The 232,798-nt window shown below is 41.7% G+C and overlaps 10 protein-coding genes and 1 long non-coding RNA gene across 14 annotated transcripts; 3 read left to right on the top strand and 8 right to left on the bottom strand.

Moving 5' to 3' along the window:
• Positions 1 to 4,465: 4,465 nt before the first annotated feature.
• On the bottom strand, positions 4,466 to 9,941 carry ndufa9a (NADH:ubiquinone oxidoreductase subunit A9a). Its single transcript, XM_076082133.1, has 11 exons — positions 9,784 to 9,941; positions 8,582 to 8,755; positions 7,556 to 7,653; positions 7,312 to 7,403; positions 7,010 to 7,151; positions 6,803 to 6,905; positions 6,374 to 6,444; positions 6,193 to 6,269; positions 5,299 to 5,394; positions 5,092 to 5,158; positions 4,466 to 4,939 (listed from the first exon to the last, which is right to left on the bottom strand). The coding sequence occupies exons 1-11, from the start codon at positions 9,899 to 9,901 to the stop codon at positions 4,769 to 4,771; spliced, it is 1,209 nt and encodes a 402-aa protein (XP_075938248.1). The 5' UTR covers positions 9,902 to 9,941; the 3' UTR covers positions 4,466 to 4,768.
• Positions 9,942 to 11,162: 1,221 nt separating this feature from the next.
• On the bottom strand, positions 11,163 to 20,068 carry dyrk4 (dual-specificity tyrosine-(Y)-phosphorylation regulated kinase 4). The gene is made up of 13 exons (XM_076082123.1): positions 19,892 to 20,068; positions 18,079 to 18,231; positions 17,695 to 17,845; positions 17,297 to 17,460; positions 16,447 to 16,583; positions 15,625 to 15,765; positions 14,620 to 14,758; positions 14,287 to 14,368; positions 13,994 to 14,166; positions 13,824 to 13,884; positions 13,519 to 13,648; positions 13,266 to 13,402; positions 11,163 to 13,007 (listed from the first exon to the last, which is right to left on the bottom strand). The coding sequence occupies exons 1-13, from the start codon at positions 20,066 to 20,068 to the stop codon at positions 12,730 to 12,732; spliced, it is 1,923 nt and encodes a 640-aa protein (XP_075938238.1). The 3' UTR covers positions 11,163 to 12,729.
• A 5,634-nt stretch (positions 20,069 to 25,702) lies between these two features.
• LOC142938751 (uncharacterized) lies at positions 25,703 to 39,818 on the top strand. The gene is made up of 3 exons (XR_012949694.1): positions 25,703 to 28,460; positions 29,106 to 29,229; positions 29,377 to 39,818. It is a non-coding gene; the product is annotated as an uncharacterized LOC142938751 (long non-coding RNA).
• wfdc1 (WAP four-disulfide core domain 1) lies at positions 37,166 to 46,764 on the bottom strand. The gene is made up of 6 exons (XM_076082134.1): positions 46,672 to 46,764; positions 38,389 to 38,584; positions 38,188 to 38,271; positions 37,826 to 37,966; positions 37,325 to 37,372; positions 37,166 to 37,272 (listed from the first exon to the last, which is right to left on the bottom strand). Exons 1-6 carry the CDS (start codon positions 46,762 to 46,764, stop codon positions 37,166 to 37,168), a joined length of 669 nt encoding a protein of 222 aa, XP_075938249.1.
• A 7,318-nt stretch (positions 46,765 to 54,082) lies between these two features.
• LOC142938779 (monocarboxylate transporter 13) lies at positions 54,083 to 66,698 on the bottom strand. The gene is made up of 5 exons (XM_076082174.1): positions 61,155 to 66,698; positions 60,440 to 60,583; positions 59,677 to 60,350; positions 57,783 to 58,023; positions 54,083 to 55,123 (listed from the first exon to the last, which is right to left on the bottom strand). The coding sequence occupies exons 1-5, from the start codon at positions 61,405 to 61,407 to the stop codon at positions 54,921 to 54,923; spliced, it is 1,515 nt and encodes a 504-aa protein (XP_075938289.1). The 5' UTR covers positions 61,408 to 66,698; the 3' UTR covers positions 54,083 to 54,920.
• An 11,330-nt stretch (positions 66,699 to 78,028) lies between these two features.
• kcng4a (potassium voltage-gated channel, subfamily G, member 4a) lies at positions 78,029 to 102,165 on the bottom strand. Of its 2 annotated transcripts, none has more exons than XM_076082172.1 (4): positions 101,779 to 102,165; positions 98,316 to 99,038; positions 97,545 to 98,186; positions 78,029 to 79,735 (listed from the first exon to the last, which is right to left on the bottom strand). In XM_076082172.1, exons 2-4 carry the CDS (start codon positions 98,421 to 98,423, stop codon positions 78,851 to 78,853), a joined length of 1,635 nt encoding a protein of 544 aa, XP_075938287.1. In that variant the 5' UTR covers positions 98,424 to 99,038; positions 101,779 to 102,165; the 3' UTR covers positions 78,029 to 78,850. The 2 variants fall into 2 exon arrangements, with proteins under 2 accessions (XP_075938287.1, XP_075938288.1); XM_076082173.1 differs by having other exon boundaries at positions 98,316 to 98,895.
• Positions 102,166 to 121,705: 19,540 nt separating this feature from the next.
• On the bottom strand, positions 121,706 to 179,035 carry LOC142938848 (solute carrier family 66 member 2). Of its 3 annotated transcripts, XM_076082269.1 has the most exons (6): positions 178,896 to 179,035; positions 176,232 to 176,489; positions 175,453 to 175,586; positions 151,949 to 152,165; positions 137,264 to 137,356; positions 121,706 to 128,080 (listed from the first exon to the last, which is right to left on the bottom strand). In XM_076082269.1, exons 2-6 carry the CDS (start codon positions 176,438 to 176,440, stop codon positions 127,990 to 127,992), a joined length of 744 nt encoding a protein of 247 aa, XP_075938384.1. In that variant the 5' UTR covers positions 176,441 to 176,489; positions 178,896 to 179,035; the 3' UTR covers positions 121,706 to 127,989. The 3 variants fall into 3 exon arrangements, with proteins under 3 accessions (XP_075938384.1, XP_075938383.1, XP_075938385.1); XM_076082268.1 differs by lacking the exons at positions 175,453 to 175,586; positions 176,232 to 176,489; positions 178,896 to 179,035 and adding exons at positions 152,813 to 152,871; positions 154,019 to 154,489; XM_076082270.1 differs by lacking the exon at positions 121,706 to 128,080 and having other exon boundaries at positions 129,978 to 137,356.
• Positions 179,036 to 179,356: 321 nt separating this feature from the next.
• Positions 179,357 to 181,826, top strand: hsbp1b (heat shock factor binding protein 1b). The gene is made up of 4 exons (XM_076082203.1): positions 179,357 to 179,541; positions 180,636 to 180,702; positions 180,887 to 181,013; positions 181,320 to 181,826. The coding sequence occupies exons 1-3, from the start codon at positions 179,497 to 179,499 to the stop codon at positions 181,006 to 181,008; spliced, it is 234 nt and encodes a 77-aa protein (XP_075938318.1). The 5' UTR covers positions 179,357 to 179,496; the 3' UTR covers positions 181,009 to 181,013; positions 181,320 to 181,826.
• A 100-nt stretch (positions 181,827 to 181,926) lies between these two features.
• LOC142938794 (DNA topoisomerase 1) lies at positions 181,927 to 199,694 on the bottom strand. The gene is made up of 13 exons (XM_076082201.1): positions 199,541 to 199,694; positions 197,561 to 197,682; positions 195,612 to 195,734; positions 195,288 to 195,475; positions 194,596 to 194,740; positions 192,385 to 192,528; positions 191,664 to 191,849; positions 188,218 to 188,286; positions 185,045 to 185,159; positions 184,299 to 184,426; positions 184,000 to 184,100; positions 183,229 to 183,378; positions 181,927 to 182,369 (listed from the first exon to the last, which is right to left on the bottom strand). The coding sequence occupies exons 1-13, from the start codon at positions 199,692 to 199,694 to the stop codon at positions 182,267 to 182,269; spliced, it is 1,728 nt and encodes a 575-aa protein (XP_075938316.1). The 3' UTR covers positions 181,927 to 182,266.
• Positions 199,695 to 199,821: 127 nt separating this feature from the next.
• Positions 199,822 to 207,943, bottom strand: LOC142938742 (uncharacterized). Its single transcript, XM_076082122.1, has 5 exons — positions 207,828 to 207,943; positions 204,899 to 205,033; positions 200,402 to 200,521; positions 200,142 to 200,211; positions 199,822 to 200,013 (listed from the first exon to the last, which is right to left on the bottom strand). The coding sequence occupies exons 1-5, from the start codon at positions 207,941 to 207,943 to the stop codon at positions 199,834 to 199,836; spliced, it is 621 nt and encodes a 206-aa protein (XP_075938237.1). The 3' UTR covers positions 199,822 to 199,833.
• Positions 207,944 to 211,008: 3,065 nt separating this feature from the next.
• Positions 211,009 to 222,149, top strand: mlycd (malonyl-CoA decarboxylase). Its single transcript, XM_076082128.1, has 5 exons — positions 211,009 to 211,594; positions 215,440 to 215,552; positions 216,271 to 216,427; positions 216,858 to 217,010; positions 221,194 to 222,149. The coding sequence occupies exons 1-5, from the start codon at positions 211,049 to 211,051 to the stop codon at positions 221,737 to 221,739; spliced, it is 1,515 nt and encodes a 504-aa protein (XP_075938243.1). The 5' UTR covers positions 211,009 to 211,048; the 3' UTR covers positions 221,740 to 222,149.
• Positions 222,150 to 232,798: the final 10,649 nt, after the last annotated feature.

The following is a 232,798-nucleotide window of genomic DNA, read 5'->3' as shown; positions in this document are numbered from 1 at the left end:
TGCTCATGTGTGCCTATTTTGGAAAAATATTTTTTTAGTGCTTGTGCACACACATTTGAGTATCTGGAGTGCCATCAAATCCACAACCAATCCAGAAAACATGTGATTTAACAAGTCATTCAGATGTGGCTCCTCTTTCTATGTCACTTGCAGGCTCCTTAGAATATACGTACATGTGAGTATCTCCACTCACGGCTTTGGAAATAACCTTGCAAAGGTGCACCATATTTTTCCCACAAGCCAAAACAGAGCGAACCGTGCTTTTTTGCAGGAGGGGTACTTACAGAGACGCCCGCTAAAACAGCAGAACCTAGATGGCAAAGATGTACTATATTTACATTTTAAGGGGATTTACTTGCAGTTCACTAAAGTTACAGCGTGGATCTCATTTCTCAGCAATCTCTTTTAGCGACACAACTCTTGCTTGTTCAGGAGTTGGAAATGAAAATGTCTTCTTGCTCATTTACTTTAGATTACAGATCTTTTAAAAATAATATAATATATGATTAGAAAGTCAGAGCTTTACACTACAGCCTTTTTATACGTTGCCTCTGAATTGGTACTCACTCAGCTTGTTTAGGGTCTTTTCAATCCGGTCCAGTTTCCTCCTCACAACCTCTTGATCAGAGGCTCCCTCTGGAAAATATTTGCCTGTCCTCCAACTCGCGATCATGTAAATGATGAAGTATATTAAGAGTAAAAAGGCTCCAATTATTCCAGCACTTCGCATATATGTCTTCATTGTGGTTTCTCAAAGAAGGATCACATCAATGTCTTTCTCTACCTCATATGCCAGCCACTTTAAAGCTCAAATTGCACAATAAAGTGTATCTTATCTTCAAGATAAATGACTTTCATTATACATTTGTTTAACGCCCATACATCTACAAAAGAGCATTGTTTAATGAGGCGGACATACGAACACAGAGTCAACACACTGCTGCTAAGGGAACCTCCACTAGCTAGAGCCTGATAGTACCGTGTTGACTTGAGGGTGGAAAGGTGGACTAACACTATCTAACAAGCTATAAATATAAAGAAGGTTTCAAAGTACACTTCAGTATTTAATGCCTAAAGCTTAGTCAACTACCTTGATTTGAGCATGTTTTATTGTTTTATTGTTTTATTGAACCTTTACAGTATCTTTGGCATCAGTGACAGCCTTGATTCTACAGTATGTGGGTTATCTGCCCACTAGGCTCCAATTGATGGAATCTTTGTTTGTTTGGTCAAATTTACTTCTTCTGTACAATTTGCGATTGACTATTACACAACAGTCTGTGACACATAAACAATTTATTGTACATTTATAAAATTTCACCGCCGAACTGCATGCTGGGTACAGCTCGCGAGCGAGCCTGCTTGCTAGCACAACAGTCTGCTAACAGCTGCGAGAGGCTCCGTCGCTCCAAGTAACATTACATTAAAGAACAGAACAGAGCGATGCAGGATGAACAAAGACAGACCGGAGCAGTGTTTAACCACTAGAGGGCAGCAGTGTTAAATAATTTAATGAATCATAAACATTACACGATTTAACCACTAGTGGGCAGCAGTGTTACATCATTTAATGAATCATAAACATTACACGATTTAACCGCTAGTGGGCAGCAGTGTTACATCATTTAATGAATCATAAACATTACACGATTTAACCGCTAGTGGGCAGCAGTGTTAAATCATTGAATGAATCATAAACATTACACGATTTAACCACTAGAGGGCAGCAGTGTTAAATCATTTAATGAGTAATAAACATTACACGATTTAACCACTAGAGGGCAGCAGTGTTAAATCATTTAATGAGTAATAAACATTACACGATTTAACCACTAGAGGGCAGCAGTGTTAAATCATTTAATGAGTAATAAACATTACACGATTTAACCACTAGAGGGCAGCAGTGTTAAATCATTTAATGAATCATAAACATTACATGATTTAACCACTAGAGGGCAGCAGTGTTAAATCATTTAATGAATCATAAACAGTACATGATTTAACCACTAGAGGGCAGCAGTGTTACATCATTTAATGAATCATAAACATTACACGATTTAACCACTAGAGGGCAGCAGTGTTAAATCATTTAATGAATCATAAACAGTACAAGATTTAACCACTAGAGGGCAGCAGTGTTAAATCATTTAATGAATCATAAACAGTACATGATTTAACCACTAGCGGGCAGCAGTGTTAAATCATTTAATGAATCATAAACAGTACATGATTTAACCACTAGAGGGCAGCAGTGTTAAATCATTTAATGAATCATAAACAGTACATGATTTAACCACTAGAGGGCAGCAGTGTTAAATCATTTAATGAATCATGATGCGCAAGTACAATCCTGACTTTCTTAACACTTTCAGTGTGTGGAATGTGGGCTAATGCTATCAAACGAAGCACTGAAGCCTTCAAAAATAAAGCGATACCTAGCGACGAAACATCCAACGCTCGTGGGAAAGCCTGTTGGGCTTCTTGTTGTGTATGCAGGTTTACATACACATGATAAATAAATGTCTTTGTGATCATCACATTGTATCATCTCATTTATTTAACAAGGGTTTTGCCTGTTCAACTCCGCGAGGACGCCGGCGTCCTCGATCCCCTCCCCTTCCGTTCCGTTCCTACGGCTTGCTTGCGCAAACTACGTCTCAAAACATGGCCGTGTTTGGTATCCCAGCATGCCCAAAACCCTCATCTTTGCAAAGAAATCATCGATTTTCTTTAATTTCTTATGGATTTTTCACAAAAGGAGCCCAAACACACATTGTCCAAAGTCGCCATAACCGCTCCAAGTCGGATCTTGCAGCATTTCGACGGAAAAAGACACATTACAGACCCAACAATGTGCTAGCGGATGTTACCATGGAGCTAGTAGCTTCAGAAAACGCTAGTACTTAAAGTACAAACCTTATCTTCCACTTCTATAAGCCATCAACCAACGTATAACCTTGCGTAACTGAGCTACCCTCATACTCGATCGTGCGCTCAGTCGCAGCCATTACGCACAGTAAATCCGCTACTTACATACCACTTCTTCGACCATATATGTATAGTTCTTGCAATTTGCGAAGGCTAAAAATAAAAGGAAAGTAATATAATATCAAAATATAAAGAGAGAAACACCTTTAGTGTGTCAGAATATCATTTGGTTACCATGTGTCCATTTGGGTCTCCAAATATCCTTTTAGAGCTCCGCCTGGATCTCTTCATGGAAGAAACACTGTAGAATGGTCATACTTTGTCCAATCTTCTTCAAATTTGAGGCAGTGGTTCACTGATAGTGTAGTTACAGTCCTATACTGTCATTTACCTGTACAGATACAGCCACAGGCAGTTATTTATACTGAAAGATACTTTTTTATTTTATGCGGACAAAAATCTTCAATTTTTACTGACTCCAAAGGCCCACTGCTCTGTTTCTATATGACCTACAGGTTTTCTGACACTTTTGATGCATATAGTCACAGTGGTTCAGAAGCTACAGCCATTTTAATTTGGGTATGTCATTTTAGGCGGTTTTGCTCCAAAATAGGGGTGGAGTTGAACAGGTAACAATATAGTTTTTGAATACAAATCAAACCAAGAGTGAGATCAATTAGTTAAACTAATAGTGTTAATATTTGAATGGGCCCTGGGACACTTTGTACTTGAAAAGTTGGGCCCCGAGGTCAAAAAGGTTAAGAACCCCTGCTGTATTGTGTCACCATAAGACTGTTGAGGGCCTCTTACACTCTCCGCACTGCAGGAGGAAGCATTGAGCATCCTGTTGTCCTCATAAATGTCTTCTTGTCTCACTTGAATTTTGACAAACTGAGACTGATGAGTGCTGAGAGCATTCTGTCCAAAGCTGAGTATGAGATTAAATTGCCACCTAGAGCGGATAAACCCTTTTTTTTGTAAAAGCATGGCGGTACCTCTGTACCTTCTGGTACCTTCAGGCCAAACTTCACTTTTTTGGGGAGTTTATTTTTTGCAGAGCGGTATCCAAGAATAGCAATGTTTATTTGTTTTTTAAACGTTTCATCCTTCCAATAATTTGTGTTTAATGAGCCTCACATCCTTACCGCCAGCATGGCCATAGACTTTTAGTTGTGTGGAGAAAGCATTGCTTTTTAGGTCTTACAAACCTAACTTGATGCTTCATTACCTGATGAAATATTTATTATTCCTGAAGTGTTTACAATCAGTTTTATGTGTTCATCTTCTTACTTCCCTGACCTTTGACGGTTTCTGGAGAACTGTTGGATATGTGGCAATGCTATAATCTGCATATGGACCGATTTACTGTGTTGTACAAAGTAATCCTCATGACTCGGAGTACCTGCTTGTTAAAAGATGCATTCTGCTTTAGAGCCATTTAAGCCACCTGCAACCGATTCACTATTTAAAAAGCTTCACATTAACTCAACATGACTGAAGTTGAACCAAAAAAAAAATAAATCACAATACGAAAGTGTAACTTTAGATGTCTTGGGTGTTTTATTGAATACAACACCAAACCAGTGAAGTTGAGAAATGAGTCGGAGTAGTTCACATAATCCTGCAGACTAAGAAAAGCCAGCTCTGTAGTACAAAAATAAAACGTCCAATGGGGTGAACATGAAGAACGGGTGAAAACTCTTTAGAGACACTGTAACTGTGAAAAGTCATATTTAATAAAAACAAGACAACCCTTAGAGGATCTTTTTTTATTTATTTATGTACAGAATATAATTAAAAACCAAACAATCAGAGGTACTGCTCTGGTGTTGTTGGTAGTTTAATAGTGGACAGTCTTGGCTGGCCTCGTCTCATCCAGGTCAGCTTCCAGGTAACGGAATCGGCGATGACGACGCAGAATCTCAATTGCCTTTTGTTCTACAGTGGAAGGAGTGATGCCAAGATCCTCCAGACCAGGAAGTCCTGGGTACTTCATGTCTGTTGTGTGAAACTGGAAAATGAAAGCACAGAGCAGAATTAGTGATGGCGGTAGAGCCTCCACGGTTGGTGGCACAATAGGCCCTTTTCAAAGCAGCACATCAGAATGGCTAGTGTTCTCAAAACTTCCAGTTTCAAGCTATACAAAGATCTTGGTCGTCTTACCCTGTCCACTTTGTCTGGGGTTGTCCAGGGCTCAAATGGGTTCATTGCAAAAAACTTTGCAGCAATGCTGAAAGTAGAAAAAAAAAGAAACTATCACATGATTGTACAGGGGTACATAACAACTGCACCCAAAACAAACCCTGCAGTTAGTTACATAAAAGATGCCTTTTCTCTGAAAATGCTGAAAAACATTTTTAAAGCACGTACTGGTAGAGTGGGCGGGGCAGAGGGTAGGGCACAAAAGGTCTGTGTGCCACGGCGTAGATGTACTCCACCAGGTCATGGAGGAGGTACCGGTTGGGACTAGACGACGAGAGAAAACGGGACAAAAACAATTCACGAAGGAGAGCCCCCATCATGTAAATCTGAGCTCACAAGTGACACAAATACAGGGCATGAAACACAGACCAACATATGATGACAGACAAGGTTTCCTTTCCTTCAATAGGGCCTCTTCTCTAGAGGTGCTCTCTGACGTTCACTTAATTGCATCTTTGTCTGATCCTCGCACTCTCGTTCCTCTCACTCCCAAACTTATAAACTAATGAAAATTATTCCAATAAATTTGTTTTGTAAAATCGATAATCCAACTTAATAAATAAAACAAGTGTGGACTGTGAAAACAACAGAAAAGACAAAAACTACTTAACAATGAAAATATAAAAATGATAACAAAATAGAATGAAAAGCTATAATAACAGTAACAGTAATTAAACAGCATGAAATAAAAACATTAATAAAATAAGTGACTAAAATGTCTATCAACCATTCTAAATCAAAGTTTACGTTCAAAGACTTCAACACTGTGAACAAAGCTGATTCAAAGGTTTTAGTCCTGCACTTTGGAACAACCTGAGGGGCCGTACCGGTTCACACACTGTAAACATCTGAGATACCAGTGCAAGACCATAAAGTGCTTTGAAAACTAGTAAAAATATTTGACCAGATAGGAGTGTTAATAACAGCGTAAACCTCTAAACCAAAGACTAAACAGCTGACCATGATGCATTGTATTTTCCCCTTCAATGTTCTTGTATATGAAATTTCAGTATTTGCTCAGTCTAACCCTAAGCACAGTGTTTTTAAGCACTGACCACCTACCCAACTAATGCATACGTCTTCCCATTAGCATCAGGGTCTCTGACAGCATTGATAATGGCCTTGGCCACATCCACCACCTGAGGGAGAAAAGAGACGGGTTAGTTGGGTTCATTTGGTCATGATTATTGTATTTATTAGAAGGGAAAATATCAGAATAGCTGCCCCCTTTCAACAAACGCACATGAACAGGCTGCTTCACAGTCTTCTTTCCCATGGATATGAGTGGAACAGCATTGCCAAACCAGCGCATGTCTGAAAAAGGGTTAAAACCACACAGTGCATTTTCACTGGTTAGCTGATAACTTAGAATCAAAAAGGGAACATTTGCAATACTGTGGAACAAGTGGTCAAATTGTTTTAGCAATAGCTCCACTTGTGCTTGTAGAAGTTGATGAAGAGACGACAGTGCCATTAATGCACCAGCTCAGCTGGACAGCATCCATGAAAGAGCACTAAATGCACAGCAACCAAATCAGTGAAAAGGAGCGCAGCGACGTTCACTAACACGAGTCACATTCCCAACACCCAGAAACTGCCGTGTTGGCCTCCTAGTAGATTACAGTCAATGACTGACTTCAGTCTCTTTCACTCACACAAACAACCGTCTTACTTGCATGATAGTTGAAGAATCTGTCCTCCCTCCCAAAGATCTCAGAGGGCTTCATGATGACCGCTTCGGGAAACTCATCTCTCACTGCCGTCTCTCCTACAGCCTATGGGTGAAAGTACATTTATACAGGTTGACCTTCACTGGCTTAAACATGTTGATACTGTTCAACAGAAACACGAGTTTAAATGAGCCAAAACAGCCCTTCACCTTGTTCCTCAGGTACTTGGACTGGCTGCGTATGTCAGCGTTGAGGTGAGACATGTGGATGAACTTTGTGATGCCGGCCTCTCTGGCTGCCTTGGCAATCTGCTGAGGGATGGTCACGAAGACATCGTCGTAGCTATAGTTCCTGTGCACAAAAAGAGGAGCAATGATGACCTACAATTTACACGCCCAGTCAGCAATGTCCTCCAACATTCACCTATACCTCGCCTCTAAACCAGCTTAAAATGCCAACAACATCATGCATAAAGCAGATACTTTAGGACATGTTTCCAGTCCACACATACTTTGTCTCCCACTCTCTGCCGACAAGGTTGATGACAACATTGGAGTGCTCCAAGGCCCGTTTGATAGAGTCTTTGTTCCTGGCATCCCACTCCTGTGACCAGACGGAGAGACAACACATTTGCATTTCATTTAAGGCTCTAACTTTATCATTCATATAAATAAGTACATGCAGATCAAAGAATCCACCATCCAAGAGTGTGGCAATATTTCTTTAAGAGACCCGTGTGTCTGTAAGCATCTTACCATGAAAATGATCTGTCCGAGATCACCCATGGGCCTCAAGTACATGATGTCATACTGATCAGAACGGTGAGGGACGACAATCTGAGAGCCAATGCGACCTGCAAGAAACATACAATCACATCTTTGGGTCGTTCTCTTACGTATGATCACAGTTTTGTTGAAGCAGGTTCCATAAATCCCTGCTGCGATATGGACCACCATTCAAACCACTTTAGAGTAGGATCTCCTTAACTGGCAACATTACAATATATAGGTTAAATGTCTCATATAAGCTACCTTTCAACTTTTTAGTAACTATATAAAATAAAATATGTGACATGACTGCCGATCGCAAAACAGGTTACAAAAAAACGTTGGTGTTTTTGGTACCCTTAGGAGCTAACTTTTCTTTTTTTTTTGCATATTTCTATTTGTGTATTTTTTAAATACTCATTTGTTATCAAAATGTAAGTGACATTTGTTAGAATATTACTTGATAGAAAATTTATAATATTTGTATGCAGTGTATATTATTGTACTGTCAAATAGACAATACACGAGTATGATATTTCATTATCTTTTAATTAACATTTTTACCTGGTGGGCTTAAGGAGACACTAGCAAACACATCAGTGGATGTAAAGGAGTATAGCTAATCACTTCTCTGCATTATCAATTTATAATTTGTAGGCTATGTAAGTGCATCATATGTGGTTATAGCTCCATCACAAGTCAATACATTCTGGATGGGCCTAAATCATATCCTAACATTAGTAATACTTTTCAAATGAGTTGTTTGAGATGACTGCAACAACAAAAGAACTACAGTGCCTGGCCACGCGTGACATAAGCATGCAGTCTGTACAGGGATGTGAAATATGTATATATTAAAATGCCTGAAATAGTCATTTGGTGAGCTATTGGAAACATTATGTGATGTTTACAAGCACAAGCTCAAAATACACAAGTTTGCTGAATATATAGTGATTATTAGTGTGCATTTAACTTAACACCAGTAATTATTTACACTATATTTTTTCAACTCACCCAGCCTGTTGACCACGTATCGACCCAGAAAACCCGTAGCACCAAACACCGTAGCCGCTATTCCACTGGAGGAGGAGCGTCCTCCTTTCCCTTTGGGGACGACAGCATGGTGTATCTTCCTCTGCTGGACTTTGGTGACGGAGGCAGCGGACAGTACGGCAGGGGAGCAGCTACCTATTGAGAGGAAAGGAACACAGGCAGTGTTTGAATCACATTATAGAGGTTTGTGGTGCTCTTAATTTGTATGGCAGTATACTGAGAGGTGTTACTGATGCTTACTGTGATTTAACCTTGTTCATATAAACGGGGTGGACAGATACACAATACAGTTCAACATCATCACTAACTACATAGATAAATCATCTAACGTTAAAGCTGTAGATCTATAACGTTGACAATGTGACACTGAGCTTCTGTAGTGGTATTGAATGCAATGTATTTTTCTATTTTAATGCTTTGGGCACATTGTGTTTTACTCTTTGTGAACATACTACGAATTAGCTGTAAAAAATGGCTAAATCGGATACTATTGTATACATTGACCAGAGGAAAACACACATACATGATGAGCAAGAAGCATGCTGCATGCTTCCTAACGAATAACCAATGACAGGAACCGTAGACTGTGCGGGTGGACAAGTACTGCGTTATTTAATAAAGACAATTAGTTGATGTGAACCATATAACAGTCAGGCACTAACGCTAGCTCAGTGTCACTGTCACTTTAAGCATCGTCACTGTAAAACAACATATCAATTAGTCGGACATATAAAGCTGCTGTTGTATTTCACAAGTAAAAACATATCGTGACGTTAATGTAACGTCAAAAAAACACAACAGCAAGTGAACCACCATAACAGACGCAACGTCAAGTTAGGCCACCGTGCAGGATAATGGCTACAGCTCAGCCTAACTTAACTATTCGTTCATTTATTAACACACATAGTGATGCAGGTGTTTGTATAGTCAGTAAACTGATAATATTAGAGTTATTCAAACATCTAAATGTGAGCTACTAGCTAGCTAAAGCCCTTGCTAGGAGGTGACTAGCCGAGCCGGTTAGCAAGGTCACTCGAGCCGAGTATGTGGTCTAACTGTAAGCCTGGGTTAGCGTGAGTTACGTGTCAATATCTGAAATAACAACAATATATTCCTAGATGTCAATGCAAGCATCACAGGTCTACTGTTTTAGCATTACTCACTTGAAATTCTGGGAAGGACACTCGCAGGACGGCTAACCAGCGCTACGGTCGCCATCTTTCCGACTACGGCACACCGTATGGGCCAAGAAGCCAACGTCAGTTCACAACAGCGGTACATGAAGTTATAGCCACAGTGCAGCGCACAGGCAAGGCGAAAGCTGAAAGATGTGGTCCTAACAATACAAAAGGTATACAAAAGTTTATACGTCAACATACAGACAAAGGTCTTGGAAATGCAACCTCTGGTTTGACAATGAAAAGTGTGAAAGTGACTTATTATGATCATAAAAAAAGAGTTTTTCATGCTGTGTTCATTCAATAATTGTCATGAGAAGAAAATAATGATATGAACAGCGTCTGTTTCGATTGGCACACATATAAATCAATAAGCACTAAAATACTATTCAAGTGACTGTGGAAAGGTTTTTACATGTTGTGTTTACCTTTTTATTAACAAACAATAGCTTTTTAAAATAGATTTAATACATTTTAGATGACGCATGGTTTTATCTAAACTCTTTCACTTAATTGTACATGCAATCCGCGCGTTTCTGGCGTTGTCGGGTATTAATGGCTTAATGCAAGTCATAATGAGGGGTAGGCCATTATATTAGATTAGATCGTCCTTGGCCAAGACAACATTCATCTCTTCTACAGCCAGAATCGTTTATAACTGACCACAAACTATGGAGTCTGGTCTGGAGTGTGCCAACAGAATAATTATAGGTTTATAATTTCTAATTATAATTATTAGACTTATTAATAATACTTCAAATGCTATTTTGAATTAGTATTTATGATGCACTGAATGACTCAAATAAAGAGGTCTAAGCCACTCCTTCCACCACTCGTTCCTGCACAAAGCAGCAGGTGGCAGCCCTGTGCTGTGCACGTATATAACAACCAACCAATCAGAGCTCCTGTTTTTCTAAGTTGTAGGTGGCACACTGCTCACACATAGAGAGAGCAAAGTGACAACTGCAAATGTTAGTCAATGCAGTAATAGTTGGAGAAGTTATTAGGACGGAATATGATAAAGAAGAATTCTTAAATGGAAAAAAAATAATAATCTAAATGTAATCATGATTACAAAATGATTGTACAATTCTTATTTACAATCCATATTTTTTATTTACCAGTTACTTATTTAGCAACAGGCAGTGAAAACTATTACTACATCTTAAAACTATAAGTGAGAGCTTTACTTTGCATTATAACAATATGCCAACAGTGCCTCATTATCCTTTCAAGTTGAAGCATGGAAACAAAAACACAAACATTTGAATAAATACTATAAAATATGAAAGCATATGCTCTTTAAAACAACCTTTTATTTCATCATAAAAGACAAAGAGACATACAAATGTTTACGTGTACAACATAACCTTTCTTATTTCAGCTGCAATCCACTCTCTTGGGATCGCGTGTTGCTTAGCTAATAGATAGTGAGGGCACCGGTCTTACACATCTAAATTGAATCTCTGTTGGCGACTTAAGACATAAATCCATTGTAAAAAGATGGTATGTTCTGTAACATTAGACGAGACATCATTTTGTCAAATAAAAGGGATTCTGGCAGACTAGTCTGAACCCTTGTTGATGGGTAAGAATCCAACGGTTTCTAATCCAGGTGTACACAAAGAATAGTAAAGTGCGAGGTTTCTAATACTGCAAGGCACGAACTATCAATAACTGGATTGTCTTTTTGTTTCTAAAATAAAAAATGTTATGAATAACAGACATACAAAATATTTTCATACAGTGACAACACAACAAGTAAAACCTTGTCTAAACCCTCAACAAATATCTGAAATATTTTCTTAACATGTGTTCTGTATTACACATACGCAGTAAATTACAGCAAAAATATATACAATAAATTATATTACAATTAAATAGTTTGTGATTGTTAAATTAAATTGTTAAACAAATACGAAACATAGGATCAAACATATTCCATAATAAATACGTGAAATCATTAATAATCAATATGTCGTCAACTGAATTCTACAATTAAAAAGTATACGACAATTATTTCTTTAACATGATTTAAAAAAACATATTTTGGCTCAGCCTTTATTGCACACACTTCTTAAAATATTTTACCATTATGAAAGTTATGCTAAATGTGTAAAAGAAAAAAAGAATAAAATGCAAAACCAAATATTTGATACATTTTATAACCATGCAGTGTGTACTACTTTGTTTTTTAACATGGAAAATGAGAAAAGTAAAAGTGTTATGGTATAACCTGTTTATCAAAGATTTCAATGCCCAGCAAAGATTGGGTTCAATAGATAATACAGGAGACAGTGGAGAAGGTGATGCTGAACTATGAATTTGTTTTTTAAAATCATCTATATTCAACATGGGCAGACAGCTTGGTATCTCAATTGCGACACACTTAAACAAAATGCCTGCAACTGCACCTTAAGTCCTTTGTAAAAAAAAAAAAAAGTACAACTGGTTAATTGACTTCACGGTCATACAAACCCAAAGTTTCACAGAATAAAAGAATACACTATGACTGTATACTTGAAACAATAAATAGAGGGTGTCCCTCTTTGCTGATGATCATAGTGTCCCCTCCATACATCTATATTGTGTTCACGGCATGTGGGAACTGGTTTGCTTCCTACCTTTGAGTTGAAAACATCCACTTCTTTCCGACTTGAAACTCAGAAACTGAGACTTTTCCTCTGGTTCGGACATCTCCAACATGTTGTTTTTGTGACGTCGTGTAGACACAGAAACAACATGGCAGTATTCGTAGTAAATGGATCTTTAAATATTCTATGTGTGCAGGGCCAAACAAATGGCACTTTCTTTTCGCTGTCCATTTACTTCCACTTCACCATCTCAATCACTCTCAGGTGGGGAGTGGGACACTGAGCCTAAACAACAGTTCCCACATGTCATGAACCCAGCACGATTCCCCTTTGACTGTTATATGATAGGGGGCAAACACTGAGACTGCTCTTGGCTATCTTTTCTCTCTGTGCCCATTTCCTCTTGAGGCTTGATGATAATGTGAACGGGCCTCTCTCCACCTCCTTCTTGCTGCTTGGTATCTGTGGACAGCTTCCCCTCATTCTCACACACCTCCTCCTCCACTGAGGCCCCGATGGGCCGCAGACGCTCGGCAGTGGCCATCTTTGTTGCTGTTGCTGTGCCGTCTCTCTTCAGCTTGTCAGTAGTGCTGCTTTCGGAGCTGACCTTCTCCGCTGTGCCAAAAAAAACAAAAAACATTAAATGTCGGCTCAAGGTGAATACAAAACAACTCTGTTGCTATGTCCGCTGCTATGGCAATTGCTAATAATTCCACCTGAACCGTTTTTTATGTATTATATTATGTAAGAGGTCTCTGCTCTATTTGAGCCGTTTGTTGTATCTATAATTGTTACTTTTACTTAAAATGTCCTGTAAATATGGGTACTATCCTAAGTATATAGTATGGATGATGAAATGGACTGTACTCTTACCAGGCTTACTGGTCGAACTGTCTGAGACCTTCTTCACTGTTGGCTTGGTTCTTGGCCGGACTTTGTTGAAATTTCCCTCCAGGATCCACTCGTGCTGTAACCCCTCATCTGGAGTCATACGTTTGGTCGGGTCCCAACTGAAAACACATACAGAAAAAAAACTTAAGTCTGCTTGTACAGATTGTTGTTTCATCTCATCATTGTTATTTCCTGTTCTGGTTGACAGTCAAGCAGATGTTTAGAGTGAACATACGTGAGGCAGCGTTTGATGAAGTCTAAGAACAAAGCGTCATTCGTTTTCAACGCAGCTGACAGCTCCTTGGAGTTGGGTCTCCTCTTCTTCCCCTTGCTATTGGTGATGTTCCTAGGGTTTCCTTTTGAGTCTGCAGACAATTATCAAAATATATAATCTCGGCACATTGTTCCTATAGCGTAGTCTCACACCTTCTGCAAAGCACTGGCCTAGTTATTCATTTATCTTCTGATAACGTTTCGTGGTCTACATTGTTTGCTATAAGGCACGAATGAGATATTAAAAATATCGGAATAAATTCTCACCAAAGAACAGCCTTCTCCTCGCAGCTGACTGAACAAAATCATTTGGAGGCATCCCAAGAACCTGTAAGTCAAAATATCAGGACACCTTAACAAACTGACGCAACTCAACAGCCATATTGGAAAATTCTTGTGCGTTTACATTTCTAAATAAACGTCTTTCCATGTCGTACCTCCATTATGCAGGCTATCTGCTCCACTTCGCTCTCTCCTGGGAAGATAGGATAGCCTGTGTAGAGTTCAGCAAGGATGCAACCCAGACTCCACATGTCAATGGCCATGCTGTATGGGTGACCCAGGATGACCTCTGGGGAGCGGTAGAAGCGGCTCTGGATGTAGGTGTACACTAATGGAAAAGAAAGAAGAGACTGTGAGGGATATAAGATAGACATTCTGTGGACCATTTCTTTCACTATCCCGACATAGTTTTGTTACATCTTCTCTCAGTTGAGTTTTACGCTCTTACCTCTTTGTTGTTCATAACAGCTCGATCCAAAGTCAACCACCTTGATGTTCCCTGGCCCTCTCTGAGACAGAAGGATGTTCTCCTGTTGAAAAGTAGAAGCAAAAACCTTCAAACGAGTTGCTTTCATATAACGCAGCTGCAATATCATATTGTTCCACAAGATGGAGCAAAATCCACACTACTGTTCTGGGGAATCAATTACCAACAGCAGTGCAATGATTCAGTGCAAAGGAGTGGTCCGCATCAAGTCGTGTTGACTATATTCTAAATTCTGTCTTATATTCTATAGCTAAAAAAAAGGTTCAGGTATTACAGAAACTATGAAGTCAGTACCGGTTTGAGGTCGCAGTGGATTATCTTTTCCCTGTGCAGCATCTGCAGGCACCTGAGAAGAGCATGGGTGAACCGACGGATGAGAGCCAGACTGAAGCCCTGGAAGTTGTTTTTTTTGATGAGCTCGTACAAGTTCACTCTGATGAAAGAAACAACATGATGTCTCGTTAGTTCATGATGCTGTTAAAACATAAAACGACTGATAGGATATATTTTCTTTACAATAATCTCTATCTAAGTACTTTGTTCCTTACATAGCAGAGGGAGCTCAGTACGGATTCACTTATAAAAAGATGCACCACAAGGAGAACTGTTACTTGTTCCTCAAATAAACTCTCTGCTAAGTTTGATGTCACTCTACACTTTACATCACACTTGATAAAACATCCACTGACTGAGAAGCGCACACTTAAATGATCCTTGATGGTGCTGTCATTCAGAGGGAGACAGAGACACAGAATGTGTCCACCTACTATTTCTTGCTACGTGTAATAAGCATATACTTCTTTAGACTGTGTAACTTGAGCTTTCACACCATGAAGCAAGAAGGGGTAAGAGATAGGGCTCTAATCAAGGCCTTAACTAAAGGATTCGGTGACAGTAACGCAAGACAAGGTGGCGGTCCCAGACGTCCTCTAAAGGTCACTCAGCCTGAGTGATACACAGCACTATCTCCCTTCAAATAGATATCAGTTGCGTCCCACGCTAAAACACAGATGGCTGAAGGTACACAGGTGATCACTTAACTCCTGATTGACTGTGGTCATGTAGTGTTAGAATTAATGAATACAGACAAGTGCCTTTGGTAAGACAGTACAGTGATCTAATGGTGCTGTTGTACCATTGATTAACAGTAATGTCTACATATTCTCCTGTGAAACTAACTTATGGACATGCAGGCCTGCTTGCTTGCATGCAGAATACGTAGTAAGTAACTGAGCTAGGTGCAACACTTTGTCTGTTAACAGGTACCGAAGTCCACAGTCCTACCAGACGCGTACTAACCCGAGAAGCTCAAAGGAGATGCAGAGGTGATTTCGGAAGTAAAAGTACTCCTTCATGTGGATGACGTTGTGGAGGTTGTCTTTGTCTTTCCTTTTGATCACATCCAGGATCTTCAGCTCAACCAGAGCTTGGTGATGAAACCTACAGAAAAAAGGTACAGAAGATGTTATGTAACTGGAATACAAAAATATTACCTGAGATTTCAACACCATTTTATTTCTGAATTTCCAGGTATTGCAGGGCCAGAATGAATTATGTATATGTATTTAAGCTCTGACATGCCAAATAGTGATAAATAGCAGCACTCTTTGGAAATGTTTCACTGTATGAATATTTCTGCTGTTGATTATCTCTGAGAGGTTTGTCCCTGCACATCAATCCCTGGATATGTCTTTATCAACCATACACAATCCCCTCCATGGAAAGATAAGCAGAGTTCTCCTGAGGCAAGCAGTTTGCACCATTTTGTTTTCTGCATTATTGAAGTGGCGGTAAGACCGATGACTCCTGCATCTAACCTACAGGACTCGCAGGTAAGACAACACCATGGGTTCCGACTTCTATCATGCTAAATCAAGATCTCAACAATTTCACTCCTAAAATGTAAAGGGATTGCGGCAAAGGCATTTGGGAAAACCTCACAACGGGGTATCAGATCTCAGATGAATGCCACATTGAGTCTTTGATTGCGATTAATAACTTATTATATAGAGAATCTGCTTATTAAACAATAATTTTAAGATCTTTTCTAGGAAAGGCCCAATCAAAGGTGAATTGGTCAACTTAAACAAATCTGAATGAAATATGTGAGTGTACTCGTACCTTTTCTTATTGCGTATCATCTTAATGGCTACGAGTTCGTTGTTCTTGTGGTCCAGGCACTTCAGGACCTGCCCAAAGGAGCCTTTCCCAATCACTTCAAGCACTTCAAACCTGTATCCAATATGGTCATGCAGCACCTGAAAAAGCAAAAGGAAGAGCACTGTGAATATTTGAGCATTATGCACTGCATGCTTTTACTGAAATAAAAAAATATATCCATCACTATCCAGAAGTCAGCCCAACAGACCGTCTGCAGCTGCTGGATTAAGGTCATATGAAGGCGTCTGGTCATGTACAGTTCATCTTACGCAGGTTGAAATCATGCATATGTGTGTGTGAGTGTGTGAAATGATAATTGACGAGTCTTCACATTTTCAGTTAATCTTCTTATTTTTAAAATTATATCAATTTCATGTTTCTACACAATTGACACATGTACGTACTTTTCTGAATAACCATGGGGCCATTTATAGAACTTTACTGGTGGTTTGCAAATCTACAACACTATGACTTTAGTTCTTGCTGGCACTTTATGAAAACTGACTTTCTTCAAATTTGCTAGAGAGATACAGTAAAAAAATTCCACATGGTGAAACATTCAGTCACCTTTATTAGCAAACTCTTTGGCGGGGCATTCAAGTGCCTCTGGGAGATGTTATCAGGTAAGACTTGGGAGTTGCAAAACAGTAAACTTTTTCAGTCCAATTATATTTATATTTCTTGAAAGTTTGCGTGCCAGGCTTGAGTTTCAACACTTTGCTTGTAATTGTTTAACCACAGAACAATAACATAACATATGAATAAAAAACAAAAACAGACTTAATGTTTTGCGACAGACCAACCATCTTACCCTGACGTAGCTTCCATGCTCGTCATCATATCCACAGTTCTGCGGTGTGCCTTGGGAACCCTCGATTTTCTGAGAGCCCAGACCAAGGAACCATATCTCTGCGTAGTCCATGATTTCCTCCTGCTCAAACTCCGTCAGCCGGTCCTGGAAGTTCTTCAGTGCTTCTGCAACAGGAAGTAAGAGGAGGGTGAGATGAGTCACTATCATATTGATTACACCTCTGCCAAAAGAGGAGGATTGTGAACAATCGTCTTCAATGCCGGCATGCTATTTTTACGGCATCAAAACTAAATGTTACTTAGTTACAAGCCTGTCTTGGAACACCCCCGAAAGATTCAAAATGTGAGATAATGACTCTGTAATTCTCTTGTATTGTATTCTTATCCACGATATCATACCTATGGGGGACATGGGTAACTTGTGTCCCTCATATTCCTTTTCTTTCTCCAGCTTGTTGCTGACAACCTTGCTGTTGCGGGAGACGGACACTTTATCCATTGCTGCACCAATACGCATGCTGAATTGCTGGGTATGCTTCGACCTCTCATCCTGTACGATAAACACACACAGAGACAGCAGAGATCCTTTGTAATTATGAGCAAATAACAGATAAAGTAACAACACTTCACAGTCCCTGCAACTATCAGGCTGTTTCTCAGCTTTGCGTTGTATAAGCTACTGGGTTGAAATATTGATGCTGAATTTTTTGTTTCCATCAGAAACATCACAATGCAAAACGAGCTGCCACTGTAGGACGGGCTGCTGGTGTATGAGGGCCTCACCGGGTGTGTCTGGTAGTTGTTTTGGCTCACTTTGTTGGCAATTTGGGGCAGGATGTTGTCCGACTGCTGGTGTTGGTTTTTGGCATTGCTGACCACCACCTGGACCACCGGTGGCTCAAGCTGAGGCAGGGTCCCTACACCAGGGCCAAACTTCTGTAAAACAGAGGGATTGTTTAAATTTGACTGCCTTGAATAAAGAAATTAGAAACAATAAAGTTACATGAAAACACTTAACAGAGACACAAATAAAATAGGGTCAGAGGAAAAAAGATCTTTCTGTCACTCCGTCAACCTAAAATGTCAAGCAGTGTGACTAAAGACTTTGATTCAGAAAAAAAAGAGAATAATCAGGAAAATCAACAAAGAAAATGGCCAATTTCCACAGCTAGAAGGCTTTTAAGATCTTTTCCTGTAGGGAATAGCCCACTGTGTTTCAATGGAACAGAATAACAAATACTGAACAGCACATCTATGCACACCAAAGGCATGTAGAAAGAGTGGGTCAGTGTGAAGTCTAAATTAATTATTCTTTTTTCACTGTCGCTAAAAGCTTGTTACAGGCCCTTTCATTTTTTTCAAGAGTATTTGTCTGTGTCGGGCTCCAGCTCGTCAATTGTTGTTTGTGTTCTCAGCTCGCGATCTACATCCTTTTCACATGCATTTCGTCTGCGGAGGCTCAGGTAACCAGGACCCCTGGCGAGCGGCGGCTGGAATTACTGATCAGGTTGAGAGTGAAATGGGGACAAAGCCTGTGAGGCTGGGTACTGACACAGTCTGTCTGTAGTGGCTCTGTGGGGGAGGTGAAGAGCAGCAACCTGCTTTTCACTGGCTGCCATGCTGCTTGCTCTGAGAGCATGATTACATGTGTCACAGCCTTGCAAGGTTCAGCCCTGGCAATGATGGGCAAAATTAGACCTCTGTCCAGTGCCAAGTTCTCTGGGAAAAAGGAGATATCCTACTGACGAGTATCTGTGTCAAGAAGGCCGTTATACAGTATATTGTAAGACATGCTTTCCCTTACAGAGCAGCAATCCCACTCAAATTTCAGGTGGAAAATTCAAAAGAGAGCTTCCTCTACATCCTCCGTCCTTTCATGTAGCCTTCAGCAATGTACTGCATTAGCAACATAATACATTATTTCATATAATATTTATTAACAGCATTCCAGGGAAAAAAGCTTTCCCCATCCATACAGTAGATCGTTTGTACATCTCACGTGTTAGGGGCTGCTGCAGGATCTGCCAACTTGGTTATGACGCATAGAGATAGAGCTAAATATAGTTGCCAGCACCTGCCACAACAGGCAACGGAGGTAAACACAGTTACGTGCCTGTACATAACCGGGGCCATGCTGCTTAAAGAAGCTGCACTTGTATCAATGGAAATCTGTGATGCGTTACATCACATAACCACATATGTGCAGACAGATGTCTACAGCTGCATTTATGATTTTCTCAGGAGTATGTCAATATAAAAGACCTGAGTTATGACTATCACCATTCACATGCTTTAGTGAGGCTCTTCTTTTTCAATGAGCTGCTCGGCTAATGATCAAAAATACATAACAAGCGTCTATGAGGCATATCCAAGCCTTTTATTTCTAATAGGAGAGAGCATTCTGGAGTAGCTCACTGCATGTGTATGAAAAGAAAATAATAAGAAAAAGGGGAATACTATCTCTCAAGCAATGTTGATGAAATAATTCACTTAAACCTCATGTAAGGTTAACACTAAAACGAAAAGATGCCCTTGTTGGTCCATGTTCTGGTTAAGCGCTCTGCTGCCTCTTACTGGGGGGGGGGGAAGCGCTAACCTGTGAGCAGGATCGGTTTGATCCAAGACGGTTGCCTTCTGCTGGGAGTCTGTGAGGGTGAGGGAAGGCCTCCGGTCGTGACGTCTGTGGGAGGAATGAGAGCAATTCATTAAAAACCACATCAACTATATTTTTTCTTCTGCAATGATTTTCAAACAGCACAATTAACAGCATCATCTCTGAAGTCAGATTTAGGATTTCTTTTAAGCCAAGAGGCAACCTAAAGCAGTCGTGACTCGTGAATAACAATGAATAATAATAAGTCATTGCTTCTTGTGTTCATGCTGCCTGGATTCCCCAGTCTCCTCAGAAACACACAGCCTGTGGGCAGCACAGCGAGATTGCGGCGAGACGAGCAAAAATAATGTACTATCATCCTAAAATAGATTACTTCTGCAAAAACCCGGCAACCACGACCCTCTCGCTATCCAGTGTTCTCTGTATACCCGCTGGTTTGCGCAGGTGTGTGAACATGTGTGTGCATGTCCATGTGTCTGGCTGTGGGTGTACACGTGCCACCAAGCCTGTGTACACGACAGATCCCCTTTCCTAAATGTGTTGAAAGGAAGCGATAAATAAAGTAATAACGCAACAGAGTTCTGGATATACTAAAGTAGCATACGCATTTGGAATGACTCTCTCTGACAACAAGCCAGCTTGCGCGTGCCTTAATAATCAGCGGGTGAGCGTGCAGCTGCGTTGGGCGACACCATATGGGTGAAATAAAGCTTAGCTCCGTATGGGGATACGTGCTAAACTCACTCTGCCAGCCTGCATTCTGGGAGGGAGGGAGTGAGGGGGTGACAGGCTGGGTGTGGTCCACAGGTGCTGGATAGGAAACGGCTTCCCAATCACAATCACAACTTTTTTCATATTGAATGATTTATTTCCAAGAAACTTATAAACAAATCTCTGGCAAACACAGGATTTAAAGTGGGGCTTTTGTGTGATTCTTTGTGGGGAAACTCAGTTTTAGAGCTGTTGATTAAATCAACTAATCGATTAGTCGACAAAATCGTTAGTGTATGTCGACTAAGAATTTCTGTGGTCGAGAACGGCCCTAATATACACAAAGAAAGGTTTGATACAACAGTGTAGTCATGTTACAGCAGCACAGTGAGTGACAGCAGGAGCCATGTAGGTCACTGTGGCAGGTTGGCTTCTAAAACACCGCCTGCTAATGTCTGCTGTAAGCCTGGCTAATTAGCACTTAGCCAGTGGAAACCCAGTGACATCATAACATATGCCCACACACATTTCTGTGTTGCTCACCTCTGTCCTTAGAACCTGAAATAATGAGATTTTCTAAAGAGCCAGAATAGCAATATATAGAAATATCTATCATTGTCGGTATCTGTGCCTAAAATCCATGTGCGCACAAGAAAGCGATTGGATTATATGATACAGTAAATCCATCTTTTCCTGAGCCATAAATACAGTCCATTTATAAATATAAATAAAGTTACATGAATAGATAGATGGAGGCGAAGACACAGAAACAGATGTCAGGAGCAATGCCGACTCTGCTCTGTGTGACTCGGGGGTCTTAACTGGAGCTAAGATCATCCCAGTAGGGGTGTGAGGGCAGCTTTGGGTCCTCAAGGGTCAGAGGGTCAGCAAAGCAATAAAACCAGGAGTAACATCAACAAGTTGTGAAACTGTGCCCACTCACACTATCAGCTGTCAGACAGCATGTACTTTTTTCAATGTATAATCACACTGCCCTGTTGTTTTTATTGCACACAACAGGCTGTTTCCTGTTGGCATCAAATGTGACCTCAAAATTAAGACTAGGCTTGAGGATGATTAGTTTGTCAATGCAAAAATTACATCATATCTAACTTTTGTGACTAAAAACAATAAAAAAAAAGCCCAAAATGGCAAGGTTTAAATTTGCAACAGTTTCCATGTAAGGTGTGTCAAATATACCAGAACGCATATAGAATTCTGTCAGCACCACAAACACTGAAATAAGTAGGCTAAACAAAGACTGAAGTAGAAATGGATCAGATTTTTCATCACAACTTGGCATGTGGTCTGGAGAAAGGGGGCGGAATACAGCATAAGTAATCAAGTGGGATATTTTGTAGAGGAGAAATGCAAATATTTCCAAATTGAGAATCACTTCACATTCTTGGCATGTATGGATAAAGGTAATTAGAGAATGTACAGTGAATGGTTGACTTTTATTTTAGTTGATCATTGTAAAAGGATACCTGCGGAGGGTTTCTCCCAAAATGGAATTAGCCTGGAGCGAAGCCCTGTATCTGGGCAAAATAAATTCTTATTCCATGGAAAAGCAAAAATAGGAAATCTGTAAGTTAACTATGAGGAATGCTAAAGTGTTATCATGGGAGATAAAGTATTGTTATAACAATATAAAAACTTTCACTGATAATTTGGACACTCTGAATGGCCATACATTGCTTTCAAATCGACCACAATATGAACCAGAGTACCACAGTCACGCTATAAAAAAGAACACAGGAAACTACTATTTAGCAGCCATCCAAGTCGCTTACAAAAAAATGCCTCACCTTGTTATTTATTTCTGGCAACATGCTGTGTGTTATCGGTGTCAGTCTTTACAGCAACAATCCAAACACGGAAGAGAGTTTATCAAATCCAACAAAGAGTCATAGCATCCAACTCAGTCCAGCCTCGAAACCAAGACGCACTTCACAACTTCGTGAGGAGGACTGAATAAACACTGACAAGTACAATCCTGATGACTGATCGAGATCCACCGACCCAAACCTGCCGTACTCCTGGTTTTACGCGCACGGGGCAAATGCGCTGTCGTCAGAGAGGCGATTAGCGAGCGAGACAAGCTGTCGAGGGTCTCTGCGTCTTGGCGCGTTCTGCTAAGACACCGAGAGAGCCACCTGTTCAGGTTTCCACCGCTGATAGCTGGGGATCTCTTGATATAGATGTTTTTTTTTTTTCCGTGTTCGCTCTCGTCCACCTACACCATGCTGTGTGACTGATGCGCTCTCCGACACCGACGCGTTAGAGCGAGGGTTCACACCGACGCACACGCACGTCGTGGCCACACTTATTATACAGCAACTGTTATGTAGTTCTGCTCGCTGTCTCGAAGCTGACTGTCAAAATCGTGTCGTGCAGTCTCACTGTCATTCTGGAAATCTAATATGTCTTCCATCAAGTGACAAGAACGGAACTCGTTTCCTTATTTCGGGGGTCTTAACACTCAAACGAGCTGCAATCGGAAAACAGAATATAAGAGGGATCACTCAAGCAAATATCGAAGACGTCTTTTAAATTGGGCAGCATTGTTAACAAATAATATCATATCACGGGATAATTTGTATTAGTTGTATAAAAGCTTTTGAATAACAGGCTCCCTGTCTCTTAGTCAACTACTGTGTCGCGGTGGACAGTAATGATGAAATTGAATTACTAATTTTGCTATAAATATTAAATGCAAAAACAGCCAGTGAGATGGAAGCTTCCCTTGTCAAATTTCAGGTCCGGGGCCCTGCAAATCAATTCTCAACCTGCAGGAAGCTTGTATTTAACCAGGATGGTCTCCTGAGATCGAAATCTGTTTTCATAATTGGTACAGGAGCTAACACATAGTAAACATGCACCAAAAGAAGAGTGATGAAAAAAGGGCATTGGACGTCTCTGCCAAGACATCTCCGAAATGTTAAATTGTCAGAAACACAAATAGAAATCCGTCTTCTTCTTATTTGAAACGGACCACTATATTTTCTCGAGTCATTCAACAGAGTTGATGGACGGCCAAGAGATTCTGAATTTTCCTTAGAGCTAAAACTTGTAACAAGAGAACAGACACTACAGTTTTGTGTTGCTGTCATGATGCATAAGAAGATAATTGTTTTCCAATGACAAATCCCCACTGGAACGAACAAGTCAATTGCTCCATGCGACAAGGAGCCCAGAACAAGTAAGCTACAGGAGATAAATATGATTAGATGGCAGCTGTTATACAACAGCAGTGGCCACTTCATTAATCAGCCTCAGCACAGGATGAGCAGCCATCGAGGAAGCTGCACCTGCCCTCCTTATTGAACTCTCCTAATCAATTCCAATAAAGTTAAATCACTGGAGCTAGAGCAGACATATGTAAGGTGCTGCTAACAAGCATGCAACAACTGGCACACGTTTTCAGGACTGCTGTGATCGGCCCCTGCTGGTGGAGTGGCCCTTGAGGAGAGGAGGGACGACAAGAGGGGGCCAGGGGCCACTCCCAGAGGTTGGAGGCTCCTTTAAATCTGGCCTGATTAATAACGATAAGGGCTGCAGCAGGAGGCCTTCATCTTATACAACCTACAACCACAACAGAACAGACTGGAGGCTATATGTGCTGTTGCAGTACAATTTGAGACAGAATCACACATTACTTTGCATCTAATTTTATCTCTACACTGCAGCATGATAGGACAAATCTGAATCACAAGCATTATAGTGAATATGATGTATTAAATAGAAACAGAAATATTTAGTTTAATGTAAAGATTTTCAGTTTAATAAATGAATGGCCCACTTCTGAAAGCCCTTGTATTATTAACTGGGGTGACATTCCCCAACGGCGTTTGGGTCTCTGGGAAGGGAGATCCAAAAACACATCTGCAATTGCCGCTTATTGCCATGGCTGCCGTCGAAAAGAGTCAAACGGAGATCCTCGAGATTTAACTTTAAGGAATAGTTTGACATTTGACATTGAAGCCGGAGAAAACACGGGGAAACGTGCAAACTCCAGACAGAAGGTCCTGCCAGCAGGTGCGAACCGTGAGGCGACATATCTAACCACACCACTGTGCCACCCATATGACATACACAACAGTTTGAAAAAATACATTTATTGACATGCAAATTAATCGTGTACCATTCAACGACATCTGATAATCAGCAAACTCTACCATCTTCACGTAACACTTTCCTCATCCGTTAGATACCCAAGTGACAGGCAGTCAGGGTGGGCACCACTATGTCCTCCATCTTCACCGTCAATACTGGAACCCCCCAAAGGCTGTGTTCTGAGTCACTTTCTATACAAACTCTACATCAGTGACTTTCTCAGCCCCTCCCACATCACAACATACTTTAAATATTCTGCTGACACTGCCACACTCGCCCTTGTGTTGATGTTCTTGCTGGTTTAAACCCTGTTTCTGAGTGTTTGATTGTGTACAGAATGTGAGAGAAAATGTCCTCTATTGAGGACAATAAAGAATGAATCTGAAGTCGTGCTCTGGCTTTGCACTGTTGTACAGTATCTTCAGTATGTAGCAGAGATCAAATGGCACATCAGCAAACTGCTGGCAAGTCAGCCACTGTAGACCTTGCTGCAGTTCACCTGGGAGATTCACATGACAACGCATTGGTGAGCAAAACAATGCAGATACGGTATATCTCACCATGGCAACCAAAGATAGACGAAACATGAAGAAGGAGGACTGTGATACCAAGTGAGCAATTCTGAAAATAGAGACTGAACAGGAAATAAAAAACAAAGGAGTGAGAAAGAAAGAGTGTGAGCGTGGGCATTTAGATAAGATTTGGGTGGATGGAAAAAATCGAAACAAATCGGTGTCTTGCCTCTGTTGCCTCCAAACATACCTCAGGTTGGACCCTCCTATTCCTGCTCCAGCAGCATCCCTGGAAGCGGCTAAAACCACAGCAAGCAGGCGAGGTCCCGTCTTCCCACATAGCACATCTCCCCCATGCTGCCACAAACACACCTCCAAGCCCACCTCAGCCTCTAGACACTATTTCCATCTAGAAGGGGGGGGGGGGGGGGGGGGGGGGCAGTCACTCCGCAGGTCAGAGATCAGATAGACGCAGTCAAAAGCAAAATGAAGGATGGTGATGATGATGATGCCAGGCCTGCATTTCCTCCTGCTTGTAGTCTAGAAACTGTAAGTTGTGGTGTTGCTCCTCGTCTCTATTTGACAAAATCAAGAACAGAGCTTTGACGCGACTAAGTCCAGTTCCGCTCTTAACGCAGAACTTCCTGTGGTCCCCCAACACTCCGGACTCTGCATCATATATTCATATAAGATTTCATTCCGGTTGTTTAAGACCTCGGTGTCCTTTCGTTTTCTTCGTCGTCAGGTTCATCCAAACTATATTTCTTTGTTCCGGGATACAGACAGAGTAGAGAGGCAGGCTGAAGACAGACAGTGAGAGGAGGCTGTTGCTTTGTGCTGTTGCTATAGTCGGTGAGGGAGTGCGAGCTGTCTTTGCCGCTGCCAGTGACGTATGGATGGGACTCAACAAGGGACCCATCCTGAGCCGGAGACACCGCAGCAGGGGCCTGGCACTTAGCTTCCTGTAAAGGAGGCCTGTGGGAGTGCAGGTCCAGAGAGGGAGGGGGTTACGGTAGATACAGAAACCCATCAGCCTCCCTGATCGCCCTCTTCATGGGGCTGGGGAAGTCAGACAGGGAGGATGTGCAGCTCTAATGGGCCTCCCGTGTGACGTCCGCAACTTTCCTCTGCCTTCTCACTTGCCACTGTATCTTGGAGACAACGGCAGAGGGGCTGTCAACCCCCTACCGTTTTCCACCGGTTTTGCTGCTACCACAAATCCCTGCGGGCAACTAGTGCGTATGTGAAAGCTTATCCCACCACACTGCATGGCTGCCCCTGGCCTCCTGCCTGCTGCACACAGCGGCAGGGAACTGCAGAGTCCACAGCAGGACAGGACACAGTGGCTGAGTATGAGCTTTATTCTGCAGGTAGCCATGGGGGGATCATAGTGTTGTAATTGCCTCCCTGTATCTTTTTATTCATTTTTGATGATTAATAAATGATTTAATGGACGAGACTACAATGTGAGTAAGTGCCAGCTCTCTACCTCAAGTTACAGTGCAGCATTTCATTTTTAAGTGTTAGCATACCAAAGGACGTGTCCTTTTAGTGACCACACGTATGTTACATAACTTCTTTAATGATAGATTAAAATCCATTAATCACCTTTTTTTGGTGACAGGAAAAATGCTGCTATTTCTGTAGCATGACTCAGCAGATTACTGTATTTTATTACTGCCCTGTCAGCCATTCTTGAAGCTTATATGGCACTGAGTCGTAGCTGGCTGCTTTATCTCTTTTCCTTCAACACATCTTTTGGTTTTAGTTTTTAATCTAATTTTAATTTGGTCTAATCCCAGTGATAACAGTCATTTGACCGGCTGCTGGCCGTCAAGGGACACACCTTTCCCATGCGTTTGAACATTCAGGCCAGATCTGGATAGAGTGAACAGCAGATGGTTGGACAAGCTACACCAGGCCAGATGAGACTCAGTCAAAGCAGGGCCAAATAACCTATTAGAGGACCATAACCCGGTGCCTTACATGCTTTGAGGCCCTGGCTAATCGCTGCTAGGTGCCAGACAAGGCAAACTGAGAGTAACAGTCTCCTTCCATTTGGTACAGAAGAGTGTGGGTAGCTTGACCTGGCTGGCAGGTGGACATCTGCAGTTTCGGAACGGGGAGCAGGCTTCTCAGCAACATATGGGTTCCCAAATTGACACGAGTGCATAGACATAGACACACTCACAGACATACGGACACAATTTTCAAGGGGTCCCTTGACCTCTCAGCTGAAGATATCTGAATGAAAATGGGATCTATGCTACCCACAAATTTACCCCTTTACAGGCATACCAACTTTATGGTAAGCCCATGCAGCAAAAACAACAAAAAACAATAACCTATTGCCTATTCTAAAAATGGTGTATTGGACTTTGTCTGCATGCTGAGGTTCCTAAAGAGCCTTGGAATTGCATAAATTCTGTAGGACTGGAAACCTGCAACTCTTGCGGATCCAATGAGCCCAATTCTGTTCATGTGTGATGATGTTATTCCCCATATTAGCCATTTCATTGTAGTGAAACCATTTTTTGAAACTTGATGTCACTATATACAATGACCTGTTGTTATCTCTGGGATAATCACAGCTTGATGGAACTTTACAACCACAAACTACAGACCTAGGGCATTCAGAGTGTGTATGACATATTGAAAATGAAGGGGTTTCTGAGCAGTTTCCAGAAAAGAAATGCTCGCCATCCAATCAACAAAAAATGCAATTCTTGCAGTTTCAATACTTCTTCTTCTATGTTGCATACACTGTTGTATCTATCTCCCCCCAACAAATCCCCTGTGCCCCCCTAAAAAAAAAAAAAATAATCACATGACAGGCATGAGGAAATTTCAATCCGGTTGTTTAAGGGTGACTGGGTGACAAGGGTGACTGACTTCACTACTGTAACAATGGTATCTGATGAACAACCAACACCAGCAGTCAGTGTTTTAAAAGAACATCCAATAAGCTTGTTAGTAAAGTAATTACAATCAAGTCAAGTTCTGAATCTCTTGCTTGATTATCCTCATGCTCTATCAAAAGGAATCAGCAATGAGTGATTTTGTGTGTGTTTCTTTGTTCAAGTAAATCTATGCATGTGTGTGTGTGTGTTTGTGTGGTTGTAGTGGACACAGCTAAAACAATTAAGCGGGGCTCAGACCAAGCAAAATCCCATTAGACATGTGAAGAGGCTCACTTCACGTTGGTGAAGAGGGTGAGACAAAAAAACAAACTCCTTTATGCACCTTGGGTCCAGCAACAGTAACAATCAGCAAGGATTTAAAGCTCTGTCAAAGTCTAAATGGGCTACTGCAGCAGTCACATTATACGTTTGCTGCGTAGCTTCAGTCAGGAACATTCTGTACTGTTGTAACATGTATATATATAGATATACATATGGCTCTCAAGTGTTACGTACATGCAGCTACTCTGTTTTTGAGCAGAGGGCGACGGCAAGTTGTGTTTTGATGTTCCATGCTGTGACTTCATGGTAAAAAAATGGTGGCTCACTACACCCCTTGATGAATAACTGTGACAAAAAAACTGAAGAAATCATTGAAAATGGAGATTGAAATGCCGTCATAAAATCATATAATTATCACCTTTATAGTAATTTTGAGCCATTGCTACTCGCAGCCAAGTAGTGCTGCACTATATAGGATGATATACAGTATAAAGGAAATTAAACAGAAATTTGCAGATCAATAAGATTATTATTCATTATCACAGTATAATTCTCGAGAACCGTGTGTTGCTGGGGACCCAAGGGAGCGCAGTCTGGAATTTGGTGCAATTTGGACACGCAACACATTCAATATTATTAACTTTGAATAAAAAAGCGAATGCCTCTTTTTTTCAGCTGGATGCTGGATATACTTACATTACAACCGCACTCTTCTTCACTTCCCTGGACTCAACGAGCGATAAGCGGTTGTCTGCAAGCAGCTATACCCGGTACCAAGAAATCGGCCCGCTCCGAACAGGCACTGCACTAGTTTCATTGAGATATTTTTTGTTTGTTTGTTCTTCTTATTGAGATCCTTTGCCTACAATGACATTGTTTCTGTCACATACAACACTGTCATAGCCAACGTTCCCCATAATTTATAACCACTTTTGTGTATTTGCAGGTGCGATTGTGTGGGGTGGTTGATGGAGGTGGAGGTTGACCTACTACTTCATATGTGTGTCAACTGTGCCAGCTTGTCGAGTCCACCTACATACAGAGTACACATAATCCTCTTGTGCTTCATGATACATGAAACCTCCCTTCATGTTCTGTAATGAACTCAAACAGACATACAAGAGCTTCCCGTCTTCTTTTTGTCAGACAGAGACCCATACTGTTAACATTTTTTCCAGAATTAGGCCAAAAGCCACGTTCCATGGCCTTGATTAGCAGGTAGTTGGGCCATGGTGGTATTAAAAAAACCCATTTCTCGAATGTGAGTCTGAAAAATGAATCCCTCACTTTTGAGGCTAATCTAAAATACAGACAAACCTAATTCAGTGCTCCAACTTGATAGAATCCTTTTAAAACCACCCAATGACTGAGGACCACATCTTCTTGTTATCTAGTGCGGTATCACCACAGCCATACTGTATTTATAGTTCTATCCTCAAATTTGTCAGAACAAAAACTATATTCCTATGTTTGCCATCTCATCATCTCCCATTAATATTAAATAAATCAATACTCACACAGATTAACAGGCAGAACGCTTCTTCAACTGCTCCGAATACAACCTCTACTTAAAACACCATCATCGTTAATTTTCAGGTCAACATAATCAGACTTTCTCTCCAAAGTGCTCAGTTATGGAAGCCTAACCCTTACCTCATTAATCACTCTGTCATCTAAGATCGGCTGCTTTCCATCCTTGGAAGGAGACCCGACCCAGGGCCCCATCTCTGGCTCTGCTCGTGCCTCAGAACCTGACTGTTATTTCAATAAGGCCGATCAGATAAAAAAGTTGGCCCACTTGCCAGACAACTGAGGCAGGTGTGGCGCAAAACTTGGACAAGTGCATGTGTGTGTGAGATTTCTCAAGCCTGCTAGTTTACCTGCACAATCATAACGTGTGTGTCAGAGGTTTCGGTGGTAAATATGCTTACAACACTACAGGCGTTTAGCCCCTATCATGTGCAGTGCGGGTGTTGACCTGGATGCCCCAGACTGCCCTGCCAGCTCTGAGAACCTGAAGATGGAGCAGTCGCACTCGTGCAGCCAGGCCTGTGTGAGTGATGATGGCCTGGCATCTATTGGCATCTCACCTCGTTCTCAAAAGGCTCTGATGTTGCCCGCCTCCAGGCGACACAAGACACCATATCTAATTTTTCCTTTTTTAACTTTCCAAGAATTTTCCCCCCGTCTTTTTTACTTTCTTCAAATCTTCTTGCAATTGCTAAAACCAGTCAAGAAACACAGAGACACTGCCTGTATCCCACCACTCTGCCCTCTGAAACCGTTTGCCTGTCTCCTTGCTCTTACATGGGTGATGGGCAAAGGTGAGCTTTGTCACCCAGGTAAGATGAGCGTTGTCCGCTCTTCTTTTGGCCCCATAAGCACTGACTCTCCTGTCACCTTCAACAACAACCTCGCAAGGCGATCCGCTTTTGTCAGGCACCTGGATACAAAAGACCCAGTGTCCGAGCTAGACTGACACAGACAATACACTGCCTTCAAACTGTAACAATTAGTGCAAATTGCAGGGATTATTCCGATGACATGTTTGGCCGATGTGGACAATGAGGATTGAAACGCTTGTTGTCTCTGGGTGCCAAATACAAGAGGCTATACCGTGCCACACAGTGTCATCAAAACACCGTGGAGGGACAGAGTTTGAAAAGGAGATCCCGTCTTAGACTCTAACAGTTTTATTATCCGGTTTTATTAACTGCAGTATATTTAATCATTATTTAATTCACTTCATTATTAAATATTGTTATATTATTTTCATGTATGATGGAATCAGTGAGCCTAACAAGGTGACAACAACCAATCCTCTTATACAACAATACTTTAGATAAGACCTCACACGTTATTACACAACAATGCTCCTGAGCCTAAGGAGATGGAAGGAGAGATTGCGACGGGGGAGGACGTTGGCATACCCTGTTCAGCTGCTCTGCATTGCATGACTCACCGTTAAAAGGAAAACAGACGCTTCGTGCAACCAAGCCAGGCACTCATTAACAAAACTCCCAGGGTGGCTGTTTACCCAGCATTCTTTTAAAAATCCAATTAATGTTTATAAGACTTGGGGAGTGTCTCAGTCCAGTTGTCCTCTCTGGAGCACCTCCTCAACATGGAAGCATGCAGCTGTGACACGGCAGCGCAAAGACGAGGCTCAGCCATGGGAAGTATGCGGCCAAACGCAGCCCAGGCTTCCACAGTCCTGTGTGCACCACCAGTGGGAGGGATAACAGTCATCCACAGCAGAGAGGATGCTGCCAACTATTATGGGGCATTCACATGTTGAGAAGCATTGGCCATGTGACGGCCCTGACCACAACCCAGAGAAAGTTTCACACGCAGAAAGATGAACTCGACTTAAATTACGCACATGACAGCACAATTCTATGCACACACATGCAGAAGTAGAAATAAGCAGAGAGGCTATTAGAAAGGATAGCATTATATAGGCTATAATAATGTGCTTGGTGACATTGATATCTGCAGAGGTGAGCTCTCTCTCTTAATGGCCACTTTTATTTCAGGGGGTCCGGTGTCAACAAAGGACAAAGCTGTGATGAGAAACCCAATCAGGTGCAGAGTTCATCAGAATAATGGGGAGGCACACTCCCTATTCCTCAGTCAGTGGGGGTGGAGGCTGGGCCAGGTGCACGGGTCTGCTCTAATACTCTGAAGCAGGTCATGAAGAGCACAACAAATGGTGTGATGACATTGTTTTTATATAGATTAGTCGATCGACATAGAGTTAATCTATAACTATTTTGGTTATCAATACATTTTTCATGTCATTTCTTTAAAAGCAAAAAGCAACCATTCTCTGTCTCCAGCTTCACCATAGAGACGATTACCTGTTTTTCCTCTGTTTTTAAATCATTGCAAACTGAATCTCTTCAGAGTTTTGGACTATTGAGGACATCACCATGGTTTCTGGAAAAATGTGACATATATTTTCCACTTTTTGCTAACATTTTCCAGACCAAAACTATTAATATATTGATTGAGAAATTGATAATCATCAGATTAAAAAAGGTTCAGGGACTCTGAAGTTAGCATATACAAAAATCCCTGGACAGAATGTTAAATCTGGCATAAGTGAGGGGAAGTACATCCAAAAATAAGTCATGTGATGTACCACTTTATTGGAAGGATCTGAAAGCGCTTTATTATATAAACAGAAGGCTAAAATGCTGAAGGTACTGAGTCATATCATGTCAAAGCTACAAACACGCTTGCCTGCTACAGTCTCGGGGTATTTCACATCTTGAAGGGGCACAGTGCATCTGCTGCTTTTATTTGTAATGATGCAAATGCTCTCTATTGATAGCCTAATTTTGAAAAAGAGAGAATCTTTTGAACTGACACACTGTGCGTGGAATCCACTCACAGTATAAAACCTAAACAGCTTCAAACGACGCCTCTGACGCAGCTCAGATTTTCAGGGTTCTTATCTTCTTAATGAGAATATCTACGTGAGGGGCCTTAAAGTGCTGAGAGCAAAGCAAATAAAAGGACCATGATGGGATTAAGCATTAAAGAGTTTGGCCAACACACCCTGCAGTATGGCTGAGCACAGTAGCATCGCAAGTGTCTTTTCCCAGTTGTAAAGGCTGCATTACGGTAAAGTAATGTAATTTTCTAAATTTACCTGACTATTCTAGCTCTATAATTTGCCTTTACCCACTTAGTCATTATATCCACATTACTGATGATTATTTATCAAAAATCTCATTGCGTAAATATCTTGTTAAAGCACTAATAGTCAAACTTACAACGTCGTCGCAATATTGATATTTGGGTGTAGGGTCATAAATATTCATCATATTTCTGACTGGATATTTAAATTTTCTCTTTGATCGCCCAGCCCTACCCTGCAGTGCGAAGAATTATTGTCAAAGTTCAATCAACAGTAAGTAGAAAAGTGTCCTATAGGAGCTCAGTGAGGGCTTTGAAACACTCTAATCCCTCCCCACAGGAAGGGAGGGGGCGAATCGGTCCAATGCAGCGTGAATATGTATTTATCGTGGAACTTTCCATGAAGAGGAGATGTCCTGGTGTCAGCGCAGAACACCTCTGATACAGTATGTGGCCTTTTAATGGCTCAGGGTTGGGTAGTTTTGCTCTCCAAACATTTGCAATAAGTAACAGCTGGGCACCTCTCTCAGATGGTTTAGTGTCGCAAGCAAAGTACATCACAAGGCAGGGTATGTTCCCTAATAAATCACTTCTGCTGAGTTCACACAATTACCTAAATAACATTTATTTAATAGCCTGCACGGGGTGTAAGGTTGCTTGGAGGCACTCAAAAACATGGCCACCGCTATAAATGATGGTAATATATACTGAAGCGGTCAGGCTGACAAGAAAAACAAAACAAATACAAGCCTATCAATGACTTAGTATTCACATGAATAACAAGCTATCCTCTTACCTTGGTCAGAAGTGGAAAGGTGCCTTTTCTTTCCTTTAATAGCTTTTCCAGCTTATTTTTCGAGCAAATTCTGTCCAAAGGAAAAACGTTTACGCATGGAAACTAATATTCAGAGATGCCAATACGTATTGGTCCATGGTTCAACAACAATATATAGACCCATATATTAAAAATGCATGCATTTATGAGTTTTCGCTTATTGACAGTCACAGCTGTAAAATAAAGAGCCTTTTCCATTGCTCCAGCCTTTTGCATTAAACTACACTGACACCCTCTGGGCACATAATATTTGGTTTGTCTTAGATTCAGCACATCAAGCTCTGCCTGTTTTATGGAGGTGTCAAGTCAGTCAGTCAGTCAGACAGTTTCTGGTGCGAAACTACCAAAATAGTTTCTAAACAAGTAGCCTAAGCTAATTTATTATTTAACCCGAAGATAGATAACTTTTGTGAATTGTAGGCCCAATGTTACCTGACAAAAAATACTACACACGAGTTTGGCTCACCCAATCTATAGACTGGCCTCTAGGCGAACACTATAAAGAATGCAAAGATATTATGCGAAACATGAATAAACAAACAACAAAACAGTAACTTATTGACCAAAAACACGCACTAACCTTTTCTCTGATGATTTCTTCGGCGCGCTCATGGTGAAATAAATCAACAAGGTGGCAGTGATGAAGCGGTCATGCGCGACATGCCCAACAGTCTCCGAGCCTGTGTGCCGCGGAGCGTTACCTCCGCCGGCTTATCCGCAACACAATGGCTGTTATACTTGGCACACTAAGTACTCACTGACAGTTTGATTCTGTCTATTTTTTTTTACTCTGACGCAGCTTTTTAGACAGGCGCTCGCGTGTATAGGTGAGAGGAGAGGGAGAGAGCGCGAGACAAAGAGAGGGACAGACACCCACTGGGCTATACGTTTTTCTCAGGTGTGCACAAAGATTAATTTGACGTCAGGAATGCAAACATCTAGATGCTTAAAAAATATTACGATAAGATGAATAAGAAGTTCACTTAAAAAGTTAAATTATGTGAAAAAAAAGAAAGAAGTGAATGCAGATGTTACATGTTGTAAGCTCCTGTAGGCTATGACAACCCAGTTTGGACCCCTGAAGCTATAACCAACCTGCACTCATATGATACAGTTAAATATCTAAAAATCCCATAGAAAAGGAAAAGCTGCAATTCTCCAGAATCAACTGTAACAACATAGTTAAAATCTATCATTATGATAAACTTTAATAAGCTCGACAAATCTCATCCCAATGATAAGTGGAGACAAACACCTGTTCCTCTCTCTATCATTGATTGGCTGATTAGCACCAGGTGTGGAGTGCTACTTAATTCTGACCCTATTGTGAACCATCTGTCTCCCATTATCTTCTTCTCCCACTGTAAATTATTTATTTGTTTGTGCAAAACGTGCATGTCTGATATGCCCAATGCTGGGATGCTGCATTTATGATTATGTACACATAAATGTATCCATTCATATATATTTCTTAACTAACCATTTATAACCATTTATTTTAATTTACACTGTAGAGCACCATTCAAGACACCAAAAGACACTTTACACAATAGATAATAAATATGAATGGACCCATATGAAATACAATTTATATATAACAAGCTAAAAAATGATTAAAGAGTAATTTTTCCTTTGTGCTCATTTCTAGGCAGTTAAATGAAACATTTTTTATCATTTTACTGATAATACCCTGAAACTGTCAAAAAGACTCCATTAAAGACAAAATCGATATGATTTTCGATATCGATATGATTTTTATGATGAGAGAAGACAAGTCTGTGGTGTAGCCATTGCCGTGGCATTGTGATCTTTACCTGACTTGTCAATGCTTCTTCATCATAATTTCTAACTTTGTCCTGAGATTTAAGATCACTTGCTGAAAACAGAAAAAAAACAGCACAGAACTCAGCATTTATTTCAACAATCTGGTTTATATAGAATTAACAAGGCAACATTGCAGCACCAGTCAGATAGCGACGTTCACTTTAGCTCTGCACATAGTGAATGGTTACAGCCTTTCAGCGTATCATGTGACCAGCTTATTCTCCTGTTATTATAGGCAGCAATGAAACTGAGCACCATTTGAATTGACAACAGAGACAACCTAAGTTTGACTAAAGCAAGCTACGTTTGAGAATGACACAGAAGATCTTTTGACCAGTTTAATATATCCGCTCTGTGCCGAAGCCCTTTTTATTATCAGGTCTGCACTGCAACAGGGAACGTGATAAGTCCAATAGAGAGACCATTATTTTGAAATTAGGCAGTATGATTCTTGAAAATTATGAATTGTTTGAAAAATCATACTGCACTGGTAGATAATTGACTTGTTTCATTACATTTATTTCAGGAAATTAATTACAGATATAATATGTACAGATTTTTATGGATATATTTATTTTGAAAGGATAATCCACCCAAAATCCATCTTTACAGTATCAAATTTTCTATATTACTCTCTCAAATAAACCTCATTTTAATTTGCGTTTGCTTTTTGGAAATCACGGTCAGCATCTGTTGGCTAGAACTAATCTACAGCTGTTCCAAATCCTTTAAAACGGACACAATCCACACACTCATATGGCATTTATTCTTTTAGTTAGAGTTGTAAGTTTGAACATTAAACCACATTTGGATTTGATTCAAAGATGAGAACCACTGCAGCTGGAATTTTTCCTGTTTGTCTGTAATACTTTCCAGATTTCAGATCAGGAAATTTGAGCACCGTCCTTCTGAGAACAAGAGAGACAGAATGAGTGTCACGGCCACGTGGTCTCGATTTTCTCTGCTGACCAGCCTTAAGGTTAGAGAGTGTGTTTGAGAGAATAACAATGAGCAGCAGGGAAGGAGAGGTTTTTAAAGAAATGAAAAAAAAAATAGCCTTGGCTCCTTATTTCCTTTTAAGACATTTGATAAACAGCTTTGGTGCACACCTCTGCTTCACCATTTAACACTCTCTGCCTAATCTGCTCACAGACCACAGACAGAGAGACAAAGACACCTTGTGAGGCACGGCGACTACGGGGCTTCGCAAGAGGAGGTAGCAGCTGGAAGTCTGGCAAAAAGGTCAGATCGGATCCCGGTTCAGTTGCGATGAGAGCGGATCGAACAGGACTGGGCTGATGTTCTGAGGTTGTGTTATGGTCTTAGGTGAGGCTGAGGTCAGGCTGATCTGAGAGCAGAACAGAAAACATTAGGCGTTGTCTAAAAGGAGCTAAAGGCGCAAATGAAACTTCAACGTGACTGAAAACATACTTCATCCCAGGTGCTTGTGATGATGTTTATCGTAGCCCACTGCATTGCTCGAACTGGTGCCTGTCAGTGAAAGAGCTATCAACGCGTCAGGAAGATCGGCGTTGATTTCTGATTCAGTAATGTTGCAGGTTTTTTAGGTTGTCCACATTACCTCACTTACCTAAGTAGTCCTTGTTGTCCTTGAAGTATTTGTGCCTCAGACGTCCTTCTGTAAATAAAATTGCAAAAAAGACAAAAGAAAAGAAGAAAGATTGACATCTGCTCTCCATATCATACACATTGCACTTGCTTGAAATGCAATTATGAGATGCATAAAGTAAAAAAGGTTATGTTCTTTTGATTAGATCATTAGTTTAATATTCCTGCCAACCGCTTCAGCCACAGAATCTGGTCTATTGACAGAGTACTCCAATTTGTATATTGTTAGATCTATTTAATGGGAGAAACTTGGCACCTAACAGCATGTGATGTGCTAAGAGATACCAGGCCAGACTCAAAGAGTCCTGTCCCTGTCCCTTGGTGATTTAAAAGAGCACAGACTTTGCAGAGAAGTTCCATGCAATCTGACAAGCAAGAGATTCGTTTTAAAGATACAATTAAGCTAGGAGATGATGTGTGTCAAAGGCCTGGCTATAAGTCAACGGAAGTACTCTAGCCATACCAGAGTTGCCACGTTGCTTGATGCACTGTCCCCGGTTTGGGATGCCAGTGGAAGGGTTTCCTGGATTGATGATGTGGCACTCGTAGCCCGTGGGACAGTGAAGAGGCTCGTCTCCATCCTCAGTTGTGCTGCAGGCCTCAGCTAGTGGGCAGAAAACATACTGTGCATGAGAAAGAATCAAAAACATGAAATATACTAGCGTCAGTGGTTATGGTGTTGGTATGTTGTTCTTCTGTTTTGTTTACACTGATCATTGAGAATTTCAGTAAGGTGAGTTTTTTTTCTAAGTCATGCAAGCTGACCATGTGGAGCTGCAGGTGTTTCCTCCGACCTCAGTGACTCAGGTGTTGGTGTGTACTCACCCTGCAGAACCTCCTCAGGGCCGTCTAACAGCCAGCCGTTGCCCCCCAACCACCGAGGCTTTGGCTGCACCAGCCAGTCCAACACTGTTCAGAACACACACAGATCCACAGCCATACTTGTTAAATGTTTTCAAGAGAGACACAAAAACAGATTAATTTCCCGAACACAACTGTGTGTAACTGTCTGCTGGTTCTGCTGACCCGGTGGAGGCTGGACCGACTCCAGGCAGGCGTAGATGCATCCATTGTAGCAGCAGCGTTTATGGCGCTCACACTCTGAGTCTGAGCGGCAGCCCGGCACCTCACAGGCTCTCTCTGGCAGCATCTGGGGTGGCGGCGGACACCTGTCGTTCTTCTGGTGCTGTGTGGACTGGGGGTGGTTGGGGTACTCGTAGTCCTGGAAGACAGAAAAATAATGTAGATGAGGTTTGTTCTAGTTAGTTAAGACATTTCACTGGATATAAGAGAACATTTTTCAGCATTTAGTTTAATACCAGCTTGGCTAAAAATCTAATTCTGTAGTTAGACCTGTACTTCCTGACGAGTCATTTTGGAAGGAAACAACATTAAATGTGTCTTGTTAAATGTGTCATGAAGGATTTTTGGAAATTAAACCTCATTTGGTTCTAAACTGAAAAAAAGACAGGACTGGATGCTAACAGTGTGGTTGTAAAATTGCACACGTTGCACTTTTTAGCCACCAGACGGCAGCAATGGATCTGAGTGATCCCTTTTCAGCACAGCAGCGCTCCAGCAAGGACGCTGATGTTTTGGCTTCAGTATGCCTGCCTGCCTGCTCAAGTCTTGACCTGGATTGGGAACGTGATTCACTGTGGGAACAAACACTTTTCTAGTGATTCTGAGAAGGAGAAAGTAGGCCACTGGACCCTGAGCCAAGCAAAGACACGCTTCACACACTTTGACGGCTTTGGCAACCTTCAGCGCAGGCCCACATGTTTCCAGTGTTGCTGAGAAGACCTCCTCGTAAATGCTTTGCAGAGGATAACTTAACGAGATCCGCATCACAGCCATGGTGTCTGGGGTTTAATAGTTGTTTTTTTCCTCAGCTGCTGCTCTTTATTGATTCCTGTTCATTGGTTTGGACAAGTCCAGGACAGAAATTGTGTGTTAATACGCTTTCACAATGCTGGTGTCAAATGTCACACGTTTTGTGTCACAGTATAAGCAGCTATTCTTTGTTCAAAGTTATGTACATGGGGAATATTAACACAAAATCCCAAGAAGCACAGCTGCCCTTGACTAAACATGAACTCTCATACTTTCTCAAACACTGTATTTGCTTTTGTATGATACGTTTCAGTGTGATCAAGTTTCTAGTTCATTCCACTCCATTCTTTTGTGCTACAAACAACAATGACAACCACTGTGCTGATCTGACATCACTTTTATAGCAACCAAGGTTACCTCTGAACTCTTTGCCCTTCAACGGCACAGGAAGTTATGTTGCTTGTTGGTCCAATCCTTTGTAACACTGTCATCATGGCTGTAATCAAATTTAAAATGTAATTTCCGCAGAGTTGTTTGTCATAACAACACATGCTGTGTCAAACAAGCACAATCAGTGTTTACATTTTTCTAAATATATATGTCTTTTCAGTTGTGTTGGTGAATTTCCTAGACTTTCCAGTCCATTCATTTGGGAGGAGAGAGAGAGAGAGAGAGAGAGAGAGAGAGAGAGAGAGAGAGAGAGAGAGATGGGTGTTTTTCCTCTGCACCAGATTAGTAATTAGATAATCAGCTTGTGGGTCGCACACGGTCATTAAAACTGTGCTGTTTATTTGGCAGGCTTACTGAACGCTCTTACAAACCAACCGGAAAAACGAAAGCAAATGTTTGGCGTGGGTGGTGGTATCACACACACTGTACGTGTGTTCACTTTAAACCCACATTAATTTGTTCTGGCAGCTGAGAGCTTGGTGGATGGTTCTTTGAGGGGTGGGATGAGGGATTCACACCATAGAGGGACGGAGGGAACAATACAGTCAGAGCCTGTAAGAGTTATGCTGTGGTGCTGCATATTACAGTAAGCAGTCCAAGTTTTGATTGTACATCACTTGAGGGGCTGGGTTTCAAAGTTCAATATTTTTTGGGGACTGGCTGCAATGTGTTTGTAGCTCTGAGTCAGTCTTCAGCATTGTTTCCTGACACAGAAGGCAGCTGTTTTTGTTTCCGATAAACCCACTGTGACAAAGCTAGCAATTAGCTAGTATATATAGAGGAGCATTTAGCAGCTGAACAGCCAGATATTGTTTTTCAGGAGTTGGTGGAGACCAAAACAGAGCTAAAATGAGAGGTAATATTGGACTTCCAATTATCAGGTGACCAGAAACACAACCCCAAGTGAGCCCTAATGCTGTTCCATGTGTGGCTAATTAAACTATTTCGTACTTTCAAATGATTTCTTCAACTTTCCAAGGTATATATATCTGCACTTTGTTTGCAGAGTGAAGAAAACAAATATGCCTGGGCTTCTTCACATACTCAGACTGGAGTTGCTAAGAATTTCCTCTCAGTTGCTTGAGATGATATGATGTGGAAAATCTCACTGCTGCCAAATAAAAGGAATGTCTGGCATATCAGAGGGACGGTGTGTGTGTGTGGGTGTGTGTGTGTGTGGGTGTGTGTGTGTGTGTGTGTGTGCGTGTATGTGTACAGTAGCTATGGTACTTAGCTGTGATCTGCTTCAGTGAAAGTCGAGTAAAGTTTGCTTTACCATTTGGCTCTATCAACTTTAAAAGATGATATGATAATGTTGTGGTTACAACTTTTACGCTGCCGCAAGTGGCCAAAAGAATCAAATTCTAGAGCGCCTTGGTATAGCCGAGTGGGGACAGTGGATGTCGTATAATTGCAGAGTCTCGGTTTCAAACTTTTTTCCCCATGTCCTACTTGGCACCGAAATGCAGGTATCATATTGACACCAGTCTCAAAACCTTCAAACAATACTCAGACCCAATGACTTGAGCATTTTTTTCAGTTAACTCTGCTTGAACATGCTCCCACACACTGTACACGACAGGCCTTTCAAACTCTTCATTCATCGCTCTCAGTGGAGCCGAAGTGGTTCATAACGTCTTTTGGTACAATTAAATCTATGAATGAAGACTACAAAGTCTGCTGTGATTGGATAATGACATAATGACTGCCCTTACTCTCCTAGTCTCATATCCGATCTGCTCCTAAAGTCTCTTGCAAACGTATCCTACAAAAGTTCAAGTGCGCCCTTCCTGTTTATGTGACTGCGTGTGTAAAGCGTGAGTTTGCTTGTACACACGAATACTGTACGCGGCAGAAGCCACTCGTTCTTTTATATGTTTTTACTGCATTGATCCCTGAGCCTTAGACTTGCCAACACTGTGGATGCTACTTCTAACAAACTTTTTATTTTTTACTGTACTTTTGCTGTCATTCAGCTCTTAGTGTAACTGCTTCACCATCAGGGCTCCTCTTGTGTCGTCTATGCTGTGTCTTGGTATGCCAGAAGAGCCGCCATGCTCTACATCCTGAGATATTTCGCACAATCCCGCGCACATCTCTCTGATGTTCCACAATGGTTATTTACACTCCTGTCTGTTGTGCTGCTCTCCTTTAGACACTGGCAGCGGGCCCTTGTGGGATGTTCATGTCTATCTGTGGACATGTTTTCCCCCTTTCTGTCAACTCTCACTATCTCTCTGCATCTTGCTCGTGTTCATTCTGACTTTCCTTGTCTCTCTTTTTAGTGCTTTTGAACTGCGGTTTATGGGGAGTTTGTGTGGAGAAGCCACTGGAGACCCAGTCTGGCTCCGTAATTGTACTGAGATCAGGCTGTTCATGCTTCCACGCAGAGATCTTAGACAGATACTGATATTTTCTGTTTCCTATGCTTCATGCACACAGAGACACATACGCATACCCAGAAACACACTTTATCTCTGCACTTACAGTACTGCGGGGTCAAGGCTGTGCACACATTTGCATAAACAAGGAAAACACTGTGTTCTTTCGTATAAGTGGCAACTCAAATGTGCCACATCTCCCATGTCTACTATGAAGTAGCCCACAGCACACATCTGGTTAGCTTTTGGGTTGTCAGGACTCATTTCCTGTTTCTATACCAGCAGTCAGTTTGACAGAAAGATAGACAAGACGTACAGATAGATAGAGAAGCAGCAGGCTAAACTGTGATGAGATGAGAGTGAGACATGCTGATGGACAAACTGGTAGATCAACAGCTGAGCAAAACTGTCTTTGAACTGTGGACATGCTGGGAGAGTGGTGATGTTTAACATTGAAATGCAGACCAACAGACTGGACCCATATGAGGTGTGGTTTACGCGACAGGGGGGAGCTAAAGCAACTGTGAATGCAGCTAATTAGTGTTGGGAAAACAGCGTCTGCTACCTGTCAGTCATAGCCTAAGGTAGCAGGGACGGCAATGATAGAGGTCGCCCTAAACTCATCTATTACTCCACTATTCTGTCTGTAGTGCAGCTGTATATTGTAAATATCTGGTAAGCAGTGATATGGATACAAACATGTCTGTGGTCTCACATACTAAGACTCAGGTTTGCTATGAATTGCTTGCCGCACAAAAGGAATGTCTGGAACATCAGAGGCTCCAGGTAAAAAAGAAGAAGTGAAGGAGCAGTGGATGTGATTGTCTGGTTTGTGTGTATAGCGTACTGAGAGGCAATCTACTACAGTGTTAGTCCAATCATACACTTCTGACCGGCAGGCTCACGTCATCTGACTGGGATTAGTCCTGCTTAGAGCCGCAGACACCAGTTCACGCAACTACTGGTAAAATGGATGACTGATTGACTACAATAACTCCCCTCTTTACAAAGAGCCACAAAATTTGTTTACAAAATAAAGAGGGAAAAGTTAACAAACTTGCTAGCTTAGCTCAATCGCTAACAGGACAATAAGTTCACACAGGTTTTAAAGATTTTTTTTGTACCAGCAACTACTTTCTCGTGTTAGCAAATCATGTCTGTTTCCTGTGTATAGTTCACACAGCAGGTTAAATAAAAGTGAATGGTGCAACGCAGCTAATAAGCTAAGCTACATTCCTCCATTTTGGACTCTCCGGAAAGATTCTCAGGAAATCACTGCCTCTGCAAGCAAATCCATTACTATCAGAGATTTTTTATTTTTTTAAAATTTCATTACAATGTAATTTTGCCCTTTTAAATGCCGGTGTGACCTTTAAACAGCCATTACTAGCCAAGGCTGTACTGCATTTGTCATGCATTCCCAGGACTTGTCAACTCTCAGCCTTAAAGGCCACAAACTATTTGCTGATGAATTAAAATACATTCCTTGCATTTAGCAGTGAATGTGTTTGTGCAACAACACAGTTAAAAGAGCAGGAGTCAGGCAGTGCTGCATGTCAGCAAGTAATTAAGTAATTTGATAGATGCTGAATCTAAACCATTGCAATCAAAATGTCCCTTTAAATCCCCTTCAACTCAGCTCATGACCTGAACCTCTGGATTTACTCATATTTGATAGCATCAGCTTTGTTACATAGTGTAGACACTTCCTTATAAGCTACAAATCAGTGAAGACGTAATGTGTGAATCTGTTTTGTTTTACGCAGTTGCCCCCGGCCGAGTCAAACAGCCGGCCAGCCCAAGAACAGGAAGTAGGCTACACATGTTTCTGAGCATCTGCAGGGGCCCTGTCTAAATAACAGGTGCTGTCAGTATGGTTCACATCACATCAAATAAATTAAAACTAAACAGTAAAGATTCATGGCGGTAGCCTCAGACACTGTTCCTGCTCACTGACATGCCCAGGCAGGTGTCTGAGCCAGACTGTGTTATGGCTGTATGAGACTGTGTGGGTGTGTGCGACTTCTGCTGCCCACACCATTCCACCCGTTTTCCCATCTACACATCAAACGTGTTTCTCTTGATTGTAAGTTACCCTCTCTTGCCTATTTCTTCCCTCGACACCCTTATTTCATCCCCCGTTGTATTAGGCTATATTAGCCAAACACAAAGAGGAAATTAGAAAAGTGCTAGTGGTGACCTTTGACCCTTTTGGCAGGGGGAGGTCTAGATAAGAGAGCATGGAGGACGTGACTCTGCTCCCTAAGACAATCTGACCCAGAAGACAAACATACACCTCTCTGTTAAGAGCTTTAAGTCAGATAACGGAAGTTAAGGTCATTCCTGCACAGACAGTGAGATAGAGAGGCAAAGAAAAACATAATGAAAACACATTTATTATGAACTGGAAATTGTAGATTTCATAATGCAAGTAAAAAGTGACAGCTTACATTTTGCTAATACATTTCCAATCTACAGTAAGTAATGTGTTTACTCATCTTATTTGAAAATAATACATAAAATAAGACATTCACTTGATCATAGATTAGATAAATAAGGCACTCAGCATGCTGGTGGCCTTGGGTTTGTTATACATTTTTACCAATTTTCCTTTCAAGACTCACTGACTATTCTGTAGCACAGTGCCTACGTGAAATTCCCAGTGACTATAATTTGTCTTTCCGCGCAGCCCCGGTGTTATGAATGAGGCAGAGGCTGTGTGTGTGTGTGTGTGCTTGCGTGTGGGGGAGGTGGTTGAAAAAATGAAAGATTGAGAGATTGAGAGATTAAAAGGTTCAGAGGGAAAGAGACAAACTGCTTCTGCACAGCCGTCTCAGCATGTTCCAATTACAGCAGCTTTGAAGCAGAGTCGAGCAAGATGGTGCTTTTGGCCCATTCTGAGAGGAGACGAGAGAAAGAGATTTAATAAAAGAGGGAAAATGGGGGTTGGTGTGCTGAGAGAGGCACATGGGCGAGGGGAAGGAGAAAGCATGGCAGAGAGATGTCGAAAGGTTAACTGATTCATACGACAGAAGGGAAGAGAGACGAAGGCAGAGCATGACAGAGAGAAAAGGGCCAATGAGGGCACAACCCAGCTAGAAAGTGAGAACATTGAAGCACGAGAGCGGAAATGAAAGAGAAGGCAGCACGCTACAGTGAGCCCTTGTTAGAGATGATCAATCAGCCACACTGAGTTGAGTTAACAAGCAGGGGCCCAGTCTGCAAGTTCAGTTCCTGCCCTAATAATCCACCCCAAACACACACACACACACACACACACACACACACACACACACACACACACACAGACAAAAGTTGTACATCGTGTGTGCCCCTCAATTACTCATATGGAAACTTGGAAATCAGCAACTTATTCCAACCTGTTGCACACTCCTCATCAAAACTGAAAAACACTCCCGTCCATGTTGATTTTTCATGCTTCAAAATCAAAGCGTGTCTGTTAGGTGTTTGTCGAAGCAATATCACTTTTTAGTTAGGCTCCATTGCAAAATAAAAGTCCTGCATTTAAAATTGTACATACAAGTTCAGAAGCATTACTATTAAACTGTATCAAACGTAGCAAAAGAAAAAAAAAACGGAATATCCGTTTCAAAGTGATAAATTATTATAAGGGATGCATTAACCCAGATCAGCATTTTTATGTTGTTGTAATGGAGCTAATTGTGATTACTTTCTACTTTTGGGTAGTTTGGTCTATAACAATGCATCATAATCTGAAAATCTAAACCAAGTAATATTTATAGCTGTCATATACATTTAGTGGAATAAAACATGTTTTTCATATTTCTTCAGTAACAGTAAAAAAGTAGCATGGATGTAATTAAGTAAAGTGCAAATTCTTCAAAATCACACTTAATTATACATATCTGCATGGCAAATATAAGGCCACAGCCTTTAGTCGGTTAGCTTAGCATAGAGGCTGGAAACAGGGAAACAGCCAGCCTGTTTTTAATCCATACAAACACCAAAGTGGAAGAACTAAATGTACGTTTTTATCTTGTTTGTTTAATCCACACAAATACCAAAGTGACAAATAACAAGTTGCGTTTATGTTTTGGATGTCACTGCCCCCGGCCAAGAAATAGTCCCGCACATAGCCCCTTGCCAGACATGTCGTTTTTATACATAATATTTCCTACTAATGTTACATCATGTGTGAATTGGTGAGCTTTAGAGGTGCTGGTAGGTGATAGAGCTTAGTTAGCTGTTTTGCAAGCTTTTTAGCTTTCTAAGCTTAGCTTGTTGGCTGTAGCCTTATATTGGTGTGACTGATCTTCTCATCTAACTCTTGCCAAGAACAAAAAGAGTATTTCCCTAAACTTGGTTAAATATACTTAATTTACACCACTGCCCTTTGCACTCCTGGGTTAAAGCACCTCATACAAGGTCAACTTGACCACCTCTCACCTCAGCCACAAAACTGCTCTCACTGTGTGAAAACCAGCTTTCTGCAACAGAGCTGGTATTGTACTGTTACAAGCTGTGAGCTTTTCACCTACTTCCACTTTGGAGGATATTCTGAAAACAGATGGAGATAGAGAATAAATCCACACACACACACACACTCACACACACACACACACACACACATGCAAAAGTCAAAAGTGAGGTTAGCATCCCAAACCTTATGGTTGAGTCCTCTTTTCCTGATTCTCCTGGTATCACTGCCTGTGGACAGGACCAACAGGGACAGCAGCAGCACCACAGAGCCCGACATGGTCTGTGTCCTGCACCCCAACTCCAAACTCTTTCTGCGTCTCCCTCCCTCCCTGTCTCAGTGGTATTCCTTCTTCCTCTCCTTATTCCAAAGTTTGTCCTTTTACGCGCTCGTGGTGCCTTTCCGGCTAAAGCAATAACTCTCCGGTGCTCATGTGCAGCCAGAGATTTCACAAGCCCTCTCTCCCTCCAACGGGACCTGCCTTTATATCCGCCGGAGAAAAAGTGCAGAGCAGAATGACAGAGCAGAGGGAAGGAAGGGGCAAGTAGAGAGGGGATGAATGGAGGCAGTGTGGGGATGAAATGAAGGAAGGGGAATAGTTTTGGGGAGCCGGTGAAGGGAGAAACAGCAGCTGTCTGTGCATCAGTCGCTGGAAGCCGCAACTGTCTGCTGGCACAGCGTGCGCACATGTCTCTGGGGGAGAGGAGGGGAGGGTGGGTGAAGGAGGGGAGGGGAGAGCATCAGATAGGGCAGTGCGTGTGAGACCTCCCACTTGGCCCCGAGTTGCATCTCGCTGCACATCTGGTGATCTTTATGTGAGTTTGACAGTTGTGTCAGTGTGTGGGGCATATTTTATATTCTGTGGTTTTGTTTCTCGTGTTTTGCTCGCGTGCAGTATTGTAGGAGGGGAAATTAATGGTTTCTAAATGTGAGGTTCGAAAAAACAAAAAAAAAACTTGTTGACTGATGGCCTAGAGTTGAAGCAGTAATGTTAACTATTAACTGTCCAGCATCATTTACATTCGTTTACATTCCTGATTTTTCTTAGGGAGAGGATATGCATGATTTATGACAGAGTGGGAGGGTATACTTGAACAGTGTGTATGTATGTGTCCATGTGTGTACACTCCTGTGTCTGTATAATATGTTTGGAGCAGACGAAGTGTGATTTCTGTGGCATTGAACCATAAAAAATGAAAGCATGTGGTGTGTTTCGGGGAAAGGGGCCTCTTTTTTCACAACTTCCCAAGTTGCACCCTCTCGAACTAGGACATTACCCCCCCCCCCCCCCTTACCCCTGGACCTTTCTCCCCATCCCCTCCCCTCACTCCATTCTCAGTGTCTTGCACTGAAAGGGCGAAAGAATGCTAAGCCTGCACAAATCTCAGTCATTATTAGTTTTACAGGAGCAGCGCTCATGTCACTGGGAGGCCCACGGCTTCACTTACACAAAAGACAGAGTAAAGAGTTAGAGTGGGAGAATATGAGAGAACAGAACAGGGGGAGATATAGAGATAGTGGAAGAGACTATGTGAGACAGTCAGATAGATGAGCCTGTCCACTTGGTAGCATCACATTATGATCATTATGGTGCATGTGCATTTAAGATACTTTGGAAAAGTTTGCTATGTCTCCCTCAACCTTTAGTCACTGTTGTGCCGGTCAAGCTTCAATTCTTTGAAATAATGTAGTTTAGTCTAAAAACTGTCTACCACTTAAAATTTTCAGTAATTTTGACCGAGGTAGACAATAGCAGGCTCCTTCTTGCTAGCTGCCGACTGACGATTTTGCTAGCTGAAACGACTGTAGCAGATTTTATGAGCTTTAGCTGTTTAGCTATAAGCTAACGTTAGCTCAACCAGTTGGCTCAAAATGTCGTGTTCTGATTCGCTTCACCGCGAGAGAACAAATGTAGAAAATGAAGTCAAACTTGCATATTTGCGACAGAGGGAAAATGTGTGTTGGATTTTAGATGGGCCTGGTATGGTGGACTGGAATGAAATTCACTAGAATAAAAACAATATTGAGCTCTGTGTTGTATTATCTTGTCATGATTTCGTAAAATTGGACCGCACCCTGAGCTGTCTGCAGTTCGTCCACAATTAATGGGGAAAAACTGCAGCTGCACAGTTTGTAGACAGCGTGCTGATATTCCCAGACATTTTCTCACATACTTCATTCATATCCTGCCTTCTTCCTAAATCTGGAATGTATACATAAATATTAATAAACTAAACAATTGCATTCATGAACAGAAGAAGAGGTGAAACATTCACACATTCCAGCCTGTGGATAGAACAACTTCAAGCGCATGCATACACACACACACACACACACACACACACACACACACACACACACACACACACACACACCCACACACACACACACACACACACACACACACACACAGCATTCGGTCTGGACACAGTATACGTTTGTACAGTTGTGAATGGATGCAAAATGTGAATTCTAAAATAATATATGACAGAAATGAGAGAGAAGGGAAGGGATAAAGACTGCCGAATGTTAGCGGGTTCAGAGACAGACTCTCCACTCGAAAGAGAGAAATTCCTTTCATCTGACAGGCAAAGGCACATTGTAGCTGTTTCTGCAGGGTGGAGTGCCTGTGAGTCTCAAGGGGCTTCACAGCACATGCTTCTACTCTCTGATGGTCAAGATAAATTCTAGTCTGATTCATGGCGTAACAGGTCTGGGATGGTTCTGGTCAGGGCAGCTCCTCAGCTGCACGTGAGGATTATAGGAGCATGGTAAGTATGATTTTATACAAGGCAAATGAGAATATGCATAGCATCATCTGTTTCATAATGAGGTCCAGCTTGTGCATCTGGATGGAATGTGTGCACTTTGTGGACTAACAGAGACTTTGGAAAATGTGTTGATAGTATGCAGTTACTGCCTGTGTACTCAAAACATTTACAAGGTGTAATATGTATGCATGTATTACAATCATAGGTGAATACATCCGTGATTGATTAACTGATACTTCCTTCTGTTACTCACCATATTTCTGGCTGAAATTAGGATTTTGTGAAGGAAAATAACTTACAGGGATATGAATCTTCACCTGTCATAAATGTTGACTATTGCCTGTTAATAAATATTTTGTCAGAAGAGAAGATTTTTGTTCAAGGGTGAAGTACGAGCAAACAAGACCAAGAGTCTGCATTCCTGCAGGCAGCATCGTCAGGTTGTACTTTGCTTTGAGCTAAATGCTAACATCAGCATGCTAACATGCTCACACTGATGATGCTAACAAGCTGATGTTTGCCAGTTAATGTTTACCGTGTTCACCATCTTAGTGTACCGTTAACATGCTAACATTTGCTAATTGTGCTGCAATCTACCCGAATCTTGGAAAAAAAACTACTTGCGTCATAGAAAAGTGCAATGGAACGGCCATTCAAGTAAGAATACTCGGGTAAGCATACTGTAGCCCGAGTTTGCCGACTTAAATGCACTTGACATCGCAGCAACATTGCAGCGCAAACATTGAATTACCTTTTCATAATTTTCGTCGTGTTTTATGTAGTGTTTGTGTTGTGAAACATGCTGTAACAACATTGTAGCTGCCATTTTTATTTCCAGTCAGTTGATTTGTGCTTCTTTGCGTGCATTCGGTACTAGCCTACCCCTCCCGTCTCTTTAAACAGGGTTTCAACAGATCCTTGAAATGTCTTAATTTAGATTGTCAGAAATATTTTGCCAACAGGATTCTCTAGCTGTGAATTTTAATTTACTACTAGGAACTTTAATTTGTGTGTTGATTTTGGCGGTCCCTGTGGACAAAAGTGGTAGTGTATCCGAGCACCAGATTCCCTTTGGAAAAACTCAAATTTCCTCCGCATTGTGCTGACTCTGGTTTCACCCGTGAGCATAGTAGCTCCCATTGACATAGGTCCTCTGTAGATTTGTCTTGGAAATGGTATTGTTATGGCATTGCAACAATGCAAGCTAACAAGGTGAAAATGGCATTCATTATTTTATTGCACTTTAACGTCTATTAGCACGCTACTCTGGTGGGCCGTTCTTGTGTCATTGTGCTGAAGCCTGAGGCAGAAGCCTGTCAAAGCCATTCATTCCAAATCGGGGCTGTCAGTTGGTGTCAGAGGCCTGCCTGAGGGGTCAGGGGTCAGCTGTGATTGGTTGTTATGAAATAGACTGCTGGATTGTGAAAGGGGTGAAATTTGCACGTGCAGTCCGTAACACATATGCAGCATGACACATTTAAAATACTTACTATACACAGAATACTATCCTAGATTATGCCTGCATAATTGACTTCATCGTACTACATCTATATTTATTCAAATGTGATTTCATCCTGCACTGTTGGGCCAAGTCTTTACAGCACTTTGACTCAAAACTAATGTCCTCCCTTTGATGAGCTGTATATCAACATCAATAAAAATCTACTTTGCTCTGTTTTATTGTCTCACTTTTAAAAGGTTCAATGGGCATCAGCTGCGTTTGGTTTTAATATGTGTCTGATAGAATATAAACCTCGATCAGCTGTAGAGGGCAGATAAATCTCTGACTTAATGGCTGTTTTAGTCTGTGATGGGATGTGTGTTTGTATTATTTATTCAGTTTGAGTTTTAGCGATGTGCTAAAACTTAAAACACAGTACATACAGTACGGATGCACTCAAAGAACAAGATTGGGTTGTGGATTTATTTGACTATAAAGAGACAGGGAGAGTATCACTGGCGCCATCCGCTCCACAATATTATCAACCAGATACTTAAACACGGAAATGGAAACATTTCTACGCTGGTTATGTAATCTGCTACTGTACACATGTTTGTGATGTCAGCTTCTGTGCTTTTATGTGATGCCATTATTCAACACATTGACATTGGTGAGTTGAAGTGGGACAGCTGTTTAAAGATGCGGGCTGGCATGGCTGATTGAAAAATAAGGGACGGTGAGGAAGATCAAGGGGGAAAAGGAAGAAAACATGAAGCTGGAGGACATATGAAATGCAGATGGGTCGATAAAAAGGGGGTGTGTGAGGAGGAATGGTTGACAACAGACAAACCATGTAGACCAAACATCTGCCTGAGTTCTGTAGCATCTCTCTGCCTTTCTTTCTGAATTATTTTTAAGCTTGTATCATACAAATATATGAAGAACCAATGCCTAAAACACCCAAATCTTGCAAACTAAAATAATTAGTTGAACTTTGACAGGGAGCCATTTAAAATTCCCCAAAAAGAAAACATCAAACAGCAACTGGCCATATACACATGCAACTGTGCATGTGTGATACAGTAACCTGTATCAACATGTATTTCAGCCTTCAGTGGAGGTGGTGTGTGGGTCTGGTCGCCCCTGTAGCTACACTAACCATTTCTCATTACCAGCATGTCTCTTTTCTTGAGGAGGTTAAAGCCATGCCCGATCTCAACTGCTTCCCCTTCATCACTTTTTTATTCCTGTATCGTTATCCTTCATCCTCTAATGGTCCTAACCAGCAGAAAGTCTGACGGTACTCCGCTGGCGGCGAGGGTTTCCTAGTATACAGTAATTGCTTCTTTTCTGTCAGTCTCTTCTTTCTTCACATTAGGCTCTTTTTATTTCCCCTCGCCTTTTTTTCAGCTGTAGCTTGCCTCCTGTTTCTGTCCCCTCTTGTGCTCCTCCTCGGTTTTAAGTTTCTCTCTTCATGCTTGGCTCTCCCAACTTTCTCCCAGCTGGTTTCTCCTCTTTCACGTGCAGTTATCTTCCCTTCTCTCCCCTCCTGTGTCCCCCATTTAGGTTTCTCTCATTTCCTCTCCCTCCTACTTCTTCTCTCACCTCTACTCTTTCTCGTACCGCTACCGAGAGCTTTGAACTCAGGTAGTCGTGCTGCATTCCTCAACATGACCCCCGGGAGCAGGGTCGGCAAAAAAGAAAAAAAAAAGAAAGAAAAAAACGATTTCAGCTGTTTCTATAGCGACTTTGAGCCCATGGGCTCCACTGCAGGGTCAAAGTGACCGGGAGGGGCTGAGTAGACTTCAAAGCTCTTCCTGTGTTGTCTGCTTTATTGGAGTTGATGTTGAAAGGGTCAAATATAGACAGTCCAATACTACTGCTCCTCTCCCTTTCTCTCTTTCTCTTTCTTCACACACACACACACACACACACACACACACACACACACACACACACACACACACACACACACACACACACACACACACACACACACACACACACACACACAGTGAGTTGTGGACCAGGTTAAAACTGAAATTGTCCCACTTAGTTGCTAGAAGTAAAAGCACATGGTCAAAAGTCAAAAATCAAAGTGGCAGAGGCCGAGACATCCTGCCTTTTAGTCTCTAGTGGGTCACACTCCAAAAATGCTGAATCATGTCACATGATGCAACTCAACTGCAGCCGATGTTATCCTAATGACATCTCAGTGACATCAACAGGGTTGTTTTGACATCACTATTCAAGGACATTTATCAGCTCAACAGATCAAAATATCTTAATATATCAAAGAAAAGTGTATTCACTGTTTTGTTTATTGCTCAGTCAGACATGTTTTCCCTTTTAAGTGCCGTATAGACAGTGTGTAAATTTGGGTATTGGAAAATTAAAAGACCAAATTTCCTCACGTTTCAAGTAACAGAAGCTCTTAGGTTCACTGGATTGGAAATCCTCCTCATTTTGAGTCTTCTTTTCCTTGATAATAGGTGGCCTCTGCTCTCTCTTGGCAGTCAACCATGGCATACAGTGTGTGTGCATGTCTGTGTGTTTGAGTGTGTGTTTGGTTTTCATGTAGAGTTTCCATGAAACATGGATTATGTCTTTGTTCCTGTCTGGCAGATCAAAGGCTTGTGGTATTTTGTGACCAACTCTCTTGTTGTGGCAAGTTTTCTTTTCTGCAGTCTCTTTCCTGTCGAGTGTGTATGACAATGCGTGTGTGTGTGTGTGTGTGTGTGTGTGTGTGTGTAGCTTCTGTCTGTTAGTAGAGGGGGGATTCCAGTGTGGGCTACTGTTTGTAAACCTTGGTTTTCGGGTTTGTTATTGCAGATTTATGCAGAGTGACATGTTTATTTATGCTTGCATTATACCAGGTTGAAGATGTTTATCGGGTACCTCTAGTTGGTTCGGGGTTATGAAAGCTAGTTTTCTTGTTGGTTGCACCCAAACATTCTGCAGCAGAGGAAGTACATGAAGAAAATCTTTTCTCTCGGGTTTCAGTTGGAAAGAAACTCACAGAACCATTTAGACCTTATTGTGTTGTTCCAGTGATGCAATTTAACACTTCTAATTGTGTTAATGGGAGCATGCTTCATATATTGTTACTGACAGCAGCAAAATACTCTACATTCAGTTGAAGCACTGAAACGAAAACCGATACAATCTACTATGATTACGTTGTTTGGTCTACATCTGTAAATTCCACAATCCTCCCTGTGGTATAATATCTGGACAAATCTGCACTTTTCAGCTCAGTTCTATTGTTGAGAAGGTTGCAAATGCAATATCAGCAGCTTCTCACTGGAGGGAGCCACAGTCACATTTTCCCTCTGCAACCCAGCATCTATGTGACACTACTGCAATAATAGACAAACACATTCAATAACAAAGTCAGACTTTAAGACAGTATCTGTAACACAGGCTTTTTGAATCAACTTCTGAACTTGTGATTTTGATCGAAATCAATTAAAAAAATCAGGAGACTCTATTGTCACATTCCTGACATAAACAGTTTCTGTTTGTTATGTTACTGCAGTTTAGTCCATTCCAGAGAGTGAGTTCATTACATTACATTACAGTCATGTAGCAGACGCTTCCATCCAAAGTGACTTACAATTCAGTATCTATCTATACACCGTAGGCACAGCTACGGGAGCAATTTGGGGTTAAGTGTCTTGCTCAAGGACACATTGACATGTGACTAGTGGAGTCGGGGATCAAACCGCCGATCCTCTGATTGAAGCACGGCCCTGCTCTCCACTTAGCCACGGTCAACCCCGAGTTCAAGGTTCAATATAAACACTTTAAGGACTGTACAAAAATGACCACGGTAGGGAGGAAGGCTGAAGCTAATTTAAAAAAAGCAAAACCCGGCATTAATACTATTTTCCCCTTGACTTAGAGAAAAACTGCAAAACTCTCTCACTAATATCTTAAAATGCTAGAATGGGTAAAACTATTTTAACAATAAATAACAAAAAAAGGAAAAGCATACGAGCACTTAATTTCCACATTGTGTACAACCATTACACACATTAAGATTTAGATGATAAATTGTCAAATTTATAGCAAACATCTAACAATTTTGGTACAGTCCCTTGCGTTTGTAGAAACACTTGAGGTGTGACTTCACTTGATTTAGCCTCTGATTGTGATCGTGGAGCTCCAGATCTCTTTAAAAACTCATCGTACTTCAGCAACTGAAACAATTTTTCCGTCAGTCATGTCATGTCCTGTTCTTTTGCTTTAGCTCTGCTGCTTCGTCCCATCTTGTCAGTATGCATATCGATGTTTTTGGTGGTCGACCCTTGACCCCTGCGGTTCATCTGATGGAGGAGGAGCAGGAACAGAGCAGAGACGATGAGAGCCACTCCTGCCATTAAGAAACCCGTTCCGTAATCACTCATCTTGTCTATGAAGAATCCTAAAGTGAAGAATGCGTGTAAGTGATTTACAGCTTTGACACAGTCATATTTCTAATCATCGTATTTAAGTCTTAACATTCTTTGCTGACTGGAATGCACCCATGCGGGCCAAAGCACAGCAACATTAACAATTATGATTAACATTTTGGCTTCTTTTAATGACAGATATTTCTAAATGAGGCAGAAGACTGAGGCAGAGATGAGGCAGAGAAGATTGCGCGAATATTCATTTTATCCGTAGGCAGTAATGCCAGCGCCTTCCTCCCATGAAGGGAACATAATTAGAACGCTTTGATGAATCCTCAACATCCATCAACTCTCTGGTCTTCAAAGTACTCAAAGTACTGAACAGTACAGTACATAAGTAAGAAATAGCCTGTGTCAGAGGGACCGTGTTAAGTTATAAATAGGACACCACCTTCATTTTAATTAGCTTTTTACTTTATTTGAGGTCAGCTTCAGCTTTTAGCATTAACTTAAATTTAACATTTACATGTGGTGGTGTTGCTTTAATCCAAATTACAGTAGAAGGCTTCAGGAACTTGTGAAGTGGAAGGGAAATGGAGAAAGCACTGAGCAGGGTAATGAAAAGCATTTCCCCCATACATCGACGGATTTAATTGATAATAAAGAATACTGAGCAAAAAGGAAAGTCCAAGTTTTCCTATAATCCTGCAGAGGAAAATAGCTGTTGCTGTTTAATAATTCACATCACATGTATTCCCTGTTTTTGCTACACTAACCACCTTCTTGAAAATCCACTGAACAACATCAAATGAATCCAAACTACAATAATGTGTGACTGTGTTTTTTTCATATTAAAGAGGTTTCCGCAACTGATTCTCTACTGACTGTGCTGTATTTACTGCTATTGTTTAAAGTTGTGGGGTCATAACCTCAGTAATCGGGTTTTGTAGGACGGTGATGTGGGCGGGGCTACAGTATATGTTGGCTTGCAGAGAGAGGACTAGAAAAAAAAAAGCCAGGGGGGGCATTTCAATGTATTGCTGCCTAAGATTATTTTTTTATCTCTCACAATAAAATTGATTAATGAAGATAAGTGCAAACATATTGCCAAAGAGGCTGACACGTTTGAGAAGCTTTCCAGCCGCTGCTAAAACTATCTGTTTATTTTAACATGTATTCAAATGTATTTTGGAACAATGGTGGGATACAAAAAAATGATGGACACCTAAGTGTACAGATAAGGGGAAGAGTCGCCATCATTGATTCATTTTTCTTACAAAATGTATCTAATCATAAAAGAAGAAACATACACACGTACATAAAAACTAAGCAGACAATAAATAAGAGAGAGTTAAACACTGATTTATCCAAAACATCCTGTCAGGAATATGCCCATAATATTGAATTTGTCTGCTGGATGTTTTATGTATTGTCCCATAACTTAAAGCTGCAGTAGTTCTTTATTTTGTATTACTATAATGTAAACAAATAGAGTTATCACTTGGCTCTGCAGATCCCCCTCAGCTCTCATGAGTGTTTTCACATCTTTCAGCTCATTGTTTTGGTTTTATGACCCACAACTTTTCTGTTTATGTTTCTCATCAGTGTTGTTTTCTGCCACATCAGCCAACTGTTTCAGTGAGAAAGCTTTGATAAAGCTACTGTACACTATACCTGCTCAGCACCAAAACGCAGACACTAAAAGTTTGCAACTAGCTGATGTACACAGTGGAGCATTTTGCAGCGAAAGAACCATATATTTCCCTCAGGGGTTGGTGAAAACCAAAAAAGAAATAAAACCACACTGAATATTGGACTTGCGTTTATTTGGTGGCCGGAGACACAACTCAAAATGAATGCAATGTTGCTTTGTGTCTAACTGTTTGTGCTAACTGTTTGTTAGCAAGTTCACCATATCAACTTAAAAATATATGAGTGTTTTGTTTACAGCTTGTTTCCCAAAGTGGCCAATGCATCAGTTATCGCTTTGGTCACAGGTTGCAGTTTTCTCTACACCTTTGTTCTGCCATTTCTCTTTTACAGTTGTATCGTGTTCTGTAGGAGACAGCGTATGAATCTGGACAACTGTCACAAGCAACTCAATGTAAAGTCAGTGGGGAAGAAACTCTATTCGAGGGACAAAAAAAAAATCTTTGACAAGCAATCGGCCATGAAATTAACACAACCATAGAGTATCATGACATTACAATTTTTGCACAGTTGCTCTCTGAATAAAAGCCCAGGTCCTTTGGGAGTGGATGACAAAATTCCTGATTAATTGAAGGGTGGTGCTGCATGCCATGAAGGTCTAAAAATCTCATTTTGGTAGAATAGGCTTACTGGGCTGTGGTTACAATGCAGAACGGTGTATAAGCACATCCATTGTGTCAGATTTAATGCGTTGGAAGAATAGGCTCGGGAAAATGACCGACACCGTGACCTTGTATTAGTGATTTGAGCTTTTTCCTACGCTAACAGAAATGTTAAGCTACAGTCAATGAAGTTACAATTCTTCTCTATTCTACCCTTTGCAGCTTCTTGTTTATTTCTAGCGGACAGCAAGTTAGCGTGATGGAACAGATCACAGGGAATTTTACAGCAACAACTCAAAGCTGAAATCCATTTCTTTGATATGCACAGTAGGCACTCCATGTACTTGCAATTAACTATCAAAGCATCCTTCTCACTCACCAGCAATGGGCGGTCCAAGCAGGCCTCCGCTACCACGTATGAGCATGAAGAAACCTAGCGCACTTCCGAGCCTGTTGACGCCCACAACCTCAGCCAGCACGGTGATGTGGATGGCTACCATGGCACCGTACACCAGGCCAAAAGCTGCGCTGAAAACAGCTAGCTCTGAGAACGAGGAGGCCAGCGGGCAGAGGAGTAACACGGTTCCCAGCAGAATCACTGTAGCTGTCAGCTGCTGCACCTGGTAGAGACACAGGAGACAGACATGTGCATCAGCTGTTGCACTTACAGTGGCCTCCACATCCACATGCACTTTTCATGTAGGCAGACCATTGCTTATTTACAGGAATAGATCAATATTTTGGGAAATATGCTTATTCTCTTTCTTGCTGAGAGTTAGATGAGAAGAGTTATACCACTGTCATGTCGTTACGCTAACTATGATGCTACAACCAGCAACTGGTTCGCTTAGCTTAGCATAAGGACTTGAGGCTCCAACGGTAAAAAATCTTGCCCCCGAATATGTGCTGCACAATTTCTTGTCTTTAGGAAGTTACTAAAAGTTGAATTGTCATTATTATACTTTTGTACAGATTAAACAAACAATATTTAACATGTTAGTAAATGAGCTGGAGGGTGGATTTTTAAAAATATATTTTACCTTTGTTCAGAGCCAGGCTAGCCCTTTCATACTGCTTCCAGTCTTTATGCTAAGCTAAGCTAATTGGCATGAGGGTAGATTCATATGCATGTGAAGCTGGTGAAACATGTCTCAGTCTCTCAGACCATCAGTCCCCCCAAGGCTGCGTTCTTTCCCCTCTCCTCTTCTCCCTGTACACCAACAGCTGCACCTCCAGTCACCAGTCCGTCAAGCTCCTGAAGTTCGCGGATGACACCACCCTCATTGGACTCATCTCTGGTGGCAATGAGTCCGCCTACAGGTGGGAGATCGAACCATCTGGTAACCTGGTGCATTCTGAACAACCTAGAGCTCAACGCTCTAAAGACAGTGGAGATGTTTGTGGATTTCCACAAGAACGCAGCACTACCTGCCCCTATCACCCTGTGTGACTCCCCCGTCAACGATGTGGAGTCCTTCCACGTCCTGGACTCCACCATAACCCAGGACCTCAAGTGGGACCCTAACATCAGCTCCATCACCAAGAAGGCTCAGCAGAGGATGTACTTCCTGAGGCAGCTGATGAAGATCAACCTGCCAAAGACAATGATGGTGCACTTGTACACTGCCATCATTGAGTCCATCCTCTGCTCCTCCATCATCGTCTCAGCGTATCATTCGTTCTGCTGAAAGAGTGATTGGCTGCAATCTGCCGTTCCTCCAAGACTTGTTCGCTTCCAGGACCCTGAAGCGGGCAAGAAAGATTGTAGCCGACCCCTCTTACCTGGACACAAACAGTTTGAGTCCTTTCCCTCTGGCAGGAGGCTGCGGTCCATCAGGACCAAGACCTCACAAGAACAGTTTCTTCCCATCTGCAGTTGGGTTCATCAACAAAGCCCGGGACCTCCACTGACTCTGACTCTTACACCCCCAGGACAATTTCCTACCGTTACACACCCTTGCACATCCTTTCGATATTAAAATACACTTGCCACTTTTATATTATACTTGTTTTAACGTACTGTTATCTGTTTGTTTGTTAACTCTATTTTATTGTTAATTTTAATAATTTTCTATTATTAAATTATGTCTTGATTATTGCACTGTGTTTATTGTTTATTGTTATGCACCAGTCACCAAGTCAAATTCCTAGTATGTGTAACTTGGCAATAAACGGTTCTGATTCTGATATTCACTGTATGGACAGGATTGTAGTATCTTTTCAGATATGTGATTTTCAAAATGTTGTCGCTTTGGTTAACTAACTGAATGTACCATATCCACCAGTCTGAGGTTTGCCACCCAGCCAAAAAACACCCTTCCAAACAGGTCCAACGCTGCAGAGATGGACATGAGTGCAGCCGCCTGGTACTCCTCAATCCCCTTACTACGAGCATATGGAATCAGGAACAGAGCTGGGGCAAAGAAACCCAGTGCAGCAAACACCCCAAACATGGAGTAGACCATGAATCGAGCATTGGTGATGAGGGTATAATCTACGTATTTAAGGATTTTGGTCCTTAGTTCATCCTTCTTGGTCCTGTTGTCTGAGACTTTCTTGGTTGAATTAAAACCCTGATCAGACCCCTCAGATACGCTCAGCTCTGCATCTTGGCAGCTTGGTTTGCCTTGCTCCGAGTTGTCTATTGGTAGCAATTCCAGGGACAAGCCTTCCTCCTCTGCTTTGACCTCACAAGTCACGTCTCTGGTGACTTTTAGTGGCCTCAACAGCATCCCGCACACACAGAGGTTAAGTTGCAAACCCCCCAGGATTAGCAAAGCACCCCTCCAGGAGTAGCTGTCAATCAACAGCTGAAATAGAGGTATGAGGACAAAGGTAAGGATGCACTCTCCAGCGCTGGCCACGGCGTTTGCCATCGGACGCCTCGTCTCAAAGTACAAGCCCAGCATGGTCAGTGTGGGGGTCCATGTCATTGCATAGCCAAAACCTGCAGCAAAGGATACCAGTGAATATCATGTTTTGTGTGTATGGTTTTGAGTTTTTATTGTACGTGTGTGTTTGCTTCAAACCACTCACCATTTAGGAACCCCACTGTTAGGTAGAGTTCAATCAGGTTACGAGCAAAAGCCCCAAACACGACTCCTACGCTGCATATCAGTCCTCCCATTATCACTACAGAGCGATGGCTGTAGCGAGCACTCAGAGCAGATGCTACAGGAGCTGCAGAGGGACACGCAGGACATATATATATATATATATATATATATATATATATATATATATATATATATATATATACATATAATAGTATTAAGGACATTTACAGTTATTTTATTTGGGGCAACACAATTGCAGTACACTGAATGTGTATGTACTTCACAGCAGGTAAGAAGTCCTATTTATTTTCAAGTTGCATAAAAGAAGATGTTCTCTTATCTAATTCAGTTTGATTCATATTCTCAGTGAAAATAGACATTGAATTAAACAACAGATAATAATTTAGAGTTGTAACACTATTGTCTCTTGCTGCTTGAGTGAGCCTACATTTGCAGCATATACTAATTTAATTTACCCACACACTCATTTTGTTCAGAGACATCTAAAAGATTTGACATCAAGGTCAAAAAGAGTGGAGGGATTTTAAAAGACATGAATATGAAGTCTTGATAATATTGTTGAAATTGAGGGGTATAAAACATGTATTGATGCCCTATAGTGTAAAGTATTTTTTTTTCAATACAATTTATAATATTTTATAAATAGGCATATGTACTTATATTCTGGTAATTACCCACAAAGTGAATGGTAGCCACGGCAATGGAGGTAATCCAAGCTATTCCTGTTGCTGTGGTTTCAAAGTATTGGTGTATCTCGACGTAGAATACACCAAATGCTTTAATGACCCCAAAGGTCAGGCCAAATACCAGGAAGCAGGAGAGCAGAATGAACCAGGCGTAGCCACCATCGGGGGCTGCTGCTGGTGCCACAGCTACCCTCCCATTCGCTGGGGAGTGCATGTTCATCTGTGCTGGTTGCTGCCACATTCATATATCTAGCAAAAAATACATTGGTGTCATCTTTCATATTTTGTACACAGGGGTGGAAGTAACAAATGACATTACTGTCATTACTGTAACAAAGTTGTTTTCATAAAAAACTAATTTTACCTTGTAAGTATTTTTTTCATTTCAAGTATTGTATGTTGTTACATTTCAAGTCGCATCGGTTACAGAGTCAAAATAAAAAGTTGCATGAAAAAGTGCTGATGAACAACAAAGGAATAAAAGAAAGGATCCAAAGCCACAAACGCACCAGAAGCTGCAGCAGAGAAGAAGCTGCAAGAGGGCATGAGCTCCACAGAGCTCCATGTGAGGGCCCGACCAGATGCTGAATGCTAAAACGCTCATTGTGGATCCTCCAGCAGCATCTTCTTCATTCATTGACAAACTTTTACCATCAGGGAGGTGTGTGACACTTTTATGCTGTTTTTGACAACTGTGACAGACAGGCATTCAGCTCCAGCTTTTAAAAAAATATATGTATTTTTTTAATTCAATGCTTTGAGCATGAACAAGCAGAGAAGTTGAACCTCAAGCAGATTCTGAAGGACACTGCACTGCTCTAGACTCGCAGAATGCCGTTGAGACAGGTGAGTACAACAATATACGATGAACAACCCTGTTTGTGTGTATGTGTGTGTGCTACATTGTTTGCAAAAGCTGTGTAGGTTCCCTCTTTTGTGTTTGTGGGCTGTTGCTGTTGCAGACATTGTCTTTACATCTCTGAATTGGTTGCCTTTGTGATGTTTTATTCTGCTGTTAAAGTGTCTCTATTCCGGTTGATTCTTGTACTGACCAACTGAGTACATTTGTACACGTAATCTTACTTTTACTTGGGTAAATGCTATTTCATCCGTGTTTGTACAGCAATCACCACATTTTGCAAACGAATATACACGCGGATATACGGATATAACGCTTTACTGTTATAGATAACAGTAAAGCACAATAGATCATTGAACAGCCTGACAGACATTTACACAATAGTGTTCTATCAAGAGAAGGAAATAAAAAGTAAAAATGTGACATTGTAAACTGTTTGCCATTTCTAAGGATAACAGTCAGTCCTAGCAGACATACCATGCATGATAGGATTTAGCATTTTTTTTTTTTTTACATAACACACATAACAATAATGGAGCCTCGTAGTCTGCATAAGAACCAGTTTACAGAGGATTTTCAAGCATTTTAATTATAGAGATTACGCGCCTCATGTGTGCATGGATAGAAAGGTCTGGACTCAAATCTGGAACATGACCCCAAAAGCTCACAATACAAGCCAAGGTGAATCAAAACAAAAGATGCAATACATTCACACTTTTCACATGTGTTATTATATGTAAAGTAACATTCCTACCATCCCTCATGGTCAAAGTGAAGCCATCATGCTGCAAGCCAACTCTCCAGGCTTAGTGCTTTATATAACCTGACAGGTGCAAGGGTCAACAATGGACAATACGTGTGTCAGCGTAACCAAGAAAAAGGATTAAAACAAAGGCAAGTTGAGTGAAGCATTGATGGTGCCTTGTTATGAAAAATCCAAGGCTGAAGTTATACGTAACATATGTGCACTTGAGCGGCTAACCTGGAAAGACGTTTGTAACCCATTATCTCCGTTCCTCAGTGTGTTGAGACGCTGAAAAAACAACACGTGCAGGGCAAAGTTCCATCAACATGTGATTCAGAGTCAAGAGCAAGAGAGAAAGAATAGATATGACCTGAAGTGTATTCAAATATTGTATGGTTTTGTAATAGAGAATACAATATTGTATTGTATTCTCTATAACGTTAAATATTTACGACTAAATAAGGAACAATCAAAGATTACGTTTGGAATTTTCCAAATAATTCCTATCATTGTGCAGCAGTGCAACATGCGGGCCATGTCGATTTAAAATTGGGAACCATTGCAATCGTTACACCTATCATGTCCCACCATGAAGTGCTACTGTGTCAGACAATATTAATTGGCACATGATAAACACTGTAATGCAGGGATCAATCTACAGGCTCAGACAACCGAGTTAATGTTCTGCATGCATGGGGCAAGTCAACACAGTGGGGCGCCCAGCAAGTCCTTTCATATGTGATAAGATTCCCCATGTTCACATCCCTCCTGCTGTCTCACAGACGGTTTGCATGAATCCTCTGAAGATCAGAATGTGTCACAAACCAAACCAAAACCAACAAGGTGCTCAGAGTCCTAAGAGCAAAATGTTTTGACAACAAATGAAACCCAGACATGAGTCTGTAATGGTCACAAAATTACAATTACAGTTTCTGTTCTGAGATATTGAGCATCAAAGATTTGGCCATCTAACAAAACAACAATGTAGCCTACATGATGATCTATCTATCTATCTATCTATCTATCTATATAGCTCACAAAATATTAATTCAGGAAGGAAATGTTGTCAACCACTTTTCAAATGGTTGTAAGTAGACATGCTTGGATTTGAGATGGCTTCATTATCCCACAAACAGCTCAGACAAATGCTTCATAAATTACCATTAACTGCCTCTCAGTGGTCCAGCCTGCCAATAAATGTTAGCCAACCATTAATTCAGCCTATGAACTGCCTCTTTTATGAGTTTTACAGTTCACTAAAGGGGCACAGTACGAAGGCTTTTGATGTGTCAGATCGTTATTGCAGTAACGATGTGACACACCCAAAGTCAAAGCCCCATGGGGATAAGCATCTTTAAAGTGAACAGTTGTTCAGGCCAAGTTATTTGGGCTCCTGAGTCAGCAGACAACGGCAATGAAGTTTTTTAGTCTTGCTTTAATAAGGCAACACATTATTACTATTCATGGCCTATTGATCATGTTAGGAACTGCCGGCACAACACTAAACCACTTAACTTACGATATGGGGCGACTCATCTGCTGAAGATCACTGTGTCGCAGCTCTGCTCGGGTACTAGAGCTTGGACAGACAGAAGGGGGTGGAACAAAATAATCAATCCTCTCCATCTGTATCTGCCCAACACCCAGACAATACTTTAGAAGATCTGTTACATAATATCATCAATTGTCCCTGGCTTTTTCACAGGATCTTCTGTAATTTTACTTTCATAGACCAAGCTTGTTTTGGTGCACTGATCATTGAATTATACTTTCCCAATGGGTGTTCTACAAACACTCAAAGATTTATAGGCATGGGTGATAAATTATAAATCTATGGTGGGGATGACTGAGAAGGCGAGAGCAGTGGTACAGATGGAGAGGAACACCCTCTGAATAATGAATATGTGCTGGAGAGGCCTGACATGCAGGGCACAGAGGGACGGACTCCTCTGATGTCTTTTCTGTTCTTCACTAGTTTCACTGGATCTCGCTTCATGTCTGAATTAATGCTGCAGCAAGGACTTGTTTGTCTGTGCAGGCTTTCCCTAAATGTCAGCAAACAAGTCCTGAAGAAATAACCTCTCACTGTTTGTCTTTCATACACAGTCTCAGCTCCTTATGGATGCAAGTGCTGTCCATGGTAACCCTGCAGCATGTGAAGAAAAGACCACATGGCACTAATCTTACTCCAGATCATTAATTCTTTATCTGGGTTCATGTTGCACAACCACATGGGCTGTATTGCCTTCATTTATTGAGGGTTTTTCAATGATTTACTCAATTTCATTTGAAAAAAAGGCAAAAACAGCTATTTCTGAGAATTTCAGTATACCGATTTCTGAGCTAACATTGCTGACTTAACCTTTCCTGTTGTTTATTCCACGTTTTTGAAATTTTGAAAACTTTTTCTTCAAGTTAGTGATGCAAGACCGCAGAAATACAGTTTACTCCACGTTTTTGAAGGGAAACTATTTTCCAGCTTCTTCCCTGCACGCTTTGTCTGAATAAACTGCTTCTTTCCCAACCACGATAACAGCACTGGTGTGGCTCTATAGGGATGGTAGTGTCCGTTGTTTTGCTCAACACTGAAAGATCTCAACAACAATTGGATGGATAGCCATAAAATTGTGAACCGACATGGGATGTTTTTATTGATTTATGTCTTTCTATCTAGCGCCATCAGGTAAGTTTTCACTCATCCAATGGCATCCATGACCTTCAGAAGGAGAATCCTAATGACTTTGGTGATCATCTGACACGATAGCGCCACCATGAGGGTCACATGTGTGGTGTTAAGTGAGATGTCTCAACAACTATTGGATGGATTGTCATGACGTTCGATACAGGCATTTGTAATCCCATGAGTTGTAGTTACTTTGGTGACGCCTTACTTTACCTCTTTACCATCATAAGGTCTAAAATTTAATGCGTTTGTCGTTCATGACATCGGCCTTAGCTATAGCTTTTTCTTAACGCTAAGTAGCCAATGTTAGTATGCCAACACACAAAATTCCGATGGTTAACACGGTAAACAATATATGTAATGAACATTACCATTTTAGCATTGCCATTGTGAGCATATTACCATAGTATACGGTATTGACTGTATGTTTTTAGTTATAGTTAAAGAAAATCAAAGTGCATAGCTTTCATCCACGATAAATAGCGACCCATTTGAAGAAACACAAGACAGAACTTCTCTGATTATTGATGCAACATAAATGTGTCCAACAGCCACTGACACATGCGCCCAAGTAATTGCTGTAAAAGCTAACAAGCCACTCAGTGTGTGAGTGTGTGTGTAACGCAATCAGACATGGGATTGTGTGAAGAGCCAAGGTCATTGTAAAAGACAATGCAGTGGTACTCATACAAGGAGAGGGTCCGCAGTCATCGACTGTCGGCTTAGTGGTGGAGCCAAAAGTTTATTACTAGCCTACTCATCTCTGTGTATTTGTCTGCAATAAAAGTATTATCGCTGATCCTGCAGGAGTCATGCCACACACACACACACACACACACACACACACACACACACACACACACACACACACACACACACACACACACACATAAACATGCCTCATCAAGAATTTGACTCAGTTAGTTTGACGCTTTTGTTTTTCTCATCAGGTTGCAAATGGGTATACAGTGATTCTGTCCTTATAGCTATCCAGAAACAGTGAGAAATTTGTTTCCGAAGCCATAATACATCTATTTATATAAGATGACAGATTGATTGGCCTTTGATGATTTAATTAGAAGAACTGTGAAGTTGTAAACGTTCCACAACTGGTTCCTGGGCTGAGGAAAGTTTAAAGATGTCTTTGTGAGCTCATATTTAGGCTAGTCAGGTTCTGTAAAACTGGCCCATGGCACCTTCCCCACTCTGTCTTTTCCAAAAAACGGCGTAGTAAATAATTATTTAAGATTCAACCCTGTTTGAAAACCAAAGCATGTACGCCCCCCCCCCCCCCCCCCCCCACAGTGCCGATGCAGCACACACGCCACATCTGCAACACTTCAGCTTGCAGATATCCTTTCATCTATCTCCACGCTTTCCTCAGCCCCAAAGAATGTTTGCCGGTCGGCTTTGTTTTTAGCTGAGTGTGAATTATTCTGCCGAATGAATAGGAGAACGGAGCAGAGGCCTGTGGAGCGGGCTTCCTCTGGAGGGCGACTGACAGTCTTGTCAGAAATTCTGCAGACACACGCAAACTCAGCCAATACTCGCTGCAAGCCCGAGGGGAATTAGATTTGACCGTTTTGACGTTGATAACCATTAATTCCATGGATCAGGTCAGAGGAACAGGTGACCTCTCTCCTCTTTCCCCAAGCTACATTTGTAAGAATGAGACTGACAAAATGCATGAAAATGTGACACCAGTTTGCCCTATGATGATCATGTTTTTCCTGCTTAACCTTCTTATCCAAAGGGAAATAATGTTGGAGTGAGGAGGAATTTGAACGACTTGGGAAAAGCTTATATTTCTCCATCACATCATCCATCTATTTTTCTGCTTCTTAAACCATATTTTACCTACTTTCTATCAATGTCATCTTCGGAGTACTCATTTAGCTCTGCTCTTAATTCAGCTTGAAGCATTTACAGTGACTTCTCCATCTTACAGTAACAGTTATAATCGGTTTTTAAATCAGTTTCTCTTTGCATGAACTGTCTTTTGCAGCGCTGCGTTCCGCCCTCCACCTCTGCTTCAGTGCCTCCCTGTGGCACACTCCCAGGAAGCACAGGTGTTTGTGGGCTTTACACAGATGGCAGTGTTGCTGATGCAGAGCAAGGCAGCCAACTAGCTGATTGCACGCGGGTCATCCACAGGCCATTTGAAACCTTTTTAAACACCGGATAAAAACAAAAATTTTAATCAATAGTGTTTCTACGAATGTGTTGACTGTTGTACAAATCTTTGCTGGTGAGAATGACAAACCAACACCCCTTAAAAGTGTGAGGTATGTCTCTCAGAAAATAATCATACCCGTAACAAAACAAATGCCATGGAATTTGTTATATATGTGCATTGAAGCATTTATAGGAATATGAGACCTTTAAATGTTAAGTGAGAAGGTCGAGTAAAGCATGGAGCTGGAGCAAGGGGGTAATTAGCTTAGCTTAGCATACAGACTGGAAGCAGGAGATGCAAACAGCTGAACCCAGACACTGTTCTCTAAAACCATGAATTGTCCTTTTTACATTTTTCTCTTTTTACAGATTAAGCAAATAAGATACAACATATCCAGTAGTACACATTAAATATGAAGAGCCAGCAGGTGGTCATCTTAGCTTAGCATAAAGATGGGAAACAGGGAGAAACAGCTAGCTTTGGTCTGTTCCAATGTAGAAAAAAGCCACTTACCAGCAACAAGCTTACTAATTGACATATTATATCTTGTTTGTTTATCCAAAGGCCTAAACATGTCAAAATATTCCTTCACATTTTTGATCTCCACTCATCTAAATCAGCAATAATTAAAGGAATCTACATACAGTCAGGGCCATAAGTATTTGGACTGTGACACAATTCTTTCTAATTTTGCCTCTTTACACAACCCCAATGGATTTGAAAGGAAGCAGTCAATATGTGGTAGAAGTGTAAACTTTCAGCTTTAATTCAATGGATAAAACTAAAAAATCATATTAACTGTTTAGGAATTACAGCTATTTCTACACAGTCATCCCCATTTTCAGAGGCTCAAAAGTAATTGGACAAACTAACATAATTGTGAATATAATCATTATTTTTAATACTTGGAGGAAAATCCTTTGAAGTCAATGATTGCCTGAAGTCTGGCACTCATAGACATCACCAGAAACGGTGAGTTTACTCCCCTGAGATGCTTTGCCAGACCTTTTACTGCAGCCTCCTTCAGCTGCTGCTTGTTTGTGGGTCTTTCTGCCCTCAGTTTTATCTTCAGAAAGTGAAACGCATGCTCGCTTGGGTTGAGATCAGGTGACTGACTTGGCCATTGAAGAATAGTCCATTTCTTTGCCATAAGAAGCTCTTGGGTTGTTTTCACATTATGTTTTAGGTCATTATCCATCTGCACTGTGAGGCGCCGTCCAATCAGTTTTGTAGCATTAGTCTGAATCTGAGAAGATAGTTTAGTCCTAAACACCTCAGAATTCATCTTGCTGCTTCTATCAGCTGTGACATCACCAATGAACACCAGTGACCCAGTTCCATTGGCAGCCATACATGCCCATCCAAAGCACTGCCTCCACCATGTTAGACAGATGATGTGGTATGCTTCGGATCATGAGCCGTTCCTTTCCTTCTCCACACTTTTCTCTTCCCATCATTCTGGTACAAGTTAATCTTGGTTTCATCTGTCCAAAGAATCTTTTTCCCAAACTGGTCAGGCTTTTTCAGATGTTTTCTGGCAAAGTCTAATCGGGCCTTCCTGTTCTTCAGTGTTACCAGAGGTTTGCACCTTGTTGTAAAGCCTCTGTATTTAGATTCATGAAGGCGTCTCTTGATTGTAGACTTTAACAATGACACGCCTACCTCCGCCAGAGTGTTCTTGACTTCAGTAGATATTATGAAGGGGTTTTTCTTCACCAAGGTACACCAATTACCTAATAATGGCCTCCTTCACTTGCATTGACACCTTTTTGGTCCGCATGCTCACAGTTCCAAGGACCAACTACCAACTGCAAATATAACATTTTGAATCCTATTGTCTGCATCATTTGTCATGAAATGGAGACAGAACAGGCCACATCTGGCCATGAAACCATTTGTCAGACAATTGTCCAATTACTTTTGAGCCTCTGAAAGTGTGGGTGGCTGTGTAAAAGTCTCTGTAATTCCTAAACGGTCATTGTGATTTTTTTGTTTTAGACATTGAATTAAAGCTGAAAGTCTACACTGTAGTTGGTGATATTGCTGGATATCTGATGCCCTTGTTACAAAATAACAGGCACAATATTGGTTCCATCAATGGCTGCCAAATTGAGATATTCCTGTTAGGGCCTCCAGTCCCAGCACAGCAAACAAGAGTAGCACACATTACAGCCTCTACTTGCCCAAAACCATTCAAATGCGATGACAGAGGATTCAACAAACAATGATGGATATTTGTGCTCCCTGTGAAGGGAAAAATAGCTTAAAGCATACAGCATGCACAGCCCAAGCTGAACATGAATTCGTAAATGGTCTATCTCACCTTTTGCTGTCGAGCTGTGGTCTCCAGGTGAAAGGTGTGTCGAGTCAGGATGTTGTTTCCAGGAAGTGCGAAGGTGTTTACAGGTAGATACAACAGGGAGGAAGAGCTGGGGCTTAATGAGTGGGATCAGCTGTTGGGGCATTTCTTTGAAAATAAAGATTCCATGAGGGAGTAGCTCTCTTGAGTTTGTTAGCATCCCACCTTCCTGAAATGTTGAACGAAGACAATGTTGAAAAAAATGTTAGAAACCGATGATGAAGCTTTTTTGTTTTATGAAGAGCAGGATATGCTGCATCTGCCAGTTGTCACCTCAGTCTTGATAAACCAATTCCAAGGTGCTGGTATTCCTTCAATCATAGAGTACTCAATATCAGAGTATTTTCAGTGCAATTTTATAGCTTCTGCCAATTTGCTGAGAGTGTGATATTAAGAAATAGCTAATGAATGATACATCGAAAGGAACTAGTGAAAGAAAAAGAAGGAGCTCAGGAAGGAAAGAGAGGGAAGCACATCTGAGTGAGCGGTTCATTAACAGAAACACAAGTTTAATTTGTAAGATACAGAAACAAACAATTTTTTCATTGACTATGCTTAGAAAACTGAATTTAAATGGAAAATTAAGATTTTTTTTAGGTACATTTGATACAATGTATAATAATTAAATCAGGATCACAGCACTTTACATTAATTGCATCACAAGCATTCTCATGTGTTTATTCTTACATATTCAAGTGACTCAAACAATTGGTCCTGATCTTTGTTTACTCCATACACAAAAGCAGAGAAACAACCACAAACGTGCTTACAATGGCAGTCTGAGCATGAAGGCAATTTAGTGACTCTTGGCAACTATTATTTTAGACATTGGTATCTCTGAATCTCTTGATAAATACAACTGTGTGTCGAGTTTGCAATCACTGTGGTGTATCTGTTTAAATACACTAAAAGACGCTTCAGATGCTTCTTGTACTTTACTAGACGACTGTGGAAGTTTAGAGAAACTTCACTATGAATAACTGTAATATAAGAATACTAATTCAATTAGTTACACTGAAAGTCCGATAACGTTTTGTCCACTGTCGGGGTGTCAGATATACGGATATAATTGATCTCAAAAGAGATTAAAGTAGACAGCCAAACTATTAAAAGAAAGCTTTTATTTGTTCGTGAAACATTAACTTGTAAGATTCCACAACTTTATCACATTCTAACTCAACTATATGAAGTTATCACACTAACATAATAAACAATAAGACTGGAAATATGTCAATGACAAGTTATATTGAGAACTAATATGTTTTAAAAGTTCAGTTAACTTCCTACTGGCACTCTGCTGAGCCATATGCGTCACAATATAGTCGAGCAAGTACAGTTACACATAAACCACTGATCACTCACCCATCGGCTCATCTTAATATTTAAAGCATACTCACATGATAACTGACATACATAGCCTCCCATTCCCCCAGAAAGGCAACAATGTGTCTGTATTTGACGCCCTGGGGCTGATGCATCACACGCTCTGGACTGACCTCGCTGACAGACCAAACAAGCCAATAAACCAATTTGCCACTCAAATGAGCTGACTGGCTCCAGACACGCTTGTATACATGCTGTCCAATTAAATAGAGGTTGACTGCTATGACTGAACTCTATATGAACTGCAAGCCTTCTTAACACCTCTACCTGTGCCCAAATGCACCTTGTGAAACAGGTTGGAATTCTGACCTGCTACGGATTGACTTTTGTTTTAGGAAAACGGTGGCTTTTTTTCTTTCACCTGAAAGTACAGTATTAAGGGATTACAGTCTACATGAGCGGCACAAACGGGGGCAAGTACTCTACCAGAGAAAGAGATTATTAAAAACAATCCATCAGAAGATGGGAAAGGTCAGAGGGACAATATCTCTAATGAAGCTGCTGCTGCTGCAAATATATATATAATAGACAAATAATAAACTCCAGTCCAGGCTAGAGGGCCACAGTTTTCAAACCATTACATTTCAGCAATATAATTTGCATCTCCGTTGTTTGTAAGGGTGCTATTTCTTTCACTGAGGTATTCTTTCTGAGATTGTCATCTTTCGTAACTGAAGAACACCTTGTAGAGTAATGCCTAATTAATCCTTCTGCGGAAAAGCTTGTGCAGAGCTTCCGCAGAGCCGCAGAGATGGTTTGTGGAGCTCACTGAGAGCTGCAGAGACTTCCTGAAAAATGTGACAATGCGCCAGACATAGTTTGAAGATGGGTTTTCCGGACAACCTCACATCTTTTTTACAACAACAACCACCTCATTTATTCTGGGCACAGGAACGTCTCTTCATCATGCAACTCTTCCATAATTACTTTTGCAGCCATGGAGTTTTGTTGAGATGATGTATGGAACTATTGAATCACGCCTATGAAATTAATCAAAGACCACCTGACAAAGATTTTGAAAACCGCGGATCCCGATCAAAAAACGAATTACATGCTACGCACAATCCACCACAGTGTGCGTGAGTGGCACCTGCACCAGGCCGCACAGACCGCATGGGCGCACAGCCGCAGGAGTACAAATCAGGCATTAAGCTCTGGAATAGTGATTTAGTATGAAGAGCCTCCTGGGGAGGATTTTTGTATTCATTACAGGCTTCATAGGTGTTGCTTGAGCTGTCCTCCTGCTGAGCCTGAGGTAGTTTCTGTGTGTGTGTCTCTTAGGGTATTTTCACCATCTTTGTGCAAGTACGTGCTAATTTTAAGTTGTTTTCTGAGGAGGAGCGGATCATCCGAGTCAAGATGACACCACATAATAGGCTAATTCCAAGGCCGAGCACATAGTCCAGCTCATTATGAAGCTGAAAAATGTGCTTGGATTAGGAAGGCAGATAAAGAGAGTCTCTTTCTCTCCATCAGCCCCCTTTCCCTCTTTGATATATTACCACTTACTCTCTTTATGTCTCTCCTAATTTCTGTCACCCAAAAAGGCGTTCTGTTTTCCAGTGGTTTTACATTCATATCAAACCCCCACATTCTTCTCATTTCTCCCCTGCGCTCTGCTAAACCAACTTTCACAATTCATATCAGAAAGTAATCCAGGAAAACAACTTTTCTTTCCCTTTTCATTGACATATTGACATATTCATTGAATCAGAATAACATAAAACATACACGTTTTATGTTATTCAATAAATTGGTTCTTGTGTCCCTACGGTGAGGGAGTGTTGGCAGCACAGATTTTCTTCACTTTTCCATTTAATCCCAGTGAATCAGGGGGAGAAGACACTCCGGGACTCCTTGACGACGCGTTCAGCTGATTAAATTCTACATTTGCAGTCTGAGCCATGGTCTCTCGATCTAGATGGTGGGATACGGCCTCTCTAGGGGTTTCTACCCTGATATTCTGTGTCTGTGTGGTTTAATTGGATCCATGTCTTATCGGATGTCTTGGGGTTATACATCCACCTTGATGCAAGCAGAAGCACAAACCGAACACAAAAGAAGTGATTTAAGACATTTGTTATAACAAAGCAGGAAAAAAAATGACTTGGTGGCATTTACATCACCTTCAACACAAGACTTAAAGTAATGGGACAGAGCGCAGTAAGAGCATCAGCGCACATGGCAGTACAATTCAAAGTATGGGAAAACGAGTGACATCCACTGCAACTTGTGATGCTGCTGCCTTTACAACATATCATTCTTCTTTCATCTGTACTTGAAAAGATATTCCATCAGTATATCAATGCAAAGATGAATATGGTCTAGTTCATCGTCGGATAACCTTTCTTGCAAGATTTTTTCCCTATTTGCATTTCATTTCATTTTATATTTTCTCAAAAATAATGGATTTTAAATGGAGAATTTTTTTTTTTATTAACTTGTGATCCATTAGCCTTTGATAACAAGAAGAGAGGCACACAGCGTAATACATTTGACAAGTAGTTTGATATCAGATGGAAGCAATATTCAGCTGAATGTTTCTACCTTGACTACATAATTGCAGTAAAAGTCAAATAATTGTATAAAAACATCTCAATACCACCCCATAATCTCTTGAGCTAGAATCATTGTTTACATTGTTTATGTAAAGTCGAGTGGTGGCTCCACCATGAAAATTACAGCACTTCTTGCAACACCCCTCAGCTGAGACGACCCCGCAGCACTTAAATGTAGCTGCAGCGCCGTCGTTAGTATATAAATATAGGATGAAAGTAGAGCTGGCTATGAATTTTAAATAGCCTCCCTCCGTTCCTTCCTTCTAGCTGCTTCTCGTGTCTTTTCGGGGGCTTGGATTGCTGGAGACTGTTTTTTGTCCACAGTGTAAAACCAGAGAGAAACCAGACCTCTACAACATCATTCAGTTAACTCACAGAGTTTGAACTCTCTCTGGATGCAAATGCGTGCTACCATATGAAACAGCACGCACATAGAATTTTAAATGAATAGTTTGACGTTTGAATTATGCTTGTTTGCGTTCTTGCAGAGAGTTGTGTGAGAAGATTGATACCTCACTCATATATCTGTAAAGCATATATGAAGCTAGAGCTAGCAGACGGTTAGCTTAACTAGGCATGAAGAGTGGCGGTCGGGGGAAATGACGAGCCTGGCTCTCTCTAAAGGTGACAAACGCGTTTTATTCTGCAGATATTTTTTTACCTTTGGTTAGAGCCAGGCTAGCTGTTTCCAGTTTTTATGCTAAGCTAGGATAAAAATCTGCTGGCTAGCTACATATTACCATACAAATATGAGACCGTTATTATCGACTCTGAAAGGAAGCATATATAGTTTGATATTTCCCAAAACGTCAAACTATTTTTCCACCTTTCAGCATTTGTGTTGGACCACTGAATAACTACAAAACACCAAAAGGGCTCACCAGAGAGTAAAAGTCCGAATTTTACCAAACATTTAGACATTTCTTCTCATATATTCTGTTTTTAATATTGCTGACAATTCTAATTAATAAATGCACTACAGTCTCTGTACTACCTACTCAGCCTTTCAGTAGCCCCAGGAATCCTCAAAGTTGTAAATGTCATTTAATATCCAAGTAATTGCAATGAAAGTGAGGCCACAGAATTGAGTGACTTTTAAACGATTCCCCCCAAGCTGGATGGTTTACTGTGGAATCAGAGAGACATTGAGTGTGAGAGAGAATGATAATTTGAGAATACCATCAAGCTGTCTTTTCTTCTGCTTTTTTCCCCTTTTTTTAACAAGTGCTTACCAGGATTTTCTAACGTCACAGTGCTAAGAGGGAGGCACATGACACACATGACAGTCGATCCATCTGGCGTGTCTGCTGAGTCTCCCTCATCACCTTACTCCATCAAAACACCTCGCACTCTTCCATGCCAGCCCTCGGCATCTCCTTCCTTACTTACCAGCAGCAAAGGACACATATTTGCAAGTTAAGCTTATTTGTACAGCCTTCTCAATCACAGTTACAGTCTCAAAGGGCTTCCCAACGCCCACATTGTAAGAACAATGAATGCATGCGGTGACCCCTTCAACCTTTAGACTCTGAGGAACAAGAACTCCCACTTAAACCTCCGTCTCTAGTGTGAGTAGGTGTGTGAGAGCATTTGTCTGTGTCTATGTGAGAGAGAGAGAGAGAGAGAGAGAGAGATGCCAGACATACCTTTACAAACTTTTGATGGTTAGTTTACGTGTTTTAACTTTTCTAATAAATTAGATATCGGCTTATTGACGTTCTGAATAATAGTTTGGTCATGCTGTTTCAGCTGAGCAGTCATAATAATTTAGTTGATTTGACAAGCAGAGAAAAAGCAAGAAAAATAGTGAAAGAAAGACTAAGAATCAAAGATAAAGTATGAAATAGCCTACTGTGCTATCCACACAAGGAAGGGAGCCTGATTGTGGTCATTGGGGGAAACTGTAAGAGCCGTGCCAGTGTGTGTTCAGCAGGGGGAGTGCAGATGTCTTTGGCAGCAACAATGTATGTGATGAGCCTGCAGACAAGATCCAAAGAGAAGGCTGAAAGAGGCACTAAACAGGAGATCCATCCCAATAAGCTCCCAAGAAACAACCTCTGCTTTACCTGCGTCTGTTTCTGTGCGTGTCTTCTTGTGCAAAATACTGAGAAGAGAGCCGATGAGAGTACCAGAGAAAAATACCTGTGAAAAAGCTTAATCTATCAGACATTTGATCATTAATCTTCCACAAAATAGTTGCAAACATTTACTAGCTGTTCCTGGTGGAATTTCAGTGTTTTTGTATTCTGGGAGACAAGTTACATCATTTTTGCCAATTAGATCCAGTGATGTGGCTAAATAGCCTCATCACTGATATCACCCCCATTTGTGTTGAGAGAGCAACAAGAGGCTGAACTGAACTGAATTGCCTTAAAAAAACACTCCTCTCCATTTAATTCCGGTGGCCGCAGTTCGAGGAGAGTCAATTAACAGACGTAATGTGAGTCATTTAGCAAGCCTAAATATATTGAGAGGTTTGTGTGGAAACCATTAAATCGTATAAGTTGTCATCCACCCTTTGACTTACTGAGCTAATGAGTGTAATGCATTTTACAAGTGTTACATTGAGGAAAGAGGTTTGTGTCTGAAAATGTCTTTCGAATCGGGTCTGAAATATGTCCGGTAAAAACATGGAAATGATTTTACATTTTATGTGCCGAAGTTTGATGATGGCATGACATAAATGTCAGATATGCACCAGGATTTTGAGATTAAATTTGTTGAATTTGATTATTACACTTTTGACAACATTTCAGAAGTTTAAAGCTATATCATTTTTTGTGCTGCCATTACGGAAAATGTGTGTACTCAATCAACCAGAAGTAATGGAAGTATGGATGCAGGTGCTCATGACAATTTCAGGCATAATAATGTCAAATATTGTCTGAGCTTTAGAGGTGTTAGTGGTGATATTTTCGACCGTTCAACACACAGGCAAGCTGCGTCCACCTGCTGTGCCTCCTACATTCTGACATTAAAAAGCAAAATGTCCCTGAGGGAGTTTATTTCTCATATAATATGTGATTCTTTGTGCCACTTCAGTGAATGACAAGAAAATGGTGTTTTGGGGTGGAGTTCACTTCCTTTTACATCAGTATGAGCGATGGCTAGCGTGACTGGCCCTTTCCCCATGTGGAGTTTCATCAATAAACCCGACTCAACCATCCAAACAGCTAAAAACACATTTATTACCTGATGGTGCGTCTTTATTGCTCTCATGAGGACGCATTACCCCCATAACTGTTTTTAGAGTTGTGACCCATGTGAGTTATAATCGGTCCTGTGAAATATCATGCATGTACTGTTGCTTATGATATTGATGACGCTTAAGCCATGAGTGCACAGATGGATAATAGCCATTGTCTCTGTAATCCATCACATCTCATCATGCAAAGTTAGATTGCCTCATTCAGACAGATATGCTGCGGGCCATATGTTGCTGCGGCAGCTCCAATGACAAATTCCACTGTAACTATAAATCTCACTCAAGCTATGAAATGAGATGCCATATGGGAGAGAGATGCCACAGTATGCCACACCTGATTGCACTGGAATCCCTGGGATTCTGGGAAGAACAATACAACTCAAAATCAAATTCAAAGCAACTGGATAAAGTTACGGTTCAGGCGTAAACCCGTTTGCTTATGGGGCTTTTAATCCCAACTTTAATCTAGATTAAATCCACATCTGGCATGTCCGCTGCGTGCCTACACATCCTTCTTGGACCCCAAGCGGCTGACCACTCTTCCCAGAAAAAGGAGCATGACTCCACCCAATTTGGAGTCCACCCCAGGATTGAGAGGATGAGAGGATTGTTTTCATCCCAGACCTGAAGATGTAACATTAAGCAGAGCTCTCATTACAAAGATTTGTAGAGAGACATGGTACCCTGCCAGAGTGGCGTAACTGTGCACATGGAAACAAGGAGGTGATGTAAGAGGGGATTGTCATCCGTTATCTGTGCGTTTGGCTCGGACAGCTGTTTCTGTTTCTTCTTCTCTCAGAAATATTCAGCAGCAGGACTCTGATTGAGCATCCTGGCTCGCCGAGGACTTAAACTGTCATACCCAGAACAAACCAAAAAACTGCAACCCAGAAAATGGATTTCTCCCAGATTACTAGGAGAGCTTTTATTTGGAGCGTTGCAAAGTACACGTCATGGTTGTCAGTGCTCATCCTCTCTCACTCGCACACCCTCTCTCTCCAACATAAACACTCATTCTCTCTCTCCATCCTCTCACTTCATCGTCATCTGATTAACAACTAACAAAAAAACAATCTGGACCATAACCTCGGCAGTATTTTCACACAGTTTACGGTAGAGAGTCTTTGAGTCCAAGCATTCAAACATATATGAGAGAGATAGAGATGGTTCACATATGGGCCATCAGTTTGTTTATATTTCTTCTCAGAACATGGCTTCAAGCTTCTCAAAATAAACTAAGAGGAACACTTATTTAAATGTATGACAGAAGAGTATTCAGTATGAGACACATGTCCAGGTCATACTGTAGGCAATATATTGAAAAGTAGAATAAAACTAAAAGTTACAGTTGGGTTTATAAGTATTTTCACAGTGGAAGGAAAAGCAACTTTGGATTGAATATTGCATGTTTATGGAAGCAGCTGGTTACTAATATTGCTGCAGAGGCTTTCTGGTCAGACAAACTGGACCGTCCAATTTAAAGGGTTTAAAGTCTATCCGTCTCCGTGCAGTCTACAGTGTGCACACTCATTCCTAGCAGAGCAAAAGAAATGCTGTCTGTTCAATCTCCTTTACATCCAGTGCAACACAGATACCTTCACAACCTTATGGGAGGTGAGGCCTTTGGAGCAATAGTCATTTGCAGTACTTATTGTATGCAACACAGAATGGACTCATATCGTCTTGTAAGTTAGGGATTGGGTCAGTCAGTACTGTTCAGAAAGCTGCTGGTGGCAGGCTGTGGTTGTTATTTCCTGCAGCATCGCCACCTTTCCCGAACAGAGCAAGAGACTCCAGTGTGTGCACACTATCCTTGTCTAGACGTAATCCCAGCCCGGGTGGAGCTGAGTTCTCACCCCCTCCTACACCTCCCGCCTCCTGCAGCTCCCCAGAGGCAGCAGCAGCAGCGGCTGCAGCCGCCGCACACTCCTCTTTGAACAACCGGTCATGCTCCATCTTGAGCTCTTGGTAAGAGCGGGAGAACATGTGGAAGATGGAGGTAGCAGGGAAGGCCATGATGAGGATCCCACTGAGGATGCTGCTCAGCGCTACAACCTGTCCCGGAATGGACCTGGGCACCATGTCGCCGTAGCCCACGGTCGTCATGGAGATAATGGCCCACCAGTAGGAGGCCGGGATGCTGCTGAAGTCGTGGGTGCCCGTGAGCTCGCTCTCAGCCAAGTGGACCAGCGGGGAGAAGAGGGTGACGGCCACGCAGAGAAAAAGCAAGAGGAGGCCAAACTCCCGGGTGCTGCGCCTGACCGTCAGCCCCAGCGTCTGCAGGCCAAGAGAGTGGCGAGCCAGCCGCATCACATAGAGAATCCTCAGCGCCCGCAGAATCCTCAACACCAGGCCCAGCTTGTCCAAGTAGCCCTTACCTCCTCCTGGCTTCTCGTGATCCAGGGATGGGTCTTCCTCTGACACCACCAGGGAGACGTAGTAGGGAAGGATGGCCATGGCGTCGACGATGTTGAGCGGCCCGCGGAGGAATTCCAGCTTGCTGCGGGCCTGAATGAACCGCAGGAGGAACTCCAGGGAGAACCAGGCCACACACACTGTCTCTATGATGAACATGTTGTAGCACTTAGATGAACACTCACCCTGAGGTAGAGAGGGGAAGGCGAGGGGTTGGGGGAGCAAGAGAGAGAGAGTGAGTTACAGAGAGATCGAGAATGAGAGGAGCAGGAGTTTGACAGGGAGCAAGACAGATGGGGTGAGATGGAGAGAAGACAAAAATCTGAGGTCAGATAATCACCCTCGGTAATCATTCATAAATCATGAGCTCCAGTCACTCAGTATGCTAAAGCTACTGCAGCAGCATTGATAGATAATACGGTGACACAATCAATTGTTTTATTAGGGCAGGTTTCAAAGATTAATGTGACACTCCGTGGGAGCGAAGACAGAAAGCAGTCAGGGTTGCATGCCCTCTAACTACAGTCTCAAGGAAAAGCAATGCGATATTAAAAAACACTGTGTGACGATACAGAAGAGATTTGGCAGCGATCTCTGTCACTTTCCTTTTTTTATTTTTTTAAATTAGCCTATATTCCACCTCCTCACATTCCCTCTGCAGAAAGTATCTGCACTTAATGTATTAACGAGTCTTTTTTTATACTAGATGAAGATTACATTTCACTTGTCTCAGCAACTATACGGCTGAAGAACACTAAATGCTTTAAGATGCATTTCCACTAAGAATGACCTCAAAAATAAGCATTTTAAATTTAGTGGAGAAATATATTTCACCACAAATAAATGAATTTCCGAGTTGGCTAATTTAATCCCTTTAATGTGTGTACTGTTGTCCATATTTAATTTGTATTCCATTATAAGCATACTAAACCTTAGAAGGAGTGAAAGTTAATTAAAAGTTTGATTGCTAAAGTAAACTGGTCTCTCAAGGACTGGGTACGTCTGAAGGCAAAAAGTGTTTATAACTATTCAAAATGGCCTCACTGGCAGTTGGGGCTAACTGTGCACATTTTCCTAACGTTTCTCCTCAAAGGCATTTCATTTGTAAACACAAAAAGTGACAGAAATAGCTGTGTGGAGAATAAAAAAGATAGCTTACAAGAGAAGTTCAGAAATGTTCTTGTCTACACAACTCGTATTACAGTATAATACTCAGACGGATCAAGATTGTTCTTGCGTTTTTTTTTTTGAGTGATTAGCATTTGTACAAGTAAAACTAGATCAGAATGACTTACTTGTTTTCACACTGAATATGAAACCCAATGACTTGATATATATTTATACGATGAATATTATTTGTGTGCTCTCTCAGCCTATTAGCCCTCCCCATTTTTTCCACTTTTCTCATCGTTCACTCATTAATCTCTTTGTCACTGTGCGTCTAATCTACTTTCCCTCCCTCTTCCCCATCTATTCTCGCTCTGCCACCCTTCCTTTTCTCTTCCTGCCTCTGTCTCCACCTTCTCATCACTCATTCTGTTTCCTCGTCCATCAGCCTCTCTGGACTCCCTCCCTCTCATCCTTCATTCTCTGTTCGCCTCACACACCAGCCTCTTTCTGCTTTCATTCCTTCATTCCTTCAGAGTTCTTCTGAGTGAAACACAACTCCCTCCACTGTTCCTCTATGCGCGATGCATCCTTCACACACGTGTCCCATTCCTCACGCTCTCATGTATCACTTGTGTCCTCTCTGCCTTTCTCACTGATTTTCCTCTCAGTGTGACTCGTAGCCTTCAACTTCATATCTACAGAGTGACGTGTATCTGTTTAATTTGTAGGGTTTTACAATATATGCAGTGCTATTTACCTCCATTCAATCTGAACCCATTTGTTTCTTTCACACTGTGCTAATTTACAGCGATATTGATAATAGCAATAGTCCCGGGCTATATTCTGCATCCATCTTTTATCAGCAGCCAAATCATTATAGCCCATTACAGCTATAGGGTATGTATTCTTGTGTAAAATCATTTTGTTGTATCATTGTATTGAAATTTTCATTACATCCGGACGGCAAACAATAAATGAAATACTTAAAAGAAAAAAAAGGCTGTCGCAGGAATGAAAGAATACCGTCCTTCATTCATTCGGCCCGAATGAAACGACTGGACGAGCCACCTGTCTCTCTTCCTAGTTGCACACACTGCCTGTGCACTCATCGCGTGTCACACCGAGTCTTCCACAAGCTGCTAGCTTGACAACTGTGACAACTAACAATAGCCATGTTCGTTTTTTACGTTCGTAATGATCATTTTGGGGGAGTGGCTTTAGAGTAAGGCCTTCAGGGACTGCCTGTCAGTGATGCCGACTTGGCGGCTTTCTCGCAAAATGTAGGGACTTTTGGAGCTAGTGCTGCCAGCTGCTTTCATAGTATAAGAATTGGCAGCACTGGGTCGGGTTTTTCGGTAGAATCTTTTTTTTTAATCCAGCGTACTCAAGCTATTTTCTCAAGATTATCAACCCTAGCTTTTCACAAACTGTTTCCCCTCTTGTCCCCTTCAAATTGTATCAAGCTGGAAACAGTATTGATCACCTTATAACGCTGATATGGCAAAAATGCTCGCATACAATTGCTTATCGACACAGACGGACATTTTTGGAGTTGTGTTTCTGACCATCTGATGAATGCAAGTCCAATATTTACCCGGCTTTTCAGATCTGTTTTGCTCTCCATCAATGAAATTGCTGGCTCTTTGGATGCTAAATGCTTCATGCAGTCACCAGCTAGATAACCTTGTCAGTTTGCCGCTAGTTGCTGAGCAGGTAGTGTACAGTGGATTCTTTTAGAGCTTTTTTGCTGAAAACATCTGTCTGCTGCATCTGGAAACAGGGTTGATGAGAGTAAATGAAATCAGTTGTGAGCTGCAAAACCACTTGTTCTAACTCTACATTGAAGCTACATAATGTTTACACTGAGTTAAATATCTACCCCATGAATTTGCACCATCCTCTGGCAACATATCACTCACGCAGCAGACTCCCCAGACTCCTCTGTTTTTGATTCTGTGTGATTTGAAAAGCTGCCGACTCGACAAGTTACATATCAGCAATAAATACAATGTGCCAATGTGAAAAGCAGAGCATACAAGAAACCCTCCCTAAGTACAGCTGATCACAACTTCATCCACCTTAGTCCCTATATAGTACAACATTACAATGGGATGGAGTCATCAAAAAGCAGGTTAATGGGATGAGGAGGCTCGAAAAACTTTGCAAGTCTGCCATGAGTGCAATGGAGAATGTTCAAAGATGGGACCAGTCTGGAGGAGGCAACTGACATCATCACTGAGTGCATCCTTTTCTGTGAAAATATAATTGCCCCAACAAAAAACTGGTTACGTCTTTTCAAAGAAAAAACTTTGGTTCTGTCATCTCACCACCATTTACTTTACACAGACGACTGCAGTAGCTCATATCCTGAGATGTTGTCCATCAACTACTCTGACAACACAGATTAGGCAATCCACAGTTTTGCAGGGTGGTGTGAGAACACAGCCTGTTCTCAGGACTTCAAATACCGAGGCTTTGTCACGCCCCTCGGCACCCTTTAGCGTCTGTAATGAGATGCACCGGGCTTCCAAATAACTACAATGTGAACCCAACAGCATCATTATTAGACACTCAGAGCTAATGCTAAGTGCGATGAAGTAGTTTAAAGACCAAAAAAAGGAGACTATGGTGTTCAAGACCAGTGTTTGTGACCCAAAGTGTTGTTTTCTGTACTATTGTTACATTGTTTTTGTTTTACTTAGTTTACGTACTTATTTTAAGACCAAAATGTTATGTTTTTAGTAATCCTAACAAAGTGATTTAAATGCGTATTTACTGTAAATCAAACAAAGCAGATTTCTGTCAATGCTTAATCTTAGCTTTGCCATCATCCTAATTGCACCAAATGTTTTAAAAAATTGTAGGTATGTTTCGTGCTGCTACATAAGAAAATGCAAAGTGCTTCATGAAACTGCTTCAGCATACTCATTAAAAAACACTTGTAAATAGCTTTAAAGTGCATATGCCCTGAATGTTTGCAAATGATAAACAGGGTTTCACTTATCATCAAGTTGCATATTTACAGATTCAGCAGTCACAAAGCCACATTAGCATTCCTTAGGAGTCGAGTGACTGACCAGCGGACATGTGAATGTAAATCCATTCATATTCACTCTCCTTTTAACTCGTTTTTTTGTTTTGGCACCCACCTCATCACGGAAACATCTGGCTGTTTAGCTGCTAAATGCTGACTTTATCCGTCTACTGTTTGGTGGGGGGCGGGTAACAGACAGTGTGGGTTTATCAAGGCTTTTTAACTAAAAATAGCTGCTGCTGCACCTGCAAACAAGATTGATAAACGCAGAACAAATGAGCTAAAAATGGCTGAAAGTAAAGCTGATAATTCTGTGGGGACCGTTCACTTCACAAACTGTCATTACGGCTTTAAAAAACGTATTTACAAAAGGCAAATCTATCTATCCATTTTGTTCCACATATTAAAGAAAGATAAAATATCCATTTTACTGAATTTATCATTCACTCTTCATTGCATGTCAGTGGGAAGTGGGTAGAAACTGGGATGCCCAATGGCTTCAGCTGAACAGTCCATGATTTCTCCAGAGAATCTGAGGCGCTGAGTTTGAGGGCTTATTTGTTCCTCAAGCTGAGGACATTTACAAAAAGAAATTACACATTCGATAGGGTCTCTCCCTGAGAAGTACCACTTCAATAAATCGCTAACTAAATACGTATATACTTAATCATTCCTCAAGTTTTCTCTTACTGATGTCCAGTCCTGCTGAGATCTGTGGTTGCCTACCTGTCTGACCTGAATCGATCTTTCAGACACTTTCTCCCCACAGCCTACATGTTATGTCTTTCACGTGCACTCTCCACCTCTCATTCATTCCCTTCCTCTCTGCTCTTTCTGTCTCTAGTGCTGACATTAGGGCTTTGTGACACCGTTCTCAGCCTCTGCTATGTGTTACAGCTTTCCACTTCTACACACAAAACCTGCCACAATTCCCACTATCTCCCTGACCTTATCTCCTCTGTACAACTCTCACTGGAACTAAAGTCTGTGACAGCTCATTTCAACACAGACACTGTTCACCCTAGCAGCTGTCTAGTGTTTCACATTACTGTCCGTATTAACACATCTCAATGTCAAATTAAGACAAAGAGCGTAGCAAGGGTGGAATCAGGGCATTTTTGGAACAGGGACATTTGAAGTGACTATGTGCCAAAACCCACTGCCACAGAATCCCACAGAGAGGAAGGCGATCAGTCTACAATCAATTGAAGGACATGCCAAACAAAATATTTTAAAAAGGCAACCAAGTGACAACTCACACACACAAGAAACGAAAAGTAGATCTTGCAAAGCTTTTTCAGCTTTTTCACAATGGTTAGCCAATTGCCATGAATACTTGAATGGCTCAGGGGGCTTTTTAGTTCACAAATTTCCCCACCTTTTGGCGACCAAAGTTTTCGCCCTAGGGGGCTGAAATTTGGCATCGTCAAGTGTGTGAAGGTGTGGGTTTGTGTTCATGCCAATTGGCAAAAAAGGGGGTGTGGCCTTGAGAGTGACTTATAACAAAAAGGCCATTAACTTCTGAACAGATTCATCTACCACGGCCAAACTCATCAACCGTTTATTGCAGACTCTTGTGGGAGGCAGGTTTGACGGTTTATGAGTTATGAATTGGGCAGGGGCAACCATCGTGGGAGGCATCATTAGTCTCAGCAGTTTCTATTTCATGTTGCCATAGAGGTCAAGTGTTTGTTTGAGTGTGTGTGTGAATGCATGCACGGGTCGATGCATTCAAATTCACTCCTTCTGGCGGAAAGGTCTAAAGACAAACTTGTCCCATCTTGCTGTTTTGGAAGCCCCAATTGACCCTTCTCCAAGTTCCTTGAACGTAGACTGGGACATTCGTAGCGTAGCACTGGTCAGCTCCGACCAGGGTTTGAGAAATATCTAACTCTGTTTTATAGACTCTCATGTAATAATTTCAGACTTTCTTAATTTTCAGGCTGATGTCAGCTTCTATCTGTATCTTTTTAAACTGTTTTTGCTGCTGTATCAGTTTGATATCCTGTATATATCCTTCAATCGCATATTGTAGGTGTAGACCCTTCATCAGCTTCCCGTCTGAAATCACTTATTTTATTTTCCCAAAAAATTACAATATTCATTTGGGGAATTTATTTAGTGACAGTGTGGGCTCTCATTGGGGGGAGGCTCTTAGCGAAGGGTGAATTGAGTTTTACACTTTCGTTTTACATTTTTGTTGACAGCCTCCCATCTACCCATTGCAAGTGACCCAACACTGTGCACTAAGTAAGCTGCCGGATGCTTCCACAGCAGGGTCACTCTGTGCCCCACAGGTTTGAAGTGTAAATGTGTTGCTTTATTGCAAGAGAAAGCTTCTATAGAACTGAATTATGAATGTGTACTTCTGGATCACATAAAGCTTCACATTTCTCTATGTTTAGGTAATTAGGACAACTCTATGCAGCTGTCATACTAATTCATGAAGGATGTGTGGATGTGTGCTTTTCTAACCACTGCGTGACTATAAACTGCAGTGTGTTTAAAATGTGGTTATTGTCCTTAAGAGTGCTTCCTGGTGTTTTATTCTAACTTTTAATTTCATTCTCTGCCTTTGTCACAGCATGTCTCTAACTCCACAGCTCTCTCGTCTCTTGCAATCCGATAGAAAAAGCCCCCCATGATGATCCTACCCAATCTACGGGTTTGGACAAAAAAAGGGAACTAAAGAAAAGACTCTGCCCATCAATCAGCTCTACCTTGCAGCAGACCTTGAACATACTTTGCAGCACTAAACATAATTTCTCAATGCTGCTGTGCTGACCTTGTACTGACTTTGAAAGCTTCTAGAAAGAAGAGAAGGAAGGACGGAAGGGACGGATGGCGAAGACAGTGTCAGAAAGACACGCAGAAAGAAATAGGCGGTGTGGTTGAACGCCCCACCACTGGCCTTCACTGAAATACTGCACATCAAGCACTGTGTTCACTAGTCATGGGTTATTAAAGGGGTTGTATCATATGACACCTCAATCCAGTCTCCTGTAACCTGATAGCTGCATGTATGCACAAATGCACACAGGGTGCATGTTAACCTCCTGAGAACGAGCATCCCCAGTACCGGGGGCAACCCATTAACAAATATAATATTACATCTACACTATTTCATACTTGTCTATTTAATGACCATATTATACTGTTTTGAAAACATGAGGTCTTCAGCTTTCAGAATCCGTAAAACCTGTAAGCATGTTCTCAAAACTGTCTTATTATTAAGTATTTTAACAGTAAAGTCGTACAAATATAAATTTTGTAAATATAGGAACAAGTTGTGATAAAAAAATACAGGATCATTTTATCGTTAGCACCTCTATTTGAAACACACAGCGGCCACTGTCAACGGGGAAACAAAGAAATCAGACTTCACATTTTACCGTCACACTGACATAAATCTATTTTCTTGTAAAGGGAATTCACCAAAGACGATGTTATTTTTGCCCAAAAATGCACATTTTAGGTACCTAAATGTACATGTACACTTACATTTCACTTCACCGAGTTACAGACGTCTCTTTTACAATGTAAGTCTAGTGGGAAACCGTGTTTTCGGGCCCTGTGGCATCACGTGACGGACCCATAAATTGTAATTCCACTATTTGGCCACAATGTAATGTGTCAGCTTCAAAGCTCAGCTTTCTTCCTAGGGGCTTAGTCTGTGTTCTGTCAGGCCCATGGATGTATAAAGAGAACTGGATAAAGCGTCAGTGGCAAAAAAAAGTTTGACTTCCGAGGATAGACTTCAGTTGAAAATACTCGAATCTTGCGCATTATGGGGCCCATAGAGAAAGAGCACTAGCGTTTCCTTTAACCCCGCCTGCGGGCGTCGGTCAAGCGAAAGTCCGAAGGAAGGAAAATAGCTCTAGATTCGCCAATTAGGGCATTTTATAACTAATGATTTAAATAAGGGCCATTTGTTACCTCAAAAAAATATTCACTGAGTCATAGACGTCTTTTTCCCAATATGTCTATGGGAAAAGTGACGGACCAACGTGTTCAAATTCCACTTCCTGGGGACTTGGTCAGGCCGAGCGCAACCAATGAGCACCTGAGCGGACACCATCACTTTATTTCTAGCGCCCTCTACTTTAACCCTCCAACATTCCAGTTCCATGTGTCATACCCCACAGCCAAGACCCCGTCACAGCCTTTATTCAATAGGCCTTGGGATTGGAGTAAGGCGCCATGTTGGCTGAAACTATTGTTTCGATTTTAGCCGATGACTGGCTCTTAATAATCAAAACAGCCATCAGATGGTGACAGACACCAAAAACATAAGCATCATTGTCTGTCTCATTCATACAAACATGTAGATACCTCATAGAACACTGTAGGCCTTTACATTGTAGCTGTATCTGCCTGTATAGTATCGTGCTCTTGAGTCATGTGAACATTAATTAATAGTCTTTGCGTTTATTACTATTTCATTGTTTTGGGGATATTTATGTTATTTGCAACATGGCTATATGGATTTTAATAGTGTTTTGAAATTGAAGAGCCATAACTGATTCCTGTGGTTATGTTATTTAAGGATTTTTTCTTAGGAATTTATTTGCAAGAATCTGTGATATGTACTATGATTTAAGAGCAACAAACAGCCGGCCAGTCTCCCAAAACACGCTGTCCACTGACTCTGACACTCCATACTCTGAGCGTAGTGTGTGATTCATCTCCATATGAGGCTGCTGTACAGGCTGCAGAGTGTCCTATCGCTGACAAAGACCAACAGCTTCTTCACGTACATAGACACTAATGGAGAAAAATGACAGAAGAATGGTTAGGATGGATAGATAGAATAGAGAGGAAGAGGACAATAGATGGAGGAAGAGTATAGGTGGCTAAGCGGTGTAGAAGGATACAGGAGAAAGGGATTACAAGATCAGTTGGATGAGGAAAAGATGAGCTGACATCTGAAGCATTGGGTTCCCTTCACACCCCATAAGTCTCTATTCTCTGTCTGTCAGGATGCTGCACACACACACACACACGCGCACACACACGCACACACATGCTTTCCAGTTTGTTAGGGTCTCTCTTCCAGGATTGTTTCATCCTATATAGGATGACAATAAAGGGTATGCATTGTTAAGAACAAAAAAATGGGATCGAACAAAATATTGCAGACTACATACACAAACTTACAGTGTAATTCAAATGAAGCCTACAGTTTTCTCTACAAAATGAAAAAAAGCAATTTTTTTTATGTTCGTTTCTCATCCAATATTGTGAAGCATTTCATCAAATTCACGATGTTAGAGGTGCATCAGCAATGTGCTCGCAAACAGAGACTTGAGTACACACACACACACACACACACAAACACACACAGCAAAAGAGCCATATCCTTTTATTATCACAATGCTGTGCAAGCAAAGAACTACATATTTTGTTTATTTATAATCTATTACAACAGGGAAAGTGTCCCATCAATTTGTTGCATCAATAAGCATATCAGAAATGTGATTAAAAAGAAACGCACACATACACACACATCTGCTGCTGGCTCTGCAGGATGCACGTAGGAATGCAGAGGCACGTTGCAAAGGGTGCGTTCGACAACAGGGTGGAGCTGCAGTGTGAGGGGTGTGTTTGATTTCGCGGTAGCTCCGGGCAGAATAAGATTCTGATGTGCTGCAGTGATCCGTGAGGGCAACTGTGCAGGGGTGGACACCTGCTGCTCACTATATAAGCTTAGGGATATAGAGATGCTCGTGTGTTTGCATGTGTTTGCATGTGTGTGTTTTTTGTCTATTGCAACAAGCCACAGCTGTTTTTCCTCTCCATCCTCCTCTGCCCCCAGTTTCTGATGTCCCTGCCTGTCATTCTTCACCTGTCCAATAGGTGTCCTCAGTGTGGTCTCCTGTCCTGCACACCTGTGGTCCATTATGGCTGCCTCCACAGATGCTCCTTATCACCAATTGTGTCTGAGTGTATATAAAGATAGTTCCTTTGTTGTTTGCCAGGTTGACTGGTGATTTTCTGCAACATTTCTTTCGGCTCCTCAAAATGCCCAGCTGCGTCAGCACTTATAAAAGTATTTTAAAGTTTTGTGGTGATATCAAGTCAATTTCAAAGGAATTGCTGCAATTTGTGGGGACATACTAAATCCACATAAACTTGCTGCCATGGACCAGTAGTCTTGATAAAGCCGGAGAGTCCAAAAGAAGGACCATATGCACTTTTATGTCGGAGTATAAACTGCTTCATAAAAGAGAAATCACTTGCAGAAAGTTATGAGACAGTACATGGAACAAATATGTATCTTGACTGAAGTGTGTGAATGTACATGGACATAATGAACTAGGTATGTGTCCCGGTTCAGATGACGTCTTTTTCTCAATGTTTGCATTTCAAGAGAATAATAATATAATATAAATATAATGGTTCAACAAGCTTGACACAATCCAAAAGCTCCTCCAAACTCTGCAGCCTTCCTTTGCAGAGCCTTTGGAGGACATCAACCATGCGTCCTTTCCCACAGTCCAGCTGTTTTATGGTGCATTCAGGTGTTTGTCTTCATCTGGTTAATCAGGAAACCAGGTTATGTTTCCAAGATGCATGATGGTTATTTACTTTGTAAGGTGTATTATCACACTTCAATTTTCCAGTAGTATTGGAATATCCGACTTGTCTTGTTGACGAACACACCATTACTGTAGTTTTGGTCTGGTGAGTTTTATTAGGGCCTCATCAATAAGGCACAGATTCAGCGAGTAATACTTTTTGTAGACCATTTAATGACCATCTTACTCTCCTTTTTGGCAGTACTGAACAATTGTGAGGGGTGCCTGACATTTATGACAGTTTCCTTGATAAATATCTGTTTTTCTAAAAGATCATGAAAAGGTTAAGATCAACACATGAGAAAGAACAAAGTAACTTTAAAAAAGGAAAAATCGTGAATATCTGAATAAGTGCATTGTGTTTAAAAAGTCATGGAATTAATTTGTCAACTAACTGAAAGAGCAAATTGTCAATTGTGAAATCGCTATTCCGCTGTAACATTAACTGTCAACAGCGATCTTTCAACAATCTCCAGCACTAAAACATCCAGATGCAAGAGAGCCTTCTCCATTGTGCTGTGTTGTGCTGCACAATCCCATCCTGGCACGGACAGGATAAACACCTCGTACTTTGCTGTTCTCTCCCATAATCCCACTTGGCAGCCACGCAGCACATCAGACGGAGGGAATACAGCTCAAAACCAGATAGGAATGGAATCTGCTCCACAATGATACGGTCCAACAGCCCGCAGACATAAATACATGAAATGCACGTGCCTGCTAATTATTAGGGCATGTACATTCACACACGTAAGTGCTTTAATGAGGTTCCCTTATTAGCAGAGTTCAATCATACAAATATTCACGTATCCTCTTGTGGTTTGAGGGTGTTTAAGATGATATCTCTGCTATACAGCTGAAACCGGAGCAGAATTTGACAGTTGTGAGACACTGCTTTTTTTGTTCTTAATCGCCTTGGATCGTTTATTTCCCATTATCTCAGTTCAGATGATAAGGTCATCTGCAGTTAGGTCATCTCCCTCTGACTATATATGTGTGTGAGAAATTATGAATACCCCAATTTTCTTTTCTGCATCTGGTTTATTTTCTCTTCTCTATCCTCTCCCTTTATACTCTCTCTCCAGCCCTTGCATGCCTAAAGACTTGTTTACTTTCTTTGACTTATAGCTGCTCTGACTGACTGCCAGCATCAGTCCCACCCTGCTGAGCCAACAAAGTTTACAGACTTGGACACCTATTTATGCTCCGTTCGTGTTTGTTTAATGAAGGTTTAAATTATGAGGGGGAGGTAAAAAATGTGGCACATGAGGAATGGGTTTTTAATTCATTCTTAAGTTTGTGCCCCTGTTGTTACACACTGGAACGAGGCTCATGATTGATGATGCTCCTTTGTCTTTTCGGCTCAGCAGGTGTAACAAGCGGACTCTGTGTATAGAAAGACAAAGAAGACAACAAGAGTACAAACACACACACACACATAGTATGAGTCACTTTAAGCCGTACTGTTAGTTCCTTGCATCCCCTGTTACAGTGTATGTTACACATCTCAGCTATGGAATTGAATTACCTTAAATAGACTTATATGCTGTGAAGAATATAATACATATACTAGCGTTATACAATTGTATTACACCAAAACAGAGTTCACAATAGTTTTTTTGTTGGCTGTGTTGCTTTGAGCTGCAGGGGAAATTCATTCATGCTTTCATGTCCAGACAGTCACAAATGTTGGATACCGAATCACAACTCAGAGACAATAAATTTGGAAACTGACTTTGTTGATTCACATAATGCAATTCTGCACAGTTCAGAAGCAGGAGGCATACACGCAGTAATTCTTCTGAGATTTTATCACAGCCAACACTTTGATGTTCAAAATGATTCTCAATGGAGCTGGACATTGGTGCCAAACGTCAGATAAAAGAACAAACTCTGGCTGTTTCTGGCTTTTGGAGATACGACTAGCAGAGCTATCATAGCAAAATATTTTCTTCTTTTTTTAATTTGTAATGTGCTTAATCATTGTATACAGATGAGGAAACTCCCTTGGTTACCCTCTGTAAGTGACCTATGAGCTTGGAGACCATATTATGAATGACGAACCTTTAGTGTTGCTAAAGGCTGTAACATTCATATTCCGTCACTGCATCTACGTTGGACATGGTCGTTTAACAGACTCAGTGTGATTACACACTATTACACAAACTGACTTCATCTTAATGACATTAGCGTTTGTAATGTAAAATGGTGAATGCAACGGTATGGGCCATGTATCTCCTCCACTCCTCTTAAGCCTCTGCAGTTAGTGTGCCTTGGTATTATAAAAAAATATGTAACCACAACAAAGGTTGTTTTTGCAGTTTTTGCAGCTTGTTAAGATCACAGAATTGAACTTTTGTCCTCATGATGAAGAGCGAACCTTTGCTGAGCATTTATTCATTTGTTCAGCTTTGGCAAAACAATCTCTGAGAAAACTGAAAACAGTCTTCTTTACTTATGATCTCCCTGGCCTTCTCCAACATTGCTTAGTTGTATTTTTTATGACAGTTTGCTCTTCACAAGAGACACATTTTACTAATCTATTTTTCCTCATGCCCATTTAACAGTAGGCTACAACATGTGTTAAAGTGATTTTATTTTATATTGGTATATTTAACAATGATTCTGTTCACAAATATGACTATGTTCTAAAGTAAGCCAGGAATATATGTGCATGTCCTCGCAGTGTGTGTGCTCTTTTTATGTGTGTCCCCTCTTCCTCATGTGACTAGGTGATACAGCTCCTCTGGGAGGAAAGATGAGTACAGGAAGGAGCAAAAGGAGGCTTCACGGCTGCTTTAGTGTTTACATCCTGCCCTCTTACTGTGTTCTCTAGTTATCTTCCACTCCTCTCTTTCCTCCCTACATTCTAGTACTGGATGAATCACCTAACTTGGCTTCAGACGTCACAAGACACATTATCTCCGTCTCACTCTGTCTCTTAATAGAATAAGAAATCCCACAGCCTCCTGCCCTCTCTGTAATCACTTGTCCAGACAGTGGCAATGGTTCAATAAGACTATTGACAATTCTCTGCTTGAGAACAAGAGGATAGTCAATTAGAAAACGTTTCAAACCCACAGTCTGAATCTTAAATCATGCAGTCTGCTACTTGGCTGCCTCTCACTCCATCACTCTCTCTGTCCTTTTCTCTCCAGATACTTGTGATTGATGCCCTGGGACCTAATTATTGAACAGCAAATCCCACTCCAATTTTCTGGCATTAAGGACATAAAATGGCCACTTCAATTCCTCCCCGGGCCAAAATACAACTGAATTAGGAAAAGGAGAGCAATTTTGATGAGGCTGTCTGAAAATACTCCATCATCCTTGAGAATATTAAAGGCAAGTATCTGAGAGACACTCGCTGAGAGTAAAAAGCCTTTGATGTATCTGTGGAAAAAATGCATAGACGAGAATGAAGGGAAGGTTGCTGCTTTGCTAAAAACATTTACTCAGAAAAAATTTGCAAGAAGGAAAAGGCAGTGTCTTTGGTGGATTTTTGACATTTGAACAGCAATGAGATGTAAACTCAGGCAGGTTATCAGTGTGTGCTGAGACCTGCAGCTTTACAGAGACATTTAAAAGCTGCATACACCCTGTTCTTTCCAATCTAAACACTGTTGCTGTCCTGCCAGAGACTGTGACAGGCAGTGCTTTGTTAGGACAGTAGTCAAAGTGGAAATATGTCTCATGAACTACTGATGTGTGATGCTGAAGGTTTTCTTTCGCCCTGAATAAAAGCAGTGAATGGGAATTTTATTTTTGCAGACATTACTTTAGTGTTTTTTTTACACTGATCAAAAAATAAGAAAAGATGCTACCTCTGTATGTGGATTTACAACAACCTGCACTGCTGTGTTAATGTCATCCATCCCTGTTGCTATTTTTCTGTTGCTATATAGCCAGGTAGCTAACTAGCTATGCAGGAAGGTGACGTCCCCAGACATAATCCTACCAGCGAAGCTCAGTTTGGTCAAATGTTTCTCCACTTGGTGGAACAGCTGTCAATGAACACAGCATCGGTTCTGCATGAATAAATCCAAGCTTTCTTTTACTTCTGTACTCTGAACTTTAAGCCAGCATTTCACCGGACAGACAGTGAAAACAAAACGTCCAAATCATGCTGTTGGCACATTCCAATTTGTGTCTGAAGAATGTGATGTTCACTTTTTGACTTGCTGCTCTCGTCCACTTTCTCACTTTGTCCAAAATGATAAAAGACTACATTTAAAAGACGACAGCACTAAAAACTTCTCAGACAGTTGAACTTTTCTATCAGCTGGTTCTGAAAAGCCACTACCTGATTTTATATCAATATTTCATGCATCTATTAGCATTTCTGAAACAAATCAGGAGAGGTTGTGCTTCCTGTCAAAACATTGCAACACTGCCGGATGGAATAACAGTGGCTCCATAATCATATGGAGAGATTTTACATAAAGAGCCGAGCACTTACTCGGTGGAGAGATACACACCCACAGCAGGGGATTGGGAATTGACGGATTGGTTATTATCAGGGGTCTTGAAACTGAGCCGTAAGATAAAGGTCCCTCCCAAAGCATTTACATCATAGTGATATACAGACTGATAAGAGGGGATCAACTGAGGACAGACAGAAACACATTACATCGATCGACAGAAGGGAGCAGGAGGAGGGGCAAATAAAGCACTGTTACCCGGCCAGAATCTCACTCTAATCCGTTCACCCTTTTTAATTCTCTCTCCAAAGCATATTCTTTTACTCTACCTCTCTCAGACATATCCTGTTTTTGTTATCTTTCTTTATCTTCCACTTATTCTATCACTCCTTTCACACTCCTCACCCAAACCGAGGCAGGCAGAAGAGTAGGATGAATGATGAGTGGACGAAGAAATGTTGACCCACTGCAGCACAAAGCAGACAGAGACAAACAGCAGAGCCATGTAAATTAAAGATGACAGCTGTTCTGCTGCTCCTGCCTGGGCAGACTAGCCGGACAGTGCGGATGGAGATCAGTAGCAAAAAACACCCAAGACTTGTTTGAAACTCAGGAGCATGTGGAGAGAATAGCAGATGGATCTGCCATCCTTTATACAAGAATTACACAACCTAAAATGTCCTTACAGCCCACAATGTCCTCACAGCGAATGGAGATGTCTAACAGAACCATACAAACACAAACACCTAAAGCCTCGGTTATACTTTCCGTAAGTACGAACATGAGCTGACGTGGAAACGTTATACTCTGTGTCCGGTTTCTCCCTGTGGCAAAACGACCCCCCGCGAATGGCCGTGTCTGATGGTGTGACGTCCCTTTGACTGTGTGGACACTCGCTACCCTCCCGGATGAGGCAAGCATAAATCACGCTTAAGTTGTCCTTACGTTCCACAATGTCCTCACAAGGCATGACGATGTCCGACACAACTGTTTAAACAGCCCTACACATAGACACAGCAGTATAACAATTCACAAAACTCTCCTTTTTTGATACATTCTTGTCAGGAGGAATCAATACAGTACAACAATGGTGTGTAAAGGTTGGGTGTGCGAGGAGTTTGTGGAAGTGCACTGGCCCCTGAGGACAGCTCCATCACTGCTACTCTGTTTACCTGAGGGATTTATAAGCAGGAAAGTCCAATTTCCCGTCAATATCTCAAATGCAATTGTGATACTTCACATAAACACAATCTCTTTGCATTCAGCAACACCTGTACTGTGTCTCTGCTTCTGCTGCCCGAATGTCTGCTTGCTTTCTGTATTCTACTGGATATCTGGTTCTTTCGTGGTGAACCTTGTCACTGCTGTCAGTGTATAGAAAATAAAACGACAGTAGCATCTGACACCACTTTCCGTTTTACCTATAGGCTAATTCTTAAAGATTTGTCCTATCATATGATACCACCCAGTCATGCAGGTTTACTGCCCCCAATGAATCAGACCCAGGGACTCTATCCAATCCTGTCCATCTGTGTTCCTATGACTGTCACCGACTATTGGACTCCTCCTGGCAGGGAGCCTTCTCAACTTATCAAGCATTCTGTAACCGGCGTTCTCCTCTTCCTCCTCCCTAGATTTTCCAGTATCACACCCTCCTGCACTTGATCCTTTGGCTGCCTGTGACTGCTCATATCAAAATCAATACAGAGGCGCTGCTGTTGACGACTTCTCAACAGCTGTTGAACAGATGTGTAGAGTTTTCTTGCAGCAGCCAGTCTTTGCATAAGACGCATTTCATATACTATTTCTTATTTAAAGGCACCTTGGACTAAAATGCGTAACCTTAAGGATAGAATATTTGCCTGCAAGGGAAAATGTATATGTAATTAGAAAACCAATCGTAAATGAACAGAGGGTATGCTGCAGTAGGATTTTAATGTAGTTAGAAGGGCACAGAAGACTCAAGACTAAATGTGTGCAAAATTCAGAGAAAGCCGTATCGTTATGGTGGATGAGTTCAGTACTATTGTATGTGCATGTGACTTTGTGTGTGTGTGTGTGTGTGTAGGCACGTGACTGCCAGTGCATGTATGTGTGTGCTTTTACGTGTACAAATTCGTGCGACTGTGAGTATGTCTACTGATACACACTTTTTGTGTGTGCACGTCTTTTGTGCGAGATAAAGTAAGCCCATTTCATTATTCCCTAGTGTTTACTGACAGATACTGGACAGGCCTCAGTGAGCTGCTCTGGCTTCATTATCCCACGCTGTTATGGGTAGACACAGATCACAGGACATGCACAACACACACACACACACACACACACACACACACACACACACACAGAACAGCATCCCACTATTTAAGAGGGTGTGACGACAGGGAGTTTTTATATTTGAGCATTTTGAAGACCGACTTTTTCCAGCATCACAGAAATGTCTGCCTCAATCTGAAATGAATGAAGAAATATTTGTGTTTTTTCTCACTCGTAAACAATGACATACTGTGGGCACACGAGGATGATGCGTTAGTTTCCAGGAAACGACGTTAGTGTTGGAGATAATGAGCATCCACATTGTCATGTTAAGTTTTTGCAGCTCTGTTACTTCATGGTGACCGTGTCTTTGAGCAGGGAAGAACTGTGAGGAGAGATGGCTGTAATCACTCACACAACTCGTGATAAATCTTACTGACAGTCCCTGGAGGCATCTGACTACAAAACTTTAATTTATGAGTCCTATTCAAATTCAAGTATTATAATAGATTATTTAGTATCAGTTTGACTTTGGTTCAGGGCCCCGTGCTGCAGACAGTTACATTCACAACATGCATATATACTTGTTCACTTACCCTGTCCTCTTCCTCTCTGAGGTCTGGCATGGTGCTGATACACAAGCTGATGACAGTCACCGCAACCATGATCACAGACAGGCAGGCAAAGATCTTCCCCGGTAAGCCAGACTGCGGATTCTCCACCATATCTCTCAGCCAGTTCATCACCTTTTTGTACCTCGTCTCCTCCACCGGCTCACGCTGCATAGCGTTTCTCTGCCTGCACTCCTCCTCGTGCCGCTCCAGCTCGTTCATCTCCTCGATGCGCGTGTACATCTTCCTCTTACAGCAACGCTCCATGTACGTCATCTCCACCCCCCAGTAGGTCAGCTCATCGTGCAGGGAGAGGACGCACATCTCCCGCAGCAGGCGCAGTTTCCCTGCAGCCAGGAAGTTCAGTATGACCCTGAAGGCGGATGGCGAGCGGTCGAAGAAGAACTCCTTGCAGGCTTCGTCATAGTCGTCGCAGACCCTGGCGATGTCCTCGGGTGATCGGCAGCCACAGAGGCGGCCAAGTCGTGTAAGGGGGAACTGCTCCAGGGTGCTCCAGGGGAAGGTGTAGCGGTTTCCCCCAACGTTGATCACCGCCAGCAGGGCATGGTCGATGGACACCAGATCCTCTGGCCGACGGATTAACTGAGCCCTCTGGTAGTACACACCCTGGAGAGTGAACAATGAAAAGCTTCAGTGGATGCGCAGCTGCATCAGAAATATGCGACTTGATCACTTATTCGATATAATTCTTCTATTCCTTTATCTCTCTTATTTTAGTGACAATCTTATTCATACCTTGATGGTCTCCGTCTCAGGGATTTCTGTGAAGATGTGGTCGAAACTGCTGTCATCGCTGATGGACAGATTGCTGAAGTCATGGTTGGCGTTGCTGATGATGGGCATGGCAGCATCTGGAAAGCACGCTGCTCCTCACTGGGCAGCTCAGATCAAGTATCGAAAGCAGAAAAAACCTGAAGATTGCGCCACGCTCAACCTTTCAGTCACAGGATGAAACAGTTCTTTCTCTATCTCAGCCTCCAACAACTTCTGTTAAATCTCTAGAAAAGCTTTCCTGCCACAGCCAAGGTGTATTGTAGACAAGCTGAGCATCAAAATGTCTGTAGCTCTTTCTTTTTGGCCTCAGAACCCCTCATAACAAGGAGTTCTTTCTCAATGACAGACAAGCTATGGCTTTGGCTTCCAACCAACAGAGGAAAAACCCAGAAAGGAGAGAGATGAGGAGTATCAGGATTCCTGTTGACACATTTTAATGTGGATGAGTTTTGACGTCTCCATCAGAGGTCCATGATAGTCTCAGTTGGCGTATCAGGATTCAGCATCAGATCAGAGGGTAATTTGGGTCTGAAGCAAGAGTCTGGAAAAGGAAAACCCCAATAGAGAGAGTGGGTTAGGATTGATCAGTGGCGGATAGCTGCAGAGGATGAACTGGATGAGTCATGGAGGTGTCCTGGGACTGAGGGGGATCCTCTGTGTCGCCGCAGCAGGATTAGGGAGGGCCTAGAGCCGAGGTGGCATCATGCAGGCAGTGAGAGAGAAAGACATTATGTCAGAAAGGAGCTAGGATTGATTGAGATTAAGGCAGGTTTACATAATAGACAGAGACTGGGCATAGAGACTAGTTAAGAGATGTGTGAGAGGACAGAAAAAGGGGAGGAAGAAGAGACCAAGAGCACACCTCATTGAGAATGCAGTGCTGTATGCTCAATCCTCCTCTTTCACTTCCTTTCACCGAGAAACAAGACAGACAGACACGTCAGCTCTGCTGCTATAAATGGCCTGTCAGAGTGGTCAGCGCAGGACTTTATCAGAGAGCAAATTCATTTACACTCACATCAACATTCCAATAGGGATGTCCTGGCTGGATTACACTAGTACGTGTGTTAGAAAATTCAATGAGCAAGTAGGAAAGAACATTCAGGCCTGTGGTGTTATTTCCACTCTGAGTGAGTTACTGGCTGTTGTAGATGGGCAGCGATCCTATCAACAGACACTGAAACACGGGGTCCAAAATGTTTTTCACTGTCTGTTGAAACTTATTGGCACAGTCGGGCATTACAGTTGCCCAGAATGGCTCGCTGTGTATTAAAGCCTTAAATAGTTGTGATTCATTTATTATCACATTAGTTGTCACTGTGACTAACTTACAATTTGTCTATTTTCCTACTGCAGAGTTATTTAATCACATGCATTAAAACCAGCAGCCAGCAGATAGAAAAGTCTGGAAGACTGGCAGCAGGAAAGATATTGTCAGTGTAGACTTTTTTAACAGCTGATATTTTGACTTTTTTTGAAGGTCATAGCAGGAAAAGCCCAGGATGAATTCCAGTTAGCCATTGTTAATGCAATCGAATACACCTGTGCCTTAGCTACTATGGCATGTCACAATGTGTGGATGAAAAAAGGTCTATTACATACTTATCTTAATAATAATTTCATAACTCTAAATCTTTGATGGTGTGTTTTGATATTTTGATTTTACACAAGTGACAGATTGGAGTAGCTCCACAACCTTTCAAGATAAGAGCCACGCAGTGTGTAAGAACAGTTTTAGCATTGAGTGCTATGGTGGCAAACGATGAAAGAATAACGCCAAGTTTTGAAACAGCTGGAATTATCCTCAGAGACTCATTGCTCCCCCTTCTTCTTGTATCCAGCTGCTATAACAATAAAGCTGACTTACATTTGGGCGGCTGCCCTGCACCTTTCTCCTGCCAGCTTTTGTTGTGAATATAAAGCTATAATAGATTTTTCTACACATGCCGCTGCATTTTAATAAGCCAGAATCTCTGAGGGCAATTCCAGGCCCATTTCTAAAACACACGTGTATAGGTGCAACATATAACACATGCACACGTACAACACTCATCTGTCACTGTGACTAGACCTGACTCACAGCCCTGATGGTGAGCACAGTGCGGTGTCCTGTAAGACTAATACAGTCCTACAGGCATGTGGGTTTGTCAGAAATACAGTATCACTACATATTTAGCTCACTGCAGCCTATACAGCATAGTATCATCAGTACTGAGATTATTCTGCTCAGTGTCTATCTACAGTACCCACAAGCTTATTGAATGTGTGACTGGACAACTCAGACCGTTTGAAGCAAAGGGGCCGCACCAACATGCGTCACTAATTCAGATTCAGGAGGACAGGATCCTGTACATGGTGGAACCAATAAATCACTTCTGTCGCGATACTGGTATTTCATTTCCACCTCACAGGTGAAGGAGAACATGCTATTTATTAATCGATTTGTATTCCCTGTGGCTGTGGCTGTTTTTTCTTGGTGGGAAGTTAATTGAAGGAGGTGTTTTTAGTAGCACACTGGTGTTATCAGCTTTGCTCGACCTCTTTCGCTTCTCAAATGGACACAACAGACAGGAGAAGAAGGATATCAGAGGAAGTGGAAAGTAAACTTTTTTTTCTTTTATTCCGATTTTAATTACATGTGAATGTTGAATTTTTTGCAAGATGAGTATACTGTAAACATGTTAAAGGTACTATTGAAGTACATACAACTTTAGGTTGTATGCAAATTTGAGCATGTAAAAAAGTCAAGTGACATTATTTTTTTCCATGATGGATTCATACTGTATTTGGCATTAAGTCAGAGAGCTTATATTATATTTAAGGCCAGGTTAACAGTGTCCCAGTGTCTCATATGGATTGGGTTGCCTGAATGTAACTAACACCATCTATCTTTTTCTCTCTCTCTCTCTCTCTCTCGCTCAACTTGCAAAAGCGCACACGCGCGCGCACACCCATACACACACACACACACACACACACACACACACACACACACACACACACACACACAGAGTAGCAGAACTATTTCGGGTCCATATCAAGACCTTTAATTGAGCTTGGTTATATTAGGCGCTTAGATTCTCATAATCGTGTTTCGATTATTTCGTGGAGGGAAAAACAAATAACGCAAGTCAGAGTCGAATGTTGTTTAGAAGGCAATATAACACCCCTTTTTATATTACAATTCATTTTGCATTGGGAACAACTTTACTTTCGTATTTTAGTTAAAACCTACTGAATCGAATACACTGGCTATATGAGACAATTTGTCTTATCTTACTGTTTGCTGCAGTGTTGACGAGATGAAAAGACACCAGCATCCCTCGTTTTAAGTATTGTTGCAGCATTGTAACTTCGGACAAATATTCAGGTGCACACACACAACCCCCGCAAGCATCAGTATAACTTGTGAAGTGCATCTTACCATTGTGAGCCCGGCACTCATCTCCAGACGGCCAAATCGGCTCGGTATGAAATCCCTTTGCCGCGTTGCAGTCCCTCCGATCATTCAACACCAAATCAGGGTGTCAACGACCATCCCAGACCGCCACATGTTATGATAACAGGAATACCTCTCCGGTGTCCGCATCATCCAAGCCGGTGGAGGGCGCGCAGAGTGTCTGAACATACCAGAGATGGAAGCAGCGGGTAAAGGTTTGGTGCGCTGAAAGTGTCCCGTTACAGCTCGGTTAGTGCTGCTGCAGAGGAGGAGGAGGAGCAGGGAGGGGGTGGGGTCGGGGGTGAGTCTGAGCCGGGGTGCGTAACAGAGGAGACACCTAGTACCCAAGTTCAGGTTTGCGTAAAGGTGACGAAAAGAGCAATATTGTTCCTGAGTATGTGCGCTCCCGATTAGACAATGGTATTTTACCAGAACTGTAGAGGGAGTGTTTCTCCCTTTCCTTTTAGATTATATGAAATTCAAGGACACTGAGGAGATGCTCTCAACCGTGTCCTGCCCTCATCGTTTCACGCACACCAGGGGCCACGGTTACCCCCCCCCCCCCCCCCCCATTACTGCTGCTAAAGGTTGACTCTTCTGAATCTACAGGGAAGCACCGACTCAGAGTCACAATGTTACATACATTTTGAGTCTCATAGCACTAAACACACATCATGAACACCAAAACTAATGCAGAGAGAAAGAGGCAGAACAGTATTATGAAATCATGGCATCAAAGAAAACACCATACAATAATATTTGCTCTTGCATCCTTTTTACGAGCTGCGACAGCAATGCTGGTTTTCTTTTTCAGCTTGTGAGTTTGTGTGTGAGTCATTATGGCAAAATGTGGTTCTGGAGACTGTAGCGCAGACTACCACAGAGGTGGTTTTGAGTACTTTGCCAGGTGTTTATATTCAATGTGATCTCACAGAACTGCGTGATATGACCCTGACCTTGTAAATGTGCAGCTTGTAGTATTTGGCGATATCTAGCGGCAAGGTTGCCGATTGCAACCAACTGAAACTTCTCCCATGAGCCAATTGAGTAGGAGAACAGTGGCCGACGCGAAAATGCAAAAAGCCTAATAGCCCTATCTAGAGCCACTGTTTGGTCTGTCTGTTCTGGCTGCTCAGTGAAGAGGATATAAAGGACTCATTCTAAGGTAGTGAAAACACATCAATTCTTAATTTCAGGACTATACACCAAAGAAAAAAAATACTTCTTATTAATATATTCCATTTCTGCCAATAGACTCCCCTGAATGCTACACACAGCTCATTACGTGCCGTCATCACAGAAACAATTGAATGTTTTGTTTAGGTAACAGAACTAGTTAGGTTCAGGAAATCCTGGTTGGGCTTAATATAAGCAAACTAAGTGAAACACGTCACTGATGTCACCAATGTCATTAATGTCACTTTCATAACTTAACTACAACTCATTAATTTGCATTGTAATGCAAAAGAATGAGTTGTTTCTGTGAGATGTCGTATTTCTGATCCGTCTGTCCGAGGACAGATTTTGTCACCGCAACCGCTTCGCAACCGTGCAAAATGCAGTCACGAAACCATACAGGTGTGTTGAGATCAAAGTGAGGGTCGAGTTTGAAGATGGTTGTGGTCTGAGCAAGAAGCAGGGGGACGAATTGGGGAAGGGGACACTGACCCTTCCACTTCACACCCCTGGTCTGATTTGGGATTGCATCTGGTGTGATCCCATTGCATGAGGGTTTCCACTTATTTTCATTCTATATGCTTCTAATCATTTATTTTTTACTTTTAAATTCTTTTGTATGTACAGTATTTATGTCCTCGTCCTGCTGCAACACCTGGATGTTTCCCTCTGTGGAAATGAAAGGCTTATCTCATCTCATCAATCTCATCTCATCTCAGTTTACTTGAAAAGCTCTTCATCAGGATAAACTTCAGACTTTTAGCAGTTCTTTTCAGTGTACATTTCATAAGAAAATTTTCCACATAAATGGTATTTAAAAGCATATAGAAGTATCTTTAATGTGGTAACTAATGCTCTTTATTTTGTATATGTATTACTGGAAGATGCATGTTAAATGTACAATAGCGATGTCTTGTCTTTCGTCATATGAGATGGGCCCAGTGTTTGGCACGACACAGAAATAAAAACTAACTGAATGGCACAATCGCAGATCTCTGTCCCACACAAATAGGAAGGGCAGTGATATAGCTAAGTCACACTGGCCAAACTGTGTCATAAGTAAATAGATCTCAGTGTTCAGTACTGACTTTGAAAACAGTTACTGTTCTAGAGCAGCACCTGCTGTATGATGTCAACCTCTGCAACGCTGGGACTGAATTTGCACAAGGTGAAAGTTCAGAGAAAAAAATAATATGTTTGCAGATTTGTCTGCGTCACTGGCCTCACACACCCACTTTGTCCTTGAGAGGCAGCTCATTAAGTTGCATGTGCCTGAGGCAACTGCTAAAACAAGCAAACACTTTGTCCAGGCCCGTATGGCTGCTAACGGAGCAGACAACACATTAGTGAGGGTAGAAATGGAAACTGACGAGGTGGGGGTCTGTGAGTGTATGTGTGTGTGTGTGTGTGTGTCTGTGTGCTGAGAACGGCGACATTTGGCTTATTGAATCCCTCCATCACTATTCATTAACCTACAGCAGCATATGCCGCGGGCTGGTTAGTGTATGCAACATGAGACTGATCACACAAGCTGGGCTATCACTTCTCAGTCAGCCTTTTTTTTTTCTGACAAAGGAGTAGACATTTCAGTCACAGCTGAATGGATTAGGTGCCCTGCAATCTGCCCCAGTGAGAGAGTAATGCAATATTCCTTTTAAATGCTGTCTGTCATTTTCTTCATTACACACATACAGACCGACTGAAAGAAACACACACACAAACAGAGATATTCTTCAGACCGGATTTTGCACAGGTGGTAGATAGGGAACACCCTGGTTGTCCAACATTGAACCGGTTAACTGGTTTATGTGTTTCACCACCCCCAGCAACCTGTTTTTTTATTTATCTCACACACACACACACACACACACTACCATGCAATGCAAGATAATCCAGCACACACATGCAGCACAAAACACAAAGGTAGGCGCAGCCCTGTCGGTACTAATAGCAAGCCTCAGTCTGACGCATAAAGAGTTTAATCCCTCACAGGCAGGAGGGGCTCAGATGAGATCGTATAGAGCCAGTGTGCGGTATGGGTCTGATGAGTAGTGGTGTAAGGTGCATGCAGGAGAAGAGCAATGAGTCACTCAGCTATTAAAACACAAACTTTCATGCCGATGGCCACCTGAAGGTCCCACCTGATGGTCCTGTCCAACTTTTCATCCCTCTCACTCTCTTTTCTGCCTCTCCTCTGATTTCACAGTCCCTCCTCTCTCTGTGATTGTCTTACCTTACTTAAGAGGACAGGATTGGCATAATGGAAAGAGGGGTGAAGAAGATGTTGAAAAGAGAAGAAAAATTTTGACAGCAGGGAAACATCTCGTAGAGGGCAGGAAAAGAGATGGTGAAGTGGGTACACGGGTGTGGAATTAAAAGGAGAGGACAGGTTGATGAAACACCAGGCTCATACACGACGACAGCTTCTACATTAGGTCTGTTTCAATTAGTGTCTCTGGCAACAAGGTTCATGTCATCATAAGATAATATTGCTGTTTTCTTTTCATATGAATTATATATCCAAACGCTGTCTGATACGTTGTGTTTTGCCTGAAACTGTCACTGTAAACTGTCTGAGAAGTTCGAGGGAGGGCAGAGACTTTGTAGTGGGTTGGTGGTTTTGCCCGTCCTGGCTCTCTGTCCTTCTCTCCAGCCCCTGCTCACTCCCCAGACCTGCCAGTCCTGGTCACATGACATCCCCTCCCACCTCCACACCTGTTCCCACTTTCCTCATCAGACCTGTAATTTCTAGAAAACACACCTAAAAGATTTTACTCTACTATATTTTTGGAGTTTTACGATAAGTAATTGTTCTTTGTATATAAGAAACATTTCACCAACAAAGACCACACTTCTTATGATTGCAAATTAGTTTGAAATAACATGAGATACATCACAAAAAACATAATAAATAGGAGAACTGAAGCCAGGAGATAATTGACACACTTATACAGGGAGACACAGGTTGTTAAATCAGGAGAAACTTAATTTACAGTGAACAAATACATTTATTAAATTGTGCAAAGTAAAGTAAAAATTTTGGAGAGTCGACACTGGTGGAGTTGTTGAAGACAGTAGGGGCAGGCTGAAGATGTAGATGATGGCATGTTTGAGTGGGACTGCCCTCAGTGGAAGAAACCTTGAGCACCGGATGTGATGATGAATGGGGAGGAGGGTCACATCGGTTTGTACTGAAATGACAGCTGACTGCACAGAAGAGAACAGGTGTTTAAAGTTTGATGGGAAATAAATGATTGGCTGAGGGAAGCCGTGGCGAAATCGCCCACTGTCAGCTGATAGAGTAGGAGCCAGAGAGCGAGAGTCAGAGAGATGTGTGAGTGAATGAGAGCATAACAAGACTGTCCTAATGTAGGAGGTTAGAGTAAATCCTCAAACTTTACATAGTTAATTCATTTAAAACTGTATGACTATAAATACTATATTTCAAAATATCACTCCTCTAAGCAAAGCTCTACGTTTTACTGTACTTTACTCTCAGTAAATAATCAATGTTTACAATTTGATATTCAAGGAGGGATTTGGTAATCCTTAAATTATTATAGTGGCACCAAACATAAGCTAAATTATGAAAAATGCTAACGGACAAAATGTATTCTGAATCCAAAGTTACAGGTCAGATATGCTACTGGTTTACACGACAGGAGTTTGGTGCCAGTATCTTACCCCATCATCGTACATCGGACACTGGAAGTACCCTAACGCATGTTGGCACATGATTTGAAGACTGGCCATCCCCTTTTGATACTACTGAAACAGCAGCCCAACACAGCGACATGTCACCGTGCAGGACTCTCGCCGACAGTCGGCCTCTCTCGAGAGCGACAGCCGGGGAGATACAGTCGCGTATCTCCCCGGCTTAGTGGATTTCCGAGAGAGAGAGAGTGAGAGAGAGAGAGAGAGAGAGAGTCGGTGAGATACGTGACTGTCTCTCCCCGACAGTTCACGCTCACTGTCACGATCAAGACAACCAGGGAAATTACTCTTGCATATGTCACAACTACGTTAGAGGCACGACCAGTGTCCAGATATAACGATGATCCATAGAAACTTGTGAGGAGAGAAAGCACAAAGAGTGAGTGAATGAAAACACTGTCCTAATGTAGGAGGTTAGAGTAAATCCCAACATTTTACACAGTTAGTTAATTATTTTACAACTGTATGATTATAAATACGATATTTCAAAATATCACTCCTCTACGCAAAGCTCTAAGTTTTACTGTACTTAACTCTCAGTAAATGATCAATGCTAACAATTTGATATTCAAGGAGGGATTTGGTAATCCTAAAATCATCATGGTGGCACCATACATCCTGAGCCAAATTATGAAAAGTGGTAGCAGTCAAAGTCTATTCTGAATCCAAAGTTACAGGTCAGATATGCTACTGGTTTACACGACAGGAGTTTGGTGCCAGTATCTTACCCCATCATCGTACATCGGACACTGGAAGTACCCTAACGCATGTTGGCATATGATTTGAAGACTGGCCATCCCCTTTTGATACTACTGAAACAGCAGCCCAACACAGCGACATATCACCGTGCAGGACTCTCGCCGACAGTCGGCCTCTCTCGAGAGCGACAGTCGGGGAGATACAGTCGCGTATCTCCCCGACTTAGTGGATTTCCGAGAGAGAGAGAGAGAGAGAGAGAGAGAGAGAGAGTCGGCGAGATACGTGACTGTCTCTCCCCGACAGTTCACGCTCACTGTCACGATCAAGACAACCAGGGAAATTACTCTTGCATATGTCACAACTACGTTTGAGGCACGACCAGTGTCCAGATATAACGATGATCCATAGAAACTTGTGAGGAGAGAAAGCACAAAGAGAGAGTGAATGAAAACACTGTCCTAATGTAGGAGGTTAGAGTAAATCCCAACATTTTACACAGTTAGTTAATTATTTTACAACTGTATGATTATAAATACTATATTTCAAAATATCACTCCTCTACGCAAAGCTCTAAGTTTTAATGTACTTAACTCTCAGTAAATGATCAATGCTAACAATTTGATATTCAAGGAGGGATTTGGTAATCCTAAAATCATCATGGTGGCACCAAACATCCTGAGCCAAATTATGAAAAGTGGTAGCAGTCAAAGTCTATTCTGAATCCAAAGCTACAGGTCAGATATGCTACTGGTTTACACGACAGGAGTTTGGTGCCAGTATCTTACCCCATCATCCTACACACCGGAAGCCTGAAGTGAGGTTGAAAAGCTTGCAAGTTCATCTGCCAATTTGCCAGATGATAGACCTTCACGTCAACAGGGAGCCCCCCAGGAAGCCTGACCAATAAAATAAAATAAAATAAAATACTTTACTAGACATTTTGACGAGTGGTTTGCCTGTGGCTTACCTCAGAGCTGTCCAGCTGTCCTCTGTGGAGCACCCGGCTTCATCCACAAGATGACACCTCAACATTCTAGTTTATTCAAGAACTCTGCTGTGTTCCAGTTCCATCCAGCATTCTATTCTATTCTGTTCTAGTCTGTTCTATTCTGTTCTATTCTCAAGGGCAGATAATGTCTCCTTTTATGAATTCACTATTTTCTAGTCCAGTGTTCATCATGTTTTCCATGGCACAGTTTTCACAAAACTCCACACATTATGACCCATTAGCAGTAATGATACAACACTGTATATTAAAAAAAATAATTTTGTCTATTGCTTCGCAGATATTTTAAATCATACATGAAACATGTCACAACAAAAGTTTAAGCTGTTGCAAGTTACTCCACAAATGATCCTTTTAACATTGTTAAGCTGTCTATGTTTGCAAATTCATATTCAAATGCTAATATGTTGCATCCCGTGTACTGTGGTAATTATAGCCACACCCAAATCTCACCTGCACCTGAGTTTGGGAATTAGGCAATTGATGGATTTAAGACCTTAAAACTGTTCTGAACTGAATTATTTGGTGGATAATAGTTAAGACAAATAATAATAAGTCTTTCTATAAATTATTTTTTGTTTGGGTGGCACATTTCACTGCTCTGATTGGAAGAAAAGATTACACAATTTACATTTTACTGCTATGACTTTTTTCGACATGTCGGCTGTATATTCTGGCTGTGCTGTTGTCCCTCCCCAGACAATCTGCACTGCCAATCGAGGTGCACCTGATACTCTAACCCAGGGGTCCCCAACCTTTTTTGCACCACGGACCGGTTTCATGTAAGACAATATTTTCACGGACCGGCCTTCAAGGTGTGGCGGAAAACATGACGAAATAAAATGATACGATCGGCATGAAAACAAATATAAAATGCATAAATAAATACAACTCACAATAACGCTGAATCAGTGGGAGCCCTGAGCTTGTTTCTCTGCAACGAGACGGTCCCATCTGGGGGTAATGGGAGACAATGACACCCGGAGTTTGTTCCTTATGTCCAGTCTACTCCGTAATTTAGTTTTGATTGCTGTCACTGCAGAACATCCCGCTTCACAAAGAGGATGTGTGAAATGGAAGCAGGGTTTTCAGTGCTTTAGTGGCGATCTCAGGATATTCAGCCTTGATTTTAATCCAAAACACCAGCAGAGTTGTTGTCTCAAACATACTTTTAAGGCCACCGTCATTTACAATCATTTACAATCTCCAGCAGCTGATCTTCTCTGTCACCACATACTGTATTGTAACGGACTGAAGACATATAATGTTAACCTGTTATGTTAGGTGTTATGGTGTTTACAGAAAGTGTTCTAAGATGTTATATAAGATTGGTTCTTGCATTTACGGAGGTCAGTGAAGGCCTCATGCCTGGTGGGATGTTGTGTTTTGTGCTGGTAACGACGAGAGTTAGTCTATAACCGGGAGCAGATGGTTAAAGATGTTACAGAACGTTAACAGTGTTGACTGTTTGTTGGCGTAGGCTACGGCCCACAGTAGCCTGTGTACTGTCCGCAAATAAAGGACCACAAGAAAATAACGTCTCGTAGCTTTCCTGAGTAAGGGTCGCTACAGTATACAGAGCAGGCTTGGCGCGTCAGAATTACTCCTGATGTTTAATCAGACTCCTGATGTTGTCTTATATTATGAAGATTTCATTTTCTTGGAAGTTGGAGCTCTTCTTCTGTCTCCTTAGTGGCCTTTCCCTCTTTGCAAAGAAGGTCTCCAAAAGTTATTTACTCATTTTCGCTAGTTTGCGGGCTTAATTTTTGAGGTAACGTATCACGTGACCGAGACAGCGTCTTGACATGTGTCAAGAGGCACAGGCGGATGAAATTGCGAGAGAGTCCGGTCATTTTTCAAAATAAAACTTCTTTCAGACTCTGACAATCAATAAAACGGAAATAATATATGTATTCTTCCTGTGCGGCCCGGTACCGGTCCGCGGCCCGGTGGTTGGGGACCACTGCTCTAAACTAAAGCTAACCTCAGTTACTATAACCAATGATATAATTATCAGTGAGGTTATGTAGGCCATACGATTAACATGCAGTAGATTCAGACTAAATCATCATGATGGGCCTTAATGTTGCCACCTGTCCTGTAAAATGCATTTATCAGCTGTTTTTGATTTATATTACGGTCTGCTGTCCCCTTGGCCAGGAACATATATTTTTTCCTTTCTATAATTTCACTTGAGACTGTTGTATTCATTTTGCTTTTAAGTTAACAAAAAAAGAGAAAACACTCAGTACTTTTCATTTATTGAAGTCACAGGAGTATGCAAAATTATACTTGACCATGTGGTCATTTCATAATAAGGTTATTTATGTCTCAAAATGACTTGATTTATTTAATCAGTTATATCAGACAGATGGTTGTCCACCCAGTCCTTTTTACCTGTTGAAATCATTTTAAAACGGGCAATACAAACCGAAAAATGAGAAATCATTATAAATACAGTCTGGTTTCCAAATATAAACAAGATTATTAGACATACCAAGCACATATTATCAGAAACTAACATTCTTTTGCCTAGAATATGTAAATCCCATACTAATAGACACAGTTGTGATCAGCATGTACGCATACAAGCATAGACTGTACATAAGAGGTTACAAGTAACATTTCTCAAAGCCATGTCTTTGACTTTACTACGCGCTCCTTCACCGTTGTAGTTTTCCAACCAGGACCCCAGGTGCCAGGTGCGTGTCCCTCTTAGAAGCTCTATAACCCAGCCTGGAACAACGGGGGCGTCTGTAGTGAGTTCATAATATTAATAAAGAAATGTCTTAAGTGATTGATTAGTTATCCGCTTTTCCGTATTCAAAGGAGTAGTTGTTGTCGTTAGCCGAAGCCTATTGAGCTCAGGATGTATCCAATTGATGCGTTGATTAGTCTTCTTCTTCAGCTGTGTCTTTATTGGATCACAAACCAACCACAACTGCATACCGCCACCTACTGTATGGGAGGGTGTAGAGTCACGGCACTAAGAAAAGTAAGTAAAGTAAGTGTAGTGACTTTAACATATATCCATTTTATATCTTAAAGCCACTGGGGGGCGAACGGGAGAACTTGTTCGGACGCGTGTTCCACAAACATTTCACTGTCCAATACGCTGTCTGGCTTTCGATCCGTTGATCCATTTATTCATATGCATATTGCCACCTTAACAGAATACCACAGGTTACTTTACCAGATACTATAAGACCTTGAAACTACAAGCTCATATGCCGGCTGACACGCTACATTGACACGATACCTTGACACCTTGACACGTTGACACGATAACACGGTCAAAAACTGTTAGCTTCCCGTCCACACACACCTGATTTGCAGGCCCTTACCTATATGCACTTTAGGTCAATGTGCCACCCACTGTTCAATGTAGCGTGTCAGCCGGCATATGAGCTTGTAGTTTCAAGGTCTTATAGAATGTTTTCCAATAAGACAGTTAACAATCAAACAATCAGATCTACCATTCCAATTGACTGAAACTGTGTTACGGTAAATAATTAAAATTTTGCCAAGATATGCATAAATATTTCCATGTTTAGCGATTTATTTTCCACAGTCATTTCTTAAACCTACTGATGCAATGATTTCCACATTAATCTGCAGGAAAACATCACACATTACAAAGACTGTGTTGCTGATGAAACAAAGCAGTGGCGGACTTCCTCTTCAGAACCTCTTACTTTATTACTGTGCAAATAACCTCCATAAGATAGCATTGTGTTTGATTAACCAGATTGTTGGTACTACCCCTCTAAGCTTTGGTATGTAGCCCAACTTTACGTTTGCCAACTAAATATTCAATATTTAATATCAATATTTATGTTTTTAATCTGGAGAGTGGTTTGGCTATTGCTGTGTTTAAACTGGATAAAACTAGAGTGCTGGAGCTAATATAGCAGCGTTAGAAAAATAATGCTCAGTAACCTTAGTTTTTATAATGATGAGCTATGACTGATATGCAGAATCCAAACTGGTGTAAACTATTGAAAACTGCGCACCCTTCAATGGGCTGAATCAATCCAAATGAGCCAGCATTGTAAACGCTGCTCACGGTTAAATAATTCATATTCAAAGCAGGTTCACAGTGTATCAACAAGGCTCCCTGCTGACTTCAAATCCTTCCCAGCATAAAGGGAATCATATAGCAGGCTATAAGCTGCCAGGTGGGAAGCAATGACTGCTGTCTAAGATTCATGTTTTACATACGTACGTGCCTCTTCTTCAGGATTCAGCCCATAACACTTATTTATCAACATTTATTTAAATGTGTTTCTTTATGGGAGGAATTAGATTGCTGTTCTATTTAAATCCACTTATAGAAATAACTGGAAATATAATAAGCAACTCATCACAAGCCTCCGCTCCCCCTCTCTTTCCCTCTCTGGAGTCGGGTATCTTTAAGAAGACCTCCAAAACTATCAAGCAACCATTGGAAAAACACTCAACACTCAATTTGTGTCTCAGCTTTTGGCTGAAAGCTTTGCTGCTGCATTTTATACAAGCCCTAAAGATGTGAGGGGCTCTTTACTGAGACAGGAATGAAGGGAGCTGCATCACCCAAAAGAGGAGGTATAAAAATGTGGGGAAGTTTCTATACTTTTGCCAAGTAAGATGAATGATCTCATTCAGGAGAGATTTCTCAGCTAAAGCTGAGAAAATACTGTTGACCTCCTTGAGAACTCGGATCAGTGTTACATACAGTGTTACTGCTAAATTTCAGACTGCTTAAATCATAACAAATCACACAAAAGGAGATGGGAAGGCCATTTATTTTATTCATGAAGGTGTCAGGAAGACTATACTCTTGTATGCTTAGGGTTGTAAATTATTTCTCATACATCTGCCAATCACTCCTCACGCATGCTCGCTCATTATTTCCTTGCTGTCGTTGTTCGGGGCTGTCAATCATGATATCAGCTGTTCTGATTAGCTGGTCTCGTCTATCCCACAGCACAACGAAACAATTACATCGTCAGCCTATCATCGTGCTGCTGGCTGATTTTAAATATGATTGTCTCTCTACCTTCAGTACGTTCATGCTGCTGTTACGCACCCGTCCACCTCCCCATCTCCACCCAATCGTAAGACTTTATCATCACATATCTGTTAGTAATAAACAATTATGTTTTCTTTAACTTTTCTTTATCCGACTTGTCTCTCCTGATTGAAATGCGATTTGTCTGCAGCAACACACTAAAAACTCTCAAACTCTAAATCCCAACACCCAAGACATTTGGCTCTAATACAATCACCTTTGGGGGAGGGACTGGACTGTCTTTTGAAGCCTCCATATGATGTGTATTTCATCAGACATTCAGTCAGACGTCACTAGGAGTGTTTTTCCTCCCCACTGCCCTGACTTGATCCTGAAAGTTTCCTTTCTCTGAGGAGACAAAGGAAACAGTAGCCCAACAGTTGGAAACACGACCCTTGCTGACTCTCATAACACTCTCAAGTTCTCATTAAGGGATGCTTCTGTCTTCCTCTATCTGATTACAGGTAACAGATCACACAGTATCGGGCCGTGGGATCACAATAGAGCACTTGATAGAGTGATAATATCGCTGGCGAGAAGAAGAAGGACCTAATCTAGCCAGGTGATCAGCAGTAGCCGCCTATTCATCAACATTACATTAATTGGATGGCTATTGATTCTCTTGAGGAAGCCGGTTGCATTTAGTTGGTTTCACAACTCTGCAGTGCAGCATGTTGTGCTTCTTACTTAACATTCATGTGCATGTGATTTTCTCTGTTCGTGTGTGTGTTTTCAGGTATGTATGTGTAAGGTATGTCTGTGTGGGGTGACCGTGGCTCACTGGGTTAAGAGGGTTGTCTGGTAACCGCAAGGTCCCAAGGCTGGGACTTGTCCTGTGTCGAAGTGTCCCTGAGCAAGACACTGAACCCCTAACCTCCCCTGTCATGGGCAGCCCACCCATCATATACAGGGATGGGTCAACTGCAGAGACAAATTCCCAGGATTAATTTAGTATAATAACTAATAATAATAATTTTAAAAATAATGTATTTATTAGTGATGGGTATCAATGTCCATGCATAGTCCACTATGACACAAAAACAATATAGATTAATTTGTAACGAAGCAATGCATATCCAGTGTTTTATATTTACAATTTGTATTAGTTAGTGACTACTTAGTTATTTCCTTTATTTCTTTTGTCACACAAACAATAGTTGGGAACATGGGAAGGTAGACACAACGTTTTAGCCAGTCCGTGAAGAGGGTGAATGTTTCACTTTAATGCAGTTGACTAGATATTGTTTACCTCAGATCCTGTGTCAGTGCCATCCTTCTGAATTTGGCAAGTCGACAAAACAAGGACACACTTCCTTGTAGATAAAACAGCGCATGGCTTCAGTAACGTGGACGAGTTGGGGACATTTGGAAGTAGCATTAGCTGCTCTGTGCTTTTTCGCCTCACAGGTTTCCATGGATCGTGGTTATACCTGGAGGGGCTGTGTCTGCGGCCCTAGCCCTGCCTGACACCCACTACTATTATTATTATTATTAGTCACATTTTACTAATATTACTGCTACTAACTTAATCATTCTACTTTATCCACTGCTGCTATTATTATTAGTAGTAGTAAACCTTTTTTTGTAATATAATATATAATTCTTGCTACTACTGCTATTACTGCTCTTATTATATGTTGTTTTTTAAAATACTGTACATGTTTTAAAGACAATGTTGTACATAGTTGAATCTTTTCAGTGGACAGCCACAAGCAGGTTAGGCTAATCACCATTTGTAACCACAGCCCTCTCAGCGTATATTATTCTGTGATTGGGGTTACACCGACTTTCCCTACACGTTATATTTTTACCATCCAACAGTGAGCATTTTAGTGAGCTCAAAACTGTCTGCCTTGAAACATAAAATATTCGATTCATCTTCTCTGATTTGTTAGAAGTTAATTTTTTTTTTGCTACGGTCTGACAGTGTGAAATATTATGCACATGTTGTGTTATGCATGTTGGCCAGTGCTGTGTTTGCACTTTTGACAGTTTAATCTGGGCTGCCCTCATTGTTAATCAGAGCATCCCTTCTAACCATCTCACGATGCTATAACGCATGTGGAGCGATCATTTTTCAACCTAACTGCCCCTGGGTTTCTGAGTGGTGAGGGAGCGTAGCAACACATACTATTACTGTCAGAGGTATGCAGGCGATCAGTCTCTGTGACAGCGGGAGAAACGAAGAAGAAAGAGTGAGGGCTCTGAGAATGTGCTAGGAGGAGGTGAGGACACGGACAGTTTTGCCTAATCGAAGCTCTCTGTCACTACACAGCGGCCTACAGAGGAGCATATGCCCACGGCTGGTTAGTATGAGACTGATCACACACACCGGCCTGTTAGTTCTCCCTCATTTGATCAGTCACAACTGAAATGGATTAGCTGGCCTGCCAGTCTGCCTCACTGTGACAACAGTGACTCTGTCTACCTTATCAGCCTGTCCTTCCACTGCTGCCCAATTCCCCATTTATTGGATCGAACACAATATGCAAAAATGAAACCAGGTATTTTGTTGTCACCAAATAACATTTCTCATGCATTTTTATTTGATGGTGTTAAACGCCTACGCTACCTGAGGATGCAACGGAGATGAAACAAGTGAGTGAGTCATCAGAAACACCAACGCCACCAGCATCATTGTTATTACTGTCATTATGAAAATGATGATGCTCAGTTACAGTCACTCCTGCCATATTTATCATTCTAAAGATTGTTTGCAGTCTTGTTAAAAATGTATTTAAAGGGAAAAGAAGAAGAGAAAACATTTCCAGAAAAGTAATTTGGAGCTTGTTCCTGTCGTATGTTTTAGGCTTGGCAGTGTTGTAGCTTGTACACACATTGCTCATTTGGACTCAACTTGGACTGCTTGCTGCTTATTAGTCTGGGGAAATTGGGGCTCAGGTGCTTGGAAACAACTGGATCCTGAGCAGGTTGACTAACAGCCCCCGCAGGGAGAGGTTTTAAAGGAAATGAAAGGCAAAGAAACTGCCTCTAAACCTCAGGTTTTCATAATAACTCTACAAAAATTCAAAACTTGTATATTAAACCTCATGGAGTGTCGCAACAACTCAGTGTTGGGTATGATTATCAGACTGTGGCTGCTTTCAAAGGTCGTGGCTGGGCTAACAAGCCAAAGGGTTCAAAGTGGCAGAAAGCATTGAATACAAAACACCCTGAGAACTCAGTGAGAGAGGAAGATGTCACAAAAATGTCACAATTTATGTCTAACTGATGAATTTGCTGCTGCACTGAATGAGGGAATATTTGGAGCTGAGGTATTTTCAAAATCTGACACTGTGGGCTCCCCTTAGACAAAATTGAGACAACCGTGCCACCCAACACCTCCCATTGACTGTTTCTTTTTAGCAAAAATGATTTGTAAATAATTTAACAAATAATATTTGGCAAATTAGCTCTTTAATTTTTGCCACATAAATTCCTATTTGCAATATACCTTTGTAACTCTGGATTACTTTCATACAGAAAAAAGATTCTGGAGTGTAAAAGCGTCATTCTTCTAAGCAGATTTATGGATATTTATTTGCAATGGACATTGGGGCTCCCTTCAACTCTCCCTGAAACTGTTTGACATTATGGGAAATGTGCATATGCTTTCTTGCAGAAAGATTGATGAGAAGATTGATACCACTCCCATGTTGGCTCGGTCAATATGTAGCTGGAGCCGGCAGGCGCTTAGCTTAGCATAAATACTGGAAACAAGGGGAAACAGCTAGCCCGGCTATTAAATCTAATTACCAGCACCTCTAAAGTGCAATAGATTAACATGTTGCATCTTGTTTGTTTAATTTGGAGAAAACTGTAGTGTAAAAATGGCAGTTTATGTTTTAAGGAGGTTTTTCATAAGATTTAGTGTTTGTACAAAACTTAGCTAACCAGCAGCTGGATCCAGCTTCATATTTAACATATGATGTGAGAGTGGTATCGTCGTTTTAATCTAACCCTCGACAAGTGTCTTTTACCCAAAATGCAGAAAAAAAATATTTAAAATGAATGCAAAGCAGGAAGATATGACGAAAAGATAGATTAATTCGATTAATTAATTAAAGGTGAGTGTTTGACTGCAAGGTGGGGCTCAGATCTTTCACGGCACACACACACACACACACACAGGCCTCCAGAGGTGACAAATGTGGAGGTATGTGTTAGTGTCTGCCAGCAAAAGGACACACACAGATGCATCCACATCCATACATTCTCATCAAATCCCTCTCAGCTCTCAGCTCCCAGCTCCCTCTCCATCCTCGCTCCCGTTACGAGCTCAAACAGCAGCATTACTTTCCTCCCAGGAACACAACGTGAAGAGCAAAATGGATCGAGAAGGGGAAGCCGTGTCAGCTTCAAGCAGAATAATAAGAGACAGGAGAAGAAAGAATCAGAAAATAATAAAGAAAGGACGAAGCTGGCTTGGTCTGCACTATTCTGACACTTTCTTTGAAGCCCTGGCGGCCTCTCACATGAACCCCGTCATCCGTTGAAACCGCTGCAGCTTCGACAGCAACATGGACAACAATTAAGCATTTGCAGCGATACAAGCAATGTTCAGTTAGTGCAGCCGGCTTCTTTTGGAGACAGCTGCATGTTATGAAATCCCTCATGAGCAAGCATCTCCGTTTCTCAATTGATTCACGTTAATGGTGCAAACAGAAAACCGTGAGAGGAAAGTGGAGAGCGGAAACAATTGATCCCAGTGTTGCCTATATAGAAACTTGCTTAGCAAGCCTGAGCTGATATCTTCCTCACCTACTGTACTGTGTGGTTGACTGTAGTATACTTATATGTTTTTGTGTGTGGATTAAAAATCTTGACTGGGTGTCGTATTCAGAGGGTTGGTTTTAATTAAAAACACATACAATCCTTCAAGCAGAAACTTTATCATTAGTAAATGGAGATTAATAATTTTGCAAAATATCAAACTATTTAATGTCTTGACGATGCCTTTGTTCGTGTTCCTGAACAATTGAAACACTTGCCTTTTGGGGATTTCTCTTATGAGTGTATCCATGTTGTGTGTGTGTTTTATGCATGACAGTAGCTTGTATAAGTGAAGGGCACGATCATTTCTTTCTGTTTGAAATATGGACTTTTGACCTCAGGCACTGGAAGCGGTTCAAAGCCAGAGCTGTTTGACAGAAAGAAAGGGGTGTGTGTGTGTGTGAGAGAGAGAAAGTGATGACACATGATTTGAATTATTTAGGCTTCCAAAGGCAAGCTTGAAGAATTTACAGAGGTGAGATAACACTCAATCCTTTTATCAGTCTTTTTCTTACGTCTTTGTTGTAATTTCATCATCACTCTACCTTCTTCTATGTTGCTTTCTAGGCTTTCCTTCCTCTCTTTAACCTCCTTTCACTCACTCCACTCTTGTTCTCATTTACTGAAATGATAGTGTGCACACAACAATGAAAAGGGGCATATTAATTTACAATTAACCTATAATCACTGTTCACTGTTCAGCGGCACAGAGATGTTGTGCAGTGCATTAACATATGGGTGGGCAGAGCTGTTCTGGGAGGCAGAAAAGGCCAACTGTTCTCACTAATTGTCACGCAGGACTCTAAACAAGGGAGCACACAGTGCTGCAGGCAAGCTGGCTGGTTCACGAGAGAAGACATACTGTAACGCAACGAGTTTAGAAAGAAAGATCGGAAAGAAAGTTTTAATGGGTCATCGAATTTCACCAGCTTTCTGGGGTATTTTCATCCATTTTCTGTAATTTCTAATCCCTTTCTTCTTATTCACAAAAACAAATTAACACTTGGTACTCCTCCAAACAAAGTAAACAGTGTGTCAGAGTAAACCCTGCACAACACAGTAATTGGCTCATTTGTAACTTTCTGGTTTACATCTGTGTCCTTGTGCTTTGTGTGATGTACAAACCACAATACCATCAGAGAGACAATCAAAAGATGAAAATGCAAATGAATGCAGTGTTGCTCTGATTTAATGTATGGACTTTCTCCTTTAATTTTTCTCAGTTGTTTTGAGGATATTACATAAATGATACACAAGCTGGCTAAATGCCATGTTTTTGTACCAGTGGAGATCCCATCAATGTGTGAATCGCAACTTTTCCCTTTGGAGGAAGGAAGTATATTTAGTCCTGCCCCTCCTCCCCCTCAGTTGGTCATGTTTCTGCCTCACCATTTGTCACTCATCATAATGAGCTGTCTACCTTGAATAAGCATCTAGCCTGAGGCAAAAGTAACCAGCGTCCATCAGGAACAACAGAAGAAATAAACCACAAGCGCAGGGAATGAGTAATTGTAGTTGCATTGCAGTTTTCAGTAGGTCTTGTCTCCTACATCTTTAGCCACGGCTACATCAAATGAAATGCATCACAATTAACGTCACAGAAACAATTTAGAAAATTGTCAATTTCAGTCAAACATGATTTAAACCAAAGTGACAATTCACAAGCACAACCAGCCAACTTACCCATTCTCGTCTGGGAGTCATGTCTTCATGTAGCCATCTCTTTTATTATTCAGGGCTATCATTGAACAGGCAAAGAGTCACATATCACACGCCTGAAATGATACGTTGAAAGGAACTGGGGATCCATAATAATCAGATGATCAAATGATTTCCGCTCTGTGAATAAGACCCTCGCTGTGACAGTAATTGCAGCGTTTGCACTTTCTGGACCTGGTGGTGACTTGTGACGTGGTTCACCATCGAGACTGGATGGAGCTGTATATATATTGTCTATTCCCGTCTTAAAAAGCTCCATTGACAGACTTTGAGATGCATTTCAGGAATTTAATAATAAAATATGTAAAAATATATATGTATGGGAAAATACCCGTACCTCCGCTATCATTCCTTTGCCTGTAACTGGTTTCTAAGTAATGTTTATAAGACTCTTTGGGGCATACACCATTTGCTGTGGTCACATTGAGGAATGAGCTGCTGTCGAGCACTGGGAAGTCAGAGCTAAAACAGCATGATAGAAGCAGTTAAGGAGATCACACACTCATGCAATCCATTCCTCAGCATGCTGAGTCTCTATGGCTGGACAAGCTTAATGGAATCAGAGACTGATGCTCTAACGCAGTGTAACCGTAACAGCATCATCCCTACTACTGTGCGCAAACATATGCACGAGTAAACACGCTGGTGTAACTCTAACAGATTAATGTCTCTTCTATGAACTAGCATTAGGTTTCTTATAACACAACATTCATTAGCGACATCCAAAGCAAGAGAAAGTTGTATGAGACATGTTATGGATCAGGAGGACTCCCCCACCTCAGCAACACGCTGCAGACTTTCCACAGATGTTTGCATGGCTGGCTGGTAAGTGAGAGGGCAGCGCTGGTAAAAACAAAAGTAAAGTTCTCTTCTTTCAAGCTGAGTGTTTGAGAGCTCTCCTCCACACCAGCCTGTCTGGGCTTGCAGAGCGATGGTTAATAATTCACACTGGGAACAAGAGGTCTATAAAGGATCGCCATGATGCAAAGTAGAGGACAGGCGCCTGTTTTAGAAAGCGAGATGTGTGGGAGGAAAAAAAGACTTCTCTCTCCAGCTCTCTCTCAGTTCTACGTATCCGTAAGCAATAGAGTTGAGTGAGTGAGAGATGACAAAGGCAGTGTGTGTGTCAGTATTTGTATGCGTGTTTGTGTGCACGTGATGCAACCATGCACGCTCTCCATGTGGGCAGATAAATCACACAGAGGGTGTGAGGGTAGGGAAAAGGTCGAGGAGTTGTTTACCAGCAGAGAGGAGAAGCAGTGGGCATTCACTGTGTGATGGTGTGTGTGTAGGTTCAACATCGTATGGGCATCGCCCTCTAAAGAGCTGTCGCTATTTGGTTCATCTCCAACCCCTTGTGCAGACACAAGGATTTATTTTTGTACTCTTGTGTCCTGTCCCCCCCCCCTACATCTGCACTTCTTCAGCAACAAGCAGTCCTATCGGCCATATCGGCTACATCCTGCCTTGGCGCTATCCCCGCGGGGCTAGCACATACCCTGCAGGCTGCTTGCCTGTTCTGTGCTCGCTTGCTTTCCAATTACATTTATTCGACCTACTCTACAATTACTTTTTACAAAATGGTTAACCATGACTTTTTCCCCCACATATAGAATGTCTTTTGTTTACTTTTTTTAACAGGCTACACTGTAACTTTTTATGAATTTCTCAACATTCAATACTATTGCTTTTTTCATCCCCTATGCCAATACTTTTTTCGACATACTACACTATGTGTAACCGGTTGTATATGGACCCAAATGCAACACACAAGATTCCAGGGATCGTTGGCTTTTATTACAAACTTGCAGGTACAGGCAGAGTTAATCAGAGTCGGGAACAGAAGGCTGGTGGGTTTACCGGGAGTCAGGCGAGATGGGTAGAACAGTCCATGCTGGAGAGTCTGGCATCGAAAAGCAAAGAACAATCTGGCAATGTGTGTCTGGGAGGCAGGAGTCTATATAGTGGCTTGATTAGTGAGCGGAGGCAGGTGAGTGAACAGGTGAAGGGAGTTAGACTGATGAGGAGGGAGTGGCTGACAAGTAGAGTGAGGAGGGTGTGGAGCTGAACTGTGACACTATGACTATTATCAACATGCCAGACTATGACTTTTTAATGATTCATCGCAGTATACTTTATCTTTTTATTGCAAAACTAACTAAACTAACTTTTGCAACCTACTATACTATGATTTTTTTTACTTCTTTTGACGTCCTGTACCATGGGTTTTTTGACTTTTTGGTCAGGAGTCAGAACTTTTTCATTGAAAACAGCTGCCTATTGCAACTGGAAACAAGGTTGATGAGAGCTGTGAGATGGAACCAAAAGTGTAAAGTTGCGGGGCATAAAACCAAAACAATGAGCTACAAGATGCTCAAATGCACTGCACAGCTGTGGGCAACTGCTGGGTCAGGTGATAACTTTTTGTGAGTTTGTCGCTACAAGCAAAAACCTTTTACATTTCCCCTCATCACATTTTCATCCCCGGCCCACGCCAAACCAGTGAGAGCAACACAGACAAAAACAACCAAACGCTCTTATAACTTAAAACATTTTGCGCTCATGTAGCACGACATCACTCAAGCGGAGTGAGAAAAAAGATTGTCAAGGCCTTCTAAAATCCCTTCCTCACTCTCACTCTCACTCTCTCTCTCTCTCTCTCTCTCTCTCTCTCTCTCTCTCTCTCTCTCTCTCTCTCTCTCTCTCTCTCTCTCTTCTTCTCTCTTTCTCACTCAATCCTTTTAACTATCTTGCTCCTCTGCAGCACACCCAAGGTCAATCAGTGAGCATCTGGATTGTCCGTGGATCACACAAAACACCTCTCAGCAAAACACGACACAAAGCCCTGGTGGACTGAGTTGAACTGCTCAGAAATAATGCAGCAATCATTGACAAATCAGCAGCATGGATATAGAAACTGGCAGTAAGAGTAGCACGAATGAGAAAACATTTACACATGCATTACATTTAAAAAATATGATACATACTGTGGTAAAAATGATTTCCTGACAGGAGGAAACATAAGCTGTGACAAGCCCAGCCGTGCATTTTTTCATTTACAGTAAGCTACTGTGGAACAAGAACGGTGTGATTACGAGGCATTTGTTATTCTATCCTTATATTGCCAGAATAAACATTCACTGTGATAGAAAGCCATTATCACCAACAGACTTTCATCACCTATTTTTTTTTACATCCCAGCACACTCAGAGGAATAATGAGGAGGCAGAAATGTACGTGGAGGAGACAGCTGAAGCATACATATTAAATATCCTTACACTCCTGCCCATAGCATTTAAACCCTCTTTCTTTTCATCATCTCTCCCATCCCTGTCACATAACCTCAAGTCTTCACAGTCAGATTCACCTATCATCTCCTCGCTTCTCCTCCTCCTCCTCCCTCCTTTTCATCTCCTCCTCTGTCCTCTCACCCTCCAGCCATCAGTTATCTCCCTCAGGGCGAGGCAGGGGAGGGCACCACTGACCTTGGATCTCTCAAGAGCACTCTCAACATCTGTGCCTGGATTTGTATTTATTCTATAGGTCAGTGACACACGCAGCAAACTCAACTGCAATGCGAAACACTACAAATGCACGGAGCCCACAAAAGGTTACGCATTACTTTGCCATGAGTTTTGCCTTGCTTCTGATCCACAGAGAAAGGTTGAGCTGTATTAAGATATTAATTATGCCTATTATGCCGCTGGTCCTAACCACAGCGTGAGGGGGTGCACCCTCAGCTGTGGCTGGTTTCTGTTACGGTTTCAAATGTTTGATGACTTATCCTGCACTCAGGCACGTACGAAAAAATAATCCAATCAAATGAGCCCCGGTCCCCCTGGCCCCCTGGCATACTGGCCCCACCGGTCATATAAAACCGCACTTCACCGTTTCAGGATTGTAGGCTAGTAGCTAAAGCAATATATGGAGAGAGAGGAAGAATGTGTGTTCGGATACAAGTGGGCGAAACCCTTTTTTTTTTCAACACAGCCAGTTGAAAATCGGCAAAGCTTCCCTTTCATCTCTCCCTCATCCTCTTACATCTAGGTGAGGGAGGTGTATATGTGGTATTGTGCTAAACCGTAAGCCCGCCCCCTTTTTAGCGGTCCAATCGAATGCGAAGGATTTGATTTAAATCCCTCCTGTAACTATAACGCCCCTCAACTGTTCCATTTCACTGTGAAATATGCTACAGTACAGAAGCTAATGTCATGTCATATTCTTGATGATTGTTAATGTTTTCCCTTTGCTCCTTGGAAAGACAGCCTATTACATTTAGCAACTTTTACCTCGAGTAAGTCTGTTTCACCTTTCAAATAGTGATTGCTGATGTGTTGCCCTTCATGTTTAGAGTAAGGGCAATACAAGGGCAAATACAAAAGTGATAGAGAACACTGCTTTACCTTAGTGATATCTTAGTTATTTCTGTCAGCGCGTTTGTCTACTTATTAATAAGTGTAAATGCATATACGATATAGCTTTTATGTTTTGTTTAGCATTTATGCATTATACTTAGCAGCTTACGCAATATTTGTTAATTTAGTTACCCTTTCAAATGGAGGTCGATGTTTGTCAGCAGAAAAAATAGAACATTATACAAAAGAACCAAACCAGATTGACTTTACAGGTTTAAAGGCTGTGTCACTGTGCTTTCTCTTCTAGGACACTTGATTTGATATTTTGCATTCAGCACTTTATGAGCTTTACAGTAACATCTTCAGCTGCGATATTCGGCATCTCTCCATTATCCAGAAAGAAGCTTATAATTCCAAGATGAGGTGAGCTCGTATCTACTTTCATTTTTTTTGCTAAGTGACAAGAAGCTCTGCAGAAGTTGATGTTATCTTGGCAAGCCCCTTGCACAGATGACCTTTGATTACATCCCCGTCGGCACCATGCTCTGAGATGTGCTGTTAAGCCTGAGATCATCCAGCTAATGTGGTACCATAACATGCAAATGACCCGTGGTTCAATACCAGTCAGCGTTTGTCAGTAATGGTGCGTAAACCCTATGGACTGTGAAATATTGCTGATGTACACTCCGCCTTCTACTCCTTGAGTAATTGCAGGTTGAAATCGGTTTGGCGCTGATGGCAATGAAGGTTATGACCCATATCCTCATCATTATCATGGCTGTGTTTATCATTGTCTGCATCATCATCATCATCATCAAACAAACTCTAAAAACTCTGGACAAAAAGCCATTGCATCTTCATCACTGTAGGGTACTGGAGAAATACAATTTACTGAGCTTTAATTTGTGCCTGGTTTATACAATGTTAAATGTTTTGGCCCCTCCTCCACTACGTGACTTTGTGTATACTCGCTCAGTAAATTCTATTAGATCCTCAAGAATATCCTCTATATATACGAGACTGTACCATACCATTTCGCCGCACTGCATTTGGGCAATCATCTTTTTCTGTAAAAGCCACAAATCAGTGGAACACCCTACCTGATGATGTGAGGAGCTGCAGCTCTATCAGTACTTTCAAAACCAACTTAAAGAGTCTGTTGAAAGCTGCTCAGCGCTGTACTCACTGACCTTGAATCTTATGGTCTCTATGACTTGCTTTTATCTGACATACTTACATTTGTGATGTGCTATTGTGTGCAGCTTTGTATTGTGTGTTCTTTTTTGTATATCTTTGTATCATGTCTTTACCCTGTACCCCTTGTTTTGACCTGCCAAGGGACTACAGATGTGAATTAGTTTAAAGCTATAATCTGGTGCGGTGCATCACATGGTGACATTTATGTTTCAAACTGTACATGGTCCCTTTTAAATACAATAAATAAATTGTTAGCCCCACCTGCTTACATCACCTGTCCAGCTGATAGTCTGGGGACTGGTGATGGTATTCAGTGGTATATACGGCTCATTGAATACCATCATAAACTTCTTTCCATATAAAGACATTGTCATTACCTTCACCTGAGAGCAGGAAATAGCTTTCAGCATAAGATTAATAGTCCGACTCCAAGTGTTCTGTTTCACTGCCACATAAGGGGTGGTTTCATTGAAATTGAAGCCTGGAAGGTGGAAAAAGAAACTTGTTTTGGGGGGAAAGGAATTAAAACATTGCACACAATGGGAATACAGCGGAGTTAAGGGCATATGACCTCAATTTAATGCTGAGCTAATTGCTGAGGGAATGGAGGAATTGGGTGTGCGGGAGTGAGAAGGAAGAGAAATATTGTTGAAAGAAAACTTTTGTCAGTCTTGATCTAACACCTAACCAGAGAATGGCTGAGCAAGGGCAGAGGTGTTTATTGAAAATTTGTGTATGTACACCGAGAGCGAAGTGGAAACCCGAGTCAAATTCCATGTATGTGTACACATACATGGCCAATAAAGCTGATTCTGATTCTGATTCTGATTCAGGAAGTTATATTAAATATGCCGCTGAGGTTTTGAGTGAAGCTTTCCTGTCTTCTGCTTTTGCTGAGGCACCTTGTCTTAGTGCAGAGAAAACAGCTGGTGTGTGTGTGTGTGGGTGGATGTGTAGATGTGTTTATATGAGTGTGCTGCGCGCGTGACCTTACATGCTAACAAGTGAATGGAGGAGAGAAAGCAGCAGAGCGCTACAGAGGCAAAAGAGGACTGCAAAACACTTGCACACACAATCACAAGTATACACACACATCTCTCCTGAGCCAGAGAGGCAATTCTGCTTCAAATTGGGGGCCAGCTGTGGCACAATGACAAGGTGGATATTTCACTCTCGGATTGCAGTCCCTTCTGTTAAACTAACTTAAATTAAAGTAAAAAGTAGGTCAGTTAAAATGTCCTCTGAGTAAACGTTGCATTATATTTTTTAAGGAAAGGTCACACTGGTGGAACAACATCAGCAACATGAGTTCTTATGTCCAAGGCAACAATAAATGTCATTTCAATGGACAGAACTTTGCAGTTGTATGCTATACAAAGGCCTTCCTCACCTCACTGAAGGTACAAGTTCCTTAGCGGTAGCCAGCGCTGGAGGATCAACCATGGAAATGTGAGCCAGACCCAGCATGCACTTGTACAACAGTACAATACAAGTTCAAGTACAATACTGAGAAAAAGTAAGATTACAGATTTTTAATTACACAAAAAAAACAGACTTTGTTGGCTCTGTTTAGGTGCTTGAATCACTGTTTTGGCGAAACAACACTTGGAGGAAAGTATATTTAAGTCAAAGTTGTGCACTTTCTCCGTGAAGGACAATGTTGTTATCTGCATTGCTTTTAAGCAGTAAACCCCACTGAGCCGACATAATGTGCTGGTGTAGGCTTCTTCTATCATCTTCCCTTTCCTGCAGTTGAGTCTCTGTCGCTGCTTATCTGTTTACTGGCCGGCAGGCATGTTGTCTGGCTCCACTGTAACAACAGCAACTAATGTTGTCTTCCCACGTAACATGATACTTGCTGTGCTGCATTCTCCGTCATGATAGACAGCATGTACACACCCACACATATACACACGGCAGTCAATATGCGCGCACACACACACACACACACAATCTGTGGCTCACAGTCACACAAACCTCCAAACAGAAAAAAAAAAACTGGCAAAACTTCACAGATAGAATAAACTGTCCCCTTCACAGAACTGATCATTCCAAAACTAACCTGAGGGAGAAGAAGATGTGAAAACTATTTGGCCATCTGTGGACTTGATCTTCAGATGGAAGATGTCAGCACAAGGGAGCAATTGGTGAGGTGCTGTATACTGTAGCGCTTCATTTATAGATTGCCCGAGCTGTTATGCATGTCCTTGACATTCTGTCCGAGGTACGATGCATAACCTGTGATGCTCTGCTCTGATCTCTGGTGTGGTTCTGGTACCCCGGTTGGAGTCGCAGGCCAGATGAGACCATCCATCAGAGGGGTTTGATCCTCTTCCTGCTGGGTCCGTCCTACCCCCTCATGCTGCGTGGAGCTGCACTGAGCCAAGACACCATCTGCCTGTGTCAGGCATGGTCTCCTCCTTCTACAGAAACCATGCACTGCTTAAAGGTGCAATGTGTGATACTGAGCCACCTGCTCCAAAGAAATAGGGGCCAACATTTCTCCTCTACAACTGGACGGCTGTTGGCTGCTCGGATTCGGCAAAGAAAAGCCCAGCGCCCGGAGTCACAGCTGGCTGGTGGAGTGCTGGGTGAAAGCTGTGTAGGGGCAGAAACATAAAGTTAGCTGAGCAGGCGGAGAGTCAGGGCAGCTGTCCCCCGGGATCCGAGCAGGGTTTGCTGGGGTTTGCTCTGGCTGAATTCATGACATGCCCGTCTGTCTTCCAGAGCTGCTGCACGCTGTATTCCTGTCGAAGGTAATGGTGAGGACGAGGTGAGGATGGAGGTCATTTTTTCATTTCTGCTACTTTGGATTTAATCCAAAAAACTACAAAGTGCACTCGGACCGTGGATATATGATTGACAGGCCGTCAGGGCAGTTCTACTTCGTCCTTTGTTCTCTTGACTGAGGAGCTATAATGAGTTACTACCGTCTCTCAAAGAACAAGTGGTATTACAAGACAGGACGGGCCGGGGCTGGTCGGTTAGCATGTTTATTTCAGTAGATATTAGTCTCTTTGTATTTGACATAACGTCAACACTGTAACCTCTTCATAGTATGTTGTTGCTAAAGTGTTTTTTAGCTTTCCTACTATGGCACACGGTGGTATTTTTTTGTTTTTTCTCATTGGGTCCTCCCAGGTGACCCAATAAGACTCACTGACAGATATGAATAATATGAGGTGTGGGTTGAAAACATAATTAGAGCTGCAATCTACAAATTAATTACTTGATTCGTTGTTTGTTCTATGAAAAGTCAAAAAATTGTGAAAAATGTCACCACTTCCAAGAGCCCAAGATGACGTTTATAAATGTCCGACCAACACTCCAAAACCCAAAGGTATAGTTTACTACCAGAGAAGACTGATAGATCCAAAACAAAGCTCAAATCAGCATACATTTTTGGTATACTCGCTAAAATAATGACATGATTAATATATTACATTGAAAACAGTACAGTTGCCATAAAACCCAAACAAATGATAAATACTAAATACTGATAAATACTAAAAACAGCTTCGGAGAACCGCAGAGTTCGCTGACAATTCCCCGTGCGATCATAACTACTAAGTGAGATCTTTCTCATCACTCATAGTCGTTTAATCTTTATTTTCAACTTTAAATTAGTGCAGCTTTAAACATATTTGCTTGAGAATCGAGAATTGAATCGAACAAACACTCGCGACCACACTGATGTAAACACATCACAGACATTGCTGCCTCTTCTCTGTGAGATAGAGAAAAAAGTGAAGAACCTCCAAATAAGATGTATAGAAGGCAGGATTAACCTGCAGAGGTGTACAGAATAATGCTCTCTTTGATGGACGCTCTACATTACGTTTAACAGCTGACGCCCATGTTTCATACAGCGCTGAAAGAAATCTGTTCCTTATTCCCCATACAGTCACTGATGGATGCACCAGGTCCCCATTGAGAGGTTCCTGGAATGTAATACAGAGTCGTGTGATGAAACACTGAGACTTCACATTTGTTAGGTGACATGCTTTTTAAATCTAAAGTGAAGGCTTCCAATTAGACATTTGCACAACCTTACATACAGTATATTGATTAAGCAATAAACAAAGAAAGAGATTTAAAACGAAACGACATTTTTTTTAAACAAAGTTGTATTAGAGTCGTCATATACACATACATGAAATGTAACATCTGCATTTAACCCATCCCTAGCTTATTGGGGTCAGTGGGCAGCTGAGAAGCGCCCGGGGAGCAGTTAGGGGTTCAGTGTCTTGCTCAGGGACACTTCGGCACAGGAGTCGTAGCAGCCAAGGATGGAACCGCTGACCTTGCGGTTGCCGGACGACCCTCTCTCCCCCCCCTGGTATTTCTTTGTCCTTCTCTTCCTGGCTGCACCTCTTTGTTCTCCACTGTCCGCAGTGAACTGGGACAAAACTCATCCATCTTTAGAGTTTGATCATGTCCCGCTGTGCCCAGCCTGCCATTACAGGACATGCTTGAGGGGGGGGGGGGGGGGGGGGGGGGTGCGCTGAATGTCCTGGACTGTGGTACCATGAGACTGCTCTAAGCCCAGAGCCATCTGGCTACTCTACATTTCCCAAAATCATAGTTCGAGTTGCACTTCTGCATTTCCCTCTGGTGCCTTATATTCGCTATGTTTGTCTTGTGCTTTTATTTCATCCCCTCTCTAACGGCGACATTTAGTGTAATAATATAAACTTCACAGTTCTGTACCTTAATTTCTGCAAATGTCTCCGTTCCTGCTTCCCCCCTCTTCATTTAAGTGATCCAACGTATGCCTGTAAGGCTGAGAAACATTAGAAGACCATCTGGTATAAGATATTTTTTCCCATGTTAGTGCTGCCTTCTGTCTTAAGAGCCTCTGCTCTCCTCCTCTCTGTGCCCGTCATCAATTTAAAAGGTCAATCTCAGAACCAGTTCCCACTAGAAATGAGCTGTAAAATGCTTTTATTAGTTTTGATGACAAGATAAGAGATCAATTTTTCTCACGGCCTCCGGCTGATGAGCTTTTAAAGTGGCTCTGCTGCTTACCTGGGCCCATAATTATAAAACCATCTGCCCGGTTCCCAAAAATGAAATGAGTTTGATCTCTTTTTCTATCTCCCTCCCCCGGTTCATTTCTCCTTCACTAGTTGTGATTCTGCCTCCGTATGTCTACATACTTTACAGAAAATGTCAGGAAGACAGCGGCTCCCAAGAACACTGTAGCTGTTGGTGAATAGGAGATGGATGATGTCCATGTTCCAAGTTACTCTTACAGGGATTAAGTTGAATTTATGTTTTCAAAACATACACATCTGGGTGCTGTTGATTATAGTGCACAAGGTTATCCAACTATGGGATGAATTGTTTTTGGAAGGAAGTCAGTAACTACACCTGTAGCTGTTGATGACAGTTTGGAAGCAAACCATGTTAAATATTTTAGTAAAGCTGCATCACATCAGTTTGTTGGCTATGGTTTAGGAAGCAGCTAAATTGCTATAATTAACAGTTAAATGTGTGAGTTCTGTTTGTATTAGACTTCAATGTAGCAAAGAACATTTTAAAACAATTTTAGCTGTGATTTACAAGCGTTTATTTTTGCAAAAACTAGTCTTGGACAAGCTGCTCCCGAGATAAAAGCTTCAGCGCTGAGATATATTTAGAATATTGTGTTTTGGCACTCTTTGAATATGTGCTTGAATAAGATACAGCAAAAAATAATGATGAAACTTAAAGCCCTCCAAATCTTGGTTTTAAATCTTTTCAAGACATGTGACCTCACTTTTTTTAAATCCTTCATTCATTTCTAAATCTCTAAACTACAATATCTTACAATATCAGTTTAATTAATTTGCTTAAAGAACACCAAACTTTCTACTCACTGTATGCTCCGTTTCTTTACAGACAATCCTTCTAAAGAGACGCTATAACAGTCAAAGATGATGCAGTACAAGGCAGCTCTTTGTAATAAAGCTATGATAAAACATTCTTATTGCAATTAAATGGAAATGGTAGTTTGAGTTTTGTCAGTCTACTGTATACATAAACAATTATAGGCTTATTGGTTTATTGCATTATAACGCAGCACATTATGTGACTTGTTTTGGTATGCCAACATTATTAAGCAAGCATGATAACCAATTTACTTTACTATCATTTATGAATAGCTTGATGATATGAATCCATGTAAATGAAAAAAAAAAAACTAAAACCATTTGTATTACTTGTTCTTTTAAGAACCTCTGAAACTAAACCCCCAACCTTGTTTCTGATCTGAACAGAACATTCCTGAAAGCACTAAATTTGACATTGACTAAAATTGGTTTGTTATAAACTGAAGTTTGGAAAACTCACTGGTACACTTCTGCCTTTCGCAGCATGACGACACACTATCATTAGCACACGGAGCAGGGCGGGGCAGTGCGGAACATCACAGACGTGAAGTGCAGGTGGACTATTTCAGACCACCACATCAATCACTAAAACAAGCCACTGTATAGACGGACATGTCGGACGATCCGCTGATGGATGGCTGGACAGGAAGGCGGACGATGGCAGGCAGGCCAGATGGGTCCTTTATGAACAAGATTTACTATGAAATATCTTGAATATATCATGGGAAAAGTCATGCGTTGTTGCTGGCTGAACAGAAGAGTGATAACCATCAGACAAACTGCATGATACCGGTACAACATACTGCCTTCAGGTACACAGAGACGCTCCATCTTGACTTGTAGTCAACTTATTATTAATGGATGAACAAGCCAGATCAGGAGACGAGTACAGTGAATGCACCTACAGGTGAAGCACACAGTCTGCTCATCTATAAACCATGGAGAAGGTGCCCATTATCTATTATATCCATTTTACTATCTATACTGCAGTGCTCTTTTGCACTGCTGACTGTCAGTAGTTTTATCTTGTGATGGTGTATGCAAAGCAACAAACATAATATTCATAATTCATTAATAACCCTTACTCATCAATTTCCCCTCTTGTGAGCAGCAGCAGGCACAGTTTGACTCTGCTTCAATCGTTTATCATGATTGATTTGGTGCACAGGTCCACTCTCAATCCTTTTTAAACAGAGGAATTTAAGGTTTTTCACGGACAACAGGCACACACGGTCTCCATCACAGCTGTGTTCGATGGCTGCAGTGGGAATTGTTGTATACAGAAGATTTATATCCAGGTGTTTTTTTTTTAACCTTATGATTCAGGTCTGATCATCTTGGTTGATCAGGATCAAACTCTGAGGTTTTAGTTCAGATTTTGGGTAGAAACCCTGTCAAAGTCCAGCTGTAAGTTGCAGCAGCACCCTGCTGGGCTCAGATCACATCAGTTTGTTTCATCTCAGTGTCAAACCTTTTCTTTAAAACATGCTCCAAGACTTTTATTCACTTTAAAACACACTGCCAGTAACAACACAAGACCACATACTGAAATATAAATAGTTTATATTTGAGAAAATATCATGATAAATATTTCACATGCCTATAATTCCCATATGTAATGTCATTAGTGTATACTGTCAGATACCACTACATTTGATGGTAACCGTCATACTGTTACATGACATTTAACTGATTCTTTAAAATACTTTAAAAGGCAACAAGTACTTTTTGGTTGTACTTTTGGTTTATCAGATCTTGTAATACATTACCCGAAGAAGCCTCATATTAAAACTTTAACTAAAATTCACATAAATCCTTTCATGGACTGCTTTGTGTCAGAACTGATCATTTGTCATTTTTTCCATGTTATATAAAATATATATCTTGCATCCGGTGAGGTCTCTCCCTCCTCAGAAATGACAAACCTATTTCTTATCAGTGTTGCAGTGGTAAGGCAACATGTACGCTTATCATAGTGGGAGTTTGGTGGAGGGATTATCACAACCAGGCAGTGTGTGTGCTAGTCTGTCCTATTGCCCTTGAGAAGGAAAGGCTACAGGGAGCCCACATGTTACACTAAATCCTTTGAGGGAGCCTTTCTGAGCTGACTGAGAGAGACAATATAAAGATACACATCTGGTGATAAAAGCATATTGAATACAGAAATAATGCAATTCCAATGCAACTGTGGTATGCTGGGTATATGAGATAACACACACATACAGATTTCAATATGGCAGCTTACAGATGTAATGTAAGATAGTTGGAATTGAAGAATGGACGTATACCCACATGGAGGGAATTGCACAATGGAAGGTCACAGAACAAAAAAAAAGCTGAAAGCTTGCAGTATTACCCGGACATCAGAAAAGTTGATCAGCAACCTGGACACTTCTGTAAATGTCATTTTGACTAATCCCAAAAATAGTAACAGCACCAGCAGAAGTATTGATATGTACACGTACACATACAGATGACATACATTCATACACAAACACAGAAGGAAATGCTTCTCTTTTTAGCTTTTGTTCGATTCTCCTCTGGCCTGTGGTCTTGTAATGCCTTACAATGATTGATAATAAAACTTTCTACAAGATGATCAACCTTAAAGCAATTGTTGTACATTTTGAGGAATAGGCTTATATTCAATTTTTTTTATCCGCGTCCTTACTGAAAGTTAGACAAGAAGTCTGATATTACTCTATGTAGCAAAAGCCAGCACTCAATTATCTTAACTTAGCATAATGACAGGAAACAGCTAGCCTGGCTCTGTCTAACACTTACAAGTCTTACAGCATACCAGCACCTCCAAACATGACCATTATCTGAGCCGGAACCAGTAACTTCCTGGAGGTGTTATGAGCAGTGCCAAGCTAGCTGTTTTCCCATTTCCAGACCGTATGCTAAGCTAAGCTACCGGGCTGATGGCTGTAGCTTCATATTCAGAGTACAACTACTACTCTACTCTACTTTGTGCAAAAAAGCCAAAAAGTGCAACTCCCAAAATGCCAAACTATTGCTTGATTACAATGACAGATAATTTAAAAAAAAATGCATATAATATCATAGCTGAGGTGACATATGACACTGAGTCACTTGTATATTTAAAATGATCTTATGCATTGTCAGATTGTGAAAAAGTAATTCAGAATTTCTTATCAAAATTCTCCATCTAGTATATATTTCCTACATGCTGACCTGAGCTGAGGATAGTACTGAAATGTACATTCCGCTACCTTTACTAATGTTATCTTATGGCTGAGGGAGGCGTACTGGCAGCTAGGAGGAGGTTGACTGTACGATGCAAACCATGACCATTGCAGTGTGAAATTTAAACAGTTTACTGGGAAGAAACTACAAACAGACGGGTTTAGATTAACAGACGGACACAAACTGGCTGCTGAATTCAGAATGTGAGCAAAAGACTTAATAAGCAGGTATAGCAGCTCTACTACTTCATTAAATCATGCCACGGGGGAACTAAAAAGAAACCTGCGCTGACTACTGATCAGATGCTGGCACTGAATTTTGTCATCGTGCATCGATAGTTTCGATAGAAGACTATACATGCGATGAAAGGGAAATGATCTCATAAAAAATTATTTGGGGGCAAGGCAAGGTCAGAAAAAGGGGAATGGTATGTTTTCTTTTGGCTGAGGGGAGGGTAGTTTGACTTTCTGGGAGGGCAGAGAGTGATGTTTTACTTTTTCACCCGGGATTCATATTTTATTTTAGCCCTCCCTTGATATAGTTAATCATTACATAAACAGCTAGATCTGTTATGCAACTCAGTCACTGTGTGGGCTATAAAATGGGTAATAAGAGATATAACTGATCTTATACATAAGTCTGATCTAATTGATATATATATATATATATATATATATTTTATAGATATTACAGCTCAAGTCCCTCAGAGCTGCCTCCAGTGCCCAAGTCACTCAATGGGAGAGGTAACAGGTTATTTACTACTAGCCCTTTAAAAAAAATAGAGAGGGACTCTATACATTTGTCAATTTCCAGTCGCACTTCTAATGTGTGCATTGGTGTCTACAGTATATCTAAATCCAGTGAGTAGGATTTAGTGGCCTCTAGCAGTGAGGTCGCAGATCGCAATTAACTGGACATCAGGTCACTCACCCTTCCCTTTCCAAGCGTGTCGGCGAACTATGGTGGCCTTCAGGTAATGTAAACATGTGAAAGTCCCTCTCTAGAGCCAGGGCTTGGTTTGTCCGTTCTGGGCTACTCTAGAAACACGGCGGTGCAACATGGCGTACTCCGTGATGGGACCCGCTCCCTTTGTAGATATGACGGGCTCATTCTATAAGCTAACACACAGTTGATTCTTAGTGCCAGGGGATTATACACTTTAGAAAACATAGTTGTGAATATTATATTCCATTTCTGCTAAAAGATCCCCCTAGATTCTACACAGTGCTCCTTTAATTTAGGGTAAACAATTAAACAAGTTGTACCGGTTTACTATTGTTCAAATATTTTGAAATATTGGGGGGAGGGTGCTTTTTCTTTTTTTCATTCAAAGGGAGGGTCAAAAGGAAATATTAATAATGAAGGGGAGGGTCTTCCTTTAAAAAAAATGTAATATAAGATTTTACCCCACACCAATCTCCAAACCAATTTCTTTAAGCATGAAATTAAGTCTCACTTGGTTACATTTCATTTCCAAGTATTGCTCGCTTTAGAGTCAGAGAACTGCAGTGGGCAATGAGTGCGTTGACACTAAATGTCTTCAATAAGCAATCAAGGTAAAACACACTGTTATATTCCTGCTGATTATGTTAATTAATGTAATGGTTAATTATCCAGAATGCTTACGGGTAATTATTTCACTGTCTCAAAGAACAAGAGCGCTTTTTGGAAGAGCAAAAAAGACATGACAGAATGAATGGATAGAGAGGTAACAATGACAAGTAATGGGACGAAGACTATGTGATATAAACGACAATGCCACAAATATTCAGTAATACTGTTACATTACATTACATATTTTGATCTGAAGTCTGACGTGTTCTTTGGTGTCTGAGGTGCAGTGCAAAGCATTGCAGCATGGCCACATGTTTTCACTATTTTCCTAATACTGTTTTCATATCCTGTGAAAGACCTGCATGGCTTCTCAATTAAACCACTAAGCAAAGTCATAACACACAGATTGATGTCCTGTGTATTTACAATTACTTGGTGTACGTGCTGTGGTCTTGGCTTGGTGCAAAAATCTATTTTGGCTGCACAAACACACCAGCAAGTATGCCGCACCCAAACACATACACACTATGTATCATGAGAACAGTTCAGTGAAGTGTGTAGTGTGAACTGGGTGCCTCATCAGTCAAGCAGTAGATTCCAGTGCAGGGCTACCGGTGCAGGACTGGTTGCTGCAGCTGCCAGTACAACAGCACCGATCTGCTGTTAGTGAGCTGCCAATGTGAGTAATGTTACAGTTTCCATGTGCAGTACCCTTCAGGATCCAAGTAATGTAACAGAGAACAAATAAATAAATAGTATAAAATGCTAAAAAGGCTCCAAAGTGCTGCCTTGTCTTAAAAAGTTAAAGGCAAAGGTGTGGTTATTAGTGCTTGACTGAAAATGCTAACTAGTTTGATCAAGGCTAAAACGGTTTGCTTCATTGCACTTGAAGGTAAATCATTTGGGTCTGATGATCCCATATATGTACACTGTATATATCAACTTTGGTTTTGCCTGTGTTCTTGAAGCTAAATGTCTCCTATGATAAATGAATCAACTTAGACTCGTTGAAATTTACACACAGGCCCTGGGTTCTTACGTTGCCCAAAGCAACAGCCATGTTTAACCTAGTTTGACCCGTGTGTCTTGGCTGTATAAAAGGACCTGCAGCAGGATGACCACGTCAATTATGATCTGAACTGACCCGCAAACCCAAAACTGAGACGGGCTTTCGTTCATCACGAAGTAGGCGGTCTTGAAGACGTCCCCGGCCGTCCACAGCAGCACCATCTTCACACTGGAGCAATGGGGACACAGAGAGGTGAAGGTGTGAGGACAGGGAGAATTAAGCAGTTTTCTTCTCAAAGGATTCATTTGACATTTGGGAAAGATGCTTAGCATAAAGACTGGAAACAGCCGACCTGGCTTTGTCCAAAGATAACAAAGTGCACATAACCCCCCATAACATCACAACGAGTTGTTTGTACACTTCGGTTTTAGTGGATTAAACAAAGAAGATATAACTTGTAAGTGAGCTTTATGAGATACATGGTGGGTAGATTTTATTATAGCTCAACAGAGCCAGGCTAGCTGTTTCCCTGTTTCCAGTATTTATGCTAAGTAAAGCTAACAGTCTGCTTGCTACAGCTACATACTTACTGTTCATCAACATGAGAGTGGTATCTGCCTTCTCATTTAACTCTCGGTAAAAAGCTAATTTCCCAAAATCTATTCCTTTAATTTTTTTTCTTTTACAAAGCATTCTTCCTGCTATGGACGTTCATCAAAAGAAGTGCGGTAAAAGTTAAATAACAGCCAAACATAAGTAGTTGCTCCCTTTGCACATTTGACAGATTTTTAAAAGCATCTTCCTTTAGTTCCAACCGTACAAAAAAACATCGAGGATGCAGTAAAGAAAATAAAATCAATGAACAGGGCGAAGTTTGGCCTAAACTTGCCTGTCTGAGAGACATAGAGGCTGAGAAGAAAAACCTTGAAGAAGACACTAATCATCTGCTGTGCCAGCAGCCTGATGACAACACAATACCCTCAGGGAGTCCTCTGAAACTTTATCTCTGCTTCTTGCACTCCTCCACTCATCACTTTCTGTCTTGTTTTCATCCTTCATCAGTTTTTTCCCCCCCCTGTGCTACAATCCCCCCCCCCCCCACACTTTTTGTGTTGCCATCTTGAGTCATTTACCGCCATGTTTCTCTAACTCTTCTGCCTGATTCATACTCCTGCGGCTGTGGCGCTGTGCACATATACGTGTTCAATGCGGGAACCTCTCATGTCATTTCTTTTTTTCCAAATCCTTAGTCAGATGGTCTTTGATTTATGTGATTCAATAGTTCCACATAAGTTTGACCCAACACAATTCCATTGCTGGAAAAAAAATGATGGAAGAATTGGACGATGAAGAGAAGCTCCTGTGCCTACAATTAATAAGGGTGTTGTTTTTGAAAACTAACCTCCCGGCTCTGATCTCCAATCAAACTTCTGCAGTGTCATGTTGTCACATTTTTTTCAGGAGGTGCTGCTCTGCGCAAGCTTTTCCACAGAATTATAAATCAGGCATTACCCTTCACAGTCTCTGCCCTCACTCCGACTCTACTCTGTGCTCCCTCCTCCATTCTTGCTCTCTGGACAGCAAAGTCCCATAAGGATGAATGTTAGGGCTGAATGGGCCTGGGGACGGAGCAGGACCATCAGTCATCAATGAGACTTAATGTAAGGGTCAGAGAGGGGCGAGGGAGAAAGGAGACGGAGACAGAGAGCCTGCAAAGGACAGCTGTCTCTCTAGCATGCAGTAGAGAGACAGCACGAAGACAACAAAACCACCAGAGACAAAGAGAGGGACCTCTATGAATGGGGAGGAGACCTCTGTGTATGTGCGTATGGGGGTAGAGGCAGCCTAATGACTTTGGGGACAGCTTGCCCAGTACTGTCCTTGAGCTCTCCTTGCAGAGTCATGTCAAACCCCTAACTCTCCCCGGGCTGCCTCCAGGCCCCGATGAGGAACCGAAACATTTGCTCAAACAATACCTCCCTGGCATGCAACCGAGGACATCATTATTCAACAAATCTGTGAATGTATTAAATCTAGACACCGCATGTGGTATCGAAATGTGATTGACAACCCAGACTTACTCCGGCTGCAAACTGTGCTGGAGAGCTACAGGAGGTGAAATACAAAATGTTTTTTTTTGCTAAGAAATCTGTATTTATATCCTTGGTGTGTTTACTTATTTTGTCAAAAAATGTAATTACCAAAATGAAGAAATTTAAGTTGTATTTGTATTCATTTTGGTTCAGACTGATAATGTCCATGGTAATTTAATTGGACCAGTATCTGTGTGGGCGGATACTAAAAATAGTTTGTATCAGTTTGACACTATTACTATTATGCGTGCGCATGACGCTATCTTGTGTATCTTGCATCCGTTTGGTTGTGTACATAGTCAGAGATTGAACGCAAGTATTTGAGCACTCCATACACTACTCTGTGACTCTGTGCAGTATTACTCCATGTTATGATTCAACACGGTAACATACAGAGTGATGAGATTACTCATTGCTGTGAGTTTTGACAAGTCATTTGCACAACTGGACCCATGGTGCTTTTAATAAATCATACCCACAAGGCTTTACAACAAACTTTTCCAGCTAGGTTTCCAGCAGTCTCTGTGTCTCTGGGTCTTGGACTTCTTACAGCGCAGAACACAGGTCGTCAAAATCAACAATAGACTTTCAAACTCCTTTACCATCAGCTGTCCTCTCACCATTTCTCTATCATTATACACCAATGACTGAAGTTACCTAAGTTTGCTGATTATGCAACTCTGGTGGGACTGGTTTCCTAAAATGATGACACAGCTTACAGGAACGAGCTCTCTCGGTCAACTGAAATAAAGAACTTGTAGTGGACTTCCGTAAAACCAGGGAGAGCTACCGCTGGTTATCAACAACCAGGTGGTAGAGAAGGTGGACTATTTCAAATTCCTCTGGACTACAATCTCTTCCTCTCTGAAATGGGAAGACAACATCACCATCATACAGAAGAAAAGCTCACCAGCTAAAAAAATGCGTTGTGTCAAAGGTTGAAATGTTAGAGTTCTAGAGAGCAGTAATAGAAAGCGTGGTCCCCTTCTCAATAACTGTATGGTATGGCAATCTCTACAGCCAAAGAGATAAAAACTGATGGACAGCATCCTGCGCAGAGCTTAAAAAATGATTGACTCACACCCCGTAAACCCTCTATTCAGTCTTTAACCATCGGATAAAAGATACGCAGTATAAAGACAACATGTCTTTTTCACAATAGCACTTATCCTTAGCAATCAACATCCTATATCCTTCATCGGTTACATGAAGCACATGCACTTGTCACTTTGAGGGCATGAGTCATCTGGTTGCAGTATTGCATCTATTGTACAGTTACTGTATTGACATTTTAGCAGTGTGTTTTTTGTTGTGTGAGCTTTGTGATTATGTTTTGTTCCTAATCAACTGTGGTTGATAAGGAAATAAATGATTGAATTTTGAAATACAGCTAATGCTAGCTCGATCCCCTGCTTTGTAAGCAGGACGAAAACATCAGAGTGTGCAGGAGCTGCCAGATAAAACAAACAAAAAGTTACATCAAGTGGGAATCAGCGCTAATGTTGCTAGCAAGCTATGCTAACTAGCTTGGACCCTGTTTGCACCAATACAGTGTGACAAAAAACAATATCATCTGCTTTTGAGCACACTAAAACTTAAAATATATATATATATATATATATATATATTCTTCCTCTTTCAAATGAAAAGTTGAATTGATAAGCATGATAACGCACCCTTGATCAGTGTTCTTTCCGCTACATTTGACTTGGCGGGGATGACCAGTAGCTTATGTTAGCTCATGTTAGCAAACTTATAATGCTGTATAACACTTTGTTTTATTACTTACCCTTATCTAGCCAACAAGACAAAGCCAATCTGCTTCTGTCAACACATCGTTTCTTCCCTCTTCCGTCCTCCCACCTCCAATTTAACCACCTCAGGCGTTAGCAGGAATCAGGCTATTTCCACCTCGCCCAAAGGATGACCAAGGAGCGCTTGTTTAGAGCACATCTGAGTGTCACTGATGTCTTCTGCTCTCCTAACAATTTAAACCTTCAGTGCAAACACTCCAAGGTTTCAGTGAATTGCTCCAAAAATAGGTGTGCTAAAGAATTTAAAATCGTTGTGCTTTTATTTCTTTCTCTCTAAGCTGCCGGCATCCCTCAGGGGAAATACTTGCTTTATGTTCCACTGAGGTTTTTTGTTCCTCAGAGAGTACCCTTCGCTGAAATTTGGATTTCTTGTTTTATCTCTCTCCTCATATTTTCCTTTTACTGCGCCACTTTCTTCTGTTCTCCGTTGTCCCGCTCAACTGTCACCTTTACTTTTATTGCCTCTGTCATTGCCTTTACTCCGCTCCTCTCTTCTCTGTAAAAGGGAAGAAAGTCAGTGACTTTTATCAGCTTCAACTGCACACCATGATAAAGTCAAATAATGAAGTTGCATATTACGGCACAGTGCGCTGTAGCTTGTTGGCACAAATCCTCCTCTAAACAGCTTGTGAAGAACATTACATTTAAAACAATGGAATTAAGAATAACGCTGTAGTTTTTTTGATCAAAATTCATGTTTGAATGAAAACATTAATATACGATCTATAATGGTGTTGAAATTCAAAATTGACAGCGTACAAGTACAAGAGAGCACAGACACTCTCCTCATTGGAAATAATGGCTTTTCTCTATGTCATGTCGAACCTGTGCCTTTAGTGTGGGATCTCTGTTCAAGCTTTAGAGTGACAGCACTGAGACTGCTTGGTACATTTTTGACTTGACTTTCTGAACAAAACAAAGAAGTTGAGTCCTATAGAAAATATACGTCTGGGACAGGAAGTGAGTAAAGATGGCATGGCTACCCTATTAAACATATTTATCATGTTTTCAAATAATGTGCACTATACAACCATATGAATATCAGTAGTAGAAGAGTTAGATGGTGTGCACATGCATCTGATTAGAGCTGCAAATCAGTGAATAATGTTGAAGAGGAGGACAAAGAAGCAGAAAAAGAGAAATGATTTATTGACAGAGAGAAGTATTTATTGGTTTTCTACCATATAAAAACGCAGCTTCAAATTCTCACATCTTCTATATCCTCTCAGCCTCTGCCTAACCTTCCCCTCCCCTCTTTCGCCCTCCCTCACACTACCGAATTCTCTGTTCCCCCCCTGTTGGCTAATTTCTTTGCTCAAGAGACGGCAAACACCATTAACGAGGCTGAGTCATTAGCAATGTAATTAAGCAGGGCGGGTCATCTGTACAAAAGCAGTCTATGCAGCAGTGCAGCAGAATAGAGACAAAATGCCAGTTTGAGGTCATTCATCTCGGGCAGGAACACACACACACACACACACACACACACACTTCTCACATTTTACAAACTCTGTCTGTTTGTCATGCTAGTCTCATGTTGCTCCATCTGGCCGAGATACCGTTAACTGTGGGACTTGTGCCTCAGTTGACAGGTGATGAAAGACACACAGAACAAACACTTGAACTTGGTCTCGAGCGAGGCTTTGAGTGTCCACAGGGAGGAGGAGTTATTATGGTATTGATTTAGAAATATTGACTGACTGACTGACTACCTCAGTGTCACACACACACACACACACACACACACACACACACACACACACACACACACACACACACACACACACACACACACACACACACACACACACACACACACACACACACACACACTGATGCACTCACACTGACTCATTTCAGCTCAGCCTGGACAAGTCTCTCATCGATTACTACTGACCTGACGCCTTCATCTGAGCAAGTGGCAGGAGATGAGAGAGGAAAGGGTGAAATGGTGTGCTGAGCACTACAAGGATGAAAAGAAAAAGAAGGGAGCTCGGAGATAGATGGATGTGGGAGGATAGAGGTATAAAGGAAAATTATGAGAGATGGATGACAATGTATCCGGAGAGGGGGACAATAAATCTAGAGAGGGGTGAGAAACGAAGCCACCCGGATAGTTGGAGAGTGACTGGACAGGGAAGAGCGATGGAGGAAGCGAGAGGGGGGTCTGATTGCATGCTGGGATGACTGTCCTGTATGCGGGCCAGGCAGCAATTGTGCTGTCAGGCCAGCTATTAGCTCCTCTAAGCGGCTGGAGTGGACAAGTGGAACACTACTACAGGAAGCAGGGCTGAGTGACATTTGGAAAGAAGGACAGAGAAAGGAGAGGGAGAGAATTAAAAGGACATGAGCGTGGTTCGTGCATTTTAGTGATTTCACGGCCCAAATATTAGCAAAGTTGCCTGATCTTTAAATATCACTCTGCGAAACAGCATTTTGTGGCAGGTCTAAAATAACTATAAAGCTCATCCAATTGTAAATCAGTGCTAAAATGTCTTTACAACTGTTGTAAAGTCTATCTATTCACCTGATGCCAATGTTTGGAATTGTCCAATTCTGCACACATTGGCTTTATTTTAGTTAGAGACGGGACGCAAACTGCATTCTTTAGTGAGAAACAACATGCTGTGCACCAATCCACCATGCCATTCCTTTGAACCTTTGCTTTTTGCCTCACAACATGACAAAGACACTAGATTCTGTACTGCCACCAATTATTGGATCTGCAGTAAATCATGTGCTGTAGAATAGAACTGTCCAATACTCCATCAGGTAATATATGCAGAGGAAACATTCAACTTCCTCAATCTAACGTGATGAAGTGATACAACTATTAGCTGATCGATAAGACGGAAAATGAATGCATGAGAATATTAATCATCAATTATTCAGTGAAGTCATTTTGTTCAAGCAAAAGCACCACATTTGATTCGGTTTGCTCTACTCTATGTCCAAATTGCTCACTGTTCTCACCTCCCTAACCCCATGTTGGTTGATCTGTACCACTTTGCTCTGCTGTCTCGGGGCGATTGGTTGCCCCGTCGCTCAGAGGTCCCTGTGGCCGATCGACCCGGTCACGTCTTTTTTCTGTCCTGGCCCCACAGTGGTGGAATGAACTCCCCACTGACGTCAGGACAGCGGAGTCGCTGCCCATCTTTCAGCGCAGGCTGAAAACTCACCTCTTCAAGAAGGCCTACCCTTAGCCTTCTACTTAGCACTTATTGTATTCGTATTAGTTTGTTTCTGCTCTGTACTTTGGCTCTGGTTTATGCTCTTAGATGCTTGTTTAAAAAAGCAGATGCGCTTATGTCTTCTGGTTACTAGTAGTTCTCTTGAATACCGATGTTGAATACACTTATTGTAAGTCGCTTTGGATAAAAGCGTCTGCTAAATGACTGTAATGTAATGTAATGTAATATTGGGATGAAGGAATTGAGGAAAGCCCAACTGGCTGAAAGTTTATTGCAGGCAAAGAGTGGACAGCTAGCATCTTTCTGCACCCATGCAAATACGTTTGTATCTACATACGTATGTACATTTTAAGACTGCAGTCCAGAGTACAAACGGGAAGGTGACCATGTAGTTAATGACATAGCTGCCATGCAAAGTCTACAGAAACAATGTTGACTAAAGTCTACAACTGTAAAATCATTCAAAAGAACCACATTTCCATTTAAGGCTGAGACACACTGGGTGCGCTGGTTTGTTGCCTTAACACTAACACTGACGCTGTAATGACAATGGTAGATTTGTCTGCAATTTGTGGTGAATTTCTCATGGTTGAAAACGTATTGTGACCAAAAGTATGTCATTTTTCACTACTGTTGTGAAGTTAAGAAAGATCACAAAGTAAGCCCAGTGCAGGCACAACACTTTAAGGGGGAATCTATGTGAGACTGTGAGACAGTCCTTGCTTGATCATATTGATACACAAGTTCATGGAAAGAGACACACTGGGGCTGCAAGGGACGTTTACAGTTTCAAAGAGCTCCAATCATCTTTTCCATCTATTTTTTTTAGTGTAATCATGCATATGTGCATTGGCATGATGTGTGTGTCCATGCCTGCGTATCTTTGTATACACATGTGTGGGCCCACATATAAGGGTGGGTGAGGTGATTTATCAGCAGGGCTGTAGCTCTCCCTGAGGGGGAGAGGGGGGGGCAAGATAGAGAGATGAAAATCAAAGGGTCCAACGGGAAAGAAGCCGAGCTGCTCTTAACCCACTGACTATGAATTATGCATGTTGATCGATCGCCCACCAGCAAACAATGAAAAGTTCCCAACCTGCCAGAAAGAGATGGATTCTACTTTACCAAACGAATCGGAGGTGAGCCGAGGGGAAGAAAGAGTGTGAGACAGAGTTTGCTGAGGGATATTTTTGGAATTTGTTTTCCGGATAATGTAAACAAGCCCGAATAGATGAGATGGCTTTTTCGATTTGTCGTAGCTTTGTTTCAGAAAAACATTAAAGCACATTCTGCAAGGCTACAGCCTCGTCTAAAATGTATTTGAATAAGCGAGAGGAAATTCACTCACTTATGATACATTTTTAAATCCTGACAGGAACATTTTAAGCAGAGTCCTTCAGTGTGCAAAGCTATGATGAAAAAACGCTGCCATTATAGAATTATGCAATAGGTATGTAATTGATGAAATGTAATTTATTAGAGAAATCAAACAGTGAAGAAGATGAGTGATTAAACATAGATGTACCGATAAAGAGACACAAGGAATCCCTCATTCTTTTCAGATGAAAGGAAAGAGCAAGAAACCCAGAAACCCCATTACTCACATTATTGGCTCACATTTTGATGTGTAATCATAAAAAGGTCTGAAGTTTATGGGACAATCATGATGTTGGCGCTTCATGTCTAAATAGTACAGATGTCTTTGCATGCTGAGGAAGATCTCTGTCCAAAATGTTGGAAGTCAGAATGTTCAGAGCTTTTCTACTGCCTGACATTGGTAACAAGTTCAAGACTACGGTACCATGTACCTTTTATGTCTCCATTATTAAAGAATATAGAAGTTTTTTTATCTGCATCTTGATGTGGATATGTTATCACAATTGAAGTGCCCTAAAGCCCAACTCAGTGGCCATCAGATCAGACGGTCCTGGGGAGCTTTCCGGTGTGAATGTGTATAATCATTACTGAATGAATGAACTTCTTTGCACATTTAGCCCCCCAGCTTATTCCCACTATTATTTTCCATTTCCTCACATTGTTTCAAATACCCAGAGTATGACATGGTGTTTCATTCAAAGAATCAAGTTGTTTCCAGTTGTTCATTAAACACCGACTTCACAGAGATACCACAGGTTCTCATCTGACAACGTTTAGCCGTTGAGTCATGTTGTCATCTGTTTGGCCTGTTTATACAAATGGGTTTTTGCGCGCGAGTGATTGCTCAGCACTCTGTGCTCGGCTGCCAGGGGAGTCCGCCTGTTCTTCTCTTCCCCCTCATTAAACCTTTATCTATTTCGCCTCCTTTCCAGTTCTCCTCTCCCAATTCTGCACCAAAGCCGCCAACTTTTCCAATGTCACTCAGTGACAGTGGAGGGGACACTGATGGTGGCAGCCCGTCTGTCCCGATGACTGAAAAAGTATGCTATGCTGACAAATGCAGAACTGCTTTCCTTCTCAACGGATCTGTATCTTTGTTAGTTTCCTTTCCCGACAGTTCCTCTGCACTGTGTCTCTCTCAATTCAATTTACTGCATTTTACTGTCACGAATGAGATGTCCAACTACCTACATTCGGTCCATGAAGAGAAGAGAATACATACATGAACACTTGTCGTATTATTGGGTGCAGCTGCACATTCAGCTCCCATTCCCTCTCCACGTCACTCTGTCCCTCTCACACCATCCCAGCTAGCAGCTTGCTCTCAGTTCTGAGTCACACCCTTCAAGCGTTAATGGTGGTGCTATTACCGTGTCTCTTCGATGGCAGCCAAATGATGGTTTCACATTTATCTTACCTCGAGGCCATTTCGGACAAAGGGACAGTACCTTTACGGTTTGGCCCTGAGGGATATCGTGCAGAAACTGTAATGACCTCTCAGCACTTTGTGACCTGTGAACCAGAGCTGTTGTGTCCCAAAAGGGAGCATGTCTGGGAGGTGTGGGTCAGGACACTGGCTGCATATGTGGTACATGTGCACAGTGTTCTAGATATGGCAACAATGGGTGGAAGAAGATGTGATTAAAGAATATATCTCTATGTATATGTACTATCAAATAAACATTGTTCTCCCACCACTGATTTTGCGATTCAGCAAACTTACTGAACCGCTAACCTTAGCTTACACCTGCTGCAAAAAGCTCTCATTGATGGAGGAGTACTTGCCTAACTGGCAACTCAGAGTTGACTTAGCAAATTAAGATTATTACAGTGCTAGACAACAGTATGTGATAACTTGTTTGCGTGTGTCAGAATATCTGATAATATAAAAAACATTCATGTGCTTTGTTCTGGTTTGCTGTAAATAATATAAACATTAGATTAGCTGATCAACAACAAATAACTAACATTTTTCAAATAACGGTATAATCTTTTATGATCAGAGCAAAACTCAGACATTCAATGTGTTCAACTCTTGCAGTGTAAGGATTTGTTGCTTTTCTGTTTTGTATCATTGTAAATTGTAGCACAAAAAATCTCCAAAAATCTGAAATTTAAAAGGTAATAATACTATTGTGCAGCTCTATTTTGTATATAAAATATGTGTTTATATGTGCTATCTCATTGAATATCCTGAATATATCTGTGACTGTGCATATAAAAGAAGCCAAGTCTTTACAGGAGCTGATAACAGGAAGTGTGATGGAAATACAGCAGAAAGATTTTATCATTTTAAATACAATTTGACAAGATCACTGGATTTTCTCTATCAACCCGACCACTTCCATCACCGACAATAGTGCATGTTTTCTTTTCACAGTTACAGGGACAACTAGAGTTCATTCAGGGATTGGCTCTTCAATTGTATTTTGTGTTTCTCTCTCTGAGATATGTGCGTGTATGCATGGCATGAGAGCGTACATGCATTGCGTGCCTACATTGTATATTGCGTAAGCAGAGCACATATAATAGTGTTTGCTTGGGCATAGTTAACACGATCAAAGCCATTGCATTGGTCCGTGCAGTAGCTCTCACTGTTAAATTAAGCCCTCTACTTTCCTGGGGCAAGACGAGACAGGAGATAGTGTTTTGAGAACTCACATGTTCTTTTGTTTCTACAGTACGTGGTTGAGATTTGGAGAGGAGCAATTTGGGGTGTTTTTGCTGTGTCTAGCCTTTTGGTTGTATTTGTGTGAAGGAATTTATGGATGCGTTATTCTTATTTGTGGAGAAAACAAATAAAGTAAGGCATCATGCAATTTTGAGTGCATTTGGAAACACATTTATACACACAATCCTTCCAATAGAATAGTGTATTCTTCTCCATAATGGCAATGAATTTCGTTAAATGTCAAGAACTCGGGACACATCTGAAGCAGAGCTGCGGAAAGCTAATAAACCCACTGGCAACAGCCATGTGCCCATTATTTTCTATGTAAAGACGGGGCCAAGATTAGTTGAAGAAAAAATATATTTTCATTATCAATGTTGCTGCTGTTGTGAAAATGAATAAATACGAATAAGAAAAGCAGAAACGTATTGTTAAAAAATCAATTAATCCACAAAAAAAAAAGCTATTGCGAGACAGGCTGGGTCATTTTTTGAGGAACTGCCAAAATACGTGGAGGACACATGCTCAACAAACCTGATTTAACGATTCTTCACTTTTGACTTTTGTACTGATCTGCATATGTGTTACCATGGTTGCTAAATGATCTAGCATAATCACATAGATTGTTCTATAGATAGACTCTCTGTCTCTTTTCTGGTATCTTTCCATCACCACTCTCTCCCTTCCTCCGTTTCCCTGGAGTTGTGGTATGAATGTGCATCTGTGCGCACACACACACATGTCCAAATTGTCAATCGTGACCAAGCAGCATAATTATAGGCTGAGCACGATAGAACTTGCCTGTGTGTGTCTCCCACACCGTGCATCTGAGTGAAGGTGATCATTAGACGAGCTGGAAAAGGTGAGCAGTCCTTGATTAAATGGATCCATACACTCACCATCTCACCTTAGTAATAGGACTCAGGGGAATCTGACGGAACAATAACATGTAACTGCTTCACATGGGATAGCATGAGAGGAAGTGCAGACTACGTGCTGCATCGTCATATCTGCAAAAACAGTTTGCTCAAGCTCAACTGAACAAATGGAAGAGTCCTTAAGTACACGTGACGAGGGTCAAAAGATCTAAATCATGTAATGTGCAAAGAGACGGAAGTGTTGAATGGGCTGGTTCCATCCCTGCAGGATCATTCGTCCAATTAGGCCGGGAGATCGATAGCAAAAAGGTTAGAAAATACTAATGCTGAAATTAAGGTATTTTCTGGAAAGAGTTATATCATAATGTAAAGTGTTGTTTTGGTGGTTCATAGTATATCATCACATCATTGAGTATGCAGGGACTGTGCCATAGATCGGAATTTAGCGAATTGATGTTCCCGACTTCTTCATCAGTCATCTCAGAGGCCTAATGCAGTGTTATTGCATTTTTAATCTTTGATGTAGTATTGAGTTGAATGGATGCTCACGGGAAGTGCAATTCCAGATGTACACCCTGAGGATACTTTATGTGAAATGGGGCATATCACAGAGGAAGAACATCATGCCATTTATACAGTAAATCACCTATACTGCTGCATCTTTAAGTACACCGCTGCATGTGAAGACTTTGAAACCAAAGTATATTCACGGCTTATTTTTAGTTTTGTTTCTATGGATGCATGTGTGGTATGAGGCAAAACATGCACAGGCTTGACTGGATTCTCCTCGGGGTGTGTCTCAGTATAAAAGCTACTGTGAGGAGGATCTCCTCCAAATGTAGATATTAGCGATTCTTATTTTCAGGTGATGATAAACTAAAGAAAACATATTTATTAATATTATGTTCCTTTTCTGCCAATAGATCCCCCTAAATGATACACACTGGCACTTTAAAAAATAATTTTGGAAGACTGCAGTGTGTGGAAAATACAGTAGATGACACACCTGTCACTTGTCTGTGGTGAAAACATATACACCGCCCTCATGATTCAAGGCAATTCTGGGGAATCATCAAAAAAATAAATAAAATACAAATAAATATCTTTTTATATTTATTTATAGGACTGTCCGCCAGTCTGGTAAAGACGGAAATATCTTAAAAACGGAAAGCTTTGCCAAGAAATGTGCACACACACATTCATGTCCAGGTCAGGATGAATTGCAATAAAGTCTCCGATATTTTTGTTTATGACCAAAACTAACAACGATTCCATCAGCTGCAGCTGTACTTTGTGTTGAGTGATTGTCTAATAAGCAAATCTGCTAACTCAATTAAAATAAACATGAGCATGTAAGCATCGTCACTGTGAGCATGTTGTCACGCTGACATTAGCATTTAACTCAAAGCACCGCTAGCGCAGCAGTAAACTTTTAGTCTTGTTCAAGCAACAACAATGCTAAACACTTCAAAGTTTGGACTGTTGGTCGGACAGAACAAGAAATTCAATTACATCATTTTGAGAGAGAGGAAACTGTAATTGGCATTTTTCTAATGATTTTCTGACATTTATTAGAGCAAATAATTACTTGATAAACCTAAAAAAACAACTATCATGTTAATCAACAATTAAATATATCATAGGTTGCAGCCGTTAAAAACACTTATTTTCGCGTATTGCACGTATTGCATTTGTGTATGAAAGAACTTTGATTCAAAATAAGGAAAACAAAACTGTCACTGCAAAATCCTAATTTTAGGATCATCATCATCATATTCCCCTGGTATACATGTTAACTTATGTCTGTTTGACGCCCATACTTCCTGAATATCTACTGAAAACAAAATGACGGGTCTGTGTCCCAGAGAGAAAAACTGAAATATTTCTGAAATATTTTTGCTTTATGGAATATTTGGAAATATCTTTGTCTCGACAGTCTCTTTTCAGGGATGAGTGACTAGCAAAGCATACGACTACACCCCCCCCCCCCCCCCCCCCCACACACACACACAATGCATGTATGAGACATAGTGAGGATATGATGATCATAATTAGCATGAGGTTCTGTGCCATTCGGAATGTAATTGCTCTCAGTCCTCTACCTGAGAGGCTAATCAATGTAGACATTGACCGTTGTACACTGTGACATAGTCTTAACAAGAAAAACATAAAACAATGCAAGCTAAGCCTTTTTTTGTCCCGCTCCTTCACCCTCTACTTCCTCTCTCCATTCAAGGTAACCTTGAGTTTAATACGAGTACAGTCTCAACCTCTGGAATTACCTCAAAATGTTGTTTTTAATAATACTATCGAGAACATTTCTCAGAAGGAATAACAGATAAGTTGTTATTTTACAGTATTATCATCACCTTATATATTTTTCTATGTAGTTTTCTGCCATTATTGTAGTTTAAACATGAGGCCTGAAAGGTCGGATTGTATGCCACATTCCACAATTTGTTATGTTAAATCAGTGTGTTGCTGTTCGACATTAGTAATGCATTTACCCTTTAAATAAAATGGATAGATAACTGTTGGATAGCTGTTTATAACTGGGTTTATCCAAACCTTGACTCACTGCTCTAATGATTATAAATTACCTTATTAGCATAATTTGTTCATGAGAATATAAATGACTTGTTCTCCCTGGACATTAAGGTTAATGAGAATACTTTCTAAGAGAAGTTAGGGAGCACTAATGAAGCTCTGTGGCAGTGTGCCACTGTATGCCAATGTGAGTACAGTGACATATGAGCTTCCGGGCACAGCTCCGCTTGACCTCGAAGCATGCTTTACCTCATGCCTTTGGTGGAGCGGTTGTGGAAGTTTTGCAGCAGCTGCGGGAGGCCCAGCATGGCCTCAAACATCACGGCCAGGGATCCCAGCGTCTCCACAAACATGACAGAGTCCAGCAGCAGCAGGGTGATGATGGCACACAGCACGGTGAAGCCGAAGCAGAAGAGCAGGTAGTCCTCGAACGCGCTCCACTTCCAGAAGTAGCGAAAGTCCAAGTCTGGAGAGGGGACAGACACAGAGAGACAATTGAACCTATCCTCAGAACTTGTTATGAATATTGCGCACAGTTTGATAAAACTAAAGCGAGTAGATGAGACAGGTAGAGGAGAGAGGAAACAGAGAGGAAAGTGAAGATTGGGGAAAAATGTAGAAGGATTTAAAGGAAATAAAGCAGACAGAAGAGCCTGGAGAGTTGATCGAATGAAGAAGCATGTGTGTGTGTGTGTGTGTGTGTGTGTGTGTGTGTGTGTGTGTGTGTGTGTGTGTGACAGAGAGAGTTTGTAGTGCAGAAGGTTCTTACATTCTTACAGTATGTGCGGATGGAAACAGACGAGCGAGAGTGGCAGGCAGAGATTGAAAGAGTTGAGGGCGATGTAGCGGGAAAAAGACGGGAGAAGGAAAGAGCGGTAATAAGAGCCTTCCATTAAAGGATGCATAGAAATTCTGCAAAGACAGCACTCCTAAATCAATACTGTGCACATGCGTAAGTGAACGGAACAAAGATAAATGAGATACTCGAAAGCTTTTACATTTCTATTACTTTGGAACAATCTGGCTCTTGGTGAGGCCTTAGAAAGTTTATTAACTTGAGCTTCAAGCAGAGAAATCTTGATTTATCACGTGTGGCTTTTCACTGATAAATACCATGTTGTTCACTGAAACGGCTACTCAGCTTGAATGGAAAAGGTTGCCAGCACCGTTGACTGCATAGAAAAGTCAGAGTATGATTTCGAAATTAGAATTAGCCATCTCCTCAATGGACCATAATGTGAGATGATGGACAGTCTCTCATTGCTTATGCATTATAACCACGGAGCTGTGCAAAACCAGCTGACATCAGCTAAAGGGGATTTATGGCAAAATAAGAGCACATTAGTCAGCTTGGGGAGTCAAGTGTGACGCGTCGTACAGCGAAGCGCCCGACTTCAACATGTGCCGCTGTTACCTTTCACACCGACTGAATAGGTTCCATGTGTATGGGAAAAAGTGCATGCGTGAGCGTGTCCTTGAATTTCTATAGACGAATGCTGAAATTGAAGACCGATAGAAAAAAAAAGAAACGTATCAAATGTGGCCGTTTGAAAGCTGCAACTAATTATTTTATGCGTAAGTGAACGGTGATTAAATCTATTGATTGATTTTCTTTTGATTAGCCGGTTGAATAATAAACTGTTCTAAAGTAGGGCACCCCTGTGATATTAAAAAAGGAGGAACCAGAGAACGATTGGCACTTTTGGTGATAAATTACTTAAAGTATTCATCAAAGCTGTTAATCAATCTTTTGTCAACCAACCAATTAAATGAGCAAACGTTCCAGCACCAGTTTGGTGAGGACTTGGATTAGTAGAAGTAAGTGTACTGTACAACAGAGCTCAAACAATTAAACAATCAATAGACTAGCTAATTAAAATGGTATATTTGCTGTATGGTCTCCTAAATCTGTGTGTCTGCTTGCTTTTCTAAATGTTGTATGATATAATGTTTAAAATGTCTTTTGTAGGCTTAGATTGTTAAACAAAACAAATTGATTTCAAATTGGAAATCGTGTTTGATGTTTGATGATTGGCCAACTTTACCTTGTCAAAAACAATTGCATTCCTACTTAAAGATTCAGAGATGGTAACTAATCCTCAATGTTCAAAGTACAAATAGATCTAACAAAAGCACACAAAAAATCAGGTGACGTGACAATTCTAAATTCTAAATTGTGAGTCTACTTTTGAGGAAACGCAAATATCCCTGCCTACTTTTCCTCTGCAGTCAGTCCCAACAACATCTCTTACTCTGGAGCAGCATGTTCAGTTTCAACAGAGCCTCATGCATCAATATCATCTCACATACTGTACATACTGTATGTGTTCACACAAAATATTCAGTGCACACGGACACAGCCAACACCAGGCGTGGGACGCTTCCCATTCCCCTCCAGTGAGCTGCATCTGATGTTGCATCCTGGGACAGAGAGAGAGAGAGTGAGAGACATCCTGCAGCGAGTGCAGCGCGGCATGTTTGTGGCAAACAGCGAACGTGATTAATGGCTTTATTACAGAGAGCCACAGAAGACACATTGCCCACTGCTGACAACACACGCGAGAGGCGGGAGAGGAGAGCGATACAAGACACGCACACACACACACACACACAGAAACGCTTCTCAGCTCTCTCACACACATCATACTTGACAAATATCGACTCTCTGTGCGTGACATATGTCCGTCCTCACAAGCCATGATACTGACGGAAGCCAAAGAGCTGAAGACAAGCAATCCTGGCACATTTCGGCTCCTTCACCGCCGGTGCCCCTTTTACTTCAACATGACCTCAAACCTGAGTCATTGCAGACACTGGCGGCTGGCGATCCGGGAGAGGCTTAGAGGCTGCCCTTTATCGTCTTCATAACAGCCCTTTCATTTCCTTCCGCACGAGGCCAGGGAGGCGAAGTATAAACATGCTGACAGCAGCAACAATGAGAGGAGTGCTATTTCAAAACTACTGTCAACTTTTCAGTGTATAAAAGCCTCCTGCTGAGCCTTTCCTATTTTCATCTCTCCATTTATTAATTCAGCTTCCCCTTCCTCTCGCCTGCTTATCATCCACACACACACACACACACACACACACACACACACACACACACACACACACACACACACACACACACACACACACACACACACACACACACACACACACACACACACACACACACACACACACACACACACACACACACACCAGAAACACTCTTGTCCTCTTACCAAGCAAATTCATTTTCATGCAGAAAGCAACACACACACTTCCCCCTCCTCTTATCCCGACTCCCTCGCTCTCTCTCTCTCTCTCTCCCATTTCGTCTCTCACTTATACAGCCTTTTTATGTTTACCTGCATAATCAAATTGCCCGGAAGAGTTAAATGAGGATAGAAAGCTATGCATCATTCATGGAGTCATCTGTTTTCTTTGTCCTCCTATATCATGCATCATCCCCAGCTCCCATACCCTGACCAGCTCACTTCCTTTCTCTCACCATTTCCTTGCTTTTTATTCCACCCACCTCGCTGACTAAAAAAGCGTCTTCACTTTACACACACGCACACGCACACACACCTCCTGTCACCCCAGGGCAGGACAGGTGGCCTTGCCTTTTCCGAACGGCAACCTCCTGTCTGGTGTGACGTGTCGAGGCCAGGGATGCACTTCAAAAGACCCCAGAGACTGCCAGGAGGGGGCGAGACGCTCCTTCTTCACACCGACTCTTTGTTTACTCAAAGGCCCATGCAAGATCAAACAATTCAATTACTAAAACGGGCGAGGAAGCAGCCGCGAGGATGTCAATAACTGTGTATAAAGTTACTCAGGGAAGATGTGAAGTTGCTCGGCCGGGATAAGTCAATCAATTTGTGTGTGTGTGTGTGTGTTCAGGTGTATGTCTGCAATTGTGACAGCCTTAGAAGGTGTTGTATCAAGACTTAGTTTCAGCGCTTGTTAGAGCTTAAGAGCACCCTCACACAAGCTGCACAGAGGAGGGAGAGGATGATCAGAGGAGGAAGGAGGGATGGAGGGCGAGTGAGTCAGAAAGAGAGGGAGAGTAGCCTCGAGTCAGTCACGTAGATGTGCGGAGGCTAAACTCGCGGTATTTCCCATCAGGACGAGCAGAGAGGAGAGAGACAGAGACGAGGATGGACGCTGACAGCTAGAGAGCTTCCGAGATATGCTGACTCAGCACTGCAGGACCGCGAGCAGGACGACTCAGCTCTGCGGAGCCTCCTCTGTGTATTTTGAGACGTGTGAAAGTTGTCGTATGAGATCTTTCGTAAGGCTGTCATTTGGGTGCTCAGCTCACTAGTCCAAACGGAGGGGGCGGATTCTTGTAGGAAATGCAGGATGCAATGGACTTTTCAGATTATTATAATGGTAAAAGACAACCATACTTTGTTAGTAGTAGTACATCAGGAAACTCAAGGGAATAACTTACTATACCATCTTAACCTGATCCATAAACTGGTCAGGGGCGATCTCACAATATCTATGAGCTGAGCCTGCAGACTGCTTTTTCTTTTTCAGCTCATGAACACAGCTCCGTTAGAGTATTACCATCACAGGCACACCAGAAAAAATCCTCTTATATCGTCTTGACAATCTTTTAATAGGGACACCACAGGGACTCTGCAATCATTTGGACAGACAGAGAGTCACTGAACTGTTCTGAACCGTTCTAAATTCTCCTCCCTCCCTCCCTCCCTCTCTCTCCCTCTCTCTCTCCGACAGACTGAAAACCAAAGAAAAGGAGGCTTGTTTCTGCAGCACAAACATAACTCGGCTCACCAGCAGCACAGGTCTGAGGGAGGACGGATAGGATAGGCTCCTGCACCTCCCTCTCTCTCGGTCAGCTCTCTGAATAATACACACACTTCTAAAATAATGTCCACTCATTAAGTTACCGTGTGAATGTAACACACAAAGAACAAATTGCCCTCCCAGTGGATTCAGTCTCTTGAACTAGTTCATATTTAACTTGAGAGCAGAAAAAAACGTCATTACACAACTGCCTGCTTTTGTAAAACACTCGGTTAATATATTAGGACAAATATGAGAATTGCTGACTGAACTTTCCATCTTTTTTGGCGTTCACAAAATCATCAAAACACTTTATTGTATTGCAATTATTTAGGTGCAGGGCCCAGAACGATCCACACACTTACCAGTCAACACAAACCTAATTAAAGTAAACCAATAAAAGAGGAATTAAAAAGAAACAATGATGACAAGAACCATCTCCTTATAATTCTAGAAAAGCCCCCAATTTTCTGCATCCACCACCCCTCAACACCATTCGATTCATTTCACTCTGCCTCCCTCCTGCCTAACTGTTTAGACGCTTCCTAGTGGAGAGGGGATGCTGCACAATGTCAGACTGGCACCAGCACTGTGTGGAGAACGGCTCGAGACCAGTCATGCGTTACCGGGAGTTATTTGTGGCAACAAGGACTGCTATTTCTGCCCAAATCCACATCTGTCTCGCTGTAAACGTTCATGTTGTCGAGAGCTTCGCTCACCAGCTACTGTCTTCAATCACACAAAATGGCAACATCTGACCCACAAGAATGGGCTTTTTAATTGGCTGCCAAAAAAAAAAAAAAAAGGCTCCAAATAAATATGATTTAGAGTAGTGGAGCCAGAGAAAACCTAAATAACAGTAATTAATGGCTCAGAAAACGTACAAACGAAATGACTGAAGAATGTGCAAGGAAGTGATGAGCAATGAAAAGTGCAACAGACAAAGCTGTTAAGGTCATTTTCACTGGGGCAAGCAGGATTAAGAAAATACTTTGCTTCGCTGTATACTTCAGGCTGATCTCTTTATTTTGCTGAGTCATTAAAATTTCTGATCTCATCTTGAAGATGTACACACACTATTGCACAGAAATGCCTGAGTACAAACGCGCGCACACACGCGCACACACACACACACACACACACACACACACACACACACACACACACACGCGGGACCAACAACGTCCAGTGCAATTACTGTAATAGAAGCTATTTCCAATAGCTTCTGTATGTGTTTGCCACAGGGGGATGTACAACACATTCTGCATTTGAATTTTGATTTGTTTCTGTTGCATTGTCTTCTCAACTTACATATCTTAAAATCTTGCTGCTTCACTGCCCAGTTTGTCGTGAGTTCATCCTCTATTTCTATCTTTTATGTGAGGTGAATTAACAGAATAAATGAACAGTCACAGAGGGCCACATTGATTCTTCGGCCCCTGACAGCACTGCAGTGCTCTCTCTAAGCTGCGTTTGGTCACATCTGTCAAAATAAATAAAAATCTGGGACATCTGGAACATTCATTTGCGTAATATTTTTTGCATTACAAAAGTCACTCAGGCAGAAACATCCAAGTAATACATTCACAAGACAACAGTTTACAGTTGTGGCACCTACAGAGACTGTGCTATAGCCTGCATGGTTGAAAGCTAACATGAATGTTAAATTATAGGAGTTAGCTTAACACAATTACTGGATACTCATGAGGTCAAGAGCAGTTCTACGCAAAGAGAGAAATATACGTCCTCCAGCACGCCAAATTTTTCTGGAATGTTTACTAAGAAAAACACACAAAATCCTATAAATAACAGAATGCAAATTAACAGTATCAATTTATTTAACTAGCACCCCTTCACTAAAACAAAAAAAAAGTGAAAACTGCTGCAATAAGTAACTAGAGTGCACATAGGCACAATAAGTATTGGAAGCCGTATGGGCCTGAATTTTTATACTTGGCATCAAAGCATAGAGCTGTTAAATGCGTCAGCTTGCTGGTTAATTCTGCATTACCTTGGCAGTGTGACTTCAAAGATGTTCCCCCAGAGTAAGACAAATTAAATTATGAATGGCAAAACAAAGTGTCTTTCCCTTGGGTTGCTATGGCTAACAGGAGCTAGCTTGTGAGCTTGCAGATGCTAAGCCTGCTTAATTAAAGCAAAAAGCACAAAAATAAAATCACATTTCATAATGACTTTTGATACAGCACTTAGATTTTAATCAAATTAAGTGTTCGTACTACTATAGATACTGTGCTGTTACTGTATAGCTACTATAGATTTGAACTGATATGATTATCTATGGTTATAATAAGCACGTCTAATTCATCTATTTATCCTTTTTTTTTGTTCCACTTTTCACCTCTCGTTAGCTGCATATATTTGCAGCTAATTAAGACACAATGAAAAAGAGAGAAAGATGAAACCTATGATTTGAGAGAGAGAGAGACAAAAGGGTATTTTAGTCACGGTCTGGTCGGCTTGCAGCAAATGATAATCTTTCAAGAACACTTTTTCCTCCGAGCTTGTGCCGCGGTAGCGCTTCTGAAAGTGGGCAGTCTTGACCTTGCTGGTGAACCGTGGCTGTGTTTTTCCACAACTGATTGCTTCCTCGCTGAGTGTATCTGTGTGTTCCTTCTACCCTCTTGACCCAGACGAGGCTTAACTAATGAACTCCACTGGCATTAATGACCCAAAACAACAATTCTGCGACGGCCTGACCTCTGCGATGTACTCATGTATTCCACATCCGTACCCGTTTCATTAGATAACATAAAGAGCTCCATAACCGAGCCAGAATATATATACACTCCCTCACTGACGGGGGAACTCTCCAACGGTCACATCACACGCATGGCAGGAGCCACTTCAGTGCGATATTCCTGTTAATGGATAGAGACAGGCAGAAAAGGTCGATTCAAACATGTTCTGTACGCATGTGCTGGTGGAGTCGTTCACCTTCACGACAGGAAGATTGACCGCCCACTCCTGTGCTCGTTTGTGTGTATCCTGACAGAATAGCATCTATCAGTACAGTACAGTACATGACTCCTCCACACCTAACACCAGTCAGCTCAGTCAAACACATCCACCGCCACCATCCAATTTACCTTTTAACATTCATTCTCGCTCTGGCGCCTCCATCCACTTTGGTTCCTAAAAGTCATTGGCAGGCGTCTGCAGCTCTGAGATAAATGAGGGAGTCAGTGAGCCTACAGTATGCACCACTCCCCCCGAAAAGAAGTCCAACTAGTCAGGTTCAAGGCCTAGCTTTCTGCTATTACAATGTGGTCTGTATCTATACAGGTATATGTGTTTGTGTATGTGTCCTTGCATAGGCTCGTATAACGTTAGGCAATAATTTGAATTTGAGATTTGAATTCAAAATTGACTAAATTAGTTGTTTTTATTTGTTTGTGGAGAGTTTTGACTGATGTAATACACAACAGCAGAAATTAACGCATTGGACATTAATTAATAATTTTTTATGGTTTTGCATACATTTTCCTTATTATGATATGCTGTATATAGAATAAATAGTGATAGATATAATGCTTTATTTATCCATAAATGGGAAGTTGCATCATTACAGCATAATTCAAATTATAAAAGTTAAATAATATAACCATAAATAACTAAAATCTTAACTAGAAGCTGAACTTGAAGGGCTCAATTTCAGGTTCATACTTGTAGTTTACCTTTCTACTACAACAGGTTTACATGCTTAAATGTTTAAAAGTGTTTTTTTCCTCATCATGCATGTCTGAGCCCTCCGGAAAAAGCCCAGTCTGCTCGGATTGGCTTGCTAGATAACTATGTTGCACCTTTGCAAAGGTAGTTCTCAACCCGTAAGTGTAGATACAAATGAAATGTGTATATTCTGATGAACCTGCATGTGACATATGAAGGGGAGCCACATCTGAATGGCTTGTTAAATCACATGTTTTCTGATCTAAGCAGCACAAAAAAACTGACTGTCTTGTGTTATTTCATAGTTTGTGGGTTGGGCTCTTCAGATACCCAAATGTTTATGCACAAGCACTGAATAAGTGAATTTTCAAAATATATCACCTTTAAAAACTAGAAATAAACTCGAAATATGCTCAACGATGGTGCCTGGTAATATTCTGTGTATTGTTGGTACAAGTCTAGCAGATACTCTTTACTGTCATGTATTGATGTGGCAAGGTGTTCAATTGGAATTGAATATGGCATATTGATGGTGGAAAAATATTCTTGATATTAATGACATGATAATGATTTGAATGGTATTTCCATGCTCTGCGTACGCAAATCTCACTAAAATGGATTTTCTTAGTCTCTCTTCATTTCCGTCTCCCACGCTCTACTAAAGGTCATCATACGCCCGTTGGACCCAAGTCGCCCACACAAAGTGCATAAGTTAAGTATAAAAAAAAAAAAAAGAGAGAGAGAGCTCCAATCTGGACATTTAGACACAAACCGAAACAGACCAGAGGATAATTTGACCTGCTCTGAAATCTAAATAGGAACAAATGGAAACACTGAGACCTAAACTGGTGGAGCATCGGTAGATGTCATTTTTCCCTGCAATTCATACTTCACTACTACTTCATACTACTCTCCATCTCGCCACGTTAAATGCATCACATGATATGGAGTCTTGCTTGGACTCCGTATCATGTCCACAGACCTGGGACACTTGACAACACAGTGGGAACCTTTTGACCCCAAGAACACCTCTGCTCTCTAGTTCTCTCTTGCCGTCCTCTTTGAAGCTCTCTCTTCATGGTCCCTCTCACAACCTGTCAATCACAGCCCCTCCTCCCTGTCTCCTTTCTGTACTCTTCTTCCCCTGTATATATCCAGTACTGTCAGTTCCACAAAGTAGAGAAAATCAGAGATAAAAAAGCACTTCATTGGCGTTGTCCTTCAGTTGTCCTGATAGCATCCGTATAAGCCTCTCTATCTTGCCGCTCATGCCACAGAAATCCCTAAATGTCTCAAATCCTTTCAAGATGGGTTGTGTCTGCCGGTGGTTTGGCCTCAAGAAACCTCAGTGTTCTCTCTGTGAAGTTCACTGCTTCTTCAGGATTTGCCGTCTACAGCAAAGTCAAAGTTTGACGTTTAAAGTTCTGTACTTCCGTTTCTTGTGTTTTTTCAAAAGGTTGTGATGAGTGAGCGGGTATGTTTTCCTATTATGGTTGTTGGTTGGTGAGCTGTTATCTACTAAAGCCAAACGGTGAAGCTTTCATCTCTGCCAGCAATGACATAACAGACACTTAGTCATAGTACCACTCAGTTTCCCCAAAACCATTCATTTTGAACTATTCTTAATTAATCATTTTGTTCTCAGAAACTTAAAAGACGCCGACTGGCCGACTCTCATTTTCACCAGCAGTAGAACAACAGCTGAGGGAACATCAGGAGATTCAGATTGGGCAAAACATCCCGGGCCTCACTTTTATTCGCGCTTTCAAACCAGTGTTGTCAGCTCGTGCTGTCAGACTTGGGTTCAGAGCACCGACACCGAAGCTGAGCTGACAGTGAGCAGGAACGTCCATCTTTCATAGCTGTGCCTGTAATTGTAACTACATGACACAATGCAGCCCCTCAGTATGTGAACAATGAGACATTGTTTTATTGTTCTACTCCAGCACGTTGGATGATAAATGAAACCATGACGTAGAAATTAAAGCGCTGGCTTTCAGCTTTAAGGGTGTTTGATGTTCATATTTTAATTGGTCTTACAATGTTGGACCAATGCTGGGTTTTTTATGTCCTGCAATTTTAGGATAATGCAGCAGGACAATAATGGAATAACTGTCTGTGTGCCATACAAATTCATTTTTATGTCATAAATCTTAGTGCTTAGCCACTCCTGCTTTTTCTCATAATGCAAATGTCCCCCTGATACTGCATATGTGTGCTGGCATTTTACATCAAATAAGTATATTTATAGATTTTTTTATTATTTAACCTTTATTTGTCGAGGATAGTCCCAGGCCATGGTCATGGTATACATCCATGAAGAGATAGTGATACTAGTCAGCAGTTGTTTTGATAATATTCTTGATTTTCATATTCTCATGCTCCTACCAGTTCTGAAAGTTGTCTCGAAGACAAACTCTCTTAACTGCACAAACGTAACTTAAATGTCGTAAGTGTCTGGTTTTAACCTGATGAATGCAAACTCAAAATGAGGAGGCGTGCTTTCACGCATTGGTTGGTTTGTAATAATGCTTGTAGCTCTCTTCTGATGCATGAAACCTGAGTTAGTGTTGGTTTTGTATGTTTCCCTCCATACAGTAATGAATGTATGGAACTATGAGAGAACAATACAATAGTGGGTTCTTATTCAAAATATATATAAATGTTTGGTTTCCAACATAATCTATGATCCACTCTCATGCCAGATATGTATTTTCATACTCTTTCTATTTCAACATCATTAATCATATATTTTACTTGACTATTGGTTTGTAAATTACTAAATATTCGAAACTTTGTCCCGGTGCTCCACCCTCTTTAGACGTTCATTTGGGCATTCTTGATTTTATTCTCTCTTATCAATTCCTGTGTTCTCACACGGCCTACAGTCTCATGCCCTTTTATGGGGATTGGCTATTATCAATATTAGTCAGTGACAAGATGCAGAGACGGTAGGAGCTTCACATCTGAAAATATTACAGCCTTCTATCACTTATAAATCATGAATTTGCACACAAAAATGATATGTTGACATATTTTGAGATTATTTACCTGCGTTATCTTATTGTCTTATTTGACCTGACCGGAGACAGACAATCGGTACATGACTCGTACGACAGGTCTGGACCACTTACGAATACTGGTCCTATCTAAGAGAGAATTCTATGTACAAGAAAAAACGGTAAAACTAGTTTTCTTTTTAAGCCACTTCGACTATGGCAGACATGACAGGGTTCTGAAAGGCTGTGGTGTTGGTAGTTGGTGTTAGTAGTTGGTAGTGTGGTGTTGGTGGAGGATGGAGCTGTGTGTCTTATGATGATAACTAGACAGAGTGGTGTAGCAAGATGCTGAGACAGTGAGACGCAGTGACCTTGGTGCTGAGGATGGCGGAGTGAAGTGGATGGAATTGAGGAGGTGGACAGAGATGGAAGAGAACAAGACCTGGGCTCTGTCTCACACACTCTCTGACGGACACAGGCAGACACACAAACACATGTCAGTGGTGTGGGTGTAAATACAGCACAGAACCTCATGATGTGCATTCACACAAAAGGACACCGACTCTGTTTCTCCTTCTCGCCCTGCTTCCTTCTTGTTTAAGACGCACACACACACACACACACGCACACACGCACACACACGTCAAAGTTAAGCCCGGCTGTATGTGAAGGTGATCTGCTCCAATAATCAGCTATTGACCAGATGGAAGAGTCGGTGGGTCTAGATAAGGACACACAGCACAGCGGACCTAGAGGGACCAAACTGTTTATTAGGTTCTGGTAGAGCCGACACGTTATGGGAGGCTTTCTTCCTTTAGAGATAAGCAGGTGTAAATAAAAGATAATAGGACTAGAACACAAAGTCAGCTATTTTTAGCTGCAGAGTGACATTGTGTAAATCCAGATCCAACAATGACTACGTTTACATGCACACTCATATTCCACTATTATGCCAAATATGACAAATTGAATATGGCTCATGTGAACATCATATTTAGAACAAGACCTTATTCCGAATGGAGAATTTTCCGACTAAGACATGTGGGATATGTCGATATTTTTCTGGTTTTAGGAGCATTATTTGGACATGTATACAGCGCATTCGAAATATGGGAAATAGGGATTTATACGGCACTTTGTGACACACAGCTCGTTCCTGTTGACGACAAGCTCTGCGCGTTGTAGTAAAACCAACTAGTCAATAGTTTTCACAGCTGGAGCAGAGATGCATGCCCAAAAGAAAAGCCCACATTTCTGGTCGGAAGGAGAAACACACCTACTTTTAGGCATTCGGAAGGACTTGGATATCAACAGATATCAAATAAATGAGACATGAGATTTAACAACTGCAGATGGCAGTAAACACGATTTGATTCAGTGTGGCTTATGTCGTAAATCTTTGAACAGGCTACTCCTCTCCACATCTCCTGCTTAGTCTAGTGGGAAAGGGCTCTGACTCTGAATGAATGACAGGGAAAACTGGAACTAAAACAACCAATTCTGTGTAATTTACGCAAAGTCTGCCACTGACATTACATGCACACAGTACACGTTAACTAAGACTTAACAGTTCAAATGTTCTGCTTGAGCATAATTCATTGAAAACAGAGCATGTGATGATATAATAACAGAGATTGGTGAGTGATGCCGAGAATCATAAGAATTATTGTTTTCTGCAAGAAAGGGAAGAAAGGATATCTGTATCTGTTGTGGTCTAATCTCTCACAGGATGTGACACAAACGTATGCACACTCGCACACACACACACAACCACAAACACTTCTTCCTCAGGGTACAATTACCTCATCACCCAGTCAGAGTAATTAGCACAGCAGTGCTTCATTAAAAGTCATTATTTAGATACAAGGTCCATTGACCTTCCTCACAACGCAGCTGGCTACTTTGCTATGTTCCCTTCTCCCTGCGTGCGTGCACGTGCATGTGTCACCACCCGGAGATATTGTCCATGCCAGTTTATTGGGATTGTTTAAACCTGTAGCTTGTTATACAGCTATATTACCGGGTGAGTGCAATGCGAGGCAGGGGCTAACAAGGCTACTAACTTTGGCAAACGGCGCAGATTAAGCAAAACGGGTAAATAATGAAAATATTTAAGCACGTTCTGAATAGTAAACAGAGAATACAGAGAGAAAAGTATCATATTGATTGACACCAACAGCTGACAATCAGTATGACATATTTTATTTCTTTGTCTTTTAGTATTGCAATGCTTTTTATGTTTGTTTGTTTTTTTTACATTCTTTACACAATGGACACAAAGAAATAAGAAGAAGCCAAGGCAAAGATAATATTCTACAAACGTCTCCCTTTCAAATGGCTCAGATGCGATGGTCACGAAATGCAAACGCGTTACTTGAGAAAAGTTTGCATTTGTACATCTTGAAGAGATTTTATGTAAACAGATCAGTTAGCAAAAGGGATGTATAGACTTCATTCTCACTCTGACAAAGGACGGACCGAACTTTAAGGATCTTACCATCTCACTTTCCACAGAAATACAACAAAGCCAACACAGAATCTCAGTGTGTCGACACTGATCGATGTTCAACAACAGGGACTGGGCCTTTCTGGGCCTGTTCATTAACAACTTTATAAAACACCTCAGAATCTGATCACACATTGATGGTCAATAGCTCGCCACTTGTCCCAGACACGTCTGGACATGTCTTGTCACAAATGAAGTATTTTTATTCACTTTGGTAGATGACTTTGGCTCTCAGTGCTTGTTTTTACAACATGCTGCAGATGGAATAGGATGCGAGTATCTGGTCTTGCTCTGGGCTTGCATCAGTGTCCACTTCCTTGCCTCAGCAGTTCAGAGAGAAGAGGAGAAAATTAAGAAAGATGTGTAGGGCTGGGGAGAGTAAATGGATGAAGTTGAAGAATGACAAACAAAGAAACGGAGCAGCAGAGAAAGAGATGGTTGGCTGCAGAGATGTTTCTGCTGCTTCTATACTGAGGACCTCTCGGGGGTGACAAGCAGTCAAATGTTCCCTGTAAGAGTTTATCGGACATATTGTCCAACGATACTTCTCCTAGTCAATGCGAGACATGAAGACAGTCATCAGAGGAGCAGTGGCAAACCTTGGCTACTTAGGGTGGGCTGTTAGTTTGAAGTTGATTAAAGGGCCAAATACACAATTCCCAACTCAAATAAATCTGTGTCACCAATTGAATTATTGCTCTACCCTAATATCTACAGAGAAACGACCGGCTGATCGTGATTCATCACATTAGGACATTTGCAAATAGGCGGTTTGCAAATCTATTTAGCTCGAACGAGAACTTATTGCTTGCAAAAATGAAAGTTTAAAACATTAAGTAATTGAATTATTGTAGGGTGTCCAGCAAAATATAGTGCCTTGTGTTAAAAGAGTCACGTTAAATTGAGTTAGAATTAATCTGACAGCAATGATGATTAAAAACTGTTAATCATAGCCCACTTCAGCCTGTCTCCATTGTTTTTGCTCCGATTGTTATTCTGATAATTATCTGAGCTGCTTGTTGAACACCCTGCTTTGTTGTGTGTGTGTGTGTGTGTGTTTGTTTGTTTGGGTTTGAGGGTAGTCCTGCAGGCAGTGATGTTCTCAGGAAGCACAGTGGGACATGCTGGAGACGAGTCAGAGAAGTCTGCAGAAGTCTGGTGTCTTATGGGCAGCACGGTGCCAATTAGGAAAGTGGGAAAGCAGGCACCCTGCTACATTCTGCACGGCACACACTGCACTGTGTTTTGTTCCTCTGCAAAATGGATCATCCCAGAAAGTTTGTATAGTTTAGAGATTTAAAACTTTCTATGAGAGGAAGTGTTTTTATGTCATGGCAAGCTTGTGTTGGGTAACTGTTGGGTAACTGTCAAATCATGTCACAAGTAGACTTAAACATGCCTAAGATAATGTATATTTGGCCAGTTATCCACTGAAATAAGGAAATATACCAATTAAGAATCAAGATAAGTGTCGTATGTTTTATTGCATATTTACTTTGAGGCAGCGGTGAGACGGAAAGAGTTTTCTCTTAATGAGCGTGCCAGTGTTTCTGTTTTTTTTTAGACTCTATTGCATATCTTCTGATCAGGTCTGATCAGAGCACAACACACTGAGCAACGAAGCCATGAGAGAGTGAAGGACGAGAGGTTGAAGTCAATCTTTTACTCAATGAGGGAATAATGAGCTTAAACCTCACATGGATCTGTTTATCATGCCAGCTCCTTGACATTGTGGAGTCAAGGACTAACGTGCATTAACCCTGAAGGAGTTGCATGAGTCGCTGGACAATTTAGCTCACCTTACATGCATCACTGGAGGATTGTCATAGGAATTCCTATGTCCTGCCCAGACAAGGAAACCACGACGGAATTACTGTATCGTGTCCTCGATAGGGGTCTTTGAGAATTTGTGTGTATTAAGGTTCTTGGTGTGTGGCTTTAGTAATCCAGCCGCGCCACAATGCAGCTGATCAGGCTGCAGTTTGCCTCCACGGTGCACCGGCAGCTGGCTAGAGCAAAGAGGACATCAATTGTGAGGAGAAAAAGGGGGAGAAAACAATGGGTCGGACCACAAAGAAGCAGTGATTTCATTTTACCCTCCACATGTGAGAGAACCCCTCACTAAGCCGAATTGGCACAATTCCAAATACACCTTCAGCCAAAGCAAAGCACAACAGGAAGCTGCAATTATAGACTCATTCAGGCGCATGTCCAATGTGCCAATATACCGTAACTAGCAATACTAGAGCTTGACCTAAACAACAATAAATCATGCTCTCATTTGTGGCTGCTAACACTATTGAGATACAACGTTACAAAAAGACGAATATGTTTGTTATTACTGTGATGGTTGCCATGCCAAAGACATCTGAAGTGACAGGAATCACACAGCTCTCGTGTAGTAAAAATGCTACTTTTGTGCCGTCATCATTTTAAATGTAATATTTGGGGGATTTGAACTGTTAGTTGGCCAAAACTAACTATTTGATGACACCTCTATGGGCTCTGAGAAAGTTTTTCTCCCTTTTCTTTTGAATTTGACTATTTTCTACTATCTATTAATCAATAATATTGTCATATTAATTGATTAATATAGATGATTAATTGCTACTAAAACATAATTTAGGGTTGCAAATATTTTTTTACATCTAAACAAACATGATTTCTTCAAGCTTCAGTCAGTTTCAGGTAACATTTGAAATACTATATCAGCATTATTTTACATATATTGATAAATATTGTTCTTCGAACCCTATGAGAAAATGTATTGTGATACTTTCTTTGTCATAATAAACAATTGGGGGGGGGGGGGGGGTTTCTGGAACTACTTCACTTAATTCCAAAGGTGCGTGGAGAAGGGAAAAGGTCTGAAGAGGTCAAAACCGCAGCGACTCTTGTAGTTTGTAGACCAACTTTATTTTTTGGACCAGCGGGTTTTCGTCTGTGGCTTCTCTCATTGTCATAGTAAACAGACAGCCCAGCAACAGTGAACAAGCTGAGGATAGTCTTTCATCGACTTAACAGGCACTCAGTAGGTATTGATTTTGTGTTAACAGGCATCTGGCCGGCCTGATATATGGATGTCTTTATCGACACGTCAGAAACACACAACACACTCACACAATCTGGTACCTGCACACTAAAACAGATGTGCAACAACATGCCCTAAGCACCCTCACACACACACTCAAATATAGTTCACACACGTATAGAACAGATGGGCACACATACCCGAACACGTCTTTTCACACACACACACACACACACACACACACACACACACACACACACACACACACCTGTCGGGTTTTATGGCGGAGATGGATGGTGATAGATGGTGTCTGTTTGTCAGGTCGTCTCTCTAGTGCTAGTCTAATGAGGCGACACACTGTCCTGACTGACACAACCAGTTCAGCGGGGCCAAAGACGAGTTCAGGATTTCTAACCCACATCCATAAATAACCACAAGGTCTCGGAGCAGACCCTCAGGGACAGGCTGAGCCATTTTCTCAACATCAAATTTTTGATTAGAGAGCCAAAAGCAAGTTTCTATTGCGTTTGATTTTTTCTCAACCGTGGTGGGTCTGATGAAAAGTATTTCCATCATTTTCAATAAAACAAGTAACCCTATGAAACTGACTCTGCATGTAGACTGAATGTAGATGTTTTGCTGATTAGTTTTCCCGCCCTTTCAAGTGCAACAAAGCTAACAGACATGAGTGGAAAGACAGGTCAATGAAGCACTGTCTGAACAAACCCACGCAGTCCTGAGATGAGGTCTAATCCGGGGGGAACAGTGGGTGTACTGTGGGTATGAAAGGGCTTTAAAAATCAACTTTATTTAATATGAAAAGTTCTATAATCGGTGCATTCATGTGCTTGTGGGAGGGTTAGTCATTTGAGATTTGAGAGTGGGCAGCAACAATTCATTGAATGCACAAGCAATAGGGTCAAATATCAGAGACATACACATACATTACCACAGTAGCTAGGGGGGAAATAAGAAAAATTCAACAAATGTAGATATTAATACAATGACGTTTGGAGCACAACACCGGGACACAAACAGGTCTTTATTTCACAGCAGACATTTTGAATCGCCCTCGTAGGAAAAAGCAGGATTCCCTAATTACATTTAAAGGTCCTATGCACGGGGTTCAAAGCCTTGATATAGCAGCAAACAACTAAACTATTTTAGACATAGTGGATTATTATCTACCTGAGCAGAGAATGAAGTCCCTCTACCTCTCGTCCCGGAGGCTTAGCACCCACCCTCCGCTTCTCCTTCAGGGAAACACTTTTAGCTCTGTCAGCACTTTTGCAGCAGTTTGCACTGTTAGCCCTGTTAGCACTGTTAGCTGCGAGCCGACGGCTCAGCTGTTGCCATGTTGAGAGCCCTATAGATGCAATAGAAATGCTCCCAATCTTGTATATAGCACCGCTAACGATGGCGCGACTGTAATAAGGTATCCCCGTAAACCGAGACCGCGAGCCAGCATGTACCAGGAGCCTGAAACCAAAAGGGATTCAGCAATCATTCATTTGGCTTTAAGTGTTATATTGTGTGTAGCAAACACACATATACGCACACTTTGGAGAACATCAGAAGTAGTCCTCGCAGACAGATAATTCATTTCAGGACACAAGACCAACAAACAGCCCTTGAGGGCCGCCAGCAAACAAAATTGAGAGAGTCACTCTTCAATCTTCTGGTTTTAATATCCACCAACATGCCACCGCTCCTACTGACAAATCTATCTAACACTTCAGAGACACACCAGGCAAAACGATGATGGTGAAAAACGGCTCCATATATCCAAAAGGTAGTTACAAAACACATATCTCTGGTTTAAAAAAAAATGTTTTCACATTGCGTCTCTGGTGTGAGCTTCCGTGAAAACGATTGGAGCAAAAGAATGATCTCGACAAATACTCCCTCCAAAGCATTTCATATTTCTATTTTTTTAACATTCTCGCCCAAGTAATCCAAAATGCTTGACTGCGAATAAAGCAACTCTTGCCTACCTGACTTCATTTGACTTGCTAATTAAACTGTTATCTGGGGTTTAATTAAACTCTTGACGTTGAAAGTAAGCACAACACTTGTCTGTGTGTTGTAGGATATGTAAATGAAATTGGATAGGTTGCACAGTGTCTGTCTTTGTGTGTGTGTGTGTGTGCTTGTTACACCCAATTTGTCTTGCTGCAGTAGTGCTGCCTGAGTGTTGCAGATAAGGGTGAGTGGCAGAGTCATCATACTCTGCACTGCACCATTTAGTAATTCAGAGACAAATGCAACATGCATATATGCAAGTGCAAAAGACGGGGGCCGATTCCAGCCTGTTGGACACAGGGAAACACACTCACGGACAGATGTAGCCCAGACGTTGTCTTCAAATGGAGTCAAAAGTCACACATTAATCTGAGAAAATGCAAAGACATTAACCTTGAAAGTGGCACGCCGACTCAAGGTCACAGCTCACTAATACTGTACAAGGGTGTAATGTGGAGAGCAGCGTACTCAGCGCAAGAAGCAGCCTCAAGACTGGGAAGTTAAAAGTTCAAGCTCGTGTGCAGCCTGGTAAAAGATGAGAGTTGGAAGCGAACAAATAAATGATTCAGCTTTCCCTCCCCTTCAAGCTGTCTTTCAGGAGAAAAAAAAAGCACTGAGCCCCAAGCCGTAATCATCTGTGCATTGATTCAGTCGTTTATTTAAAGGGACTACTCCAAATGAAGTAAATTTTCAGCAATACGGCAGCCTAAGTTGGTTACCACTGCTCAGTGCAGAACAGCAGAGAGCAGTGGCTCTGTAGAACAGTTATTGTGTGAATTTATGAGGCAATAAGTTGCTAGGAAATACCGTAAAAGATCACTTCTTCTCACCTGGGTGAACAAAAGCAGAGTGATAGCTCATTCTGTAACATTACAGACAACGAATTAGCCACCGACTGAGCACGCATTCCTTTAACGATTCCCATCACGCGTGCCAACGTCTGCTGTGTCTAACCTCTCCCGAAAAGGTTATCAAGAGCAAATTGAAATTGCTTTTACCACTCGAGTGCTAAGGGTTTTTAAGGATGACTGCGGGGTCAACGCCAGCTATCAGAAGTCCAATCTCGTCCTCTGTTTATGGTCTGGTGAGCTCTCGTTGGTTCTCACAAACAGGATGTTGTGGAGCAATTGTGGCTCTTTGCTAGGGGACTCACAAAGTGGTGAGAGCTGCTATTGTTGTTGGCTGGTGAAAGGGAGGGAATAATGTAGTGTAAAATATATAAACTGCATGCACAGGTTACAAACATTAAGAGCTGAGATCAAGTGTTGTAGTAGTTATGTTGTGCTTTACCCACTCCAACCAGTAGAGGAGGATGTTGTTCCACTCATTATTTGTACTAAGATGAACTTCTGGTTGCAACTCAACTCCAAACTTCTATTCAAATTTGAAACTTAAATAATTCACAGAATACTAGATGCAATTCTGTGAATAAAGAACTCATTTGCCTTCACTCTGTTTCCCCCAGTCCTTACATTGTCTACTTTCACTTGTTCAAAGTTACTCCCCACTTTCATTGCACCTATAGCCTGAGGGCACATTTGTCTCTGAACATAATCTCTCCCCTCGGCCCCCTATCAGCCTCCCAATCCCTGTATCATAAGGCCAGGATTGTTAATGTGGCACCCTGGGGCAGCGACTGGAAGTCACTGCAAAGTCAGAACTCGGAGTCAGCTCAGTGTAGAGACCATCACAAGGACTCTGCTGGTAAAGCACCCAGGCTCCAATTCTAATTTCTTTTGGTCCATTAATATTCTTCAAAGATGATAACTCATACTTCACAGTCAATTCATTTTGAACATATTTTCATTATTGAATATCTACTTATTGATGGAGTTTCACCTCTATTGGTGGTGTGAAGAGTTAAATTGTAATGAGCTCTGTAACAACATTTTCAAAACAGCCTCGGTTTTTGCTGACCTTTCATTCTGTACTTACAGCAACCGTCACCAGATTAAAGCAGCATAAAGAGCTAAAGTAGAGCATACCAACACACACACACACACACACACACACACACACACACACACACACACACACACACACACACACACACACACACACACACACACACACACACACACACACACACACACACACACACACACACACACACACACACACACACACACACACACACAAAAAAACATTCAATTCACCCAGTCCATATCTCCTCACACTCAATAATGATAATGAAGGTGACCTCGCGGGAGAATTAAATTCCGGTCTCATCATGTTGATTCTCTCTCAGTTTTCACTTCAATAAAACACTTGAAAATAAAAACCAATCAGTGTGCATCATTTACCATGTTAAACCCAGCTATGTGTTGCCTCAACTATGTGTGTATATAAATGTACAGTGTGTGTGTTAGGGGACTTCACACAAGGCAGTGTTGTCTAACCTGAAAAGCCGGCCTGTGATCGCTTCCAATCAGACTGTGCGAGTCAGAATGCAATACAAGAAGTGTGTGTTCACGTCGTGATAACATCATTGCTGGCGTTCTTGCATTGCTAACAAGAAAACAGTGAAGATAAAATACCTCGCTGACACATGTGTGATATAACATTACAACCCCAACTTGATGCAACACAACACTTCTTACTCAGGACGTGTGCTTTACATTTATCACTAAAATATGGAAAAGCACCTTCCGCAATACACACATGGGGAGAATGGAAAAAGGAACCAGAGCAGGTGGAGGCTGAGGAAATCAGCACAATCAGCAACAACACAAGGTTACAAGTAAAGGAATCAGCAGCGTATCCATGAGTTGCACAGATAAGTGACGAGTAATTCTTAATTTCACTTGCTCATTGAGTTTGTGTTTTTCTTATGCGTGCGTCTGTGTCTTTAGGAAGTGGAAAATGAGGTCAGTAAGTAGAGAACAGGTGTTGGCAGGCAGGCCACCGGATCAGAGAGGACCCTGGAATGGCACACGTCAGTCTCAGATGTCCAGTGAGGGGCAGGAAGTGGAGGAGAAGAGGTGGGAGACGAAACGGCAACAGAAGGACAGAAAGAAGAGAGATAAGAGAAGAAGAGCCGTGGAGGAAGGTGGGGGAAAACAAAGAAGGGAGGCGGGAGAAGAGGAAGATAAAGGGCAGAGAGAGAGAAGGGTGCTGGGTGGGTAGCGGAGAAATGAGCAGAGAGAGAGCTCAGCGTGAAAGATCTTCAAAAATACTTTGAAATCACGCCAACATGCATCTTGGGGGGGGGGGGGGGGAGGAACTACTTTACATAGAGATGATGACCCTGATCTGTTGGAAAGACTTAGCGTTGGAGGGAGGGAGGGAGCGCACAGTTGGGACGAAAGACTGATCTATTCTTGTCCTGACCCCACCATCGCCAGTCGTACCCGAGCTCTGTGAAACCGGACCTCAGGCCCATCCTTCAGAGAGAGAAGGGGGGAGGGGGGGGGCTCTTAATGTGAGAGGGTGGTCATGCTGTGTTTTAGTAGCCGGGGGGGTCATAACGGACAAACATTGTGTGAACATTTGAGCTGCATTACTCTTAATCGTCTATCTCTGTATGAGCCTGTTTAACATAGAGGACACACATGGCTCACAGGCAGACTTATTGTCCAGTGTGTTTGCAACATGTGTACAAATACTGGGCACAGATAGACACAAAGCCTATGGAAACCACCCGCAGCCGATCCACCACTAGTCGTCATAAATGATTCTATTCACCATGTAAAAAGTTGAAGCGTGGGCTCGCGGTGAGTAATACACCAGCTCTTTGCCGAGACAAGGGAAGCACAGATGCCGAAGCTGAAGATGATCCTTACTCTTACGCCCAAACACACGCAATCTCTCGTCCCACTTTGAGGATCAATTGCCGCCGACAGCGGGCCCGCGTTCTGTTTCGCTTTATAAAGAAACATTCCCCTCCTTGCAAACAAATGGACATAAAATCAAACACTGATCATAATTGATGTCTTCAATAACACGCTCTGCTCTGCATGATCAGAGTACTACAAGATCCCATCGTTCAGTTTCCCTCCGTAGGCTGTTATCTTAGAAAAAATTGCACTTAGATTGAGTTTCTGTCTGCCCATTTGCAAAAGCAATCAACTCGAGCGCCTGTAAAAAAATAAAATACAATTACCCATAAAAGACAGCACCCTATAAAGAGTGACCCTGAATATAATCTCGGATGTGCTTCCTCCCTCTGCACTCACTCACACACACACACGCGCGCGCACACACACACACACACACACACACACACGTGCCCAGAATAGACTAATCTCACGTGTGACATTACAGCAGCTAATACATCCATAGGACATTTATGCTTTGCACTGTCTTACATATCCTAATATCTATTCCACAGTTTAATTACCATTCAGGCTTTAACATAACCAGTGCGCAGAAGCATTTTGTTTAACGACTGGACACAAGGAGCCTTTACGTAACTTTTCAATCAAGAATAAGGCAAGTGGATATCAGATAACTGGTAAATAAGTGGCAGTCAGGTGAGGCACTGTGAAAACAGCAGCCTTGCCAGTGAAGGTATTCCAATGGCACCCTCTTTTGGCAAGAGGTAGGAGCTGAAGCACTTGACACCTAAAGTGCTGACACGGTGAAGCGGCATGCTGGATATGTCGTTTGCTACCCTGAAATGATTTCTAACTACTGCTGTTACGTGACAGGGATTATGTTGTTCGTTGTCGGTCAAGATGGTTTTCGGAGCAACGCTGGTTACCTGAGAGTCGGTGTGGCTTGGTGCTCACTCGGTTTGTGTTTTGGACCGTACAGCAGAGGTGGAGCATGGCAAACATGGTGAGGATCATCACCACACTCTGCAGCAGCAGGGTGAGCTCAAACTGCTTCCCTATCCTGCAAAGGACACAACCAAAACACCGAACACATTACAGACTTTACCGAGTTGATGTAGGAGCGATAACACACACACACACACACACACACACACACACACACACACACACACACACACACACACACACACACACACACACACATACATACATACATACATACATACATACATACATACATACATACATGGCCTTTGCAATAAAAATAAGGATAATAACAACAAAAAAACAAGGTATGTATGTACCACAGTTAGCCCAGAATATCATACTACTCAATTACATGGGTTTTATTTTAGGACGTGTCGTACAGGCTATAAGCGGCACAGAAAGACCTCATAAATAATACAATGTTCCCACCGGATTCTATAAAGAATTTATTAAATTCCCTCTTCTGTCCCTCCAGTGGGAACAATGACCTGTGCTCTCCGATGTGTGAAACTATTAGAGAAGAAGCCTCAAAGTGAACAGCTTATGGCTCACATTATATAATGAATCTCATTTTATTCTGTGACTATATTCCTATTCCATTCATTTGTGACACCAAGACTGATCTGTGATCTTTTAAATGGCCTGTGCCTTCCAATGGGGGGGGGGGGGGGGAATCTAAAGGCGGATAAAAACACAGGCCTTTCCCAATCTTCCTCACCAGAAGAAGATGCGCAGGATGTTGGCTATGAGCAGCACCAGGCAGACTCTGGTGGAGAAGCCCTCGCTGTTGCTGCTCCTCTGGATATCCTGGTACTGTGGCACGTAGGGCAGCGCTCCCCCGCACACCATGAGGCAGGACGCCATCCAGGACATCAAAGACCACGAGTCCTCCATGTCCTCCTCCTGTAGAACCGCCTCTGCATCCATCACGCCGAGATAAGCTCAAGAGGTGTCCAGGGGGTCTAAAAGGTTGCACCTGGGAAGCAGCGAAAGGAAAGGAACACAATGGGAGTTATCACCGATGTTAGTTCTGAGGTAGCCAGAGGCCCGCGTTAACATTCCCAGAGTCCATCAGCAGAACAACGTATTAAGCTGATTGCATTTAAAATCCTCAGTTATGCAATTAAAATAACTACCCCAGAGAATACAAATGTGTATGAAACATTAGACCAACGGGCTTTTTTCTCTGAATACATGTGACAGCAGAAACAGCACAGGTTAGAATTATACTACGAATGATGGCTGGATTACATTTAAACAGTGAGACTTACTCTTGAGTTCATTCTTGAGGTTATAGAGTCCCCGCGAGACAATTCATATAATTGTCTTTAACATGCACAGCAGCAGCAACAATACAATATACAGGTTCCAGCCCTTGTGTTAGAGACAGTCAAACTACCATGTGAGTGTAGATTTGTTTCCTGTATAGCTACTGTACATATTTATCTAATTCAACATATCTCGGTTTTAGGTTGAGCGCGCCAGTATTTCCCTTTTCCTACCATTGACAAATCAGCCAGAAAATAGAATTTCACTCACTGACTGGATTAGTCCGTCAAAACAAGTGTAGTTCATTACATTTTTTATTGTGTTTTAATTTCGTAAACCATTTGGAAGCACCTTCACTTGAACTTTGCAACTTACTTTTTTTTCTCTATAATTTCTAGACAGAAGCGGTAATGTAGGCTCACACATTCACAGGAAGGTACAGACGTGTGATTTATGAATTAGCAACCATGTAGCCAGACCGGAATTTAATTTAAATATGTGGAAATGTCCCACAGAGAAAGAGAGAGAGAGAGCAAGTGGAATGCAAGGAAAGGTTAAATAGCCGATGGCCAGTGACGGCAGAGATGACAGGCGGGAATCGGGGAGGTCGAGGAGGCGTCCTGGGTGGGAGGTGTCAGTATTAGCTGCCACGGTGTGGAGAAAAAACACAGATATGTGTCTCCTCCCGCTAAATTACTTCTCTCTGACAAATACGCCGCAGTATCTTCACTCTTGAGTGTTCACACAGTTGAACACGTACTCTGACCAAGCGGTCCTGTCTGCCGCACAACTAGTGGTGTTTTGAGCCAAGTGCTAGCAGGCATTCTTGAGGGGATAATAACATCAAGGACTAAAGGTTTGTAATTCCTTCTTTCTCCAGAGCAGCCTACAGGACAAATAGAGGGATGCATTACATTTGAGACTATGTGATCTTGTAATACAGATAAACAGCTCCTTGGAAATGGGATTGGTATGTGGACAACATGTTTGGTGTGAGAGCCCGTATGTTGCTGTGTACACAAAACCATGACCTACAAATTCTAAGCAAATGGTGAGAATAAAAGGGAATTGGTGCAGTGATTCCCATGTGACTGTGGCTCCTCGTGGCTGTGTCATAACAGTCTTTAGCAGGCAGTGTCAGCTGATAAGTCACTCAGTATCGCTCAGTCAACACACTGAGGACTGGTTTAGTCATGACACAATAAAAAACAAATTTAAAACTCCACAGCAGGTTCTCTGGTGGTAACTTTTTTATCACACTATAGTCGGCTAATTCAACACAACAGGAGATGCAGCTCCGCTTGGAGCACCGAGAGTCATCCAGCAGATGAACGGGGTCTGATTACCCATGAGACATCTGTTATTTCACATAACTCAGCTGTAAGTAAGGGCATAAGGAAATCAATATTCCAGCCAAGACCTCACTGCTTTGGAGGATAGAGCCAGGCAGGTGGATCTGGTGGAGCAAAAGCCAATTCTCAACTTGTCTAGACCTGTGTGGGTCTCCCTGTTATTGCGTTTAAAAACAAATATTATTGTGAATGCAAAACTGCAGAGCAGCCCTTGAACATAATCCACGAGGGGGTCTTTTTATAGGTTTCCGACAGTTAAACATTACACAAGAATGTAACAATCCAAGGTGTCCTTCTGCCGGGCTGTGTGAGTACACCATCACACCCACACCACAGCAGCCACTTGTAGTAACAGGACATGCTGTTGTGCAAGCAAAAGCATAGCTTCATGGGGTTGGGTCACTGACATGTCTGTACATACAGGCATCAGTTTTGGGCTACCGGGTTATAACCGCACACAAAGGAACAGCTAAAACACCGTCTGGTTACATTGTATGCAGAGCAGGTTTAAAGCGTGCAATGTCGGATTTCACCACTTTGTCCTTAACTCTAAAACCCCAAAAACAAGCGTCCTCTGAGAGAGTCTTTATCTTTGTTCTATAATTTTAGTTTTTAAAAAGCGCGCTCACATCACGGACAATGCCCACCGCTCTTCTGATTGCGTATCGCCCCTGATACCAATGTTTACGTCTGTCTATGTGGCATTATTTAACATTCGGCATTTTGTAGGTAAACCGTGAACAGCCCCCAACTGTACTCACCAGTCGCCTTCATTCAGCTTGTCAAAACAAAAACAGCAGCTCGCACACTCACACGGGTACGAGTGTTTCAGCTTTAACCCCCCCCCCCCGGTTCCCTGGCTGCTCCAACTCCGAACTCGCTCTCAAGATGTGCACATCCGATCTCAAGATGTGAACACGCACGGGGCACACGTGCACACTCGCGCACAGAATACACACACACATCGTTGTTCACTATTATTTTCAGACTTAACGTCACCATATTCCAACATTAAACATGTAACGTTTCCTCGTTAAAACACTTAAAGGGATGCAGACGATCTGTACTAAACAAATGCAATGAACGCATGTGTGGTGTTCTCCATACGGGTTAAACAACACTACTAAAGTAATGTGCATACTCCTTATTTTAAAAAACTCCATATTCCACATTACTTAGCACCCTGACATAGCTCTCGCGAGACTATTGGTGTTGCAGGACAGCTGACTGTGCAGTGGGTGGTGCCAGGGACTGCTCTGCTCTATTTCAAACAGATACACACACCTGATAGTGAACATAATCGGTACACTGCTTTCTGGATTTTAGTACTGTTCAGCCGCTGATAATAACTTACACCACAACATGTCTGAGACGGATCCCAAGTCGGTGCAGGACCTTACCAACGTGGTGAGTCACGATCGAGATGGCAAGCTAGCGTTAGCTATAGCAGCCTAGCTAGCAATGGCATACACTAAATGCTAACGGTGGTAAGCTAGTAGCTAGTTTATAAGCACAAGCTAGCAAGACTGTAGCACATCGGTGGCATTTGATGTTTATTAGTTTGTGCAGTTAAACAGGTGTATGGGCTCTGCGTGTTGAACGTGTTTACTGAAGTCCTGACCTTTGTTTAGCACGTTATGTAACAGCAGTGGTCAGCTTTTACGTGGCATCACCAAATCACAACAGAGTAATCCGCGTAGCGTTACACAAACAGGGTTGTTCCTGTGTAATGTTACTTCTGTAGAGACGCGTGGTCTAATTGTCGTTAACAGTTTCCATTAACGCTATATTGAATAGTGTAGTATCACTCTATGTTTGAGTTGTCATGGAGAAGAGCATACATGACACTACATGTGTACCCTCCTAAACTTTCAACCCTCCCCTGTGGTAGTTTTATCTTATTTCTTTTTCCCCTATATTTTTGTTTACGTTTTTGTATTTACAGCCATTGTCGCGTAGAGCGTCTTTTAAGAACACTTCCAACCCTTTCCTCGAGGACGCCCAGTGATACACATGTTTGTTTTTAATTAACCTTCATTTGGTCACACTGCCCCTCGTGATGAGGGTACCTCTTCACCACTAGCATCTGAAGAACACATTTGGTGAACTTAAACAGTTGATCACAGACACTGCTTTAGAGAACAGTGTAATAGAGCCACATTATGTGATGGGCAGCAATACAGAACAGTATGGATCTGTGGCGCCTACTTTTCTCTCATCACGGGGAATTAAGGAATCAATCTCCCATGGAAACAGAGCTTTTACTTTGTTGTCAAGGAAACCAGATACTTGTGTTATCATTGTTCTGCTGCTTTTTTAAATCATTCATAGACCAGGCATGGTGCATCAGAGTGGGAGTGCTGATGTTTTTCAGTGCCAGAGGGATTGTTAATGGTACACAGTCCACTGACGTCAAACTTAAATTAAACTGGTGCATTTGATGTATGGCTGTCATCTTCAGTGAACCAACTCTGATCAGTAGATGTATTTGTGTTTCACAGGTCCAGACACTGCTGCAACAGATGCAGGACAAGTTCCAGACCATGTCAGACCAGATCATCGGGAGGAATATCCAAATTGAGCATTTAAAATACAAGCTATCGAGTGTTCGCTGATGAAATGCATTCGTGGTACATATTCTAATCTAAAATAATGATGGATTGATGTCTCAATCTGTGGGACATTATTTTACCCATTCAGGAGTAACTTTGTGAGCTCTTGTGTTATTTATATGCCTTAACTGCTTCTCCACTTGATGAGATGAGCACGCGCATTGATGACTTGGAGAAGAACATCGCCGACCTGATGACCCAGGCTGGTGTTGAAGAGATCGAGGCGGCACCAGAAAAGGCTAAAGAGGGTCAAGGCTCATAATGAAGGTAAGCCGTAGACCCATCTACCCACCAGCATACCCTCATTCATAATTTCCATTTTGCTTCAAGGTCCAGTCCCTCTTCCTGATCGACTCATGAATCCTAAGTATATAGAGACATCAGAAGATTGGAGACTGTCATTTGCTTATAGTTTAGTGTCTGTTAATCATTGTATTAAGGATGTAGTGTTTATTTGGCTGTGTCAGATGTAAACGTGGATAAATGCACACACACACATGTATTCATAAATTAAATCACCACCTTCTTTGAACCCGTTTACTCCAACGCAAACCATTGTTTTGTGTCCCGCAGATTCCCGGTGTGAAGTCGGTCCTACATTCAGGAGCAGCAGACTTTTCGATCCTGAAAATGACTTATTGATTTGGTGTGTCGTTGTGTGAAATGCTTTTTTTATATATTGAATATTGTGATAAACGGTTAGTTATGTAATGACTTGAAAAGTTGAACGTCATTTGTAAGTTAGAATAGTGTGCTGTGCCCTTCAGAACCATGTGCAGGAATGCAGCTTAAGGATTTCTATGCCATCGTATCGTAATGAATGAAATCCTGTGAGCGGATGGGCTGATGGGGGCGGTTTTGCCCGAGCCTGTGCTGAGAAGTACAACCTGCAGGCTAGTAGGCCAGTGGAACCTCCATCCCTACCAACAGGGGAAACGGGCACAGTGAACATCTGAAGCCAAACGGCACCGGTACTACCATACTGTGGGATGCATTCCAATTCCAACAGATTTTCTTCTATTAAAGCTATTTAATACAATGCTCTCTGTCATGTATTACATAATAAATATTTGGCCAGTTGCTGAGTGAATTTTTAAAAATATAAATAACTCCTAGGTGCCAATTGTTTTTCTGTAATTATTTTTTTACGCCAGTGTTTCATGGTGTTTTTTTTGGCAGAGATTGTTTTTAAATGGCAGTTCATTGTTACACTTCATGGTCAACTAGGCTGCGAAATTGGGAATTTACGGTCTACTATGATCAATAAGATGTTTGAAGATGAACTGACATTTAATGTGTACCGAATTAGAGGCAATGTTGCTTAACTGCATAGTAGGAACCTTTATTCAAATGAGGGCAAACAAAAATAACAAAATTAAGCCAAACGCATCAAACAGCAGTAAGCAAAACATGTCACACATTACCATGAAGTACAAAATCAGTAGTGAACATATTATGAGTGCAATATTAAAGTTCTGTATGTATTATAAAGTGACCGGTTCCTCGATTGCATTTTAAAGTTAGAACTCAAAGTCGTCCTCCGTCATGTCGATGGCCCAGGCGAACTTGTCCCTTTGGCTCTTATTGTAGATTTTCTCTATAGGTACCTCCATGTTCTTGCACCTGAACAAATGGAAAAATAAAAAATAGTTTAATGCGCCGTTTAGTCTTCTGACAGGTCCCAAATCTTTCCTCTTAAAACAAAGTACAGAGGTATTCTGATAGAGAATGTAAAAGCACTGATAGAATGCAATCAATAGAAATAAACACCACAAAAAGTAATGGGCTATACAGGAGTGTGAACATGATTTAAAGGTTGACTGTGAGCATAATTGGTATTGAATTGATTCGATTTACTAACAGTGCTGTGTTTGAAGATGAACAAACTGATTGTAATGAATAAATACAAGCACTGTACAACTTCATAGCTATAAGTAACACCAGATTTGCTTTGATGCCGAAGAGAATAAAACTACAGATAGAACATTAATTAAAAGATTAGAAGAATATTTTATATTGATCTGGAGACTTAGTTATGCTACTGCAGATATCTTTCAATGAGTCTACAGAAAAGATTCTCTATTTACAAAGTCGCCTTGTGTTGTGCATTATTGACAAGTGTCTGCTAGCTTCCTGCTATTTGAGGTAATGGTTTATAGCAAGAGAGTGGTTTATTTACACATTTTGATCAGATCCACTGAGCTGAACATGCCCAGTTGGCCACGCAACTCAGGCTACTATGGTGGTTAACACAGAGTAAAAGAGAACCAGCATCACAAAACTAGAAAGCCCAAGTTAAGCCCCAAATTGGGCAGCTGACTCACTAATCTTGCTTTATGCTACAGGCCCTAGGTGGAGGTGGTTCTATTGGAAACCTCAGTTTGTCTGAGTGCTCTCACGTAGGCACAGCAGGTGCATGACTTTAGGCAGCGAGTTTGTCGGCAAAATGTGTTTTGGAGAGTCCGTGTTAGTGTTCACTCACCAAGCCACGCTGATGCGTGGGTCCAGGTAGTTGAGCTTTGAGGTACCCAGTGCAATCTGTTTGTTTTCTTCCCTGTCAGTCGCCTGGACCTCCATCTTCAGCAGCTGCTCCTCACAGCGCTTCACTGCTGCCTTCTTCCGCTCCACCAGACTGACAGAAAACATATAGCTTCAGTCTTTCAATGCAAATTCTGTCCACATTGTGGTCAAGTGTGCTTTCGTCGGTATGCAGCCTAATTCAGAAGATGTTTTGTGTAAATAACTGAAAGTAGCAAATGTCCCAAGCGGCAGAAAACCTATGCATGTACAAAAATCTCCCCAAACATCCCACAGAAACAAGTGTTCCTTCTCTGTGCGCCACGCAATACTACATACTGCTCTCTGAATCATGAGTATCCAGTGAACAAACATTTCGATCGTGAATTAAAGACAATACACAGAAAAAGCAGTTGCCCGTTGCACTGCGAGGTACGACTAACGGAGTGTTGGTAATTGCCTTTTAGCTCTAGGCCCAAAGACTAAAAGGAATAGCAGGGAAGCTCATCTCTGTGCGGTAACAGCAGGACTGCCACCACAACAAACACAATTTCATGGTCAAGAACCTTCTTTCTCACAGCGTTCACCTACGGCTCATTATTCACCGTGAAGCAGTTATCTCTGTTGTTTGGAGGCATTTAAACCCGCCGGGTACCTTTCTCTTTGCTACTTGTTATTATAATTGTTTTGACCACAGCTTGCTGGGTTTTTTTTCAGCACTATTTGAGACACGTACTTCTGCTGCTTGGGGTCCGAGCTGCCTCTGGTCTTCGCCTCCTTCTTGGCCTGTTTCAGCTCCGTTTTTGCGAGGGACAGCGCTTCCTTTCGAGCATCAATCTGCGTGGAGCACATATGGAAATGGACATGTTTTTATATATGGATTTCTGTTAGCTTTAAAATATCACTGATCCGAGGCTGGAAAGGTTATGAAATCTGCACTGGCCTTTCAACAAACTGTTACAGTGACAGGAACAGGACAATATCATCCCCTGTCAATGTCAATGTGATGAATAAACCAAGTCAAGCTATTCTTACCTTGGCCTGAAGGTTAGCCATAGACTGATCAAAGGTCTTTGGCGGCGCCCGCTGGTGGTTACACAGAATGGCAACTGCTCTGTTAGCTCTGTTGTAGGACAGCAGTTTCTCTGGCTCATTGTCAGACTCTGTGGAGTGAGACAACAGAGTGATTTGTATTTTAACAGGAAAATCCCACGAAAAACACAAATCTGACCAGAGATAAAGATTTAATCATGCTGCTGTCCAATCTTGACCTTGAAACACACACACACACACACACACACACACACACACACACACACACACACAGCGCTGTCATTTCATTTCATTTATTCAGATCCCTGTAAGCTTCATCTACTATTCCTGGGGTCCACACAACACACGGTACAACCACATGCCATCCTGCAGATTGGCTCTCAGCGGCAATCCAGAGATGAGAAAAGAGCGTGACACTGCTATCTCTGAGTGAGAAACGGTGGCGCAGGCAGCCAATGGGACCCTGATAAGAGTGAGGCAGAGATTCACAGCAGTGTGCACGCTGATAATGTACTCCTGCAATGGCTGGAAAAGCTGCCCGGAGTAACGGTATCTTGAATCAAGCAAGCTAAAAAATAAATTAAAAACATCAAAAGTGTGGCAGTTTTATCATGGGACTCCATGACAAAAGCAGTCAGGTAATAAGACAATGGCAGGGGGCGGGGGGGGGTACCGATACTTTTCTAGCTGCTTAGGAATGTGAGGTTTTGTAATGTTGCACTGCTTACTGTTTGTGAGCTCTTTGAGCTGCTGCTGTAAGGTGATGGAGGCGTTGTATGTCCTGAAGACCTTGGCAGTCAGACCGGCCATTAGAGAACTCAGGTGCTTGTTCAGCATGCCTGTCTGCAGGGAGAAATGGGAAGGAGAGGGAACACGTTCACATCAGCGGGCTTCCCAACGAATACCACAAAACCAAATGAATCAGACCTCGACCACTAGGTGGCACTGTGGCATCGCACCACTGCAGTGTTTAAAGCGTCTGTACTGTACCACACCAAATGAAACCTATACAACACCGTCTCTGCCTTCATTAGCATCATCAGTCATTAGAGCGGAGAATTAAAAGAGATCAGAGTACTGTTTCCCCTCTGACATTTAAGTAGGTTTTATAACAAGTTAGAGCTGTCAGAGCCAGTGGTTAGATAGCCATTAGCTGCTGTCAAACGGCTGCAGCTTCAACAGAACAGGAAAGAGATTAAACGGCGTTAACAGTGTAAGGGCACACGCTGCTATGAAGGAAAAACAAACAGGTGTGCTCCCTGTTCCAATACTGATATGAGGTGTAAACACATGGACTTGATAGGCAGATAGCGCGCGCATGCATTTCTAAACACAGATGAAAGCTCACAGGCGTGAAGAAAAACAAAAAAACACATCCAGATGAGCGTGCTGGTGAACTCACAGCTCCAGCAGAAGAATCATCATCATTCTGATGATTCTGGTGAGGATTACAATAATGATGTGGTTGGTTTAATCAGAGCAGGGTCAGGACCCGGCTGTCAGGGGCCACACACTTGAATGAGATTGTGAATGTGTCTCCCTGCAGGATCCTATTAGAAACATGGCGAGGGAGGGTTTTCATGCATCCATACGTGTGCATGCAAGTGCTGGAGGGCGCACAGGTACACACACACATCACACACACACACCGGCTGCCGTGCCCGTCTTGCTAATGAGCTACCAAACTTCTCCTCCCGCAATGCTAATGATGGTATCTGCAAATCGGAGGGGCAAGTCTGATAGGTCTCACCCCCCTCAACTCCCTTGGCATGGTGTTTTGTGTGCGTCATCCATGTCATCTTCTCAGGCATTTATTACACCTTGCCATTACTGCAGTACCGATATCCTATTTAAAACACAGGATGCTATGTACTGGAACTTTCTTATCAACATACTGCTAGACAATGTGTGGTGACGGTCGACTAATGCCAGGGACAAATACTGACGGTTATTGCGCTGAACTAGCTATGATGGGGTGTTTCTCATTTTTCGCCGGCTGTTCTCTGCATCAGTTCCCTGTTAAAGGGAAGACGGGATGCAAAAGAGTGGAGGCAAATGTAAATGTGCCAAATAAAGCAGATAAAGATGTTTTAATATAACATTGAGGAGGACTCCTGCTCTCTACCTCAGAAATGTTTGCAACACTGAATGCTTTTGAATGATTGTCATAATTAGCACATGAATTCTTAAGTTATGGCCCAAAACGCGTTATGTGAGGTCACTGGGACTTTTGAGCAACAGATTCTAAATCAGTCTAACCTCGAGTCCAAATGGACGTTTGTGGCAAATGTGTAAATGTTTGCTCAAGGCGTTCCTGAGAATGGACCGGACGGACCACCAGTAAACAGAATGCCTCCGGCCACAGCTGGTGCCGGTGCGGAGCCATAAAAATACATTTTCCAAAGTCTGACTCTGTCTCTACGTGTTCCTGTTCATTCTATATTCCGTTTAACTCGCAAAATATGCCACATTGTTGAGAAAAAAAAAAAGACATTCCAACTTCTGTTTCACTGTGAAGGTGTAACAGTGAGACAACAGACCCCGCCATCATTCTTCCCATGTCCACATCGTCCTCTTCCTCATCTCGGCCTTACAGCTGCTGCCTGGTTGTCGACTATCATTTGCTTTCTCCCTCCCTCCATCTTTCCTCCCTCTCTTCCACCTCCATCTTCTCCCTCCTAACCTCCCCTCACCTGGTCCAGCTGTCACATTCCTATCGCTCCATCTACTCCCCCACACCCACCCACCCTCCCTCCCTCCGCTCTCTCAGTGGCCTGGCCTTTGCGGGTGCCAATCAGGCCTGCCCACAGCAGCCATTACCATTCCACCTCCAACACGCCCTGACATTTCCTGACACACTAGAGGGCAGAGAGCAGAGGCACCGCACTCCTTCCTTCAATTGCTCCATCTCCTCGTCTTCACCCTCTCGTTCCTGTCCCGTCCTGCATCTTCCTTCTCCCACCTGTCAATCTTCAGACATAAGACACGAGGCTGGCTCTCGAACCTTCCTCGTGCTTTCTCATCTGCATCTCTTTCTCACTCTGTTCCGTTAACCCCCTCTGGTCCAGAGTGACCGTTCATCTGTTGCATACGTTTCTACCTCCAATCCCGTCTCTCTCTCTCTCTCTCTCTCTCTCTCTCTCTCTCTCGAGTGTATCTCAAGACAAGTTATTCCTCAGCAATCACAACACTTAACCCAGGATTGCCAGGCTGTGAGCTGCAGTCTATAAGAAACCTGTATATTGAGCGATTCTGAATGCGTGTCCTCCACCAGGATAATCTGTTAGCCTTGGGTACAGTCTCAAATAGACAGATTATGTTGTTTTAAAAAGGACAAAGTGCCCCCTGAAGAGATCCACGTCTCCCTGCGGTGGACTAACCGTGCGTACGACTGCTGCATGCCGTGTGGCCTCGCTGCCTGCAGGGAGAGGAAGACGCTGAGAGGACGGCACATTTTTACGTGTTGAAATTCATCCGCCCAGCATGTTCATTCTCAATTTCCACTTGTGCAGCTTCATTTTTATCTGCCAGTGTCCATCCCCCTCTCTCTTTTGAAAGTGCTTTTCTGCTTTCAGTCTCCTTGCTCCCAATACTCTTCCCCTTCTCTTCAATTTAGCCCTTTCATCTCTCCACACCATTGGCTCATTCAATCTCATCCCTGACACCTTACAATTTAGCCCCTGCATTTCCTTTACCGCAGCCTTCTGTAGCCAGAAAACAGAAAGAAACATCAGATATTACACACCTGAGGATAGCGTCTCACTTATTAGTAGTCAGTTATTAATTAAACAACCCCAGAAAAAAAAAAAAAAAAACAGGTAATCACTTCTGGGCAGATTTCACAAATAATGAAAGAATAGAATCGTTTTAAAATACTGTTAGTAGTTAGTGAGCCACTTACATTGAGGCGGTCAAAGAGGTCGTCTCCAGGCCCTTTGTTCTCCAGGAACAGTGTCAGATTCTTAAAAACCTGAAAAGACGTACAGACAGATTTGATCATGCATGCGTATCGTAAGAATAGGGACCAGCAAACCGGCCAGTCAGTTACCAGAAATCAATAGACAACATTACAGGCACAGTATCCATCTTAAACATGGTGTTTATATTAGTTAGAAATGCTTACAAGTCAGATCTAAAACAATTACACTCTTATACAAATACATGATAATAAACGTATAATAAAGACACAAGGACCTTAGTGTGTGTGTGTGTGTGTGTGTGTGTATTTGTCCATCTTAGAACAGAGCCAGAGGAGAGAAATTGGCACCATTACATCTGACATTTCCAGCGACTCTGTGGCTTCCGCAGATGCACCGTTCCCCTAATAAACTTATGCAAGGCACCAATTAATAGCAGCAGATGTGTTGCTTTACAAAACACACTGAAATATTCACTGACTGGATTCACTGACTGGATTGTGTTCCCCTTGGCAAACAATCTGAAAATATAAAAAGAACAAGAGCTTTTGGGATGAAAATGTAAATTAGTGTCTGTCTGAAGGTGTCGGAGCAGGAGAGACGCCATAGTCAGCGTGTGTAATTGGTTTAGTTATGTGTGTGTTAAGAATGGAAATGCATACATAAATAAACGCGCAGCAGACTGAACGTACCCAACACAATGCGTTTATGCATCTGCAGGTGTCCCCACACTCTGGGGCTATTTGATAAAGTCATTCCATGTTGTAACTGGTTTACAAATTGAGAAATAAGTAGGGATTTGGTTTTAAACAATAGAGAGCGATACACAGAGGTGCTAATCAGTCACTGTGGAGGCATCCATGGTTGGGAAAGGGCACATTAGCAATGGCTTAGTATCAACCCTTTTGGCTACTCCCCATTCCCGCTGAGAATCAATGACGTGACTTTTTCTTTCCATTTAATTACACATGGAGCATACAGCGTTGGCACTCCATAGTACGCATAGCCTCGCTCCACTTCATCCCCCGTAGTGCCCCGTGTTCTCTGCACAGCAAATTAAATAAACAGTACATATAAGGCCCATTAATAAAGCAAATGATTAGATTGAATGATGGTTAGAAATGGAAATCCTCTTCCTTCCATGCTTGTGCCATCATTACATTCAAAGTGACATTTAGCAGCAATCCCACTGATTTCCTTGGGAATTGATGATGCTAAAATATGCAAGGGACTAATTATTTTTAGCTAATGTGTTGCTTTTGAATGCACTCATTTGAATAATTATACATTCTGCCAAGAAAGAAAACACTCTGGCTGTCAGGTGCTAGCATTTCTTTTTCCCCATCTCTGAAACAGAAGATAGCATGGGCTGAGGCCAGAGGAGGGGTTGGGAATTTACATACACACACACACACGCACACACACACACACGTGACAGCCGTTTGACAGATTGCAACAGCTAAACACGGTAAAAAGTTTCCAGACACATTTGGTTTTTCTTGTATTGTAACCTTGGCTAACCTGCTCATTACAGTACGCATCATTATTTACTGTATCACTAGCAGTCGTTCCCATTGGCATTAGAGGTAAACTGTGAAGTCACTTGGCGGCATGAAGCCATGCCAAGTTTGAATAAGCGAAAATTATTATAAATATTATAAACAGTAATGTCAATTGAACATGTCGCTTTAACTGTTCGCAAGATTGTGTCATTATAAAAGCTTTTAATTGATTTGCCCGTTTAGCGGGTGAAAAATAATGAGTAAATAATCGCACATGATACGCGACTTATCTTTCTGCTTTCAATTACAGTGATTCTATCATTCTTTACATCCTAATATCAGATTAATATCTGGTGCTGAGATTAAACATTAAAACACTGTTTTATAATCACTGGGAACTATTCGATGCCCCCCCCCCCCCCCCCCGCAGCTGCTCCGTGGGGAGAGAGACAGACAGACAGCATGTAGAGATGTTGATTTTTAAATCTATCTCGATTAATTAAAAATACATTTCGACCAAATTCTGGAAAGACTGACCAAGAGGGTTTTCGGTGAGTTTAAATTAGTTTCTTCATTCTTTGAATAAAGCGTTTTACGACGCTCCGCCCCCTTTAAACAATTCTCCCAACTACAGGGGGCGCTGTGCCACACACAAGCCGACGGGAAACAGCTGAACTGAACTTGCCACACACGTTTTACCGCCCGAGACTGTAAAGTTAAATATTTTTAATCGCAAAAAATACTTAGTTTTTATAATTGAATGACCGATCCATAATAGAAAGTAGCCATGAACCTCGACTGCAACATCCTAAACCTGTACTGTACTGACAGCTTTCTGTTCTAACTATATTTACACTGAATAGCACCTCTGAAGGGCAACAGTATTGCAGATCTCAAAGATGCACTCGACACATTTAAAACACTGACTTCGGTTTATACGTCTTGAGGAGTTGCATTCTGTGGTATTGATGTCTTGTGTGGCCATTGTGATGTCATCGGGGTTGGGGTGAGACTACACCTGTGTTACTTCTTTGAAGGTAAAACGTGCACGGTGACACTCAAGAGTCTGTGTCTAACTCTGTTAGACACAGACTCTAACAGTTCCTAAGGATCAGTTAGTCACATGTTAGTTACATGCACTCTCAGAAGTCACATGCACTCTCAGACTGAGACTTCCGTTGTCATAAGTGAAAACCAACTTAAAATGCCAGAAATAAGTTACGTCAGCAGAAACTTTGCTTTAAAAAATAGCTTATTTCGTCTGACCATCAATGTAAAACACCTAAAAACTATTTGACACTACAGAACAACAAGGAGAGGCAACGAAAGAAAAGGAATAAACCGCATTCTTAGATTCGACAAACTGTCGCCAGTAGCTGTGGCACAAGAGATGCTGCATAGTGACCGTCTAACACAAGGGAACGAACTGATGACTCCAACAGCACTACAAAGTACTGCTTATGAGAGTATAAGCTTGACCGCAATATTCAAACCATGTTATGATGCTAAGGTGCACAGACCAACTCAAGGTTACCTGAAGTTGTGGGTTAACAATTCACCAACATATAATCCAAGAGCAGCAGACTGGAGCAGAGACAAATTAAACCAGCACAGCCACAGGAATGCAATCTAACAACTGTGCCCAGGGGACATTCCTCAGTTCCCTCTCTGCTGCAGGCTCAGTGCATGTCGATATGCATGCAAGTGACCTTCTCTGCAGGGACTTCTGCCAAAAACCCAAAGGGCAAAACCTAGATTATCATAATTAACTATTTTGGTTTTGTACTGCAATGAACGGCCCAGATGTTAGCAGAAGAAGGAGTTGCTTTTTATTAACTTTTAGTATTTCCAGAATAAAACCTTCAAAGACATGAAAGCAGGGATGAATGCGAGTGTGGAGGTGCTTTTGGGGCTCGTTGCGCCTTTACCTTCTTGATGACGGGGACCTTGTTGTAGTAGCGAATGGAGTCTTTACCCAGGAAGTCAAATTCCACCACACACTCGTTGCCTTCCAGTTTCTCGTGAAGGGTGATGTGCTCCACACGTAGCGAGCAGCAACCAACTGTGTCCGCCGACTCTCCCTCCTCCTTCTCATTACCAGCTCTCAGTGCAAGCTTTTGTTTGGGGGGGGGGGGGGGTCAGAAAATACAGAGATAAATGCACAAATCCACTCTCCCAGCACCTTGACCATCGTCCTGCCCATTCACAGAGCAAACATGTGCCGACCAGATGACCATTAAATATATACACGTACACACAAGGCATGTGGTAGGAATGAAGATCTGCAAATTAAACACCAAGCAGAATCAGAATCCTTTGGCATGAGTCAAAAGCAATCACACACTCAATCTATCATTTCACTAAATGCAGAGCGAGATAATTAGCGTGGGGTGGCTGAAAGAAAATGGCTACACATAATCCATTATTTCATTGCAAAAGACCTTTCTTCCAGCTATGTGAGAAGATAGAAAAGGCACATCGCATTGATTTCCAATATGTTCACATGGCTCTTGGTATCAGACCTAAGCACTGAGGAGAGTCTGTGAAACTGACAGCACTTTATTTCTAGCACTGGTGTGTAAACATGTAAAAACTTGGTATGCCAATTGCCGCATCTTAACGTCAAAGTTTGTCCTCGACCAACCAGACCTTGTCTATGAAGTAGAGGGCCACGGCTCTTTGTCGCGTAACCATCTGTCTGGATTTGAGATCCTGGCCGTACTGGTTACGGATGTCGTCCACGCACGACTTCAGTTTCCGGGCAATCTCGTATTTTTCCCAGTCCTTCTCTCCCTTCGTAGGATGAAACGTAGGGGAGGAAGGCGGAAGAAGAGTGGCGGAGACAAAAGACAAAGGGACACAGTGAGAAGTAGGGAAAACAATAGGGGAAACAGCAGAGAGAGGAGGGGGGGGGGGGGGGGGGGCAATATGAAACAAAGAATTGAAGAAACAAAATGAGAACAGAAAAGTAATTTTCTTGAAAAGCCTCTGATCAAAACAGTAATCAAAATGGTAATGATGACATGAAAGCAGGCTGAATATCACAACTCTATTGACTACATGTCCTCTGCCTGTTTGGCGCTGGCTATAGTGTTTATCGGGAGATGGGATTAAGACACAATTAAACCCACCATGGAGACAGAGAGTGGAATAACTTAACCTTTACACATGAAAGAAGAGGAAGAGACGCCGAAATAATGACAAGAAGTCACACACGTCTTTTTCTACACACGTAAGTCGCATTTCCTCTCCAAACGAAACCATAACGGCACTTTAATATTTTAGAAACAAAAAAATATTTATATGATATACTGCAAATCTCCTACACAACCAGTTGGGTTTTATTGACCATGACAAGGAAGCATGCTTGGTGCTTGTAGTTATACAATACAGATCTAATGTCAGAATCATAGCTGCGGTCTGAGGTCAACAGTGTGAGAGCCGATAAAGGAACGAGATGACGCCCTCTCAACTTGTAAGCAAATAAAACAAAAGCACAGCCTTGAATGGAAACCAATAGGGTTCAAATTGGCCTTTCTATATCTGTTAAAAGTGTAAATATTATTTGTAAGTGGATTGACAAATTGAAAAATCCATCTCGTCAGGTTTAAAGTAATGCGTTTGTGTTGGCTCTACAGTGTTTCGGACCAATCGGCATCCTGTGAGGAGCTACGGGCGTGGTTAGGTGTGGGTGTCTGACACAGAGGCAACTGTTTGCTCAAAACAACAATGGCGGCTCCTAAAGAGGGTAGCGTAGACGCCGCAATAGCATCAGCTGTATCACAACTGGCGAGTAATTCTTAATGGAAAGAAGAGCAGAGGATGTTTGTGCTCGTCTGTCGACTGGCTTCAGCAAGAGTTTGATTGACAGATGGTTCATTCAATCACCCGACAATTGTTTTTTTAAAGTTCCTGCCCATTTTCCAAAGAGTCTCCAATGACGGAGTCTGTCTAACAAACCATCTGGCGCGTGGACTGCACATTTTGACTGATGACATTTTTGTTCTACTTGTTTGTATTCTAACTGAATATATCTCTTTACTCTCAGCTGGATGGCAGGCTGTTTTCAGCACCATTCATTTCAGTGTGTGCGAGAGGCAGGCAGCCAATATTATTTGCCAATTTTCAGACTCCAAGCTGACCTCAAATAATTAGCACCAACAATGGCAAGATGAATCGCTTAGTTTAAAATTAAAAAAAAGAACTGATTTAGCAGACCAATAGATCTTTTTTCACTTCACATTTTCTTCTTTCTCAACAAAACCTGGCGCCTGCATTACCCGCATGCTTCTCTTGTTATTGGTGTTGTTAGCCCATGGTGCTTTGCTAAGCAATGGCAGATAAGGCTGAGCAATTTGTTTAAAAAACACCCAAAAAACATTTTCCAAGGCTGACTACAAGGTTTTGATTGATGAATGTGTTTTTTATTTTCTACCTTTCAGTCAGTGACTGGTCTCCTTTCATGTCAGCGTGGTATGAAACAAAAATAACTTAAATTACATGTAAAAGTTGTCTTGAGATACATAATCCGTTGTGAATAACATGACAGCTGTCACTTTTGTCAATATTACATTTTTGTTGAGTGGCAAGCAGCTGAGAGCAGAGGCTGCTATTGCAGCATTTCACTGGTGGTGCATTAAGGTGCTTGCAGGACAATTGGATTAGTGTATTTATGAACTGAAAATCCAATCTAAACTAAAAAGCGTTCAAAAAAACATTTGAGTTAAATAAAGCCACACAGGCAAACACAGTCTGTGCCTTCCTGTCCCTGAACTATAACAACTTGTTTAAATTAGAAAGTGTTCATTTAGCCCTGAACCGGTTATGGCCCGGTTTGCAGCAGACTACTACTTTTGCTACCTTGAGTTTGGAGTTGGCATTCAGCATGATGTATTTAATGGCGCTCTGGATGTTCTCAGTCCAGCTGGCCAGCCATGTCACAGCGTTGTCGTGTCGAACCTCCTTCCAGCGGTGACCAGTAGGCGGCACGGGGATGCGGGCTTCTCTGTCAATTAAGGAGAGAGTGCAAGACGGAATATGTGTGTGAGCGGTCACAGCATGGAAGTACAAGCTACAGCATCCTGAAGGGGCTCACGCCTTCTCAGCATACACGTACGACACCAGAACCAGAAATGGATTCAACGGTTGAAATCTACCGTGATATGAATTAAGGTTGCTTTAACATACCGGATTTCTGAAGTTCCCTAAAGCGAACGTTCACAGTCAAAATCCAAACACCACACCATCTGTAGCAGTGTACTACCATTGCCTGTGCAGCTGTCAATACGGATACCCATTGCTTCATACTGACAAACATGGTAATGGACATTTTGAAAAGATTTGCTTACGATTCACAGCTTTTAAAACACTTTGTGCACATTGAGGTCTTCCAGCTAGAAGGTTGCATCAAGAGGTGTTACCGCTGGGTTTTTAGCAGCTGGGGTGACGGAGTTTTAGCAAATGCTGCTCTTGGTCACACCAGTCTTTACTTATGCATCACTACGCTGTCACACCTCTCTGTGTACAGTTTCATCCCCTTGCCTCACTCTCACTTGCTGCAGTTGATGATGACATCCTCCGGTTGGATCCTCTTCTTCAGCATGCCCTGTTTTGGATGCTCGCCTCTACCACGGAACAGCCCCGGAGGCTCAATCTTAAAGTTGCCGATGCGCTCTTTGTGGTGGTCCAGCAGACAGTAGCCGTATTCATCCACCACCTTCTGGTTGGCCTCTTTCAAAACCTACAACAGAAATCAAACAAACACAAATAAGTTTGTTTTTTTAACCTAAATGATCCATGTTGACCTTCTTTAGACACTAACGGGAATAATCTTATGATATGGAAGATATGGCACAGACAGAGACATTGTTTTTTACCAGTTTCTCCTCTTTGGTCAGGACTTTCCTGGCCTCCACCTTGGCTTTATGCATGGCATGGAGCTCTCCAAAGTCACACTTATCAAGATCTTTGATCAGCAACCTCTCCTCATGGGTCATTTCCTAAACAGACACAAACACACAAATCTGACACTCTGGAATGTTTCTTAGTACATCTGCATAAAAACACAGATAGCCTTGAGTGACAAAAAGATGCGTATGTGAGAAAATTAAATCATCATCAATTTTGATCATCAATCTTGTTGAAATCGAGATTTATGACATTTTCTGGACTACATAATTAGTTATCCATCCATCCATTTTCCACCACTTATCTAAAGTTCAATGGAAATTCTGATGAAACCAACTGACTTGTTAAATCAAAACTTCAATATGGATCATAACAAGTATGCAAATTCAAACGCTTGTTCTGTGCAGATTGAAAATGTTTAACTAAAGGAAGAAAGAGACAAAGGATCCGCACACAACGCTGCTTTAGTCATTTCACTAGGAGCTATTAATAGAGTACACAACCTTTGTCTGTCAAATAGCGCAGCATACAATAATGCATCATAAAGAATAAATAAAAGGAGACGAGCATGATCGACGCAGATTAGTGACCTCTCATCTCTACGGAGGCTGAGCGGACAGTGGTATCGTTATGAAAGGCCAGAGTAGAGACCATTTCCTCCAAAGAAGGCTTGACACAGCAGTACACGGAAGGCAGCAGAAGGGCAGCTGAGTTTCAACTATAATTGTCAACCTTCTAAAGTTATTGCACAAGCGGTCACCCCATCAGAGAGGTCACCAACAGTGCAGCAATACGGAGCAATTCAGCGGAGACTTTACGGTTCATCTTGGAAGTTTCTGGTGCCAAAATGTCACGACAACACGAGTGGCGTTTACACTGAATTCATGCACATGCACAGAACATGCACCTCTCTCCAGAAACACTCTCGACAGAAACACTCTCGACAGAACAGACACGCAGTCAGCCTCTGTGTCTAAGGATGACTGACACCCAACTGTGGGCGGGCACCGAGGGCAGTGGAGCGAGGAAGAGTTTTTCCGGCTATAATAACAGTTTAATTGGATTTGTTCATATGCAGGGGAGCTACTTGTATGGATTAGCATATCAATGCCTTCACACAAATCGTGTTTTCAAGTGCATTGAGCACTAAGCAGCGCAAAATTAATTCTGCATGATATGACTTGGGGCTTGGCACGGTGTTTTCTCCATGCATAGGACATCCTGACAGACACCAGGGTACAGATACCAGCCACAACAAGCAACTAACAAGTCTGGACCAAAGATAGAAACACCACAAATCTCAGAATACTCAAGTCAGCCACAGACTCCATTGAAGAAGCCAAAAACTAACCCCAAGAGAAATCAACCCTCAGTCACCACCTTCTGCAAAGGCAAGCAACTATAAGCGTGGCGGTCCACAGGGCGAGACTGTATGAGGGCAGTTACAACCAGTTGACTCGATGCAGTGACAAAACATAATGGGGAGTTTCGTCTTTACTGCACTCGTTTCTCTCCTCTCCCCTAATCTCTGAGAGCTGAAACACACTCCTTGTGCCCTGAGCAGAGAGGCGACGCTCGGCAGCCCGCTGGCCTGTCGCTCTTGCTCCCAATATTAACTTCTCCGATTCAATAATGTTGAGCTGAAAAAAGACGAGCACGCAGGCTGACATTCAACCGTGGTGTTGTTGACCCTGTCGGGAGAACCAAGCATCAATAGAAGAGCTATACCTAAGGAAACGTAACCAACTAACTAGCTGCTAATCCAGTTCATGCATTGTGTAATGCCATTTTTTGGATGATCATTTCTATCTTACAGCAATATTGTCAGTAGGAGAATTTCAATATCGCCTAACCCTATTAGGGGTGCTTTTTTCTCTCGCAAAACTGACAATATATCCAAGACTCTTTCTGGCTTTACCTTCCTCCAGTCTTTAAAGTAGTTCTCCCGGAACACCTTCTTGGTGGTGTACTCGTGGTCCAACATCTGGGCAAAGAACAACGCCACCTCTTCAGCTGCCAGGCTCAGCTTCACCTTCTTACCTGCACACAGACCAACACAAGCTCACGTTCAACACAACACAACACGGGGTTCTTCTTTTACAAGTTACAAAAGAAACTCGAACACACACATTAGGAAGCTCCGATCTAAATCCCACATGCTACAGTATAACAGCCGCCTCCTCTAGAGTCCTGTCAGACTAATGCATGGATGTATAGCGGTGGCTCAGAGACAAGGACAAAACATCTACATGCAGCCCCACTACTAAGAGTGAGCTACAAACAAGTACATGCAAGCATCTAATGAATAGATCAAACCAGCTCCCTGTAGGACACTGTTGTGGCTTGACTGCTTAACAAAGCAATCAGTCATCAATCAGCGTTTGACCCGATACACCTTCAGCGTCCTGAAGATCCAATTGTGCATGTTTGTGTGTGCCTGTACACCTTCATCCATAGATCTGCCCACTTCAAAGACCTCTTTTGTTTTATTCCCAACCTGTCCACTGCTCCTCTAAAGATTAATAAAGGTTGAGAATCTACAGAATTCCAGGATGATATCAAAGCAGTTTCTTTTGATGTTACAGTATCATTTCATTTCATTTTCAAATTTGTACAAAAGGTCAAAGGTCTTTTGACGAGTCGGGGACAATAATGCAATTTAACACTTCAGACATTTTCCTTAACTTTAGACACACCGGACGTGGCTTCAGTGCGTTCTTAAGGTCAACTGTCCCGCTGGGGGATGACTGCTCTTTGACATAACTGAGCCGGGCCATCATATACATGATACTGGTTAAATACGGGCATAAAGCACACATTATTAGACAGTGTGTCCCAGAAACCACGCAAAAAGTGATGGAATTAGTTGAGTCAGGAATTTTTTAGAGAACACTATATATACACTATAGGAAACCGAAATGATGTCACCAAAAGGTACAGAGAGGGAGAGAACCTCCTGCTGAAACATCTGTGGCAGGCGGGACGACGACGACGACGACAACACGCATTGTAAGACTTTCCTCAAACCTGCAGCCAAGACTTACTTTCTTTGCTATTATTGTCGAATGAGAACAAAGTCGAACTTTAAAGATTTCCTTGTAATTGAAACAAAAACGGTGGCAAAATGTGCAATATTCACATCAAATAAGTTATAGCAATAGCCCATAAAATAATAATTTGCTCATACGTAGGCCTATAAAAATAAATAAATATACCGTAGCCGATGCAAACAAATAAAATAAAGGACCTGGCTTCGTTTATTGATCTCCTCTCCTGCGTTTCAGTACCCAGGATAGCACACACATGCAGCCTCTACACAACAAACAGCGAGTGAGAAGAACTAATAATTAATGTTGATGCAGAGTGAATAATGTGGGATTATGATACATTATTTCATATGACATTTGAAGGGGATTTTTGGTGCTATGCGTATAGATATAAAAACTTCGAAGCTTTAGGGTGAGTCTTATTTCACTTGTGTTCTAAAAGTGCACATGATCGTAAACTTAATTTAAGTTTACATTTTGGGTGCATTGAGCTGTTGTCTGATATCTATCTTTTTGATCATTTGTTGTCACCATATCTTTATTTTTGGTATCACTACTTCTGCCTCCCCAGTTTATTTACTGATCAGTTTTGTGTCATTTTGAAAGCTCTCCGCATGGATTTTTGTTTTTATAGCTTTCCGCTTTTATGCAGCGCAAGTTAACATGAAGAAAACGAGAAAAGAAAACTTTAACAGTGATGTTACTACGTAGTGCTTTTAATTTACTTTGAATGGTCTGAACAGCGCCTGAGAGGAACCAAGACTTTTTAAAATTACAGTCATTAGAGAAAACATGTGTGAGAAACTCTTTCAACATTGTTCTAACTCAGAAAGCGTCCACGCTCAACTGACCATTATAGGAGAAGTGAACGTTGTTCGGCAGAGGCTGGTACTCAGGAGGGAAGGAGGGTCCATTGTGTTCCAGGAACTTCCATTTCACCCCATCTTCATACTTCTCCTCCTCCCACCTGACAGACAGCAAGATGGTGAGAAAATGAGGATGCATTTGAGAAAGTGGAGATTGCTGCTCTCTGGTTTCCCCATGTAGTGTGTTTGATTGTGTGTGTGTGTGTGTGTGTGTGTGTGTGTGTGTGTGTGTGTGTGTGTGTGTGTGTGTGTGTGTGTGTGTGTGTGGTGGGGGTGGGTCAAGGCCTGCTAAAGAAAAAAAAAAAAAAAAAAGGAGCAGCATTTCCAAACCATCTCCAGCGACTCTGCTCCTCCTCCTCCTTCTTTTTGATCTTCAACTGTTTTGCCCCCTCAATATCCTCTTTCGTCCTCTTTGGTTTTTTGGAGACTGGGTGCTCCCCTTCCTCTTTTTTCACCGTCTGTGCCGAGAAACACACACTCGAGATATGAATTCAAACACTCCCATCGTGAACCACATTTCCAGCAAACGTATATAGAGGGAGTAATTGTGATGTAGACAGATTACCTTGGGAAGACAGAGGTTTACCTTCTCTGTTCTCTTCTTCAACTTCATTTTCTGAGCTTCTTCTTCATGTCGCTTATTTTTCGTCTTTGAGCTGCAGGTACCCAAAAGACAGACAGAGAACAGTTATAGCTAACACAATATGTTAAACTACCATATTTAAATATTCATACACAAATATTAACATGAGTTTCAGATGCCAAAACAACGTTGCTAACCATACTCTAATAATGTTAAGTATGCCCTCATTTCTGGCCAATCAGGGGCTAAAAGTGCTGACTTACGTAGGTGAAGCAGAGGAGCGTGAAGGGCCTTCCATGGCCTCATCCTTAATTCTTTTCCTTTTCAATCCGGTTTTCTTTGCAGCAAAGTCTCCATCCTCTGGCTCCGATTTCACCGACTCTCTAGACCACAAAAACAAGTGGGGACATCTTTACATCATCTTTACATTGTTAATGGTTGCTTCTTTCCCCCCAATCAGAAGTCTGCTTTGTAGTCTTTTGAAGGTACAATTCTTTTCATATGTCGAAACACACAGCACATGGTAGACTGCAGCTTTGTCGTGAAGCTTAGAGTAAAGCAACAGTCACAAGAGTGAGCACTGGTTTTCATTTCAATTGTATTTTATGAAACCTTATTTGACCCTATTTGAGATCCTCTTTTCTTTAATATTGCTGTATTTGAAACACATTTATAAGATCTTATTCTATTTTTATCTCATGAAATCTGGCTTGAGCTGTTAACTTTGAATTGATCTCGTCTTTTGTTTGCACTGCTTGCTACAGAACGAGGACAAAATTACCCCGACACGCAAAGTAGAGAGGGGAAAACGGTCCTCAAGCACACAATGACCACAAGAAATCACACATAATTATGGTAATCAAGCAACATTATTGAAACAGTAATGATAATGACAAAATTACAGCAATTAGAAATAAAAAAAAAAAATACACAACTGCTAGCTTGGATTTCCCTACAGAGTAAGAGAGTTACCGAGTAGGGAAATTCAAATTAAGAAATCAACAAATTAGAGTCACCACTGCTAACATAACAGTTAGTTAAGGGGGAAATGTGGATAATGTAAAGCCTGAAATTGTCAAACTGGCTTCCTGAATCCTAATTACAAGACGCTACAGCAGCAACTACCTGGTACACATTGCATGAGCCTAATGCACTCTCTCTGCACTTCCACAGTGCGACCCCGATGTCTTCTGATTGAGAGTAATGAGCCTTCCCCCAGCTCCTCTGGTCTCTGACTCCATCGGGTTATTGCTGCAAACGTGTTCAGAACAAAGATGACACGGGACTCTTGTTCTACCTCTAGAGGAAACGCATTTTGGACGTCAACAGATAAAATGGAAGAAGAAAACAACAAAAAAATAAAAAATAAAAAATAAATCGTACTTCATTTTCATTTCTGAAGAAAAGATTAAAAAGAAAGACGAGTCAATACAGTATTACAGAAGAAAAGTGCAGGAGTGAATAATGAAATGAATGATGGCATCTGTACATATCTGACCATTATACACTAGTTTCACCCTTGTATTTATCCATGGGTCCATGTGTACAGTACTATGTTGTTCCATGACGACACAATTAGGGATTTTAATCCGAACCACATACACAACACAAAAAGTATATTCATGCTTAGAGTGATTATTCCCACTTGCATGACATTCTCCATCAAGACATCATGCTGACAAAAACAGAAATCTTCCAATAATGCTGATTTTTCTTTTACAGTGAGTTAAATCCCGCTCCACTGATTTGGCTCCAACAGGTTACCTTTGCACACGGCTTCTAGAGCCGGCTCCTGCAGGGGTCATGTGTTACACTCACATTCATGCGGGCAATCAACGCTCTAAACTTTCGCTGTAGGTTAACTACTTGAGAGCCAAAGAGTTATTTATATTCACTACAATTTATACACACAGATGGGAGACCGCTTAGTCCAACTATGTCCTTGTTGTCCTTAGGGTGAGGATGTTCCTAACGCCCAGTGTCCCCGACGTTTAAACGGAAACTTTAACTTAGACTAGTCGATTTTGTCTAAAAGTAAAAAAGACACTCAGAAAACAGTCAAAATGTTGCACAATTACAATTAAAAAAAGGTTAAATATTGTTTGTGGGAGCCAATTTAAAATAGTTAATCGCATTTACAAAATAAAAAACGTATTACATCTAAGTGCTGCTGATATCAATATGCCCCCACTGTCTGCTCCGGGCGCCTGGTTAGAAATACGCCTCACAAAGTAGTGTGTTGTAATATTTGATGAAACGACAGCGGGGACTGTGGTCTAAGAAGAGTTATGGTTTGGCATAACTTCTACCATTAATTGGTATAGAAGTGTGCAAGTTACCTTACACCTTCTCCTCCCCTCTGTCCCACTCAAACACACACACACACACACACACACACACACACACACACACAGCGAGCGACGATTGTGTGTACAGCTTTTATGTTTGTGAATAAATGCTACAACTACTCAGGCTCATTTAAGGTGGGCTGACCTTTCTCCCATGTCTTTGGGTGATAATGTCATAAAATATGACAACAGGCATTTAATGCTCCATGCAAAAATCAAAGCTTCCTACGACAAAGAAAACGAGATTTGCTACATCTCTATCTGCTGCCAATCCAGTCTAAAGAACCAGACTGACTGCTGAACCCAGCAGCTAATTCAGAAAGAACAGGCGGTGGCAGGCGGGTGCCGGGAGAACACGGCGGGGCAGAAGTGAGTCGGAAGCAGCAAAGTTCAGATCAAAGCGGAGAGTCGCCGCTGCTGCAGAAGGAGCTGGTGGCTCTTTGCAGCAACAGCTAAGACAGCGACGAGTATTTCTGGTGCCGACTAGCGAGGGTAGCAACGTTTAATCAACCAGTCGACTTATCACGCACATCCCTACTATAGGGCTGGACCTTTTACATCCAAAGCTTGTATTGAGGTTTTTCGAATTAAGCTTCGAATGTCTGTCATCAAATTTTATGACGTAAAAAAAAAAAAATCTTCAATCTGAGTAAAATGATTCATACTAAACAACTATAAACATACTTATTCAAATCAACTTTCTTTAATCAGTATAACTCGTCATGTTATGCATGCTTCCTGTTTGTCTCCAGTAAGGCAAACTGTTTTTAGACCACAGTTAAAATATATATTTTTTATTATTGTTAATGTTTGTTGGAAATGTTTGGATCACACAAGTTGGAAACAATCCTATGCAGCCACCACTGGAATCTAATTCTACGAGTAATATATTACTAATAATGTCAGTGTGGCCTGATCTTTATCTGCAACATGCAGAAATACCAGTATTAAACATAATGAATAAGACGTGTAAAAAACAGCATTCGAATGTTGATTCAGAATCTAAATGTCAACGTTCTGAGTGACACTTCAAACTAAGTGTTGTTTACTCTGCAAACTTAAGTGCATGCTGTTGCCAAGCTGTTCAGTTCCACTGCTCGATGTGGAGAGAAGGAAAAACAGAGTGTGTGTAGAAATGGTCATGTTTTTTTGGTACACTGCACCACTGAGCAAAATCCATAAAAAGCTATACAAAAGGAAGGTGGGTCACTGCGTCCATTGACATTTACGGTCTGTGGTTCTAATAGCCTGATGTTTCTTCCCTAACTCTGCTGCGAGCCCTTCAGCTTCCTCCCTGCATGAAACCCACTCAACTTGCACAGTTGCCACCTGAGCCTTTCTGTAAGAAAGAAAACCCTGAAGGGAAACATTAAAAGACAGAATTTAGCAAAATAGTTTTTCCAACGGACATCTCCTTTGAAATGTCTTTTGTCATATCGGGCCGGGTTGAATCCACATCTGGGAAACAATCCATTAACAACTCTGTCGACACTCTGCTGTGAGACAGATTTGTCACAGCAGGTCTTTGGCCAAGGTCTGCCATCCTGCTGAGCATCAAACTACTCAAACCATGCGTTCTCATTGATTACCTTGCTGACAAGCCACAGATATTCATCTTCAATGAAGATTAAAATACTTTTTTTTTGAGGCCACTTAAAACATCGTAAAATGACAAAAAATGGGATGGTTTCTATCCAGGGACCTTCAATATCAAAACACAAGAATGACTTTCCATCACCTCAGGAGGGGAAGAGAAAAATAGGATTTCTGGCTGCATGGTAACTTTTCAATAAGCTTGGGCCAGCGTAAACATATTCCGAACAGTATGATATTAATCCAAAAATGGGACCAGATTGGTCTCCCAAAATAAAATCCCACAAGATGTCACACTTGACTCTGCAGCTGCTCCAGAGCGTTACGTAATGAAACTGAGAGAGCCCACTATTGAGAATGGAGGGACTTGTTTTTCGGCTCACCAGTTTCGTCGGTTTCAAATCTAAAATGTTGCCATATCGGCGCAGTTTTAGTGACTTCCTCTGCTGTGTCTCGTCTGCCCCAAAAAACACATTAACTTTCTTGTAAACATACACAACGTGAGCCGTGTGCATCCCCTCCATATTTCACCCCCTTCATATTGCCTGGCACTAAATCGCACAAAACCTGTCAGACACTAGTGCCTCTGTTAGTCCAGTTAATAAACAAACATAGTATTATATTAATAACATTGTCATGTTGCTTATAACCGTAACAGATTTTATTGTAGTTCCCGTTGTATCCCTCTGGTTGCTGTAGGAAAAAAGGGGGCAGGGCAGAGAGCTCCAGATTTAAGCTGGAAATCAATCCACCTCCACCAGTTTAGTATCACAGCCTAAAATAAGGTGCAGTCTACTTGTATTATGACTTGATTCCTACCTGGTACTGCTGGCTGACTCCAGTGGTTCAGTCTTAGGCGTCTTGACCTGCGGGGAGTAGTTCAACACAGCATAACTGTATCTCAATGCACAGTAACTGTGTTCATGCTTACATAAACAGACGTATGCATAAAGTCTTTAAACATTCATACAATCAAAAGGGGGTCATGTCATATATTCTGGCTTCTGGTGAGTTCATGTATGCACATCATATTTTTAATCTTGAAACTCGTAAACACGTCATGCAATGCCTTGATATGGGGCTCTTGGTTCGAAGCTGGCATAATTAAGATAAGATTAAGATAATAACTTCCATGGGTCTGGGTATGCATGTAACTATTCCCCTGACAATGACGTCAGACTCCCACAGCACGGAAGTAACCTGGTAGGACAAGCTGTTGCACATGCTGCAGCTGCGTTAGTCTGCACTGGGGTCAGTGGGTAACTGGGGCTGGAATCGTCACCCCTGTGCTAATTCCAGACAGGACACGAGTTATGGGTGGACTCACATGTCCATCACAATCCTTCCCCTCGTCAAGATGACACTGAATTTCCATCGAGATGTTTTACATTGGCCTCAGCCTATAAAGGACGTCTGTGCAGATTCCAGCCACATCTCTTCCTGTGCAGTACTGAGAGAAGAGACACAAATCACTGATTTACCTTTTTATGAGGCTTTCCATTTTCAGTTTTCTCTGCAGCTTTAGTTGTCTTTGCACTGCTCATCAGGATGTCAAGATCCGCCGGGATGAAAATGAGAGAAGAAAAAGGCTCGTTACTGACAAAGTATTTGTATCACATGAGCAGTTCAGAGAAATATTGTGGAATGTGGGAGAAAGCTGCTTTCCCTTTCAGTGACATGCCTGATTACTCAATAGTTTGAGCTGCACTTACAGCTGCAGTTGGTAACTTTAATAAAAACAATGTTGTCATATTTGCTCAAACTGTCACTATGTCTTGACAGTAGCACATAAGACAGATACTCTTTCTCCTCCTCCTCTTACTGCTCCTAATGGTATTTGCAAGATTCCACCGGGGCCCAATGAAAAACAACCAATCAGAGCCAAGACGTATCTAACAAAGTGTCAATCATTGCTCGTGAGGCTCGTACACTCCGATCACAGTCAAACTCGGTAGCGTTGATCCAATATGAATCAATATTCTGTTAGTGCATAGCCTTTTATTCCAAATGTTTTCAGACACATATTTTAGTGTACTGTTTAGAAGTATAGTAGTAGTAGTAGTAGTAGTAGTAGTGTTTCCAGTAGCTTAAGATGTAAAAGGTTATGTCAGCTTTGGTTTTCTTTAAAAATGTCAATTTGCTTAAGTGTACTGTAATTCCCATTTTGGCTGTAGTGAAGTAAACTTGTACTAATAATAAAAACAACAGTAAATATGTTGGGAGTTTTTTCCAAATAGTCTTTATTGCTGAGATCCAGGTTGCTCAGCAATACAGCTCATTCACAACAGCATGCCTGTTACAAGACCACTAACTCTGAATGAATCATATTACATTTACATTATGGGGCTGGATACTCCTAACACACATCTAGGTCTTTACCTCACGCTCATTCTTATTTGGAGCCAATAAACACGTCCGTTCTGTTGAATATAATATAATGAATTCTTTCTGAAGATATGTTCCCTTAATTGCCAATAGAGATTGGTAGAATCATGCTTTGAGTATGTATACACATTTTAGGTCATATCGCCCACAAAAAATGTTATCATTTTTACAGCCATCCTAAAATATGTTTCTGAAAACACAGAAGTGGACAATACATTCATTGAATCTTGATTCATATTTGATCAGCACTGACTTGTTTTACAGTTGAATCAGCGATTATCTGTCTCATATACGACTGTTAAGGAATAGTGTCAGTTTTACCAAAAGGTTATTTTCATTAAAGTTACCAACTGTAGCTTTAAGGTGAGAGCACATCCGCTCGATGTTAGATTCTCGTCCTTTTAGTAAGACATTATAAAATGCCACCGATCAGACGAGCGTTGTCCCCTTGTAGTTCTGAACATGTCTCTTTACACTTTGACCTTTCCACCCTTCAGGGCTACATGTAACATGGACTTGAGCAGCAATTATTTCCCAGCTATAATCTTTTTTTATTTTATTTTTATTCAGAATTTCCAATTATGTTGATCAGATTATGGCAGTGCAACATTTAAAGAAAGAGGCCCATGTGTTTCATGAGTCTTGTAGCTGATGAGGATCAGTTGAAACTTAATCAGTAATTCAGTCAGTGTGCCATGAAATAACACGAGGCTTCTGGAACAGAAAGCTGCCTGCTCTACCGCCAGTAGCGCTTTCAGGTGTCTATTCATCTCCCTGCTCTCATCAATTACACAAGCCAGTGACAGATCGCTCCACATTCATTTGTCTGCTCACATGTGCATGGTAATGAACGCATCAGATATCAAGGTAAATTAATTTATTCATGTGAAGATGGAGTACCCTGTAGTGAATTTTAATGCATGCACTCAATGCCACTGGCCTGCACGACAACTCAGCCACCTTCATGCGTGTATCCTTTAGTAGCACACACACACACACACACACACACACCTCACTCTTACCTGATTTATCACCACTGCAAGGAAGTGATGTTAATCCAAATTGATTTTTAAAGACACATCAACAACACAAATGCTCCTTACAAGAGCCATGCAGAAGGCAGCTTTGATGGGTGGGCCTGATGCTGAACAGATGTTGGTTGTACTGCTGTCGGGTCACAACCATACAGTGTAAGAGAGCAGCTTCAACTTGACAAGTATGACAGGGTAACTATCATTTTGAAAAGGACTTTTGATGGAATAATAACGCCATAGTGCAGATAATAGTGCCGTCTGAACTGTACCTCTCAGCAAATAAGTGTTATATCCATCTTTACTTTCTCCCACACACTAACGCGACTCACCTGTTCTTGGTCGCATCTCCCCCGGCCACAGCGCCTTCATTATCACTCAGCTTTTTCAGCTTCGTTGCTTTGTGTTTGGCCTTCCCTTCTCCTTTAGCGTCCTTCTCTCTTCCCATCTCTCACATGTACCTCTGCAGAGCACAGTGAACAATACATGTAACGCAAAGAAAACAATCTGGGTTCACAATGTAAAAATCATAACCGCGCTGCAAAGCTTTGGCTTTTCCAAGTTAGCCAATTAGCTAGCTAACGCAGGCAGAGAAGAATACGTTAATTTCAACGTAAAGGTTAGCGAGCTAAAAACAAATATTTTATTCCACGTTTGCGAAACATTACATGGCTAGCAAGCGAAAATGTAACGTTGCCGTATCATAGGACTCGCTCACCACTTGTAATGTGGGCAAATACTAAACTATATTTCTTTAAAATACAAACTTTTTAGGCGGTTCAATTCACTTGGTGGACACAGCGGAAACTCGCACGATTTTTGCCAGCGTTGAGCTCCTGGGTTGACCTGAGCACGCGTCAATACCAGCTGTCTTCTGATTGGTTGAAAAGGTTCCGGGAGTTGACAGATGGGCGTACATGAGGTGGTGTTACACCGTATTCTGTGATACGTCTTACTTTGTGACCTGTTATTCAATGATGTCTTGTTTCCCCTTGGCGTTAGATGTCGCAGATATTACTAGCTTTGGGTCTCCTTAACACTTGACATTTCTGCGACATCACTGATCTGACAAGCATGAAAGAATAAAGATGCAGCATCGCTGTGTTTGGGCATTTAATATATCGATTGGGCTGGTATTGGTGTGGTATAGGCTTACCTATATTCTGTATACAGATTAATATGTCAAGTTTTAAAAGGCTACACAGTCAGTTTGTTTTTGCCTGTATTATGAACTGTGTGTATGTGATAAAAACAGTGTTAGAAAAGATTAGATAACTAATAAGTAATGGAGTTAGACATTTTGTCACAGTCTCTTGAGATACCGTTGCATTTACCAGCAAGCAAGCCTCAAGGAACACTTGACTTAGTGACCTCGGTTTGGTTCCTGATTAACCTCCTTCAACCCTATTTACTCCAGTTATTTGGTTTACATTATGGGCACATCCTCTCTTCTACAGCTATTTGTTCTTGTATTCTACGCCATTTGAACAGACTAATCTAGTATTTTTTTTCTCTTCCTAGTCCAATCTTTGCTGAGGCACGGATTTATGTCCATCAGCTCCACTTCATCCCAGACCCAGAGGAGGAATACCACAGTATAGTACTTGAATGTTGCTCAAACATTCTGGAAAGGGGACATCAGTGGTAAAACTGTGAGGTTTTTGACAGACAATTCTGAAATATTTTCTTTTATACTGAAGCTTTTAATAATTGTTGTCATTATCTCCACCACATCTGATTATTATCATAGTTGCATTCTTGTCAGAGTGGAAACCCATTAAATAGCATTAAGACTATTACAAATAAAATAGTTTATTAATTTTAACTTCACTTGACAAAAAAATTAAACTCTGAAATATGAAAAGAGCATAAAAGGTCACTGCACCAAACAAAGACTGTTTTAATATCTTCATACTGCAGTCGTATAAAAAATGTCAGTGGATGACGCGATTAAGTGTCTCATAGTTAATATACCCTAAGTATTGGTATATCAGTCTAAGGAGGCATATCAAACATAATTAAACAAAAAAAAAATCGTGTACGATGGATTCCAGTAGAGGAGGCTTTGACTTAGTACTGTGTGTATGTACTCATACTGTCCTTCTCCTTTGTCCTTTTTTAGCTTAACAGGCGTAAGTAGAGTGCTGCAGGGATAACATATTTTTGTAGGTCAATCCAAACAGAGTTTTCTAGAATTAAATATGGAAAAATGTAAGATCCAACTCTTATCATACTAGGTCTAACTAGCTCGAAACCGTCTTCCGAATCTTCAGCTGGTGAGGGTGTTGGCCTTTTGCATAGGCCTTTAACTACAATTATTTAGCATGCGATCATGTATGTAGCCATCAAGTGCATATTTAAGACATTTTTACATGTCTTGTTTTAAGACGAGTCAGCTGGAAACATTACAAAGTCATCTAGAGGCGGCATTAAAACCAACTCCCAAAATCTGCCAGCAACAGTTTCTCCATGAGCAAAACAAGCTGCAAAACCCCCTGCTGTAGACAGAAGCAACCTCATTGGTTAGTGGACATGCATTATTATATGTTTGCTTCTTTTCCCTTTTTTATACACATGTCCAAAAGTGAGGGACGGTGCCCAGCATTTAATTCTGAGAAGCCCTTTTACCATCATGTTTGTCTTTAAAATAATGTACAATGAAATATACAACAATACAAGTACTGTCATTTATATAGCCTACTGTGTTTCTATTGTGGCAGTTGCCATATATAAAAAAACATGATTTGGGGTCTCATTATGACGATAACAACAGAATGCTTAATTGTGAAATCAGAAGACATTCTTGACAAGCTATTTGTCTGATGTAAGATCAGACCTTTCTTTCCAATAAGTTAAAAGTTTACATTATTATCCTTCTTTCAAGCAGACTCCCATTTTTCAGCTACAGATTAGAAAAAGAAATCAACAACAATCTTCTCTCGATTCACTTCCTATGGGTACTCTTTATACCGGATTAAACAGCCATTGGTTTGGAAACAAAGTATTGCAGGATGTCTGCAGACATTTGGATTTTAATATCATGGTGACCAAATTGTTATTTGTTGTATGATTGGGATGTTACTGATCTTGGAATAAAACACATCAAAATATAAACAATAATTCACAGGAACATGACAACAACAGCATCAGATTTAGAAATGAGCATTTATTCCACAAAATCCCAACAAAGTATTTGAGTGATACACAGTCTGGGTCTGATTTCTGAATATATTTTCCTAGTAAACAAAGAAGTTATACAGTCTTTCACCATCAACTCTGTTATCAGTACATTGTTGTCTTTTTGGTTGTTGTTTTTTGATGCAAATAGTTACATCTTCCTTCAGATATGTAGTCGATTCCCTTCATTCGGAGTCTGTGAATTTCACCTCCTTCCCACAAGGGCGCTTTTACCTGTATTTCTATACTACCTGTGTGGAACCTTCTGGCTTGTGCTCGTGACAGCTGTACTGTCTCTTTAAGAGACCCGGAAACGGTTCCCTCCTGTGTGTTCACTGGTCCAGGGCGGCCGCGGATCCCATACAGACAGCTGACCATGATATTCCATCCTGCCAACTGGGCTTTTCGAAGCAGTGTGTGGTGCTGGCGAAGCCGGGCTGTCCTTAAAGCAGCTCTGAAGGCCTCGGACGTCAACGGTTGCCGTTGGTACTCGACCCCAATTCGTGGCGGTGTCACGGGCATGGAGGAGATACTGGCGAGGGTCGTTGCACCTTTACCCACATACGAAACGAGAGACAAATACCCTCCTCCCCCCGAATCAAACAGCTTGGAGTTCATGCACTTTTACGGAAGTCTCGACAAGGAAGACAAACTCGGCTTCCTGACGAAGCTGTCGCAAGACTTCGGAGTAGACCACAAGGGAGTTTCAGAGCTCGCTTTGAGGCTGTTGGACGCTCAGCTACGAGACTTGGTGACCATTCTGCAAATTGAAGACAGGCTGCGATACGGCCTGACTCCCCGTTATAAACAGTTGCTTAACCATATAAGCAGGGCCGAGGGTGGGGTGAAGTTTCTGGTGGATCTCCGAGCCGATGTGCTTGAAATAATCTCATCCAAAGCTTGCGAGACCCCGCACATAAGGGTAAATCATTTGTTTACATTATCTACGGATGCTCGCATGAGCCAAAGCAGTGCTGTTCGCGTTTGGTCATTTGGCACCTCCGGCCTGAACAGCTGAACCTTAATGTTCAGTAATTTCGAGGCATTGTGTGTGCGATAGTTTAACAGCATTAGCAGTAGGCTGAGTATAGCTGCTTACACAACTCACCCGCTCACTCAGGCACAACTGCAATCCTTGCTCCTATCACATGGCTCACAGATTGTGGCCATGACCTTTGTCCCAGATTACCTTCCTAGTCAAACTGTAGGAACTATATCTGTTTATTTTATTTATTTTATTCATTGCTTAGGGCGTTTTTACAATTAGATACTACCAAGCTTTTTGGCACAAGACAGTGCCACGCTCAATTTTATGTTTTTTGCTCGTCTTTGCTGGACTGATCCACTTACTGGAATGTTCTTGTGTTAAAATGGACCATATAATAATATTTCATTCTATACATGAAGAGACAAGAGCTTCTGTATGCTGAATATAAATCAAGCATGCAATGAATATGCTGAATAATTTTTTTTAAGCAAAATAAATATATACTTTTAATGAAAAGATATACATGTTTCATTACATCACACAGACATGGTCCCCATGCTCTTTGTTCTCTTAATATCATATTTTTGGCAACTTATTTTTCAGAAAAGCTACCCTTTCGAGTCTCAATATTCAGTTATTCATGTTCAGTCAAATATAATTACAATTTTCAATTCAGTTCAGCACTTGAGTGTAGGAGTTTTCATGCGCACCTTGGACTAAGAGTGGAATATTGTTTCAGATGGCAGGCTTGCTGTCATAAATCCATGCTCTTTTGTGCAGGTTTGTTTGAGAGTACAAGTGAACTCTGGGGGTTAATCTCATCTAACACCTGCATGGATTTTTTTTTTTTTCAAACCACAACTCTATACAAAGTATGACATGTACCGTAGATGTTTTGATATTAATACGTGCTCACTCACTCGGTCAATAGAGAGTAATTTGACAGGCGGACTCTTTTAGTAACATGTATTAAGAGTGCATGAAGCTGTATTTATTATATCTACAAGTAGCTAGTAGGCTGGAAAATGGCTATTTGTGTGTTAAAGACCATGAGCAGCTATTTTATAAAAAAAAAAACAGTATAAGCAGTAGCCCCTATAGTGTGTATAGATGTAGATCTACTAAGAACAAAAACCCACCATCTAGAAAGATACTTTGGTTTTGTATTTTGAAAACACAATTTGGGATTTAGTGGCTTAATCCAAAGCAAATACTGCTTCTGCCATAGCTGACATGTTGTGTCCACTTTTCTGAAACACATTAGAGGAAATGCAGACTGCTGATTTGCAAAGTTGTTATGCTGAGATGCAATAATCAAGATCACCAAAGTGATGTGTGCGCAATCAAAGGCTGTAATGGCCAAACTAAAACTGCCCGGCTTGAGATCATTCGGGGACCATTTAAACAAGCGTACTGATCATCATGACATGTGCTGTCTTTGGATACTGATTGAGGATTGAGTGAAAACAGCTTTCTGTCAATGTTGAGATCAATTTTTATGTTTTGTTTTCCTTTGGAATAGAGTTTCATATGATTTTTCCATCGCCAGAGGACTTCTGGCCTCTTCTCTCCAGCTCAATACATATTGTATTCCTGCTGCGGTGTAGTTCAGATGCATTTAATCTCAATAACCAAGGCCTACTGAGACCTTTTGTAGCTTAAAAAGGTCTAAGCTACCTACAGGGTACTCGTACCTTGGACTTGGGGGTGCACAGCAATCTTTTCTTGTTATGGCCAGAATTGATTGAGCTTAAAATGAGAAAAGGTCATGGTAAATATGAAGCTTTTAGTACATGTATTGATAGTAAGTGCATACCAGGGGAGAGAAAAACCTGCTGTCCATAATGGTTCAGATAATAAAAGTAGCACAGAGACATTAAGGGGGGGGGGGGGGGGGGGGGGGGGTCATACAATTTACAAAGATAACTAAAGTAATGGAAGTTTGAAAGTTGTATCAAGGCTGCAGATACTTTGGTTCTTGCAAGAGTGTTGAATTCTACTCTAGGTTAATCTCTTCTGGTTGGGTAATTTAGTTTTGATGTCCCTTCTTACTCCTTCTACCTCAAATTCTTTCATTCTTGTTCATCTGTCCACAAACTTGAGTGGATGAAAGATGTAAAGTCAAGTCAGAGACATCGTTTTAGTTGGCTCTTTGGGATTTCACACAGTATAAATGAGGCTATTTATTCCCCACAGACCGGCTGACATGTGGCATGCAGCCCACTGGAGTGAAAGTATCGGTGCACTCCGAGTTTGACCTGTAAGCACTTTCGCAGTCGGTGGTCATTTGGCCTAGGAAAGACGGACTGTTCCTTCCAGGCACTGCAGTCTCCATCGCTCTGTATAATCACAATATAACTGCAGCTCGAGGTAACAGAGGCTGCATCAGCATCGCAACATCAGCGCCTCGCTTTATTTTCTTTCCAATGGAATGCAGGATTTTTGTCTTTTCCCTTCCCTCCTTTCTTCCGCGTCTCTCCTAACCGTAGGCTTCCAATGCTAGACCCTTCCATTTCAAAAGACTTCATCTTCCATGAGGTCACCGGAACACACATCTCAGTCTGGCCTTCCTTTTGTGTGGGAGAGAATTGGCTACCCAAGGCAGCAGCTGTACTCTCATGGGTTGTTTATCTGCTGCGTTTTCCACAGAAAATGCTGGGCAAGGATTACCGGCCATTTTATAGATTATTTCCCCTCTGGCAGTTTGTGAGGTTAGAGGAACACAAATACACACACACACACCTTCACAAAAGTAGTGATGTGTCTCTGCTAAACTTTCAAACTTTTGATTTGCTCTTCACTCAACAGAATTTTCCAGCGTGAGACTTCTGAACCATAGAGATGAATAATGCAGTGCCTAATGCATATATGTGGGGAAAACTTTCAAATTGTGTTAGTTTTGGTTTTTATAGTGAATTTCAGCCAGTGGCTTTCACACCATGACTGTACTGGAGCTTGTTTGTATTAACCATTATTATGACTGACAAGCTGGCATTAAAGCAAGCCTGAAGTGAAGACATCCAAAGGAACAGCCAATATAAGCTGTATTTATGTGCCTCAGTGTGTTTGAGTGTGTGCGCTGCGTCCGCTTGTTTGTGTGTTTGCAAAAGATTTGCTTTAAATGAAGTCTGACCTTTGCGGGAGGACAGGCCTGCTTTGAAATGGCAAGTTGTTTATTGAAGTGCCTCCTCTACATTGCGAGCTCAAACAAATCACTACTCATAATATGAAAACATTCAAACGGCATACAAAGGCCTAGGGGACCATACACCCCTCACAGTGTGTAAGATAGCCGTCTGGAATTGTTTATAGCCGACAGACAAACTTGAGCAACTTGGAAGCTAGTCAATATGATGGAGAGCTTGTAAGTTCTCCCAAGAAAATAGGTCTATAAGGCTGTTAGGACTCTTTATCCACCTCTTTTAATAGTCCTATAAAAGTTGTAATTTCTACAGAATCATCTTTTGGTGTTTCTCCTTCATGAGATAGACAAGAATGAGAACAGAATCCTCCATAGCAAAGTGAAAGGACAGTGCTCAGATAAGTTAATGTAGTGGACACCATAACATTCTCTTCCATATTCATCAAATAGGATTTGTTTGCATTATTTTTACAATATATAGTTGCTATTATGAAATACAAATGCACCATTCAGCTTTCATTTCCCTGATGGACCGGCTGCTGAGCTGCTCAACAAAGGAAAGAATGTGGTGAATTTTCAATTATCTGCTAGATGTGGATGTTAATTCTAAACCCTGAACTTGTTTTTGCTCTCCCAGGACCTGAACGGCACCCTGAAGAGCTTGCTGTCCGAGTGGTTCTCTGTAGGTCTGCTCCGACTGGAGAGAATCACCTGGCAGTCCCCCTGCGAGATCCTGCAGAGGATCAGCCAGTAAGGGCATTCATACTGTGCTTCTCCTTTGTCCTTTCCCTCCTTCATTTCATCACAGTCTCTTCTCTTACATTGAAATTATACAGCGCAGCAATGAAAACTGACCGCTTGCTAAACCCCTCCCCTGAACAGTGACTGTCCAATCATAGCTTAACAGACGTAAGTGGAGTGCTGCAGGGATAACATATTTTTGTAGGTCAATCCAACCAGGGTTTTCTAGAATGTAAGATCCAACTCTTATCATACTAGGTCTAACTAGCTCGACACTGTCTTCCGAATCTTCAGCTGGTGAGGGTGCTGGCCTTTTGCATAGGGCTTTACCTACAATTATTTAGCATGCGATCATGTATGTAGCCATCAAGTGCATATTTAAGACACATTTTTACAGGGTTCTTGTTTTAAGACGAATCAGCTGGAAACATTACAAAGTCAGCCAGAGGCGGAATTAAAACCAACTCCCAAAATCTGCCAGCAACAGTTTCTCCATGAGCAAAACAAGCTGCAAAAACAACCCTGCTTTAGTCTACCGCCGTCTGAAATAATGGACCCGGTGTTTCAAATAATTTCGAGCACTAAATGTGGCCCGTTATCACTGTAAACTGCACATGTACTATACAAAATGGAGAGCTTGCCGAATGTAGCAACAGTAGCTAAGGAGGGCGGGACTTAGTGAACGGTTAGTTGAAAACTGAAAAACTAACCATCAGCCCTCTGCCAGGTACGAGGCAGTGCACCCTATAAGGAACTGGACGGACCTGAAGCGCAGAGTTGGGCCATACCGCCGTTGTTATGCCTTCACCCATGCCGCCATGCCAGGAGAACCCCTGGTTGTACTGCACGTGGCCCTCACTGAAGACATCTCTGATAACATTCAGGTTAGAATCAATAGCTGCAGGCTGTTGTAATGGTTTGTCTCACTTTACCACACCTTGGGAGATAGTTAAACATCTGGGATTTACTACTTTGTTCCTCTTCTCAGCTGACAAATGGATTATTGCTGTGTGAAAAACAATACAGAGACCTTTAAACTGCGCATCCCCCTGGGAGCAGCCTCTACTGTGCTGACTTTCTTTACTTGCTATCCACAGTGAGGAAAAGGTGGTTTTGACAACTCTGCAGTTTGAGAATATGCCGTGGTGTGAAATACCGCAACGGTTTTGCACAGTTTTGCTCCAGCAGCTCTGGTATAGCTATAGTAGACTCCTGCATTGGTCGCAGCTATCTAGCCACACTGGGCTTGTATCTGGATGAGTGACGTGTAATTTGTCTGTGTGACTTGACAATAAAATGTCTGTTTTCTCACAGAGCATCGTCCGTGAGTTCGCCACTCTTGACTTCGAGGAGGACGTGAATAAGATAAATGCAGCCATCTTCTACTCCATCTCCTCCACTCAGGCTGGCCTTCAAGGGGTGGAGCTGGGCAACTACCTCATCAAGAGGGTGGTCCGAGAACTACAGGTGAGCGCGAGTGGGGCGTAGGATGTAGCGTAGCACAGTGGTCAGTGAAAAGAACTATAGCTGTGGAACTAGGATTGGATGTTGCAGCACTTGATTATTCAAATTTAAGTTCTCAAAAGTGATTCTTACTCTTCATCATTTCAAACCCCGGCATCTGCATAAACTGTATGTTTTATAATATTTGAGGAAATTACCATTTTATTTTAAAATGCAACAATGATTCAAATTCAGGGATGAACATAATAACATTGTGATGTTCTGATACATTTTCTCTATTGTATATTACCTAATTTGTTACTGTTTTTTTTAAGCAGTAGCAGATCTACTTTAATCCATTCTATTTTAATTCCTATAAAAACTTTGCTCCGGTAGAACACAAGATCACAGAAAAGGCAAGGTTATGTAAACATTGGTTATCTAAATTGAATAACTACGAAGCACATATTCTTATCAGTGAAGCTTTCACACCACCCTTTCCCAGTAAAGCTACATAACACCTTATCATTTACAGTGCATGGATACAGCTGTTAACTCCTGCAGAGCTCCTCCCCTATGCTGTAGTAGCAAAGAGTGTTGTTAGTCTCCTCCACAGGATGTTTCACTCTGTATGAGTCACACGCTGAATTCAATTAAAAGGCTTTACGGTGGCCTTCAGGTGCGGCCCAGCTGGCACGGCGTTATTCCAGTGAGAAATGTAGCCGTGCCAGGCAAGATATCTTTTGTTTGATTGCTTTTCAAAAGTTTTTATTTGAGTCTCAGTGCTGAATCATAAATATCCCGCTTGTTCTAGCGCTGGCTTATACACACATGGATGCATACACACATACACGGCTTTGATCACTAGACAGGCAGTAATGAAATCTCATCCATCCCTGTCAATGAGCGCAGAAGAGCCCTTCACGTCGGGCCACTCCAGCAAGCTCTTGTTAAACGATTGGATGATTGAAAGGAACATCAGAAGCCACTCCAACAGATGGAAAGTAGCTCTTTACAGTGTGTTCTCATGTTAAAAAAAATAAATAAAAAATCAGGTTTCAAAGCTTAAGCAGCGCCCACTTTAGTTATTCCAACAATGGAGATGGGTTTTGATTGGTGCAAGCTTTTCTCTCATTGCCATTTTTATTGATGGCAAATTACGGTTCAGTGAGCTCAGCAGATGTTGCATTTCCTGCTTTAGCTATTTGTGTCGGAGTGGAAAGTAGGTTATACTGCTGTAACAGCCTTACAGTCGGGGAGTGTTGTCTTCATCCAGAGGTCTATACTAGCTTTGCAACCCAGCATCTTCTCCCTCCGTCTTTGTTGTCTTTCTAACGCAAAAATAAGGGATTAGAAAAAAGTTCTGGATAAAGTTCTACTTTTTAGCTTCTCTATACTACCCTACAGATATAGTAGGCTATATTTGTTTTTATGTGTATTTGTCTACTTTTATTCATATTTATATTGAAATCAAGGTATTCATTTATAGTTAACAGCTCGTAAAAAATCAATAAGTGAATTTAGTTTTAGCTGGCTATTTCACTAGCTAGCTTTCTCTTGGTACCAAGCCAGAGACAAGTAAAATAAATAAATATAGCATAAGAATTGTGAAAAGGCAGATTCTGGTCATAATATGTCGCTTTTGGATTTTGGCTTTGTAACGCAGTAAAATACAGTTCAGAACTTGCACTTTTCAATGTGTCCTCCATTCCTTTTTTTCTGGACGCTTTTATCCAAAGCACTCCGTCAGTGCAATTATTTTTTCATGACCCTAGTGGGAGTTGAACACCTGACCCCAACAGTGTAAGTGCAATGCCGTAGCACCGACGCTACCCAAAAGACAACACAAACTCGTATTCTTCAAACCTGTATTCCGTAGAGGGCTTGGCTTTCTGACAGGTTGTTATGTAAAGGGAAAGAGAAGAGCGGTGCAGCCACAGAGGGACCACTATGATGATGGATGGATGATAGAGTGGAAAAGAAAAGGTCACAGCCGTGATTTAAGGGGAAGGGAGGGGGTCTTGCTTGTCTTTGTAGATTGGCCCCTAGAGCACTGGCACTGCTCCTCCTTTTTCTCTGTATCCTTTCCTCCCTGTTCCTTTAACACCTCTCCTACCGCCTCTTTCCCCATTTCCACCACCCTCTTTTCCATCTTCCTCATCCTCGGTCCCTTGGGAGCACCCAGTAGTTAAAAGTAGAAGTTGGAGTGAAGAGGGCAAGACCATGATACAGTAGAGCAAGGAGAAACATAAGGGGAGAGTCAGCGGGACGTGGAAAGTGATCTTGAAGTGAAGAGAGGGCCAAATCAAGGATGATGAAAGGAAAACGGCGCAAAGCAACACGTCCCTCCAGGGGTTGTCTGACACTTCCACTTTTATCTGCAGCGACTTTCACTCCTCTGCCTGCCACATCGCTCCGTCACTTATCAACCCAGACGCCTGAGTGCGAAGATGGGCAGAGGATGTTTTGGCGAGAGGAGAGGGTCGCAGGGTGGAGATGGGGTGGGTGGGTGGGTAGGTGTTGTGTGGACAAGACAGAGACATGGGGGAGAGGTGAGTGAGGGAAACGGACAGGTATTAAAGGTGAGAGAGAGAGAGAGAGAGAGAGAGAGAGAGAGAGAGAGAGAGAGAGAGAGAGAGAGAGAGAGAGAGAGAGAGAGAGAGAGAGAGAGAGAGAGAGAGAGAGAGAGAGAGAGAGAGAGAGAGAGAGAGAGAGAGAGAGAGAGAGAGAATCATCATCATCATCATCAGTCTCCATCAGAGGGGCAGGATCGTGAAGCAATGGTGTTGATTTGTAATGCCGTCCCTGTCTGACCTGCCGACTGAGCGCAAACAAAAAAAATGTTGTTTTGATACTGAGGTGGAGTGTTCGTCTCCCTTATTTCCACCGTTGGCAGAGCTTGTGCCCCTGCACTCTGCCGCTCGTCTGTTTTCTTTTCACCGTTGCCTTGTCTTCTCATCCCTTTCCCAGCTTGTTTTCCTCTCTTCAAGCTGGTTAAAGCAAGTTGAAGCGATTCTGCGTTGAAGTGTCTCCGCTTGCTTGCATGCAAATTATTCTGCCACTTTGTGTTTCAAAATAGGGGATATGAAAAAAAGAATCTTGTTAACCCTAAAATGCATGAATGTTTTGCCAAACATTCCTGCAAACCTTATATTAGGTCTTTAGAGACCCGTTCCATATTTACCACAGATTGGGCTACACACTAAAATAACATTGCTTCTGAACGTTTTCAGAACATGATATTGATAAAATTACATTTGAACCATTTTTTTTGCATTTATTTCTTTTTTGGAACATTTAAAGAGATATAAATAACGAAGGTATATATATATATATATATCTCAACATAGCTTTTATATATGTTAATACAGATATGACTGTTTCACACAAGCTACTGTAACTGCTGTGTGACCAAACACAAATTAGTCAGCACTGTATGACCTGTTTTTTATTAATTATCTGACTGATCACTTTGTTTAAAAATATATTCCTGGTCTTCAGTTTCAGTGATAAATACCCTCCAACATCGAAGAAAGTGCTGCTCTGCAGTGTGCCCGACACACTGCTGCTGCACCATCTTGTTACTAAGACATAATGAAACTTTTTCATCATTATGTCATTGGAATTATGATGTTATCTGCTACCTGCATAGTGTGAAAAAGAAGGCACACTTGCATTCCTCAGGTCTGTAAAGACAAAGGGAGTTCGAGGCCTGGTGTGTTAGACAGGGCCGTATTCATAATGCTTCCTAGTACAAGGACAGGGATAATGTTTGTCGCTGATCTCAGAGATGCGCTCACATCTCCCATCAAACGGAATATCGGCAGAAATGAAAGGGATCACAACACTAAGATATTTGGCAACTGGAAAAAAAGCAACAGTGCTTGTTTATAGATTTACATGCCGACCAACGCTGCTACTTATATACACTGGCCAGCAATCGCATAAAAGCTGATGATTAGCCAATCACATGCGTCATACCTAGCAATGGGGGTCAACCACTCCTCCTCACTAAGGTAAACATTGCTGTCCCTTCCTTGTTTTGAGTTTCCTAAATCCCCCAGACTTGTTAGAAATGTTGAGGCAAAGTTAGGAGCTCTCTGGGAATACTCTCACAATGTTTGTGAATACGCGCCCTGAAGTATACGTTTGAGGATTAACTCTACCTGCCCCCCCCCCCCCCCCCCCCTCTCCTCATCTCTTCCAGAGCGAGTTCCCTCACATGGCCCAGTTCTCCAGCCTGTCTCCGATCCCGGGCTTCTCCTCCTGGCTCCAAGGTCTGCTCAGCCAGTACAAGAAGGAAGGCCGGGGCTCTGACCTCCTCTCTGAGCAGGAGTGGAAGGAGGTGGAACAGGCCACTGACTCGGCCTCGGGGTCTGCAGCCATTGAGGCCCTCCGCAAGCTGATCGCCACTAGCGAGTGGATGCGTTCTGAGCGCCTGACCCGCGTCCTGGAGCCCGCCCTGATGCGTCTCTGTGCCTGGTACCTCTACGGGGAGAAGAGGCGAGGCTACGCTCTCAACCCAGTGGCCAACTTTCACCTGCAAAACGGTGCCAGCATGTGGCGGCTCAACTGGAACGCCGACACCAGCCCAAGGGGCGTGGCAAACTCTTGCGGCATCATGGTGAACTACCGTTACTTCCTGAACGAGACGTCTAAAAACAGCGCTCTTTACCTGCAGAATAAGGTCATCGCTGCGTCAGAGCAGGTGCTGGGGCTGGTGTCCCAATTTCAGAAGAGCAGCAAACTGTGAGAAAGAGACAAGGACAAACCCACAAATACAAATCTGTTCGGTTAGATGGCACTTGACATCATTAATACGTTAACTGACAAACTCAATGATATAATATTTGACATTTTAAAACTGCTTCAGAGACGTCAGCTGATATTGTTTTTGAATTGAAATTAGAACTTTTCCCACATGACGTGTCTCATCCCATCGTCTGTATGTAGTGCATAGGTTAGGCTTCTTGCCTCATTGGGTTTCTGGTTGAAGCTGTTTGATATTGTGTAAGTGCCTCTCAGGCTGAGAGACTGTAGCTAATGAAGCACGAGGCATCTATCAATGCATTACCATGTTCTTGGATAACAGTGTGTGTAATGGTGAAGCACGAGCAATGAGGGAGTGCAGCTACTGGAATAAATGATGTTTAGATTCTTTCATTTGGCTGAACCGTCTCACTGCAAACACGTTGATGAATGGGAGAGAGTTGGATTGTGTCTTTTCTTTTTTTTTTTTTTTCTTGGGCAGGGTTTCAATGGGGTTTACGTACACATGCTTATTCCCACTAAAGCACAGTACACAAAAGGCATGAAATCAAGTACAATTACCATTTCATTTTACATAACTCTAAACAAAACGGTATTTGTTTTCGTCGACTGTGCTCATTCTGACCCTCCTGGTGCCTCACATGATTTAATTTGTTTTGATAATTTTCCCTTCTCTCACACACACACACACACACACACACACACACACACACACGCAGCACCAACATCTCCAGAGAGCCATTATTGATGTTGTAACTGCTCTGTACAGGTGCCAAGCAGGGCTCATACCAGCGCACACTCTATTGTTGTGAAATAATATATCATAGCAAGTTGACTGTGAAATTACATTTCATCTCTCCAAGGAGCCAAACTTTCTTCTTGTTTTTTTCACACCATCTGTAGCCCCCACCCCCCCCCCTACCCCTATTTTTTTCTCTCCCTGTGCTGCTTTGTGTCCTAGAAACTAATGGAGTGGGAAATAAAGTTAAAGTAAATAGCTAGATTGATGGTGTTCAGTTTTGAAGGAAGGGGGAGGAGAATAAAAAGGACAGTTGTTGAAAGGTTGCCCTTGACAGACAGTACGAGTGTCTCCGGAGATATTGGAGACAATAAGAGAAGCCCACTCCTCTGTGTGCGTGGGGACACGGAAGAGAGCGACACTGTCACGCCATCTCGCAGTGGATTATGGTGCACACTTATATGGGTTGCCAGGGAAACAACGATAACATGTTCCACACTCGCTGCCGGCTTATTTTGAGTAGCCGTTACCTAGAAACCACCAATGGTTAGTGACCGCACAGAGCGGCTCGGGTTAGAAGTCCAGCAGCTTTTTTTAAATTAACTTTTTAAAAGTATAGCAAGTCGTACAGTGAAAGTAATTACTTTTTAGTCAATACTAGTCAGTCAGGTGTTTCCCATTGGAAGAATAAGAAGACAAATCGCTCTCACAGTGAGCTGCTACAGCACTGCAATATGATTTATGGATGCGTCGGGTCCCACTAAATGAAATAATCCAAACCTCTTCTGTGGATGCTTAAGAGGACGGGTCCACTTTTCACGTGTTAAATGGAGCTGATTTGAAAATGGCTGTTCAAATGAGTGGAATCTGAACAATTAAAATTCTGATCTGTAATCAAATGGCAGTAACAATTGGATCGCCATGTTAGAGATTTTTGTAGACAAATGTAACGGCACGTATTCTGATCACTGACAGTTTCCATATTGGCGCAGTGTGTACTTAGACCGGTCTTCATTTGTATCTAATCAGATTACAGTTTTGTCACATTTCCAGCCCAGCACATGTTAATAATGGATTCACAGCCAAGTTCAATATTGTACTGCTCCGTTGTCACACAATGTCTTTCCAATACTTTCCAAAAAGCAGCAGAAGACCTGATTACAATTGATTAGAAACTGTCGGCTGTGGAAATTCATGCCTCATCTAAAAATAATTCAGTAATTCAGACGATCCATTTATTTTTTTAAGATTGGGAGTGCATGTGTGCGTGGCGGCGGTGTATTTGATTTCTTATCCCTCATTTGGAGGAAATTGCCTTACAAATGAAGCTGATCTATTTTTTACAGATCGCAGTGGCCAGAGAAGTCAGAGAGTGATGGTAGAGTGGTGGCCGTGGCATTTTCATGTTCCAATTCATTCTGATAAGGTCCGAGATATAAAAGCCTTTTGTCTTCATCTGTACGGCAAGTTTGAAGTACAACTATTGAACTGGATTGTAACTCTGATATGTTGCATTTCATACTAATATTAGAAAGTTGTCAATAAAACAAAAACAGAAAGTGGGTGACAGCAAAAACATGTGGTATTCCAAAACCACTGGAACAGTTAATTGGAAATCCTGTCATGATTTTGGATTGGAAATGGTTTCTATAGATTAATAATGTCACTTAGCGGTTAATCAGAGAGCCCAATAAATCCATCTGAACACTGGCGGTGTCTTTCTCCCAAATGAAATGTTTCAATCGCTTGTCATTTTATTGAAGCACTTGAATGTATTAAATGGTATGGAGGATACACATTGGCACCGGCACAGAACACAAACAAACCCATTCAAACTCAGTCCAACATTTCTCGTGATCACTGTGCCACCGAGGAAAAGAGGGAGCGCACAAATGTGCCAAATCAGACTCATTGGACGAGTGGCGTCCTCAAAAGGAAATATGGCGGAAGAAAAAGTCACAAAGGACAACAAAACATAAGAATATAATTAATTTTGTAAACATGAAACATGACGGAATAACTGTTACTGAACCTTCCATGTCAGCTGCAAAAAAACACCCTTTGGTATTGTTATTAAGTATTTGACACTCAAAAATGCTAATCTGTTTCATCAGGACTGTGGGGATGTAGTTTGATCAGATTTGAATAACAGTAGCCCCAAAAAAAAGTCATGTCAACTGTCATATTTAAATGTATGTAGCCCTGGTGTACCGAACCCAAACACCCCATCATTCCAGTTTAAAGAGTAACTTAGGTCTACTCTATAGGGCTTTGGGGTGCTACATTTAAATGTTGCTAAATTCTGATTGGCGATTAAAAGTATGTGACATCACCTTTTTCCCACCAGAGCCCACAGCGAACTGTTATTTAAAAGCGTCGATAAATGCGCATGGACAGAAGTCTCTTATGGGAAATAACCAAAACGGCTTCAACTTTGCCAGATCCTTTTAGGATCCAATCACTCAGAGACATGATTATTGAAAAAGATTTCTGGGCCTTTAAAAAGGTGCATAATAGACCCTTTTACAGTTTGTAATAAATGATGACATACGTAAGTGTGCGCACGCAAGTACAGCAGAGTGCAACAGCTTGTCAAGCTATGCAAGGGCATTAACCACCAAAGATTGCAAATGCAACCTAAAACAAGTTTAATCAGTAGCACAGTTGTTTGTTGCTATATTAATGTTAAACAGTTTCTTTAACTAACTACTGACCAACCTACTTCATAGTAAAGTCAGTAAATGATATCTAGTGTGTTACATGTAAGATGAAAGAGTAATTTATGTGGCTCAAAGAGTCAATGCACTTGCTGATGTGGTTTCTTTAGGGAATCAGCTCAGGTTGAAGGATGTGTCCGTTGAAATGTTATAGGGTGTGGCATTTTATTGTAACCCTTTCCCCTGACATTTGAGGGAAATCAATGCACCCCACTTCTTCGGCGTCGGCATTTTTCATGATGACTTTTGCACACATTTTCTAAATGTCATTGTGTGGTCTTTCACAGCAGTGTTTGCGGGTAAGTGATGTGTGGAATGTGGGATTTTCAGTTAAAACTGAAGGGAGAGGGGGAAAAAACTTCCCAAAGGCTGGATTTACCTGCAGGCTATTGACTTATCTGTGTATGTGTAAGGAGACAGTTCATCCAAGTGTGTTAATCCATTCTTCCTGGTTGCTGTCGCTGGCCCTCCTTCATGCTTCTCACCTCAGATCATCACCATTCTCCACCTTCTCCACCCCTTGGTAACCCGACCCTGCACCCAAAGCCCATCCAATCCCTTGGTCTGTCTTCAAAGGGCTTCACGGTTTTACGAGCAATCAGGACATACACACACACACACACACACACACACACGTTCCACATGTGAATAGCCACACGCTCTTACACACTGCCTTTTGAATCTGCCCATATTTTTGCAAGATGTAACCTTTAGAGGGCAGCAGAGTTTCACTCAGAGTGAATTGTCAGACACTAAGCACATACAGTAGCTGGAAGGATGCTTCCCTGATGTGTTGGCTGGCCACACACACACACCCCTTCCCTGCTTTCCTTAATTCCCATACCTCTCTCTCTTCTGGCATACCTTCCTTTCTTTCCTTTCTCTCTTATTGCTGTCATTCCTTTCAGCTCACCCATTCTGTCCCAGTTGCGGAGCGAGTTGGAGATTGACAGATCTGCTATATCTGGTTATAGGCTGTAATTAAAACTAATTTGGCTTGCTGATGGTATTTTCCGCCCCCCCCCCCCCCCCCCTTCATCCATTGCAATTAGTCAGTATTAGCTGACCTGACGTCTTGTATCAGATTAGGTTATTGAATGAAAAGAGGTAAACAGGCGGAGGTAGTGGTGGCATCACCCTCGGGTGAAAGCCACTCCAGGCATGATACAGCTGCCAGACAGATTGAAATGAGAGTGTGAAACCTCTCTCTCCCCGTCTCCCTCATACACACACCTCCATGCATGCACACACCAACTGTGCATTGATTCTAACAGTTCCCTGGATCACTGAGACAGCTTTTCAGAAAACATTGAACAGAAGTTAAAGAGCATAATGCGTAGAAGACACACATACTCAGTCGGCTCTGTAACCGAGTTCGTTGATCAGGTAAACAGATTGAGACCCAGAGGTGATGATCACTCACAAATCACCCTTCATTTGTCCTTCCTCCTCCTCATCCTCTGCTCTTGATATCGGGACCACCTGGACATTTCTGGAAACACATTTCTTTCGTACTTGCTGCTAATATAAAGTGCCTCCTACTGTGCATGAGTCAAATTTCTCAAACGTTTGACAGTTGGGAAACAAACCAGATGTTGAGAGATTTAACAGAACAGATGCTCTGCCACACATTGTTTGTATACTTGCTCTATGTCGTCCTTCCGCAAAGTTTAATTGACAAAGTTACTCCTCTGAATAGAAAGACATCGTAAAGAGACCAAGATATAATATTTGCAATTTACAATACAATGGGATCACCAAAGCTTTAAAGATTCATCTTTGGGAACCATATCTGCACAAAATATATTGGCAATCCATTCAATATTTCGGTCTGGAGCAAAGTGGTGTACGGACTGAAAGAATATTCAAAATGATGGAGCAGAGGCAAAGATATTCTGACTTGTAATATTGGCCAAGCTCCAAAAACATTGGATCCCATGCTGTAACCAACAGACCTATACCCTGCCTGGTGCCCACATCTTTTTTAAAGTTTGTAACACAGGCCTTTTGTTATATGTGTACATGTAGTCATCAAGCCCAAACTCAGATTACCCTGATGACATCACAGGGTTTTTTTTGTCAGACTTGACGAAGCTCCTTCAAAGCTACAGAAGATATTATATTATTAACTATGAGTCTCTTGAAAGCCCAAAACAGATGCCTTGTCTCTTATTCATATTAGTAAAATAATATTTTAGGATCATTTATGAAGTCATGCTACTAATTAATGTTTCATTAAAAGCTCACAGGTGTGACATTCATACTCCATATAGTCGAAACCTCCCAATTCATTTTTAATGAATTTCAGCTTGTCTCTTTAAAAATTCCTTTATCTGATGAAATACACAAGACAGGCAAGGGAGGGGGAGAGAGAGAGCGAGAGACTTTTCTTCCTACTTTTCCTCTCTTCCACTGACAAGCTGAGTAATGAGTCAATGGCTTTTCCTGTCAACACGGTTTGTCTTTTACAGTCACTGCGTGCATCCCGGCGACCCATTAAGGCTGTAGACCTCCTCTACACTTTCAGCCTCGCTCATGCATCTGCAGAGTTATCTTCAAAAATCGCTTTACTCCATTTCCCGCCCTCAGATCAGCTCACACCGCACTCTCTCCGTCTCCCTCTGTGTCTACCTCCCCTTCTCCCAAAACTGCATATTGAAATGCTACGTGGTCGCACTTCATGAAGCTGTGAGTCTCACTTAAATAGATGCAGCAGCTGGGCTGACACGCAAGCCTCGCCTCGTGAATCCATGCTCCTTTTGCAACAGGAGAGAGGGGAGAGAGGGGAGAGCGGAAGCCGACAATGGTGTGACAAATTGCGTTTTCTTATTTTCATTCCGCTGATTTATTCCTTCCCTCTACTGCACTGCCACCCATCAACACCCCACTACCCGGCACCCACACGCGTCAGCCACTCCCCCATCCTGTTTCCCATCGCGCTCTATCCTGTGGAGTGGAAGGCCTATATCTGTGGTAATGAGAAAGGTTAATTGGCCTTGCTGTTGCTTTAGGAAGCTGGATAGTGACGATAACAGTGTTCGGATAGGGGGGGTGACAATTTTCTCTGGATGCCTACCTGCTTACCCTCTGCTGTATTCACAAAATCTGAAATCCTCCTCCACAGAGAGTCCTCTTTGTCTAGGCAGCGTGCCGACAAAAGAGAGACTTTCCACGTGGAAACTTTCATACACACACCGGCACCTTTCACGCTATTCAATTACTCAGGGGTCACACTCATACTGCATGCCATCAGAAAGCCGAGTTGATTTGCATTTCCAGGGAATGATCGCACACGGGCAAAAAGGAGAGGCGACAAAATGTTCAGGTGATGGATTACCTGTCTCTGGCAATTTTCAAGAATCTGCGAGATGTTGATGTTCGTAGTGAAATGACTGAGGCTAATGTTAACGTGCTTACTAACATTCTAGTATTGGATCATATTGGGGATATAATGGAACAAAAGAAACCTGGTTATTGATTTACCTGTACACTAACAGCATCCATGTTTCTGTTACCTCAGCCAACGAGGACGATCTCAGTTTGGTTTCTAGGATAGATACCTGGACTGGATCGCTCTATGTGATCACCATGAAAGATGATACCGACAACACAGTTTATCATTTAACATTAGCGTTAGACTTTCACTTTCACATTACACTGCTGATCATCAGAAAACCTCATCAGACCAACTTCGACATGACTTATAAAAAAGTAGTAGAGTAGAAAAGAACAGTAAATGCAGTATTTATGTGTTATTCCCCTGTGCAGAAAGGGGCTGTGAGGTCAATGCATCCATTATTCCTCATCTGTCTCTTTCTTCCTATTTACCCTAACTTTCATCAGCACTAACACCCCCTTCCTTTCTATTTCCACTCAATCTCAGCCACTCCCATCTCCCTCCATTCTAGACCCTTCATCCATCTCGATGCTGCGGTCAGTTGGGCCACTCCAGGTGACCGATGAGCAGGGCCATCGATCACTATAAACTCAGCCTTTTACAGTTAATGAAATCCCTGTTGGCTCACTCCGTATGCAAAGTGTCTGGTGGAGCTCCACCAACACGTACACACACACACACGGAAGTCGAGTGTTGGTGGGAACTTGATTAAATCAATACTGGTAGAGAGAGACGGAGAAGCAGACAGATGGATGGATTCAGCGGAGCATAATCTTGTGCTGCACTCAACACTGTTGCTTATTCACCATCGAGCATCTGTTGGCTTTTTCTTCTTGACTGCTTGCCCCTATCTCACTCTGCCTCTCTGCATGTTTTTGACCATGGCGCTTGTGAATGATATCAAGGAGCCTTTGATTCGTGGTGAGGTGTTCGGGTGAATCTTGACAGACTGGCAGGCACGTCTCAAGGTTCTCCATTAACAAACAAATGCAACAAACAAGATGTACACAGAAAGCACACCTAGAATCACTGGAGGTCAGAGCAAGCTGTTGCTTAGAGCACATGCGCTCAAGTGGTGCCTCTGAAGACTCGAAATAAATACAACACACACACACACACACACACACATTATGTGTGTAGGAAGGATGTAGGATGAAAGTTATCCCCTAGTTTAACAAGCCAATGATGAATGAGAGAAGCATTATAGGATGCCATTGAAATGTTGCAGCATAGAACACCAACTAAAAATAATATATCTTAGACATTAGTGGTGAATGTTATTAATTTATTCTCTATGTCAACAAACGTATTTTTATGTTTGGAAGAGGATACCCCCTAGATCGCTCATCTTACTTGCCACATGCTTTGCATCACATTGTCAGTATTGGGTTATTTGTCAACTATTTGCTGGAATGTGGGCTGATCCGATCTCAGCCGCAACCTAATAACCCCTCGCATGTGTGAAAAAAGAAAACTGCAACACACTTTGCTACAACAACAAAAAAAAAGAATGTATGCTATCGGTATTTTTTTTCTCTTACTCAAGAGTGGTCTGCTGAAAGGACCATTTTCATAATAAACACGCTGCCAATAGCTAGCATCTGTCCACATGCATGTTAATTGGCTGCATGGAAACATATCTAAATTTTAAATTTAAGGAAACTGTTGACACTAATTATGTTGACATCAAATCTGTGCTGGTGGAGGATTTTTGAGGCGAGAGCAGAAGAATGGCATCCAGCAGCTGTCCCCTGCTGAGTGCTAATATGCAGCTCAGGTAGCCAAGAGCAACCACACTTTTATGCTCCTCCAGACTTGTTTGGGCAGGAAAAAGAGGAATTTAAAAGCCTCATACTTCATGAAATGACCAAGTAACATTCGTCAGTAAGTGGCAGCGCACAATAAGTAATAATGTTACACATGTGGACGAAAAAAAAGGTACCAGTATCCCATACTAGAAGGCATGTTGCCCATTTCCTGCACTAATGATCACTGCTGTATACTGTAACCTGCACATAAGATGAGAATAATATACACTTACCACTCCGGGTACTTCACCTGGAGGAGACTTAGCCAACCCCAGTGGAGAGTCATCTCAGGTGGAGCTGGACAGCGGTGGGTACCTGTGAGATGAGCGACACAAAGAATGACTAAGAAGGCTAATTCATGAATGGGAAGTGGCATGACACTGAACTATCTAAATCGGATGAATAAGATGAAGCGGGCAGCAGCAAGAGGGAGGAGATGCCTGGTAGTGGACTGAATGTGTCCCTGGCTCAGACTCGTTGCAGAACATCTTAAATGGAGCTGTGCAGGGAGAGCCACAGCTTTACCTCTGGAGGTGGATGTCGCTTCTGTCTGTGACACATTGTCCACCGTGGCAGATGCTGAGGAAATCGTGCTTTTTATTATGGTTAATTAGTGTTTACACAGATGGCCTCTTTAGTTCGGAAATTGAGGGACGAAGGAAGCATTGCGGTGCAGCATCAATGATAAATGGTGACTAAACAAAGCATTGTTTGTAATTTCATTTCTTAGACACAACAATAATGGTGACCACAGCTGAGGTGCATAGGATACTTTGTTTTCATGGTGTCAGTGCATCCTTTAAAGAGGACATGAAGATCTATTGCACCAGAAATATTAACTTATTCTCTCAGGCAAAAGCACCTTACAGATACGTGTTGACGTTTGTGCAGTCACTAAATAAATGGTGCAGTACAATATAAGATGAACCCTTAACTGCTCTTAAGCGAAATACAAATATCCGGTACACAGCAGCATCACGGTGCACAAATGAGCCGAGAGCAGTCCAGCTCCTCCACCAGGAAGTCTGCCACACAGTTCTTCTCTCCGATTTTATCCTGAACAGACAGGACCTTGAGGTGACCTGATAGTCCCCTGCTGTCAGTGAAGTATCAAATTATTCATGAATCTGCTGCCACACACCTGATGAAATACAAATTACAGCACTACATTTTTCTTGTAAAAAAGACAGGAAAGGTTTCCTGTACACAACACCATCTCTAGCATATACACCACTTAAACTTCCATTAACGCAGCATGCCAATGTGTGTAAGCAAGTCCTTGTTATGCAGACTGTGGTGCAGACGGTATTATTAACTATTGGATATTTATTTTACACAGTATATAGATGCTGCATGTGGTTTGGAAATGATGCGTTTTCACTTTGATGTGCCTTAAAACATCTGAGACCACCTAGGTGGTTTGAAATAGCATATTAAGAACTGTTGTCAAGACATCTTAGGGGCTTTTACATCAGAATTTTAATGAAGTTAAACGTTATCACATTGCCTAACACACACACAGTCGATTTTTATCCATGCATTTTTTCTCTAAATTTTCCAGAATGACAAAATACACACAGACACGCATTAAAGTGTTTGCGCAGCCTTGAAATGGAAGACCAAAGGAACATTAATGGATCTATCAAGCCTCTCGCTGTCCTCCTCTCAACCATACAGACATCACAAACAACCTTGTTGCTACTCTACCACGGATAGCTTAACCAATCTCAGGCCAAGCAAAGGAATAAACAAGTCTGCAGAAGAGAGGGGGGCGAGAATAGAGCAGTGTGGAGAGGGAAAGAGGAACAACATCAAAGATAAAACATATACAATCTTGGAACCCATCGTGGTCTGACGACGGATAAGCCTCTGGGGGCAAGGATCTATATTTCTGGGGGTTCCGGTGTGGTCAGCAGATATCTGAGCCAAGACTTCTTTTTTTTCAGTGCGCTGCTCATCGTTAACAGCCCAATTAGCAATTTAAAAGAGTTTGAAAAGAGTTAAAGTTGAAAGACAACATGTACGACCGGATTGTTTCACAAGAAGCCAGTTTACAAGCTAATTTTAAAACAATCTAAATCATCGTCAGATGATAACCTGCTGGGTTCCCAGGTTGCATTTCAGGCAATGCGTTCCACCTCTTTTACTCTCCTCACAGACCGTTTACCTGCATTCAACTAAAGACTATTACACGGACTACAAATGGAATCTGTTCATTGAGATTATAAGATGTATACATAGAGGTTTTAAAGCAACTTTGCTGAACATACGTAATATTATAAAAGTTTTTTTTTTCTATTTTGTCACGGGGTGTGGTGGAGGACTCAAATGTAGACAAGACCAGAAGTTGAGTGAAGCAGGTATTTAATGGATAATGAAAT

The sequence above is a fragment of the Anarhichas minor genome, unplaced genomic scaffold, assembly GCF_050575085.1.
Source record: "Anarhichas minor isolate MPS153535 unplaced genomic scaffold, ASM5057508v1 ptg000090l, whole genome shotgun sequence".
Classification (NCBI taxonomy): Eukaryota; Metazoa; Chordata; class Actinopteri; order Perciformes; family Anarhichadidae; genus Anarhichas; species Anarhichas minor.
This window is presented reverse-complemented; position numbering and strand designations above follow the sequence as displayed.

Bases quoted from the DNA above. Each gene is read 5' to 3' on its own strand.
- hsbp1b (XM_076082203.1), top strand. From the start codon at position 179,497: ATGTCTGAGACGGATCCCAAGTCGGTGCAGGACCTTACCAACGTG. The intron at 179,542-180,635 runs GTGAGTCACGAT...TGTGTTTCACAG, and splicing joins TGCAGGACCTTACCAACGTG to GTCCAGACACTGCTGCAACA. The intron at 180,703-180,886 runs ATATCCAAATTG...CTGCTTCTCCAC, and splicing joins AGACCAGATCATCGGGAGGA to TTGATGAGATGAGCACGCGC.
- ndufa9a (XM_076082133.1), bottom strand. From the start codon at position 9,901: ATGTACCGCTGTTGTGAACTGACGTTGGCTTCTTGGCCCATACGGTGT. The intron at 6,906-7,009 runs GTGAAGGGCTGT...TTTCACCCATAG, and splicing joins CCAAGTACCTGAGGAACAAG to GCTGTAGGAGAGACGGCAGT. The intron at 5,395-6,192 runs GTAGGTGGTCAG...CTCGTCGTCTAG, and splicing joins AAGACGTATGCATTAGTTGG to TCCCAACCGGTACCTCCTCC.
- wfdc1 (XM_076082134.1), bottom strand. From the start codon at position 46,764: ATGTCGGGCTCTGTGGTGCTGCTGCTGTCCCTGTTGGTCCTGTCCACA. The intron at 37,967-38,187 runs GTGAGTACACAC...TCTGCCCACTAG, and splicing joins CCCTGAGGAGGTTCTGCAGG to CTGAGGCCTGCAGCACAACT. The intron at 37,373-37,825 runs GTATGGCTAGAG...TTTTATTTACAG, and splicing joins CAAGCAACGTGGCAACTCTG to AAGGACGTCTGAGGCACAAA.
- LOC142938848 (XM_076082268.1), bottom strand. From the start codon at position 154,398: ATGGCTTGTGAGGACGGACATATGTCACGCACAGAGAGTCGATATTTG. The intron at 152,872-154,018 runs GTATGTACAGTA...TTTTCTATGCAG, and splicing joins ATTTTGTGTGAACACATACA to TCAACGGTGCTGGCAACCTT. The intron at 128,081-137,263 runs GTCAGTTCAGAT...GCCCCTACACAG, and splicing joins TCTCAGTTTTGGGTTTGCGG to CTTTCACCCAGCACTCCACC.
- dyrk4 (XM_076082123.1), bottom strand. From the start codon at position 20,068: ATGATGCTGTTAATTGTGCTGTTTGAAAATCATTGCAGAAGAAAAAAT. The intron at 17,461-17,694 runs GTATGATATCGT...TTCCTGTTGCAG, and splicing joins GTTACCCATGTCCCCCATAG to AAGCACTGAAGAACTTCCAG. The intron at 13,008-13,265 runs GTAAGAGTACAG...TTTTTGGCACAG, and splicing joins CAGTTCGACCAGTAAGCCTG to CGGAGAAGGTCAGCTCCGAA.
- kcng4a (XM_076082172.1), bottom strand. From the start codon at position 98,423: ATGCCCATCATCAGCAACGCCAACCATGACTTCAGCAATCTGTCCATC. The intron at 98,187-98,315 runs GTATGAATAAGA...TTCACTCTCCAG, and splicing joins CTGAGACGGAGACCATCAAG to GGTGTGTACTACCAGAGGGC. The intron at 79,736-97,544 runs GTAAGTGAACAA...TCTCTACCTCAG, and splicing joins TCAGAGAGGAAGAGGACAGG to GGTGAGTGTTCATCTAAGTG.
- LOC142938779 (XM_076082174.1), bottom strand. From the start codon at position 61,407: ATGTGGCAGCAACCAGCACAGATGAACATGCACTCCCCAGCGAATGGG. The intron at 60,584-61,154 runs GTAATTACCAGA...GTCCCTCTGCAG, and splicing joins GGCTACCATTCACTTTGTGG to CTCCTGTAGCATCTGCTCTG. The intron at 55,124-57,782 runs GTGAGTGAGAAG...TCTTCACTTTAG, and splicing joins GCTTGGACCGCCCATTGCTG to GATTCTTCATAGACAAGATG.
- LOC142938794 (XM_076082201.1), bottom strand. From the start codon at position 199,694: ATGCATCCTCATTTTCTCACCATCTTGCTGTCTGTCAGGTGGGAGGAG. The intron at 197,683-199,540 runs GTCAGTTGAGCG...GTCTGTGTGCAG, and splicing joins CGTTCACTTCTCCTATAATG to GTAAGAAGGTGAAGCTGAGC. The intron at 194,741-195,287 runs GTGAGAGTGAGG...CTTAATTGACAG, and splicing joins GTCATCATCAACTGCAGCAA to AGAAGCCCGCATCCCCGTGC.
- LOC142938742 (XM_076082122.1), bottom strand. From the start codon at position 207,943: ATGGGAAGAGAGAAGGACGCTAAAGGAGAAGGGAAGGCCAAACACAAA. The intron at 205,034-207,827 runs GTGAGTCGCGTT...GAATGTTTAAAG, and splicing joins GGAGATGCGACCAAGAACAG to ACTTTATGCATACGTCTGTT. The intron at 200,522-204,898 runs GTAGGAATCAAG...TTTGTGGTCTAG, and splicing joins GAGTCAGCCAGCAGTACCAG to AGAGTCGGTGAAATCGGAGC.
- mlycd (XM_076082128.1), top strand. From the start codon at position 211,049: ATGATATTCCATCCTGCCAACTGGGCTTTTCGAAGCAGTGTGTGGTGC. The intron at 211,595-215,439 runs GTAAATCATTTG...TTGCTCTCCCAG, and splicing joins GCGAGACCCCGCACATAAGG to GACCTGAACGGCACCCTGAA. The intron at 216,428-216,857 runs GTTAGAATCAAT...GTTTTCTCACAG, and splicing joins ACATCTCTGATAACATTCAG to AGCATCGTCCGTGAGTTCGC.